This window comes from Athene noctua, chromosome 9, assembly GCF_965140245.1.
Source record: "Athene noctua chromosome 9, bAthNoc1.hap1.1, whole genome shotgun sequence".
Taxonomy (NCBI): Eukaryota; Metazoa; Chordata; class Aves; order Strigiformes; family Strigidae; genus Athene; species Athene noctua.
Window position 1 is genome coordinate 7,432,621 of NC_134045.1, and position 257,008 is coordinate 7,689,628.

Here is a 257,008-nt window from a genome sequence, read left to right on the forward strand (position 1 = left end):
ATGCTGCCAATGTTTTGGCTGGAAAAAGAGTATTCAGCTGTAAGCACGGACTGAGGAGAGCCCAGAAGAGAGAGGAAGACTGAGAAGCAGTGAGAAAACCTGACATGTAAGGACAAGTTGATAAAATTGTTTGGTCTAGCAAACAGGAGGCAAAGGGAAGATAGAAGAGTCTGGAGCAGAGGTGGTGAATACACAGTGATGAAACAGAGGACTAGGTACAAAGTAGTTGTCTGTTCTTACAGCTTTATGATTCTGGAGTGGCTTTCAAGCAGGTGCTCAAAAAGATTTAAAGGCAGTTATGAAGACAGTCTCCTTTCCCACACCCAGAGCAATTAGCAGTATGCATGGAACTTTTTTTTCCCCAAACAAGAGCTCTTTAGTTGACAAAATTAATATAAACAAGAGTTACTTGCTAAGCCTTTTCCCTCAGCCTGTTCAGTTTATTTATGCAACATACAAATGTTTAAAGTGATTTAAGGGAGAAGTGAATGTTTTTTTGCTGGGAGTTACATAACATGAATACTTACAACTGCCCTGTAAGTCAATCACTATTGATTTCACTAAAATCTATGTGTGAAGTCATGTGCCTGTTAGCAAGTCAGCTCTCAGGAAGAAGGAATAGAGAAAACCTGAATTAAAGAGCCTCAGAGATTATTTCCACCCTCTACAGTGTTTCTGTGAATTCTAGAAAGAAGGTGCTCCTACATTTTTGCTTCTCTGCAGATCATGGTTGATCATCTTCCAAATACCATGAAAATCTTTCCCATCTTTATTAAAAGGTGATCATTATCAAGCAAGATTTCTGTCAATCCCTTAAATGTTTGCTGAGAGCCACTAAAACACATATTCCTTTTCATTTAGAAAAAATTAATTAAAACTATTTAAGATTCTTTATTATCCTGAACCTTCTCTTGTTCCCTTTGTCTATTTTTACAATGCAATTTTCTTTGTGTTAATATATTTTCCTCCCTCTTTTTGCATGAAACCACAGGAACATAAAGAAAAACTTAAAACATACAATGTTAAAATGCAAACAAAATCATAGGAAAAAAATAGAATGTTGCTTGTGCTGAACTGGCATGACCTCACACAGAAATTTGATTGTTTTTCTGATAGACTGCATGTCTCAGACAAGTTTTACTCAACCCTGTATGAGACAAAAAGATTTACAGCAATAAATATTTCAACTCAGGGAAGCTTTCTGCAAAACAAGCCAATACTCCTGTCTCCTCCCTTCTGCTCTGACTCCTGCAGAGCTGGTTCAAATGCAGTCTGGCATCTCTGGCTAAAACCTGTTCTCTCCACTAAAATCAATTGTATGCTGCTATTCAAAGCTGCAGATTTATTTCTTTTACAGAAATCTCTCTGTTAGGTATATCTTAAGTTAGGTATATCTAATCTTAGGTATAAAATTAATGAAATATTCAAGAGAAGAGAGATTTAGATGCTGGTTTATATTATGTTTTTCAAAAACAATTGGATAGTCTTTGATTTCTTTTTCTACATGTAATAGGGTTTGAACTCCTCGGCTGTTGCATTTTATTTTCTTTTAATGTGTTCAGTAGGAATGTTTTCTGCTATTCCATTACTAGTATATCAATACAGCAATTTAATTTGTTCTTAGAATCATAGAGTCATTTGGATTGGAAAATACTTCTAAGATCATCGAGACCAACCGTAAACTGCCCAGTCCACCATGTTCTTAGGTGGTCTGAGACAATATTTTTTTAAAAAATCCTATGGCAATTCTCTGCTTCTTTGGCCAAACTAGCTACCAGCAGTGAAAGCTGTCATTTCTTTTTCCATGTTCCTTATGTTCATTTTCAGTAGCAACAGAAGGTGCATACACTGTGGCCAGGCCTCTCCTGCTTATAACAGTGCCAATTAACTGTAACAGTTACTGTGCATAGTGGCAACAGCAGAGGTAAAGGTTCACTACAGATTTGTTACTGTAAAGTATGCTTGGGCGTGTAGAGAGGACTTTCCTGTCTGTTTTTACAGCTATTTAATCACAGATATTTTTTTTTTTTTTTTTTTTTTTTTGGACAGAGGAAGCCTTTTTGAACAAAATAAAATATAATAATCAGGATTTCACAGCTGTAATTGTACTGTGCAGTACATACTGGATTTAACTCCAAGAGCATGCAATGCAGCTGTCTTCTGACTGTTTCAGTACAACCACCTAATGTCTTTGGGTTTTGTTTTAATGACAAAACCTTATGAGCAACTATGATGTATGTTATTCCAGAACAGAATAATCCAAGAGAACAATTTCTTCAGTGATGCAATACTTCAGTAATAAAATGTGTCCTTTGCAATAAGGACAAATACAGAGTTGTTCATGTAGTGTGACACCAAGCAACCTACGTGATCAAACGATTTAAGTGTGAGGTGAGGACGCTTACAGGACTCCAACCATAAAGTCTGTTCCATGAGATGACACTGATAACCCATCTTAACAATTAACCCGTCCATCTGCTAGTTTCAAAATAAGTTCAGGTCTTCCAAGTTTTCCCATACTAGTAAAACAGAGGTAGACACTGAGGTAAAAATATCTCCCTGACCTCCACAAGCAGTAATACGATACCCACAACCACAAGGTTTAGTTTCCTTTATCATACTGTCTGAGCTCTGACACAGAAGCCCAAATGCTGTCTCTCACTTAACTTGCTATTCCAGATTCATATGAAAGTAAAGACAACAGTGTCACTAATGTTGCACAAGTGAGCATGTCTCTCATTAAATCAATGTTACTGATATTCAAAATGCTCTTAGCTTGTGGGATTTAAACTAAGAAAACCAGTACTGCTGTAAACTTTGACAAAAGTAACTACTTTCTGCTGGAACTAAAATATACCTTTAAGTATGCACAGCACAGCTTTGAGTGTTTTCAAAAGTTTGATTTATGGCACTTCACAGTATGTGACTGGGAAGCTGAAGAGGCTTTTCATAGTTGTGGGGATCTTGCATAACTTGGGAAACTCTTGGTAGTTCTTAATTAGTCCACTACGATTTTCTCTGTGGGACACTGTATGCACCAAGTAATCAAGAGCCAAGTGTGGAACAAAGGAGCAAAGTGCAAAATGCACACATATAGGCTGCTGAGAAATCGTTTCTGAAAAGTTAGCAAAGCCAACCATAATTTTAATTTTAGGGCTGAATACCTTCTAATATTAGCAAAGAATGGATTATAAATTGGAACAACTGTGCTGGCAGACAAGAGACTAAATCCATTAATGGAGCTATCCTATTTACTGCAAAGACAAATGGACTGGCAGTAAATGCTCCCATATTTCAATAAAATGCAGTTCCCCTAATCTTCAGGACTCTCTCAATGTTAAAATATTTTACATCTCAATTTTTAAGGTATACTTTTAAATATTAAGACATTTTGAAAAAGTTACACATGGAACATGCAGTCTTGGGCAAGTACTCAGCAAAAATTTCAAGGGGGTTCTGATCTCATAATTGTGAAACAACGTGGTTTCATGTGTTTTACAAGGAATGCCTATGCTATATAAACTTAAGAATTGGAACTTGTTTAATTGTCTCTATTTCTGCACATTTAAAGGAGTACACAATCTGTCCACTTTATAGGCAAAATGTATTAATTCAGGTCAACATGCATAGTCATATTTGATTTGCATACACTGTGTGGGAATCTATACAGAAAGGTCTTTGGGTTTATGTTTTGGAAAACTTTACTTTTAAAGTCAGCCTAAATTTGGAGCAAATACAACTACAGAATCCTGCAGAAAGTCTGAAAGCTTGGGGAATAAAGGCTATCCTTATCATCTGTTCACCCAACAACTGTTCCCACTACTTTAAATATTATGCTGTTGTAACTTCTCTAAATAAAGAGGGGAGGAACTCTTTTATAAAAGATACAAACTTGTATCATAGAGACGTTTCAGGGTAATTCAGTAGTTAGGAGAAAAGTAACAGAAGTGCACTAAAAGCAAAGATGCATCAATGGGGTCAGCACTGATGGGGTTGTACTGTAGCACACTGAATTCAAAGTAGCTCTGCTAAGGAACATCTGGTTGAATTTAAATTGCAAAGTTTGGACCCAGCATGATAATACAAACAAAATGATGACATTGGCTTCAGCCTCTAGTGACTAGCTGCTTGCAAATAGGGTCTCAATGTAACTAGTGCTGAGTATTACCAGAATCTTCTAAGCTTCCATGCTCCTGCTTTTAATCAGAGAAAGAGACAGGTACCAGAAGTGAAGTATATTAAAAAAGGACTGACAATATAGCAAAATCTGTAACAGAAGGGAAGTTTGCTGTTTTGAAGAAAGTCTGAGCAGTTATATTGGAAAGCTGAGAGTTGCATAACATAAAAAAAAAAAAAACCAAAAAAAAAAAAACCCCAACAGGTGTCTTCAAACTGTCTTGTCCAAAAGAAATTTACCTAAATACTGTGAAACTGGGTTACAAACACTCCCACTAAGGACTGCATAATCAGTGCATACCCACATACTAATTTGGCACCTGAAACAAGAAAAAAAATATTTATTCTTAAGAAGCTATTATTTACAGCTAGAAATCCTCCTTGGCTTGTTTTTATATATAATCATTTTTATTAGCCTTCAAAACAGACACAAAGAGCATTATCTTTAAAAATCCCTGCAGCTTTCTAAGTCTTGGTGAAACTATTCAAACTTGCATGTTGTTTTCCAATAAAATGAAGCCAGTGATTCACCCACTCTCAATAATAAATAGCCAGATCCTTATGAAGTTAATTCAACATAGATAAGACAATTTGTATCACCAAAGGGTAGGGTCTCAGAGTTGAATGATTTAATTGTCTAAAAAATTAAGTCAAACCATATCTTTAAAAAAAACCCCAAACAAACTATAAGGGATTATTTTTTCTAAATAAACCCCCCAAAAACTGACTGGAAAAAACATGACGTATCACACATTCCACTTGTAATAGAGAAGATTACAGTAGAAAAAAAAAGTAGAATTAAAATAGAAAGTTTGGGACATTAATAAAAATAATGCTGAAAAACATACTAGAGTCCTTTGAAATTTATCTGAATATTTTGAATTTTTGCTGTTGTTTTTTTGCCCTCCTAGCAAAGTTTTATCAGTAACATTTGAAAACATGTCCATACTTTAGAAGATATCTATTCCCACTTCTGCTTTGCAGCATGGAGAGCACTGAACAAAAAGAGCTTTGTGCAACAAATAGATGTATAAGCAAATAATAAACTTTGATGAGAATGGATGAGGCAGTGAAAAGGAAAAGGTACCTAAAAGGCAACAGAATCAGAAAAGATGGGATGTTAAAGCTTATTTTACAGTATGTTTTTTAAAACCGCAGTATAGAGAAGTCAAGTTTTCCATAAAAGAAGGTCTAGTGTTAAACTTCAGAGTATTTAAATAAGAGTACAGTTGGACAAGACAGAGCCATCCCGGTTTCTGGTCCTTAAAGGGACATTTTCCACTACCTTCTCCTCTTCCTTTTGTCTCTGCTCTTAGCTTACTACATATTTGTACATTTGTGATTATGATAGTAAAATAATAACCACCACAAAAGTATTTTCTGCCAGCTTAGTGAGCAGAATTGCCTCACAGAGGGGATAAAGAAAGTGCCAGAGCCAGTCAAATGCTGAAAGCCAGTGGAGTATGAGGAGACACAGCTAGGAGCAGGGGAAGATAAATTTAGAAGCCTAAATTTAGCCTTTTTTTAATTGCCGAGCATTTTGGTGCTTGTAGTCACCCTCATTTGTAATATTTACTCTGCTTAAAAGTTTGTATGATAGAAGAGGAAGGTAAAAAGAAGGGGCAATGGATCAGCTAATTTGTTTTTGTAAACAAAGTCAATCAGCTTTAACCAAAGAGAGACACTTACACTCCCTTTTTAACTGTTTCTGTTGCTCTCCTGAAAGACTACAGACTACATGGTCAACACTGTGTTGTTTGAGATGATGAAGGTTGAAACTACCAAAAAGAATCTCTGCTTTTAAGTACTTATAAAATTATCATTTGTTGGGACCCTACAAATAATTCCCTTGTACATTTCAAAAGAAGCACGAAACTCGTCCCAAGACTCATTCTGTATGGCAAAATTTCAAAAAGAACATAAACCCTCAAACCCATGGCTGGAAGCAACAAGTCCATGATGGTTAATAGTGTAAGTTCCATGTTGCAATGAGTTCATTGCTGACCTTTAAAGAGCTCAGTACATGCTCATTCTTCTATGAATTCTTGGAGGACTTAGGCAGTAAGGATATGCTTAAACTCACCCTGCACACCATAATGGACTTGGTAGCAAGCACAAAGCTGATGATCAGGTTTCAGATTCACTTAGATTTAACAGCAATTTTTACCTTGGCTGTCATGTTCTAAAACCATTGCATGAATATCCTGTGGATTCTGTTTCCTTTAGTCTGACTCAAGTTCCATTTTTATTTGTATAGGGGTATTTAATCTGTTTATTCTTCAAGTTTTTTGAGTTGACTTGCATTTTATAAGATGCATTTAAGTGGAAATACTAGTCAGACAAAAAAAAAAAGGCAGAAAGGGCAAAACTCACAGATTTGTCAAAACTCAGTTTGACTTTGTTCTCAGCAGCTAAAAGAGATGTAACCTTGATTAAATTGGTATCAGGTAAAATCCTAGTGGAAACAAAGTCCTTTTTTTTTAAGGTTTTCTCTGCTAGTGCTTAGAGAATGCACACTCCTGTATAAACATAACAGTGGCCATTAATGGAGGATCAGGGATGAGGCCTACAGTTTGTAGAGGTAATCTGTAGCAAGAAGAGAAGAAGTAAAGTAAGGAGTCCATTTGGTTTCCATAGTAAAATTGAAGAAGTAATTTATAAAGTTATGAACCTTGCCAAAATGGACAAAAATATTTATTTGGATGATTATTTGGGTTCCGGTCAGTTGCAAACAGTTCAGAAGCATTGTCTAACTTTATGATGACCCTAACTTGCATCTTTCATACCAGCCTCTACGGTATTATTTTTCAGAATTCAAAGGGTGAACTTCTATTTTGAAATTCTCAAATGGGCATTTTTTCGAAGAAATCTTTTTTAAGGTTCTAAAATAAAATATCATCCTCTGTATTTCCAGCATGTGCCTAATAATTTGTTTTCTATGCCTTTTCAGCTCTCACCCATTTCTTGTTCCTAATGCAATTTTATAATTAGCTCCCATTTTACAAGTTCATTTTTTGGAGTAATGAATGTTGTCTCAGGTGGATTCAATTTATGACAGAGCTTAAAAGGTAGTCTAGCAACTATTGACATCAGCTGCATCTTTTACATTCACACTCAATCCTTTTCTTGATTAATGTGCGAGACAACTCTTGCAGGTATCTATCTACCTGAAAGATGCTGTTAGTATTACAGAAAATAGAGCACTATCAATATTTGTTACAATGACTAAACACTATTACCATCTAATAACTGCTTTCTGGTTCATATTATCTTTATAACAGCCATCAATTAGTTTCATATTGTAGAAATTTGAATTATATTCCGGGAATCTATCAGTCTGTATAAGTGGCTTAAAATCAAAGTAATCTATCAGGGCTGTTAAACTCCCAGACAAAGGCAGCCTGGTTTCGTTTGCTGCTTTGCAAAACTGACAGTTGTTTTAAGAGGTAATAGATTTAGTGTTGTTACCTCTACATGTACTTGCACAAGACCTAAACCTGAAAAAAAGCCAAACAAAGAGTTGAAACAAAGATAATTAAAGATCTGAGATGATCAGGCTCCTTCAGATTATGACCTGCAAACGACAGTTTGTTTTGCTATGGTGCTTGTACCTTTGGAAATTAAGTCTAATGTAGTTCTCTCCCATATGTGCACTTAAAAAGCCAACTTCTAACAAAAAATACTTTCTTCATTTATTGTTGTCCAAACACAATGTAAGGAATATCTGGACATACAGAGGAGGGCAGCAGTTGCTTTGCCAATTGTCTGTGACAATAAAGGTAAAAAAACCCCTCCTTGATAAAACAAGGGAACTTTGAAAGAGGAAGTAGTATGGAAATCAGAAATGCAAGCCTCGTGGCAACGGAATGTTATTCCACCATTGGATTTACTCACACATTTATGGCTATTTACAGTGCCTAGTTTGCCTTTCCCTGTTCTTTTACAGCCTTGAAATTTTTATTTGCCCGTAAGGTTTTCAATCCGGGATCCTGTTGAAAAACTCCACCTTTGACGCATCTGTTTGAGACTGTAGATAATAATCATGGACTGGGGGCGGGGGAAGGGATAATTAGATTGTTTTGAGCGAGACAAAGACTACCATGTCTCCTGAGCCTTGTTGTCTTTCCAGGCACTGACCTTCTCTTTGCTTAGCAGGGAACAGCAAAAAGGGCAGTAAAAGAACATTAAGACAGGGCGGTAGCCTGGAGTTCACTGGCTTAGACATGATAAAACTATTAACCTGGTAGAGGAAGGTGAAGAAAGCCCTCCTTGTGCTATCCCAGATAAGTATGCTGAACAGCGAATTGCTTACTATTATTTTCAGACACCGCAGGGCACTTTTAATCACGATTTTGAGAGATCCATTAGATATATTTTATTGAGCCAGATTTTGGGTGTGGCTGGCTCCTCTTGAGGGCAGGAATATGCTAACGGTACTATTTTAAGGGCTCCCTTTTTATTTCCGTATTAACTAAGACTGGACCTTACCATGTAGTAGTCATACCCCAAAATATCACCAGATTTAAGGCCTTCGACCTTCTCAGTCCCCTCATTTTTGAGCAAACTCATGTGTGTGCAGCTTTGTGCCAGGTCACCCCCTGAGGCTTCACAGGAGCTGCGTGTCCCCGAGGCCCTCACGCCCTCGGGCTGAGGGCAGGGCCCACCTCCACCTGCGGCTGGCCGCGGGGCCACGGCTCCTCCACTGAGCCCGGGCGGGAAAAAGGCACCGTTTTCGTACCGTCAGCGCTAAGTCTCTTCTCCATCTTGTGCCTGAAGAAAAGGGGAAGGATGGGTCCCGATCACCCATTCTGCGCGGAGGCGAGAGCCTGCCGCCCTCCCCACCCTCAGGGCGCGGCGGCGCTGAGGTAAACCCTGCGGGCCGGTGGGAGGCCACGCCCTGCAACGTATTCCCGAGGCGGGAGGCTGGACTAGGGGAGGGGGAGGCGGCGGCGGGCCCGGGCCCGGGGCCGGGGGCGGAGCGGGGCGCAGCCGCCAATCACGTGTCAACGAGCGAGCATCCTCAGGACACGGAACGGCGCGGCCGGCAGGAGCGGAGGTAATGCGGGCGGTTGTGCCGCCATGGCCGGCGGGGAGGACCCGCGGGAGCCCTGGGGACCGGCACCGCGGCGAGGCGCGGGCTCCCTCCCACCCCGGGGGGGGAGGCAGCGGGGGCGACCAGCAGCCCGGCTCGGCGCAGGGCTGCCGGCGGCGCAGCTTGCTCTGTGCGCGGAGGTTTCCGGCGCTTCCTCGCGCCCTCGCCGCCCCTTCAGCATCCGGGGCTAGCGGCCTCGGCCACCCGGGCCGGCTGCAGGTGTGCGGGTGGCAGTGCGACAGATGCCGAGTGGTTGGTTGGGTTTTTTTAAAGGGTGCCTCAGCCCTGACAGCCCCGGGAGGGAAGCGGCTGCCCCGCGCTCCAGAGCAGAGGCGCCTCAGGGCTGAGGCGCCGGGCAGCCGCTTCCCTGTCGGGCTGTCCGAGAGGCGTGAAATATGTCTGAACCTCGCTTATTTTATAAGGAGAACAGGGTAGCCACCGCTTGGGGAGGGAGAAGCGGCCACCGAGGGGCGAAATGACCCCAGATCCTCCCTGCTGCGGCGCGACGCCGTGACCCCTCGGGCCGGTCTCCTCACGCCGTTCCCGTCGGCGACAGCCCGTCATGTCCTGCACATCCAGATTTGAGGGTGGTTCTCTGAAGCCATGTGTTTAATTTAGTTTGACAGCAGGCTAGTATGAGGGTTGGTGCTCAGGTCGGGTTATAACGGCACGGTTTTCAGTGGTGGGTGCGTGTAATTATAACTACTCTGTCACAGGGACCCGACGTGGGTTTAGTAATACCCTCAGTCGAGCACGTTTTTGTTTACTAGCATTTGGTAGTGATTTTGATTATTTGTGTGGTTTTAAGTGACGTATTAAATGCAATCTGATGAGGTGTGACTGTAAGTTATGGCTAAAGAGTACCTGAGTACAGATTTGTAGGTAAGCATGTGCCTTCTGACATTACTTTCCTCCATTTTGAGAGATTTCCACTTTTGTGCCCTAGCCTAAAAAATTATAATAAATTATTTTAACAAACTCTATTACTGCCCCTTCTGTCTTTATCTAGGTCTCACTGTATAAATGTCACCAGATGTTCCTCTCATTGCAGCTTCTTTCATGCACTCCCAACCTTACTTCTGTCTAAATCAAGACTGTCTACCACAAAGTCCCTTGTTGTGAACTTGCTTCTATTTTTTCCCTTGGAGATATAAATTAGAAGTGTGAAGGATATAGTGGCATGTTATTTTCTACTTGCTAGCACAGTGCCCTAACTTTAAAGTGACTTGGTTAAAATCTGTGTTAGTATTACTGAGGTGGATATATCTAGGATTGGTACTTAAGGAAATCTTGAAAAGTTTGAGACATCGTAACTGAGTATCTGTTTGTGAGATTATCATAGATCTTTCCCTCATTTAATGGTCATAACCTTATAGATCTTTCCCTCATTTAATGGTCATAACCTTATAGATCTTTCCCTCATTTAATGGTCATAATCTTATCAGAATTTGTCTAAACATGTAGATAGAATCTGTATTTGCTGAACATCTCTCTCGTGCAGTTGTGTCACAGGTGTGTATAGACAGGACTGCCATCACTGATACACTATCAAATGAATAATTGACATAGTAACTTCTCTTTCATACTTTTTTACATGATAAACACACCTTCTCCTTTTTTTAAAAATGGATATTACAGCCAGTTCTATTTAATCAAAGGCTTATGTTGTGTTTTATAGTGCTAAAGGATGGTGTGTTTGTCTGTGTGAGCACAAAAGACTTAGTTGGACAGATTATATCTTTACATTGGGAATTGCTTTTGTTGCAAGGGCTTCCTGTCTGCTAACTGTATGTATGGCAGGGAAGTGATTCTTCTCTCACCAGAAACAAGAAAAAACACATACTAGACAAACTCTAAGCCTTTCCCACTTAAATCTGTACATTGTGAGGAATAGGCATTTCTGGGACTTACAACCTTTGCTCTGTTGGTGCTTAACTCCCTGAAGACTTTTGTGCTGTTTGCCTGTGTAGGGCAATCTTGACTCTTACCCGGAGGGCCAATGATTGTGTTCAGAAATAGGTTTACAGCTTGTGTATGTGAATAGTCAAAGTATATATGTAAAGCTATGTTACAACAAGAGCTGTTTCACGCACTCAAGAGAACCGCAGAAGACAGAGGCAAGAACACTAGTAAAACATAGTGAGCTTTTAGCAGTTTGGTATTTCATATTGGTTATTAACCCGCTTGCAGGGTCACCCCAAGTTGAACAAATGACAGGTCAGCTGCTGTCCTGCTCAGTGGGAGAGAGGGGATCTTGGCGGGTAGTTCCTCTTTCCCTTATCTTAAAGGAGGGCCACTCTGCAATGTGGTGTTAGTACTCTGCTAACTGCATGTTAAACTTCGTTAGCTCCTTTGGTACATGACTGAACTGTGGTAGGCCTTATCAGAATATATATTTTTGGTGAGACAATGAAGTAATCCTAGTTTCAGGTCACTCTGTCCTGGTTTCCTATCAAAGCTTTCTACATCAATGGCAGTGTCATTGCAGTAAAAAAATCTTACACATATCAGCAAAAAGATTCCTCACAGCTGCAACGATCAGCAAAAAAAGGAGTTTAAGACTTGCATTGCACAAGGGTGAGCGATGAGGAAATCCATGTGTTAAGCTTGTGTGAAGGCGTAAGCTTGCATTAGCCATAGCAGACCTGTGGCAAGATTTTGGCAGCATTAGAGATGGTTCTAACAGTGTTTTTAGCTGAAGTATTACAGGACTGTTATATGTTAGAAAATATATACTATTCATCTCTGGTTCTTCTCTTCCAAGCCTGTCTTCTGTTCCCACAGAAGTAATGGTCTTGTGACAGAATCATGGTTTTTAATTATGTGTTTTTTTCTCTATATTGCCAATCTTGACATAGCTTCAGTTTTCTCTAGTCTCTGCTCTCCCTCTTTGTAGTTTTTTTTTTCAGTTGGTGAAAGCTGCTGAGTTTAGTTCCAGTTAAGATTAAGTGAAGTGCTTGTAGAAAAAAACCTGCCGATAGTTTTATTTCTGTCATAGAGGTGGTGTAATAAGGCATGCGACTCAGGCAAATAAACAACTCCTGCCTTGAAGGCTTTAAGGGTATAAAACAAGGTTAGAGAAGAGAATGAAATGCCTAATCTTGAGTGAGCTGTTTCATATATCTTCATGCAAATTCTAGTTGTCAGCAAATACCTGAATTTGGGAATAACAAAAGCTGACTCAGAGAGGAAGAGAGAGTATTGGGGGACAAAACAAGCTAGGTTGAGAGATATTGTGATTGTTCTTTACTGGGTAGAGTAGAGTAGGGCGAGAAACAGTCAAGGTCATCAGTAACAGAATTGTATAGAACTGCAGTCATGTGCTGCTAATTGAGGTGGGGCATTTGAACAGTGACAGGGTCTGTAGTTACAGGTAATTAAATGTACCTCTGAACCTCAGACCATGAGGTAGATCATAGTGACTCTTAGTGCAAACTGCCAATGTGTGAACACATCAGATTTGATTTGAATGATTCAATTGATTTGAATCAAATCAAATCATGAAAGTGCCAGAGTGTTCAAAGTAATGTTTATGCTTCCAAACAAGTTGTACTTTGAAAGGTGTTCCAGGAAGAAATGGGAATGATGATTAGGATATATGGAGTAAGAACTCATAAAACAGTGTAGTTATCACCAAAACGTTGTTTTACATCCATGAGTCAATTCTTAACATATTACTCGGTTTTATCCTTTAGCTGGAAGGGCTCAGAATGGACATGACGTATTTTAAAACTGGCAGTCAGATGTCATAATAATAGCTGTAGCGTTCTTATTTCTTCCACTGACATTTGTTCAGGGTGATTTTCCTTCTGAAATACATTTGCAACTAGTGTCCTGTCCACGTCAAAATAGAAATGAAAGGACTCAATTTGGAGTTGAATGTTAGTTTTACAGGTCACAAGTGTTCTTTAAATCCACTTACGTCAAATACGTCATGAAGACATCTGCTTTGATTCTTTTTTGTCCTGCTGTTTTACACACGCTTTCTGATGATTGGATTATGTTTGCAATTATTATAATAATAAATATTCACTTACACAGTAGTAACTGAACTTTCACTTGTAAAGTAAACCAAGTAACCTTACAAGCTCATAGGCCACAGGTCTACTACACCAATAATAGAAAATCAGCCAGTATATGGTTGCAAAAGAATTTGGCACAAGATAGGTGAAAGAGTAAATATTAAGGAGAACTGGTAACAACTGGTGAGATAAATTTGCTTTGGTTTTCCTATGCAGTTTTGGGCGCACTCATCTGTAGAAACTGTGTGGATCACTCCCTCCTATTTAGTTTAATTTTGTTGGAGATGCCTTGTTTTATAATACTTTACGTTTTAAAGTCCAGAAGTAGCAGAGGTTAATTTCTGGAAGATTGAACACTTTTAATCTAATTAAAAATGTGAAATTTGATGGCTTGTGATGTATATATATGACACTAGAGAAGATGCTGACTCCTGTATAAATGATAAAATATATATTTAGTAATTAACCATCTTTAAATTGTTTCTTTGAAATATTGAGGGGAAAATAAATCAGAAGGCATCTGATTAACCAGACTGAGGATCTCATTTAGCATTATTTAAAAGAATACAGTCTGTATTTTAATGTGGAAAAATCTAGAAGATTCATGATTTGGAGATGAATGATGTAATGCATTTCAGTAAATGGTTTGTACTCCATTTCAGTGGTTACTTTATAGATTGAAAATAATCTTTATCATTTTCACATCTTTAAAATTATTCAAGTTCAGGGATATCAAGTCAGATTTTCTGTACTGTAGTATACAGGTGTTGGTTTTATAAAGGAAGAGTATAATTATGCAGTTTTCTTTCCAGAAAGGTGTTCCTCTAACTACATGAGCAAAACCTTGTCTATTCGTATGTTACTAGATGCATAGATATGTAGTTTGGGTGATTGCATATTGACCTTTCAAAATCCCCATATTCAGGGGTTTTGTCCTCTTAGTTGACAAGTTTATTGTTGGAATAACAAAACCTTTTGTAAAATTAGTGTTATCCCAAAAAAGCATGCATACACACACACACACACACACCCCCTTCTAGGTCTGTTGCTTTATTCTAATTGACCCAGACTTTTTAATTTCTGTAGTACATAGCTGAAGTATACACAGAGGGTTTAATGAGGGACAGGGCAAATGAATGGTAGTGCATTCTGGTAATTCTGGCCTATGCTTTATGCATCTGATAACTTAGTAATCAAAGGTACATTTGCAATTTAAGCTGTTTTCCATACAAGGCTGTTCCTTGAATAGATTATTTCCTACTTGAACTTCTATAAAATGGGCCTTATTCATAATTACTGCTAATTGTCAGTCTATTGTCGTGCTAACAAATGTTATTAGGAGTAACATGCCTATGGGAGACTTTCCTGGAGACTTGAGAAGAAGGTGGCTCTTCTCCAGATGGTCAATTCTGGAGCAGAGGAAAAAGTTTTATTTAATTTCTGTGTTCTTAGGTACTGTTAGATACAGTTGCCAATGGAGGAACTTGGATTGAAACTACAGTGGGTTTTCTTCACGTACAGCCTGCACTCATCTCTAGATAACTCCAAGAAATGAGGCAGTGGGAAGTGGGAAGGGTTTTGGGGAGGGAGTGAATTACAGTATCAGTTAAAAGTCAAGAGTTGGAACAAGGGGATTCTAGAGTGTCTCTGTATTGCCCTTAGCAAGAGCCCACACTGCATGAGTAACATGTGCAACCCTATTATTCGGTCACTCGTAACTTACATGTTTAAGTACAATAATTTGATTTTTTTAGTACTGCAGTAAATCTGTGTTCATGTTTAGAACTTCCAGCTTGGTTTTACACAGTGCTTGCTTTTTTATGTGTTTTGCCAATTATCAGGCCTAGCATAAAGGGACACAGCCAGCATAAAGATAAACCAATAACCAAATTGTATTTGATACAAAGGGTCAGTACATGGGTGAGCACTGGGGGTACAAACAAGTCAGATTATACATAATAGACATCAATCCCACTGACCCCAACAACGACACTGCATGACCAACAATGGGTGGAATAAATGGCGAAATGCAGTCTCCCATAGAAGGGATGGGAGACAACTGAGTCAACAAGCCAAACACATAAGACCAAGGAAGCCACATCCTGAATCTCTACACAGCCCACATTTACAAAAGCCAGACATGACTGGAGCCCAGACCCAGGGAGGCAGGAGGTTCTTCCCCAACAGGAAACTCCACACAGGGCATCCACCTCACAGACAGGCACAGGCACTGCCCCTGCCTGCAGGTGGTCCCAGCTTTTATCCCTCAGTGGGACACCTGACCCTTGCTTACTTAATGCAGACACCCGGGGCTCCTTTACCCAATGGCTCTCCCTGCCAGGCCGGCACCACTCTGGAGGGAAGCCTAAAGGCAAACTCACCCCCCTTTGTGAAGGGCTGTGGGAATCACCCATATGTCAACCTTAATTTGGGGCTTGGGGTTGAAACCCCAGCATTTTACTATGTCACCTGACTTGCTTCTATCTGTTCTTGCCTTTAAATGTTGGAATCCCTTAATTCTGTTCTTCCTGTGGTTTTGATTGTTTGGTTGTTGTTTTTTTTTTTTCTTCCCTTAAAGGTAGAAGTTCCTTTCTCAGCTTATGTTATATTAGACTTTTTCTCTTGCCTCGTGTGTGTTGGTTTTTCTGTTTATTTTAAATGAATTTACCTTTGTGTAAGAAAAGGTATGAAGCAGAAAAGGGAATTTCTTAATTTACATTTGTAAATCATAGCATAAGAAGGTGGAAAGAAGATTGGGCAAGAAAGCCCTGGGGTAAAATTTTTTTTATAATGATTTCGGCTGTCTGTATTTTGTTTTGATAGTGATTTGGAGTCGTGGTGAATTCACAGTGTTTCTACAATGGGAGAAAGGACAGATTGTATGAAGTCGCATAGTTCACTGGCTGAATACAGCCCTGTCAATAAATCAGACAGGACAGATCCAAGTGACAGCTGTGAAATGCAGGATGGAAACCAAAATACAATGCAACTGAAGAAAGAAATATCTTTGATAAATGGGATAAGCCTTATAGTAGGCAACATGATTGGTTCAGGTATCTTTGTCTCTCCCAAAGGAGTTCTCATCTACAGCAAATCCTATGGATTGTCTCTAATAATTTGGGCAATCGGAGGAATTTTTTCAGTCTTTGGAGCTCTCTGCTATGCTGAACTTGGAACCACTATTACGAAGTCAGGAGCCAGCTATGCATATATCTTGGAGTCTTTTGGGAGCTTCATTGCTTTTATTCGTTTGTGGACTTCACTCCTAATTGTTGAGCCAACTAGTCAGGCAATTATTGCCATCACTTTTGCAAACTACATAGTTCAACCTTTCTTCCCTTCTTGTGATCCTCCATATTTGGCTTGCCGTCTCATAGCAGCTGCTTGTGAATGTAAGTATTTCTTAAAATTTACTATAGTAATTTTTTATCCAGGGTTAAGTTTTATTAAAACAAATCCTACCAGGTCCCATAGTTCTTGCATACTGAATCTGCAATGGTTTGAGTTACACTGGGGAAAAGAATAATTTCCAGCTCATGAATAACTTGCAGTTATTCAGTCTGTGAATTACCACTTTCTTATTCAGAAGCAGAACAAGGTATTTAACTTGTCCAGGTTTACTTGCATGGCAAAAACAGAGGAATAAATTTGTTCTCCTCGGAGGGGTATATTAAATCAAACCTCAAGGTACTTTTGGTGTGGCTGAAGACTTGTTTCAGAATAGCTCTTACGCTATAAATTCTGGTGTAATTTATTTTACAATAGCTTCTCAGTGTAGATGTGCTTAAGTAATTATGCTGGTAGGTTTTCAAAAGATCATTCAAGATTATCCTTTATGCTCATGATTAGCTGTAACATCAGTACAATAGTACCTGTTGTAAAGTCATTTTGGAAAGCAGAAATTTTGTGTGCACGTGAAACGTTGAAATGTTTGTAATCAGATAACCAGCTTTGTTAGTATAGAGGAACAACTGTCCACATGTTTCAAATCAGGACTCTTCTGCTGGATCAAGAGAATGAAACTGTATGATTGTACTCTGTGTTTCTTATTTAATTTTAGGTAATTCCTATTAAGTGTTTATATATGTATTGTACATTTCCAGTAAATGGTGAAGAATGTATTTCAGAAGGCGTGTATGGCAATCATTCATCATGTACTATCAGTCACCATGTGCCGTGGAGCCTGCCATCCCTATTGACATAAAGCTAATACAGAATTTGGGCTTTTTTACTGCCAACAGTATGCTACAGGGAGATGTGCTGCTCATAGCTGGTTCCTTTTTGAGGCAACAGGTAGTCTGTTGAAATAGCTCTAGTGTTCCTTATTTCAGTTGTCTGTGTAGAACTAGGAGAGGGGAAGGCCAGAGAGAACAGTAGTGTGTGCTCAAATATTTGACCTCTATAACTAGTTGTGAACATTATGTCTTCCCCTTCCATTTTTATAAGTTAATTTGTTACTGTTGGGAAAGCACTCATGCTGGTCCAGGTCCAAGTAATGGGAAGAATAATCACAAACTTCTTCCAAAAAATCTGTCAGCTGCCTTAGTTCCGTTCCCTCTATCTCCCTCCTCCCTTCAAATAGTGTGTCCACATTTTGTTGTGACAACCTCGGGAAAGAAATGAAGGACCTGTAATGCCATGTTCATGTTCCTTAGACAAATACTTCCCAAGGTATCCTGGCACAGATTCAGGAATGTGGAGGAATCTGCTCTTCCATTTAAGGTATCTCACACCTGAGGGGAGTTAGCCTTTACAAAAAGCAGTTTATCAAAAAGCAAGAAATTAAGACAAAGTGATTCAATTAAAATGCTTAGATAGTAGATGTGGCAGGATAATGTGATGTCCTCTACACTTGCTGCTAAGAAGGGAATTTATAATAGCAACTTTTTCTTTAGTGGAGACATGTGACAGCACAATCACTCTCATAGAGGTGGAACAACTTACTTTTAACGGTCCGTTTTATGGTTTAAATGCTTTTCTGCCCAGCTCTAGGTGTCAGTGCCGAGACTCTCACCCCTGCTCTATAGCTTCATTTAGCTGTTCCTGTTAAAGCCTACACTTATCCCTGGCCTGGCAAGGCTGATGATGTGTGTCAAATCCTTAGCTCTGGATACAATGAATTACTTTATTAATGAAGTTGCTGGGGGTGGAAGTCTGAACATTGGTTAGGTACAGCTTATATGTAAGAATGTGTGGGTTTCTTGTTCTTTTTTTTTTTTTTTTTTAAATTTAGTAATCTAGTGTCAGATCAGTCTTAGTGTTATACAGCATTACTTTTTCATTTTATGCAACATATTAATTTTTGCAATGGGGGTGGCATCTGGTGCTAAAGAACTAAACTTGTCAGTTCTCAGGAACTTTAGCTAAACGATAATTAACTTGAAGAAAACATGAGAGAATAATTTTAGTAAAAGAAAAAGGGAGGGGATGTGGCTTATTCAGCTTCTTGATTATTTTTCTTTTTTTTTTTTTTTTTTTATAAGATAGCAGAGACAGAGTAGCATTTCATCTGAAGTAGAGACCAAGCCCTAACTCACTAAAATAGGGAGTTAATAATTACTCCCAATGAAAATTGCTAAAGATAAAAATAAAAAATGACCAAAATAAACCCTGGGAGCAAATACTCGATAGATAATACTGATCATTAATACTGAAGAGCAGAGACCAAGCAGAGTTGTTTTTTTCCTGCGGGCTGTTTGGGAGCTGCCTCAGTCCTGACTTTTGAAATTTGATACAACTATTTTTCTCCCCTCATCTTGCCAAGCTCAGTGGAGTCTTGTTCAGCTATTCCACTTGGCCAGACTGCCTGGTATAATCATGCCGTGCTTTTGAGATCATTACCTTTCTTTTGTTATCTTTTAAAATTATTACTTTTCTATTTGGTAACTGTGATAAGTGCATTTTTATCTTAGTAGTATCACATTTTTCTTGGATTATGGGAAATAATTTATCACATCTTTTAATTTAATTTTGATTTGCTACTACTTACTCCCTAAACAGTTACATTTAATTTTTATTTATATCCATATTTAAAATACATAGTGGAAGAAAAGAGTTTGGCGATAAAAAGTACAGTAGAATATAACCACTTTTTTACTAGCTAGAGAAAAAAAAAGAAATTTGGGGCAAATGCTTAAGCTTCTTGGTTGGAATCAATAATGTAATGATAATCTGTATAAGAAAATCATGCATTGAATTAGTATTTTGTTCAGTAAAGAATACTGAAGATGCTGAATCCTATTCAGTAGTTGGCATCTGAGTTCAGGCAGAGGTTGTCTGTCTCTCCACTTGAGCAAAAGGTAATAAATGCAAAAGCAGAATGTTGAGAGCCATGAGAACAGTGTATTTAAACAATAGCTTGAAAAGTGCTTGTTGCAGAAGTTGATCACATGAGTCAGTTTAGTCAACCACTGTTACTAAAATATTTGTGAAATCTGAAAGTCTTAGTTCAAGTTCCATTACAATCTTGTTCAATAGATCTAACACTAGTTTATTTTGGGATAGAGGGAGAATTATACTCAGGATATTAATTACTTACCACCAGTTCTTAAAAATCTCGATTAATGTTGCATTAGCTGTAAAGCATATGTTATTTGGTCAGGCCTGTTCTAGCCTCATTTAGTAATACAGTTTAATACAGCCGGAAAAGAGTACTGAATCGCCTGTGACCATATTCACTATTGCAAATACTCCGTGGATGTAGAGTTCGTCCTCAGCCTAACAAGGAAGGAAAAAACCCCTTTTCAAATATTGTTTTAATATGTTTGCCTAAAGGAATTTCTAGGTAGTCTTTTATTTATCAGAACAATATTGATACATTGTAATGAATTATTTCATATAATGGTTTCTTTAGTCTCAGGATAGTTGCAGAGTGCAGTTGATAACGGGTAATGTTAGGAAAATGGGCATGAAATCAGAGAAGGGGAAGTTTTTCCTTCCATCTTTTGAAATAGTGTGCTTAGAACATCTGTTTCCTACTGTTTTGTTTAAATCAGTGTGTTTTCAGTACCAGTATATTTTGCTTAGTTTAACCTAAGTATTAGTATCAGGTAAGTGCATATTTAGATTATAATTTAAAATGTTTGAAAAATAAATGAAACTGAATATTGTTCAAATAGTCTTTTCATTTTTCTTTTTTCTTTTTTTCTCCTAGGTCTTCTAACATTTATAAATTGTGCCTATGTTAAATGGGGAACACGGGTGCAGGATATATTTACTTATGCTAAAGTTACTGCTCTTATTGTCATAATCATAACCGGACTTGTTAAAATATGCCAGGGTAAGCTTATAAAATTAAAGCAAAGGTTTGTATTTATCAGTTAAACTAAGTAACTGGTCTAAGGACTATAAAATACCTCTGTATGTGTGATCAAATGCCTCAGTACAAGCATAGTGTAGCCACTTTGAAAACACCAATAATACCAGTGTTGGGTATTATCATGATATTATATCATGAGAAGCTATCCTATCTCAGTTGACTTTGAACTGGGTAAAAGAAGGTAACTGATTGCTTGGCAATATTGTGCAATTTACAGCCCGCAGTATGGGATAATAAAGGAAATGAAAACAGCAAAATACAGAGCTAGCAAAATATGGAAGCAGAGAAAACTGTAAGTTTATATAAAAAACATTACTTTACAGTGAGATTAACTGAATTTTATTTTACAAAATAAATTTTGTGTAAGTCTGAAAGTGACTGAACTTAAAGCAAAATTAGTTTTTTAAGAACATCTAAGTAGATTTGTGAAACAGCTGCTCTTTTTGCTCAAATCCTGAGTTGTATTATAGCTGTTAAGAATTAGAAAGTTGCTGGGGCTTTTGATTTTTATTTTTTTTAATTTGTGTGTGTTGGGCATTGTGCCTTCAAGTTAGAGGAATTCTGAACTTAGTTTTGTTCTTAGCCCTTCCTTTGGGGAGAATTTATTGGTGTGTTAGCTTAAAAAAATTAGCCTGCTTTCAAAGCTGCCATAAAGGTCTTTCCCTGGCAATCTAGCAATTTGTGTCCTTTGCTTTAACCGGTTATTGTTGAAAGTCCATGAGCAAGGTAATTACTGTGAACAGAACAAGAATATGAATATGTGAGCACCATGCTGGAGTGTTTATTCTTTAGCACATCTGCTCATCCCTTCTTTTGTGGATACTGAGCTTGTTCACTATTAACTTCTTTGACATTGTCTCCCTTCTCTGTTTCTAACTTAGTAGTTATTCCACTGATGTCTGTGCCAGGAGAATAGCGATGTCTGATTAGGATAAAAAGTAAGAAGATAAATAAGTGAAGATACTTTAGAGGCCTCAAATATTTGCCTGGCTAGTTTTGATGAAGTCTAAAGGTTTCAGGATGCATATAGTGCATGGAGTATTACATAGTAACTCACCTTTCTGTGTTTGGTGGTTTTGTGTGTGTGTCTGTATCTGAGTATATAAAACTGCCACTGATAAGTTTGTCTGGACTTGTTAACATCAAAAGATGGTACAAGTTCTTGCAAATACTCTGAAAAAAACCACACTTTTTTCTTAGCTTGGGAAAATTTTATCTCAAGTAGAAATATTTTATGCTCTATTAATTGTTCTCAGTTTTCTATTTTTAATAGTTAAAATTTAAACATCCATTTAGGTGGGATTTTTTTGAGTCATTATTATGTAAAATCAACAGTTGTCTTTGTTTTCTGCATAGGCTAAATGTCTGAAAATTTAAAAGTATCTGGAAGGATAGAGTGGATTATTTTATAAATATATATGTTATAAAAATTACCCTTAGCCTGCGTGCTGTCACTGTCGGTTGTTTGCAGTGTAGTCTGAGCTTAATGTTCCTGAACTTTTTGTGCCACTGTGGACAAACTAGGTTTTTAATTATAGAATAGTATCATCCACAGAGGATATTTTTTAGTAGTTTAAATGTCATGCCTATTCTCATGGCTGAAGCACAGAGTAGAATTGGAAAAAGGGCTTAATAAGCAGCTTTGAAGGAATTAGGGTTTCCGAGGTGTTTTTGTGTTTGTGTGCCAGATGAAAAAAATTACTTGCTGTATTTTATTATCCAGTACTTCACTGCATCTCTTCCACACACAGGACATACATCGCATTTTGAGAACTCTTTTGAGGGATCCTCTTTTGATATTGGAGACATTTCCCTCGCACTCTATTCTGCCTTGTTCTCTTACTCTGGTTGGGATACACTCAATTTTGTCACAGAAGAGATCAAAAACCCGGAAAGGTAAACAATTTGAGCTTTCTAAACCTAGACTGTTCCTAAATTGCTTGTTTTGTGGCTGTCTTTCTCTAATGAGTCCTCAATTTAGGCAGAATCGAATAGAACTGCTCTATAATTAGATGGTAAGGCTGTGAACAGCCACTAGCAAAAATTTACTAGTTTTAAACTCCATTAAAAATGAAAGAAAAAAAAAAAGTAAGAATAAATAAGTCTAAATGATTGCAGGATGCTGTATTCAGTGCTTGATTAGCTTTCAGTTCAAGATGTTACTACTGTTTATTACAATAGGTGTTAATATTGCAGTGAAACAGTTACATAAATATAGTCTATGCTGTGTTTATCTGTGCAATAATTTCATATTTAAGAATGTTATCTTTTCCATGAATTTATGCTCTAAAAGTGTGACTGACTAATCTTGTTCAGTTGTGAGTCTGTAAGCAGATGCCTTTATGTTAAAAATAGAATGCCATTTGATCATTTTTACTTCCTGTTATAAGCAACAGCTCAGATTGCTACAACTGAAAGATAAAGAATGGAAGAGATTTTTTTCTTTTTTTTTTTTTTTCAATTCCCCCAACTGATTTTGACTTTTGCTGTTCATTCTGTTACCTCTGAGTTCTGTGGGCATTTATTTAGCCAGGAAGGTTATCTATTAAAAAGATAAGATAGCAGAAAACATTTTAAATCTAAAAATAACTAATTTTAAACAGACTGAATTTCAGGTTGACAGGGTTTCCTTAAATTGTCTTGGAAATGTTTGTTATACGTATTCAGAAGAGTTGTATGTTTTGTGTTTGCATCAGTCATTTGATCATTCAAATAGGGTTTTTTTTCCTGCTGAAAGAGCTCTCTTTTTGAGTGCTGTTGCAATGCCTTTTCATCTTTTAAAGATAGTGTATTGTTCTGTGTTATCAGTTGGATAACACTTGTATTAGATTTATTGTTTTGAAAAAGAATTTTTCTCACAAGATGTTCAGCTGATGAAAATTTCTTTAGATTCGTTTGCCATTTATAGGCATCAGTCCTAATGCAAGCTTTGTTCTTGGTAACAATTGTAGCTGGAAAAGTGAACTTCAAATTCCTGTTTTCTACAGTGACAGTTCTTGAGAATAATGAGATGTTTCAAACCTCTATAAAATTGTTCCAAGAGTTATGTCTTTTTCATCTTCACTTGATTCATAGTGCCCTCATGCTTGTCCAGTCAAAAGTTGCAATCCACAAGTTAAATTCGAAATAGTCCCCGGCTTCAATCTTGGATGATGCAAAATCCTTAAAATGCTCTTTCAGCTTTTTGTTATATTATGTGACATTTCTGAATGAATATCTACCTGGCTTTCTAATTCTCTCTCTTCTCTGCACTGAGGCTCACAGGTCTCATATCGTGAGCGTGCATCCTGGAAGCAGAGTCGTAACTCCCAACTACTAATTTACTGATTTATATGGGCTGTTGTGGTGTGTGTTTGTTTTTCTGCTTCCACAGCATCAGACAGACCCAGTTGGAATTCTGGACCTCAGGAAACTTTTGAGGAAACTTCCAAATTGTGTTTCTTTTTTCTGCTTTGTTGGTTTTTTGTTGATTTTTTTGTTGTTGTTATTGAAAACCATGTTCATGGCAAATGCTCATCCATGTCACCATGCCACTTTTGATTCCAAACTGGGCAAATGCGAGAGTAACACTCTTAGATCTCCTTTCCCTTTTGAGACATTTGAATATGCTTGCAAGCTTTGGGGAAAGAATAAGGCTGAGAAAAGTTTGCTTCTGTTCCTGCAGAGTTTCTCCCTGTGGAGCTGCAGACACAGGGCTGTGAGTTTATCTCAGCTTTATATGAAATATTATCTATTTACATCTAGAGTTTACAGTGTTTTCACATCACTCCAGACTTTTTTTTTTTTTTGGTATAACTTTCTAGACACATGTTTGCTAGCAAGATACACCACATTCTGAGATTCACAGCTGTGTAGCAGTTTTGGATCTGCCCTCTGCATTTCTACTTTCTGCAGTTACACAGTCCAGTTAGTTTGTTCTCTGCAGTGAAGAGTGCAGGTGAGAAGATCAGGGGTTTGGTTTGGTTTAGTGAATCTCCCTGCCTCAGAAGTAGGTACTAGAATAACAGCAGCATTCCCCAGGGAGATTAAGTGCAGTGACTCAGAGCTCTGCCCCTTTGGGTTCTAACACGGCCAGTAGGAAATAATTTAAAGCATGTAAATTTGCAGGCTGTTATGGGTCTGGAAACCCTGAAGTTAGGGTACTCGAAGAGCAGTTGCACAGAATCCCTTTTTAGACATAATTTAAGCTTTTGCAAAAAAATATTATTTTTCCAGTATTCTGTATTAGAATTTCTAGTTTTAAAAGAAACCAAACTCTCTTCCAGAGATACCTATTTTGAAATCTTTATTCTGTCTTCATACTTTTTTATCTCTAAGGCAAAGGATGCAAATAAATAAGTTTATTCTGTAATTAATGGAATTTTTTTTCCTGGGTTGTGGGTTTTTTTTTTTTTTTGTCTTACAGGAACTTGCCACTGGCTATTGCAGTGTCTATGCCAATTGTGACTGTCATCTATATTATGACCAATATAGCTTACTATACAGTGCTGGATGTTGAAGCCGTTCTTTCTAGTGATGCTGTGGCAGTGGTAAGTTGACCATGTGACATTTCACTATATTATTCATTTTTCACCTTTTAGGGATGCATTTCATTTTGAGGAACAAAACCAGGAAAAAATCCCTAGTTTACTATAGTACTTCACGGAATACAGGACAGAACAATTAATCATGAATAATTTAATCTTAAATAGAAAAGCAGTTAATGAAATCACATATAATAATAATATATTATCAGTTATTAAAACAAGCACAGATGCATCTTGTTAATGTTTTGCAAAGATGCTAATTAGACCTTCATTTTGAGCTAATTGTAACTTAGACTCATTAGTACATAACTGTCTTTTCTGTTCCTTCATGCTGTAGTATGTAGAAAGCTGGAGCAGTATGCTGAACAGTGTCGCACTGAGCTACGTTCTGTTGAGCTAATAATTGGCGCAGTGCATATCTGTAAATGGATGTGTTGCAGCTCAGCTATGACAAAGTTTAGCTTTGTATCTCCTTTTCAATAACTTAAATTACTGTCTTCCCAACTTTGTATAAATTCCAACAAATTTTAATATTTTGAAATTAATTATTCTTGTATATGGATGGGAGTTTGAATCCAATTAAAATATATAAGCTGCTTAAAGTAAAAGCTGGTCAAAACATGTTTAATACTTAAAGCTAATCATTAAACAAAAGTGAAGGGGTTTTTTTTTGCCCTGTAGCTAGTGAATTAATTGGAGTTCTGGTTACTATATCCTTTAGAGTTGAGACTTGGAAAATTTAATCATCTTTTTTATTATTTAAATTGAAGGAATAGAAATAGCTTTCCTCCCCTTTAGATTCCCAATTGGCTTCTAAAATTTAAGTAGTTAGACAATGGACAGAAATTTTTAAAATGAAGGAGGTTTTCACTCTGTTCCCGGAGCGGGTTACTATGATTAAAAACTGGCTTAACAAATCAGCAGACTCTTGTTTCAGGTATTTAAGCAGATGGTTCCACAAAAGCACTTGACTGACTTTCAGACTTGAAAAATATTTGTGTTTAATGTAAGCTTTCAAAATAGCTTATGGTAAATATGGGCTGTAGTTTGCTACATTTCAAATGTAATTGCGCAGATGTTTATTTCAGAATGCATTGGAAGTAAATAAACTCTGATTATTTGCCTTTTTTTAGCTGGAATATGGAAATACAAATTTGTCATAAAATATATTGTGAAAAACTTGGTAAAACACTTTGGAATGAAACAACACAAGACAAGGACAGAAAATACTTAATTTTGAGTAAGCATATGCTAAGGGGTAAAAAAATCTCCAGGAACATTTATTTCTGTTGTAGCCTATAGTATCCCATATAAAGTATCTTCCAGTTACTGATAACGGAATTTTAAATTCTTGTCTAGTATTAACTAATCCAGACAAAACTAGAAGCCAATACACAGTCCACTGTCCATCCTGACTTCTGAAAAGCAACACACTATTGTTTTCTTTCAAAGACAGACTTGGAAAATACTCTCCTTTGACAGCAATTAAATTCTCCAGTCCAGCCTATTCCGTAAAAGTTTTCTGTGCCTACTCTACTGCTCCTGTCCTGTGTCATCACAGAGGTTTATCCAGCCACTTGGTGAATAGGATCAGGGAAACTGATCCACCCTGGGAGACTGAGGGAATGATTCACTGTAGGCCTGTCCAATCTGTGTTGCTGTATACAGCAAATAGTAGCACTGCAGCAGGAATTGGTTGCCAGGGAAGGGAGGAATGATGGATGCCTGAACCTTGCTACACATGTGAAACCCACACCTACATTTTTATTATTTTATATACCCTTCATTTAGTTGTTCTTTGACATTGTTCTTGACCACAAGTGAGTATATATTTATTTTTGTGTGTGTGTATACATTTATGTATATATACATGCTGTGTAATTTTATATGAAATTGTAATACTCAGAACTGGACAGATCAGGTCTTCCTGTCTGGTACAGGATGTATCTGGACATGGAGGAGAAAAAAGCAAGACTTGATATAAAGTCCTTAGTCTTATCTATTTGCATGCAGAGGTATGGGGTGACCAGGATAAGAATGAAGAAATGTATTTGTGATTTCCAAAGGTATTAGGAGATTTACTTCTCGTGCTAGTTTTAATGGAAGTTAACTGAATGAATGACTTTGGAAGTCTAGAACTGTGCTTTTTCTCTAGATCTCAGGATTGCCAAATACTTGCACTTAAAAGCTTAACTAAAGTTCGATCTAAATGTGTTTTTGCTGAGACATCAGCTGGCAAACAATGGTCTTCTGATTGCTACTACTTATATCCCTTTTAGAATGATAAGGTGAAAGTGCAGCTGAAGTTAGTGACTCATTAAAGATTTCCTTTTTGTTGCTGATATGAATTTAATTGCCCAGTTTTATGAAACCAACTTTAAGCTTGATCTACTCATACATTAACAAGTAGTGTGGACCTCTGGAAGGTTGCAGAGTGGAACAGTTGACACTGAGGACCTGACATGTATACTATATATACTTCAGGGGTATTATACTTTGGAGTACCTCTGATAATGCGATCCTATGGACTGAATGCTTATGTGTGGTTGGATTGCAGTGGGGGAGTGCAGTAGGTATGCTCTTGAAGTTCATCTTTCAATTTAGTCTGTTGTAAAAGGGCAGCTCCCTTTAGCTCCAGTGCTGAACAGTGTGAAACAAAAAGTAGTAAGTGGCAATAACTGGGAGAGTTGCTTCAAAACTGCACTTGTGGTCCGAATTAAAACACTCAGAATGTACCCATAGTTTTCTAGTAAATAGGGGAAAAAAAGACCTAATGACTGTAATGGTCTGTATTCGAAAACCCTCCTATAATACAGAAATGTGAAAATCTTCATGGTGAAATCTCTCTGGGTTGTGGAAGAGAATTTTATCCTCAGTGGAATGTTTAACACAACTTAGGGCATTGTGGTCAGTGGATGAATGAAGAGCTATTAAGCCATGCAAAAAAATAATGCAATGAAAATGAGACATTTTGATCTGCTCACATATTCTGCGTGTGATAAGTGATATAGATTGTTGTAGTTTCCTTATTGCCCTCTATGTAGCTGTAGGGTGAAAATTAAAATAATGCTTTTTTAAAGAAACATGGTAGTAATATTGCTGCACTTTTTTGTGTAGTAAAGCAGCAGTTAAATTTAATCTTTCCTTGTTGTTATTTTGGGAAGGAATGGAGTAGCTTTCTCCTATTCATTTCAGCCAAGAGGCTTTTGAGTGGGAAACGGGGGAGGAAAGCTATTTCCAGTTTCTAAATGATGACTGAAAGTTTTAAGTAAAAGAAATACTAGAAATAGTGTGTCTTTGCACATTGTTATGCACTTGCATACTGTTTTTCTTGGTGTCTGGGAGGTGAAAGAAGACTTACCATGGGATGATATGGAACAAAACTAAAATGTCCTTCTTAAGTATTAGCTTCATTGTAGTATAGTCCCAGTGTTGGGGCTAAGAAGCTCATTTTTTAAAGCTCTTTTTTGTTGAAGTAATTTAAGTAATACAGCAACAGCTAGAAGTTCTGCAAATGCTCTTCAGATGGTTGCTGATCATGTGAAAATCGCTTCCTTTTTCAAAGATTCCTGTCAGAGTTTCACAGTTGACTTCTGTTTTACCTCCTTATGCAAACCATCACAACCCTTACTGTTAAGTTTGATGTATATGAAACAGTTACTATGTAGAACAAATACACTTAAAATTTCTGCATTTATGTATTTATTTTATCTCTCTTTCCCCTACTGCTGAGCGACTGTTTTTTTTCATCTGAGAGTGCCATTGTGTTTTTTGTTTGTGAAGATGGTAACTGGCTCCACAAGCACTTTTTGGGCTGCTTCATCTTCTAACAGGAAAGAACATACTGGCTGCCAGTGCATAGCCTGTTACCTGCTTCCTCTGTTTGGTCATGTCTGGAGTTTATTGATTGAGTTCATACAATAGGTGATATTTAGCAGCTTACTTCTTTTACTTGTTAGAGCTAAAAATGGTTCTGGGTTGAAGCAAACAGTTGGTTGTCCTGCATATCCAGCTGTCATTTTTCTTGGAGCTGTACAGCTTTTTTTTGGTAGACTTGGGGATAAAGATGATAACTTCAGTTGCAACTTTGAATACTATCTTGTGAGTCCAGCATTTACCCTGGTGTACTCATATTGTAGAGCAGACTTGTTTTGCTTCGACATGCCCTCTTCCTTAATGAACCAAGAATGTGGGAGGCTGTGTGTTTTAGCTGTTTTATTCTTCTGTGATGTATAGTTTAATAAATGATGAGTCTTTTTCTTCTAACTGAATTCAACCACAAATTCTTAAGTTACTCTTAGACCTTTTGAGTATTTCACTTCTCTTCCTTCATTTGGCCAGTCACTGGCTTCTTTTCTCAAGAGGAAAATCTGCTTTTCTTTGGCTGCTAGTATCATGTCCCCCTTTGCTTGCATTGGTACTTCCCAGTAAGGTTCCTTTGGATGAAGTGCACATCCTGTACCTCATAATGGAAGAACTCTTCATCAGGGACAGGTAGTTGCTTTTAGAAGAGAGCTGTTTAGTAAGTTGTTTGCCTTCTTTCTTAGAGCTAGCTGTAATTCATTACCAATGCAGCAGTGCGGTTGCCAGTTAATGTCGAAGTTCTCTGGCTTTGGATGCCAAGCTGGCAAGCTAAGCCAGAACTTGAAAGAGTGCTACGTAATATTTTCAATATGAGAAAAGTAAAAGACTTTGGAAAACACTGAACCCTTATTCTACAGCTAGCTATTAAAAATGCGAAGAACGGGATAAACACCAGAGAAGATTTAGATCAAGTATCTTCAGCACCTCCACAAAGACACAAATGAAACTATTTTACTGTTTAACCTGGCATCTGTAATCTTAATGTGGGCCATGCAGAAGAGACATGCCTCATGCAGTAGACATGCAATATATTAATGCACTAGAGTAGTGCTGGTTTCTCTTCCCATAAGATTGTATTGAGTGACTTAAAGATGAAGAGAGAATTTCATGAGGGGCCTTGCACTGCACTAATACCTTTTTCTCCAAGAAAAGGCATTGCCAGTAATACAAGGAGACAGTGAATGTCTGTTTGAGTAGAGTAAGTTAACAGAACGGTAGTTGAAACAAGAATTACCGGAAACCTGAACACTTAACTTGCTTTCTTTTGCACCTTTAGAATTTTCTGACTCTGTTTTCAGTTGATGTGCACTCTTTCTTTTAATATATGACATTAAATCTTATTTGGTCAAACTGAACAGATGTCATACAGTATCTTAACAAATGTGATCTATGGCAGTGGAAGAAAACTTCAGCTCAGTGGCTTCTTTGCATGTGTGGTTTCCTGATTGCCATAAATTGGAGTTTCTTTGTTTCCTTTAGGAAGCAGCTCCTTAAAGGTCCGAGAAGCTAAAAAATGAGAAAACAGACTGCCAAATCTTCCTGTTACATGGAAATGTATTTATACTCTGCCTCAAGAGAAAATTCAAAGCAGAATTAATTGCACTTCCAAGATAGTAGTCAGATTGCTCATATATATTAATCTCCTTACTGCTCTATATGATTTTCAGGGTAAGAGTGTTGTAGAACTGAGCCTGGAAGAGCTCACATGTGCGATAGGTTCTTGAGCTACATAAAGAGGCTCTACAGATGTCTTTTAGGCCTTCCTAATAGAAACACTTTATCATTTTAGGGTATAGTTTTGTATGAATTTCTTGCTCATGTTGGACTACATTCTCTTTGCATTTACCCATCTGATCACTACTGTTTACTGCTTTGCCAGCCTGACATGTGCTCGCAGCTCCATATGCTCTCTGTAGTCTGACTTTTTGTGTGCCTTTAACTGCACTCTTTGTGTGCAGCTAAGTGTGAAATAGTTTCCCATCATGTGATTCATAGTATAAATGTGGGTCTTTCTAATCATTTGTGTGCCTGAATTACTCAGTGTGAGGCCATATCCTGTGTATTTTGTTGTGGCAGCTCTGTATGTGGGGCAATTCCCGCTGCTTTTAGTTCCACCTGTTTGTATAGAACTGTTGTTTGAATCTTTAAAAGGACAAAAAAGTGTTCTTGCAAACCATTCACAAGTTACCAGCTGATGATCATGAGATCAAACTAACCCAAGATAAAAATAAAATGTAGTTAAATCAGTTGTTCATGTCTTGAAACAAAACTGAAATGCAGTTTTTGACCATTCTTCTGGGAGTAATGGAACATTTTAGTCATGACTAAATAAGGGCAGTTTATCTGAGAAGTGCATGGCTGGAGGCCTTTTCCTTCATTATTATTCCCTGTTGATGATTTGAAAAAAACAGTCAGAACTAAGGGGAACAGTTCCAGGTGCATGTCTTTCTACAGTGTGCGTGTATATGTGTATATCCTACATGTCCAATGGTCCAATGGATGGGAGGGCATAAAAGGACTTTATCTGTAATTGCAAGTGCTGTATCAGCCACTGAATTCTCTTACTGTTTCCTAGCTGTTAGAAGCAGTTATAGTTCAAGTCTGGACTACAGGACTTGTCGGACTATAGCAGAGATGACAATTTAATCTCTTAATCCTTCTTGCTCTTTAGACTTTCTCAGAAGAAACCTGAGAAGAAATCCATCCCCATAGTGGTGGCTTTCTCCTGTTATGGTGGACTAAATGCTTCTGCTATAGCTGCCTCCAGGTAGGCTCCTCTGTCATCCTCCACATACCCTTGTGAATGCTCCATTCTTTCCCCTGCTGCCAGCTCATTTGTTTTTATAAATGCACTTCACTACTCCCAGAAGTAGTGGTAGTTAAAGTGGAGTTGGTCAGGTGCTCAGTCCAGAGCCCAGGTCTAGCTCATTTGTGGAGGATCTATGACTCTACAATTGCAGTTTTAGCAGAAAGCAGCCACTGACTCTTACCTCCCCTTTTTTTTCCTCTTGGTGCACGTGGTGTATGTGCTTGATAATTTGATTGCTTTTTGTGCTTTTCTCTGCCCTTCTTTCTTATGCAAAATAACCCTCTGAAATACGCACACAGTTGAATGCTTATTGTGGCCACTTTTACTTACACTTCAGTAACACTTTCTGCAAGAAACACTGTAAAGATCTTGGGTTTTGTCATTGTTCACAAGAGGGTATAGCTCAGCTTTGGAAAATACATTTCTTGGCATTTGCTAAAATGAGGGCGTTGAAGGATTTATAAATGTGTACTCTTAAGTATAAAAGTGTGTTTACTGTCTGAGTAGTAATACATGAACATGGCTGATTTTTATGTTAGAAATGAGGGTTGAACCCTGTCAGAAAACACCTGTGTAAAGGCAGGTGGGCATATATTTCTCATGTTAAGATAGTTAATATGACAAAAAGTTTAGCCAAACTTCAGGTACCTTTCAACTTTGTTTTGCTGAAAGATCACTTTGCGGGCAGATCTACTTGGCAAACCAAGCTGAACTTTTTAGATCATTCTCAATGAAAATACTCTTTTTGCATTACCTTGCTTAGGGAAAAGTTAAGCTCTTGATGTTAATGCTTCACCCTTTGCTCTCTTACAAATCCCAACTACAACATTGGAAAGTACATGGGAAATGACAGTGTTTGGTAAAGGCTGTCACTAGGTTATTCTCTCTTTTGAAGAGTCTGACTTGTACAGATCTAGGGAAATTAATTATTTAGACTTTGAGCTGGATCAGCAGTTCTTATACATCATATAGCTTGCATCCAGAATATATTGAATCTAGAACGTCTTGATCTGTGTATAATTTGTGGCAGTGATACTGTAGCTTTGCCTTAACTCATTGTGGTTCATTGTGGGTTTTACTGCTCATATGAGCGATTGCTGTTTTCCAGGATGTGTGGGACAATATTAGCATATCTTAGAAAGGTTGGATGTAGATTACAGGATGGAAACAGCCTTTGAGTTAGTTCCACATCTGGCATCCCACACTGGTGCATTACCAGATGTTTCAAAACAAAATGGGAAATGCTTGCAAAGAACAAACACCAACCTGCCTTTTGGGGAAGAGAGTGTTTCCACAGACATATTAGCTAGTTTGCATCTTGCAATTTAAGATTACATTCATACCTTTTCTCTCTCTTCTTTAACTTTAGCTGTTAATATTACTTATATAAATGCTTATCCTTTAGGCAACCTTACTAAACATCTTAATTCTCTAACATACTGATGAGTGAGTTCTGTATCTTAGTTTTGTATATTTAAATAAAAAATCCTCTAGCAGTTTTCAGTTTGGTGTCTAGTAATTTCACTTGCTGTTTGGCTTCAGAAATCAGCTGTCCAGGTTTAAATCATCCATTAAAATATTATAACAACTGCCTATTTGAATTTTCATCTTGTCCTTATTCTTACTTGTTCTGAAGAAGTTGTCTTGATTTATTCACTGGATCATTATGAATTACATTCTGCTTTGGGAGACCAGGTTTCTCAGAGCTGCATCTAGACCCAGTGAGGGTCTGAGAGAAACCCTGTGGGTTCTAGTAATTATTCATTCTTAATCAACAGAAATCTTTTATATGCAGTAATGTGAATTATTAGTTACTTGTCCAGTTTCAATTAACTGAAAATGGGTAATCCATGGTATACAGAACACATTTCTTATGACATGGTCTTTTGCTAAATTGATGTTTTGATTTCAGCATGAAATAAATTTCATACATGCATTAGTTCTTTTATGTTTTTCTCATGTTAATTTTTATCATTTCTGTGGGAATCTGTGTATGTGTATTTTTCCACCCCTGTGTTGAAGCTCCTTCTGAGGGAGGCTGTGCTAATAGGTATAAACTAGGAGAGCTCAGGAAGAGAGGTGCTTTAGTAAGAATCAGGGTGACTAACACAGTTGATTCATTAACTTTGAACCTTTTGGCAAGGTTCCCATTGAAGTGATTATATGTTTTTGCATTGTGCATTAGCAGCAGGAAATCCTATCTGCCTTTGCTGAGGCTCAACTAAATTTCACAAAAGAATGGAATAAATTTTGCTTTTTAGTGTAGAGGATGGTATACAGCTAAGCAGAGTTGGATTCTGAACCTTAACCTGGACAATGGGCTGAACAAAGTACTTTGTCAACCGACAAAGAACGGCCAAGCTTTGGTTTATGTCCGTAAATTTTTCTGTATTTTATGGTTTAAAGATTGATGCTATTGTGCAGGGTTTTGCCTCATGAAAACTAATCACTCATTTAATTAAAAAAAAAAAAAAATCTTTATTAAGTCATTTAGGCTGTTTTAACCTACAGAATTATTAAGAAAACAGATCATAATGCAGTGGTGATCTTGTTCCTGGAGTAATTAAATCAAAATTTGACCAATGTTAAATCCAGATAACTTTATATGCTACAAACACTAATTCTGAATGTTAATTCCACTTTGACGGAACTCCTTAGCTCAAATGTTGTGGTGAAGAGTAGTAGTTTAAAGGGGAGGTCAAGGGGAAGGTGTTTCAAAATACTAAAATATTAAAAACTGAAGAAAATATTTGTAATGGAAAAGGCAGACCTGAAGAAAGCTGAACTAGTATATATGCTTTTTATGTCTGGGGATCTTTAAATTGATAAAGCAAGAAAGAGCTAAGGAAGTGCTTTAGAGAAATACTCATTAAATAGTTTAGATTACTGCTACCTGCTGCGGTATAAAATGTTCTAATTCCCACAAAATCTTTGGGGTTTGTTTGAATACCACTTACACATAAGTATGTACCTTTCTGTTTTTATAAATAGTCATTTCATGCTGTCTAATGTAGACATGATCCATTTTGCTACCATGTCTATGTTAACAACAAATGATGTTATTTTGCTTCTGTAAAAGAAATCATGGAAGTAATTTAGCTTTCGGTAGGTAGAATTGGGATAGGAAGGTTTCCACCTGTGTCCTCTGAACACAGCATGAGTGGATTTCTGCTTAATCTGAACATGCTAATGTTCAGACAGGTACAATGCTCAGACTGAGGCAGGATTTAGAATAGTTGTCAGTCTTCATGTATTAAATTTCTTTATTTTTTTCAAACATTTTGTCTGATATTCTAAGTCTCTCTCCCTTTTTTCTCCATCCAGGAGGCTGAACAGTATTGACCGGGACAATATCTTGCAAATTATTACTCATTTTCTCTATAGGTCCCAGATCACTAGCAATTGATAACTCTTACCACTTGCTGTGACACTTTGATGCTCCTGGCTTCTTGGTTTCAGAGCTCTATCATGGAAAGCCACCACAGTTGACATGCAGTATGGTTTGCAACGTTAACAAATGACTGCTAATAAGATGCTTGGTCTGTCATTTGCCTCATTGTGAGAGTAGAGCTCAGAGGCCCTGCTGGTGGATCTAAGGGAATAGAAGATGTTGCTTAGGAAACTAAAAAAGAAGGAAAACAGATTCCTAGAAGAGTGTCTGTAAACAGTAGGTGTGATGGTGGCAATGTTTATGATGTGCAGTATGGTTGATATGTAATAATATTTTTGTCCTTTATTCTCTGTAGTCACTATGTTATGCTTGAGTTCTGTAGTTCAATTAGATAATGAAATATATTAGGATGGGTGAGAAAATTCCTAAAACTGTTTTCCTTTGTGAGCATTATTTTTGTGAGCAAAAAATTTGAGTTCAGGTGCTTGGCCAAAGAGGTTTGTGCTTATTTAGAATCTATAAATAAATGAAAAAGCTGTGTGCTTCTTTGTGCTGCATTATGGATTGTCCTTACTATATTACTATTTTTCCATACAAACTTATTACAAAAGCTTTGATGTCCTTGTTTTATGTATGCTTTGTTGCAGATATTTTCATCTTTTCTTTTTCTCTTCCCTTTCATCAGACATTTGCTGACCAGGTATTTGGTATCTTCAGCTGGACGATTCCCATTGCTGTAGCCTTTTCTTGTTTTGGTGGACTTAATGCATCAATTCTAGCATCATCAAGGTAGTGTATATTTCTTTCTGTTTTACAAGTGTTTATAGGTATTTTTACATGTTATGCTCATGTATTATGAGAATGCTTCTGTAACTGAACCTATAATGAATAGCCAAAATAAAATAGCAGAACTAAATAAACCCCTGGGGGTGTGTGTGTGTGTACATACAGCCTTAACACTGCCTTACTTGCCCAAAGCACTCCTAGCTGTATGCAGAGTATAATTAAAGAACAAATGAATGTTGTCTCTGTGGTGAGTCCTCAGGACTTCTGATTATTTGAGTTATCTTCTGTTTTACTTGATACAGTAATTGCAGCAAGTTCCTGTTTTCAGATGTATTTACTTAAAACTTATTGACTTTTTAAAGTCAGTATCTCTAAGGTTTTTTCCAAGTATAAAGTTTTAAAAGTTGCTACTGCTATTAAGCTGCAGTCAGAAAGCTTAGGATACAGTATAGAAGCTTTCCTCTAAGCGCTGATTATGGATGTGACTAGTGAAAGTTTTAAATAGATCTGTACAGGCATTTTAAGATACTTCCTGTCCATTGAATGTATGCGCAGTGCCTCTGTACTGAGAACAAGTATGATCAGGTAAAGTAGTCAAAATAGAAAAATTTGCAGTTGATAATAAAATTATGTTGTTTTTTGAGCATGTCGTTGAGTGACCTCTTTCTAGAGATCTGGCAATCTGGTCAGCACTGAAAACTATTCTGCTATAAGCTAGAATGTTTTCAGCACTAGCTTTCAGAATTTTCTAGAACAACAGAAATTTATTTCAGTTACTATAGATGTTTTCTATTTTACCTGTAGGATTGTTTTTCAAAAATGGGTGTCAACAGCATGTTTCTAAAAACGCATGTATCTTTTAATGGTGTTGTACAGTACATCTTTACAAGAAGGGTTGAATTCATGTTCCAGTTTAAAGGATGGAAATTCTGTGCTGTAAATCCTTATTTTGACTGGTATTGTTCTGTAATACATTCTTACCTGTGGCCTCAGCATCTATTTTCTGACTAATTTTTTTTTTTCAGGCTATTTTTTGTAGGATCTCGAGAAGGTCACCTTCCTGATCTGTTATCTATGATCCACATAGGGAGGTTCACACCTGTTCCAGCACTGCTGTTCAATGTAAGTTATTACTGCTTTTCAGCTGTTCAGATGTGACTGTATAAATTATTTAAAGGAAAGCTTTAAAAAAATCACAAGAGAGAACTTCAGATTTACTGTCATCGAGGTGATTTTGAAGAGTGTTTTTTGAGGCATAAAATCATGCCAAACACCAAGGAGTATAAGGTGTTACTTTAAGGCAAGAAGCTGGATAAACAAGAAGTTTCAAACTTCTTTTGTTCATCTCACTCTTGTTCTTTTCTGACAGTGTGTTATGACCCTTATTTACCTGGCTGTGGAAGATGTCTTCAAGCTTATTAATTACTTCAGTTTCAGTTACTGGTTTTTTGTTGGTCTGTCTATTGCTGGGCAATTATATCTACGCTGGAAGGAACCAGATAGACCCAGGCCTCTTAAGGTAATATTCACTTATTACAGAATAGTTTAAAATCCTGGTCTTCCACGTAATGTGAAAGTACTATCTAAAATTTGGACCATGCATGTTGTGTCTAAAGGTTTACAAACTGATCAGGACATAGAACATGGCTTCCAGTTTTATATTGTACCATGAAAGTTAGCTTGTCTGCTAGATAAGTGATTGTTGCAATAGTACATTTGTTCAATTAGTATCCCTTCTCTCTGTCAACTGGAGAATGTCTAACATAGTAGTCTTTTTTCTTTTTCTCTTGGATTAGAAATCTCTAATTTGGAATGCTTAAGTTAATTAATTCTGTCAGTGTGGATCACATTTAGCTCTGATGGTGTTTCAGTTCAATATCTGATCCTCTTATCACATTCTCATACTTGAAGTTGATACTCTACAGGAAAAAGTTGTTCCTGTTTCCCGAGTCTTATTGGACTTGTCTAAGAACCCTTCATGCTGCTATACAGTTTCTTTCAACACAGCAGTTACTATACTTGATTACTTACGCAATTTTTAGCAGCAGTTCTGTTCAGGAGTAATTCTGCAATTTGCTTATGGTTCCAAATAACCAGATGTATAAGAGGAAGAGCAGATAATTTCACAAAGTGGGATTGAGAGGGACGGGTCTTTAACTCTTATCAAAATTTTGTAACTGTAGACAATGAATATTTTGATAACATTCTGTTCTGGTTTTCTGTCTCCAGCTGAGTGTGGCTTTCCCAATAATATTCTGTATATGCACAGTATTCCTGGTGGTCGTGCCACTCTATAGTGACACTATAAATTCATTGATTGGAATTGCCATTGCTTTATCTGGAATTCCATTCTTTTTCTTGGGAGTCTATTTACCTGCATCAAGGAGACCGCAGTTTATCAACAAGATTTTAGGTAAGTTTCTTTTTAGATGGAGACGTTATAAGGAAAGAGGAAAATTTAAATAAGTGAATCTTGGTTTGTTGGTGAAAAGGGTTGTGATCAGCTGATGCCAGCCACCAGCTAAGTACCCACAGAGCTGCTTGCTCACCAGCAACCCCTAAGCAGGATGAGGAAGAGAGAGGAAGAACAAAGGTGAGAAGACTTGTTGGTTAAGATAAAGAGAGCTTAGTAAATGAAGGAAAGCCTGCAGCTGCAAAGTTTTGCCACCTCCCACAAGCAGACCAGTGTGCAACAGTCTCCAAGCAACGACCACCTTGGAAGACACCCTCCCATGTGCATGCACTTCTTCCTCTACCTGTTTTTATTGCTGAGAATGACATTATATGGCATGAAATATCCCTTTGCCTAGTTTGGGTCAGCTGTTCTGTCCACCTCCCCTCTGAATTTCCTGCCCATCCCCATCCTGCCGGTTGCAGAGGGCAGAGTGGGAGGAAAAAAAAAAAAAAAAGGCTGTGTAAACACTGTTCAGCAATAGCCAGAACACTGGTGTGTTACCAACCCTGTTTGAACCGTAAATCCAAAACACAGCACCATATGGGCTACTATGAAGAATGTTAACTGCATCCCAGCCGGACCCAGTAAGGGGTATACTGGTTATATATATATGTGTGTGTGTGTGTGTGTGTGTTTTTACACCCAGGTTTTATTTACTGTATATTGAAAAGACCATCCAGTTTCTACAGATTTTTGTCCTCAGTTTTCATACATTTCTCTTTAATCAAGCACATTAAAAGTTTCTTAAGCAAGGTTGTGACACTAAGAGCTGGACACTCTTGGTAATGCAAGCTAACTGTCTTGCTTTACTGAATCAGCTGTTTGAAGATGGATAGATTTTATCTCAGTCACAGATGGAGTTTTGCTTTCCATTGAATTGCTGCAGTTAAATGATACATTTTTCTCCAGCAGCGCACTGTTGTCATTGTTACTGTGTTAGAAAACCATGATGAAGGATGTGGGAAGGACTGTTTATAATATAAGCTAAGAATCTAACAGGATGTGGTGCTGCAGCAGCTAGAGAATATGTAAATACTTGGTGATCTTGTCACTTCCCTGTGTGCTACTTGGTTTTGTTTTTTTTTTTAATTCTACTGATTTTTACACTCTTAATCACAGGGAAAAAGGATGTTACTTCAGTTACTTGGCAAGCTGCCTAAGAAAAACACCCCAGGATATCAACAGAACAGTTTAAAACATTATCTGTTCAAAAAAATTGAGTGGAAGACACCTTTTGTATTAACTTTTATTGTTCATTTCCCTTAAGAGAAGTAAGGCAGCATTCTTGACAACTAACTTCCGTTAGTCACTTGCATGTTGTGTGCAGTTGAGATAGGTGGCTATTCTTCTGATTTATCTCCGATTTCCTCTGCAGGTGCAGTTACACGAAACATGCAGCTGCTCTGTTACTGTGTTTTAACAGAGATGGACACAAATGAAAAAAAGAAGTTAGAAATCAAATCCAAGTAAAATTTCAAAGCCCTAACAAGAAACAGGAGGGAGGATAAAGCAATGATGACAACAAAAGGGAAGAGATGGAACTGAAAAAAACACGAAAACTGTTTCCAGTGGTCTTTAAGAAACACTGAAAATGTACTTGCTTGCAGTTGGATTCCCTCACAGATTGTGCCCTTGCACCACCCTCCTAAACTGTGGCATATTTTAAGGGCATGTTTTCAACGGATAATGATTACCTGCTCATTTCAGGCACACAAGCTGTGCGTCAATACTGTTCCTTCTTCAGAATTGGTATTAAAATGGTAGGAGCTAATGGATCAAATTAGATTTCTTCAGAACCAGATGGTGAAGTAATGCATTTTTAAGTTAGACTGAAAACCGCTCTGTCTCAAAAGACCAAAAGTCATTTCCAGCTTAATTCTGATGGATGTTTGCATGAAATGATTTGCTGTGCTATCTCAGTTCTTATCCCAGAAGACAACTGGTCACAACAAACTACCTGATTATTCATTTTTCTGCTAATAATGACAAAAATTGTGCTACATTATTTAAAGACTGAACCAACCTTTCTCCCTTAAAGATAAGTATTCCGTATGCTGTGTGGAAGTGTGTGGTATCTGACTGTGGCAAAGATTTAATCAACAAAGCACCTCAGCACTAAAGATTTGATTAACATTTGATGATTCTTTACTGTTAGCTTGTTAGTACTTGGTCAAATTCTGATAGGCTTTATGAAACTTCCAAAATTAAAATGTTCTGTTTGAAACTTGGAAGCAGTTGTTTCTGAACTGTTTCAGTGAACACACACTAGCAGTATTACCTCAGTAGTCAGAAAATGCCCTTTCTAAATTACAGTGCTGTTCACTAGAAAATGACCATCCAAAATCTCACAGAACAAACCACTTACCTTTTTTTCTTCTATAGCATAAGTTCAGTTCTGTGGCAGCAACTATACCTTGAAAGCTAAGGAGCAGGGAGAAAAAATAGGACTGAGAAATTAAAAGTAATATTGCAATAACAACTGATGTTAATTAATAGTATTTGTAATTCCAAAGCTGTAAGCCTAATCATCAGGACACTTTGATACTGAATTTTGGTGCAGCGAAAGGTAACATGACACCAGCCTGTTCAGCTAGCAGAGTGAGAGAAACTTCAAAAACATACCTGAAATTTTTCTTAGTTCAGAATGTTTACCTCGGGTGACCCGAGTTTGTCCACATGTGCAGTTTTTTTGTGCATGTAAATTTAACTAAATCTTGTAATTACAGTATTGTGGGTGAAGCAATGCACACTTCAGACACTGCACCACATTTGCATCAGCTACTTGGATAATAGTGAGAATATTTAGATACTTGCACTGACTCCCTGACCAAGGCTATCTTAAAAAGCTACAGATACTTGTAAGTGGTAGTAGATGGTGAAGATTAATATAAAATGAAGTCTTAGGCTACCTTTATGAAGCAACACTGGGGTTAAAATAATTAAATTCTAGCTGAGGAACTTTGTGCACAGCTGGCACGTAAACATGTAGGGTCTTTAATGAAAATTAGCATTTAACATTACAATATAGCTTTTTGATCTTGCATAGGATCTAGTAGGATCTCTGCTGAGAGATGTTGTCCAGGCTACGGTTGTGCCACAGGTTAACAGCCCTATTAACCTTTCTGTGAAACCAAGGAAAAAAATATTTTGCCTCCACTACCTTGACATCACCAACCAGAACTGGTTGACCTACAGTCAGTGCTGCAACCTGCAGCTTCTGAATGACATTGATCTAACATCACATCAGCTATTTTTTACAGACTCAAGTAGGAAAGTGCTGCAATACTTTGTGTGTCCAAACAGGTAAGATTAAATTGTTCAGAGATGGATGAATGCAAGTTAAAATACTGACATGGCTTCAGCTGTACTAACTCCTATAATCTTTAAATGAGTAAAGAAAACCTAGTCAAAAATTCTTTATTTACAGTTTAAATACACCTATATTGTTCTGCTCCAATAGTAAAATTACTGGAGAGAGATCCAGCAATAAAACAGACAGGTCAAGGCATTTCATATGCTCAAACGCATGTAAAGAAAGTAACTTGAAACAGTAACAAGTACAGCAGAAAGCAGCAGAACAGAGTACCTTTTTCTACAACTTCCACTTGCCCTCACAGCAGACACGTTGATCTTTTTATGCAACCTGACAGTTTAGTCATGACCAGAAGGGCAGCTACCAGCAGTACCTCCATATGTAATGTGGAGGTAATTTTGGTACAGATATAAATGCCTGGGCATGCAGCTTGGCAGGTCCCTTCAGAATGTCAGCATCACAAAATTTTAAAGTATGCAGTAACTTTTGGAATGAAAATTTGTATTGTCAAGTGGCCATATTCACATCCATCTGTTTAACATCTACCAGCTGAAGTTGTCTGCTCAGATAAGTAAAAGGTTTTAGCATTTACTGGAATCCCAATCTAGTATCTAATAATCAAGCCTAGTCAGTAAACATGAGGATGAACCATGCTAGTCACCAACAGTTCCAGAAGGCAGTTCAGGGAAAAATTTAACCACATGAAGACGTGGGACAGTAGGAAATGAATGAGCACAACTTTTACCAGGAAGTTGTTTTCTGGGGGTTTTTTTGGGGGGCATTTTTTTAGTCAATGTTCTTATGAATAGCCATCAGCAGCGTGTGGATTTTCATTCAGTTCTACTCCAACAGTAGCATTTCATCTTCAGAAAAGGACTGTTAATCAGAATCCAAATCCTGGACCTCATCATATCCAAATTCCTGTAGAACCTCCTGTCGGTATTTGTTCCATGTTCTTCTCCTGTAACACTGGTCCTCGTCACTGAAGCTCTCTTCGGACTCTAAAGATAAAGAGCATCAATGCTTTTAGGGTATTCCCTCTTTTTAGTTAAACAACTAAGTTAATCAGGCTATTTTAAGCTTCTTGAATAACTAACAGATACTAAGTCTGAACAACTGCTATGTTACATGAGATGTGTATGGTGCTTGGACTGGGATGGGGAGTTAAAAAAGCACGGGTAGTGTTTCACAGGCACATGGAATCAAGTCATCTGTTCCTTCTCAGAACAATTAGTCCTTTGCAACTGCAGCAGCCTGAAATGGAGTTCTTAATTTTGGCTTTACACAAACACTAAGATCCCTTGTACTTCCAAGATGATGATTCTTCTGTAAGCAGATTTAACCCATTGTAAGAGCAGAACACTACCCCGGCAGTGCTCAGGGTTTTTTTAAGACTGCATGTAAAAAGGGTGGGATTTATATTTGCACAGCATGAAAGCAAACAGCATTTATGACAGGCACACCTTTTTCTCCATCACCATCCTCCTCAGGTAAGAATTCATCTTCATCAGGATAATCATTACGCCAGTTATTTTCATCATTTTCATCATCTTCATCTTCATATATTTCCCCTTGCACATGATCATCATCTACCTGCATGTCAACACACAATGTTCACTATAAATACTGACACTCAGCATTAAGTGGTTTTTCATCCACCTATACAATACTGTACAGATCATAAAGAGCCAAGAGATACTTCTCTACTGCATGCATGAGTAATTCTGCAGTTGCACAAAGCACACTGCAGAAAAATCTGTACTGTCAGTATATTCACCATAATATAGGTAACTGACTTTTCACCTAAAGCAGGTAAGTCATGCATTTAGATGGTCTGCTTTAAAATTTAAGTGCTAAGATTAATGTCTAAATTCTACTCACTTCAGTAGTAGAGTAGTAGATCAAGGAAAAGTAGCTGCAGGTTCCTGATACGTATGTGAATGATCACAGTATCTATACTAAGACTAAAGCTTACATTTAACTTCCTAACTCCACAGTCACTGAAGGACAATTGTATTACAAGAAAATGTTTTGTATTAAGATTCAAGTCAAGTCTTCAAATACTGAAAAAGCTCTGTGTTCCACATTGCTCTTTTCACTCAAAAAGAAAAGAATTTAGAACTACATTTAGAACTGTATTTAGAACTACATTTTAATCACTGCCTCCTAATCACAAATGAAATGTGAATTACTTAAGTTTACATTTGTGTGCCAAAATGTATTTGGCAGTTTAAAGCCAGAAAAATTCTTCTTGAGTCCATGAGCACTATCCCTTCATTTTTCACTGTCATATAATTTGCTTGAATCAACAATAACCTGCAGGAACACAGGATGGGCAGTTACAAAAAGCCTAACACAGAGGTCACTGAGCATACATGTGATATCTCAAAGGATCTTTCTTGGCACAGCACCTTTTAATGATGGGACTTTAGGCATGTTCTAGTTAAGAAAGATCTGTTTTCTCACACCCTTACCAGTTCATATTCTTCTCTATAGGGCTGTACAGAAAGGATATTTTGGATCCAACCAGGAGCTGATGTTTCCATATAGTAGATGTCATAAACATACTCATCTTCTTTCTCATGGTGTTCTTTTTTACCATCTTCAGAAACATGTAAACGCTCACGGATCATCTCTACTGCATTGCAAAGAATCACATCTGGATCAGCTTTCTGCTGAGAAAAAAAAAATAAATATGTATTTCCACTGAAGACATACACACAACATGTTAGTTACAGCCAGCAGTTTTCTTTGTAGACAGTAGCCAACAGCTAGATAAGGATGACATTCTGAAATCTTAGACCAAAACACTTTCCTGTTGGATTGCTGATATTTAGAACAGAAAGACACTGAAGAATTTTCCAATTACCGTAGTAAGGTGCAGCCACACCTTGTTGCAGATGATAGGAGAAAAACTTCTGGGACAAGTTCATTAGAAACTATTAAAGGGGATATGACTAATTCCATAGGACTGTTAATCTGTTCCTGATGACGTGTTGGTTGAAAAGACAAGTTTTAAGACAGCCTGTGCTTTGCAGAGCATTACACTTGCAACACTAGAGGAAGGATGTGCATACAGTAGTGCAGATCATATGCAAGCAGATTGCAGTATACCAAGTGTGCAGGAGAAACAAGGAAAATGTGATGGATTAATGGGAAAAGGCTGACAGGCCCTACAGGCAGACTTTTTATTTATTTCTTCACTTCAGCTTGAACACAGAAGAAATTTCTTCATGCTTTCACCTTCCTAATAAATTATTTGCAATGTATTTGCTTTAGTGACCTGCACTTGGATAGTCTACACAGGCAGGGGTTTGCTGCCAATTTTTCTCCGCTAGAGCTTTCAAGAATATCTTGTCCAATCCACAATGGTGTCTCCTGCACTACTTAAGTAATTCTGAGGAACAGCTACAGACCAGCCTTTCATTCACTTCCAGATACTTACAGAATGAAGAAGCTTACTTGTTGCTTTCAGCACTTACTGCTAGCTCTAAAAGAGTAAGATTCTGATGCTACCTCAGTTTCATTTGTTTTTCTAAACAGTGGAGTGATATGTAACAGTTAACATGTCAAATGTCTGTTTGAACTACTTGCTTAATAGAAGGTGAGAGTTCCTACTAAACTTTGATGGCAAAGCCCTGAAATAACCTAAAGATGATGAAGGATGACAGCTGATTGGGCTCTTCCTCACCTGGCTATCTTTAACATTAGGCCTTTAAGTTTTCCTCAGAGCTGTGATGTGCTGCACAAGTAAAGCATCCATATGTACTTACATACAACGAAGGAACTACTAAAGAAAGCAGACACAGCCCTCTTTCCTTCTTTTCCATATGGTTATGAGTCTCTAATGCAAAATCTTAACACTCTGCATACAGGGCAACCCCAAACAGAAGCAGAGCTTCTTCATACTTAAAACCATGCTAGATGTAAGCACATATTCCTCCACCTGAAAACATACTTATAACACCAACGAAAACGGGACATTAAGGCTTAAGCAGCCTAGAGTTATGCTAAAACCAAAACATACAATAAAACCTTATATTGAAATTATGAGAAGGGGAAGCTCAAAACTATCTTCTCCTTTAATGAATCTTGCCTTCAAGTGACATTTTTAGGCATCTGGGCAGATAAGAAGACATTGAATTAAGATTTTTTCCTTTCTAGGTAGAGAAGAAATTAATAACAAACCTCAAAGATCCACCTTACAGATGAACACGACAATTTATACATCAGAACAGGGTACAGAAAAAACAAGGTGGTACAAGTCCTTTCTGCAGCAGCCAACTCCACACAGCTGTCTGTCTCAATTAGTGCATTTAAGGATCCTCATGAAAGTTACTCCCTGTAAGATATTCCAACTTGCAAATATCCAGTTAAAGCTCCTATTAAACAGTGGCATACTTACAATGCAAAAAACCTTCCATAGCAGTCAGTTTGCCCACATGTACCAGTCAACAGTGATATCAAAGTACTGCAAGTACACTAAGATTGTTTGCTGACCTGTGGGTTTGCAGCAGTTATGCTGGGGTCTCCCACCACCTCCTCTTCTTGTACAATATCAAACAACTGGAATTCCCCACAGCAGTCTGAGCTCTTAACAGCACCGCTCTCCTTCTGTGAAGCATCTTCTGTTGCTTCAGAGTCTGATCTGTCACCATCAAGTGATGCCTCCCCATTTATGAGAGGTGCAACTGCTTCAGTATAGTTAGGTCGATGACTGGCTATTACACGGTAACGGTTTTCCTTCCTTTTCACTTGCTTGGAAGAGCGGAGTTCCTGAATGATTCGCTGAGTGCTCCCCAAAGAGGGTCGCAGACTTTGAGCTGCTTTGTCTCGAGTGATCACTTCTTGAACGTATTTCTGAACTGGTTCATTCTGGGTAGAGGAACAAGAAGGAGGAATATAATGACACCGTCAACATAGTAAGCAATATGCCCTCCTAGAAGTGGTTAACAGCTACTGTTACTGGTGCTTCCTATTTGAGGACTGCAGTACCAATGTTCCTAACAATATTCAAGAAACTTCTGTTACTGCTTTAAGCAACCCAACTATCATAATATTCTCTTGATATAGGGGAAAAAAGCAACACATAATTGTAAATTTAAGACAGCTTCAATTTTATTTTTAAACAATATTATTTTGTGGTACAGAATAACCCTCCAAACAGAAACACGTGCTTTTGGAAGGCTACAGTTGTCCTAAATTTAAGGACTAATATCCTTTAGAGTCTCCTGTAAAGACCAGTTCCCAAGAAAGACCAGTTTTATTCAACAAAAAAGGCTGTGCAGTGGATGGAGGTTGTTAGCCTTGCAGTGCTTCAGCGCCTCAAGCTGCAGAAATTCAGGCTTCACTTACTGACTATCCCATAGTCCGTAGGTAAAGAACAGTCTGTAAGTATAGAAAAGTCGGTAGGAACACAACTTTTGACAGTGGTCACTCTGTGCTCCGTTCCTTAACCAACCGCCTGCCCTGCTCGCAGAGCTGCCGCCGCGCAGCCGGCGCTGAGGCCGCGGGGAAGCGACGCCCGCCGTGCCCTGCCTGGCCGGCACCTCGCACCCCGCCGCTGCTCTCCGCGCCACGAGCACAACTTGGCATCCCCAAGAGATCCGAAAGACCCGCGTGGGGCAGCACCGTGAGCCCCGCGAGCGCTTGCTGCTTTCAAACGCCCCTTCGGGAGCACAACGACGTGCCCCTGCCGGGCCGAGCCGCCCCCGCCCGCCTGAGGCGCGGCCGCGGCCTACACCGGCCCCGGCGCGGGGCGGCAGGGCCACGGTACCTTGGAGGACACGGTCGCCACCAGCTTGAAGAGGCTCCTCTCCACCGGCTGGCCGGCGCCGCCGCACTCCGTGCGTAGCCGCTTGCAGGCGAGGAGCAGCGCCTCGGCCGGCTCCGTCCCGCCGCGCTTCCGCTTGACGCGCAGCACCGCCGCCCGCTCCATGGCGCCCGCGCCGCACGGCCCCGCCCGCCGCGAGCCCCCGCGGAGCCCCGCCCCGCCCGGAGCCCCGCCCCGCCGCGCGGTGCACGCCGGGCAGGTGGCGGCTCGCGCACCGTGAGGCGGCCTGGGGGGTGTGTGGCGGTGGGGCCGTGGGGTGGGATCGGATCGGATCGGATCGGATCGGATCGCGGCTTCTCGGGGCCGTTTCGCGCAGGGGATAGCGAAGAGCGTTCTCGCGGTCTCCCGTCGCAGCTCTTTCCTGAGGTGGGGCAAGATCCCGGCCGAGGCTGCCCTGCTCGTGGCTGGGCCTGTCCCGCGGTGACGCCCGCCCCCGGCATGGCTGCCGCAGCCCGGGCGCGGGGAGCCTCCGGCAGGGGCTTTGCCCCCGCCCTGGGCCTCCCCACCGCGGCCCTGTGCCCCAGTCAGGCAGGGCGCTGCGGCCGCCGGTCCTCTTGGCTCTGCCGCTGCCCACAGCTGGCAGGTCCCTTTTCAGACAGGGTGTGGAGACCCCCCCAGAGAGGGTGGTTGGTCTCACTCGGTGCGTTGCCTTGAGGACAGGTGGTGTTCCTTGAGAGTTTGCTGCTGCTTTTTTTTCTGGGCTGAGTTCCTGAGCAGGGTTGGGTGACGGTTTGAGCTGAAAACGTTCTTACAGAAAAAATGCAAGGCAGTGACCAATGCTTCTGGACCAGGCAGGTGTAACAGGGAAAGTATATATGTATCCATAGCTCAACTGTTGTCTGTTGTTTTCACTTGAAGTTGTGTGGTTTTTTTGTTTTTTTTTTTTTTAACACAGCCAGTATTTTGGGTATTATACTGAAGCCAATACAGCAAAACCATAAATAATAAATAAATAATACAAGTTGGGATTGATCATGAAGACCTTTTGTGGAAGAGCTAATCCAACCACTGGTGCAATGGAGTGGTTAGAAGAGGATGAGAACTATGACTATCATCAGGAAATTGCACGGTATACTTGAAAAAAATAGCTTATTGTTCCACTAGAGCTACAAAAAAGAGCAAACACAACTTGTTTTTATGACAGATTTTGGTTTTATGGAAGTTCCAAGGACACAGATTGTAGGACAGTCTAAATGTTACAGTGCCCTGTGTTGTACAGGACTGACTAGAAATGTAGAATTTTGTAAAGTATTCTCCAGGTAGTTTCATTCTAAATTTTTAAAAAAACATTTCTGAGGTGCTTATCTTAATGCTGACAGTGACTGACTTGTTGCAAAATGCATTGACTAAATTTCTTTTAAATCCCCAGTGCAAGAAACAATTACTAAGCGTCGATTCCTGTAGTAACTTTTTAAGAGCTTCATGTAACAGCCAGAGAAATTGGGAAGATTAGATTTGGGAGTATTTTAAAGTAGTACGACCCATGAAGAAATGAATACCAAAGAAATTTAAGTCTTGGTAACAAATGATTGACCATTATTAAGCTATCTTTCATTGCTGTGTATTGCTCTGTATGAACCTCTGTCCCTCTGTTATTTCACAGCTGTTTATTCATAGGTTCATGTATCGGGTCTGTTGCTGAAGAGAGGAAATATGTCAGCAGTTAATTGGTTTATGTATATGCTGATGACCAGATCACTGAAATGACAATATTCCTTAGATTTGGGAACCAGTTCAGATCCTCAAATTGTATGGCCCCATTTATGGTTCATGGGGACCCGTTGCCTTAGTAAGAGAAAACAAAGGAGGCTATATAAGATCTAGTGGTTCTGTCATGCTTTGCAGTATGTAGTATTTTGACTGGATTTTTTAAATTTTAGGTCACGCTATGCAGATATGCTTCACGATAAAGACAGAGTAAGTATAGAAGCAAAAAAACTTCTGAATGGTAGAGAAAATACTAATCTCCTTTCTCTTGAATAGCTGTCTCTACATGATTATACAGGTTTCTCTGAAGGATGAAATGATCGAATTTGTACCCTTTAAGATACCAGACCTGCTCTTAGATCAACATCTGACTCTTGAGTGTTCTGTTGTTTACTACAGAACATGATATTAACATTGTTTGCTGTTCTATGTTTGACATTTTTGACAGAGAGAGCTCATTAGATGAAATATCAAAGGCTATAAATGTGAATCTAGTTTTTATAGGAATGTAAGTAAAGTCTATCTTAACTCTCCTGTGATATTTTTAGCTCTTATTTACTGCTTAGGATTGAGAAGAAAATTGAGATACCATATCTACAGGCATGATAAAGTCTGGAATGGATGGTTTAAATGTACTTTCTAGCCATTTAGTCAACCATTTAGTCAATAACCTTTATAAAGATTTTTATGGTGTCTATACATTGATGTATTTTATGGTGTCTATACATTGAATTCATACTGAATTGGAACATGCCAGAAGGATCAGGCATTTAATAAGCCATGTAGAGACAGCAAGTGGTGTCTAAGTAATTAAAACGACTCTACTGGAGTTATATATCAAAAGTGTTAACTAGAATGGTTTGGAAAAGAATCCAGCAGATTCCAAATATCCAAAGATAGTGTGTTACTTGGAAAGGCTTGATAAAACATTCCTTTTCAAATTATTTACAGTAGGCTATTATGCAGTAAATATAAGCATATATTTCACTATGTATACTGTAGCTGACAGATGGCAGGATTGGTTTTTTCCCTGTTGTTATTGCTGGTATGCATATAGTGCCACTTAATGGCACATAACCAAAAGCCAGTATTTATACATGCTGCTTCTCATGTGGGAATGTTTTCCGGTATATGGAGAGGAATCTAAATCCAGGATACTTCAGGTCTTATGCTGTCAGAGGCACTAGAAGACTATTTGAGTGGTGCTGCAGGGGAAAAATAAGAAGACGACCAGTAGTATTTCACATGGATCTTACCTATTATTTTTATGTCTAGAAAATTTATTGCATTTGTAAATTATGCATGCATTGTAAATAGCTGATTGATCAATCATGAATGGTGTGATAAAAATGGATGTGCTTTAAATGGACTGATCCCTCCAAAACCACTTCCTTTTGCTGAAAATGTCTTTGGTGGGACTACAGAATGAAGAATGTCTGCAGGTGTTTTTCTAGTTATAAACTTACAGTCTGAAAGTGCAAGATTTCTCTACAAAAGTTAAAAGTTTAAATAGCTAAAAGCTTGCTGATGTCTTTCTTCTTTGTTTTTCCCATCTCCACAGAACACAAAGTATTACCAAGGTATTCGTGCTGCAGTGAGCAGAGTAAAAGAAAGGGGTGAGAAAGCAGTTGTTCTAGACATAGGGACTGGCACAGGACTCCTGTCTATGATGGCAGCTTCAGCAGGTGCAGATTTCTGCTATGCTATTGAGGTAAGCATTTGTTATTGGTTACACATAATTCTGTGTGCATGTTCATAACCTCTTTTTAGAGATTTAATGCAGTTGTTCTGTCTGAATGATCAGTGTTGTGGATGCATTTGCCATTTTGTATTGTGGTTTTTAAAGTGCAAGTTTGATGCTTTTATCTGTGTGAAAAAGACTTAGATCCTACAAGCATATGGTTGTAAAGACATAATTTTTCATTCTGGGGATAGTTTCTGTAAATGTACAGATTAACAGTACTAAGTTAAGTTTTATAGTGTTCTGTCTTCTCTACTTATCAAAACTCAAGTGTAATATGGAAAACTTGATAAATGTTTTTGAAAAACCTGAGTATTCTCAAACTATATTGTTGATCTTGCTAAGTTTCAGCTCTTGGAGATGGATTCTTAGACCCACTTAATAATAACATGAATCCCATCTTAATAAAGATACTGTCTCATAAACTTATTTTCCATTTCTTTGTGATTAGATGGAGCATATCCTTTTTTATTGGCAGTTAAACATCCTGATGGTTATTATCAGTCATTTCTTATATGAAGAATAAAAGGAAGATTCTGGCCAATTTAAATTTTTGGTTTACACATTTGAAAAAACAAAAAGAAGATTCACTTGTCCGATGTTCGTAGTTGAAAGGGTGCGCTATGATTTTTATCCAAGTAAAAATTTATATTTTTTAATTAGGATTTTATCCTATGATCATTTTTCAGGGACAGTTATCTTTCATGTAGGTACAGGAAGCAGTAGCCTCCAGAATAAATCTGTTCACAGCCAATCATAGGGAAGAGACAGTATAAGAAGTGATGTGGTGGGAGGGGTCTTTTCCCTTCTGCTTAGTAGTTTGTTGACCACCCTGGTGGAGGAGGATCGCTAGCTGGTGGGAGGAAGGGAGCCCATGATGGAAAATAAAAGCCTCATCTGAAGTCTGAGAGCTACTGGTGTAGGTGTTCTAATAGGAATACATTATTCCAGTTCTGGAACTTGGGCTAGGTTCCAAAGTGGCCACAAATCTCTTAAGTAGTCAGGTTGTGTGGCTGAGTAGAATATTAAAAAAATTTTTGAGTTTAAAAATTTTTGAGTTGGATGTGGATGTTAAGCCCTTTCAACACATTCTTCATTGTTCTGCTATTTTCAAGCTATATATTTTCTCTATTCCTCTCGTTGTTCTAAATGAAATAGAAATTCTCTTCAAGGTTATGCTGTTAATAAAAGCAGATTTTTGGCATACTTAAGTGACCATTTCAGTGCTGGTTGTTTTGGGTTCTTTTATGTATTTATTTGTTTTGAGCACGTAAAAGCCTCTGGGGGCCTCTCTTGATGCATGCTTATCTTTATTTTTTAAAAATAACAAGTTTAATGTAAATGCTAAATGTGTATTCTTGTCTTTCAAAAGTTAAATTTGTGTAGCTTTTGGAAACAGCTGATTGTGTGTAACAGTGACATTGGAGCCCTATGAACCTTTGAAGTGAGGCTTGCTGTCTTGTTTCCTGGTAATGAACTTCAAACAGGAAAAGATACAGAAGATGTTAAAATTTTGGCAGGACTAAATATGCTGCATTTTGTCTTGGTGTCCTTTTATTTTTGAAAGGTAGTGTTAGCTTACTAGTTTGTTAAGAGTCTTGCTATTTACAGGTTTTCAAGCCCATGGCTAATGCTGCTGTGAAGATAGTGGAGAAAAATGGTTTTCGTGACAAGATCAAGGTAATCAACAAGCACTCCACTGAAGTCACAGTTGGCCCAGGTGAGAAAAATAGGCTAGGGTTAAAAAAGTTGGAAAGTACCTCAAAACCATGAGGGAATATGTATTCTTCTCACTTTCTGAATGTTTTTAATTAAACCAAGCAAATCCTTTACTCTCTAGGAAGTAACATTGGAAATTTACTTCAAAAGGAAGTGTTGAATAGTATTTCAGTAGTCATTTGTATTTCAAGTAAACTTCTAAAAGAAAATAATTTTCAGTCTTCATCAGGCTCTCTAACAGGAATAAGTTTTTGAATGACTTGTGTTTTCAGTATAGTATTTTCTTGAAAGACATATTAAAATTCTCAATTTTACTATGTTAAATTCTGTCTTTTAGACGGAGATATGCAATGTCGTGCAAACATCCTGGTAACAGAATTATTTGATACAGAGCTGATTGGAGAAGGAGCTTTACCAACGTATGAGCATGCACACAAATACCTTGTACAGGTAAGAAAACAGAAATTGATAGTGTGTCAGATTTATCCGCAGAGAAACTCTTCTGTCTTTTTTGGAGTAGGATAGAGATTATACTTGATTTAAGCTTCTGTATCCTTTGTAAATACACCATCAGCTGTGCAAATTTCTTATTCTGTGAATAATTTTCTAGATTCATTCCTAGAATAAAGCTATCGGGGTGCATACTGTAAATCACAGACTCTGAAATTACACTTAGTTGCTTTGTATTAAAACCAATAACTTGCTGGTTAACAAATGTCTTTCAGAAAGGCATCCAGTTCTGATTTGGAACTTTCTTTAGTAGTTTGTTCCAATGGTAAATAGGTCCCAAGATGTTTTAAAAAATTATTTTCCTCCTAAATTTGATGGGCTTCACCTCCCAGGAATTGCTTGGGTTGTTTCTGAAGGAATTCTTGCTACTCTGCATGGTTTTTGCCTGTGAAAATACTTTAAACACTATAATCAAATTATATGTCAAAAACCCCCACTGGATATTAATCCATGGGTGTGATTTTAGGGCTTTCTCCTTCACTCCTTCTAATTTTTCCCTTTAATTAAAACGTGGATAGCAATACTTTATTTAGGCTTATAAGTTTCGTTTCACCAGTTCTACATGTAAAGACAATAGCACTCCATAACTTTTTACTGCTCTCCATATGTAACTCTAAACTGTAACTAGACTTTTTTTTGGTGAAAGCATTGTTCTTGGACTTCACAGTTAGCTCTTAGTTCACAGTGGTTTTTTAGAACAATTTACATGTTTTCTACTCTTTAAACATGGATACAGAGTTACTATTGCATAAATATTTGAGCAGTTATCTTTCTTATTTACTTATTGTAATCACAAACTCTGTTTTAATGTTGATAGCTTAGTAGATACCTGCCTTGGGAAGCTCAAGATAGATCTCTCATCTCAGAATGAGTATGGAAATACATGTTTAACTGAGGCCAGTAAAATGGTACTGTTGCATGGTTTATAAAGTAATCTGGCCTTGCTGAACTACACTGAACAGGATAGATAACTGAACAGGATAGGTGAGTGTATCGTATTTCACAAATAGAGAAAACAAAAGTGCTCTGATGTTGCAGAAGTCTCTGAAATTGTGTTGAAGATTTCAAAGCTCCTAGTCCAACTTTTCTTCAAATTGTTTCACATTTCAATTGATTTCATTCTCATGCATGTTACTAAGTCAAATTTGATGAATACGTTTACCCTTTGTTTTAACACTCAGGAAGGATGTGAGGCAGTGCCTCACAGAGCAACAGTGTATGTCCAGTTAGTGGAATCCAAAAGAATGTGGTCCTGGAGCAAATTGTTTCCTGTTCATGTCGAAGCAGAGGATGGTGAAAAAATTATTGTCTCCCCTCCAGAAATGGAGAACTGTCCAGGTGTTCCGTCTGTTTGTGATATCCAGCTGAACCAGATGCCTTCAAGTGACTTCACTGTCCTTAGTGATGTGGTGACAATGTTCAGGTAAAGTAGGCGTCGTCGTTTTGTTCAAACCAAAATTTTCCTGTTATGCCTTTTATATAAGTTGTGTATTCACTGTGGGAAGCTAGTGAAAATTTCTGAAGAATGCTGAACTGTTTCTTTTTACAATTTTGATGCTTCTCTGCAGTGTGGATTTCAGTAAGCCAGTAAGGAGTGCTTCTACCTCCTATAGAGTGCAGCTGAAACCTGTAAAATCTGGCAAGGCACAAATTGTACTTTCCTGGTGGGATATTGACATGGACCCTTCTGGGATGATAAACTGCACAATGGCTCCAAACTGGGTAAAACCCACTGCTGCTTTCCAGGTAAAATACTGAGCCTTCAGATACTATCATTGAATGACTGCCAGTAACTATTTTGGGTAAAGGCCATACTGGGTGTTTTAAGCAGCTGTGCCTTAAACTGCATAGGAACTTGCTAATGTTTTATGTATTGGAAGATGCTACATAAGGAAAACATAGAATTGTTAACTTTATTATGCACCCCTTTTAGGTTTTCTTTCATGTAAGACTTGCCTTTAAGCTTTAATGTAAAGCTTCAAAACTGAATCTTTCAGACTTTTAAAAAATTATTTTCAAGAAATAAAATATTTCCACATATTTTTTCTTAACTAGTCTCTATCCCTTGTCAAAATATTAGTCTGTGATTTGCTTCCATGTAGTTCTATTAAATTTCCAAATAAGCGTTAAGTTTATGGTAATATACTCCCATAAAAAAGGCTGGTGTTGGAAAATGCTGGGTTGATACTGGATATTTAGAGGAACAGGAGATCACTGTGAAATCAGATTCATGGGGTTATGTATGAATGTGTTTACTAGTAGGATCAACTTAGTTAAAAGGAAACTACAAAATGATTGCTTGCACTTAACCATGTTTGAGAATAAAATTTGAAACTATCAAGCTTCAGGGCATTCAGTCAGCTTAGAATGACCGATCAGCTTGGAATATTTACAGTGCAGTTTGAAACACAAAATAGTTGTGCTGTCATATCTGAGTGACACTAAGTGACCTTATTTGATACATGAGGCTTCAACCACTGATCACTGTCAGCAAATCCATATAGGTTTCTAACGTAAGTGAACTATAGAGACAAAACTGCATTAATAAATGCAAAGTGTATTTTGGATTTGGTTTTCATTTGATTAAAATACAAGCTTAGCTAGTCAGCAAGCCAGTGGACTCAGGCTTGTTCTGTTGTAAGAAATCTATATGTAGTAAATTTATTCACTATATGGTATTAGTCCTTACTAAGCCTTGCTGATGTGAACAAGATTCTTTCAACTAGTTGTACATCAGCACTTCAAAGTTGTGCCCATTCTTACGAATTGATTTCCTGGTATATTTTTACTTTCCATTTACTGTTTATGAGTTAATTCCTAAGGTTTTGTTTATCAACCTTTTTCAGTGGAGAGATCACTGGATGCAGTGTGTGTATTTCCTTCCAAACGAGGAGCCAGTTCTCCAGGGTGAGAAGGTGTACCTGACTGCCTGTCGTGATGAGTACTCTGTGTGGTATAAGCTGCAGAAAGCCAGGTAACAAGACGTGTGTGTGAAAAGGGAGGGTATTATTATTCCAAGCTCGAGTATGTGCTGTTCTTAGAAGCAGCTGTTTTGTAGAAGAACAAGATCAGAACCTGAAGACTAGAAAATCATTAAAAGCCACTTTATGGGCAATGCACAGGTGAAAAAAACATGTGATGCATAAAAACAGAGTTGAGGTTTGGGCTGCAGGCTCCTGCCTTATACCTGGTGGCATTCTGTGACAGAGAATCAAAACCCACTTATGGTAGGTTCCTGGAAATCCTAAATATATCTGGGCTGAGTTGGCATATAGGTAAAGGAGTGTGTAATTGCCATGCTGCCTCTTTTCTATTTTCTTAGCACTGTCTTTTTGAGATTAATGCCTTGTACTCAAATTAAAAGGAGCCTAATCATGTTGGTTGTAATGACAATATCAGCCAACATTTTAAAAACTCAATGCCAGCTTTAAAAGTTAACTCCTGAATTGTGTGTGCCTTTTTTTTAACTTAGGAATCCAAATGTGTAACTTTTTTCTAAAAGGTCAAAGCCTAAAATACCTAACCATCACAGTCAGTGGGAAAGTTTAGGCGGTTCTTGGTTTGTTTTTTAAAAAAAGATGAAAATTGGCTCTTCTTTTCATTTGGAAATAAATGCAAACCTAGAAAAGGGTCCTCTCAGAACTACTAGATTTGAAAAAGAGTGGAGTCCAAATGCATTAATGTGCATACTACCTAAAATGTGTAAATGCACATGTTTGTGAAAACATATTACTGATGCTGTAGTTAATACTTCATTGAAATTTTTTTGCAGAGGAGAAGAGGAGAATAAATCAGATGTTCGTGTTGAGAGTCCTGTTTGTAGATGTCAGGCTCATCTTCTTTGGAACAGACCACGCTTTGGACAATTAAATGATCAGAATCGAACACACCAATACATCAAGTCTTTGATGAAAGTGAGTGCAGGTTGCCAGTAGGTTTTTTGGCTTCTGCCATAGATGTGTGTATTGGCTTTTTTGCAGTAATTATTAGTGGAATTTGTTTCTCCCTTGCTAAAGGATTTTGCTTATAAAGTATATTTTATTTACATGAGCAGATGTAAGTTCTATTTTGTCATGAAAACTTTGCTATTACTTTTTTTAGATTCTAAGCAGCCATTTTTGCGTAGGAATTTGTAGCAACTCTGTGTATCTCTGTGTAGAAAGAGTATTGGGAGTTGAGTAAAGACACCCAATGCATTTTTGTGTAAACATTTTCTGACCTAAAACAAGGGGATTAGATGAACATTTCTTAATAGTATGCTGTTCTGCTTGAAGTGGTTGTATTAATCACTGTATCTCCCAGTCCTTATTTGATATGAAAATGTGTAAAGTGGGGAAAAAACACTACCAAGATGTCTAGAATTTGAAAACTCATTCATCTGGAATAGGAATAACAATGACTATTTAATTTCTGTAGGTTCTGAAAACAGATAGTGTTTGCCTCTGTATCAGTGATGGCAGTCTGCTGCCTGTGCTGGCTCACTATCTTGGAGCAAAGCAGGTACAGTACTTCTTCCTGTTTTTTCTTTCCTTGTATTTTAGCTTGGTATTTCCCATCCTCTCATCTGGTTCAGAATTTCTAGCCTGTTATTTAGTTATTTTCAGTGCCACTTCAGTGACAAGTGAGAAAGAGGCTCCCATTGTGTTGAAGAGGAGGTTAAATTCATCTCTGATCAAGCTGAAGTCTAGGGAGATAATAATTACCAGTTTTGATGTTGACCAATATGTAACCTTGAATGAAAGCAGTGTTCCTCATTCCCCACTGATTGCTGTTTGCCATTTTGTATCTTGGTGGTTTTGCAAATACTGTTTCTACCGACATAAATGTCTGGCAATTTTTTTTCTTCTTTTGTGTTTCCAATTCCATAATTACATTTATTATCTAGTCTGAAGTGAAAGGTCTGCAACAGCAAGATAGGAAGCAGTAAGAATACTGAATCTGTGTGTAAATGAAAGCTGCCTGCCTGTCTCAAGTGTATATACCATACTTGATGTGTTTTCTCGTGGGGTTTGTCAAACTAAAATCTATTACAGTTGGGCTGAATATCTGGGAATGTGTAATGTAATATAATCCTGAGGAAGTTGCTAGGCAATTCATAGAAATAAACAAACGTGGAGTTAAACCAGTGATCCATGGCCCCTGTATTTTTGACTTTAGTAATGGCTAGTCACAGACAGCCAGGAGAGAGGAAATGAATAGGGCAGACACAGAAATCCCTATAGTATTTTCCTAGCCCTGTAGCAGCATATTGCCTAACTATTCACCAAAATTGAATAAAACCTAATTTCTTTCTTATTTCCAGCAGCTGGTGTACTGCATTGTACATGTGAGCTCTGTCCAGCTGATACAGTCAGATCACATTAAACAGTGCTTGGAAGGAGTAAGCACTAGTGGAGGCTGATTCAGCACACTGGCAATATGCTTGCATTTGTTCTGGAGTGTATATATGCCTAGAGCAAATGTTAATATGCTATGTGCAAATAAATATTTGCATTTTGTTGGTTTTTTTTTTCTTGTATGGCTGTGAAAACAGCATTATTTAGCCTGTAGTTATTGGGGGATGGAGTTTTTTTGTTGTTAAAAAGGTACATGAGAGTGGGCTGTGGAATAGATGCATGGTTCTTATGAACTGTGTTCACTAGGGCATCAAAAAAGTTCTTTCATTGTTTTTTTACATATTTTAATTAAAAATTAAAAAGCTAGACGACTTAATGTTGTATATTTTCTTTAGGTGTTTACATTAGAAAACTCTGCTGTGTCCTGTTCTGTCATGGAAAAAGTGAGTATTCAGCTTTCTGTTAAAGCAGTAAATGAACTCATGGCATTTCTAAGGCCAGAGTTGATGCTTTTGATTATCCTTGCATCAATTGCTTGGAGGTTAAATCAAGTTTAATAAATGTATTTGCTCACAGAATCATCTAGGTTGGAAAGGACCCTGGAGATCATCTAAGTCCAACTGTTCTTCTAGCACAGTTCCCACCTACAGCATATCCTTAAGCTCTAAATCGACCCTACTCTTGAACATCTCCAGGGATGGGGACTCCACCACCTCCCTGGGCAGCCCCTCCCAACGCCTAACAACCCGTTCTGTAAAGAAATGCTTCCTAATATCTAGTCTGAACTTTCCCTGGCACAACTTGAGGCCATTCCCTCTTGTCCTGTCGCTTTCTACTAGGCTAAAGAGGCTCATCCCCAGCTCTCTGCAGCTTCCTTTCAGGTAGTTGCAGAGGGCGATGAGGTCTCCCCTCAGCCTCCTCTTCTCCAGACTGAACAATCCCAGTTCCCTCAGCCGCTCCTCATAGGACATGTGTTCCAGACCCTGCACCAGCTTTGTTGCCCTTCTCTGGACATGTTCGAGTAACTCTATGTCCTTTTTGTAGTGAGGGGCCCAAAACTGAACACAGGAATCGAGGGGCAGCCTCACCAGCACCAAGTACAGGGGCAAGATCCCTTCCCTGTCCCCACTGGCCACACTAATCCTGATACAAGCCAGGATGCCATTGGCCTTCTTGGCCCCCTGGGCACACTGCTGGCTCATATTCAGCCGGCTGTCAATCAGCACCCCCAGGTCCCTCTCTGACTGGCAGCTCTCCAGCCACTCCTCCCCAAGCCTGTAGCACTGCTGGGGGTTGTTGTGGCCCAAGGGCAGCCCCCGGCATTTGCCCTTAGTGAAACTCCTCCAGCTGGCCTCAGCCCATGGCTCCAGCCTGTCCAGGTCTCTCTGCAGAGCCTCCCTACCTTCGAGCAGATCAACACTCCCACCCAACTGGGTGTCATCTGCAAACTGACTGAGGGTGCACTCGGTCCCCTTGTCCAGATCATCAATAAAGATGTTAAACAGGAGTGGCCCCAACACCGAGCCCTGGGGGACACTACTCGTGACCGGCCGCCAACTGGATTTAACTCCTTTCACCACAGCTCTCTGGGCCCAGTCGTCCAGCCAGTTTTTAACCCAGCGAAGTGTGCGATTGTCCAAACCTTGAGCAGCCATTTTTGCCAGGAGAATGCTGTGGGAAACGGTGTCAAAAGCCTTGCTAAAGTCAAGGTAAATTACATCCACAGCCTTTCCCTCATCCAATAAGCAGGTTGCTCTGTCATAGAAGGAGTTCAGGTTTGTCAAGCAGGACCTGCCTTTCATAAACCCGTGCTGACTGGGCCTGAGCATCTGGTTGTCCCTCATGTGTTGCATGATGGTGTTTAGGATGAGCTGCTCCATCAGCTTCCCAGGCACCGAAGTCAAGCTGACATACCTGTAATTTTCTGGATCATCCTTCTGACCCTTCTTATAGACGGGCGTCACATTGGCCAATTTCCAATCAGTCGGGACCTCCCCGGTCAGCCAGGACTGCTGGTAAATGATAGAAAGTGGCCTGGCAAGCACCCCAGCCAGCTCCTTCAGCACCCTCGGGTGTATCCCATCTGGTCCCACAGACTTGTGTGTGTCTGTGTGATGCAGTAGGTCACTGACTGTCTCCTGGATTGCAGAGGGGTCGTTCTCCCAGTTTCTGTATTCTGACTGCGGAGGCTGGATTTCATCAGTACAACTGATCTTGTTATTAAAGACTGAGGCAAAGAAGGCATTAAGCACCTCAGCCTTCTCCTCATCACTTATTGCCGTATTTCCTCTTTCATCTAGCAGGGGATGGAGACTCTCCCTGGACTTTCTTTTGCTACTGACATACTTACAGAAACTTTTCTTGTTATCCTTGATTGCAGAGGCCAAATTCATTTCCAGTTGGGCTTTAGCCCTTCTGATTTCCACCCTGCACAGCCTCACAGCCTCTTTGTAATCACTGTGTGTGGCTAGCCCCTTCCAAAGGCTGTAAACTCTCCTTTTCTCCCGAGTTGCAGCCAAAGCTCCCTGTTCACCCAGGGTGGTCTTCTCTGGCGTTGGCTTCTGTTAGAGCACTGGGGGACCGCCTGCTCCTGAGCCATTAACACTTCTTAAAGAGCGCCCAGCCTTCCTGGGCCCCTGTACCCTTCAGGAGAGTCTCCCAATGGATCCTTTCAAGCAGGTGCATAAACAAGACAAAGTCAGCCCTTCTGAAGTCCAGGATGTTAGTCCTGCTTAGCTCTCTCCTGACCTCTCTAAGAATAGAGAACTATGACTTCATGATCGCTGTGCCCTAGTCGGCCTCCAATCTCCATGTCGTCCACCAGCCCTTCTCTGTTCACAAAGAGGAGATCCAGCAGGGCACCTCCTCTGGTTGGTTTACTCACCAGCTGCGTCAGGAAGTTGTCTTTCACACATTCTAGGAATCTCCGGGACTGGTCTCATTCTGCTGTGTTGTATTTCCAGCAGATGTCTGGGAAGTTAAAGTTGCCCACAAGAACAAGGGCAAGCGATCGTGAGATTTCACCTAAGTGCCTATAAAATATCTCGTCCATCTCTCTGTCCTGGTTGGGTGGCCTGTAGTAGACTCCTATTACAACATCTGCCCTGTTGGCCTTCCCCCTGATTCTAATGCAAAGACACTCTACCCTGTCTTCACTACACCTGTGCTCGAAGCAATCATAACAGTCCTTAACATACAGAGCCACCCCACCACCTCTCCTTCCCTGTCTGTCCCTCCTAAAGAGCTTGTAACCATCAATTGGCACACTCCAGTCATGGGAGACATGATCGTACAGTTTGATAAGACTGTGGGAGGTGGGATATGTTGGAGGGAGGATTTATGATTTTTTCCAAGGAGTTGTACAGAGCTGTGTGCAACTACTTGGAAGAATACGTCCTGTTGGAGAAACATCCAATCTCAGACTTTTAGCCACAAGCTGAGTAGATCACTGGGGAAGTTGAGCTGAGCAGAGAGAATATAGTTGCCAGTGCTTGATCTCTCCTTGCAGATGCCTGTTGGCTTGTCTTCTTGAGCTGCTGTTCTGCTGCCCTCATTGCTCTGGTGATAAAAGCCAAGCTGTTTGTTTCCTAGGATTAGTGGAATGGGAGAGCATCCTGTAGCTTGCACCAGTCTCACCTGGAAAGTGGCATCTAGTAGTTCTGTCTTCCAGCTGAGACAAGTTGGGAATGCGTGCCCTGCTCTTTGGCTCTTAGGAGGCAGTAGGCAATGGGCCTTAACTGCAGGTGATGGTTCAGCGGCTTCCTCGGGGTAGGGTACAGAAGGCCCTGCCAGTGGAGCAGAGGCTGTTCAGGAGAGGCAGCTAAGGTCTAAGAAGTGACTGAAACCAGCTTCCTGAAGTCATTGTTCAGCTGTCTGTTTTAGTTGGCACTGTATATTTGAAAGATGTCTATCTCAGCCTGTGGCTTAGGAGTACAAAAACTTGAATGGTAGCAAACTGGGACTCAAACCTGGTCTCAAGCAGCCAAATAAGTATTATTTCAGGTATGAATACACTGCTTATCTTTCGTGACTGTCCTTCCCATATGCTTCAAAGTACAAATGAATGAAGGTGAGGCAACTTTTGTGTTTCCTACCTTTTTATATACTTAATTGAAGGAATATGTAGGGCATGTGCTTTAGTTCACTAGGTGTGACATGTTGGCTCAGAGTGCATGCACCCTTCAAGAATAGACTTGTATTGTCCTGATGAGTTATGGCAGGCAGTTTTCTAAAAATTTGTTTCACTATTGGTTTCCTTTTGTTTATTTCTAATAAAATTATTATTTTGGTGTGGGTTTGAGTCTCAGCTGTAACTTTTGATAAAGACAGTATGCTACTTATTTTTTAGTTTTTTAAAGCAAATCATCTTGAAGATAAAATTAAAATAATAGAAGCACGTCCTGAGTTGCTGACCTCTTCTCATTTGGAAGATAAAAAGGTATGTTACAGTTGTCCAATACTGAATTTTAGTGGTGTGGTGGGGAGCAGAAGGTGAAAATAAATCTTGCTTTCCTTCTGTGCTTCTGTAATCATAATGAATCCCATTATGTCCTAGTTCATATAAATTATAACGAGTAGATGGTTCAGACGTTGTCCCACTGAAACTAAGTGAGGCTTAGTCTAAAGCCTGGGAGGGTTTTTGCTTTGTTTTTGAAAGGGTATGACTTTCCCTTCCTGCACAATTACACCAGTTGTAAGGGCAGTTAAACTGGTTTAACTGCATATGTTCTGCTAGGCTGTAGCTCTTCTTTCTCAAGCCACTCAGAATATTGCAGTTTATTTGGAAGTACTAACATCCTTAAATTAAAAATTTCAAAATTCTATGACTCTTACTACAAAGCCTTCCAACATAATACTACAATATTTTCTCTCAAACTTTACTGTAGGAAAATTAATTTTAAAATTTGCCAACTAAAAGCATGAGAAGATTGTTGTGCGGTATATGCAGTATTAAATCTTTGTGGAACAGTAGAAGTTTTTATCTAGATGACTTCACTTGCTATATTGCATTGTCTAACTATTGAAGATCTAAACAGCCTGTGTTACTGAGTTGTTATTTTTTATTACAGTGCTTTTAATTTCTTTCTTTCTTTGCCAAGATTTCTGTTCTTCTGGGAGAGCCATTTTTTACTACAAGTTTGTTGCCGTGGCATAACCTTTATTTCTGGTATGCTAGGACAGCTGTGACCAGCCACCTTACCAGCAGTGTCACTGTCCTACCTCAGTCTGCTTCTTTGCACATGATGATTGTGGAGTTTCAGGTGAGATTGTTTAGAGCTATTGATTTGATATTTACACTATTCCACAAAACTGAGTATTCATCCAGGATTTTTTAACAAGTTTATCTCATCTTAATGCAGTACACTTTGATATGTTTTGCACTTACCACCTGAGAAAAGACTGTTTGACATCTTGAAGATGAGTTTTGCTGTTTCAGCCATTTCTGTCAGAAAATTAACTTGAGTAATTTTACCATTTTAAATGAAATGGCTGAGTGTTTTAAAATTTTTCTTTAGATTAGAGAGATACTGCTGAAGCATGTGAGAATTGTGGTTATTTATAAAAGTAGATATTCTGCAAAATAACAAGTTTTAAAATTATGCTTTATGAATATAATATTGTAGGCAGGATTCATAATTGCATGTTCTTTTTTTTAACCACTTGAGGCTATGCACAGTTCTAAATTTGAGAATAATAGGGGTCACATATTAATACTTTGAAAAGTCATCTTTCAGAAGTTGTACAAAGGTACAAACTTTTTTGCAGTTATTAAGGACTTTGTCAGTAAAAACTGTGAAGAGATTACCTACAATGACAATGGAAATTAAATAGTTACTTTTGTAATCGATACGCAAAGTTTTTGTCCAGTAGCTTTAGTCTGAAATTGTATAACAAAAATAAACATATCTGTAAATTTAAAAAAATGCCTATAGTCTAATGAATTTTCACATTAAACATAACCTTCAGTTTATCTGTTATAAATACCAGGTCTTTTCTCTCTCTTTTCTTTTGTCTGGTTCACCAGCTGTGTAGTTTTGTGTCTGAGCCTTCTCTCCCTTAACAGTTTCCTTCTTTGAATGTGCTTTAACCTTGTTCACTTACTTCCACCTTTGATTTGTGCATGTGAAAATATGTATGTTCTTTGTCCCTCTGGACTAATCAACTACACTGCATGTGTTTACATGCCTTTGAGTTCTCTGCAAAAATGTAGAGAATTTAAATGTATCTGAGTAGATAATATAAATCTGAATCTTACAATAGGGAGCAGTTGTTTAAGACTAAGCAACAGTAATGGGACTGACATAAGCAGTTAATTTTAATACCATGCTCTCTTACTCAGAGGATTTACTTCACTATTGTAAGGAAGCAAGCATTATTCTCTTCATGTTCTGGTTGAGAAAACTGAAGCATGCAGTGATGATTTAAGATTATTCAGCAATCTAGTAGCAGAATGTGGAGTGACATTCACATCACCTGAACCTCAGTTTTACACTTTTATGTACAGGGTTGTGTTCAGAGATGATTCCACATAGCTATTTTGATAGAACATTTAACTTGTGTTTTGTTCTGTTAAGCTACTGCAAAAGCTATTGCTTTAATTTCACATTTTCCTCTTTGTTCAGTGGTGAATCTAAAGATTACAGTCTCTGGGCTTTTTTAAATAACCTCTGCATTTACCCGTTCTTGGTTAGACAGAAGGAAGAGACATAGCGTTGTCAGGTATTCTGCAGAACTGGCTCCCTAGCTGTTCTGCCTTGTCAGAGTAAGGATATGTCATTACAGTTAAGCAGTTAGCAAAAGCTGGATCCAGGAGAAAGAATTTGATGAAATTACTTCGGTTATAAATTTGTTTAGTCCATAATTGCATTTAGGGAGCAGGATGCTACCTATCTGGTTTGATAGTTCTATCAGATATACCATTCAGAGATTCTTTATCATTACTCTAGTTCATGCTTTATTCAGGCATAAATTACAGCAGCATTTATTTAAATGTATAGCAGTCCTGCTGCCATCTTGTAGAGCAGGAATATTTGGGGTTTCTAAGTGTAACAATGAACAGGTAATAAAATATATTTACCACATCTACAATAGAACAAGATCATCCACAGCCAGTGAATGTTCTTGTTCTATTAAGAGACCATTAATGCAGTCTAAGAAAAGCAAAAGTTGAACTGAATCACTGTTTCTTCGGTGGATTGCTAAAGTTAATGAGAGGCATAGTATGAAGCGTGTAAAATAATTTTACTAATCTTTGGACTGCTAAAGGGAAGAATGGTAGTCAGTAGGCTGTAAGACATTTGATGCCACTGGGAGCACTTACCTGTGCTGGGTAGTGGAAGTGGGAGGCCTGTAAGGGGGGCTTCATCTTGGCAAATCCATACCTACTCTAAAGTAAATTATGCATAGAGATAGTGGGAAATGTGACAGATTGTTTAGAGGAGTTGAAAACAGTGGCTGAAAATTAGCTGAATTGCAAAGTACTTTCCCGGAATTACATTATCTTCCAATTCTTGCAGTAGTTCTGATGCTTTAGGAATGTATAGATAGTAAAGCGTTTTCATCTGGCTTGTTATCAAATGTCCAAGCTACAGCTAAAATTATTTTAAGATTTCCTGTTTCTTTTAATAAAGCCAACAAAATCCTGTTTTCTTTTTTAGGACTTATGGAGAATCAGGAGTCCATGTGGCACCTGTGAAGGTTTTGATGTCCGTACTATGGATGATATGATTAAAGTAAGAAGACTGAGAATAGTTTCAGCACAAGTCTCTGCAAAACAGAATAAAACTCACACTGGCTTAAAGTATTTAGTGACTTTGAAAAACTTGTATGTTAGGCACAAAACCATTGGTTTAGTTCTTCATTAATGTAGTGGATATTTAGTACTTGCAAAACAGTAACTTTGGTGGCATGGGTTTTGGGGTTATATGTTTCTTCTTATTTGTCAAGCTCTTCAGTACTTCACACGGTTTTGAAAATACTTTTTTCAAAAAGAAAAATATTCAAAAAGAAAAATACTGTTCTCAAAATGTTATTCTGAGCTTGAAATCAAATCATTTGGGGGTTGTTCATAGATGAATCCTGATGCCTTTACTTGCCCTTGCAGGTACTTTTGAAAGAGAAAAAGGCTTTTTGATTTCCAAGAAATAGATATGAAGGGTGAGATTTATTTGTATCGGTTTCTAGAGCTGTACTGTCAATATCCATATCTGAGTTAGCCATTTAGATTGCCTTTATAGTCATTGTGGAGGAGAGGACTACAGGCAGTTCTGTGGTAGAATTCATCTCAAGGGAGGGGAAAAGATAAATGCATTGTATTTTGAAGGCACCTCTTTGTGTTTCACTGCTGAGGACCATAGTCATAGCAATTAGTTCATGCATGTAATTCGTATTTTCTCTTGTGCCTAAAAAGTACAGTACTGTCCTCCTGCAGCTTTATTGCTTAAATACTCTAGGTTCAGGACACATAAATAACTTGAAAACAAGGACTGCTTGCTTTTGGATTGTTTTCAGATAGTTTTATTACTTTCTTTTTTCAGAATTCTCTGAATTTTAGGGAATCCAAGGAAGCAGAACCTCACCCTCTGTGGGAATATCCTTGCAAGTCACTCTCTGACCCCGAGGAAGTTTTGACATTTGACTTCAGAAAGACTGTACCGCAACACTGTCTCAGCACAGAGGGTTCTATAAAGCTTTTACGGTGAGTTTTCTCATTGCAGTAAAAATTCCTGTCATCATCCATTTTTTTACCTCTTACTCAAGCTTTTTGTGTATTACAGGTAACTAGTGGGTAAATACTTGCCCATTCTTAATAATATGACCTAAAGTTGTGGATGTCATTCTGACACAAATTTCTTGGGGCTATTCACAATAGTCTATAAGGATAATTTCCTAGATAATATGCTTGTATTTTAAAAATAACATTTTTCTAGATGTTACCATGATTTAAATCTTAAATAGATTCATTTATAGTTTGGAGAAAATAAACCATTGTCTGGATGTTTTTAATCCTTCTGTTTGTTCCCTATTACTGAGTTCTTGCAGAAAAAGCTCCTTTTTAGCTTTCCAAATTACTCTAATAGCTTTAAAGTGTACACTATTCTTCCTTTTAACTATAACTCTGACAGTCTTGATATTTGTCACATGTATTCTGAGATATTTTCACTAATAATCGAACTAGAGATTGTACTTAATTCTGTTCAAACTTGAAATACTGTTTAGACTTAAAAAACAGAGGAAATTTATTTTTAACTATCTCGAGCTTATGTAACTCAAACACTGCTGTAATTATACGTTTCTCTTTGTGAAACAAAATTCAAGGTTTCACAAAATCTAGAACCATCTGCATGGGGTCTCTGCCTTTGCACCTGCTGTTGTATTTACAGGCAACACACTAGCATGACCTCTGCCTCTTGGGCAGCAGACACTTGAAGTGAGATGGTATGCGTGGTAAATATTTCCTCAAAATTCAGAAACAATAGAAGCTGGGGTCTCTGAAGGATGTACTCCAAATATGCCATATAATTTATGCCATGTTATCAAGTGCCTGTTAAACGGCTGTAGTTCTGAGCAGATTTAGTTATGACATATACTGCTTTTCCTTGTCTTTTTTAGGTTTCATATCTGCAAATACTTCAAGTTGCTACCCATTTACCAAATCATTCAGCTGTTCAATGTTTTTTCAAGGAAACGAGTTATTCATGCTTTTATAGCTCTCACCTAAACTATCTGAGGAATGGGTGAAGCATTTAAACTGTCAGTATTGTATAAAGTAACAGGTTTTTATCCTCGCCTCTCCCCAGGAAAGGAAAGAGCCATGGAGCAGTTCTGTGGATGGAATATCATCTTGCTGCTGATATCTCCATTAGTACAGGACTGATGCAAATTTCAAATGAAAAGGTATTTCTTCAGTCTAATTTATTATGTCAAGGTTTATAGGATTACAGTCCTGAAAAATGGGTCTCTGCTGGCTATGCTTGGTTTATGCAGTGCTTGTTGTTACACTAGTTGAATACTATGTACTCAGAACTAGTAGAGCTATCTGTCCATATTTTTGGGGTGAACAGGAGATGTACCTTAGAATGGGAGAGTCTGAATTGGATCCAAATTCTCCCATAGTTTGGACCACATTCAGAACTTAAATACGATGCTAGCTCAACGTAGAATTTATTCATGCAATGTCCTCTTCTCAGTTTTAAAAAAAGCAAAAATGTTGAGGGGAAGGAGTAAGTATTTTTGGTATTCTATCTAAATTATTCTTTGACCAAATCCATTTTTGTAGCATATGGTATTTCAAGTTATGTATTCCTGTAATGGAATGAGTAGCAATGGAAGTGATAACCATCTGATCGTTGTGTACTGAACTGGGAACAAGAACTCTTACTGACTTACTACTGTCTAGGAATAATATTGTAGAGTTTTGACTGCTTTCACTTTTAACTCTCTCCTGTAGGGAAACTGTGAATGGAATCCCCACTGCAAGCAAGCTGTCTATTTTTTCAGTTCTGTTATTGAATCAGAAACTCTGTCTGACCTTCCTAGTGCTGTCACATATGCTATAAATTTTGACACAAAGACAGGAGACATTGCCATGGATTTTAAGCTACTGTAAAATACTTTCCTTTTACTCATGTTCCTAAATTATAATAAACTTATATAGTGGGGTTTTTTTTTGTATGGCAGAGGGATTTTTTTATTGTGCTCAGAGACCAAACTGACCGTTGTGAAATATACTTTAAACATTTTTGGTTTTGTTTTCAAAATACATAGTTGCAGAGCTGATGAGGAACCTTTCCTTAAGGACAGGTATTCCTGACAGGGTTTATATACATAAACACACATACTTGCTATCACCTGTTTCAATGTGAATCTCTGGTATTTTGGGGTTTTAAATAATGTTACGGAGCTACAAAACAGTTGATGTACTGGTTATTGTGTGGCGTATCAGTGGATGAAGACACTAAACCTTACACTAACATTAGATAAAAGTGAGTTAAACTCATCTGTTTCTAGGATTTGCTTTTGTCAGTGTAAAATGGGAAATAATCTTCAGAGCACACAAAAAGAAAACCTAAGTTAAGGTACATATCTATATTAGTGCACTTAATAGGAAGAACAAATCAGTTCAGCTGCCCAGAGACTTGTGTAAGTTGAGACTGTACTAAACTGGAATGGTCAGAGGATTAAAGTATGAGGCACTGACATCCTGCTGGAGTCTGAGATGGTGTGTTTCTGAAGAGATGTTTGCCAAACAGTCGCTGAAGTCTGTAAAGGCATAACTGGAACTTAGAAAATGTACATACTTTGGTCCATTAGAAGTGACAAGCTGATGGTAGTCTGACCAGAAACAAAAGGAAAAGAGCCATAGTCTAAAAAAACTTGCAAATCTTTAGGAGATATGCGATATGCATTATATGATCAAAAATGTGGCCTTGTACTTGTTCCATCAGAGGGCTAAATAATACCTGCCAGTTTAGCTAAATCGCATATTGTTCTGCAATAGCACGAATCCACAACTGAGGTTTTCTTAGTTGCATTCCAGATCACGCTGTCAGAAGTTGTAGTGTGTGACCATGTGTGTGCAATTAATTCTGCTTTAGATGAACAATCAATTGGTGTATCCGTTTTGTATGTGTGATCTATTAAGGGAAATAGAAAATCAATGTACTGTCTGTTCTAAATTATGTCAGCCACCTGCAGGGATAACTCTGTTTACCAAAGCTACTCCTGTTTCCTCTGAGCAGCAACTTCAGCAAAGTGAAAGGAATGCCTTAAAGAAGTCATGAGGGAGCATGGCTTCCTGGTCACCATGATCTGTAACTCTGGTGAGTAGGAATTTTTCCTCTTCCTAAGAGAGTTATCATATTTATAGACCTGGAAGCCACATGAAATATTCCTATGTTTTTTCAGAAACTATTTTCCCAGCAAAGGTTTTCACACTTACTGCATGTAAGGAAGCAATGAAATACATGACTAGTGTTTCCCACTAAGGCAGAAACCCTGCAGCTCCTACTGAGATCGGTGGACTTCACTTTTCAAAACTGTACTTTTAAGATGCTTAACTTCAGACTCTCATTTCTTACAAACTTCACTGGAATATATCCGTTACTCTTCCTTAAACAATTGTTTCTGATTTTGATACCCTGTGCCTAGCCCACAGAAAGCATGGTGGCACAAATCTGTTTGTCATATGTTGGGAACATAAGCTGTACAATTGTAAAGGAACAATAATATGGCCAAGCCTTTTAATGGTAAAGTCTTAGCCCTTTATAAAAAAAAAAAAAAAGTCAGTTGTGCAAGTCTGAATGGATAAGGCTTGCATGGTATGGCCCCTCTTTTCCTGGAGGAGATAACACAGTAGAAGAAACTTAGATGTTGCCTCCTGTGTTTGTTTGTGGCCTGACACAGAAAGCATGAGCTGCTGTTCTGCAGGAGGAATAGCTTCTGAAGGTGCTTTGCATTTAACTGCAGAAATTATTCTAGATGTAACAGAAGCATACAGTGTTCCAAAGGGAACACAGAACTAATAGCAATATATTAGAATGTATATGTTTGAAAAATAAAAGAGAACAAAACCACAAGTGAATTTACAGTATTATAATGTCTAGTGTTAACTTTCTCAAAGATACCTATGTATGTATGTGCCTGAATCGTACTTCCTAAGAAAAAATAAACAGATAAATTCACTAAAATGCCAAAGAGAAGAAATCCACATTGATGGGAATTTGTATTTAGTTATCAGTGTTTTATATGTTGAAGATACGTGGGCACTGTGGTAGATACCAGGCATGGTGACTGAGAGGTGCCCTTTTAAAACCTTTCTGGTATTGTGAGACTTGGGACTATTGAGATTCTCAGAGGGGGGTGTAGTGCAAGTGAAGGGCACAGGCTAGATGCAGTAGCTAGCATATCTGCCGAACTGTGCTTCCAGCACTGAACTGCGGCAATTGACATCAATCATATTATCTGCACGGGACAAAAAACATCCTAGATTTCAGTATACCTGGAGTGATAATTGTATTGCTACTGTCCAAAAAATAAAAAGGCTGGAAAGCTGGAATGCTGAGCATATTTTAGCACCTGTGCATTCCTTAGAGGAACAAAAGCTGATGGCTGTGCTCAAGCAACCTTGTGCATGTTTTAATTCACTGTGAGTGTGATCAGCATTACTAATGCTTGCTGGTTATGCTTATGCATTTAGACAGGCACTGAAACTGCTTTGAGGATCTGGTTAAAACATGCTGGAAGTCATTATGTTGAAGTAAACCCTTACCACATGTATGGTTTGAATGTTTTCACCAAAGTCACACCACTCATTAAATTCTGGTACATACAAAACATAGATAGCTGTGTTGATACGCATCTGGGCTACTTGGGGCATATGTAACTAGGAGTATTTAGTGTATGTGTCAGTCTTTGTGTGAATTCTTCAGGATGGACCTAAAAACTTAGTGTGATCTGTAAATTGTGTGGCAAATGCTATTTATAGGAGGATACTGGTCATTCGTTACACATATATGCAAAACCAGAACAAAAAAGTACTTTTATCACTATCCTCTTCTAAAGGGCATTTTACTGCAAGCACACACATGGGAGAGGAAAGCCACTTTATCAGAAAAACACATCCAGTCTCTCCTACTTGTTCCCAGACCTGACAGAAGCATTGCCATGATGTGCTGAGTTGGGAGAGCTTCTGGTTACTGGCGTCTTAATAAGCAGAGCAAAAATCCTACTTTCTCTTGGAAGGAACTTATTCTGTGCAGCCACAGACAATTTTTTTTCTAAATGACAACAACTTTGATCTTGACTAGGCCTGCAGGCATAGATGCATGTTTTAATAGAAACAGGATCCCCTGCCACCACTGAACTAGCAGTATTACAGTTCACATGTTGCATGAGAGCCAGTGTATAACTGGCAAATTTTTTAATGTGGCACAAGAGATGCTTGCAGTAAAGATGCAGGTTTTATTCAGGTATTGAAAATAATCATTAACTACAGAGTTTTGCCATTTACATTTAACTTCCCTACTGTAGTTTTGCTGCAAAAATAATAACTTTTCTGTAGCTCTGAACTGTGGTGAAAAGTTTTATTAGTATTTGGTGGTTATCGCACCCCAAATCCACAAGAGGGTGCTGAGAATCCACTTTTAAATTTCTAGTGCATTTTTTTTTTCAGATCTTGTTTACTTCTAATATGGAAAAGTGCCCAGACTTGCTGTCACATCTGCAAATAAAACGCTTGTGATGTTATGAGATACACTGTATATACATGCACAGCAATGGAAAATTAGTACAAAAAGTGACAGCTGCTAGTAAAACTAATAGAGGCGTGCACCTACCATAAAAAGCAGGCAGATAACAAAGTGTCTCATGCTGAATACACAGAATGAATAATACTCTTAGAACAGTGAAATTGTTGTGGTCCTAATGAACGACAATCTTGCGTTTTAAAGTGTGTTTTCTAAGTCGTGGCAGCTGCAAGATTTGTTCCTGTATTTGCAGAACTGGTACCTTTTGTCTGAAGACCAGGCAATTCAAGGACTGAGATCCCGGAGCTTGCGTTTCTCCTTCATTAGTCCCTTTGAAACTGCTCTGTGTAGGCTTTCTGCATTTAACAAGATAGAAGATGCAGTGCAGGACTAATTCATTTAGTCACTCATCTTTTGTGTTCTATTTGTAGTTACAGCTGGTTGTTAGGAGGGAAGAGACTATTAGAGCTTCGTAGTGTTAGATTTTTCCAGTGATGATTGTGAGCTGAGTACAATGGGTTCTTGTGTTGTCATTCTACCTTATTGACTCTGATGGCATTGCAAAATGTTAATTTGGTTTGGTAGTCAATCATTGTAAAACTTCACATTTCCAAGCATTTAATGCAGATTAATGATTAAGATGCTTCTCAGAGAGAGGTATGTGTTATCCCTGTTTTTCAGATGAGAATAAACTAAGTGTGCTTTGTGTAGGTGTTCAAGTGTTTCATCTGCCCCAGGCCCACTATAAGATTAGGGCCTCGGAGCTAAAAATTACTTGCTCGAGGCCATGCAGAATGAACTAATCCCCTGACTCCCTTGCTCTGCTTTAATAATTTGTTTTCTTAGTGTGATTTCAAATGCAGCCTTATGAGGTTTGACCGAGATACAGCAGATAAAGGCTGAGAGGCAGCAAATCTTTGGGTAACTCAGTAATTAAAACCATGCGGTTTTTAGCATATATGTAAAAAAATATTTTTAATATATATAAAATATGTAGATAACATATATATTTACAATGCTATAGGGCTTTGGTTTTGCTTTGAAAGGCTTTCATGAATAGAACCCAATTTATTTATTCCCCTCCCCCGCAGGATTCTGTCTAGGATTTGAGAGCCCTAAAGATGCCTCTTCTGTGGACAAGGGCGCTAATGAAAGAATGAGAGCTGGTTGTCTTCCTGTATGCAGAGGGAAACCCCACAATTCCAGGTCTGATGGTGCTCTTTGCAGTAGTGTGGACACAGTCTCAGGGTATCTTAGCTCTTAAAATACACAAGAGACTGGCCACATAACCTCTTGCTCTTGTTCAGGGTTTTGCTGAAGTGTAGCTGTGTAACATACTGCAGCAGCAGCCTCTTTGCTGTGGGTTTTGTCTCCTGCTATTTTTCTGCAGCCTCTGCTCTTTCTTGCTTTGCACATCGCTCCAGGTGAAGCCTTGAACTCTTGCTTTGGAAGAGAGTGGGTGCTGCGGTTTACTGAGTGGACTCTTGCTTTTCGAGGCTGATGGATCCTTCTGCATCTGTACTCCCATCAAGTGACTGCTGCTTTCATTGCTAAGAAAGCAATTATTCACAGCCCTGAGAATCAGCAAGTGACGCAGTGATGAACGGGGTGGGAGGGAGAGACAAACAGCCTTTGCTGCAGCACCTGAAAGTGCCATGTTTCTTCTCGACCGCAGCATTTCTAGGAATGGCTGGAGTGACTGAGCAGAGATCTCCACGCGTAATCTCGTGCCCACCTCACGGGCCCTGCGGTCGGTTATACCGCGGGGCTGATGATCACACCCCTGCCTTGAGGTGGAAAGGGCCGTGGGTGCATCCACCACTATTAGTGTACTAAACCGTCCCCAGGAGCCTCCCGAGGCAGCAGGGGAGGGAGAGGCGGGCGGGCGGCCTCAGGGGTTCGGGCAGCGCCCGCTCCCCGGGCCCCTTCCCTCTGTGGGGCGCGCCAGCCCCGCTCCTGGCCGAGCCCCCGCCTCGGGCCGCCATTTTGGCCTCCCGCCGCCTCAGGGCAGGGGGCGGACATGTTCTTCTCGTACCCCCCACCACGGCGGCGGAGGCGACGGCGAGGGAGCAGCCGGTGGGGGCAGCGGCTCGTCTCTGCGCCGCGGGAAGGCCGCCGTAAGCCGGGCCGGGGAGGCGCTGCGGGGCTGGGGGGGGCCGGGCCGGCCGCGCTGTTTGCGCCGCGGCGGGCGGCCCTGGGCGGGCGGCTCTCGAGCGGTTTCCAGTCAGGGCGACGCGGGCCGCCGGCCTGGGGTGGGCCCTCCCCCGGCTGGGCGCGGTGGCCTTCCCTGCCGGGCTGTGGCTGACCGACCCGGCCGCCCCGGCGGGTCTGCACCTCCCAAGGAGCCCGGTTGTCTCCTACATCAAATAAGTTGTGTCTACGCCAGCTTCCAGTCCACAGGTTTGCACGAGGGAGCAAACTTTAGTCGGCTTATAGGCCAGCGTTGTTTTAGAAGTAATAGTGGGTCTTCAGAAACAAAGTTGATGTTTTGAGTGTTGTGTCTGTGTGACTTTCAGACTGAGGAAACCAAGCACACACATGGGTTATAAACTGGTACAAAAAGAATACTCATGCCGTATAATTTTGCTTGCTATTTTGCCACGTGTGTGTCCAGGCATGCAGAGGACCTAGACAGTGGCTTTTAGTATTGAATGTTCATGTCCCTAGTGTTTTAAAACAGCAGTAGATTTAGGATCTCATACCTCCTCAGTTTAAGAGTTCACTCTAATACAGCATATTTCCTGTGAGTGGGACTTCTGTCCTATGGCCTTTTAGTGCAAAGCTTATGAAAAGATGTTTTGAACACACTTAGCCTCTTTCTTCAGAGGTATAAAACAAAAAGCTTGGTTTTCCCCCTTTGTTTTACTGTTACTGAAATTTAGTTGCTTTTATGTCTAATTTGCTGTAAACTTTAGTTTTTCTTCTAGATGTGCCTTTGCAAATAAAATTATTCTAGACAACTATTTTTCAAGCCGTGATGATTGACAAAAAGGCAAACAGCATGTAAGGGTTTTTTGTGGTTTCTGCCCCCCCTTTAAGATACCTTTCTATGTTATGGCTAGCATTTGTATTGTAGTTCTTCTTGCCCTAGGGAAGAAGGGAGAGGGTGATGTGGGATAAAATCAGAATTATTAGTTGCAGAGCCCAGTTTTGGGTTAAATTCAGTGTTAATTCCGTTGTAATCTATACATGCAAGGCTGAAAACTCAGGGGAAGGGTTTTATATGTTAAAATGAACCAGGGATAACTGGACTTTAAAACCTTTCTCTCTCCCTCATTTTAAAAACAAAACAATGGTAACAGCTGTATCGTACCTCCTGTGCTAAGTGACACGGATTAGCCTCAACTGCCTGCATATACAGCTGTTTGCATTACTGTGTGTCTCAGGTAGTGCATTCGCATGCGAGTGATTAAAATGGTCTTTAGAGTCCAAATCCAGTAGTTTTCATTCTGTTAAGAGAGTTTAAGCATCCCTGTTGGCGTTGCTTGGCCTTGGGACTTGGCCTTGTTTAAAATCAGTGGCCATCTCTTTCATTCCTCCAACCTCCCTTGTGCCCTGTTGACTCTCTATCCTGAGAGCAAAGCAGAGGTTTCAGAGGCTAACAGAGCAGGCCAAGGAGTCTCTTGGAATTAGGCAGGGACTTGCACTTCTCTTCAGCAAAAGGTGTTTCTGCCTACAAAAACGTTCATCTAAAGTTTATGCTTCTGGAACTGAAGCGTAAACCCAAAACTTTTTCTGAAGGCACTGATGAGGCATGGGGGAAGTGTGGTAAGATTACAACAAAGTTATGTCTTGTGCAGCCTGTGTGTCACTAGAGAGCACTAATCTGGAGTCTCTAGGCACAGTGTGCTGAAGGGTGAAGGTCTTGGTGGAGGCAGCATGCTGATATTTTTTCATTGCTAGGGAAGTGGCATCTCCTTCATGCATTAAATAACTATTTTTTTAGATTCCAGGGGTTTAGATTCCTCCCCCGCTGCCCCTCTCTTTTTTTCATAATACTGACTAGTGCACAATAAAAACTAGCAGTTTCTTCTGTGTTGCACAGTGCAGAATAAATGAACCGTAAGGTCAACTTTCATGTTAAATGTTATGTTTTCACCTTTTCTTGCATTATCTTGGCACATACCCTGCAATATACATCAAAAAAAGTCTCCAAAAAGGGAAGAAGGCAGAGAAAAACCGAGTAAAGACTATGCCTTCCTATTTCGGTATAAAATAGGCTTTATGTCTGTTGTAGCAGAGCTCTCCACAAATTTCATGGATATATGCTGGCAAAACGTTTTAATTTCTGTGTGTTTTGTGCTTGTTGTGGATGGGTGCTCTTCAAGGCCAGTCTCTTACCGTATCCATGTGCAATGCCTTATTTTATGTTTATAGATGATATGAATGAAACAGCAGGACAGAGGTATAAGTAGCATTTCCCTTCCAAAAGGGGCACCAGCACCTCACATCATCTTAGCAGTTCCTCCTAAACCAGGTTAGTGTCAGGGTTGTGTTATGGAAAGTTGAACTTCTTTAATTATCCATTGTAGATATGCTAATTTACAGATGTGGTTGGCAGCATGTTCCTCATTCCACAGTGGCAGTCATCAGGTATCAGCAGTTTTGTGGTAAGGATGCGACAGAGCCCTTTTAGGTGCTGTTTAGCCCATTCTCTTTCTTTGAAGCCTCCCTCGATGGCAGAACATGTCCCTGTTTAGAATGCTGCCATTTCTGCATTTGTTATGGTGCCAGTCAGCTGGGCTGTGTAGTCTGCCTGAATAAATAAAGGTATTTTCTCACAGGACATCATCTGTTCAGATTGATATAGTGCCTTCTATCCACTGCCAGCTTCCTGCTGCTTTCTTGGATGCTGCTGCCCATAGAGCTTTGCTTATGGGGAGAATATTCTGCTTGTGTCTCTGCCTGTAGCTGGGAACTAGGCACACTGCTCCATTGTTTACCTCCCCTTAAAAGCTGAGAGCTATGACTCTCATTTTTGTGACAGTCTGTATTTGCATTCCCTGGGTTGGCTGGGCAACAGCTAATCATATAATTACATTTAAAATAAGATTTAATAAAAAAGTATCTCTAAAGGCAAGGTGTAGTCATGCTTCTCACCAACAAAAATAGTCAGCAGTGTATGTACAGTGGAATGTTTCCCAAATAACTAAGGGCCATTTAATCTTTCTCAATGTTCTTAACCTTTTGTGTTGCGTTTTTTTTTTTTACTTTTTAGATGCTCTCATAACTTCATAGCATGTCTGCAGATCAAGTATCTCCTACTTCCAATCTCCTACTTCCATTCCTTTTTTTTCATTCCCTCCTGCCCCCCCCCCCACTTTAAGCACAGTCTTCTTACACAGAGCCTTGACAGGGAGCTATTCATACTTGAAGAGTTTCTGCTAGTAAGTGCCAGTTCTGTCCATGTTTAAAATGTGAATAAAAATATCATTTTTTTAAAAGAATAAACTGAAGGTCCCAAACAAATAATTATGCATGCACTTATAAATAATTACTACCCAGAAGCAGAAGAAATTCTGTACTTTTCCCCTGTCCTCAAACCAAACACAGGACTGAGTGGGACCTTCTGGGCTGCTCTGTATAGTCCCTTCCTGTAGTAGGGCTCAGGCGTATAATCTCTCTTTAAAAATACATCAAACCCTGTTTTAAAAGCAGTGAGGTTTCAGAGAGGAATTTTTGTGTGTTTTTTTGCATTCCATTGTGGTCATTTGGAAGCTGGTTTTGAACTCAGCTGGTCTTGTGGTCAGAAATCTTCTAATTGTCAGCCCCTGGGAATCCAGGCCTGGACAAGGACAGCTTATGCTGGCTGTGGAGCCACTGCCCAGCGTTTAACCAGACTCGGTGTTTTTTTCTGTTAGTGTATAATAATGCTACATTTAAAGCTTCTAATTTGCTCTACCACTGGAACACACAGCTGCAGAATGGTGGGGCTGAGGCTTTTGCAGTGAGGTGGAAGGGCACCCAAGGTCAGCTGTGGGCAAGAGTGATCTCACCAGGGTAAGCACTGTTAGTTCAAAAATGCCACAGATTTCCAAGAACACCAATCTAATAAATAATGAAGCAGCTACAGCATGAAGACCTTCTAATGTGCTTATTGTGGGATACAAGACACATTTTGTTAAAAGTCTGGGTTTGTTGTGGCTATAAATAGCTTTCTCGGCAAATGTGGAAAAGAGAAATTATATGTAACCAAAGAGTAAGAGAAAATAGAGTTTAAATACCTGTTTCATAACATCTTATTTTGGGGCTGAAATAATGGACCAGGCTGTGTACTGAGAATTAGTTTGTCTTGTGCAATACACCTTTCATTAGGAATATATTTAGCATAGTGCTTGGTACCATGCTAGGCCTAGGATTTTTTTTCAGTTGGTGTCTTGCAGACCTTGCAACTGCCTTCTGTTCCTTGATACCCTGGAGGTCCTTACTAAGCAATATATAACATTGTGTTGGCTTTGCTGAAGCTGGTGGCAGTGTGGCAGTTGACTTCAGGAGTTTGTAGAGAAAGACCCAACTGGATTTTGCTGGGTATTCAAAATTCTGGAGTGACATTTTAAAAGTATTTAAGAACCTGTTGCAGCCAAACACAAGGTAACAATTATATCTAGTTAGATCCAAAATGATAGTGAGGATGTTACCCAGATTGTAGCAGGACCAGGGTGTTCAAGCTGATTTAGAAATTCATGAACCTCTTTAATGAGAACAAGGCTACCCGGTCACATTTGATGTGGAAAGATGACATCTTCCCCTCATCATGCTCCTCTCTTCCTGTTCATTGTAGTGGGATCCATTCAGAATATACTGCCGTCAGGCGATTTCAGGTTCTGAACTCCCACAGAATGCTGGGAGGCTGCCCATGCAGGCGCTGTAGCATGTGGTGATGTGGCAGCATTGGAAACCCCTTCAGCTGTTTTTACTGCATCATCCAGAATCTTAAAATTACAGAGGTTATTGTGGACTAGAGTAGTTCTTACCATAGTTGCATCCTGAACTCTTGTGAGTTGCTCTGTTAGGCATTTGTGGAATCACAGCTCACAGGTTAAAAGTGTAGGGGGTGTGTTCCCCCATTTTACAAACATGTTACTCTCCTTTCTGCAGGCAGCCCTGTTTCTCTCGTCTAACACTTCAGTGTCTTAGCTCTATCATCCTCCATTTTGTATCGTTAAGGCAGAAGGATTTATATCAGCTAGTAGCTAATAGAGTGTTCAATGTGTGTATCTGTGAGATAAATTCCATTTTAGCAGGGTGGAAAGCGGTCAGAGATATCAATATTTGGTATACTAATGACTACAGCATTCAGGATCACATTAAGGTCTCTGCTGAGCTCATCAGACTGATGCATCTTGTTGCTGGGATTTGGAAGTTTCAAAACATTTGCAAATAGGAATGGGGCTTCTGAAGCTTCTGGTTGCTTTGGATACACACTGCCATGACTTGAGGAGCTTTAGCAGAGCTTTGCAAAAAACTGTTGTAACAGATGTAGTGTAACATTGAAAACTGCTGTGAAGCTTTAGGATTTTGTTGCAGTGTTTATAGAGAGAAAGGATATTCTGACACCTGGCTTATGAACTGTACCGTGACACCTGGAGCAGTTTGGAGTTGTTCTGTCAGATTTAGCTTTGAGACATCGAAGCTTTACTTGCAGAAGGGAAACAGGGGACCTGGCAGTGGTGGGAACCCTGCATGTGTGTGTTGGTGAGTACGGGATGCTCTTGTGGGGAATGAGGGAAGATAAAACATCAGCTTATGGACATTTCCAGAGGAACAGCATAAGCAGGTGCTATTTTCTAGGAATTACACAATTTACAGACAGGAAAGGCAACTGACTATATTAATCAGGGAAATGTCCCTTTATTTTGTGTGATTATATTCAATTACTTCATCCTTTAAAGCACACAGAAAGGCTATAGCATTTTTCTACTACAGTTAATCTCCTCTTTTGATTAGTTTACTGTTTAGATGGTTCTTGGCACCTAGGAACCATTTTCCTTGGCAATGAGTGCTGGGTGCTGTATAAAAGGCAGGACAGTGACACAGTCTTCTGCGCCAAAGAGTCTGTGAGACAGGCAGGAGGAGGTGAGAGGACATAACAAACGGTACAGGCGGGTGGATTGGGTTGATGGGTTGGAAGAGCCTTCCAGTGGTATCAGCATGGGCACAGTGGCGTGTGTAGGGCTGAGCACAACCTCAGCACCTTGTATGATTTGCAGTAGTATGAAAATGTTTGTCAGACCTGTAAGGGGCTTGTGGGGGTTCAGGGGAGGAGGGAAAGGGAATGAATACATGGCCCAGATTAAATGTTGACAGAGATTCCCTGATTATTTTGGGTACACAAACCTAGTATGTAACTATTCTCCTCCCATTTTCTTCTAATCTTAACCTGTGATTAATGCATATTTCTTCTGTCCAGATTTAATGATTGTAAGTTGTTAAATCTGCCATTATGTAAAAGATGAGAAAGAGGATTTTTTTTTTTTTTTTTTTTTTTTCCCCTGCCGGTTGTCCTAGAAAGCCCCACTTGCTGATTTCACAAACGGCTGCTTGGAGCCTTGCCTAAATGTCAGGGAAAGTATGGAAGAAATGGGCTTACAGGTTTAGGAGTGGTAGATGGGAAATCTGGAGTAGTCAAAAAACAACAGTAGAGGGTAAGAGCATGTCTGCTGAAAGGCCATGAAAATGTAGACAAGGAACTTGAATTTGCTGCAACAAGGAGAACTGGTACATCAAAGCATTAAATAGTCAAAGAAAAGGGTGAGAAGAATAATGGTTTCAGCAGCATTCTGAGCAGGAATTTCAGCGGAACAGGGAGGTTTGTGTTTTAATAGGTGCTTTGCCAAGACAGTCTGTACAACAGCCAAAGAGGCAGATGGCATTGCAGTTACAGTGCTGACCGACAGGCAGCTGTGGGCACAAGTTCATAATAAACTACAACTCCTGGGGTGGAGGGAGCAGGAAGGAGATACAATTTTCTGTACTTGTTCTTCTTGGTTAGATGGAAGACACAAACTGTCTGAGAAATGATTGTGTTTTACCTTGTGGTTCTGTAGCACTTTAGAGAGAGAGGAAACCCCCTCAGCTGCTCATGTAATACTGACAGCAGCGGTGGAGAAATAGATCAGGTACTGTGGGAGAGGCACGTACCGGGAATCCACCCCTGGAAAATGGAGTCTGTCAAAGGACAGTGCTATGGTAGCATCAGAACGCGGAGAAAAATCACCTGAACAGTGATGGAGGAAGCTGCAGAGAGCCATTGCTGACATCCTGTCTCACAAGACAGAGTGGTTCCTTCCTGAGCTAATGGCAAGAGACTTATGTGCTGTGCTCTTCTCTCATCACTTGCATTCCACCAAATTCCTCCATTCTGCTTGTGGAAAAAATAAATTCCTTCAAGGTGGGGTTCCCACCAGCTTTTATAAAGGACTTTATCAGAAAAAAAACTGAGGCAATAAAATGGATTCTTTTACCTTGACATTGTTTTGTTAAACCACTGGATTTCTTAAGGACATATGTAGGAGGCAGGGGGGTGATTTGATTTTTAATTATCTTTGACTGGATAATATAAAAGCCTGGTCTTCATTAGTTCCAGGACTAGATAACTGCTGAGATGTCAAGATGTACAGCTGCATCGTAGGAAACTGTTTTTGTGCAGTGGTCCTCCATTAAATGCTAGCAGAACGCAACGTGGAGTGGATATCCTTTTACTTAAAGCGTGGACCTGGTGCGAGATGCGGGGTTTGGGTTTGCAGCAGGCACTGTGAACGCTTGCCTGAGGGCTGCACACCTTGAAAACTGAGCGGAGGGATCTTTGAGCAGTAGAGGGCAAGGTGGAGGGCTGGTTAAAAGCACTCATTTTTTTCCCTCTTTATTTTCTGCAGATTTACTAGAACATGGCTAAGCACAGTGAGACCATACTTGACTCACACAGCAGTCTGCATCTTAGAGTCAGATTTCTGTTAGTGACGTCACACTCCACATCACAAAACCAGAAAAAGTGGACTGCACAGATTCATTTGAGCCTTGAAATTTTATTACCTTGTTTGCATCAACCAGTTATTCCTTTCAGCACCAATAAAAGACAAAAACCCCTCCCTATTTTTCAAAATACCTTGTTTTTATCAGGTCTGAGATTGTGGTTTTCTTGCAGGCAAAGAAACCAATTAAAATATTTAAATTTTTATTTTTTTAATACATTTATAACAAAATGTCAGAAGGTGTGTGCTTACCATATAAAAACATTAGGTTCCAGAAGGATACAATACCGAAAAATCATGGAAATAAAAAAGGTTATTCTTATTATAGGATTTCTAAACCTCAGCAATAATACAAGTCTTTAAAAGCATCAAGATTATATTTAAAACAAGATGGCATGGAAAAATGAGACCTTCAGTAACAATTTGACCCTCATTGTAATGGATGATAACATTGGGAGTTTTTCAAAGTGCTTGATTTGTATTTCTGTTCTCATCCTATAGTGCCAGGAGGAGGTAAAAATGCTTCATTTTGAGCTGATGATATGTGCTGACACAGATGTGCTGCTCTGTGATCCCAGGGTAGCTCAGAGACCAAACTGGGGACAGTCAGATGGGCTTAATTGGGACCACCAAACAAAGGCCGTTTGAAAAAAAAAAAAGTATTTATTGGAATTGTACGTTCCTTCAATCTTACTGTCTTACCCAGCAAGTAGGACTGAGGGTCTTGCCAGACTAGCTGAGAGTGCTTCTGGGGCAAAACCTTGGCATACTACTACCACAAGGCAGGTCTACTCCCTGTTCCAGACAGCTTTCGTAGGGGTTTCCTTCCAGCAGGCCACGCTGCAGCGGGCTGCAGCTTCTCTTGGAGCCAGCCTGTGGTATGGTTTATGTCTGGTTGCCTTAGGCAGCTTCCATTGATGATGGAGTATAACCAGCTGCCCACCACTGGGGTTAGCTAAACAGTCCTTCACGCCGTACTAAGCGGTACCCTAGGCATTACTGCCCTGGGCCTCGCTGGCTGAGCTGTGGTGCCAAGCAGGTGGCTCACACTCCCCTCACACCCTCAGATTAACCGGACCTGAACGTGCCCGAGAGGCTGCGCTCTGTCCATTGGGGTTCTCAAGTGATCTAACAGTACCAACTTTGTGAGGACCTGACATCCTTGAAACTTCTGGAAGTTCTTAGTTTTCAGCTGTCCTTGTTTGTGTCTTTTGTTCACTTGTTCTAGAAGCACTGTTGTAAAATGCAAATTGAACACGTGAAACCGATGATGTTATCTAGCTTTTATAAAAACAGATGACACTTCATCTACAGTATCCCTGCTGAGTGGCAGTTATTAGACTGAGAACAGTGTTATCACCCACTTCTTGAAGATACCTGAAATTCCTGTACAAGCTGGGGTAAGCATAGTAGAGTAGCCTTAACTCAGATTTCTTAGGAATAACATCCTACTAATAAATAGGGTCATGCTGTCCTTAAGCAAAGTGGGATTGACACCTGAAAAGCTGTCCAGGGTTGATTTCCTGGGCATTAGAAGAATGCCTCCCATCTTTTTTAAATGCAAATGTTCAATTCCATAATATCTGTCTAAGGCTTGTAGTGATTGATAGCCTGCCACTACAGGCATTGTCTGAATGATTCCCTGTGAGACAGTGTATGGAACTGTGGTAGTAGTGGTGTAGATAAAACTCATTTTTCTCCAGGATGTTTACTGTTCTGGAAAGGAAAGCCCGTTCATTACAGTTTATGGGTACAGACACTCTCTGCTCCCCCGCAAGCGTACCGAGGCATCGGAAGGCATGGGATCAACCCGAAAAAGCACGGAGAGTCTGTACAGTGGTGCCACAACACCACACCTCCCAGCAGCACACTCTTGCAAAGTTAGATCCTTAAGACAGTAAATTGGTAAGAACTACCTAAACTAATCAAAAGTGTGTGTATTCTTTAGAGAGAGCATAGTACAGCTATCCATTTCTTGATCACTGAGAAACTAAGAACATCAAAATCTAAAACAGTTTTACTTCAAATTTGAAAAAATATTTCTCAGCGTATCTCAAAAAGTTGACAAAAGTGCCTGGTTTTTAGTCAGCACAAAGCCACAGAACTTATTTAAAAGTAATTTAGACCATGTTGGTTTTACTGTAAATAATGTAACACTGGCAGTAGTTTTATGATTATATCCCACACAGTGTCACTCCTGCAAGTGATACTTCGTGAAGTTGATATCAAATTGTAATGTACATTGTTAGGAAAGCTATTAAAAATACTGTACCTTATATTTAATCTTACTACTGAGAAATAGCTGCTGGACAGCACACAAATTGCTACTGATACTGTTTAGTTTTTTTTAAAAAGGTTAATAAAATACAAGCAAGGTAGAAAATAGGATTAAAAGCATTGTTTCAGGTACAAGTTTTTCTGAATTGGGTGGAGAGATAAGAAACCAGAAAAACACATTGCACATACGTGCACCCTCTGTATAAAGAGAAACGTACAAAGTGGGAAACTGGTGGTGCACTGGGGTAGTACACTGAAGTCTCTGATGCTGTAAACTTGAGTTCCTAATTTTATCAAAAAGGAGAATTGAGTCTGGTTCCATTTTTGAGTCCCCATGGGTTATACCTGCAGACTACCCCATGGTTTGGCACAGTACACTTTTTAAGAGGCAGTCTCTGCTGAAGGGATGCCAGGACTGGAAAGAGGCATAAAACATGTCAAGACCAGGTCGAGGGGGAGAGTGTGAGCAGTGGCCTAGGACCTACTTGAAATTAGCCAGTACTGTTAGTCCAGTACTTCCAGATTCAGAATTTCTCTACTTGCACAGTCAGGCTGATCTAAGTAAAACTTCCGTTGTTTACTGTAGCTAATTAAGCCAGTACCAGAGGCTGCACAGATGGGGATTTCTAATTTAAATCTATTCTGATTTAGCATAAGCTGATTCCTAGCAGGTGTAAACTAAACCAAGAGCATCTTCAGGAGTTTGTGGCCAGCATAACTAAAACAGTTTACTTAATGGAGCAAGTTATAAGTATTAGATTAACTCTTCTCTTTTTAACACAGGGAATTTGTAATGTAAGAGGAAATAACACTGAAATTGAACAGGAAGTAGGCAGAAGAAAGTAAGTATTGGTTAAAGAGCAAGGGGTCTCATTGTTCTCCCAGCAACAAATCCTTCTGAATTGAAATTCCAAAAAAACCCACCAAGTCTCGTTATGGACCTGATTCTCAGCTTTTCATTAGTTTTGTTAAGGTTACAGAGGCTAGGTAGGTCAGGTCAGGGGGCTAAGATGGCAGAGGGGAGCCCCACCTTTAAAGAACTGTAGTCGAAGGAACACGTGAATTAGATGGCAAGACCCCTGTTAAAGCCCGTGAGCGTATCACAAATGGAGAATTGTGTTGCTCAGACACAAACAACCCCTCTGCTCCTAGGAAGTAGTTACCCGTGGCCAAGAGTCACAGTTCTAGCCTCTACACTAGCTAGCAATGCTACACTTTCCCTTTAAGTGTACTGATTCCTTTAGAAAACTGTTAGGTTATCCTGCCTTATCAATCATACACTGTTCTACACTCTTCCCCCCAAAACGTCACTTACGTTTAATTTAACTCTATATCTAGCATGCATTTTACAAGCTATTTCCCACTTACTCTTTCTAGCTAAGGCAGAATGTTGGCTCTGGTGTTACCAATGGTACTACAGGAATCTATTCACTCTACTGTAACATACATATCATCCCATTACCATAATTCAGAACTGCCCCACCTATGGGAAAGAAAGAAAAGACATTACAGGGGAACTATATTTCTTCTTAAGGGAATGTTAGAAAGCTAAAGGCCCAATTCTGGAGTCCTTATTCAGACAAAACACTTCATAATTTGTGGGAACACAGTTGGAATAAGGATAGAACTGTGTTCTTGAAGTCTTAATTCCAAATCTTATAAGTATCCTTAAATTGGACAGGAAGATATTGGTCTGCAAATTGAACACAGAGTTTTTGTTTGTTTTAAGGCCTATCTGTCATGACAGAAGGGTTTGCCAGTCCCAGAATGCCTTGCTTTGGCTGGTATCTGATTTTTGAACTCACTTCCATTCTGATATTCCCCATGGTATCTTACTGACTATTTTATCTCAGAGTGGCATGCAGTGCGGGCGCATGCTACTGATGCAAGCACGCTACTACAACTTTAACAGGCTAAAAAAAGAAAAAAAGCTTTAGCTTCTTAGTTATACAAAGAAATGATGCAAAAAACCATTGAGCAGCACTAACTCACAGACTAATTACAAACTAAATTGTGCTATATATTAGTATAAAAACATGTTTTAGTAAGAATGGCACTGGTTCAGAAGGAATTAGGACTTCCATCTTGGTTCCGTTCGGTCCACAGTGAAAGCATTGTAGTACAGGCCTGCCCTGTTGTCTGAGCAACTTGTGACAGTGGCTCTTGGCCACAACCCCATACATTTCTTCCCTTTTTATATCCGCCATTGTTGGTACGTTCTGGGAGTAGCCCGGGGTCAGGTCTGGTCATCTTTCCTAACGTGGCACCAGAAAAGTTCGTTCTTATGCTCTGCTATTTCCTTAATATCGTTAACGATTCCCTCTTCTGATCTCTCAGAGCTGGTCAGTTTAAGGGTCATCTTCTCCTGTAGACACCATGAGACGCATTGCTACTGGTAGGTGGTCTGTCAAGCCTGCTAACTGGGTAATAAAGCTGAACTCTTCCACCTCCTAAAGAAGGAAGACAAAAGTAAGAAAGAGGGAACCAGAAAACTGATCTGTCGTACCACACACCAGGACTCAGCTTTTATGCCTCTTTGTAGTTTACTTTAAAGAACCTTACTGCATTAGTAGATGTGTGGGACCAGTCTGGCTAATGGTAAACGGGCCTACACAGGGCAGGGCAGTGTGGTGCAGTTGCTGAGGTGAACTGCTTACACGATACACAGTTGCACTAGTCTGGATGAAAGCTGCTGTACCTTTCCATTTACAGAAACATCTGTGTTGTTCCAGATACCACTCACCTGTTGTGCTGCAGCAGGTAGTCCGTGTGTGTAAGGAGGCACTCCCCCGGGAGGAGGGGCTGGTGGTACCCTGCTAGGTACAGCACGCAGCTAAAAAGGAAGCCTTGCCTTCATCAGCTTGAGGTGTCCAGCGTCAGGGGAAGCCTGCTCCTCGCGGCTCTGATTTCCAGCCTTTGTTCTGGCAGTGTTTCACAGGACCAAATTGTGAGTTCTGTAGGAAATCCAGTGTGCTTCCCAGCTTCTGCAAGCTGGCTGGAGCAACCCTAATACTCGCTTCATACAGTGTAGTTGGCCCCTCCTAGAGGCCATGTGCTTACTTTGCCAGTACTTTGGGAATTGTTTGCAGGAAGCACAAATATTTCAGTTCTATTTATATTGCCAGCATGAGCTTTATCAAAGATCTAATCTGGGCCAAAACTATTCACATGTTGCTTTTGTTGCTTTTTGTGCAAAATGTAAGATGGGTTTCCTATACAGATGTGCCATGGGTATTTGTGTATTTGAAACAAGAAGCCTTAAAAGAATTTAGCTGCTAAGCTGCTGTGTCCACAGAGTGCGTGTGAAGAGAGCGCAGACAGACTGAGGTATTGTGCCCTAAGTTATGCTGAACTGCTCTGTTGCCTGCTCTTCTGCAGCAACTGCAGCAGGGTGTGGTAAGTAAGGGTGAACTAGTTTCTCATTTTCCTCATGAAATTCTGTATAAGGCAAGGTCTTACACCAGGAAGCGGACAGTGCACTACCAGTTCTCATTCTGGTTAGCCCGTGCCAACTTCTGCCTCCGTATCACTGACTTGTAACTTAGGTGGGTTTTCACAGGCAAAATAAAAGAACATCCAGATACTTGAAAAGATTAAAAAACATTCAGACTGCTGGCATGGAAAGCATCAGCCAAAACACTTTGCCTGGCAGAAGTTTAAGGACTGGAAACAAGATTTTCTGTTTGTTTTTGAAGAGCAGCATATCTACCAGTGTCGCTACCAGAATCCTAAACTCATCTTAAATGTGTTCATGTAATAGGTTTACAAACTCAGTACTTGCATGCAAAAGTAGAAAACAGCAAAGCAGCAGGTTCTCCTTGGAGTATGAATTTGAACCCAAGCAGAACAGGCTGCAGTGCCATCCAGACAAGTGTCTTGTGTGAGTTATGGCTCTTTTTGTCAACTCTAAAACTCACCACTTTCCATTCCAGGTAGAGACCTTCTTCTGTATAGAGCATATAGTCAATCCTTCTCCCGTTTCCTTTCAATGACGCCTTCCTCCCCTTTTGGCTGGAACTGTGGTTCTTGCTGGTGGGATAAACTAAGTATCCTTTCCTTCCTTCTTCACTTTCCAGCACCCTATTTCATTAAAAAACAGAACAAGTGCTGTAAATGTTTGCTCATTCTGTCCCTTTGTGCATTACGCTAGATTCTCTCCAAATCCCCGGTAAGGGTAGTGCCTGTCCAGAAGGACTGTCAAACTTGTAAAGCACATCTTCTTCCAAGTGTGATTTCCAAGATGAGGCTGTGCAAACTGCAGACAGTGCTCTTAAAGCCTCCCATGGGCTTTGGTGTCACTGGTGTTGTTCTGCTGGACCTGCCGTTGGAGGCAGGAGAGCAAAGCACCTCCGAGGAGGCACAGGCGGTAGCACACTGCAGCCCACAGCCCCGCTGATGGCCAGTGCCGCTGATTCTGGCAGAGGAGGAAACTCTTTCACTGATTGCTTTAGAAGAAACTTAACGTACTTTGATATAAACCTCTCCCTTCTGACCACAGCACCTCCTTCTGAAGTGAAGACAACCAGCTTTACAGACAGGGTATGGATGAGGAATGCTTTTCAGGAGCACACATTTGGGCAGGTGGTGACTGGTGTTGAGCAAGCCTCGGCATCAGATTACTGTGTCTTGGATCCCAGCTCTTACTTCGCTAGTGTCACATCTGTCTCAGCTAGTAATGACAGCCTAATTTATTTGATCCCTCTATGTGACACTCTTTGAACTCCTCTACAGAGAGGGACTTAACTCAGCAGGTGTGTTCATACTGCCCCATCGTGCATGGTGATTACCCAGCCCAAGACCACATACAGAAGCAGTCACAATTAAGAATCAGTTTTCTAGGTACCAGTCTTGTGTTTGGGCAAATAAACTGCAGCTGTCCCATTAAAATTTTTAGTTTGAGTACTTAAACCTTAACAGTAGGTTTTATGCAAGAAGACTATTAAGGCCCCGAGCAACTTGATCTAACTTTGAAGTTAGCCCTGCTTTTAAGGGGACTTTGGACCAGGCACCCCACAAAGGTCCCTGACAGGTCTATTTTTACAGTAAATGTGTGTTGCTGTGCTGTTCTATATTGTTTTGCTCTTCTATTGAATTTAAAAGGAAACTTGGTTTACTTTCTTGTATTGTATTTAAAAGATCTACCAAAGGAGTGCTAAAGGGAACAGACAGAACTGTGTGTGCAAAAGTTGGGGTTGCACTCAGTAACGACACATGTAGGGTTTTATGCAGACAGTAACAAGTACCAGCGCAGCTGTTGTGCGTGGTCAGTGCACACAGAGAGGGATGGATTAGGTTATGGTTTTGCTGTCTGGCTCAGAACACAAACAAACTACCTTCAAAACCACCTCCTTGAAAATCATTTTGCTTTACTTACCTGCCAAAACCTGAGCTCAAGGTTCTGTGGTTTCCCTTGTAAGAGTTGATTACACCATTAAGCTACATCATCAACTGTCGCAGGAGAAACACTGAGCCATGAACTTGGGTCCTAGCAGGTACAAAGCCTTTAATTTCACCTTGGAAAAAAATAAGATATTTTTGATCACCCAGTTTTTAAGACTTGACTTTGGATGGGTTTTATGGGGTTGGGTTTAGGAATTTTTTAATGCATGCGCGTGAGAGTACAGAATGAAGGAAAAACAAAAGACAAACACCAGATTCTCATGATGTGTTTTGATGTCTGAGGTTCAAATGGGGTTTTTTGTCAAATTTTGCCTCTTTGGCAGGATCTGAATGGTGGCAGAGGGGACACAGCACTTGCTACAGTTGGTTAGGTCTCAGTAGTGCTGGTATCTGTAAGTTTGGGTCAGTTGATGCATACAAGACATACTTTTATGTGCCTTCAAAAGATAACAGTGACGAAATTTTGGTCATACAGTTGTTTAATCATCCCGCGTTTGGACTTGGTGAGGTACTAAAAGTTCTTAAGAGTTTCTTTTAACCAGTTTATGAAAGTAAGCTTCCTTTTATGTATTATAGGTTTTAGACTATCATCTAGTAACTCATGTTAAATTAGCTGACTGCACCCCATTTGCAAGCTGATTCTACAAAGAGCTACTGCAAATGATTCACTTCCTGAAATTCTTTTTCTAGGTTCAAGAAAGTAAACTCTTTGATGGGACTGACCTCTTTCAAAAACTGTATTTATAATTGGCAAAGCTAATTAAGTAACAAAGTAGAAGAAACTGCTGATTAGCGCTGCAGTACTGCTGCAAAAAAATCTCATTTGCATTCATTTAAAAGATCAATTTGTTTTAGCTGCAATTATGTCCTTCTAAAAGTCTGTGAATGCTGGGTATTCACTTAACCTGCACAACTGCTCATGGAAGGGAAATGTTCATTCAAGTACGTGAGGAAAGCGAATTGTAAATGTGCATGTGTCTGCTTCTGACTAAGACTCGTACCACTGTACGCCATGGTTTGCTGTTTGTCTCTAGGGGAAGTAGACACAAGTACTGGACATCTGGCTACGCTGTACTAACAGTTAAATGCTAACAATTTCACAGAACTACCTGTGACTGTGTTGCACAGCTAAACCTAAACTTTGTCTTAATTCATAAGACACAAAGAAAGGGAGGATAAAAAGTAACTGGAAGGCTTATTTTTTCCAAATAACTCCATGGTTTAAGTATGAAAGTTCTGTGACGCAGCTCTCTGGCCGATGGTTGGTTTGTAGTGCCGACCAGAGCTGCAGTGAGCAGAGGAGCACGAGGAGCAGTGTATGTAAGGGAGCCGCAAAACTTCCTCCCTCATCATAAAGCTCAAGGGACCAACTCTCATTCAGGTGAGAAGCACCCGAGGTCAAGACAACTTTTCTTACTGGTGTTGGAGCCTGTCACCAAGAACTGTGAGCCAGTGTCCAGAAGTGGAGACTGGTAAAATTTGCATTTAAATCTTGTTTCTTAGCTGTGTTTTAATGTGCTCTCCTGTGTCAGGGTCTATTCAGGGTTTAAAGACAAAAATGGGCTTATTCCAGTTCTTTGCTTGAAGGTGACAATCATCTTTGTGAGATGAGATTATTTGCGTGCGTTTCATGAAGCCTTTCTGAGCAGAAGCTTGTGTGGCTTCCAGTACTATGGCAGGGCCCAGACTGTTACATCTAGCTTATTAATTGTTCTATAATTATAAATGCCTTGCTCATTATTTGTACCAAGTATGTTCTTCTAGTCTGATGTTTTACATATACTATACTTAACATGTAAGAGATATTTAAGAACTAGTTGTTCTGCTGTTTTTATGGCCTAATTAATTTAGTAATGTGAACTACTTTTATTTAGAAACTAGAGGAGTGCTGATGAAGAAATAAATCTCTGGATAGCTTACATTGCCAATTTAATTGTCTGCAAAGCTTGATCGAGGTTTATTATTGAAAAATCTGAGAGCAGATCAGTTGTAAGCTGTACTCCGTTTTGCTGTGTATATGATTAACACTTGTTAGCTAGACAGTGCTCCACAGCTTCTGTGCTATTAAACATTTAACTGCTTCTAAGGCCCAGAGTCCATTAATGGCTTTAAATTTTACTGAACTTACTGGCAATTTTTATGTTTACCAGTCCCTTGCAGAGATGGGAGGACAGGCCCTCTTGGCCTCTCGTGGAAGTGACCATTTCTCTAATGTGTAAGCATGTCTACATGATGTACACATGCAGATCCGTGTTTCCCTGCAGATCTGCAATAAAGTGAATGGAAATTCTGGTCTAACAGAGGGTTTTTTCATCTTACTACTTATATGTTATATATATACATAGATATTTATAATCCCTCATAACATATTGCAGAAAACTGAAAGCCACATTTAGTAGGCAAAAAGTCTTATGTATATTCTGTTACCACCACTCAAGAATATTTTCCAGTTATACTGAGGTGCTGCACATACACATAGATAGCAGAAGTAACACTCAAATCTGTACTGATTATTTGATGGGTCTTTATCAGTCATGTATTTGTCAGTGGAATTTAATTGTAAATATAAGTAGCTCTTCAGAGAATAAAACAAAATACCCCAAAAGTAATTTGGTGACAGATTGTCTTGAAAGACCACTTGAAAACACAAGGGGTTTTCTTTGGGGGGGTGGGGGGTGTTTAAATTTTTTTTTTAAAGAGCTCCAAGCCTGCTTTTGGAACCATAAAATAGGATGTTGCACCCACATATAGATTTGCATTTGCAAACTTGATTGTAAGGCCAAATTACCTTACTTTTGCTTTCCAGAAATCCCTTTCACATGTACCAAATTCATATTTTCAATATGTGGATAGAAATGCCTGGAAATTTTGCGGGCTCTTGAATGCACAACGCATGACTTGATGTAACAAATTCTTGTTTTTAATATAAACTAAACCCTGACTTTATAGCTAAAATTCAATTTCTTTGTTCAAAACTGATACAGAGAAGACTTCAAGGTAGCCTCAAGTAATATGTTCAACTAAGTGTCCAACTATACCATGCAGTGTACTGTACTTCGTAAAAATGCCAACATAACCTGTGCCTGTATAAAATCCCATTGCCATTATGGGTGTTAACTGAAGCATCTTCACAGGTTCATTCATTCAAATAACTTTACCTCTTTAGTATATTTTGGTATTGAACAGCTAGAACATCTTTTATAGTTGGTCATGATAATAACATATTTAGTCCATGAAACTAGCCTTCAAGGTAGAGAAGGTGCAAAAAGGATTCTCGCATTCATTAAGTGCTGCTCTACAACATACAGAGCTCATTGATTCCTCTCTACTGGCATTATTATTTAACAGTATAGGTAATCAAGAAATTTATCTTAAGACTTCTGCAAATTAAGGGGTTCTTGTATTTCTCCTAAGTCCACTAGCTCAAACCAGAGATACCTGTTTCTTGATATCAAACACTCCTTAAAAGTAATGCTGTGCTTGTATCACTGACAGATACGAAGCCATATTCCTAGTAATGTCTGATGTGCTATTTAATTCCTCTCTGTACTTCTGAGCTTGCTTTTTTAGCTGTATTGAATTCTGCCAGCTTTCTAGAATGGGTAATTAGTTCTTGGGTTGGGAGTGGTGTTTTAAACTTTATGGGCTTTTTATTTGAAGAAAACTACATTTCCTTTTGTTGCTGTCCCTGATAGGGCTGTGGCCAAGGACCTGGCTGCCTGCAGAAGGCTCTTCAGACAAGCTGTCTGTCTGTGTACCCTTTCCTGCAGTGCTCGAAGTTTCTTGTCCTATGGGCCTGTCCCGGTAGGACAAACTCTAGAGACATAAAACCACTGACTGCAGTTGCTCGCATCTTTTCACCCATTGAAGCCAATTCCATTAGACTTAGAAAAGCAGCCACTTTTCCTTTTTTTTTTCCTCGTCCCTGAGTACCCCATTAAAAGATTTTTTCTTTTTTTACAGTCCATAAAACACCACCGAATTTGTGAAATTTCAAATAGCAGGCAACAAACTGGCTTTTTAAAGAGTTGTCTAAAGCATGTAGGAGGATCAGGAATTGCATACTTCTGTAGGTTGTCTGGAGTGCACACTTCTTCATCATATAATCCTTCAGGATCCAGCAAGGTCCCTGTGAACAGAAGGGCAGATGTGACTGTCTCAGCATACCTCCTGCCACTTGCCTCCACGTGGGAGTCTCCCGGGGGCACCGCTGTGGGGAGAGGGATCGCTCTGCCTCAGAGCGCTCGGTGTTCCCTTCTCCGCTACCCCGGCCTCCCCACTGCCTGACACCTTTCAAAATGCTGCCTCCACCTTCCAGTTTCTCAGTCCCAGTGGCTCTGATTTGTTTTTCTGCTACAACAGAGTAAAGCCACATTATTAAACAGTTCCACATTCTTACCTTTAGCATCTTCACAGTTGTAATTACTCTCTAGGGAAAGTCTTAAGTCCTGATCTAAAACTTTAGCAGATATGAATATCTCGGGAGTTCCATAAAACCTTTTGTAAGATGAACCCTACAAGTCTGTAGTGTTGTTGAATTGCTTTGTTACATCCTCACAGTATTTATAGAACACTGAATGGAACATTCTGATCAAAAGCTGCAGGCTTCCACTGCATGCAGAAAGTACAGAAAATAATTTGGCTTCCACCCCACCCCCCAACCCCAAAGTAATCTAGAGATTATGTAAAAGTAGAATAGGTGTGGGAAGGCATTCAAGTAACTTGATGCATAAGTTCTAGAATGTAGACTGAAGTTTGAGATCTTGGTTTGGTTCTTAATTATAATTCAACAAGACACTGTTAAGGTTTATAAAATACACCTTACAGAAATATCCCTTGTAAACATTTGGTCTCCACCAGATTCTTACTGCCCGTTAGCTGAACTGCCTGCTGCTGCTTATAGATGTCCTGCGAGTGACAGACAAGCAAACATTCACACACTGAGAGCTAGAGAAGGTCTTACCAATTGCCCACGGTTTATCCTCCCCAGGACCAATTCGACATGGGTCTTTGTAGTGTGTAAACAGAGAGTGCTGTTGCTCCAGCTTGTCCTCTGCAGGGAAAGAACAAGCCCAGGAAAAGGCCCATCAGCTACGTTTTGTGAACCTGTGCACAACTGTGTGTTCTTCCACAACAGCAAAGGCAAGTCCTGCTCCCTACTCAGTATACACATACAGGGTTGATTTGAACCTGTTCAGTAGTAGCTCTACTGCACAGCAGGATCTCGTCTTGATCAGAAATTCCAACAAATGCCTGCTAATAACAGTGCTTTCCTACAAATCCCTTCTATGAAAGACGTTTTCTGGTAGTTTCTAGCTGTTGACTGAAGGGAAAGTTTTCCAAGATATTTCCTTACCCTGCCATTGACATAGCATTGCTTACACTGGTACAAAACTTTTGTTGAGATAGATCACACAATGGAGAATTGGACTGACTTCACAATGGCAATGTAAATGGCTGTTTGTGGGTGTGTCTACACATCTCAGCAAGTTCGAAGATAAAAGCTTGTACTTTACTTGCTTCAGAAGTCCCCGACAATGTTTTCCAAGCTCTAATAGATAAAGGGCAGACAATTGATAATTTGCTTGGGGTATTATCTACAGCATTAAAGCCATTCTAAACATAATCAGCATGACCTATCTATCAACTGTAAATTAATTTCTTCCTAATTACTACAGTGCTCCTTGCATTTAAAGCATATAGCACATCAAGCTCCTAGGATTTAGTAAGATATCCTACAGAAATGTATACATCAGAATTTTAGACACTGAATAAATAAAGAAGTTCTAGTTCTGTGCATGCTGTTTAACACAGCAAGCAGTATACCTGGGAAACAAGTACAACCAGGACTTGAAAATACCAGCTGCTACAATTCCATTTTTATGGAATGGTTAAATGGCAAAAAACCTGGCAACAGCTCCTGATAACTTTCTTTCTTGCAGCACTTACACCTTTTACAAGGTTAAAACTTCTTAGCCTCACTTGAAGACTCTCTTGGGACTGACAGAATATTCATCTGTGTTTGGAGCTACTGTCACCTATCTGTCACTGCCTATTGCTGAGACAACAGAATATGTAAGTACGCATGAAAATGGACTCCTCCGAAGTCAGAAATAAAAATTTGAACCGTGAGCTGTGTATCTTAGAATGTAGCTCACATGCTCTAGGAATCACTGTAGGAATCTCCTTGGGTAAAATGTTCTTGGCAAGTGAAGAAGCTATTGACCTCTCCTTATGAAGGGGGAAGCAGAAGACATGTGGAGCACAGTGGTACTGTGTTCGGAGCTGTTGGCACCTCTGCCATTTTGTTATTAATTGTCATTAATTCAGCTGGCATCCTTCAGCTATGGCATCCGCACCAGCTGATCTGTCTCATGACATCTTCCTAGCTTCCCCCCCCTGCCCTGCCCCAACTAGCTCTTGATCTTGAGAACATTCTTGTAATTGCAGGGAGACTGAAAAATGAATTTGCCAGGGTAGCCCTGGCATTGTGCAGAGGATCAGAGGACTGACCTCCCTAAGATTTGCCAGGAATGCAGTGCACAGAATTGCTCTTGCTATCTGATTGAACAGCCAGTTGGTTTATTTATGGAAAAGTAGAAGACAAAAGCTATGCAATTGTTCATTTCTCCAAGTCTTCCTTTGTTACGTGTCTACAAAATTTCCCTCAGAAACTAGATAGATTAAAATTTTGTCATGATTAATTTGCAACTGTGGCACTGACAAATCACGGCTGATGAGACAAACTTAACCCATCTGACTGGAAGGCTCTTTATCTTATGCTAAAAGGTTTAAAAACATAATAGACTTTTACACAAGTCAGTCCAAAGCAACCTGACAGTAAGTAACTTTTTAATAATGCTCCCACTAAGTGTGAATTCACTGTGAATGTTGTCATAATGTTCTGTAAAGCTGGAGGGGAAAACTGAGTTGCAGAAAATCTGTCATAAGCATAAGGTCACCCATGGACCTGGAGACCTTTGAAAACTGTACCATCAATACATCTAAGAATAGAAGCTTGATATTCACCGAAACATTAATTACTTGCTGCATCAGTCTGTGGAGTGGGAAAGAATACAAAAAATCATAGACAGAATTACAGGAAGCTGATTATTGCTTTTAAAAAAATTAATCTTAAGATGTTGAATTCAAATGTCGCTAAAAAGATGAGTAATGTAAAAGTGGAGGAGAAAACTTTAAAACATTTCATCAATCTTGCTTAGTGCATAGGGAAAGAAAGCAAATCTAAAACCAAAAAATGAAATAGCCATCTTAATTTCAGTTTCCAGGCTGCATGAATTTTAAAGTGGGGGGGTGAGATATGTAAATGAGCAGCAGAGAGCAAAAATAAAATGGATTTTTATAACCTACTTTTCAGTCCTCTTTAGTAGTAGTTGCAGTGTTTACAACTATTATTTAGAAAAGCAAATAGTTGTTCTTACTTTTTCTTCAGCAAGAAAGGTCACAATAGCATTAATTATTATGTGCTTGGTTAGAGTGCCGGAACCTCTCAGGTCGAGAATCCAGGCCATACATTCTGCCTCATGGCTTCCCGACATCTCTCTCCTCCTGCTCTCTCCCCATCCCCTTCCCACTGGCCATCTGACCAGGCAGCCTCCCCTTTGCCAGGCAGCCGATTGTTTATTTCCCTGATGGCCACCTTTGCCTCCAGGCCACTCCCTCCCTCCAACAATATTGCAAGTGAAACAGTCAAGTCACAGCAGATGTGTCCATTTGTCCCCCAGCTTCTGTCTCCCCTCCCGGGGCCTGCTCAGGCTCCTCAGCCTGTCGGTGTAGCAGCTTGGCTAGCTGAAGATCTGTTCTGGATGGCATTTCTTCCTTCCCTAAAACACTCACTACCCACTGCTACCATTGTATTTTATCCCAATACATGTTTGTTTAACTAGCCATTACCACCTGCTGTTCACCTCCACAGTACACAGCAGATTTTTCTACTAGTCACAGCACTTGCCAGCACCTTCTCAGACCATTCTGAGTTTACTTTGGATCATATAGTTGTGACTGATTTATTTTTTGTACATATGATCTAGAAACATACACCAGAAGGGCTGTATTTTGGGTTAATGGTCTTTTCTACCCAATGAAAGTGTTTCTCCAACTTTGCTAAAATATTCCAAATGTCTCATACAAGTTATGAGATTAGACAATAATGGTTATTTTTTACATCATTCTTAAAATTATTTTTGCTACAGTTGTTGCTGTCAGCCTCAGTGACCTGGGCTGCTTATCAAGGCTACAGAATTCACACTAGGTGCTGTTCAGAAATTCACCTGTTAATCCACAAACTCTGCTCTGAATTGCTGATTCTGACAGGGTGCTGCAGCCTGAGCCCACCTGTACACTGCGTGTCTCCCTGGTAACGCAGCACAGATGAGATCCCTCTGAGGAACCCCCCTCGCTGTACCTGCCCTGGGCTCAAACGGCCTTTTCAAGGCAGGCCTTGGGGGCGGCTGGGCTCCCCCGAGCCATTTGCTGGCTCCAAACCAGCAGAGCCGATTGCTGCGGGGTAAAGGAGCTCAGCTGGAGGCCTGGGCTGTACTGAGCTGGAAGGCAGGGACGGTACACAAAGGTGTCTGCACTCCATGTTGGCAGTTTAACTGTTAACAGAATAATATTTATGTTTGGAAAAGGCTACAATCTCTGTGAACGCACCATCCTTTAATTATGGTTTTGTGGAGCTCTTTTTCTAGTACCCTCAGCATCCAAATATAGAAAAAAAATAGTAAAAATTTATTAAAATAAAAAACTCAGAAGTACACAGCATCAGTTAATTTTTTCTGATTCAGCATTTGTTTAGTTCTCTCTGCAGCATTAATCTCCTACGTCTGTGTATACGCACTATCAAATTATTTTTAACTGCATGAATTTACTACTTTTTCCTCTACAAAAATCCCATTAACAACCACATCTTTCATTAGTAACTAAAATTCTACGACAACAGGTGTTTACCTAATTCAGGTAAAGCTAAACCACCAGATCTGTCCTCATTATTGTTACCACAAGTCACAAATTTTTCCCTTCGTACCTTAAAAAACATCATGCTTAATAACAGAGCTCCTAAGTGTCAGCTACTCTCCTTGGCTCATCTGAAGACTAGTACTTATTTTAGAATTATCTGTAGCAATTAAGTCTTTCCTTGCAAAAGCCAGTCACTAGTAAACAGCTATAACCCACAGGAATCAAGAACTTTCTCATTCCTTTTTGGAACAGGTAGACACCAGGAAAATGAAAACCTTGTCTTACCAGAGGAGCAGTTATCAAAGTTGAGATCTCCACAGATTACATCAAAAGCCACCAGCTCCTCTGGATTGGCTGTACTGGAGGAGGAGGTAGATTTTCTGAATTCAGACAGCCAATCTTGAAGCATATCCAGTTGCTCACACCGAACAGTAGTGTCTCCTGTAGCAAACAAACAAATAACCAAGAAGTAAGACCTCCTTTAAGCATGTTGCTCAGCCACGTATTAGTTGCTAAGCTATTGCTAGACATCTTGAGAAAAAGGGTGCAAGATAAAAAATGATGTGCCTAGTAGTGTACTCAGTATGTAGTGCTTAGCCCATTATGAAATTCATTCGGAACCACACTTTTTAATGATTTAAGTATCTCCTTTTGGAATTAATCATACCAGGTATGTCTGAAGAACTAAGACAACAAGGTGTCAGTGCTGCAGCCAGCCAGCCAAAATGATGTTTCTAGACACAGGAGGATGATCTGATGCACTACATTTATAATCAGGAGTTCAGAGTTAAAATCCTACTTCAGACAAAACCAGAGAGCATGTTCATGGGTGAACCACTTCATCTTTCTTTGCTTTCTAATTTTTAAAAAAGTGACTTTCAAGTGTTACTAATAAATATACAACCATAGTAAATTCAACTTAAGCATACTGTAGTAGTCCATCTGAGGAAGATTTCTATTTGTGTTCAAGTAGGAATGCCTAAACTGGAAGTATTTTTCATCGATTTAAAGGCATGCGTAGATACAGGTTTAAGTAGGCAGTACCTCAGAAATAAAAAGCCAGATCCTTTTCACCAGTTGCAGGGAGGTTACACTGGACTGCACCTGCTGAGGATATGCCCCCGGTTTATAGGAGTGATGTGGAAGGGTTGACATTGATTGGTCACCAAATATTTTTTGTTTGTGAAACTGTCTGACATGCAAACTAGCTCTTTAATTATAGCAACTAACCACACTTAATCTCAAGCACATTAGGTGACATGAAGTCTCAGAAAAAATTAATTACCGGCTCTCTTAAAATGCTAACAGCAAAAGCTTGATGTGGGGAAAGGTGCAGGAAGAGACAGAGTCTAGAAATAATTTTTTACCCTATTCTTTTGTTTTCACTGTACCTATAGTTAACAGTTACAATTTTGCTTGTTTCAGACTTGAAATGTCAAGTCAGAACATTAACTTTTCTTCGAAATGTAAGATTTTTTTTCAAATGCCACAATCAAAAGGAAAAGCAGCAAACCCAGAATGACTTATCCTGACTACAGTTTCATTTTAACCTAATTTACTACTTTGTGCTAGCTATTAAAAGGGTGTGAAACACAATTAAAAACATCAGTTATGTATGTTCCAAGCTGCTTTCAGTGGCCACTGTGGAGATGAATATTTAAGTCTGCATCCTGACAGCTTGTTAAGCACTCCTCTCAACTGCAGCTGCCCCCAGCACTGTTTAGACTTGTAAAACGTGAACTCCGCAGCACACTGTAACTGTGTTAGCAGACAGACAAACCTCAGGCATTAGGACTTCTCCTTCCTACCACTATTAACCTGTGACGGGTTGGATTTTCAAGAATGTCTTGGGGGCAGAGGGGTGTTAAAACAACAGTTAAATACAAACTGAATCAGAAATGTTCAACTAGGCATGATTTGATACAATCCTAAATAATCAGATATCAAAAAGAACATGACCAGGTGAAGTGAGAGCTTTAAGTAGGTTCTGAAACTGACTCATCTCTTCAAACTAGTAATTCCAACAACAAATAATCTGATTTTTTTGCTTCCAGTTGTGTTATTCCCAACAAATCTTTACCACTTGGGCTGTAATATAAAACCAGGTACAAGTGCTTCCTAGATCTATTCCCTAACCTACCATTTCTAGTTATTTGTACCTGAAGTTCAGCTGGTACCCTCATCACACAGCTTGACACAAATCCAGACCAGTGCATTCTTGGGAAAACCCCTTGCTCCAGCAGCACAAGAAAGCCCTACGGTAAAGACATAGCTAGACAAAAGCACAAGAAATAGGTCATGTGGAACAAGTACAGCCTGGAGCGGGTGACACTAACCGCAACAGTTGTGCCTGACGAACACATACATGCTGCTTAACTAAATATGCAGATGAAGTTACAGATTCTCAGAGAGCATGAGCTTGAAAGGGACCTCTGGAGATCTCCTGGTCCAACCCCTCTGCTCAAGCAAGTAACCTGCAGCAGGTTGCTCAGGACCATGCCCAGTCAGGCTTTGAGTATCTCCATGCTTGGAGATGCCCATTACCTCTGGGGAACCTGTTCCAGTGCTTAGTCACCCTTGCAGTAAAAAACTTTTTCCTTTGTTTAAATGGCATTTGTTGCAGTTCAACTTGTGCCCATTGCCTCTTGTCCTGTCACAGCACCACTGAGGACAGTCTCCCTCCATCTTCCTTACACCTTCCATCAGGTATTTACACACTTTGATAAGATCCTTTCTGAGCCTTCTCCTGAAGCTGAACAGTCTCAGCTTTCTCATTCCTGGTAAAGCTTATTCCAATTCATGGACTGTCCTCCTCCTGCAGCACCCGAATCTTTCTATTCAGTCTTACTCCCTTAGGCCAGTACTTTCCTCTGGCCTGCCTTTGTTTCCTCATAACTTTAAAGCATGGTGTTTGTTGACAAGAATGCAGTAACTAACTTGTCTTGCTTCCCACAAATTATATAAATAGCTTAACTGTCTAAGGTGGGCTTTTACATCCCTGAACTGTCAAGGGTTTTTTGCATTTTCTGTGAATTATCCATGCATGGCTTCACTAGGGTGAGTGATAAAATAATGCAGCCGTTACCATGTGGACATAAAACTCTGGCAGTAACCTGTCACAGACCAGCGTGAAGAATGTAGCAAACCCACTTAACTGAAACACACAAAGGTAAAATTCACCAAAACTGAAAACTCTTGAGAAGAACAAAAAACAGACAGGCAAAAATATTTAGGAGGATATTGTGAAAAGCGTCTGGTAACATGCATTGCTATTATTAAAAAAGCATTAACTACATAGTGACATACATCTCCCTTGGTAAGAATGCTGAGCCTTTGTGGCAGCACTGTATACCAGATAACCTCAGGGCTCTACAGAAAAACAGTAGGCTTTGGAACTCTAGAAACAGATGACTCATTTCTTTTTAGAAAAAGTGTAGAACTTGAGATTGTCTGGCATCTCTGATTATCCCCACTAGAGGTCATAGAAGTAATCGCACTTCAGTACACTCCGTGGAGCGTGTGCAATGAAGTGAGGTACATTTCCATGACAAAAGATGGGATCCTCTAATGCAACTTGAATATAACTGCTTTCTGAGATTAATATTAAACTAATGGTATCAAGCCTACTGCAGCTACATGGCAGGCACTGCATGTATCAATATGCAAACGTCACTAGTGAGAATCAGTCTTAACAGCACCCAGTGATCAATAGCTTTGGAGATAAAGATAACTGAACGAATCAGACACCTAAGTGGAGGAGAAGCCAAACCTGAATCCAGAACAATCAGGGGAGCAGACATTTCAGAAACTGCTGCAGAAATGGAACAGCGTCAGTAAATATTAACAAAAGAGAACTAGGCAGTAACTCCCAGCACTAACATTCAACTTCTTCCAGCCTTCAGCTCTAATTAAACATTCAGATAGAATCACTGATCTGATTGACTGCCACCAGTGATTAACCGGAGGATACAGGTTTCTGCTAATTGCTCTACACTCTTTTCCTCAGTAACTGGCCTGGAAAAACGCAAATAATTGTGTTATGACTGGTTCCTGCAGTCAGCATTTCCAAATTCTTTGCAAATTCCCTTCAGCTTCAAATTTTGTGAACGGATGAAAGGGTAGTGTGGGAAACCTCCGCCAGCAAAAATAAATACTTCACCTTTGTTCATTATAGGATAATCATACTTGCCCTTTCCATTCACACTGGAAATGCCTAAGTGAAATCCTGGCGTAAGTTAGAACTGCAGGTAGGTACTATCCACTGAGGAAGACTGTTTTGTCCCACTCTGAAAGACGTTCGAAGGAGCACTATGGTGGTTGAACAGAGCAGCCGACAGGCCTAGTCAGAGGAAATTAAAAGATCCAGTGGAGGTTTTTAAAACCGGAGTTCTCAGCACTGATAAGTGCTATGGGATATATTGGCAGGGAACCTGAGGAAGGTGAGCAAAAAAAGCTTGTAAAGCCTAGTCAAAATGGAAAATTGTTTCCAAGTCACAACCAAAGGTTTCAGTGCAGCTATGACACAGGCTGTGTCACACCTGGCTGTGTGACAGATTAAGCAGACCCCTATGCTTGTAACATAATGCAGGATAGGCTGGGAAAACAAAACCAAACCAAACCACTCCCAAGAACAAAACAAAAAAAAAACCCCTTTTATTCCGCTGGGTTACTTTTCTTCTAGGTTGGGTCCCCAGTCCAGTGCAACACAGCCTACAACAGCGGTGTTAGCACAACTGAGCGAGGGCAAGGGCAGGCTGCCACGGTGTGGGTACACCAGCTTTGCTATTTCACAGACACATCTGGAATCACTGCCTAACGATGCTTAGTGCTGAAGTTGCTCCTAATTGCAGCCAGAATTTGAGATGCTGATGGATCTCCCTCAGCCCTGACATGAGTTCTGCTTAAGCTCTCTGTAGGCTTGTGGAACCTGAAGCTGGTGCTAGAGAAGTGGGAGTTGCCAGTACCCCCACTGCTGCCGAGTAGGTTCGTACTAAACCCGAATGGGGACATGAACGAGGTTATGAGACCGCATCCAACACGCTATGTCACCTGGACCTGGGCTGGACTAGCTTGAGGCTTACTCTGTTTTAATGGCTTGGTGGGGTTGTCTGAAAGGCACGACTCCAAGGGACTTGGGAGGTGGGAGGATTCTAGGCAGCAAAACCTGTCCAGAATATTAATCACTGACTAATTGAAGAACATAAAAGAACCATGTAAACTTAACAGCCCCATGGAAAATAATTACATTCAAGTCTCATTAAGGATCCCTTCATTTGTCACTGAAATGCAGCTATTTCCACAGAGGAAATGAAGAGCTGCTTCATAGCACCATTCAGTAATAGAGAATTGAGAGGATAAGCTACAGCTAATTCTAAACTTTAATTGGAAAAGGTGAATGTCAGGTCTGAAAAAATAGTAATTGTTCAGAACAGAGTTGAGCCAGCACATCTCTCAAAAAAACCACCAGTAGTTTGTCTGTGACTATAAGCAGTTGGATCCCTTCATTTTACACTCACATAAGTATCAGAAGTGTCAAGTGTAAGTTTATGTATCCTCAAAAGGAAGCCAAATTGCACTCAGCCATGTATGACAAGATGATTTAAATGGCTAACCTTTTAAACAGTGCTCGTTTTTATAGATACCACATCTTTACATCGTTGAACTGTTTTTTGAATAATTTTTTTAATGTGTGAAATGTTATGAATCAGATGATACAAATCAGAAAGCACAGCTCTGCCAAACTTATGAACTTTAGTTTTCCATTTCGTTACATAAACTAATATGATATATCAAAGGACAGTTAGAGTCTTAAATCATTGTTTGCTTTATGTGAATGTAGTTTGAACCAGATAAGCCTAAAAATACGAAGCAAGAACATAAGTAGGAAAATGAAAGGTTGCATTTTACCCTTGAAGAAGGTTTAGACTGACTTTGAAAACAGAACATTACTTCCCTGGTTTTCTTCCCTCCCCACTCTTGCTCCTCAGTGTTTCAGGGACTTCACAATGCGGTTATCAAAGACTAACTGAGAATACATCACTAAGCAGTAAAGAGGAACAGGACTAAAAATGGAGATTTATAACCTTAACTAGAACAGCAACAAATCTTATCTCCACAACAGGAGTCTCACAGTACATTACCATAATTCCAGAGTTAAAAATAGAAAAGCAGAGAAGGACGTTAAAATGTAGCTGAAAAATGAATGAATCTTCTTTAGAACTATCCAGCCTCTCTAATGTACTTCAGGGACGGCAGTTTTGTTCCCCAGTCAGTCTCTGCAACTGAAGCACTGACAAAGTTAGAATGAATGCCAGCTGCCTGACTGGGCTAACCCAGACACGCTGCAGCACACGGGTTCAAAGTTCTACATTTATAATACATTACTGTCTTGCCTCCGTCTGCAGCACACATGCTGTCTTCAAGCAGCCTAGGAGGGCTATGTTGTGCTCCACAGCTCGCAGGAGCTCACATCAAGTAAAACTAAGGATATCCACCCCTCTGGCTAAATAATTTCTGCTTTTACACAAAGTAAAGCTTTGTAGATGTGGCTTTTATTATATTACTAACCTACTCCAAGTATAGAATTGATAGTTTGGATGCAAAAGATAGGAGAGATACATGAAAAATTTTCCATAGATACCTTAAAGAATTTCAAGTATCTGTCAGTTTTAACTGATGAGTGTTCAGGCAAACAGCTAAAAGGGAGAAGCATCTTGACTTCCAAATGTATGCATCAGAACACTAAAAATGGAATAAACCAACCCAAAGTTACTAACTTTTCTTCCCCTTGCTTTCTGGATTTGGGTTGTAAAATGGAGGTAAGGCCACCCATCTACCTTAGTCTTGTTCTGAATATTAATATTAAAAGGAGAGCTGAGTGTTGAGCTACTGGCATACAAAAAAGTCATAAAAGGTCGTAAGATGGTCGAGGAGGAACAGGCTCTACCACAGGCTGACAGAACTAGGTGAAATTCAGTCTGGTTGTGGAAAGCAGTGGAGTCCATATATCTCACAGACACAGAAATCGGCTATTAAATAACACCTCATTCTTTTTTAAGATAATTCAGTGAAATTTCAAAAAAAATTCTTCCACACCCTGCTGAGAGTTTTTGCATTTTATTTAACAACCTTAGAAAAAACTGTTTTACGAAAGAGAGGACACAGAGCATGCTGTGTAAATGTAATAGTGGAACTGCTTTTAACCGTGACCAAGAGAGTTTTTCAATGAGTGTATGAACTTGCTAGCCATTTATGTATGAAATTTGCAGGTCAACACCCAGAGAATTTGGGCTTATTCCAGCTGCTGATTTCTGATGGAAAAACTGTCCCAACTTGTATCTTCTGATAAAAACCTCTCGTTATGTACAAAGAAATTTTAGTTTATATGCTGATACTTACAGTGTGGGTTGCTAAATGCTGTTGAGTAATGATGACAGTAATGTATTTGCTAAAATAACAGCATTTGGTTAAGAGGGAGCAAAGACAAGAAAAGCTCTCAAGGGATATTCTTGTTTGTGCCCTATAATACTTAATTACTCAAGACTGAAAATGTGAAGTTTGGGGGATATACATGTTTACCCTCCTTCCTTCACTATTTCACTGCTATTTGCAATGCACACTGCACTCTGCCAGAAATACTGGAGGAGCAACACTCGCTACTTTTGCACAAGAATAGCACCACAGGCCTGGAAATAGTGAAAATCTAAGATAAGCAGATTAGGACAGTACCTGCAATAGCTTGCAAGTGAGTGCAGGAAATGTATCCCACAATTCTTTGGTCCTGAGGTGTACTTCCCACTTGCACCTGGAAGGGAAGGAAGAAATAAAAAGGTGATTAATGGGAGAGCTCATACAACTCCGCTTCCAACACTGGCTGTGCAGCCTTTGTACTGGGCATGGGCCTTTTTCACCACTCCTTCCATCTAGCTGCCTTTTGAATACTCACACACACACACAAAACCAGCAGACACACACACTGGGGCTTACTGGGGTCCCACTTGCTGCTCACACACTGACTTCCACTGGATCATCACTACTCCAATGTTGCAGTTTTTGTTGGCAACACGCAAAAATTTGACTTTCTCCTGCTCTTTGCAATCCCGTTGATTCTGTGTGCCAGCTGTGTTGCCACTCCTTTGCATCCCAGCTCTTGTTCATTTGCAGGGTTCAGGCCCACCACTGAAGAGCCACAGAACACTGGTAGCAGCAGCAGTCTAATTCTTGGTGTCTGTGTAAGACGAGAATGCAGAAGGAAAAAGTGCCAAGGTAGTCTGGGAAACTGGATGAAACATGAAATAAATACTGGTTTTGACCATGTTTTCTCCATTCCACAGCAAGTTTTGGATTTTGATGATTTTTGACATTCTTCTACATAGGTGTTTGGGATTTTTGCTGTGTCTCGGCAAAGTGTTTACATTCTTCAGCTTACAGCAGCAGCCCCCATCAACCAGATGAAAACTGTCAACCAGATGAAAACACAACGTGCACCCCCTGCTCTTACAGACGATCTTTAAAAAATATATTTGCTGGTAGAGACACGGGCAAATTAGAATCAAGTTCTGGTTTAGGTTTTCAAGTCTATTGAAGGTTTTGGCAGTTCAGTTACACAGCTGCAAATCGAAATTCCCAGTGAGGATCAAGATTTGGATTGAGGCAAGAAACTAGTCTGAGCATATGTTTTTCCTGTTGACAACGTGGCAACACTGCATAGACTACTAAAGAAAATGCCCACAGAGGAAAGTTGTACCCACAGCTCAGGAAGCAAAACCACAGCTGACTGTCCTTCATAAGGCTAGGCTCAGATTTCATCTGACACCTCTAAATAACAAGCAGAGCTTCATTTCATACAGGCACAATTTTGTCAGCGTGGATGGTTTTCTTGTTTTTCAGCTATCCAAGAACCATCTGATTCATTTTATAACTGGAAAGTCAGCTTTGCAGTAAGTCATTTGAGAAGTCATTTGTACTCAACAGTGGCTTTTAAGTTTTTGTTCCAGCTAGAAGAGTATGTAACAACCACTTGCATTATTCTGTCCTCAGTCTGCTCAGTCCTCTTTTGGACAGGTTTTCAGGTGGATATTGATGGTGTTCTTATTGCTGTTCCCATACAGTTATCCTGCTTCAGGGAGGGTGAAGGCAGAGGAAGACAAGGAAAGTGCAGGCAGTCACTGGTGGATCTGCCCCTAAGCCAGAGGATTCTCCTGAGCCCCCCAGACTGGAGCAGAGTTTGCTGGTGACTGTTAGTGACCGACTACTGCAGAAGCTTTACTACGCAGCCTTCTTTCTTCCTCTCTCAGGCTGCCTTGGTCTCAATATATCACGATGTCACAGGTGAACTAAAAAGAGTGTTCTCTCCAATTTTTTTATGCAACATATGCCATTCCAATGGAAAAGTGGGAAACCATTAGTTTATATCCTCTACTATCTAGGGCAGGCAGGTGTATGAATTGTATTTTCCAAACTTCTTAACTCAAAATCAGATTTTCTCTTCAACACTGAAAAGTATATATTGTAAAGTCTTTATGAGTTTGTGAATTTGCAGTCTCCTGCAGAGAGAACGTGTGCATTTTGTACATCTTTCAATGCCATCTACTGTAACCACTCTGTAGAAAAAATACTGCATGTAAAGGTTTCTGCCTTACAGCAGAATGTGCTGCTTATAATCCCCTTATCGACTAAAGCTGATGGAATAATTTTCAGTGTCTCTATCCAGAAAGTAGAAAAGATCTAAGTCTAAAAGCTGAACATCCAAACATAAATTATAGTCAGTTGAGAAAAAGAAGTCAACTCAAACTGGCTTTAGAATTTCCTGTGCAGCCTTAATGGAGTGCCTGACAATGCCTCGACCCATCAACCAATTTATGCATAGGATCACAGTCATTTCCATTAGTCATAAATAAATATGTATCGTACGGTGCGTCCCCGTGCGCACAGATCTGTACTGAAACAGAACTGGGATCTTTGGCTCTCTAAGAACGACAGGAAACAGCCTTGAAGAAAGACTGACTGCCGCTGTGCAGGGGTGGGGGAGTGCACCAAACACCCCGCGGGGTTGTCACCCCAGGGGGACGGTGCCCCAGGGCTCTGCGCTTGCTCGGAACAGCGCTGCTTTACGCCCCCCGAGGGGAAGAGGAAGGGGGCTTTCATAAGCACTCTGCTAATTAAAAAACAAAGGCTCAAAAGCAAGAGCTGAAGACATTAACATAATTAGAATTTCCTTGGAAAGTGCCAGCATGGAAGTACATCCAAAGCAGCTTTTCTCCCACATTTCACATTTCCTCCAACTTTTTTGACTTTTGGGGTTGGTTTTTTTTGAGTGGCAGCATTGATGTAAACCGCCAAGCAGAGTCATTTTGAGTTAATCATAATAAAGGCAAATATTTGTGACAACCACTAGGAGATAAAATAAATATCCTTGCAGCTTCCTAGTCAATTCCCAGCTACAGTAGAAACACTAGTATATTAAATATGGTCCAAAATAGTAAGGAAAATAATGATTATTCAGTCTAATTTGGTGTTTCACAGATGGACAAGGACTATGCTGACAGGAAAACTACTTGACTTCTGAAATATTACAAGCCATATAATTCTACATAAAAACATTCCTTTGTGTGGCCAAATACTGTAGCTACTTTTAGACTGTTTCATTTTCAAGGGTATATTATATTGTGGTGAGTCGTCGTGAGCAGCCACGTGGCAGTCCTGCAGGAAGACAACACTGAGTGTTCATTTTAGCCTGCAACATGGATCTCGGCAGAAAGGTTCTGCTTCCGTCAAACCAAATTAGCACTTCGCAAAGAAAACATAATTTTTGCTGCTTAATACAGAAGAAACTTCTAAATTCACATTTACAAAGAAAATATATGTAAGCAAATAAGCCAGAGTGGCTCCTTCACCATAAGCCTGGCTTACGTTCACCTCAACTGTTACACATTAATAGCCCTGTATTACTAACACATTCATTGAATTACCCTTCTACAGAGATCTACTTCAGAATCTGCTTTCTAAAAATCATTGTATAGTCTTAGTTGTGTCATGGAGGATTCTTCTGTGTCTGTGGAAATTTACAGGAAGGTAATATCTAAATAAATTTGTAAGTTCCCAGTGTTTTAAAATAGGATAATTATTACAAGAAGAAAAAGTTGTATGTGATACCCTGTTAAACTCTGATGTTACCAGAGGTAAAATTAAAACAGAACATATTTGTGGTTTAATAAAGTGTCCCAATTATATAATTTTGACAGAAATTAAATTTTTCAATATTATGCTGAAATATGCAAAATATATTCCAATGCTCAGTACATTTGCAAAGGTTAAGTAATCAAACTAGTCAAACATTTGGAAGCTAGGGGTGGATTCTGATCCCTGTTACACCACTGAACATTGCATTTTATTAGCCAGCAGGGGGGAGGGCATAAAAAACTCATTACAGATGAGAAAGAGGCTTTTTTCCATAAAGGGGAAAGCCTGCTAAGGGTGTGTTTGGAATTCAAAATGCCAGTTTCTACTGCTATGTATTTGCATTTGTTCCCTACATGTAAATTAAATAAATAAGTGCTAAACTGACAGCTCTGAATTTTTATCTTCAGTCAAGAGTACTGACTGTGTCAAGTACACAGAAGTACTTGACATCAAGTACTTTTTATTAAAAGATTGCATCTCAGTGCCATAGCACGTTAGTACAATCTGTTGGAGAGACGATGCTGATACTGTGCTGTACTACACAAAGTTGTGTATATTCCTCTAATTGTGTATCAAAAACTTGTCCTATATGGACTAAGGAGTAGTATGTCCTCCAGTTAGACTGTTACCAAGTAATAAACAGTGCTCATGAAAGAAATCAAGCCAACAAGGCTAGGGCAGAAAGATTCTTGTTGAAAAGAAAAAAAAATTAATGAGTAGCAACAAGTTGAAATTTTAGAGCTAGAATGAAGGAAGTAACTTTAAACTTAATCACATTACTTGCTATCTTGGGAATTTTCTGAGCTAACTGGAAAATCCTGCACATCTCATGTTTGCCATATTCTAGTATAGTAAGTGTACAAAGCTGCAAACATGACAAATATGGTGTCTTCAACAGTTTATATTTACACACATCTGTCCCAGCAGTGCAGAACAATTCTGTTACATCTGGATGTCAAAAAAAGCATCAACAGATACTTAGGTAAAAAACAGGGAAATGCTACCTCGATACCAGGGGTATTTCAACACCAGCTTAAAAAACAGCTTCAAATATGTCATTGCAATGTTAATAAATCAGCAGCTACCTGGAAGGAGATGTTCTTTAATGCTTAAAACCATGGGCCACGCCATACAGGAGAAATCTCACGCGATTAAAGAACTAAACTAGATTCTCAAACACTGACCAACAATGCTTAGACAAAACCTAAAGGTTTGTTATGAGGGGAACTTAACCTTTAGTGACATTTTCTAAAGTATCACATTGCCAGGAGGTAGCCATTCAAAAAAAAATCCTAAATAGACAGTTTCTTAAATACGTAACCTCCAGTATGAAGGGTTTATACAGACACACGTCCAAGCATATGCCATTGCCTCTTCCTTCACGGGAAGCAAATCCAGGTCTGCAAACCAGAAGAGAGCTAAAATTTCGGTGTAGTCCTGGAAGAAGAGCTTCACAAGGTTTATCACCCACAGTACCCATGCGGCCAATAAACCCCAAACTGGGAAAGGTAAATAATCTGAACGTAACATTAAGAATCCTTCAGGGAGATGGGATGTGACACAGAATAGCTCTTGCTTCAGCCATTATAGTTTAATCACATCTTGGACTGTAAATGAGCAAAACCATTAATTTGATCAGCTTAGCTGACCATGAAGGTGTCAGTTCTGCCATTGGAATAAACATGACCTGTAGTAGTGATTCCCGCATTATTCTTTTGAGGACAGTATGTCTCCAAAGTGTATAGCTCTACTGCAAACAATTTTACAGTCAGAACAAGAACCAAGATAATGATGTTTATATTATGAAGAAAAACTAGCTGGGTTGAAAAGCACACCTGCATGCTTTGTGGAAAAAAATCTCCTTAAAAACAAAGCTTGAACACTGCATGTACAAAGAACATCTTCTAAGCAGGGGCCTACAGTTACTGTTTGTCTTAGAAATAAACCACCCCAGACAGAAAATAAGAGAAGGGCACAGAAACAGACTTTACAGTAGATGTGGCAGTGACTTACTCCCACAGAAATATTCGTCTAACCATATGTAGCCAATATTGTTTAAGTTCAAGAGAAGTTCCATTAAAAACACAGGAGCATGAGATTCAACCAAAGTACTGCAAGTAAAGCAACTGCAGATGGAGGAGTTGCAGTGTCTCCACACACACTCATGGCTCAGACCTCCCCGGGTTGTGCTCTGAGAGCGCTGGTGACAGTACCCTGTTTGTACCGCCCACTTCAACTGCTGTGGGAACATCAGTAAAGACATCCTGTGCAATTACAATGAGCAAACAATAGAGTGAGGAAAATAAATGGAAAATACAGTTTCTCTTTCTTTCCAGGACAATTTTTCTGTAATCTCCCAAATTGTATCAACGCCTCCTGAACGGTTTTTTCCATTTCATCAATTTTCCATGACAAGCAAGAGTCAACACCAAGGAATAGCCAGTCAAACTGTGCTCAAGTCCCCATTCCTGTTACTGTCAAGAGGAGATGCCAAGGAAAACGTATAACTACTCACATTCACAGTTCAAATATTCTTGTCCCACAGAGATGACGCAGATTAGCAGTAACTTCCAAGAAAGATGTATTTTATTCCTGCACTTTGTGTTCTTTGTAGTAGTTTTTTTGGTTAGCTTAGCCATAGTGTAAAAAGATCTACCTTATTTTTAGTACTTTAACAGCTCTGCCCTTTGCCTTCAGGGATGTAACAGCTTCTAGAGAAGACACATTAGTTAAATTACTAATTTGTTATTATAAATATATTATTTAAGCTCATTAAATAAAGTTTAAAAATATTATAAAGATCAGCTCAAAATTCTGTTTGGTGCTCTGCAATTCTTTCTAGCCACATTTGTACTTGATTATTCAGAATCCTATTTTTCCTCACCTACCACCTGACAACAATTACTGTTCATGAACTCAGAGTATTAGTTATTTGGCAAAGCTTCATTAAGCTTATATGTGAGGGAAAGTGGCTGTAAATTGGTGCCGTGAATGAAAGGCTCTTCCTCTTCTGAAGAGGATAAAGCCCACAATTCACATTCTCTCTAACCTGTATTTCATTCTGTGCAACAGTTTTAATTTGTCCCCATTAATGAAGGGGGAAAAGACCGTGATTAATTACATTAATTATAACAAAGTGAAGGAACATGGTGCAGTGCCATAGTAGGGTCTTTTTCTTTAAAAAAGTCTCAGGCAGTTTATTGGACTTGATCCAATTCCTGCATTAACATTTTATAGCAGAAACTGAACATGTGGAAAATGTTGAGGTTACCCTCCTGACTTAAATGGCACAGCTTTAGAGTTATCTAAACAAATTTCATGAACAGCACTAGACATCTCTTTTATAAATCTTGGGATAACTGTAGATACTGGACAACTGATTAAGGACAAGAAAATCAAACCACTGAAATCTCTATATGATCTTTTACTGGGGTCAGAAAACAGCCATTCCCCTTCTCTCTGTGTAATCCTAAAGTGAAAAAGCTTCCCCTCAATGTGCTGTGCAACTGTATAGCAGAAGTTGCCCCCTCGCTCTCAGCCACAACACATGCTGGCATGGGACAGTAAAAACAGCTGAAATTGCCCGAGCAAAATGTATCTGCATCAGTAATATCAAAAGGGAGAATCACAGAGGTTAATTTAGGGAACCTTCATTTTACCATACAACGCAGGCACCTTGAGAGTAGCAAATAGTAAAAACTGCTTCAAAGCAGTTTTGCAATCAGAGCTATTGCTCCTTCTACCATCTGTTACTACCATATCAGCTCTTCTGAAAACAAGTTCAGCTTTGCACATAAAGCAAAGGTTGCTAGGTTTCCTTTAAGCAATGAATAATAACATGTTCTCTGCACAATTACTGTACTTCCTGAGAAGAGCATTAATTTTCAGAGAATTTGAAAAGTAAATCTGTTAATAAGCTTAGGAATTAATATTAATTAAGCACAAGTTCTTTCAGGAATTTAGCAAAATCCACAACACATATTTTTTCCTTTTGATGCCTTTTGATTTTGTTAGTATACTATTAGCTTTCAAACTACCGACATCAGACTGCGGTTTTACTTTTGCTTTATGTTCACACACTGTGTTCCACACAAGAATTATTATTTTTGCTATAATAGTCTCTCTTGGCAGATGCCAAAACCCAGAATAATCTCCTACTACGAACGGTAAGAAGAACAGCCTTCTATGCAACATACTTCCATATCTCCCAGTCTCTGGGAGGAAAACCACTCCAAAACCTCTCCTCAGTTAACGGCCATGCTGAGAATGATACCTCTCTCTGTACGTATTTACATGTCTTGTATGGCTTAGATTTACATTACAGCTATTACAGTTTAAGGATAAGAGAGGCAAAATTTGTCAGTAGAAGTGACAGTTTTTATTAGATTGATACATCTGGAAAAATATCGACAAGCTCTCCAATTCAGTAACTCATCAGGTCATGTTAAGGATGTTTTCTGGTTTTATTACACTGCTGTCCAAAACTTACCCAGCATCCCCAAAAGACAGTGTAACTAAGGCTATATATTAATCCCTCTATCTGAAGATGAATGTTGACATTTTGAAACCTTCCAGTGAAATACAAACAAGTGATGCATTACAGAATTTCTGCTCAGCACTCATTGATTCCTTTAAAACTTGATTTGACTGCAAAATCATCATCCAGTTTCTGAAAGGGACATGTATTTTAAAACACCCTCTAAATTCATCAAATCACTGTGAATTAAAATGATGGTAGGTGTCAAACCAACAACTACAGAGTAACCGAGAACACTGCGATCTGCATCATGTTATATACACATACGTACGAGTGAGCTTTTGAGTTAGAATCACCAGCTCAGGACAGCATCTGTGTCAGTCCCACCTCCCTCCTCTATCTGTGGCAGAGCAGTGTAAGAGACAATTGGAGTTACAAAACCTACAAAGCAGACTCAAGAGTTCTTTTCTTAGGCATTTTAAATTAATGTGAAATGCAATGCTAGAACAGAGTCACAGCAGTCTCCCAAGAGCCCAGGTTGTCAAAGTATGAAGATGGATTGGCTGATTTATATATTTGCTAACTTCTCCTCTGAGTCTTTAGCAGCAACTAGGAACAGTGGTTTAGCACTTCAGACATGAAACTGTCATTTAGATGCAAGTGACATTTCCTCCCTTCTTATTTGCTATTTTTCCTGTGACTATGTCCTTCTTACATCCCAATGAGACCCTCAGATTGGAGACAGAAACACTGCTAGAGTTTGAAGAGATCAAAGTGCTGAACATAAATTAGTCCTCCAGTTACGCAGAAAATAGGCTTTACACAATAGCTACTCACAACTATGTCATCCTCATGCCTTCATCCTGACCTGGAAAGCATCAGCCTACACAGATGGAAAACCAGTCTGTGATCTCTGTCAGGACGATGCCAGCAGCAGCACCTTTTGTGGCAGACATCTTTAGGAAGAGAACAGGCCAAGGCTAACAAAATTCCTTTGTACCGGTCTCCAGATAGCTGTTAGGTAGCATGAAGTCAGTAGCGTGAAACAGTGTTAAAAGCCTCTGTGATTTACTTCCAACTTCTTCCCTTGGTGGTGACACCCCAGGTGTTAAGCCACAATCAAACCACTTTACCTTCCTGTGCTTTAGTTTCTCCTTCTATTAAGCAGACATTGACCTTTCTTTATTATGCACTCAGAGACATATGAATGAAAAGCAGTATGTAAGAGCTGATTGTTATTACAGCTACCAATAATAACCCTTGAGCTGTGTAAGTCTCTCAGGTAAAATAATTCTGTACGACTAAGCAAATCTCTCAGATCCTTCTGAATCTCCACCTAAACTTTACAATCTAGATAGTGAAGGCAGGGCAGGGAAGAGGGGGACAATGGAAAATCATTTCCTCTTGACTGGAAACAGAACCTATTCCAAAAGGAGAAAATGTGTCAAATGCTCATACCTTGGCAATAGGGATCTCTCGTAACACAACTCCCGCAAAACAATTTTGCCTTTTTGTTCAAGATCATTTCACTATCATTAAATGTTTAGTTCTGAGACATTTAATTTATCTCATGAACAGTTATATTTGTAGTAAGGAGACAAACCGTACTTATTAAATGAGAGCCAGTTTCTTTCTCCGAACATTCTTCTCAATTTGGATGTTGGGTCTTTCCTGAGGTTCAGAAAGACTTCAATAAAGGCTTCATTCTCTCAATGAGTGGAAATATTAAGTGATTTATTCATATTTTCAAAACATGCAAGTCTTCTCTGCTCATTATCTCTTTTAAACTTTTATTTTTTGAAAACAACATAGAAAACAATTGCTTCTTTACCCACAGATGGAAGCTATGCAAGGGGAACTGTCTTCCTACGTATACTTCCAAAACGAAACTCAAGTGATGTCTTTTCTACTTCAGAAATGGGAACATCATGCTTTCCACAGGAGTCAGAGCAGGGACTAGAATGACACCTTCCAAGCACAGTTCCTATACACTTTCCTAGCTTGCTGCTATCCCTGTGTAGGACCTCAAAACTTCTGAAGTTAATGGATTAATTCTCACTGACTTCAAAAACAAACCAAGCTTTTACTTACTGTAGCTTTTCTCTCCAGAGTTCACACACACCCAGTTGATGATTAAGTACTACATCAAGAAAAACAACCTTCAAACCTATTTTGTTTCAAAGCTAAAATTAAATAGATCATCCCTACTTCTTTTTTGTTGAAGAAAGAAATGACCAATTATCACTTAATGTATAATTAAGATGGAAAGTAATTTCATATCAGGATAGACAACTCAGAAACAGTTTGTCAGAATGACACAGACATGAGGAAAAACGGTCTTTTAGCTGGGCCAGAATTCTGTCATATTTAGAAGAATGTAGTCATCTTCAAATCATAATAATTGGTCCCTATTCCCTGTTCAAGTGTAACATTATTTAACAACTTGAATCCATAATTAAGTTCATCATCCCCGTGGAATTTTGAAAAGAGGCTTAATTTTCTGCAAGAGAAATGGAGATGTTGTGGCCTGCCTAGAAGGGTAGCAGAATCACTGACTCAGCAATGGGCAGCTGAAAGCAGATTGGTTTTAATCTTAATCCCTAATACATGTATATGTTGAAGGGTAGTCTTTGTGACCCTAGTAATATTTATACTGTACAACATGTATGTTCATTTTCTACATGCAGCACTTCAGGATGCAAAAAGTAAACTTCAGCTGTTTATGAACACAAGAGTGCAGTATAGTTTAGACTCAATTTTTGGAAACCTGTATTCACATGTGGAGGGAGAGGCTTCTGTTTATGTCAACTGCATGTGAAATACCAAACTATTATCAGACTGCAAATTCAAGTACTTGCTTTTTTATACAAGCCACAATACCAAATGTTTTTGCTTTGTTTACAAATTACAAACAGTGGGTACAGAACCCCCACACTGCTCGTTATCAACAATCCATATTCCTAGCAGCTATTAATGGCCTTTGTTGAGGACTCCTGAGCACCTGACATACTTCACTAGCGTTAGGAACGAAGTTCAAGGTTTTAGTGAAACCCATTCCAAACTCTGACAAAATCACAAACTCTGAAATCCAGTGTTCTAGGAGATTTTCAGATCTGTCTAGGTTTTGAGTCTACAAATTTGGATCTCTGCACAGTTCTGGTTCTTGATTAATTACAAATTAGAAGAACCCACTTCTAGTCTAGTTTCTAGAGCACAGCCAGATTCTCACAACCATCAAGCATGAACAGCCACTAGTCTTGCAAAAGGAAATCACTGCTTGCAGACTTTTATTTCTGATTTTCACTATTTAGAATCACAGAATCATAGAATGGTTTGAATTGGAAGGGACCTCAAAGCTCATCTAGTTCCAACACCCCTGCCACGGGCAGGGACACCTTTTACAGACATGTAACTCCAGGCTTCTTATTCTCACTACCATTAGTTAATCTAAGTAAACTCTGTTAATAAAGCAAAAAAGTTCTGTGCTCCCCAGTGTCCCAGACCTTTTTTTTGTTTACTCTTCCTCCTGTCTCTCCTTAACAATTCTTTTGCAACCAAGAGAGAGGGATGGCTGTACATTTCATTGCAGTTCTCCGTTTTATTCTACTGGCATTTAGACTTTTGATTGTCTCTTGATTCCCACATAAACACACAGTGTGCATAAACTGGCTACCAACAGTAATGCCCATTGTACTATACTTGTATTATGAAGCTTAGAATTTGTGCATTTTATGAAATAGATTTCTGTAAGAAAGAAACTAAAATTACATGAAAACTACTTCAAATTTTAACACTTCAAATTACATTCAAATTCTACCTCCAAAAGTCCCTCTTTATTTCATGCATGCCCATCACTTTAACAATGTCTAGGCCACAAAACCTATATATAGATCATATCAGGTAATCTAGATCTGAATATTGCCTCTCTGAGCTCTAGCAGAAATGACTGCTAGAAAATAACGTAATTCTATAACTTTTCACATCTATAGAGTCAATACTTATGGCTTCAGAAAGACTCTTACCTTGAGAAACAAGGCTCCCTTGGAAGCCAAGGAGTCTGTTCCTCTTCCATTGGGGTAACAGTGATAGGCAGCATCCATAACAGGATAGCGGCTGGCAAAAAGTAGACCACTGTTCACAAACTTAAAGCTACAGCAGCCGTGGCAGCTGTAGACCCCAACATCATAGACAATGTATTCAAAATAGTGATGAAGCTGCTCTTTCAATTTCTCTGCAGCTCTTTTGTCAAACACTTCCTGCAAACACAGAAAGTCCAAGTTGGCAGGGAAGAAAGCACAGATCTCATGATCAAAGGTCTCATCTGTATGTTTCTTTTTCCGCACTGAAGTCTTCTTCATGATTGAAGCTTTGTAGAGGAGCTTGTTGTTGACAGTGCTTTGGTCCACTGTACCATCTCCAACACGAACTTTAACTAAGGACTCCCGTGAGGCAGAATAGCTGTCTAAACTCCCAGAATCTCCTTCCTTCTGCTTGTGATTAGGTGTTTTTGAGAGCTCTGTGTCACCCTCCAGTGAGGGCTCTGCTGGGCCACTGGCATGAGCCTGGCCATTGACGGTATCTGTTTCAGTGTCTGACATGTGGCCATTATCCTCTCCATTTATGCGGACAATGCAAGTGTTTTCTTCTCCCTCATTTGGCTCTGCAGCTCCCCCTTTATCTTCTCTACTATCCTCACCGTTGTTTGAACCAGAATTGTCTCCTTTATACTCCATTGATGTTGTCCTTTTGATGCCAGTATTAACAGTACGATTAGTGCTATCTCCACCCTGGGGGGAGACTAAGCTGCTAAAACTTGCTGCACTGATGGATGTGTTGGTAGGAGAATCTATATATATTTTGATCTGTGGTCTGCTTGCCCCGTTTCGGATCCTCCGGCCAATCTCTTTAGCCCTAGCCTGCGTATTGAAAACATTATTAAATCTTGCCAGGGAATCTGGCAGCAGGCAAACATTGGCACTGCCAAAGCAGAAGCTTTTCCCGTTGCCTGCAGCCTTCCATTCAGTGAGCAGTGTGGCTCCACTGGCATGGTTCTTGTCTTCTAGTCTGGAGTAGATATATGGCCTTCGGGCTGACTGGAGCGGGGACCATAACAAGAAGCCAATCAGAGCAAAAGGAAGAGAGGCTACCAACAGTGCCAGGTAGATGGGAGTGGTAATAATGATGCAGAGTGCATGAAAATAGCATGGATCATCTGCTCTTTGACGTTTTTCATAGGTGGTTGGAACAAAAGAGGCCACAAGCCTATCTGCTAACCAGTAACATGGGAAAATCAGGCCCCAGGAAAAAGAATGCAGAACTGACAGAAAGCTGTTGGGAAATGGGGAAGTGTATAAAACCATTGCAACTTAATTATGACAACACTTCAGGGCCTACTACATGATGTCACTGTGTCAAGCATCCATAAGAACACTGGGAGAGGGCTGGGGAAAAAAGGTTCAGTCAGGAGTTTGTTTTTTTCCAGTGAGAGTCAATAACAAAACTTTAAGAGCACCATTTCACTGTGTTGGAGTAAAAATGAAACAAGGCCACTGTTTTCGTCTGGCTTTTTGGCATCTATATTTGTCAAAGGATGTCATTGTTCACTGGAGGCTGCCATAACGAAACACTCCGGAGGCAAAAGGGAAATCTGTAAAAACAAAAGACACAAAACATACATAAGTTATTAAAAGTTTAAAGCAGATTTTCTCACACCAATTTTGCTTTACAGTCTAAATTATTTTTAATTTAGCATTTCTGATAGTCTGTTAAAGACTATGGATCTAGGGTACCTCCCAATAACAAGGGACTGGTATTTCTGCAAATGAAATCAGCACATTGACCACTTAATGCACATGACTGATGTTGTCATGAAACACATTTGTATTATGAATTTTAGGCCTTACATTGAGAAAGATAGTTTGGAGTTTCTTTTATAAGCCTTTCGCACTAATATTTACCTTTATTTATATTAGCTGTTTTCAGAACCTTACAAATGGTGTTTAGCAGTTATCTCTAGGCTGCTCCAAAAGACTATTACATCTAGTATTTTATCACTGAAGTTTAATTTGCTTGAATTGCTAAAGTCCTTAAAAAAAAAAAAAAGTGATGGGTACAATGACAAAGGCACCTTGTATTTAAGAGCAGAAAACATTTGTTAGCTATAAAGTATTATTTGCACTGCTGCACTTTAAAACAAAATGGGTTGATTTAAATCAATTAAATACTCTTTATATGGTTGAATATGGTTTCAAACTTTTAATTTTCAGTTTATTAAAAATAGTAAGTCAAATCACTTTGCTTAAATACTTAGGTATGCAATACTCTTTATTTATTTCAAGTTGCAGTTCCATTTCATTCAGCTACAGCCCACAAAAACTCCTAATATGATTTCCTATTAAAGGTTTCTTACATTTGGTGAATTCTTAAGCAAAATAGAAATTAATCATAATTAACATTACAGTTTTTAAATTCCAGTTTTCAGCTTTGAAGGAAACACTGCTAATTGGATATCTCAAATAAAGAAAAGGTCCTCAAATTAAAAAAAACTGGTGAACATCTGAAGACAGATGATGTCTTTCAAAAGTTGTCTTACCAGTTGAGAAATTCCAACCTGAGATATTTATCAAACGTCACAATTAACCAAAGAGAGCAAATCATTAGGGCCCTGATCTTAGAAAAGAAGCCATACAGCTTACATACTTTTTTAAACTAATTTAAGTCATCTTAACAACTTGTATTAAATTGAGGTTTTAACACAGGTTTTGATAATATGGAATGTAAATTATTTTACAAAACCAAATACTCATATTAATGAAACTTTATCAACCCTGAGAATGGTATCACCAATGAATGCAATGGCACTCTCCATAAACTGAGACCGTGACATTACCCAGTAAGAGGAGCAAAGCTAGATGACTGATGAAGGCAGAATTCCCATTTACAATGGTTCAAGTTTCAAACCTAGAATGTAAATAATATTAAGCAGCACTGGATAAAAACCATTCACCAAATAAGCAAAAGAGAGGATGTACACTGGACCATGCTTCAAAACCCATTTTTGGCATCTTGGGAAGAGATTAAAATAACATACAAATACTTATCAGCATAAATTCAATTAAAATTTGGGGCTCTCAGGGAGCCAAAATTAAGGAAATTGTAGTTTGATGTGTATTTTAAACATTCTGCAGGGCACCCAGAGACAGAAGAGCATTTCTGTTTCTATTTAATAGCAAGTGAAAGAATTATATGAGACACAGAAGAGGAAAAAACCAGTTTCACAAAGCAGTACCACCTCAGAATCAGAATAAAAATGCAATTCTTGAATCTTCTCTCACTTCTTAGATTTCTGCTTCTTCAGTCTCCTTGCAACTGATCTATGTTCCTACTGTCAGCATACTTTTAATTTTGGTACACATGCAATAACAAACTGCCACCACAGTATACTGTACAGGTCAGAAGCAATAAGTAAGGCATTAATAAATACATGGCTTAACTCTCTTTTTACTACACATATTTTTTGTTTATTAACTATAAGAAAATTCTTCCCTCAGTCTAGATTCCTGATCATAGCAAATCAGATTCGCAGCCATATATTTTTGGTAGGCACTATGGCAAAGAAGAATTTTAATAAAGGAACAGATGAAGATGAGCTAGTTTTGCAGATATTTTTTCCCAGAACTGAAAGGCAACCATGGGGTAAAGCAAACAAGTTAGCCTGAAAAATCTAGTAAAATGGTGACAGGGCTCATAACAAAAACTGACTGGAGAGAGGAATCAAATTCTAAAATAGAATAAAAAAATCGGGTTAGGTGGGGACAAGATTATAAAGACCTTCAAAAGCAAAACCAAGTAGTTGGTACCCAAATACCAACTGAAGGAAGGAAAAAGTAAGTGCATGCATTAAAAAGGATGGCAATATCACAATAGAAAACTGCTTTTAACTACTGTGTCCTGGGTGTGCAAGGAAAGCTGTATCTTAGAGATCTAATATAGAATCTTCAAGGCAGCAAATGATGCTTAATAAACATGCATGTACGGGTATCTGGAAAAGATCACAAAACTACTCTAAAAATAAAGGGGGGGAGGGAGGATAAAAGAAAAAGAAGCTGTTTTACAGCAGGAACACACACCTAGCCTTCTGAGTGCAAGAATAACACCCCTGCAATTGTTCACAGCCAACTGCACGTTTCACCAACAGCAGGCAGTCAAATGCGTTTAATGGGATATATGGTCTTGTGTATTTTTGCCCTGATGGTACTATTTAGATGGAAATTGGAAAGGCTGGATCAAGGGAGGTTATTTTTTTTGTTTTTAATTATTAGCTTAGCATAACTTTCACCATCTTATGCAACATGTTTCAGTTTAAATAAATGAGTGACTAGTCAAGTGCCAAATAACAAATGCTTGGCATTTACTCATTGCCAAAGGCATTTTGGGATGTTGATAATAGGGGGAAGCCTAGCAGATTTGTTTTTCTGAATGATTTTTAGGACTTTTAAGTAAGAATGCTGAAAAGAGACTCTGGCATCTACATATCAGATAGAAAAAAAACCAAAAACCTTTAAACCTGTCCAATTATGTAATTAACGTTAGAAAAGAAAAATCTGTAAAGAAGTTATTCTGTTCTATTGGATGCTTAAAACGCTTTATAAAAGCCCCGTGTATTTACATAATCACTCAGCCAACCAGAAAGGCTCTTGTTTACAGCAGTGCCAAGGGTGAACAGAACACTGTTGTCTGGGGTATGTGAACTGAGGAAGGACTGCAGACCTTACAGTCCAACGTTCAGGCTAATGACCTTTCTAGTGAGAGCTGCAGATGTGTTGCAGACTATAAGGTCAATTTGACTTTTACTATTTTAAAATAACATACCAGAAAAAAATGCAGAACCACAATGAATCCATAATAATTTGTCTTAATTACGTCTTCTATTGGTAACTACTTTCTTAAGTATATGAAGACAGAATGTTACAACTCCTAGGGAAACATGACATTAAGTGACAATTTTGTAAATAGGGTAGTCAAGACCTGCTTGATGATGTGATGAATTAAAAAAAATTCAGTCCGCCATAACTCACGTTGATTCTGTTATGGACTGCAGCATCAATAATCTACAAGATAAACAGCTGTCCAGCAAACCATTAAATGCTTAACTAAAATGGCTTCACAAAGCAATTATCCAGATTATGGGGACTTACTAAATCAAAGGAATTCATGCTTACTGTAGATCCAATATATTATCATGTGTATTAGTAAAAAAGGAAGAAAAATGAATGCAATCAGGAATCCTTTCACAGGATAAGATTACACTGCAAGTGTCATAAAGCAACTTGGTTCAGACTGAGATCTGTTTCAAAAACATGTAGCAAGAATGCAATTCTTTATAAACACTAAGGACTGAATAATGGTTCAAGGTCACATTGGTGACTCTTACATTTCCTCTGCCTTAAAGAGGTATAGTACCTTTGAAAATCAGGAATTTGCTGGACAGTTTTTGACCAGGTGCCAGCTTCATTCCTCACTGCTGGCCAGCTGAAGTGGGGAGGCAATAGGGATTCAAGTACAGACACACATTCCATCCATTTTATTCTATGAATTCTAATAGAATTCTGACGATACAAAAGTACAGCACAGCAAGTTTAAAAATATGATACCTGGAGAAAAGGGAGGAGGGAACCATGAGCTGGATATCCTTTAAATTTTTGCATATTGCAGGCAGAAGACATCAGCACATCAAGGCTTCAGTTAAAAACACTCTTCTTGAAAGTAAAATATTATCCTAATGTATTAATCTTACAGAGAAAGGAAATCACACAATTTGCCAGAGTTCTGTTACAGACTCACTGGCATGCACATGAACAGGAACTAAGTTTCCTACTCTTTTCTCTTAGCTACAAAACCATATGCATGCTAGTGCCTCAAAGCCACCCAAAAAGGGAGAATTAAGAGTCATGAGAGTCACATTTTATCTCAGCAAGATCTCAAAGGATGAGGGAAGGCACCACGTGAGTCAGCTGCAACTTGGAAAACATGACGTCAGTAACATCTCTCCTAATGCAATGGTTTAGATGGAGCCTAAAGCTAAAGTGCCTAATTCCTTGTGATGAAGGGTATTACTTGGTAATCCAATGCTTTATTCATAGGGGTTTGAGAGATTAAGGGAGAATTTAAGATATTGCAATGAAACAGATATTTTGATATGCTACAAAGACGTAAACTGCAGTCTTGATTAGTTGTTTTTATTATTTTCTAAGTGTTTGAAGGCTAAAAAAAGACTTTATTTTTTTTTTTATGGTTCCAGTATAGAACATCTCAACTTTAGTGATAACCAGACATCAGGTGGAAAGGTTTCAAAGATTTTTATGATTATAATTATGCCCAGAAGTATGCTAGAGACATCATAGATCAAAAGAGATGTTCCTACTTCAACATAGCTTGCAAACTAAATAAAGGACAATAAAGGACAATACAAAGTCAACAAATGATAGAGAAATGGAAGAAAAAATAACAAATGTTGCAATGATAAGGTTACGTGGACAATCTAGAAATAGACAGAAAGGTTTTATCTTCCTTTTCTTTAGAAAACTAAAATACACTTTCAAATTTAGGCAACTCAAATTTATTCAAATTTGCTATTAACATCTCAACTGTGTTTTTAAAATACATGTAAATCACTGCAAGAACAGTTATTTTTTAAAAACAGAATAAAACTGCTGAAGTGACTAACTGTTTTGGAAAGTTACTCCATGGGTAATTTCACATAATAATTCACATTCATTAAAACTAGTTTTTCTTGAATCCTGACAATTTCTCAACTGGATTCCAGAAAAACAGTTTATTTAGATTTTAGTTGACTTTGTTAGCTTTATTTCATTACTGTCATTGTAATGTGAAGTAGAGAAATACAGGTTACAACAATGCTACCACTGTACCATGCAAAACAGCAAAAATTAGTGTTTGAAACTGAGAATAGGTGAAATGCAGATCTGAGAGAACTGAGAACTCCATGGTTTCATCTGGTTTTGCTCCCACAAACACTTCATAAATTCTTCCTTTCTTCATTCAGTCCCTTTCCCCTGATTATTCTTATACATGATTTTAATTAGAGTCTAGTTCAACAACTAACCACCCTTCTGGAAGAAAAACTACTCCAAAAGGCAAAATACATGTGAACTGTTTTCCATGCTTGATTACATGACTGTAATTACAGAGATGCAACCACCTCAAGGTGTCAGTGGCTCTAATGGAGATACCTTCTTGTTCCCTTGTGATCACTTCACAGCCCGATGGTTTAACCGAAATCCGATCATCCTGTATAGGACTCATTCCACGAAGCAGTTCAAGATGCAGGGTAGGGGAATTTAAGCAATACTTACTGGCTCACCTTTACTGTCACTTAAGTCAGTAACAATTTAGAGCTAATGAAAATCTTAGTACAAACTTAGTAAAAATGTTGATCCACTATGATACAAGAAGTTTAATTAGGTGTATTACTCATACTGATGAATAAAGCAGTAGCCATTCAAACTAAGGATTCCTCAGAAGGAGAAGGAACGAAGCAAAGTGTTTTTGCAGACTTGCTATTGCAATGTTCATTTACCAGTTTCCCCCTAAACTTTCTTCCTTCTTTCTAAAGAAGGTAAGCAAACATTGCCTGGCTTCTCTCATCTTGTCTCTTCTGTCCATAGGCTACCATCAGGCAAGAAGCCATTATAAACAAGATGTCTAGCTTAACTGAACTAACCTGTTAAAAAAAAAAAAATAAAAATTAAGCAGTATGAATTTACAAATTACACTGAATACCAGTGATGTCTGCAGTTTGTTCTGCAGATGTGTCTGCAGAAACAAAACAAACCAAAACACCCCCACAAGTTCACAGAGGCTGCTCAAGCCTCTGGCATATTTAGTAAGTTATGATGATGCAGTCTTTGTTCAAAATAAAGAGGTATCGAGCACTTGAGCTAAATTTTCAAAGGAGTCTTTGGAACCTCAGTGATGCCCCTCACTGATTTCTGTAAAGGCTGTCCGTTTAAGCAGATACACTGCTGTTATTAACCACAGCCTTGACAGCTGCAGGGACCTCAAAGAGGGCTATGAAGTCCACTGACGACTTGGACAAATCAGCCCTTCCGTAACAGAGCTCGCCCTACTGGAATGGGATCAGTAGTGACAAAGGCAGCTCTTGTCCTCTATATGGCAGCCCGCCACAGTGAATGGGAGGTAGTAATCCTGTTCATTTGACAAAAGACTGGCTGTAGCTGGTCTCCTGCTTAGTCACCTTAGCAGAGAAACTAAACTTCATGCTACCATGGTATCCTATATACCTCCTCACCCCAAATGGGAGTTTTTCTAAAACAGAGCTGAAAATTTGCTTAAGATCAGACTGTAAAACTTGCTCTGTGCTTTACAGTTAAGTGTGGCATGGCAACAGATTCTCATTTCCAAAAGAAAATAATCTCAATTTCATAGTCCCAGACCATATTCCTAGGCCAAAAATCATACCCACACACCTTCTGCTACCTAAATTAAATTGGATTAAGTTTTAAACTTAATATTAAAACATAAATTCCATTATGTTAATGTATGGAAACACACATTAAAAAAATATATCTAAACAATTATAACCAGTTGAAAAATATGACAGTTTTGGCCCCTTTTTTTTTTTTCAAAATGGATGGAAAATTGAAGCTGATTTCATTACTGGAGAAAATAATCAGCTTTTATATTCCTGCAAGCAACCTTGATTCCACCCTGACGCAACAGATGTTACTTGCTTAAAACTTCGGTCTGGATTCATAAATGCAGAAGGGATACATGGTATCTTTCAAGCTTAGAAGAGATTTATTCTTTACTTTACACATATAAACTGCAATCCCAACAATGAACAGACAATTGGTGTGTCTACACCAAGCTACACACTAGCTGTACTAATATGTCCCAGTAGGCCTGACCCAGACCCAGAAAACTTCAGCAATCCAACTCCAAATTATAAAATACACTTCCAAAATGTTGTGCATTCTGTTATTTGAATGTGAGTGCACCAATACCAGCCTGTAAATGTGACTAGTCAGATAGGTGTCACGTGGGAACTCTTTAATAGGGCATTTAGTTCTACTTCACTGTAGGGCACAAAGGCTCATCTAAAAAATCTGGTCTCCAGAAACTGTCATCAATTATTTTTATTTCAAGTGGAAATAGAAGCAGACTGACAGTTTCTGTTGTATTTTAGAGGGGCTAATGCCACAAGTGCATCTAAAAAGATCGTGGTTATGGAAACTAAGTAGCACAGCAACCAACGTCAGTTACGATCAGCAGGGACATCACTTTAAACCATAAATTTAACTGCATCATTTGAGTAACTTCTTAAGGAATTCATACAAAAAACCACCTAATCAGCAAAACTGTATATTTTTCTACATGAGTCACAATCACATATTTCCAAATTATCATTTCATATTTATGGCCTTCATATTTATGGCCTTAGGAACTGGTAAGAAGTACAATTAAGAGCATATCCTCTAACGGCTAAAAATAACAGCAAATACTTCATTCAGCTTTAAGTTTTCAGAAAAGCTTTGTTATCAGGCAAGATTTAGACAAAAAAAATTCATCTGACCACTTGGTGATCTCACTCAGTACCTGGAAAGCTAAACACTCTCTATTTCGAGACCTTATTTGGTGTACTTCAGTAGTGAGACAACTGCAGCATACAAATGTATGAATCTGTGACACTAAGCTCTGTTTATACAATAGAAATGGAATGGGCTATATTTACAAAATCACCTTTTAGTGTGCTTTAGCTTCGTATTTTACAGGAGCTGGAGTAATTCAATAATGGCTAAATAAATCTGATCTTTGTAGATAGTTTGTTTAACAAATCTTAGTGAGATGGAACAATATTAGCTTTGGGTGCCCTAGATAGAATTAGAGATAAAATTTTTCCTACTCATCTTTCACTATCTAAAACCTACAGAGGCCTTCCTACAGACATGCCTAGTCCATAAATTGTCAGGGGACAGAGACTCCCTGTAAAATGAAAAGTTGTACTTTCTCAAGCAGCACTTTAAGTCTTCAGGCTTCTGGTTAGTCCAATATGGCTCATCAGATAGAGTTATAAAGTAACCAATTTTCCCCAGAGTGGGTACTTTTGTAGTCTTGAAGTTGTTCGTAACAGCTGACAAAGAAAAGTTATCTTAGCCTACAGTAAATCCAACATAAATCCCTGCCAATGAATATCTGGTCTATAAAAAAACCTCACCTACAGTTCTCAAAATATAAAGGAAATTAAAATACAACTCAACTGAACTAAAACACAGCTACCCCTATAAAGAAACTTAAAGTACATTTATTCATGTTCTACATATGGAAAATTGCAAAAACAGAGCATTTGTAATTTAAGTTTTCATGGAAGCCCCGAGATTAGAATCCTTAACTCACAATTTCCTGCTCTACTGACAAAGGCATAATTCCTCGGGATTCAGAGAGATTTAATTGTATGGTGGATAATCATAAAAGAATCAGCCTTACTAAAAACTCAACACATAAATACTGAATCTTTCCCCAAAAATTTCTTAGCATATCAGCCTCTCTGACAAACATGCAATAATGTAAACCCAAGATTTTTTTTAAGATTAATTATTCTGAGAAGTATGTGACAAAAATACTCACATCTTTCTTGAACAGTTTAAATATAAGTCTATTAAATTTATGGTTTTTAAAAAAAAAAAAATCATTACCAAAACCCAGAGCACTCTTCACTTTTGACTCTTCAAATGTGGTAACAAATTCAAGCAAGAATATGTTGCTTAATCATTTGAAAATTATTTCACTGTAATACAATGGTTGACTAAATTATACCAATCCTCTCATATTTTCATTTCTTGTTATAGAGTAAGACATAAAAAAAAGACAGTTAGCAATATATGATTTAAATATCCCATCCAATCAGTTTGTACTTTGTCTTAGAGAACATTTGTTGCCATCTTTACATAAAGCATGGCTGAATTTTGCTCAGATATTACAAAGCCATTCATCTCTCAAATACTTGTGAATGAAATAGTTAAAACCACAAAATCTGTTTGGTGATTTGTCTTAAAACCACTTCTAAGAAAGCAGAGAGAATATTTTGCTCAGGTTTATTCTAGGAAGCCTCATGGCATGTTACAACTACAAAACACATCATACAACAGTGGTGCAGACCTATTTTAACTCCTCATTGTCTACAGAGGAATAATATGCCATTCTGTTACACTGGGTATCTCTGGGAGAACAGTAAGTTATACCTAGTAAGACCCATGCCAAGAATCCACGTACTCTGTAACTACACAACTCTGCTTCTATATGTTTGTAGAGGCACCCTGCAGCATTTCTTTTAAGTGTGTTTGCCACCAAAATAGCATTCTCCAAAAAAATATTCCAGACTCTCAGAAGAATGGAAAACAGAAGGACTGCAATATGTTTCCCACTTATCCTAAAACTTATTTCACGTTTTATTAAGTATTGGGTTATACAGAAAATACTGATCCTTCCTCTTTCCCTTCCGAGACATCCTGACAAACTGGGAAACATGCTCACTCTGTTCTGGACGCCTTACTGTTACAGCACAGGAAGCGATGTTCAGTCACAAAGCATCCTTTGAAGTCTAGTAACACTGCCTGATAAGAACCAGGTTTCTGGCACTCTCCACAAAATTGCCTAAGACTCTCCCATATTTTCTGCTGGCAGAACAGATCTTGGCTCACGTCTGGATGCTTCCAACCTTTCAAGTTCCATGTTTCAGAGATTCCCACTTCACATACATCACTGTGGTTTTGTGCATGAGTTGGGGGGGATTTAGTAGAACAAAGTGAACACAAAATTCAAGGGGTGGGTAGGGAGAGGGCAATCTTATTTCTTAGCCAAAATATTTTATATATCTGTGGAAAAACAAGAATAAAGGGAAATCTCATTATTGTAGCATAGACAAAATGATATTTAATCTGTAACACACCCTAAAATACCAAAATTGTGGTGGTGTTACTCAAAATTGTCCATGTTTAGAAAAGAAACAAGAGAAGCCATGCTAAAAACAGATCATTCTAACACTTCTACCACAAAACTGGAGAGTAGCATAAGCCAGTAAAATAACCTGACAAGAATTTAAAAGGAAAAAAAAACAATGAAGGAGTGAAAACGAGCAGCTACTTTATTTGTGTATGCATATCTGCATACAAAATTCACCTTACTAATCTGTGGACTTTTATTTTCCTTAAAAATACCATAATTGTTTATGGGTTTTTTTTCTGTTACTAAATGCACTTGTAAAGATCAGGACAATCTACAGGTATTTCGCTTTACACCCTCAAACACCATTTTTTAATTACTCTTATAACTACAATGGAATCGGCAAGTTTTCTACACCCAGAACAAGCAGGAGGGACAGAGTAGTTTATCTACATATTTAAAAGGAATCCCTGCAGTGTTCCTGTATGATCACCAACAAATGATGCACACTAGATGCCTCTCTCAGCCATCAGCAGAAAAAGATTTGTTTAAATATTTAACATGCTTTTAAAAATCTCTACCAAGTCAAACTATTATCAAGTTTTTTTCATTGTGACCAAAAGTAAACTGTTTAATTGAAACAGCTGTTACTTAATAAATCACCAGAAGCTGTGCACACAAATGCATGGTATTTCCAGATTAGATTTTCATGTATGATATTTCATGCATGGTATTTCCCATATACCAGAATATAAGACAAATCTAAATAAGATCTCAATCCAAATAGCAAAACGTTAGAGAACCAGAAGCGCTGACTCCAAAATAGACCTGGGCCTATCTCCAATATAAACAACTTGATCTCATTATTACATTTAGGATGCAAAGCAAGCAGCCTAGATCCTCACTGCTGCTTTGTCTCAGTCAGGTAAGCTTTACTGTTGCAACTGTTTAGCAAGAAGATGAGATACTACAAAAAAATACTGTTATTCCAAGGGAATTCCTGTGTACATTAGAATTTGGTCAAAACATGTTCAGAAAACCCAAAAAGTGGCATTTGTTTTTACCAGATATCTGATGCAAATTCATAGTGCAAGCAACTAATTTGAGCTTCAGTAGCCTCTACACAGCCAATTCTACCATGCAAGTTAAATGGAACCTTGGTTTTACAAGACCTGCATCAATATATTTGTCAAGTTTGTTCTACTCCCTGAACTAACTGTGCAGCCCATTATTTTCAAAGAGCATCCTCAGACATGTACAATACCTGCATTATTTACTAGGGTTATAAAAGTGCTAAGTACAACATTCACACAGCAGAAATGCATTCCTAAAAAATTCAATTGTCTTTACCATTAAAGCAGGCCTTCATATGTTGAATGCTGTGATCTTGGAAGTGAAGCTCTTCAGCACTGAAGTGAAATTCATATTCCAGTGTAAGCTTGCATTATCTCCTGCATGCAGCAGGACATTTCTTACAGATAAAGGTCTCAGTCACAGAATGCTATGTTTCTGATTGTATTCATCTTGTTGGCTTTGGGTTATCTGATTCCCACTACATACCTGAAGTCGTCACATACAAATATCTGAAAGTTTTGTGTTATGAATGGTACCGTTTCAGTGATGAAACAGCAAATGTCTTTTTTTTTTTTTTAAAAGTGATTTTTATGAGCTATTAGTTGCACTCCTACCTCTGCTAACTGCCCCTTGCCTATGCTACACTTTGCAGGACATACATTTACTTGAGCATTGCAGGCAGAGATGCCATTTGTTGGCCATGGCTTGCACTCCTATATTGCCTTTAATAAGACTACTCCCAGAGGTCAATTTGCATTAGTGGAGCAAATAATGTTGAGAAAGTATCAGAGAACTGACAGAATAACACTATTTATATAATTCTGATTATTATGCACCCCAAATTTTGTAAGATTTGAAGTGATATAGAGGGAACGTACTGTTAGTTTCTTACATAATTCATCCTGATCACTCAAATAGTTTCTTAAAACAGCATCCCCTGGATGCCTGCTTTTGAAGTGGTATACATAAGGAGGGTAATAATTATAATGGGGGTGTAATGAGCTTCACTATCAACGGGAGTCAAGTACAGTAGATTTTTATCTCAGATAATTATTGCTATGTGCAGAAAACGCACCAGCAAAACTGAAGAAATCAAGCCTTTGGAATACCTCTAGTGAAGGGAATTCACAAAAGAGAACTTTCATTTTAATTCTTAATTTGTGATATGAATCTGACAGGTATTAAGCTGATAAATCAAGAGACCAGAAGCCTCATGTATTGACACAGAGCTACACAGTAGAGCACACAAATTCCAGTGTGTCTAGGCTACAGGTAACAAGAAACCATTTGTGTCTATGCAATTAAATGTCAAACTTTCCACATCAAAAGGACAACTCATTGTAATATGATCAAGAGAAAGAACAGTCTGCTACTCATAGCTGAGGCAGTTATCACAGAGATACCCAGGGACCAGGATAATCCACAAGCTACACAATTACCCTAAAATGAATAACCTTTTCCCTGGGAAGAGAATGCAAGTCACACTCATTCACCCCTGAGCCCTACACCCAAAACAACCATGAAGTTCCTAAATACTGCCGATACATTTTGTACTGAGTGTTGTCATGCTGGACAGGGCCTGGACTGAGATCACTGAACTCACACGGGACACTGAAAGCAGGTACTACCAGCTGGTTATGCTATTCATTCTGGTTAACAGGATTTTTGATCTGTTTTGATGAGAAATACTACTGGGCAAAAGCTGTACGGCCGATACATGCAAGACCAAGCCATTTCATCCTTCCAAAGACAAAAACTCTTGTACTAAAATAAAAAAGTTTGTGTTCTGTTTTTTTTGTTCAATGTTCCATTTTTCCTAATGAATAAGTCTTCATTTGTATCTCAGACTGTCTTATGCATTCAAAGAAGTAATTTTGTAGCTGAGATCAAAATTAGTCTCTGAAGTTATTATTCTGAAACTAATTGAGAATTATGACTGGCTCCACTAAGGCAAGAAGCCCAGCTGGTAAGCAGTGAAGACTGTAAGACTTTGCTACTCACTCAGCTGATAACACAACTTGATTTTCAGCATTATGAGAAATTAAGTAAACAACTCACATGGGTCAGTTTGAGAGCTCCAGTCTAATCTCATAAAGCTATCGTTGGTAAGCCACAAGGTTCCTTCACATGTTGCCTGTCATTTTAATTATGCCATCATTATACAGTATTTTTGAACCGCAGCTGATACATGTATCAATGAAATTACAAGGAACTGACAGAAGAAAGAAAGGTATGAATACAAGCTAATTAAATTCAAAGCAAATTATTAAGTTCCAAAAACCGCTCCTCCAGCATGAAAGACGCTCTTTGAAGTCATTTAAATGCAGGTTTACTCATCATTCTTTTTCTGCATCCTCAGATTTTCTGTGCTGCAACATTATCTGAAAACAAACAAAGCAGAACAGCAAGAAATAAAAGCCCTAATTCTATGTTTGTGAATATTTCTCAGAAGCCAAATAGCTGCCTTGTTTTACCGCATTCATCCCTCTTTTCAACTGCAAAAACTCTTTAACAAACAAGTTTTGAGGAAACAACTGCTTTTGTAACCATGGATCTCTACAGGCAAATGTGTATTGGCTGTTTCCCGTGTTAGGCCTCCAGTAAGCTATTTACATTCTCCAGCTACATTACAGCTACTTGCTATAGTTACATAACACACAGTTATACCTTACATTTATGTAACAAGTATACACTGGAAACTGGAAGTTTTAAGTTAGGACCCACTTTTAAAAGTTATTCACCCAGCCCACCTACAATGGCTCATTCCCACAGAGCTACACAACTGATTTGCAACAAATAATTCAGTTAGGTCTAAACCTTTTTCAGACTGCAGCTGTGGCTTTTCAGGTATGCCATTCTAAACACCAACTCTCCAGTCAGCTGCAATCAGTGTCAGTCTCTGAAGAAACTCACATAATCTACTTGTGGCAACAGCCATGTGAAAAAAAGTTCTTTGAAGCAAAACTTGACTTGGTAGAGGAAGAAAGTCAGGAACCTCAAACTTTACATTACTCTAACAGCACAGACACCAAATATAGTACAAAGTTCAACCCAGAAATATTTGTCTGCTGTGTTGTGCTCATTAGAATATTTGTAAAGTTCAAATAACAGAAAGGTTTATGGGCTTTTTGGGGAGAAGTAAGTAATAAAACCAATTTTTTATATAATTCTTTTTCTGACCTCCTACCCACACATGTATCTCCTAAGCAACCTCCCACTGGGACTCAGAACAAGACCTTCTTTTGTAGTCTTGGGATATACTTGAAACAGTATGTTTGAAAATGCAGATTAATACTCATCAGTACTGTGCTATATTTTAAAATAAAGGTCAAAGTAAAGGACTTGAATAATACTGAATGCAAAATGCTCACTTTTCCTTTTATTACTACACACAAAAGATGATGCCACTTGCAAATTAAGTTAATACCACAGCAGCTGAATGCCAGATTCTGTCACCAGGACACAAGGGTCATGGACACAGGTGGCACAAACTCCTCCAAGGGGGCTCTCCAATTACTGACCTTTTCTTCCTTAATTTGATTGCATTACAAAAAAAGGTATGTTAAAAACATTAGAAAGGCCTACAGAGTAACAGAGAAGTCAAACAGAATTGAATTAAGACAGCTTGTACACATCACCTGCAAGTCCAAACAATGGAAGCACTGAGGTGAATGACTCGAGCCTTACTCCACTGGGTTTCTGAAGTCTTAAATGGACAGGGATGACTCACATGAATCTGAATTAAGAATTCACCTATAAAAACCTAGGCTTTAGTATGCAGTACCACAAATCGAAATAAAAAGTTGCCCTCAACAAAGTGTATGGAAGACTTTATAAATTAATCTAGTGATTATACTCCACTGTGTAGAATGACCCTTTCTTAAGTCCCATCACTGCAATAATCATCCACATGGACCCTTGCTGACACTAACAGATCTCAGCGTTAAAAGTATACTGATCCAAAGACTGAACATCATGTTTACCATTCTGGATGTACTCCTGACCATGAATGGGACATCTAAAATCAAATGACTTCTGCAAAAATACATTTGGCTCAAAGAGCCACTTGCAATTACTAAAAACATACAAACCTCTGCCTTTAATTGGAGGGCAGAGTGATGGCACATTTTAAATTGTGAAAGCTTAGAATGCCACTGATCATATTCTGTCAGCTTGCTGTGCAAGCATTAAGATTTCAGTGTCCAAAGCTTTAAGCAATTACCAGAAAATTAGCATTTTTTCAAAAGAGAATAATCTCTGGGATTATATGTCTTGAGTAATCAGAATAATCAATAAATCACACATACTTTTGTTACCAACTGTACTGATATCTCAGTTGTTTGGTACTTCAATGGACTTTTTTTTTAATTCACTCATCTCTCCAAGTTGCAATGTAAAGAGGAGAGCTTCAGTTAGTTCTCCTCTAATTACATCTTGCTTGCTCTTATAACATACACAATGCTGCATGTTAAAATATCAGAAGAAGAATCAAAGCAGAATTCTATCACCATTAAGTAATTTTTATGATACGTAAAAATGTATTCCCTTACAAGCTAATTCACAAACTAGAGACTGCAGTATATTTCCCAGACAGGCCATGACTAGTCAAACCCTCACATAACAAACTATCACTGTCATCAGCATACACACCGATTCTTAAAAACAAAATACATTTGTATTCTGAATAGCCTCAGTCTGAACTCTCCAGTTACCTATAAAAGAGCTGGTCTCTGTCTGAAGAAACACACTTGAGACTTGCCAGGAAGCACAACACACAGTAGCAGTCATCAGCTGTAACTCTAGCAACCACAGGGAGGTTGAGGAATAGTTGAAGAGGATTTGATATTGTGCCTCATATGAGGAGGCTGCAAGCTGATGAGGTTTAACTACTGTAATTTCAGTTTCACGTGGTGAGGCTAGGACAGACTTTATGCTTTAATTCAATGAAAAAAATCTCTTCTTTATAAATGGATAATCTAGGCAATGTTCCCATCAAGTCCTGAAAGTAATCGTAATGCATGATGTGTGACTTAACTTTCTGTTTTGCTTTATGATACAAACCCGTTAGCCCTAGTTTTTAGTGATTTACTAGCTATTGGACATATTTGTCCACATTTCTTTTTCCCTATAGTATGTGACCACATCTTTCTTTCCCTCAGAAAAATGCTTTGAATCTCTTCTGTTTCTTCTAATCTGAGGGAGTATAACTGTATTACTATTATTACTTTCTGGAAATTCCCAAACGAGGAACTGGTTAGGTATACCTACACAAAAAAGATCATCACCAACAAAAGACTTTGCCATTCACACAGTAAGAAACCCAAATCTTACAACGTGCCTTCTTTTTTCCTCTGCCTAACATTTTCTATTTCTCAGCTTTCTTCTAATGCATGCAGACGTATAAGTACTGCTAATACATCTTGCTTCTACTCATTTGTAGTTATACAGCATACGACTGCTTTCAAGGCAGCACTTCTACCTCCTTTTATATTTAAAACCCTACCTTTGAGACATGCTAAGTTAGAGAGAACTATCAGAGGAATGAACCAGAGATGTGTCTCTTGTCACTAGTTTTCATCTCAGAGAGACAGTGGTAATGATGGAATTAAAAACTAACGGAACTGTCAGGCCAGGATTAAAGGGTGACTCCACAACAGCCCAACACTGTAGTTCTAAATAACTTGTGTTACCTTTTTTAATTGCATCAGGAGGATAAATTTGATGACCAGAGTAATGGCCAGATTATGGCAGCCAATACAGGACAAAGCATCCATTCAGAAACTTCTAGACATGTTTCATCATTTCTGACATCTCTGTATCATCCATGGTCTCAATTCAAATGCTGTCCTGCCTTTGCCTCCTTATCACTGCACAACACAAACAGCTGAGACAGGGTGATCCAGACACTGCTGAGCAGCAGGAGCTGGGACAGAGACACAAAGAAAAGCCCATTCCTGCTCCTGCACCCATCACCTGCCCTTAGGTGAGCTCTTAGTTCTCTGTGTGCACCTCCTCATTCACTGCCCAATTTCCGAGTCCGAGCTCACTTACCTGCTTGATTTTTGGGCTGTGTTAGACCTTGAATTTAGGCACAGCTTGTTAGGGAAGCACCTCACTGATCAGGAGCTAGTGAACCTGCAGCCAGTCAGTGTATCAGAAGACAAGCTCCCCTATGAAAACATTTTTATTCTTTGAGGCAACAATCTGTTGTGTAATGCTAGACAAGCAAATTTCCCCACTGAGATCACTTAATTTCTAACCCTGTGTCTCACCTCTTCACACAAGAAGCTTTCAGGAGTGTGGTATCTGTCTATCTTGGTGTCTCTGATGGACAAATTATTATTCATTGTATAAGATTTCTCATTATATATATAAAAATATATATTTCATACTCATCACATTAAAACACGCATTTTCATCAACAATGTTTGTTGTATTATCACTCAAATAAGTATATACAGTTGTGGTTTGAGAACACTACTCAGCTCTAAAATAGCACTCTTCATCTGCAGATCAATGCAAATACAGCTGGTAATTCAGCTTTTGTGAACAGGTCATCAGCATGACTAGCATATTAACATCTTAGCCAAGGAGCAACACTTAGAGGCATTCTTTTAAAGGTTAATGAAATGGCTCAATATGTACTTCAGCAGTGATTATTTCCAAGAAACTGGTTAAAGGCAAATGGGCCTCACTTGAATTTTAATTCAAATTATAATTTTAATCTGAACAGTTAATATAGGTGTTGCCTGGTTGTTATGAATATATGCTTGCTCCTGATCCTGTTGTAACCTGCTTAGATTTGTTCAAATTAATTGCGTATGGTGTTACTGATTAAATTCCCTGGGAAAGAACACAATACTCATATATAATGACTAATTCTCTCATCTTATTGATTCTAAGTTCAGAATAATTACGTCAATAGAAATGCAGAATACATGAAAGGCAGATGCTATACTTGGTACACAGAGAAAGCTCGTACCAAGAGTAGCTCATAATAGTCATAACTATTTAAAGTTTGTACACTGTTGTCTATTAAATTTTACATCGATTTGGCCACCCATCAAAAACATTTTCTGACAAAACAAGTAAAAATAAATACATACACCCCAAACATCCATTTGGAAGCATTCAACATACTAATATATTATTCACTGTAAAGATCCACCCTGAGTCCTCCAACGAATTGTCATTACAAACAGATCAAAGAGCATCAGTTCAAAGACCTAAAGACTAAGAGAAAGCACAGGTTCATCAGGTAGCCTACCCACTGCTGCACAAAAGCTTCAATTATCTTTCATATTTCTTCAGCTAGACTTTATGTCTCTTGTAGGGTAATCTTCACCTTTGCAGTCTGAAATCTTTGAGGGCTTCTTAGAAATGCATGCCCAGAAAGATCAGACCCTTGAGATAGAACTGCATCATTCCTTGAGTCATAATGCCCCAGGTAACTAAACCTTCATTCACCAGTTTCTTAGCAAAGGCAACCAGCTAGCATTTCAACTACAAGAAGAGCTGAGACCATTGTGTAAATACAGAGACCCAGAACAACTCTTTCAAAATTAATACTGTCTAATTGTACATTGGTATGTAGAAAACAGAAGAAACAATTAAAAGAAAGGAATTATTACAAATTCTTCCCGTATCTTACTGAGGGGAAACATAAATGTTAAGGCCAATTTATCCTAGCCTCATTATCTTCCGAGAAGGCTTCTGTCTGCTGGAGGGTGTCTCTCACTAATTTCTGGGGATTTTATTTTTAACCAGAGAAGGCTTGCTCAGTCTAAGTCTACCAAAACTCCTCGACTTATATCTGGTATCACACCTTGAGATACTGGAGATAAAATTCAAAGCACTGTTAGCACTCAGCACAGTCTACTAAATGTTGGCAAAGGGGTTATTTAAAGCTATTCCTTGTCTCCTGCAGACATAAGATGTGAATTTAGCATGAGATCACCCTTTGAATGCAAATAGCAAAGCAACATGAAACAATAAGAAACAACAATAAAGAGTCAAGCAGCATTATATTCCAAAAATAATGCAAGAAGCTCCCCACAAAGAAATAATACTGCTTGCTTAACTAGCATGATTGCTGCCTATCTTTCATAAGAACAATGCTGTTTCAATATTATTCAGAAATTCTGTACTAAATGCTATTTAGCATTTTTTTATGTGTTCAGTATTGTGCATTGTTTGACAGATTCATTGTTTTATATGTTTGCACTGGAAATGCTAAGCAGAATTTCTGTCCAACAGTACAGTTTTTAAAACAGATGTAGCTAGTAACAAGCAAAACACCCCTACTAGTACTGAGGTTACACAGTGTATGAGAGATGAAACAGTATCTGCTTCTATTTTTGTGGTGGTATATTTCTTCATAAGGCTTAGGAAAGAACTGGCCTTGACAGAAATGTTCTGCATAAAGAAGACAAGAGTTCCACAATCACTGAAGAAATGCATTGGGGATTTTTTTTTTTTTTGGCACTTTTAATATTTATTCTGCTTTATTTTTCAATTGCCACATGTTTTAACATACTAGAATTTATTATCTAGTGTTCTGAACTTCCTGTATCGTGTGCTGACTTTATGGAAGCATGAGGTAACCTAAATGATTTTAATTAAAATTTCTGTTTGTATCTACAAAGTTATTTAATAACTTTATATCCTATCGCTCTAACTGTATATTACTATAATTTTAAAAGGCTTTTTAGAAGTCTTTAGATAATTTCTGTTATTATTGTAAATTAAGTAAGTATAACATAACACTTGGAAGCAAATCTTACAATTTCTGCTAGGCAAAATCCCTAATCAAATGAATACAGCTTTACCTGAGCTACAGCTAAATAAGAGCTAGAGGAGATGGTAATAGTTACCAGCTACCAACTCTTAATAGTAATTTTTTAAAAAAAGAATAATTCTAATACATATACTTATTTTTTCCAAGATCGCTTAACTACTTCTCCAGGTATCACTGAAAATCACCTGACGGTAACACAATCCTTTCAAGATACACCAAAGTGAGTTGAATAATCTGTACAGACAGCAAAAAATATAATTACTTAAATCCATATGCATGTGCAGTTTAACAATATAGTTATGATAAACAACCTAACCTGACTTTCAGATTTTCTATTACTCAAGCACAATCTGCTCCTAACAACTCAGCAGATCAGGTACCCTCAGTGGGAACACACAGATGTAGCCAACAGCAGACCAACAGCCACACTTTTAGTCTTGCCTTGCATATTTTACTCCTGTAGGCCAGTATTTATCCTTGCATTTCTATGAGCGGCTCAAATATGAGAAAGTGGAAGCGTACAGATCCAATGACAGAATCTGTCCACCAGTTCTAACTGTGTTACACGTTCCACAGGAGCAGATCATGACACTTATGCGACTTCGACATTAATGAAGCCAAAAGGCAGGAGCCGGGAGATGTGTCAAAAAATAATTAGGGGCACTGGAAGATTTGCATTCAAGAGGGAACTCACTCTGTACCATGATAACCATGCTCATGTCTTTCCTCACCTAAGACTTCATCTATACAAACCGATGAGTGCGTAAGTGTGCATGAACTTAAGATGTATGTATTTGCATATATTAACATTGACTGGCAGAACTGCTAAGCTGTTTTAGAATAAGAGGATGGGTTAGGTTGGGAGGGACATCAAAGATCATCCAGTCCCAACCCCCCTGCCATGGGCAGTGACACCTTCCACTAGCCCAGGTTGCTCACAGCCCCGTCCAACCTGGCCTTGAACACTGCCAGGGAGGGGGCAGCCACAACTTCTCTGGGAAACCTGTGCCAGTGTCTCACCACCCTCACAGGAAAGAATTTTTTCCTTTAATTTAAATTTCCCCTCTTTCAGTTTAAAACCACTGCCCCCTATCCTATCCCTATACTCCTTGATAAAAAGAGTCCCTCCCCACCTTCCCTGTAGCCCCCTTTCTGTACTGGGAGGCCACTCTAAGGTCTCCCTGGAGCCTTCTCTCCTCCAGGCTGAACACCCCCAACTCTCTCAGCCTGTCCTCACAGGGGAGGTGCTCCAGCCCCCTGAGCATCTTCATGGCCTCCTCTGGACCCACTCGAACAGGTCCGTGTCCTTCTGATACTGCAGACCCCAGAGCTGGACACAGCACTGCAGGGGGGGTCTCACCACAGCAGAGCAGGGGGGGAGAATCCCCCCCTCAACCTGCTGGCCACACTGTGCTTGGTGCAGCCCAGGATACCGTTGGCTTTCTGAGCTGCAAGCACACACTGCTGGCTCACAGTCAGTTTCCACCCACTAGTACCCTCTAGTCCTTCTCCCTGGGGCTGCTCTCAATCCACTCTTCACTCAGCCTGTATTTGTACTTGGGATTGCCCTGACCCATGGGCAGGACCTTGCCCTTGGCCTTGTTGAACTCCATGAGGTTTGCACGGTCCCACCTCTCCAGCCTGTCCAGGTCCCTCTGGATGGCACAGCCCTTCCCTCCAGCGTGTCGACCACACCACACAGCTCGGTGTCATCAGCAAATTTGCTGAGGGTGCTGCACTCAATCCCACTGTCCATGTCACCAACAAAGATGTTAAACAGCTCTGGTCCCAACCCTGATCCCTGAGGACACCACTTGTCCCTGCTCTCCACTTGGACATTAAGCCATTGATCACAACTCTTTGAGTGTGGCCATCCAGCCAGTTCTTTATCCCCTGAGTGGTCCATCCATCAAATCCAATTTAGAGACAAGGATGTTGTGTGGGATAGTGTCAAAAGCTCTGCAATAAATCTAGGTAGGTAGAGGATGTCAGCTGCTCTACCCTTATCCACAAACACCATAACCTCGTTGTAGAAGGCCCCGAAAATCTTCAAGTATGATTTGCCCTTAATGAAGCCATGTTGGCTGTCACCAATCACCTCCTTATTTTACATGTTCCCTAGCAGAGTTTCCAGGAGAATCTCTTCCATGATCTTGCTGGGAACAGAGGTGACACTGTCTGGCCTGTAGTTCCCTAGTTCCCCAGGTCTTTTTTTTTTTTTTCCCCTTTTTAAAAATCTGGGTTATATTTCCCTTTTTCCAGTCAGTGGGATGTTCACCTGACTGCCACAACTTCTCAGTATTGCTCGCTCATATTAAGAGCTGTAGGAAAGAACTGGTGAATTTACTGCAGCGTGTGTTTAATATTGCCAGTCCATCCTTCTCCAAAATATTATTTATTTCATTCAGACAAGGGTAAAGCATTTTTATTTTATGATATAAAATCTTACTAAACGCAACAAAAATTAATTAAAAGTAATCACAGATAATATGAAAATAATAAAAAATACCTAAAACTCAGCATGAATATATCTCTCTACTGTGTACAGAGATCCCAAGGGAGAAAGGGCTAGGGAAGAGGAAATTCCCTCATGTATAAATCTCTTCTGGAGATTAATTCAATATAGTATGCATCTCCATGAATTAAGAAACTCCAAATATGTAAAGTATACATTCACCTGTTCATTTTCTCCCAAATATAGAAAAAAGATATGTCTTTCAAGAGACACAAAGACAGACACAACAATCTCACTCTCTTGAACTCACTAAGGAACTGAACAGCTGACTACACGCTTTATGGCTCTGAAAACCTCCTCCTATTAAAATTAACTTAAAAGCTACTGTAATGGATGCTGATCTGCATAATGTATAGTAACACATGTAGTTTCTTTTTCTGAACAAAAGATGTTACTTTTCCAAATGAACTTGAAAACAACCCACTAAAAATTGCTTACAATGAATAGCTGCATTACTAGACTGTCTTTTCATAATTGTCAGTTTATACTCATCTTGAAGATAAAGATAATTCATACTATGAAATGAAATGTCCCTTGTAGCTCAGAATGATAGTTGTGCTTTGGACAGCCATTCTTCAAAAGCCTTGATGGCCCTTCCAAGCTGGTAAAAGGTTTATACACAGTCTGTGTGCCAACTAGTGGCTCATTTTTCCTTTCAGAAGTGCAGTTGGCAATAAGTAAACTGCAAAAATTCTCAGGTCTTCTGAATCCTGTTCTCAGTTAATTGTAAGTGCTTTCTTTCTTCTTGTAATTTGTATGCAAGTCATTACACTTTCGCTTTTCTTCTTGGCCATGATAAAACCTGAAACAGTAGTTCCCTTCTTAATTAAAAATATTTTTTACTTTGTTTTAAGGTTTTGGGAAATGCTTTATCATCTTTGCTGAGGGAGGGTACATGAAAAAAAGATACTCTGTGGGCCTTTCTTCACCAGCTCTGTTTCTCTCTCTGTTGCTTGCAATTGTGAGGGCTTTGTATTTGATAACCCAGATGGTCCCTTCTAGTCTTACCTTCTTTAAAAAGGACACCAAGTACTGTAAACTGATGCCACATGGCATACAAAAATCACAAAATTTGTTAAAATGTCATGCAGTTATTGAGCAAGTTTTAGCCCCGTTAATACAATTTCACTAAATGAAAAATACCACTTTCAAATGCTGCTTGTGTTAACAAGCTCTGAAATCAGAAAAGTAAACTAGCTCTACTATTAAACAGCAAAGGCATATGCAGCATATGTCTCCCCCAGATCTGCAGCACAAGTAATATGATTGCAATGAAAATGTATGAAAATATATGCAATCCTGGCAATACAAAAAAGCAACATTTTTTTTGACATAATGATTCTAAAAATAGTCACCAAGATGCATTTTTGTGTGGAGATGAGTATTTGACAAATAAAGAAAGAACAACCCTCCATCACTACTATTATGAACTACATCTTGTTCTCAAAGATTTTATTCCTTTTTGCAGCAACAACTGTCTTTTAATGGTATGTCAGTATGCCAGCAATCATAGCATGGTCCTGACCTCACAGGAACCCCTTCCATGGCATCCAATGTAAGGAAACAACACAACTGATTTTGTATTAGGAAACTGAGTTTGTAGCCCAAGAGTAGCATTTGTTCCTGTACATATTCTAATAGTTCATGGAAGTTTTGCTGGCAATGGGTAGCTCAACACTGATAAGAACTTTCAGATAGATAACCCCAAATACACAAAAACACTATTAAAACATGATGCCAACAAAACATAGTAAGTTCAATAGGGATCCAAGCCAACATGGGTTAGAAGCTAGGAATAAGCTAGCAAGGAAACAAATGAAGAAAAGCACCAAATCCAAGTTTGCAATAAATATGGAGATGCATACTGGAAAGTTTATATAACAGTCAATAAGGAACTAAAGCACTGCCCTCTGTTAGGCATCTCTTTCAGGGTACTCCGCTTACAACTCATCCTTTTCAGAGATCCAGATCAGGAATCCACACATTCATTATGGCCTCCTTATTACTAAGAATGAATTTGAGAAAGCAATGGTTTGTATGTAAGCAAGTAGCTATTAGATTAAGAATGTTTGTCCTAAAATTGTGAAACCAGTATGAAGCTTTATCAAAGGCTTTCCAACTGAAAAGCTCTTCTAAGTCACCTTTGTTTTCACACCAGGGATTTTTAAAAGGCACAAAGAACAGTTTGGTGCTCAAATGCCTTTAAAAAAGTCTTTGATAGAAAGCCACCAGGGAAGTCATTCAGTATTACAGCTCCAACTTTTTCCAACACTACAAATTGGTGCTTTGTTCCTCTTCTACAAAAACAGTAACATAGATTTATGCGGTTTCTTGGAATTAAGAATGAAACATACCCCTCCTCACACACAAAAGCACCGAAGGTGGGATTCTCTGGTCTCCTTAAAAGTCAGTAGCTCAAATAAGATTCCATCTTTACCTTGCAGGGCTCTGAGAACTTAACTCTTACGACAGTTTGTAACAGTGGTAACAACCCTATCCCTCCTTTCCAGGTGCAAGCTGACCTACTTCAGCAAGATCAAGAAAAATTAAAAATAAATAAATAATCCTTTAAAGGAGAGAATGTGACAAGTTCTTGAAACGTATCTGCAATAAACAGTAGTGGAAAGAAACCACAGCAATAAATAAGAAAAACTTTGCATCAGTTAAAGAATTCTTCACATGCTTATATGGGAAAGAAAGTACCAGGCTGTCATACCCACTGTGAGCAGCTGCTTAAGAATAAATACACAGTTTGCATCACTTTCTCCCCCAAGTTTGCTCACTAGAATACTGACTGATGTTCCGTAACTGGTCCAGAATGAGCTTTACAAGAGAATAATTAGGTTGCCTTCCTATAACTCAGTAATGTGTGGTAAAACAATCAATAACACTTTAAAATTTGAAATGCTTCTGCTATGGAAACTGCTGAAAACATTGACAAAGAAAAAGCATTTGTACCACTTTTACTACCTAAAGGAATGTCTGGATGAAGCACACATCATATGCATGTCACAAATGTGTAAACCAATGACTGAATAATTCTACAGGATGCAGTAAGATCTACAGGATCTACAGGATGCAGTAAGATTGTCATCACCAGAACAAAAGCACAAGTGCTGAAGAATTATGATTAAAAGATAATCCAAGATGTGACAAAATATGTGTGCCTGAAACAAGTATTAAGAAACGTAAGTCCTTTTTTGAGGGTCTTCAATCCACTGGTTATGCCTGAATGAGTAAACAGCATGACCATGAAGAATCAAACTAGCACAGTTTTGTAGAAAGATACTGACTTTTGCAAATTAGTATTATTGTCCAGTTAGCTCACAATTTTGAAATTAAAGCTGTCATGAAAAAAACAAATATTTCTGAAAAAAAACTCTTGTGAAAAATAAGTCTAAGACACTCCCAAGCATTTCAAGACATTTTCAGTAGAATCATTAATTTGCAAGAGAAAATTCTATTTTAAGGGAAGTGCTTCTGGACAAGCAATGATATGCTTAAGGATCTTAATTCAACTATGAATCTTTGTACTAGGGAGATGTGTATATGTAGACATCAAAGTTTATGTTAGTTCTGTCTCTGGAGAAACAAATCTTTATATAAAAGGCAAATGCAAATTTTACATCAACTGGATTGTTGAATTTTTTTTAAAGTTTAGTAACACCTCTGGACTGAGACCAAGTATCATTTGCAATAGATAATGGACTTTATCCCAAAATCCATTTTTAATGATAGCTTTTGAAAGCTGATCTACTTCACTCTTCAAGGTCACTACTGAATTGAAAACATTTTAAAGTAATCACCTTTATTAAAAAAAAAAAAATCTGTTCCATTCTTACAAGTCATCTAATTGCCAGTAGAGCTATGTTAAGTGAGACCATTTTCAAAATTATCTGCTGAAATCAGTTTCTGGAAGCAGAAGTGGATCCTCACAGGGCGCTAGGAATATCATTCCTGCTAACAGGCCTAACTACCAAGTAATACAAACGCAAGCATAGCCAACAGGTCATTTTGAATCTCAGGAGGCTTTAAGAAAGGAGAAGCACTTGCAACATTTTTCCTTTAAAAAAAAAATGTCCATCATCCTCTTCACATGTATAAATAAAAGTTTTACATGTAAGCTTCTACTTTTTACATGGAATATATATATAAAAATACATATATATTTATATTTATGGAATACATTTATATAATACATATACGTACACACACACACACATATATATTTATCCATATACAGATATCTTCCCTATCTTTTCATTTGCAGATCCTTCAAAACAATTTAAAAGACCGATTCAAGAAGATGCTTTTCCTTTTTTATTTTATTTTGATCTTAACCTGTTAATACAACCCTTTTGTACAGCTTAAGTTTATTCTATAGAATGAATCTACAGCCAGATAAAGCAGATGAATTTTCAAGTAGGACCCTAAAAAAAAACCCAACCTTGATCAACTGTTAAAGTACAGTCTAACGAGGACTCTGTAGAGAACTGTATCTTTCAAAAGAGTATTTAATTCACAGTAATCAGAGTACATATTCCAAATATAAGCACTGTTTTTAAAATGGGTATTCCAGCTGCCTTAAAAGATCAGCTTTTATTTAAATGACAGTGTGAACTATTCCTCAAATTCCTGCTTCATTAAGTTTGCATAGAATAATAGTAAGTATACAAAAAGTACACAAGCTTGGGTGAAATCTTGTTGTTAAAACTGTATGAAAAGAAAGAGGTAATGTGTTTGACACTACCTTTTTGTGACATTCATCTGCTTTACAATGGCAGTTCTTGCAGCATATCTGAGTGATGAAGAATTTGAATACAAGATCATTATCATACTGCTGGCACAGTAAAAAAAACAAAAAACAAAAAAACCAAAACCCCTGTATTTCACCCTGCAAATAATTCTAAAAAATTGTATTTCACCCTGCTTTCTGTGTTCTGAGACATACTGTGCTCTCTTTTACCTAATTATAGGAATGCAATGAGTTGCAATTCATTTTCATATCTTTGTCTCTTACATGTGCTCTCAGAAGGATATCAGGTGCTTTAAAGCTAAATTATTCTATCACCTAAAGCACTGCATGAGGATATAAGTATGGAGGAAGAAAGATACATGAAAGATTATTTTCTAAAGATGTCCTGGACAGGTAAAGAAACTGGCTGTGATCTAACAGAAAACTTCTATTCTTATAGACACCTGAAAGCTGTTTCATTATTTAGCTTTTAAGCACATGGACTTCAGAGGAGTCCTCTGAACCAGACCCCTAGGTTTGCCAGACAGTTCATACTAAAAGCTACCTTTAGAGTTTAGAATTCAAAATAACTGATAACATGAGCAAGAAGCTAGCTAGAATTAGCAGTTTAAAGATACTCTGTTACTTGGTTAAAACTCTTGGCAGCCACCTTACAAGGTTGCAGAAAACTGTGCCACCCTGCAGGTCTCCTCCACAGGCTTATTCACCCATTGCAGACAGGCACTGGTACACTTTCAAACAAGCTGAGCAGAGCTCAGGCAAAGGCTTGTCGAGAGCACTCACATAGCACAGGTATTCCAACCGTACAGTTTCTGGATGAAGCAACTACATGAAACAGTCCTGGAAGTAGATAGTAGAACACAGACTGGAGTCCTGCCCTCTGAACTCCAAGACACTATGTTGTTCATTCTATACGCCTTAAACACTCTCAGAATAATCACAGGGAGAAAATGATGGAGTGGAAACACCACCCAAAAAGTTCCCATAGCAGTGTTCAGGGCTACAATACCAGTAATCTGTTGATGTACAATATTTAATTTCTTCAAGCAACCTCTGCTAGTTTCCACCATTATCTTTTCAAACAGTCTCTTCTAAGCATCTCTTTTCTCTAGTATCAGCCTACTGCAGTCAATTAACTAATGATTTGTTCACTTTCCCCATTTCCCCACTGACTTACCAACACCGTCAGTTAGCTTTTTGTCCTTGATAGCATCAAAGAAAACTCTCCAGTATACATCACTGCTCATGGGAAATACTCATCTAAACACTTCCAAAACACAGCAGAAGACAGTAAAATCACTCAGAGAAATATGCAAGGAGAAAGCAAAATTCCCGATTTTGGAAAGAGTAAAGACTTTACCAAAGCAGCAGCACTCAAATACACAGGGAAATGGAAGTCCCCCATTGCCTATGACTAAACAGGACAACAGGAACAAAGGTATAAAACCAGAGTTCTCCAAAACACACACACATCATAACTTCCATCTGTTTATATTTGGAGGGATTCTTATTTAAGGCTGCTAGCAAGTTTTTGCTGTCATTTACCCAACTGCAGTTACCATAATAGGCTAGGATAAAGGTCAGAGGACAAGCAAACACACAGTTCGCCTTAAAAGGATTACAAAATAATGACTTCAATTGCAAAGGGTCTTTCCTAATGCATATATAAACTAAGTAACATTTGTATTATTAGGGTATGTGTTACTGAAGTCAAAACTTTGCTCTCAAATAGATAAGCACTAGCTGCTAAGTTTGGAACTGTTACATTGCAACTCAAGATCTGAACTTGGGTCTAACACTCTTTACTACTAGCCTTCCACATTCTTAGTGGCAACTTTCAAAAATTCACTGTCTTTTCCTATTATATTTGTTCTGCTTTTTAATATTTTATATTAAGTTGGAGCTATAAATAGAATTAGGCAAGTGGTTACATAGAATGAAAAGTGTGCTTTTACAAATGTATTTAAAATACAAACTATTGAAATATAAACAAAAAAATTAAAAGGTGATTCATGTAGTACAAGACTACTATCTGTACACATACTTAGGAAAAAAATGGATATATTTGTGAAGGGGTGAGAAAGGAGTGTCAGGAAAAAGATCAGCTTTAAGAATTTTTCTCCTAGCAGACACTCTGCACATGGTTACCTGCTTACCTCATCACCCTTTCTTTTTTTATTGTAACTCTTTGTGCTTTTTCCCTTTACCATTTCCAAGGAATTAATACAGTCTCACATGAAAATCTGCTCCATTGGGGACATTATGATCACAGACTTTTATATGCAAGTCTTTCAGGGAATACAATTGTCAATCTACTGCAGTTACATTCTATAATCTGTGAATCTACAGAAATGTGCTGGGAGCACCTCTCTGCCTTCTGCTGCACATTCTATCCACCAGTCTGCTATTTTGTGCAATTAGATTCAGAGTGCCTTGATATATAGTCATGCCAAGTATAAAACCAAATGATCTCTCCGAGACTCATGTCTTCTTGTGTCAATAAAATATCCCAAACCCCCAATCCTATAATGCTGATACTGTAATCAGTTTTCTTACACTGGTGCACATATTTCCAGACACACACATACCTAATTCAAACAGCAAAAGTCCTGTTATTTTTCTAAGCTACTCTCATCTTAACCCAATATACTGTGTTCATTTTTAAATCTTTACTTAGAAATTTTCAAGATTTACATCTTTTAGCTTTGAAGTAGCATTTATTTTCTTGATGAGAGGAAAAAGAGAAAAGAAAGAGGGAAAAAGATTATTCTGCTTCTTCCAGTGATCACAATCTTTCCTGTCTTGCAAGAAGTTGACTTACCAGAGGCTAACAATTCTAGAGCTTCTTAGTTACTTATAAATTTCTGTTAGACTTTCGTTTCTCACCTTACCAATGCCCTCAGACATCAGTCTCAAGCACATCTCAAGTTTACAAACATTTTACTGCTTTCCTTAACAAAAGAACTCTCCCCAGAAGTGTGCACTATTCACACCTATCTGAAACTGCAATAAATTGCATCAATGCGAATCATGGCTTGCAGGAGTTTATCCTCTTTAAACATCAGGAGAGTGGGTTGCCACAACTACACCAAAGGCTGTAATTGGGGCCAAGCCTCTGAATTCCCCCCTTGCAAAGGAAGTGGGTGAAAGCAGAAATCATAACAATTCTATGTATGTTGATAGTTTTCTCCCAGTGCTGCACAATGGCTCTAGAACAAAGAGCAGTTTAGCTCCATGAGGCACAGTAGGACTGGGGACAAAACTAACACAGGGCTCAAAGTTTTGACCACTTTGTCACCCAAGTTCCCTGTACAATGGGATGGACTGAATGTAAGTTTTATACCATGAACAATTAAAAATCTACATTTGGTATTCAAAAAAAACACTTATCTGCAGCAAGAATTTTCCCATTAAGTTTGGTAATTTTGACATTTTGAAAGAAAAATTTCATCTTCTTTCCAGTATATTCATTCCAGTATTAGCTCCTTCCTCACCAAAATGTAAACTAAAAAATCCTATTAGTAGTCAGCATGGTTACCAACCCTTGCCAGTTTGTCTTAACTGAGCAGCCCAGCCACAGCAAAACATGCACGTACCTGCATGAGCAGTGGGTATAAAAAAAACCAGATTCCATTCTAAATTAAGAAGGTAACACACAGTTGTGCTATATTTCACATATTTCAGAATGATACGGTACATCATGAAGAATGAGTTTCAAGATAAAATTTTAAGAAGTTCACAAAGGGTAAGAAAAGAAGATCCTTTGGCACTGAGAAAGGAAAACAATGAGCAGAAAATTCTTTACATAACTTTGTTTTCTACAACTTATTACATACATGATCTGAACTACAAAATTATAAAATTTAATAAATGGAATTAAGTAGTCTTTTTTGTTGGCTGAAAGACACTTCTTAACACATCTCAAAATTAATTAATTTATTCAATGTTTTCGAGTAGCTTCAAGATACACTGATGAGTGTAACAGCTTAATACTCAAAATCTGGCTTGGGGTTAACAAGCTTCTCTCACTACATAACTTCTTATTTATTCTTTCATCGTTTCATTGAACTTCAGATCATGTAATTATTAAAACACATTGACAAGTTATTTCATTTCAGTGAACTGATGAATTCAAAGTTTTCCTCCACTAACTACTCAACTGTTACATCAACTTCATTCCACAGATTAACAGTCTGTGAAGAAGGTCTAAATAAAATTTAGATCTCATACATTATACAAATCTTAAATTTATTCAGTTATATTTATGAAGAGTGGGAAACATGGGGAAATCAGGAAAAAAAAAGATAGGGTTCAAGTAAAATATGGAAAGCACTAGAGAACGTAAGAGGTTACTACAAATAGTGGTATTGGAAGTTTTTCTCAGCATCATGCCTGAGACCTTCAAGGAACAAAGGAGAGCTCTGGAAAAAAAAAAAAAAAAAAAAAAAAAAAAAAAAAAAAAAAAAGGCTAAAGAAGACAACAAAGTCTAATATCTAGGGGACATTCTACAGCTCCAGAAATTAAAACCTGGATTTGGATTCTTGAACTTAGAGTTGACAAAAAATGTCTTTGTATGACACACTGTCCTATTACACACATGATTCATGACAAGCCACATCAGATATATGATATACAATAATGCCCATCAGAATCAATTTATATGACTACAGTCACCACAGAAAGGAGAAGCAATGTTGGTAAAATATTCCACCTAAAATGAAGAGTTAAAAAATTAAGTAGGTGCAGGGCATATGTTACAGGTTGTTTTCTAGAAAGTAGAAAAAGATACTTTTATTTACTGACTGCAAGGAAAAGCACACAGTGACCTATTGAGATCCTTGTATTATTCACCTAGTTTTAAAAACAAATACTGCAGAAAGAGGAAATTTCTGTTGACATATAGATGCCTGATTCTCTGGTTCAATAAAAATCATTAAACATTTATTAATTCCTCCACCTCTGTTTTAGTAATTTATAGATAGGATCAAACTGTTAAAAATTTCACCTGCTGAGAGTGGGTATGAAAGGATTTGGGAAAAAGCTCAGCACGTTTCCAAGATCAATTGATCAAGTGTTTTCACAATCCAGCAGCAAAAATCAGGAATCTTGACAAGAGCACTGCAATCAGAGTGCTAATGGAACACACATTGCCATCACAGTACAGACAAAGAGGTGAAAAGCTATTATTATTTGTTATTACTAAGCCCTGCATGCCTGGATGCCCATTTGTGCACCAAACACTTGCGCAGTGTCAGTTTCAAGGAAAAAAAAACTACAAGAGTATACGCATAAGCAAAAAACTGTGACATAAATGCATAAACAAATAAAGGAGAAAAATCTCACAGTGTAAGCTCTCCTGGGTAGCTCACTTACAGTATAATACAGAGTGAAATAAAACCCTGGGATAGAGTTTGCAGCTCAAATGTTGTCTTTTCTTTCAAAGGCCACCAACATCAGCTTCCATTTTCTACACATTCATGTCCAAGTGGAGAGTGAAGACTCGAGAAGCTCTAAACAAAACAGAGACTGTCTAACAACATCTCTTACATTTCTGTTAGTCTTTTTATGATGAAGACACCAGATGTGATTGTACCTGAGCCACTCATCTCCTTACACTGACCACCTTGTATTCTGCATCCTTTTATCTCATCAGCCGTCCCATCCAAATTTAGTATTACTTTGACTGCCACTATTTTTTCATCATTTATATATTTCCTTCTCATTTTCCATTACAATCACTCACATTTAATTTAGCTATTGCTGTATATTTTGATAGACTGTTATATAAAGCTCCGGTTTAGTAAGTTTATCATATAAACATACAAGTAATTTCAGTGTGTTATTCACAGTATATCAGGACGATCCCTACCTAATGTGTCATGGATTATGTTGATACTGTTGTGTAATCAATTTTTTCAAGATGAGCTGTATTCACATTATTTTAATTCCTGAATACTGTGACTACACTCACTCTTCATAGCTAAACATGTTCAATACCATTATTGTAAAACAGCATTGAAGAGTGACAACTACGACAAATTTTCAAGTACTCTGACAAATGACATTACCAAAATGAAACTTTGTCTGTCATTAAGACGCCACCTCTCAAAAAGAAACAATAAATAATTAATGTGAAGAATTTGGTGTTTCATTAAGTACAGCTACCTTATTAACAGTACCAACATCAACATAAGACATTCAGACAATTTAGGGTTTTTTCATTTTGACCACAGCTAGCAAGATCTGCCAGCAGCGCTGAACCAATCAGCCTTCCTAATAGCATAAGCAAGGAATCACGCAGCACTGAGACCTGTCAGTGTCACAGGAAAACTCAGAACTACTTTCCCTGATATCAGAAATTACAAGCACGTTATAGAGGTCTTAATTATCTCCTCAGACATTGAGTTCAACTCCAGCTTTTTTGCTTGGGCAGTAATTAAGTGAGGTAAATTTTATTCTTAGATTTTAGAATTGCATGGGGATACTCAACAGACTTTACTATCATCTTGGGAAGTCCTAATCACACAGCTCTGCTGCAGTGGCTTTATATATTCAAAGAGATTCCTATGAGAGCAACCTACTGTCAATTTAATATGACTGGTAACATTTTTTACTATAATCCCTACTGCCAGCACTGAATTATGATCAACTGTGTCCATCTCCTTTTTAGACCATTCTTTGACTGTGATCTTCTTCTCCACTCTTCTTTGCAAATCAAGGCTTATTTAGTTACATACAATCTCCATCTTAAGTACATCTTTCAGGATTTAAGCCTGAAAGCAGCTCAGCACATAAAGATTAGCACACGAGCACATGCTAGGATCAATCTGCAAACTCCAAGGTTCCGGTCTTTATTTGACAAACAAATCCACTACAGGAAATGTCAAGTGACAATCTTCTGAAAACATTCCTGAAGAAAATGGGAGTGACACATGCTAAAGAGAAGACATCTGTTTATTAACTAATGTTGCAATATGCTTTCTATTTTTACAACACAGTTAGAGTTAATATTTATGAGACACGCTTTCAATCAGGTGGTTAATTTCCGCATTCAGACAATCTGATGTGTTTTAATTCAGAGGCATGTCTTCACTTATGCATCAGAATACCAAACTCATTTCCTGTGTAGTGGAAGGTAGATAAATGTAGTGCACAGAGTTACAACTTAAATCACGTTTCCAGGTGTTCTGCCTGACAATGCACGATGTAAAGATTAAAGTATCCTCTGTGAGCTGATTTCCTGTGATTCACAATTATAAGCTTTGCAATAGCACTCATCAGGGCTAAAAATTTCAGATTAATTTCAGGTACACATGACTCATCTAGCTCTCATGTCTTGCTGTTGCCTGGCTTCTTCCCATTAAAGTAGCTGCAAAAGTTGCATTACTCTCCACAGAAACTGAGTTTATATATATTGTTTTACAAAGTTACTACATTTGAGGACTGCTCAGTTCATTAGCTAATATGACCAAATGAAAGTTTTTTGAAAAACAGTCTTGTTCCAAGGTGGGTCACAAACGTACTAGCAGAGTTCTTTTTAATATAGTAGCAGCAGGCATTCAAGAATAATGTCACACAGTCATTTCACAGGGCAAAAGAAGTTTCATTTGAGTTCCAGCTGCAGAATTTGGCCTTACTCAACTCGGTTGTTAAAACACCAACAGACCAAAGCTGATGACATAACTAAAGGCTGCTTATGAGAAAAATTCTGCATAGTTGATATGTGCTTATGGATGTTTTCATTAAGTGAAAAGTTCTTTACATTTATACAGTTGATCAATACACAATCCCTACAGGGTACAACCTAAAATAATACAATCTGTTCAAGGGCATTCTATAAAGATATGGAAAAGTAATTTTAAGTAACTTACAGCTCCATACCCTTCCCTTCAGCTTAATTCATACTTTTTACGGAAAGGACTGGGGCTATGAAAATCTTTAAGTCAGAATTACAGCTCCTGTGCTTTCACAGTCAAATTTTGTGGACAAATAAAGAGCCAGCCTCAACTGCTCAACAAATTCCTACATCATATGGAGTCACAGGCAAATAGCTTATGATGCAAATGATGCAGTCTAAGGCAGACTGTATCTATCAGACATGTATCCAAGACAGTCAATTATGTGTATCACACATAAAATATACATATATACATATATATATATATCAGCCTTCTAGTACTTAAAGGGTCTACAGGAAGGGTGGGGAGGGACTTTTTATCAGAGACAGTAGTGATAGGACGAGAGATAATGGTTTTAAACTGAAAGAGAGTAGATTTAGATTAGATTTACAGAAGAAATTCTTTACTGCAAGGGTGGTGAGGCACTGGCACAGGTTGCCCAGAAAAGTTTTGGATTCCCCCTCCCTGGCAGTGTTCAAGGCCAGGTTGGACGGGGCTTTGGGCAACCTGGGCTAGCGGAAGGTGTCCCTGCCCACGGAAGGGGGGTTGGAACTAGATGATCTTTGATGTCCCTTCCAACCTAAACCATGCTGTGATTTTATGGTTCTGTGATGTATCATACAAAACTAGAGTCCATCATCTGTTTATTGTTTCTATGTCTGTACTATGTGTCCATGTAACAGCTCCTAATTAGATTTTCTGCAGTCATCCCCCTTTCCATAGTTTAGCCTCATTAACACAATGCTTTCAGATGTCAAGAACAACATAATCAAGCTTGGTGCAATATAAAGACTTAAATACATGAGAAGCTCTGGCTGTCATCTCAGAAAAACACTCCCAGAAGAAACCACTAGTTAACAAGAAAGTCAGATGCGTTAGTATTTTAGTTGTCTTTAAACTTTAATTCATAAGTCTCCAGTATACACAGCTGCACCCAGTAGATCTAAACCACAACCCACATGTTTTGGTTTGATAAGCTTCTATCTACTACCAGACCAGCTTTTTAAACTTTGCTGCAATATATATTATCCCTTTTATAATTCCACATAACTAATAGTAATAGTTACCTTTTTGGCTGAGATCTTATATTTTAGCTGCCTTTTCAATATTTAAACACTGACAAAGGGCACTTGTTGCTGTGCTGAACATTTCTTAGTGTAACTGTGGTCTGGAAGGAAGAAAACTCATTGGGACATTATATAAGCACAGTCACCATTAATCTCACTCCTTTTTTGTGCCTTTAGCAAAAATCAGAATGCAAACCCACTGCAATTTAGATATTTTTAATTAGCTGCTACAGAGTTAAAGACTGTTTTCTGTAATACGACCCAAGAAAAATCTAAACAGGCTACTAAATTTTGGAGCCATGTGAGCTTTATGATGTTTTCTGCCTAAATCTTCCAAGACTGGCATTTCTGGTGCACAAAGTAACCCCTCAGAGACTTCAAAAAGTGTTAGTAAAATATCCTACAGAATTTCCACCTACATAACCAATCCATAGTCTTCCAAGGAAGTTCAAGTAAGTAAACCTGGCAAGCTCACCATGTTATAAACAGCTCTGTCTGTACTTTGCATGTATTTGTGAGTGGAGGATTGAGAAACAAATAAAGCAGCAGGAAAAAACAAACAAACAAACAAAACCAAACAATGTGAGCTGCTTTACTCATAGGAAGGATTTGCTTCAAGAAGTGGGTACGTTTGTGAAGGTATTAAAAGGTGCTTTCCAAAGCAGTCACTAAATCAAACTATTGCAATAGGACAACACTGTAGAATTGTAACACAGAATTCTAATCAATGTCTGTGAAGGCCTAAGAGATTTATAACCTACTTAAAAAATTAGTGAGAATGATACTCCCTAATCTCCTGTCATCTCCACCAACCCAGAAAGCACAAACACAGAGTGGGAGAGAAAAGAATGGGGAACAGTGCCCTTTTCTTGAATCTAAGAAAGGAGTACCTGTGTAGTGAGGAGTAAGCTATGACTCCAAAGGAGGATGCAGCATTAGGTAAACACATCTAGAATATTAAGAAAATGGAGGTTTGTCTTTGATATTTGACAAATACCTACAGATCAGCTGTAGGCAAATGTAGAAATATCACATATAAGGACAGAAATACACTTAAGAATAAATTTTGTCCTGCACCACTGTCTCGTGTAAAAGTAAATAAGAGCAGAGTACAACTCCAACAACTTCACAGAGACAACTAGATGGCAGGCAGAATTCACTCTTTTTTCATCGTATCGCATGCATTCTGTAATCCATTTTTCACGGAACTTACTACACATTGTATGTTTTGAAATGCCAAGTTCTCACACACACCACAAAACCAGGAAATTGTAGCATGCACACAGAGAAGGGAACAAAAGAAAGACCAGATTAATACATAACATTAAATTTACAAATGGTAAAATATAATGTAATGAAAGCTTCAAATAGTGTGGAGTCACATGGAAAGGCACCTCCCTACCTATCACAGAGAGTTTAATTTCACAGCATCCATCTCTGTGTGACTACACCCCAGGGAACAGTGTTGTCATGGTAACTGCAGGCTCTATGGCTTTCTTTTTTTTCCTATTAGCAGTCATAAGAGTTTTTTGTTAGCTTCAGGATCAAGTAAATTTAGACTGATAATGCTGTTTATTTGGAGCAAAAGGGAGGAGAGGGGATTTGTCTGAAAATACAACCAATCCTGCAGAAGGGAGAAGCAGAAGCACAGCTTAGATTAAAAACAAAACAAAACAAAAAAAAACACCAACAAAAAACAACTATAGGAAAAGTTATATATGGCTGTACTCCTCAAAACAGTGTCAAGAAAGAATATGCATCAAAAACTTTGTCAGTCTGATCAGAGTCACTTAAGGACAGAATGGGATGAATTTCATTTTTCCTCTGGTGCCTTCAGTAGAAAAACAGAGTAGTCAGAATTAGAAAAAGTCTTTAAAAGATAGCTCAGTTCATTTTAAAATTATTTTTGTAGATGAGGATGTTTTTCAGATAAGTTTGACCCTAAGTTACCTTAATAGCCATCATATTTGTAGAAGAGTGCCTTGTACTATGCTTCCATTATCACAGCAGGGTAACCTGCGGACTAATGAAACACTACATACCAGAAGACTATCAGAAAAAAGGTCTGGAAATCACAATGCATACAGTTTAACTTTACCTGTAACAGTGTCTCAAGGATTCCGTCAGTGACCCAGTGAATGATTTAATCTTAGTGTTGCTCTTTTCCACACTCCATTTGCACAATATACACTAACTTGGCCCAGTCAAAGTCACATGGTGCATAACAAATGGTATAAGAATTCATTAGAGAATGCTTGTAGTGGGCACACTGTGGAGATGGTAAGGAGCTAGAATACATCCTCATGACAAGTACTGAGTGAATTAAGTAGTCTTGTAAATCTAAAGGTTCATGTAACTTTCTGTTTTATACATGCAAGTGTTTAACTCCATGCTTAAGAAATGTAAAATTATACTCTAGACATTCCAGGCACCTATAATACGTGATGCCTCTTCGCAACACCATGTAGTAACATCACCATCTCTTCTTGCAGAAACAGAGAGCATGATTATGATACCTTCTGGAAATTTCTATGACTGTGAATTAGATGTGCTGTCACACTGTTAACTACATTTTGTTCTTTCAAAGTGTATCTCATGATGTAAGAAAGAGCGAGCAATAACAGATTCTCTTTCTTTTCAAAAGTCAAATCTATTTCAAAAGCATTTTATCCATTTCTTTCATACTGCAGCCTAGGCAACTATTAATTAAATCTCCACTTCATTCTTTCCCAGTTCCTTACAGCTTTCAAAAAACAATAAGAAAGGCAATATAATTAACAGAAGTCTTGGCTGTTTGTAAGATCTCTCCCATGTCTCAGTTCTACTTTACCCCCCTTATTCTCTAAAATATTGCATCTCTAAAACCACTGTCCTCTCTTGCTACCCACCAATACAGCTGATCTTCCTCAAAAACATTCAAAGTGCTTTGGCCACCATCAGAGGAGACATGTGGATGTGGAAACACTTCCATGTTCATGTTCACATGAGCTAATTATTGCTATCTGAGAAACAGAAGCCATAATGCCTGGCCATTCATAGTGCTGCATGACAAATGTTTGCAGAAATAGCCTTTATAATGACTGCAGGTGTGTGAGAGGGGGCTAGTCTGTGGGTTTCATGCTATACTGTTACTTTACTGTTCAATTTTGTAGAGCTCAAAGAAAGTGCAACCAACTGTAAGCCAATGCTAGAGCAGTCAGAATCTATCAGAAAGATAAATACTTTAAACCAAACAATTCTTCCCCTCACTAATAGAATCCTTTTATCAAAACCAAGAAGCTAAATAAAGAGGGGGGTATTATTTGTGTTTCAAATAAATGTTTATGAGATGAAGAACTGAAGTGGCCTGGTGCATTTACACTACTACTACCAGGAAAAAAAATATGCAAACTTGTTCTGATTAGTACCTACGATCCCCACTTTTCTGGAGAGCCCAGTTCTCACTCATAAAGGTTACTGGCAGCATACTGATTAAGTAGATATGGCCAAAAGCTGATCGGGAACCCAAACAAGTACTTAAGAGCTTTCCTTCTTGATTGAACCATCGGGTCCTTCACCTCCACTTGAGCTCAGTTCAGCCTCATAATACTCACTCTGCAGGACTCTGCTGTTTCTTGTAGTGTAAGAGTCCAGGCTTGCTCAGTGTGGGTTAGTCAGCATTTCTGACTGCCACTGAGTTCCATATAGGAGCTCTTCAGCAGCTTTGGAATGAATTTGCCTTCTAAACATCTAATTTCTTATATGGACATTGAGAGTGAAAAAAAATTAGAATTACTTTCCCATAAAATCTAAGTGATACCACTCGACTTCATATAGTTCCCATTGGCCAGAAACACCTTCTTTAAATATTATTACATAAATGAACACGATAATCTACTTCTTTTTGTAATTTAGCACTTTTTATTACTTTTTATCAGACGGGGCCATTTTGTGTGAGAGAGAAGACACTTTTGGTGCACAAAATGGAAGTGCAATATTAACTTCAAAAAACCTACTGGTGAAAGAGTTGTTCATTTGCAAACAGCAAATTTTGCACTCAGTATTCAAGTTTTAATTTATGCCTTTTTCTATTCTCAATTTCTTTTTAATAAAGGTTAGAATTGTAGGCAATAGTGTTCGCTTGCTTCCATAGCTACTGTAGTTCCATGTGTAGAATAGTGTGCTAAATATAAAAATCAATGTATTTTGGAGTTAATAAAGAGAATACAGTGTGCAAGTGAACATGAATCATAAATAAGACACCATTTCTTCAGATTCTTTTTGGAAAACCCAAGAAACACTTGAATGATAGAAGGCCAAGTAAGTACAGTACCCATATTTCAATGCGTTATGATCTATAAGCCTCTAAAAATTATTAACAAAAAAATCTCAAGCCCTGTTCAAGCACATTTGTCAGTTTATTTTCCATGCTAAGACTGTGACTAAAGGCTAAGACCATGTCTTCTTGTTATCTAGGAAGGCTGGGACCAGTCAAGTAATGAAGCTTGTATTATATAACTACGTCCTTTTAAAATTCAGAACAAAGATTTCTGTTCTGCATATCACCAGGCTCTGTTACCTGCATTGCTTTTTGTTTTCTGTGGTTTTTTTCCTAAATCATTAGGAAATCTAGATGAATTTGTCACATGGGAGTTACACACCTATTTCTCACTAGTGATCTGAGCAGTGTGTTCTTACATTTCTCATACAAAACCACTTATTTCTACAACTAAGAAAAAACAAACTGCAACAACTTCACCTCATTTTTAAGACAAAACCACCATGTACAGTTTTAAAACTGAATGCTAGAACAGCTAATATTTAAGAAGTGCTCAAATTACGTAAAACTAGATATAGAGAAAATATTGAATAGAAGACCTAGTTATCTCTGGAAGTTTCTTATCCAAATTACTGTTAGACCAGATTGATTATCACACTGAGATCTGACTGCAAATGACTGAACGTAATGATATGATACCACAAGCTATTTGTAAGCATTTTTGGGGTTTATATGTAAAGATTTCTTTTCAATATGCATGCTAGGCTTCACTTTCTAAATTATTATGACCAAAGTTATTCAATGGACCCCCTTACAACATATTATTTCATAGCATGGCCTAATCACACTATATGAAAATAAGATTTGGTAAAGGCAGTACAGGAAATAAAGGAAATAAGATTACACTAATTCAAACACTGAATAAAGAATGGAATGACTGTCTTAATTCAAGCAATTTGAATTATTAATGAACTGTTTGCATCTGTAGAGATTTACTCTATTAGAAAGATTTCCTCAACCATCTGGATCAGGAAATTGGAACCTCAACTTCTGAAAGGTCAGATACAACAAGCTAGAAAGGGCTGCTCTTTTCCAGAACGTATTTTTTTGTCTCAAACAAAATTACCAGGAAGTTCATCCTCATAAGTGGGTAACAAAGCACGACAGTAAAAAGAGACACTGAGATAGAAAGCTAAACACATGGTTCCAAAATTATTCCCAAATACCGTAAGGAGATGGCATTTCTACATTGAAATACTGCAGCAGCAGAGCAACAGGTATGATGTCAGGTTTTATCTGAGTTTTGTGCATGTCTGTCATCATTCATTACTAAACAGTCACAGCAAGAAAAGAAGTCCCATTTTCTCCTGCACCTGGTGCCCTCACCTTTCTGTTCCACAGAATAATATTTGTTGTGAAAATTGATAGGCTGTATCAGTTTTAGTCAGCCCATTAACCACTTCGAGAACAGAGAGAATGTTTTTCAGTCATGAACAAATATTGACTTTATTTGTTCATTCTTCACACTGGAGAATTCCAAGACTTACAGCATCTTAGATGTAAAATCACTCAGAATATGTAAATCACATGATTTACCTATTAGTAGACTTCTAGACTTGTAATAAAAATCTAATTTGCTCTCTATACCTATCAAATTCTTCTTAAAATCCAGCACTATCTGCCAATGTCTAAATTTGACTGAGACTTCCCATGAGAAATTTATTGTCAACATGACGAAAATAAACCACCAGTCCTTAGCATTAGATATTTTATCCCTTTAATCTTGCTTAATTATATCTTTTATTAAGTCCTTTGTGTATTACTTTTGACTTCTGTGCATGCCATCCTTTCTATAATTTGCCTGTCTTCTTTACAGACAGTTACTTTCACTTCAGACAATGCCCTCCTTCCTTCTAATGTTACTCTTCCCTTTGAAACGGAAACCAATACTCAAATGTTACTTTATTTTGGAATTGCAATGAGACAGACAATTCCCTTCTACAAAGCCAATAAATATCACAGGGGTTCAGGTAAAGAAACAGAGGCGATCTTTCACGGATTCAAGGTGTTTTTCTTGCAGCCTTGATGTTAAGATTTGCACTCATGACTAAAGGCTAACTCTTCACAATAGTGTATCAGATGCTATTAGAAAAAACACAGGTAACTGCCATACACACAGAGTGTACTGTAAATAAGAATAAAGAACAATATTTAAAAGAAATTAAGTACCAAGCTTCAGAATTTTACATACAAGAGTTAATAAGCATCCCCTACATATATGTCTCACCAGTTGCTCAAACTTCCTATGCCTTGTAATCATACAACCCTCAGAAGGGATGCATACAATCAGAAAATGCTGTAATTGATTTAGGCATACCAGTTGGTAAATGTACATCAAATGTACCATAAGACAGTTCTACTACCATCTGCACTAGGGAGAAAAAAAAAATTAAAATCACTTTTTATGATGCTTTGAAGTCATCTGACTAATGGTACATGGATAATTTTCCCATCCATACTGTAAAAAACTATTACAGCTACAGGATCTTGCACATTCAAGCATTACAGCTTCTAAAACTATGTAAACAGAAATCTTGCAAGTAAGACAATCAGAAGATAAAAGGACAGATGGTATTAGCAGTCTAGCACCCCTGGGGCTTAGAGTAACCACATCCCTAACAGAGTTCCCCCACATCTCATCCTATCCTCGTGCACTTTTTAAGCAGCAGGGCCTTGCAATAGGACAAGGAAGACATTTTTTACGAGGGTGGAGAAACACTGGCAAGGGTTGCCCAGAGAGGTGGTAGATGCCCCCTCCTGGAAACATTAAAGGTCAGGTTGGATGCAACCTGATCTAGTTGGAGGTGTCCCTGCTCATTGCAGGGGGCTTGGATATGACCTTTAAAGGTCCCTTCCAACCCAAAACATTCTATGATTCTACGAGTCTATGAAATGACATAGCAATTCTCATTGTGCTCTTGGCAAATCTTTTCCATCAGATCAAATCTAGTATTCCCAACAGTAATCAAAAGTTATGTTTCCAAGCATGGATTCACCAGCACATTTGTCATACATAGCAGATGCCTTAGATTTTCCTGATGAGTGTAAGTCACAAAAGCCAAATAAATTGCATCACATTTGTTTTGTAGTTCCAGCTGCATCACTCACTTGACCCTGCCACTCGTTTCTGCCATGACGGAGAGATTCCACACTTCAACATTTTCCAGTTATATTCTTAAAACAAACCAACCCACAAAATCAAAAAACCCAGACCCAACCAAAAAAATGAAAATACATTTTTATCACTAATATGTTTGCTTTGCTATCATTCATATGAGACATATTGACTATTCTTTCACAAATTTCAGCAATGCCTGTTGAAGAGGAAAGCTGCAAGAGAAACACAGCCTATTTCTGCTGGAAAAGAACTATGCAGCAAACGATGGCATTTTCAGAGTTGTAGGTATTTACCTTTGCTAAGCAAAGCATGAGTAAGGTAGGTAGCAAAGCATGGTCATTAAAGCAGTTTTCAGTAATCAGGTAATCAAAGGTTTTACTTTATACTAATGCATCATTCTTGACATTTAGCTGTACAGTTTTGTTCTACCATCAAGTTCCACAAATCCTAGATGGAATTACTGAGTACCTCACGCACAATCCGTAGTAATCTGGGCTTTACAACTAATATTTCTAAAACAACATGTGCTCTAATTACTTCAGAAACTTCTTGTAAAAGAAGTGACATAAGCAAAATGGAATGTACAACTGAGTTCCAAGTTCAACAGTTACCACAAACGTCAGAAACCTTTTACACAGTTCCACATCATCCTCTACAGAAGACTGGACAGTCATATATATAGTCACCATTTGATCTGTGTAAATGAACATATAGCACAAAAGTGGTAAGACTAAACAATGACTGCTTTTCTTTGTGCCTCTGAAATACTTTGTTCTCAAGCAGCCAAAGACAGACATACTCTTAACCTTAGTTTTCAGAGACAGGGAGTCAAGATCTTGTATAAGAACACAGAAAAAGTTAACTCTGCAGATGCATCTTAAATCTGCAGGTATGAGTAGAACACACTGACTTCTCAAAGGCTTCCAAAAATTCATTTATTACAATATTAATACCTCAGCTACGTTTCCAAAGTTTACTCAATTGGAATATCCCTAAACAACGTTTAATGTTCTACAACACATCAGAAGGTTCAGGCTTTTTTTTTTAAAGAATATCCATTTTTCTTTCCCACATTCAGCAGCCAGCTATGGATATTTCCAGCAATGAGTTCAGCACCCTCTTCTCTCAGCAGCAGTGTTCAGCACATTGCATTATCTTACTGACACTGCAGATAATTACTGCGATTTTGCAGAAAGATCTTTACTGCAACCAGTTCCTGCTGTACTGATGGAGAAAGAGTACATGCAATTCTCTGTGAATGCTGACCACATCAGAAGACATAAGGTTCCAAGACCTATCAGGTAACACATATCCTTGCTTCTCCGAACTGAAGATCTGGCTCCTAAATAAATTTGCTCTGTTATTCTGTTAACATCAATAGGAATCACACAGGTGAATATTCACATCAGGTCCTGCACACATACATTTCTGATTTGAAGAACTAATGCCAGCATACCAAAGGTAAGAATAGTTCTCTAGTCAGGGATTAGCAGGAGAAAAGTAATATACAAATGATTATGAATACACAAAAATAATTTGGCTATTCAAATAAGGCTATAAGGAAGAAGTTTCTGCAATGCTACTCCTACAGATGTTTATCTTATAAATAACCATCTCTGCTTCAGCAGATCCATTTATATACATAAATCTTTGTAAATTCAAGAGCTATAAACAGCTTTCTTGAAGACAAAAAAAAATCCCTCCCAGCAGCCTAACTTTTATAAAGATTCCACAGCTACTTGTCTGTGTAAACATTCCAGAACACATTCCATTATGAAATTCTTGAGAAGATTTGAAAAACAAAACAAAACCAAATTACATTCCCAACCCTAGTAGTTTGGTGTTTCCTCACAAAACCATGACTGTGCTGTCAAAATAATAATTTCTGACTCTGGAGTACTGCAGCATATACAACATAATGCTCCGCCAACTATTTCTAATACAAAACTTTCAAGTTTAATACCAGACAAGAACTTTGTATCTTTCCCAATAAGCATATTGCTTTCTAATTTTAAAGACCTATTTGGAAATCATTATGCAGCAACCTTTTCTCCTCAGTGGGATTCAGCAACAGATTAGCAGCAGTTAAAAACCTGAGATTTGTACCCTGTGGCAAAGGAAAAAGCCATGCTGTTTGCTGATATTTTGGTCAAGTCTGACTTTAAAGAAAATAAGAAGCTTGGCACTACTGACTGTGATTTAAGTACTATTCTACACAGGACAAGTTCAACCTTTGCCATAACAGGACAAATTTTTGATGACAGGTTCTAGAACCATTCTAAGACTTTCTGCAGGGGAACAGTTGGACGTACAAAAGTCATGCTGGTAATCACTGCAGCCGTTTGTGAACTTGGTTCAGATTCAAGTGAATACGATTTCCTGCTGACTTCTCTAGCAATTACATTTGGCTTTATACAAACAAGACCTGCAAGTACAATTTTACAGTTTGACTCGGAATATGGCTGAGCTGATTATTTTAACTTGAGCCCACAATGTTTGTGAATTCTTATGAGATTAAAAAGCACCCTATATAAATAAAAGTTACGGTTTCCAAACACAAAAATATCCTTAAAAATTGTGAGCTTATTGTGAAGATCTCTGGAAAACTTCAACAGAAAAAGAAAGCAACCTAGTAGTAATCTCCCCAAACAATATAAAAGAAATAAACTAGCTAAGTGGATTATGTTGTTTACAAAAATACCTACATCTTTCTCTGTATATTCAGGAAACAGGCTACAAATTTCTACCCCTTTCATGTCAGTAAAGCAAGCAGTAGTACTCTTACGAATGATAGATTTCCTTTCCAGGTTTTATTTCAGAAGGGATCAACTTGTACAGAGACCGATCCCCATTATACAACCTCTTCTCTCTGGGCAAACAGCCTCTAGCCAAGCTCTAAGCACCCTATTCAGTACAAGGTGTGTCTCTAGTCCAATTCTTTCTTTTCCTCGTGCCTGGTTGGGTCTCCACAGTGCTGCTGCTGCTGTTGGGCCTCCACACTGACGTAAGATCAGTTTTTAGCTTCAAAGTTTGCTGTTTGAACCATTCTGATCTCTTTCCCTTGGAAAGCCCTATTCAAACTGCGAAGTCTTTGGGACACACCCTGTCTTTCATACATCATTATAAAAATCATCAGGAATTATTCTGGCCCAGTAGCAGCTAGAAATTAGGGAAAAAAAAAAAAAGGGGGGGGGGGGGTGGAGAAAAAAAGAAGAAAAAAAAAAGTACGCGATAGAGAATGAAGCAAACTGTAAAAGAAATTATATGCAAAAAAGTAATTAGAAGTTTGTAAAAAGACACACATAGCCTTCCTCCAAAAAACCACCATACTATAGTATTCAAAAGACAGTCTGCACTAAAAAAAGAACCAAGAAAGTGATGCAAAAAAGGTGAAACAACTCTCCACTTAATTAACAGGAGAGCTAAAACATGCAGTGTGAAGCCTGGGGTAAAGAGCAGATCTGTTCCCCCCTCCCCACTTCAAGTCTTGCAATTACTCAGCATGCCTTGGATACATCCCTAGACTAATATTTAGATTCTGGTTCTGTTTATGGCTCCTGCTCACAGTCCTCTCTGAGATTTGGACACGTCATTTTTCCCCTCTCCATCCCCCTGCCTTGTGACATGTTCTTACCAACCTAGATGAACAAGACAGACTTTTTTGGAGCAGACACTGCCTTCTTGCGTTTTTGTACAACACTGGTCAAAAATTACTAGTCTCTAAAAGATCAATAACGAAGTGTCCAGAACCAAGATTTTGGCATGGTTCTGTATTGCAGTAGACGATCTCACCTTTGTCATGGTTATGCAGTCATCTGAAAATACATTTGGGTTTAGGTTTTAAAAGAAGTCTAAAGCATGCAAGATTCTGTCTTCTGTGCACTCCTGTGAAAAGCTCCATATGAAACTATTTTCTCAGGTCAGTAAAAGGTCTAAAATACTGAAATACTGCCTCAAAAGTGGAAAATTTTCAACTGTCTTCTCCCTCCATCTTAATTTTGATTCTAAGTCATTAGCTTAATTTTAAATAATTGTATTTTGATTTTAGGACTTCTCCACAAAATAACAAAAAAGAGGATTTTTAATGAAAACCCTAAATATTTAATTTTGAAAATATAAAAATGTAAAGTTACATTAATTTTTGTTCATAATTGCTTTTCCTTAAGGTGGGAGATTCATGGAAAACAGTCCTATTTGGCAAATGAGTTTGCTTTCAGTTAATCCATTATTTCAACATACATAGGTTATGTGGTAAAAGATCAACAGGAAGGTCTATTTCCTTCATCTACAATATTCTTCAGTAGGAACTGATGATGACTGAGAGTTTACATAATCAGATTTTCAATTTACACAGAGGTTTCATCTTCTTGGGGGGAGGAAAAAAAATATTTTGCCTGGCATACAGAAGGGATACTTCTTATCCTGTGGCACTTGCCTGTAGATGGTAAAAGGGTACAACTCAATGATGCTGCTGAAAAGGCAGTCTCCTCTCCATGTATTGCATTCCTGCCATCTACTTTGTGCTGGAGCTAATGGTGAGTTGGATCAGTGCAGAGGGAAGGCAAGCCTGCCCAGAGAGCAGCAGGGTGAAGACTGGCTTAAGTTTAGCATGAAACCACCCTCAGGGATAACCAAACAGTGCTCCCAGCTAAGCATGGTGTGTTGATACAGCTCATTCTCAAAGTCATTCAATCTGCACTTTCCCCCCTCCCTCTCAGTTTGACTTCAACACTTGAGGCCAAGGTGAGGACCTGGATTTAGGGAAAAATGGTAACTGTGGCTTTTCTCAACTGTGCAAAGGCTGAGAAGACACAGCTATTGTATCAAGTCCCTGGTCATCATCAGCAGGTGAACAGTCAAGTATTTGGACCAACAGACCTAGTTTAGATTTATACTTCACATATACAATTAGCCATACAAACCTATTTTATTACTACATGGGTATTAATGACATTGTTACAACTGTAATCATACAGTTTGCTTTACCGCATAGAAGTTCCATGTATAATAAATTTACCTTACATTTCATTTATTCAGTGACGTATGCGCTACGCAGTCTTCTTATTAGCTGGTGTTATTACAGCTGCTGACCACTTGTACTAGTAGTAAACAATTACCACATCATCATTTTAATGGATGAGAACTCAGGTCTTACTGTATATGTGTCAAACTACTTCCATAAAAAAATTGCAGCGTACTAATGAGCAATATTATGACTACTGGATGTTCTCAGATTTTAATTACTCACAATCACTTACCTTCATTTAGGTTGAGCATCAGTATTGTTCAACACCAACTCTGTTCAGAAGGCACTGTACCTGACTGAATTAAGTAACCTTTCTACTTTGTACAACTCACCTAAGAGTTACTCAATTAAAAAAGCTTAACTTATTTTCAGATTAATGAAGGAATTGTCCTCCAAACAGGTTTCACCATACATTGGAGCATCAAAGTCCTTAGTGGCCTCACCATACTCATAGGATCATGGGAAATTCAGCTTGGACAGAACCTCAGGAGGCCTGTAGTCCAACCTCTGGCTCAATGTAGGGTCAGCTATGAGGTCAGACCAGGTTATTCAGGGTTTTATCAAGTCTTAAGTCCTTTCATTAACCAGTATAAATATAAGTGTATTTAGCCCATGCATACACTATTATAGCACAGTAGAAGTAAACCTCAGTACCAGCAGCACAGTGCAGAGGAATCTGAGCTGGATCCACACGATCCAGGTTGATTCAGAAAATCCTCTGTGTGCTGACTAGTTTCAGCACAGTTCACGATGAAGTGGCTACAATATTTCTGGTCCCCAAGCTAGGGAACATGTATAGAACTTGGGCATTTGCTCCTCTTCCTTTAAACTATTATCTAGGGCCATCAAGAAAAGTGCTTATCTTTTTTTTTTCAAATATATGAATAAAACAAAAGTACAATTCATTCAGGAAACCAGATGCCCAGTTAACTCAGCCTCTTTCCTAAGGACTGGTTCTTCACACACTGCTACATGAAAAGACCATGAAAGGGAGGAAAAAACCTCATGTTTAAACCAGATGTAAGGTTAGTGCTTGATGTTTCAAGCTTTCTTTCAGTCCTCCCTTGTTTCTACATAAGAAAGTGTTGTTTCATAATCAGAAATTAGATTTATATATCTCAGAATTACTGAGGAATAAGTAAACATCATTTTCATCAAATAATACTTAATACAAGAATCATAACAATCTAATATTTGAAACATTTTTAGAACAGTCTGTGTGTAAAACAGATTGCTTTTTTTCTCCCTACAGGTTGAAAGAAATTAGATTTCTTAAAATAGATGCAGAAGTAAATTTTGATGTGTATAGTACACAAATAGTAATGGTCCGGAAAGATAATCAGTAGCACATACAGGGTTTTGCTAGTACAGAGTAAGTTCAAAGGTTAAAGTTGCAGAAGAGGGAGAAGGATAGATCTTCAAGTTTCTTGCTGCAGTTCAAAAGATTAAAATTCAAGCAATTCAGGGTGAGAATGAGCAAACTTTATATTCATGTATTTCTGGCTGTTCAAATTTAGTCTCCTGTTAAAAGCTCTATTAAGAACCTTTCAGAGGCAAACAATGGGCTTTTCAAAAATAAGACAGAAAATCTCTGATAAAAAGAGTCAATTCTGAGTCAAACAAATGAAGATTATTAAACATTTTTTTAATAAGTAAAAGCATGAAAGATTTTTTTTCTCTGTAAAAATGTAAGAATTCACACATAACTATCAGTCAATAAATATCAATAGATTTAAGGAAAGCACTTATTAGTTTTCTATTTTAAATTGGTTCCTATGTGTCTGAAATAATCCAACTGTGTATTACATAGTTATAATAACAAAGTTTCTTTGCATATAATCTTTTCAGATGCCTGCCAATTTTGAGAAGTGATTACATTTCACATAGATAGAAAAGAGTTATAAAAGGAGTTATAAAAGAAGTTACATAATGAAAACACCTTCACTATATAGGTAAAGTCATTCCTGCTTGTACTAAGTCTCAACAGCAAACTTCTACCTAACATAGGAAAATAAGTGAATCCACCAACCCTGAACTATGGGCTCAAACTAGAGCTAAGGAACTGCTTCAGGGCACCTACTACTTCAGCCTACTGGCTGGAAAACTACCAAGCCTCTGAACCTTGCCTGTAGCATTTTAAAACCAGAGGCAGAGGAGAAAAGAAACAGCAAAGAAATAAGAGCATCAGCTGTCTGACAGGGACTAAGCACTCCCCACTCTCTTTAATTTCAATTTCTGATTAAATTTTAGATTAAACATCTACATGCATTCTGTTACCACAAGCTAAAAAGTTATTACCAGAAGTTATCAGCCACATTTTTCCCACTGAACAGAACAGCAAACAACTTCCATCAGTGTTAATGGATGCAAGAACAGCTGCTGCTATCATTGTTACACCTCTTCAGTGCTCAGTTCTTGGCCTGCTCCTTAGAAGGAGCCACTGAAGAAAATTATGCTGTTTCTGCTAACGTTTACTACCACACTGGCTTCTAACCAATTACCAACCAGACAAATACAAGCTAGATATTGGAGGCCTATGAACAGCTTTCCTCTGTTGTGACCCATTTGCTAGCTGCAATCTATGAGAAGAGAATGTGGTCCATGAAAGGATCACAAAACTTGATTAAAAACACCACTTTCCCTGCAACACACGGATTCATAAATGTAAAAAAACTGGGAGGGAGGAATGAAGATGTAACAAATATTCGAGCATTAGTCCTATTTTTTAGTAAAGAAAAGCCTTTGTGACTATATTGCAGAAGAGCACACGTGGACTTTTCTTTCAATAAAGTAACATGACTCATGGTGGTTTTTTTTTTAGTTTTCTGTAATCAATAAGATCACTTTAGATTAAAGAAGGTGTAGAAACACTAAAGATTGATGTTTGTAGGTATATAGCATACACAAAAATGCTGGTGTAGCATGTGCTGTATGATCCCTCATACAAACAAAGCAAGAAACAGAAGAAATTTCAGCCTGAGAAACCAAGCTTTTGACACTTCCCAGGTCCTTCAGCAGGATGTGTGCCAGACAGTAATATTAAGCTTTGTATACTCTAGGAGAAATTGTTCCACCCCAACAGAGACCTTCAAGTAAGGCAGTATATTATACATATAAAGCTAAGTAGTGGAAGATCCACTATATCTTCCATGAACGCAACCTTAAGTATCTTCTTTACTTGCAACTTGAAATGTGGTTTTTCTATATGCAATTAATTTTGGACTGTAGATCTTTTTTCCTCCTCTTACAAACAATAATACTAAAGTCACTTCCCTTAGTATACAAAAATATCCTAAATTTCACCAGTCAGTCTCTTTGAATTCTAATATATATCAGAAATTCATGCAAAAAACCCCACATCTAGAATACAAATTATGGAATTAGCTAATTGTGAAAAAACTCTATTTAACTGCACTCTCCCAGGTCTCAGTCTACCAGCTGAAAGTGGCATAGTAAGGAAGAGAGTAAAAGCAGTCTGGAATTACAGATTCCATCCTCTCTCAGAAGCCTCTCACAAAAGGCTTGAGACTGAATTGCAAGCACTGCGCAGAAACAGCACCATCTCTGTAATGGAGGCATTCCTGTCCCCACCATTACATTTTGTTACTGCAATTTTGTGGATCTTTTACGGGGCCATGCCCCTCCCACAGTAAAGCAATCAAAGCATATTAGTTAAGGTATCAACTGAATATACAACTAAGAGGCATGGGAAAGTGTTCCCCCTATATTCCTCAAGTTAATTCCCTTTAGAGAGACCAAGCTATGCACCAGGTTGCATATTATTACTATTACTTCTACTCCTACTTATTATATTATTGCATAACATAATATATATGCATTCCTTACATTGTTCAGACTCCAATTATGCAAGTTGATTCAGAGAGACTGTATGAAAATCAAGTCTACCACATGCAGTTATTACTGTGCTATGCCTAAAAGACTGGAAGTACTTTAGAGCTTATATAAAATGGCCAAAACCACTCAACTCATCCAACAAACAAAAAGGAACATAGATTTTCTGAAAGATGGCAGTAATTGTGCAAAATTTTTGCATTTTACTAGTAGCAATAAGTAAAGGAGGGAAATAAAGAATGAGCTCTCTAGGTAAGTAGCACTCTCACAGTTTCTATGGCTGCAATTAGTACCTCAAGGAAGCTACAAAATTTGCTCAATCCAAAACAAACCTGTAAAGTCTTAAAACCTAACACATTAATTTTTACATTCAGTATTTTCTCCTCCTGAAAAGGCTATATTAGCACAAACTGAGGCTGGAGTCTAAATTAATAGACACAATAAACTTTAAAAGATAGAAAAAATATTTATTGCAAAAGCAGCTAAGTCACTCCCTGAACTAAAGTAAAAAAATTTACAACACTGAAAAGAGGACTTTTAACTTCACAAAAAAAAATAGACTTTGGAAGAGAAGAGGTCACCCTTCCTGTATAGCTTACTGGTGTTGATGAAAGCCTACAACACAGTATAAAATCCTTTCAAGGTCATGCATTTGAAAACCCATGAAAAGCAATCTGGTTAAATTCAATTATCTGTTTACTACAATCTCAGTTCCAAACAACTCAAATTTTGTATTTTAAAGCTTTAACTTAGGCCTTAAAAAGTATTTAAAGGAAAATTCCTGAGTGAATTGCTAATGGTGAGCTAATGCTAATCAACTCCAGACTTGATTATTCATAGTCTAATAGTTGAACTACAGCAGCAGAATGAAAAATGGATACTATTAGATCCACACAACGGGTAGATAAGATTTCAATAAAATCAGAAATACCATAGAATCAAACTGAAGACTTCAGAAATCTCATGTACCACTGGTCAGTAACAAGAATTAAATGGTTTTACAGCGTTTTAAACCAGACAGAATACCAAAAAAATCCTTCTATATAGCTTGGTTGTCTGCAAGTATCTCAAAATTTCAGCCAAAGAAAACATTCTTGCAAACATAACTAATGTACAAAAAGCATCATAAAACACAAATACAAACTTAAGGAACTACTGCAGTAAAACACTTCTTTCTTTACATGGAATCATGCTGGAAATCAGAAGGAGCTACAGAGCATTCTTTTAATGATGTAACAAACTGAAAACATTTTTTTCTTGTTTTCTATTCCTCAGTTAACTCTACTAAAAACATGCAGGACAGACATGTTACTTCCAAACTGTTCTTTGTGCATCATATTAGTCAGCATTGATCCATATCAAATACCCTCAACATATCAAGACAAAAAAAACCACCAAAACATTATGTCCAGTGTCAGCAATCCCCTTTCTAACTGAAATGACTTAAACCTCAAACATCATGTAGATATCTTAGAAAAAAAAAATTAATGACCAAAAGTCTTTCCCATAGAAGATACAACTGTGAAGAGAGTTTTACAAGGAAGAAAAATACAGATGTCTGTATGTATACAGCAGTGCCTGTAAAAAAATATTCTATTAAAGAAAATTTATTTTCCATTGTGCTGCCTGGAATTGTGCCTAATTACTGTGGTAAAAAAAGAAAAATTGATGAAAAATTATCCTGCACAGCTTTAACTCTGCAAGCTCTTTCTAACTTGAAAATTATATTTGTTCTCAACAAATGTTAATTTCTTTGCTAAAAAATACCTAGGATTGCTGAGAGGTTAACAAGATTTTAAGTAATATTTTAATATATTTTATTATAGCAAGACAGTAATTACATTTTATTAATAAGAAAGCAGTAAATCCAATGTTATGCTTTTTATAGACCTATTTCCCTAAACATCTCCAGTAATTTTATAATAATTACCTCAGAGTCTCTACCCATATAATACTTCAAGTGAAAGATGGTTCACAGCCAGTTCCCACAGTGTTTGGTTCTGACTCCAGAAAACAGATTTAATGGTAAGACACTAACTAACCTCAGCTGATTTAATTTCAATTCTGCATTTTGTGGGGTTCGGGTTTTGTTCAATTGAAAGAGAGACTCTCAAAAGTCTCTAACCCCTCTATACTGTCCTTCTTGCTTCTTGGTCTAAACAAGCTGCTATGTCCATTCAAAAGATTATCTGCTGGTCTGAGCATCCAGTCACTTTTATAATTTAACATTAAGCCTATTTAACAGATGGTTCAAAGTAGGCTCCTAAGTGTTTTACCCACCATCATAGAGCAAAGCAGTGAATGGAATAAAATGATGCTATAAATCCTGCAAGTACATCTGCAGAATTTAACACACCTCTGCAGTTAGTTCTCAGTTAACAGGCAGGGGAGCAAGTAAGAAGCCTCCAAACTGAAATATGTAACTTTGACATCAATGTAGCAACTCTGCAATCAAACTTCTTTTTTTCCTTAAAGTGAGAGAACAGTCAACAAAAGCTACATATATTTCTATTAAAACTTCTGATATAAACTTGAGATATAATTAACAAATTGACAGTTTTACTTAAAGGAATTCCCCTTGAGGGTTTTTGCAGGTTATCAAGTTGTACTTGTCTCTTCCATTGCTGGGGAAGAATGACGCATAACAGCAGTTCTGAAATGATGCTTTCTCTGTATACTGTCAGCATTCTATTTTATTAATTCTGTCAATGAGAAGTAGACACTATGTTTTTTTTCTGACAACTGTTCAATGGGGGAAGGCAACAAGCCTGAAGACAGCTCAAGAATGTTTAATTGCCTCACAAAATGGGACGTTGCAGGACTCATCCTGAGTGCAAAGTATAAATGGAAAAAATACTTACCCATTTCAGAAAGTTTAAGACTGTCCCCTAAATCCTATTCCTATTACACTGCACAATGACAACACTTCCCTACAAGGGGAAGAGGTCAGCATCTTCACTGAACAAATGACAACAAATGGTAGGAGCACTACTGCCACTGTGCCCACCATGGTTCAATCTGAACAGAAAACATCATGCCATATTTTCTTTACTTATAGTGACCTGTGTATGCAATATTTTTTGCTAGTAAAGCATTTTAAGGATTTACTTTATTTTCTATTTCTTCTTCCATCCCAACCCTTTAAAGGGCTCTAAACAGTTTCCTGACCTGCCTTCAACCTGACTGCAATGTGCCCATGTTTGCAAGTACCATTCATAACGAATCCACAACTAGATGTATTTCTCCTTACTCCCAGGTTTTGGGAGCCTGGTTTTCCCCCGACTGTCCATAGGTTTATATTGGATTAGCTGCATTAGTGTTCTGTCCCTGATAAGCTATGATGCTAGGTAGCTAATAATCTTCTCCCTCCTTTCCATCACCCTTCTTCAATGCAAGTTGTTCTTGTCTTTTTTCAACTGCCCCAGGCCCCGACCTTACAGACCTATTGATCTTTTAACATTTCAGGAAACAGCTGTAGAATGTGTAGCAGGCTATTAGTAGTCTTATTGCATCTTAAGAAATTGATGATTCTGTTACTGTCTAAATCAAACATAATCAGATACATAATTCCATCTTGTAGCTTTAAGTAACCATTGCCACATTGTAAAAGCTATGCATCGAACACTAGTGTTGGATTAGAAGCCAACAACAGAATGACTCTGGTCACCATGGGTAAATTTTCCTACCTTATCCCTCCCCAATTTTCAAACCTACTTCTACTGAAATCAGTTTGAGGGAATGAACAGATGACAATACAACTTTCTCACCATTCTTAACTGCAAATTACTATGAAAAACAGTATTGACCTGTAGAGTAACCATCTTCTATACCAGACCATGCTTGTGAATGTATACCTTTCTCCAGATGAATTTTGGAAAGGGGATGAGCAGGATAGAAAGCAGAATCAAGCAGACCTAGTGTTATTCTTCCTATCTTGCAAGTCATTTCTCAGGAGCAGAATACAAAGAACCAACCAAACAGCTGTTTAAAGGAGCTATCTCACTATTATGAACCATAGCAAAAGAACCATAGAGTAAGCTACATACATTTCACTACAGAGATAAAATTGCTCTGCATGGTTGTTGGTAGGGTAAAGTATCATCTAGGAGATAATGAGCACTCTCTGTTCTTGCTGAATATCATTTTGTACAAAATAGCATTGGAAAGGATTTTCCTCATTAACGAAACATACTGGGGGAAGAATGAAACTTAAGACAGCTTAATTTTTCCAGGATGATAATGTTCTTCATTTTTAGGTCATTTGAGTTCCATATTAATTATAGAAAGATGGAGGCTTTACAATCCCCCTGCTCCGTCTTTCATTACATATGTAACTGTAAAAGTTACCTTGCTGTAATAAAACATTAATCTCTGTACTTCTTATTATGGGATTGCAGACTTGCAGTGATGGATGACCATGTGTCAGAGCACATTTCCACAGTACACTGTAATATCACTGAGTCATCATCTGGAATGCAAAAACACAAATCCAGAATCTTAGCTAGACTACACCTTTTTGTTTGTTTGTTTTAAACTGAATTGTTAAAGTACCTTCTGAGTCATATCATATACAGAGATACCTGGCGTGTTATTTAGGCATAGTCATACCTCATAGAGTAATTCTGCAAATGTACAAATACACTGAACTGTAACTATATTCTGAAACTTGCCTTCCTTGCAGTGTTAAATGCAGAATTCATTATACCCCAGAACAGTAGTACAGGACATAGGCATGAATGTTAGGCACACTTAAACAAAAAAGACTGGGGAGATACTACTTCATTGCAGTTGATACATTGCAAGTTGCAGTACTTGCTTTGTTAATGCGGTAATGACAGAAATTAGAACATCCGTTAAATTATCTGAAGCTATATCAATACAGTTTATTTCATCTGTAGACAAAAAATTTTGACACACATCTTCATTCAGCTAGTGTTCAAATATAATTTCTAATGTGGCTCTTTACTCTTTTTTATGTGTTGTGTGGTCCAGGGCAGCCACAATCTACAAATACATCTGGAAGATACATTCACCTATTTACAAGAGCTACCTCCATCTGCTTATAGATTTAAAGAACCCCAAACATACTAGACTGAAAAAGTGTGTCAGTCAGCAGCTTTCACTAAAAAGAAATAAGTAAAAAGAAGTAGACACCTGATTCCCAAGTTCTCAGAAGCCTGTACTGGAAGCTACAGAAAAGTCTAAGCTCAAAATGACTGTATTCTCTCAATCCAAGGTTCCTAAATCTTTAGGTAAGAACAATCTTCACACAGAAAGTGAAGTACAATTCTTTAAAATATCCTGCCTCTCAAAGCTCATTGCCCTGGTCATGGAAATTAGTTCACAGGTCAGCCAATTTAAAAGTCTTAAAATAAGAACTCATTTTAATTTTTGAAGAAACACTGGCTCCTGAGTCTTTTTATGTGAAGGAAAACCAGGACCTAACTCTAGTGCTACTGCGAACAATTTTTCTAAGATGAATACATGTAAATATCCAAATAAGAATCTTACAATATAACCAATGCACTGGCATATATATATACACACAAAGGCAAACATATTCTTATCAAGTTCTATGCAACTTACATAAACAAGTCTTCTGGAAAGAGGAAAAAAACCAAACTAAACCCAAACCAAAAAACCCTGAAAAATTTAATCTGTTATGTATTTAATTGCACATGCATAATCCATATAAGTATGCATAAATCAGTCTCACACACACACTACTTATACAGAATGTGCAAATCTCCCACACTTCTAAAAAGAGAGAACAAATTGGAAAACCATACCATCTTACTTGTTGATTCTTACAAAAAGGAAGGTTTACAGTGGGAAATCCTAGTCTTTGGATCAAAACAGTCAAAATCAGCATCACATTAGTATCAACAGGATGGTGCTGCTTTGCCAATTTATGTACTTCTCTGTAACTCAAATTATACATGTATACCCTTTACAGAATATCTTCCCTTCATCCTATCCAACACAAAATGTTGAGTATCACTTACCCTTCAGTGTGTCCTCTTTTGTAGGCCCACACTTAAATTAAAAAGAGAGAAGTGTTTGTAGTTCTAACTAAGCATTTAACATTTTCAGTGCTTATCCAAATTGTGTTATATATGAAGTTATTTTACTTTCTCAATAATTATCAAGTAGAAAATATAGAGCAGTAAGTATTTTTAGAGAAAGATATTAACATCATGTAAACTGAAAAATAAAGGTATGAAAACCCTGTTTTCAGGTTTCACTATGTCTGGGCATTATTCACCTAACGGTCTTAACAACTACTTAAATAAAGGGTGCCCATGGTCATTTATCTTCTGCAAAGGCAAATGTGCTTTGTTGGGGGCCAACAGCCATCTGAGAGACCTATGCAGTGCTTTTGGATTAAGGCTAAAGAAATCCATGGTAAGACATTCACTGTAGACATATAAGCAATACAGGAATGGCAAACTGATGGTTTCTTACTATCAGTCCACAAAATTTCAGTATTCATAACCTAAAAGATCTTCAAGGATTAAAACACCACTGATTTCTTTAGTATTGTATACTTCCTATCACAGTTCACCTGAGCAAACAAGACAAAAGTAACTAACAGTTTGGAAACTGCAACTTTTCTTGTTATTTATCTCTGAAGTTGTATGTCTGCTTTAGTTTTTAAGTAACGCTGCAACGCTTTCTTTAACTAGATGTTGTTTCTTCATATTTTCTTTCAGTTCTGATTTGCTTTAATTAATTGTTGCCTTTAACATAAACATTAGAATTAAGAATACATCGACACCCACCTGACATCAAGAAGAAGGAGTAAATACAGTCAATAACCAAATGCTCCACTTCTAAAATGAAAGAATTATATTACACACTTCATAGAACAAGCATGTCTCACTAGCACCACAACTCTTAGTAAAGAGGTGACAGCCATTTAGCTGTGCTATATGTTAGTAACTGCGATCTGTTACAAATGGTTAGGTTTTGGACAAAACCTATTCAAAGCAAATCTGTTCTATGTTTAAGCATACTGAGGACAGACTTATGTAGTTTAAACATCATCTGAAGTGATATAAGACACTGCCAAACATGTTGTGCTCTTCTTCCCCTACAAATATATCCAAGAAGTTTTATGGGCATAACAGGGCAGACTGCTCTGATCTCTGTAAAGCAGCTATTTTCACTCAGATTTACAAAACTGAAAACTGCACACCTAAGTGCTTATGTCTTTCCACTGGCAATGAAGGCTGTGTAGATGATTAGCTCAAATGCTCTGGAGAGACTGTGCTTATACTGTAGTTGAACAAAGATAGACAAGTTGAATACCCTCACAGAAGTGGAACCTGTGTGCTTTCCTTGGCCTCTGAAAATGCTTTGAACTACTTTATTTTTAACCTTCTGCCAGAACACCTGTTTCTTTGACCTTGTTCTCTTTAAGATACTAGCAGAAATGGTCACTTATAATAAATAATCCATGGCATTTAACTGTAATTAAACTGTAGAAAAACATTATCATGAACAGACAAACACCTGAGAATGTAAAGAATATCTTTTTATTTACAGAAAGTTATTGGTAGTTAAAAATATTCAGTCAGCAGTTTTCATGTAAGGGGACTGCACAAGGCCTCATGTAATTCAAACACTTAAAAATAAAGCTAAACAAAACATGCTTTCTAACGATCATCTTTTAAATTTTCCACAGATAATTCTTCAACATTTCTAAAGGCAGGAGGGAACATGATTTCAAAATGTCACACAGAGAAAACATGCAGTAATATCAGGGAAAGAATCCAGATCTCACAGTTCCTAAATCTTATGTTCAGTACATTAAGTGTCTTCAGGTTTTTTTTCAGGATTCACAGTTTAATACAAAGACAGTCTAAATTTCCTTTATTTAAAACTTCATATAAAGAAGTCATCAAAACAGTCCAGGAGAGAAACCCAGTCAAGAGAAACTCTATTTTGGAATCCAGATCTATGATAAACAAGTTGCACATAGCAAAGTAGATGATACCTGCACACTGAAGTAATTCAGAACTACCTGCTATCTCATCCATCAGATGCACTTTCTCCAGTTTCAAACTTGCATTAAGCCTTGAAATCAAAATCTTCTTACTTTTAAAGCAGTACTATCATCCCAGAGGATTCTATACTTCTTTTTTAGCTACTAACTAGTCACTGTTCAGTGCCAAACACTAGCAAAATAAGTGCTAACTAACATAAGCCATGTCGGAATCAGCTCTATCTTCAGGCCAAAACATTTGCAGCCTCCAGTGGAGCCCAGCTATCCCGGGAAAAGAGAATAGCTGAGTACAATCCTTAGAAAAATGAAGACATTGCTACAGTACTTCCTAATAGCAAACAAAAATTTACTGCAGAAAGCAATTAGTCCTTTTCATTTGAGTTCCTCAAGCCCTCGCTGTTGCAAGAAGTGCCACGGACTCCTGAGTGACTTACATTTTACAAGTTTATTTCCAACGAAAAACTGTAACTGGGAAAAAAAAAAAATCTATAAGGCACAATGCAACCAGGTCACCATTATGCCAAGAAAAAATGAAACTACTTGTCAATATTTTCCAGAACCACAGAAAACATATAGATAGTACATCTATTTATTAAGACCCAAATCCCACTGTATTTTGTCATCAGTTATTCAGGCGACACCACTGGAGCACAAAGACAAGATGCTGGGATGGAGTTTCTATTTGCCAAACAGGTTGGATTTCTATTACTTCTACCAAAGTCCTAATGGAACACAACAGATTCCTCCACTGCCAGTTCTTCTCATTTTAGTCTCAGTAGTCAGCAGTATAGGAATCAGATATAGCAATCCTTTACACATATTACATAGGCTACCTTTTGTTTCTGGGGTGTTTTGGTTTGGTTTTTTGCGGGGGGGGGGGGGGGGGGGGGGGGGGGGGGAATGACAACAAACAAAAACACCCAAGTGCAGGTTATAATTTAGTCCTGTTTTACTAAATAAAGTATTAGAGCATTTGATAACAGCAGAATTTGAAAAAAAATTCTACAAACACTAACATATTTCCTTGGTTTGAAAAATTCACAGACAAAACCCAGCTTGCACCTAAACTTCTGAAATTTCCCAGAAATATCAACATTTTGTTTCAATCACCTGTGGCAGTGCAAAATCAGCACAGCTTCTTTTTTGTGATGGTAAACTTTGTGGGCAAAGTTTGGGGATAGCTATGGCATGAAGATGAACAATCAAATCAGTCATTAATATCCCATGCAATACAGCAGAAAAACAGTCTAATGTTCTTTTCAATTTAACACTGATCAAATAGGGTTAATAACCCCTAACATACTTTTTTCTTCTAAGGTTCTAGCAAATGATATGAATCTTAATTCTCTTAAAACAAAAAATATTCAGGAAGTCTACTGCCCATGACTGAAGAGATGAACTGGAAATCTGTGCTGTATAGGCACAAATGACAGTGATAAAAGATACAGAGACAAAGAGAGAAATTTTTAAAAATTAAGCAGTTATTTGGGTCTGTAAAGTATGACTTTGTTTTTAAAAATTTAATCAGGTCAAGAATACTGGTAGAAGTATATATTTCTTATACATACCTGTAGATACTTCTGTCTAGGAGACCAGTAGGAATTATTCTCTGCTGATCATGGTTTATATATGTCGTCCATTAGTAACTCAAGCTTTTGAAGTTATGAACAATATTTCTGTACAGTCTTAAAGACCTAATAGCACTTTCTGATGCCAAAGGATTACTTAATATTTTATGAGGAACATAATACAAATTAAAATAAATAACACCTTTCATGTCTTGAATCACTAAAAGCTACAGAGATTCACATGGTATTTTTCTAAGTAATAGAGCACAAGACTGATGCTCAGAGCTCCATTAGAAAAATTTATATGCAAAACACTGCTTTTTCCAATCATGAATTTCTTTTGAGATTCATTATTGCCCTATAGTACTTTTGTCTGAAAAGACACTCTAGGGAGATGACACTTTCCTTGGTTAGCATTGTTGTAGCTGACAGAATGCATAAAAGGCAAACTGCTTTTTCTCCAGCTTTCAGCCTGAGCCAATCAAATGCAGAAATTCTCGGCCTCTTCTAATCTTGAATTCTGGATTTTGAAGTTTACAGAATAATTGTAGCTTTCGAGCACAGAATCATTTTGTCACATAGCCCATTCTAGCTCACATAAATGCCACTGGTGCCCTAAATACCATTAATAAAAAGAAAACCTTGTTCTTTGTCTTGTAGACATGTCAGTCTGATTAAAAATGATTGCATATGGTTAGCATTAATGCATATTTCATTATGAAGAAATGATCCCTGAAGGCACCTTACACTTACCTTCCTATCAAAAAATAACTTATACCTGAAAATGTGGGGCTTTTCCTCTCTAGCTGGTATTATGGGCCCCTGCCTGGATTCCTGGGCCCTACTGTGTCAAACACTTGTACAAAAAGACAATCTCTGCAGTGAAGAGTTTACAGAATCTTTCATTTTAGTTTTAGACAACAGCACAGAGTGACTGGAAAGGACAAGTAACAAGATGATTTTGAACATCATGATAAGCACTGTTTAATCACTGTAAAGGCTTTATAGATATCACAGCAAATGAGAGTTTCAAAAGGATGGACTTGAGAGGAAGGAAGGTGACCTCAAGGAATATTTAGAGACAGCTTCTTCTAAACACAAGGGAAGGTAAAACAAAAGAGGCTTGTTTGAAAGCCTGATAAATAATCAAGAGACTTTGACTGCTCATTTGTAGTTCAAAACAAAAACTAACAGCAAGTTGAGGAAATAGATAAGGCAGAGCAGACCACAACTCAGCAGCTTGCTTTGGAAGTAGCTGGAAAGATCCTGTCACAACTACACTTGAGGTGTGTAGGGAAACCATGCAGGGTGGCTAACTCAAGAAGCCAGCAAATGACCTTAGTGGTAGAGTTCTGCATTGATGTTAACTGCACAAAACTGGATTCAAGGTTCATGGAGGAGGAAGTTTTTCTCAGAGTGAGAAGTCTGGGATTTGGAAAGCTTGTTTGGGGGTTCTGTTTCTGGTTTTGCTCCAGTTCAGTGCAAGATACTGTGGCAAGTTATTAATAGCAACAGCATTTAACATCACCCAAGAGTTTAGCGCTTAGGAAAAAACCAAGCATTTATTTCATTAACAGTGCCACTTCAAGCTACACCTATACTATCTCTTCACCCTGGCTCCTCAGTTCTTATAAAAGCCCCATGAGTTGAGAAGTCACCTGTACAGGTCAAGACAACCAAAGTACCAGAAAGCTACTTCATCACATACTGGGACAGAATAAAAGTCAGAGTGTAACAGGCAGTGTAATCTGGCCCAAGCCTGCAAATAATACAGACACCTGAGCTGGCATCAATTCAAGCTAATGCAGCCATATGATGTGCTCAGCCCTGTGTGGACACGATGGGACACAAAGAAACTGAGTTTAATTAACATAGCACTGGGGGTAAGCTAACAAACTCTGCCTCTCCACACTCTGCTACCTTCCAAACAGTCTCCCACATCCACTGCTAGCTCAGCAATTCTGTACTGCACGCCATTGCTCTGTTATGCACCAACAACCAACCATGTTCAACAGTAACTGCAGCCATCTGTTTCCCTTTTCCAGGCCCCCACTGAAAACATTTCTGACATCAGCACTGTCTCCATAGCACCTAGAAGACTTAAGTGAATTTTTCCGGTTTTAAAGCAAACCAGAGCAGAAAACTGGACAGATTTAAATGCAAGATGACATTTAATAATTTAATAAACTACTCCAAATGGCAAGGAGTAACTAAACTATGTGCAAGTCCATATTTCATATGTTCACAGAAATTTTGACTCAGCCCCAATCAGAAAGGATTGTTTTGCACTTCTTGCCTCCTGCTATATGCATTTTCACCATATCCTTTGCACAGACACTAGTACCTCAAGCAGCCCTGCACACTAAACCAAGGAATTGATGCAGCTAAAGCTGTGTGTAGCAGCACTGATTTGCTTCATCTCAAAACTGAGCATGGATCTGCATCCCCATAGTACTATATTGTATCACAGCATGTCACACTGCAGCTAACTTTGAAATCTTTATCTGACTATTTGTAGATAAATTGGCAATAAAGGGCAAAAATAGTACCAAAATGAAACTTGCTATTACTTGCTATTCTGCCAGCCTGTAGTTTTACTATTCATATTTCACTGGATCCCTTCCTCTGTCAGAAGTACCTCAAGTTTGATATACCTCCTCCAAAAAGAATGTGCTTCTGCCATTTTTCTTAGATTTCACTCTTTACTGTACCAGAAAAAGTTATTTACTTACTGCTCAGGTTTATTCCATTTTCTCTGGCCAACAGTACTCTGTGGGTCTGTTTCTTCTTCAGAATGGAAATACTCATACTTCTGAAGCAGCATTAAGTCATTTGATCAACATATGTAATTTATATGGACTCTGCTCCCTATTGACAGTTATTATCCTTCTGCTTCCTCTACTCTTTTAGTCTACTGTGGCACAATCAGAACAGTCTCAGTGAAGTAATCCTAAAGCAGGCAGGAGTTCTTCTAAAAATGTATCCTGTAGGATCCCATTACAGTCAGTCTCACAAAATTCTACTCAGACAAGAGAAAGAACTTTTTGGAAAGGCACACAAAGTTAGTTTCTATATCTTGAACTACAGAAGACAATCACATTTTTTATACCAGTGCTAGTAAATATCTATGTTTTCTAGAGCACAAATAAATCATTTGACACTAAACATTTGATTTTCAAAATGGAAAGCCCATTAAACACTAAAGCAGAAAATATGCTTTCACGTTAGATTTTTTTGAAACATAGCTTAGACAGTATTCTCACAAAGGAAATAAACACTATGATACCAAACTGCTTGACCTTGTTTCAGTCCAAGTGCTACGCAGTAAACAGAACCATAGAAATTGTAGATATCTGCATCTGAGACAAAATCCAGTCTGCAGCATGGATGAACAGGTGATAGCACGGTAATGTTTAGCACTAACACTTCTTGGGGACTCTTTCAAAGCAGCCACTTATGAAAAATGGCCTTTTGATAACTATCAGTGTAGTAGATACATTTTTTTTCCTTTTGCCTCATTTAAAATTCTTGCCACGCTGCTCTGGGTGTGTACCCTTCATTACTAGGCCACTTCTTACCTTCATGCCTGTAATTGGAGAGTAATAATGCCATAATGGGCTCACAATGTCAGTGAAGTGCGAGCTGAATCAGATTCACTATATTAGCCTCACCAAATTAAATCTTCATTTGCAGAAGGACATTCAAGGAATACAGATGTAAAACAGAGCTAAGATATCCCCTCCCCAAATGCGTGACAAAGGAAGCTGAGTGTCGTCATAAGCACATCAGATATTCTTTGTCCAAAATGAGGCTTGTGACTGCAGTGAGACTTCTCTAGCTTTGTGTTAGATTTCTTTACAAATTTTGAAATACCTTCAGTCTTTGTGATGAAATTGGAAAGATTTCTAAAACACACCCCTTTTCAACCTTATATATTTACCACTGTGACAACTGTCTACCTACCATAAAAGACAGAGAGAAAATGAAGTCACCCAATGATGTGTCTGGGAAAATAGCTTTCACTGATCTACAGAGTATGTATAGGTTACACGTTGCAATTTTAACATTCAGGTTCAACATTTAAAAAAAAAAAAACAAACCACAACCCAAACCACAAGATGAAACATTAGCAACTGCTGCTTAAAATTGATACCAATAATTTTAGAATCCATTTCACTTCAGAGCATATTACATGTGTTTATTAGTGTGCACATCTGCAACACCAGAAGGATAACTGAAACTCCAGAACTTTGTGACCACACTAACAATGAACACAAGAATATTTTGCAAAGCCCAATTAAAATATTTTAGATTAAATTTGCTTGCACTTGACAACAACAAAACAAAATAATATATCATCATAGCTAAATTGCAAGTAAAATACAGTCTTTCTTCAAGCACACAGACTGGCTCTGAAGCAAAATGAAAGGACCTGTACCTGGCTCAGTGTTTATGGGCAGTTCTCTTTGTGCAAGTTTTTTCCATCTGTACAGTCACCATACTATCCTAACTTACTAAGATTTTAGAAGCCTAGAATTTGCTCCAGCTAACATTGGCAGGCTAGAAACAGCATGATGTCTTAAGTTTCCAGTTCAATTTTAGGAAAGGTCTGTAAAGTAGTTATCTTAACAACAATTCATCTCCTTTCTCATCACCTTTATTTGAATATTTCTGAATCTTACTGCTCTGAGAGTTATTGACTTAAATTTAACCATTTGAGTTTATTTTCATTTATCTAAGGTTCACTCAGCTATTCTGTAAGTGCAACACTAGCATATAGGCAGGCATCCCATCCCTACCTACGAATTACAGTATTATAGTCTGATTAATCTGGATTATTTAAAATCCATATTTAAACTGTACAAGCACAGCAACAGCACAAAAGAAGTACAATGCATGCAAAAATACAGCTCTGGTTTGACTTGTTTTGTCCACAGAAAATTATTGGTTTGTTTCTTCAGTTGCAACAATTAACAATTCATTTTCCCAGGGTTTATGCTAGCATCAAGTGATAGAGATTGTATATAAAATAAATTTTGTCCAAATGCATACTAAATTATTGTAAAACAGCCATGTTAATATCTCCTGCATTTAAAACAGAGGATTTACTTTTATCATTAACAAATAATTTTCTATCAGATAAAGTTGATCAACATTTGTTTTTCTGCTTCTACAGAAGCAGGACCAGAAAATTTTACAAGGAATGTTGCACTACATTCCCACTTGGCAAAATGGGCACATCATGCACAGCTTCTATTCACTAATAAGGCTTGCAAAGTTTGTGAGACTGCAAAAACTATGTAACAAAAAAATGTTACTTAAAGTCAAGGAAACTATCTTTCAGTGTCTTGACCTGGCACAGAAATTACTTCCAAATTCATTTACAAAAGCTTTGCAAATTTGTAATTATCACTTCTGTCCTAATAATAAAAGTAAAATATGGAATCCTTACACAGAATTCACATAACTATAGTACTTCCCATAAAGGCAAACCAATCTCCAATCATGTAAAATTCATGTAACTATTCAATATCTAATCAGACATAGTGATTTTTGCATGGACAACTAAATCAAAGGAATTATTCAAAAACAGAACTAAAAGTCTTCTACAGTGACCAAATATGCAATAGTAAGACACATAACTAGTTGGAAAGACCACATGAATCAGTATTACTACTCTGTAATAGTTCTGCCAGTAAAAAAGGTAGACAATTGAAATGTTTTTTCCAACACAAAATATTCACTTTGTAGTTCAACTATTTTAATGCAAGACTCAACGCTACTAAACCAAATTTGGTAGGAATTGCTACCTTGATTACAGCGAAAGGGAATCAAAATGTTCATCCCAGCCTCTAGGCCAGAAGGCAGCACAACTCTGGAAACACTGGTGGTATCTCAGAACTCATAATATTATTGTTACTTAAATAAATTTTAATTAAACCATTCCACTCCTATACTTTCCCAAACACATACAACATTTTGCACTTTTGTAACTAGCAGCCTCCCTTTGACAAAAGCTTATACTTTAAACAAACATACAGCCAGAATAGAGATAGAAAAACAATAGGTACCTTCACCGTTAAGTTTGGTCTCAATTATTAGAAAATTATTTGCCTGCACATAGCAGAGAGCTCAACCCTGTCTTACTCTGTGCTGGTGGCAGCTTTGGGGTACTGAACTGAGTGGGGGCTGCTATATAGCTTGCTTTTTTTTTTTTTTTTACATGTTATTATTGCCTTCATGGCATTCTAAGAATGTCACGCTTAGATATAGGGACCGTATTTTCAACAGAACAGTTCAGTTAAGCACAAAATCTAAATGGACAAATCTTCTCAAGAGCTCAGAACAGTCAGTGCTAACCTCTTCTGAAAATCTGTCCCAAATTATAGATGTCAAGTACTTGAAAACCTGGCTCAGAGCTCTTAAAAAATCTGTTTTCATATGTTCAAAACCAAAGCTGCAGCCACTAAAGGTTTGGGACTCCTGAAACGATGTATTGCTTACCAGGGGAGGAGGCAAGAGGCAACCTAGAACACAGAAAAAATCTACTTTAAATGACAAAGCTTACTACTACATTTACTGGCACTGTCCATGGGCCAGTTTGGGATTTAGCCCCTCTTTTATTTCTATATTAGTCTTTCTTAGCCAGAACTGAACACCTCTTCCTTTTGCCAGTTCCTCACTGATGTCAACCTAGGGTGTTGCTAGTGACAGTACATTATAGAGACAGAACAATGAGCTGGCCTAAAAGAAAATGCAGCAATGCCTCACACATTTCTTGTAACCAAATCAGGTTGAATCTTTGTAAATTAAGTGAGTTTACATGATATGGACAAAAAAATCAACCATAGAATATTTATCCAACTGATAATTTATATAATTGCGAAAGATAACATAGCCATTTGTTATTTAAGTGAACTAGGATGGTATCACTTAGCTTTAACACACGCCAGCAACCACTTCCTAAAAGAAGCTGCTGTGCAAAATGAGATTGAATTACATGTTTTGAAGCTTCCATAACTTTGACCTTTAATATAAAACATGGAATGCCAAGGCCAAAATTCTGCCTTTAACACAAATCTTTGTCCCAAAGACATGCATAGAAGTTTTGTTATTGGAGTTTCTTTGAGAATAGTTGAATTTAGCAGTACAGTATTTGCTTACACTTTTATGTTCAAATGTAAAACTGAAACGACAGCTTTGGCCAATTCATACAGTTACTACACTAGAAAGTCAGTTTCCATTAGTTCCCTGAACTGCCATATAGTAAAAGTAGAATCATCAGACTTTTTTGCATGCTGTGATCAGAGCTATAAGGAGAAGTCTCCAAGCATCTGTTAAGGAACTGTTGCCTTTAAAAGATGTGCATGACATCTAATGTAGAACTGTTTGGCTTTTTACTGCTACCACCTGCCCTGATAATTTAAACATGTTATTTTCTTAACACAAACTCTCTTTACCCCGGTTACAAATAAAGACTTTTACAGAGGCAATGTTAATTCTAGCCTATCTAAACATAGATGATTCTTACAAGACAACAAAAACATCAGGGACTTAATGTAAAAACCTTTTAATACCCTAGTGTATAATTACATTATTCATTAGCAAGTAACTTCAAGTGGGTGTAATTTAATGTTTCCTTCCTGCCCCTTGAGCAAACACCACACAGAATAGTTAATCAATTTGATCCTAGGCTCCTAAAATCCAGTCTCAATAAAATCTGATAGAGACTCATGGAAGAGCTCCGCCCCACGTACCCTCAAGGATCAAGAGTGTCTACTCAACTTATAGGGTTCACCCACTTAACGTGGTGGCAATAGCAGATAGGACTGTACTGCCTTTACTTTTCAGTAAATTCAGCAGAAAGAAATTGCCCTGTAAGACCTACTTATCATCTGTCATTCCTTTTGACTAAGTACATGTTTTGTGAGATGGACTGGGCATTCATAAGGTGCACTGCAAATGGGCACATCTGCCCTGGTTCTCACCTCAGACCTCCTCTTTCAACAAACACTGTAACCAGGTTATTTCCTGGTTACTTTATATAGCCTGAGTAAGGATCTCCATGCTGACAAAAAACCAAAGCCTTAGTGTTTTACACAATCTTCCCATTAAAACATTGTTTATTTAGTAACAAATTATTTAATAAAACATTTAATTATTTAATACAGCTACTGCCACTGATACACCTTTGCGCCACACTGCCCAGCAAGGTTAATTTCCAAAAAGAACACTGCAGAAACATAACTAAATGAGCTTTACAAACAGAAATCCCTACTCGAGGTGCAGGGTGACCCAGGAAACCCAGCAATGACAGGCCACACCTTCCATCTCACAGACACACACACACACCCCCCCTCAAACCTCCCAGTGCTCACCTGCCACTATTCCTGCTCTTATCCAGGCTTTTTTCTCCCTTTTTTCCTTCCTCTGCAAGGCTAGCATGATAAGGCCAAGAAAGAGATGAACGAAGGAAGGCGGTTTTGGTTACTGCCCACAGGCTTACCCCCCGCCCCTGAGGAGACAGCACGTTCAGAAACGAACCAGCCCTCGCCCGCTCGGAGGAATCTGTAATGGCGCCCTCACCCTGCAACAGGCGCGGTAGCGGAGACCGCGCTCTTCCGCTGCCTTCGCTCTGATTGGCTGCTCGGCAGCAGAGGCGGGAACACGGCAGGAAAGCACCAACCAGAGGCGAGCGCAGCGCTGCGTGACGGGCGCGAGGCGGAGGGGAGGACACGGTGGCGGCGGTACGGCTCCTAGCTTGGGCGGGGAGTGAGGCATCACTTGGTGTTCTCCAGATGAAGTGTAAGCTGTATGTTCTTCTCAATGTTACGTTTGTTTGGAGGGATCTGATGTTAGCTTCAGAAGCGTCACTGCTCTCTTGAGGAATAGCCTTGCTTTACCTTACCTATATATTTCCAGTACTATGTAACAAACTTCTAACACCACAGTCAGTTTTTAAACCGGGAGAAGGTGACTTAACTGATGTCTTAACTGGTTGTGATAAATACGTCCTGCCATCTTTGTTGATGCCAAACTGCCTGGCTGGCTTGCTGACTCTTAGTCTGCTTTTACCAGTGCCTAAACGGGGAAGTGACTAAGCTACAGAATCAGAGGATTGAGTGTAAAAGTGGCAGATGTTGACTGCACTAAGTGAGCCCCGAATGGGAGAGAGAGTAATCCTCTCTGGGATGTAGAAGCTCATGTTACCCGTTTGGCCTTATGGCATTTTTGTTACTTACTCCCTCCTGGCATCTCCCTGTAGAAGCAATGGCTTTCCTGCCCTCTGTTGCTGCTGCCTTCAAGCAGAACTGGAATGCAATAAAAAGCTAGGAAAGGGAAACCTGAGATGGCCTGAAGAAGAAGGAAAATTCTGTGGAAGTATGTTTCAGTTTCTGAAATATCTGTAGTTAGATAGTGAGGGGTGGGATTAAGCTCTATTTTCTAGCTCTAACAGTGAGCCTGTTTTCACTTAATGGAAGAGACTTCCAATTGCTACACAAATTCTCTTCTGACAGAAGGGTTTCATCTAAGAGTTGTACTACTTGCCTCTTTAAAGAGGCTTATTAAGTAGATTTAGGTAGTCTAGCTGATAATGACTCAAACTTTTTTTCTCTGAACTGTAAACATTAATTAGCTTTTGTCAGTTGCACTGACTTATTTTTATCATTCTGATGATGATTTTTATACTCGTTATTACATTAGTGGTTTATTTAAATCCATGTTATGTACCCAGAAGTCTGGGATGGGTACTTCTTAATTATGTTGGCTTTTTGCATTAATGTGTGATCTATAATGTTTTGGAGCCATCCCATACTGTTTATTTAATTAGGTTGCCTGGCCTGTGTATTAAAAATCTTTCTGCATCTTGGAAAGTAATCTAATTTTCTGAATACCAGAAAGATAATCTTATTCTGTAAGAAATTTGACAGGATTTTTAATATTATACTTGTCTATGCCACAGCTATTTTTCTTCTGCAGTAGTGTAAGAGAGTCAGCACAGCTTAAAGAATTTTGGAAGAACTGTCTTCAACAATGAGCTTGCTTTCTTGAGCTGTACAGCTTAAACACTCTTAATATTATACAGTACATGTTTCATGAAAACAGCATGTACTGAAGTATGTATCTGTAGTAATGTAACCATGAATACATAAACACCATCACAGAAGTCAGAAGAAGGATGCAGTTTTCCTCTTGTTCTCAATGATTGGCAGCAGTAATGGGCTGGAAAAGTAGTAAGAAAAAGTAAATTGGCTCATCAATAGTCAATGTAGAAACTATTTTTTTACTTAGGCACCCATTTGGGGTATTATTATGCATGTCCTTTTTTGTCAGAACTATTGCTTCTTAGGATGGTATCAAGTGCTAGTAAAATTTGACATCAGTTTTCATGAGACCTCAGGACACCTACTTGTGCATGCAAAACTCTCCAATTCTCAGACATATTTGTCCTGCAACTCCAAACCCCTGTACATTTAAGTCACTTTATTTCCAATAATATGTTATGGCCAGATTTTCTGGGTTTTTTTTGTAAATGTGAAGAGAAGTGGATTGTACTAAAAGTACTTGAAAGCAGGTGGAAACTTAATTGCAAATATTAAGAGGGTCTCAAGGTACAGGTATTGCACTTGGCTGTTAGGAATATCTGGAATCTTACTGATAGTAAGTCTGTAGCTGTGAGAAATGCAAGCATTGTGGAAACTATTTTCTTCTTAGAAGGCAGACTTTAAATCGGGGGTGCGGGGTGTTCACAGTTCTTAGCTTCTGACACTTTTTCATCGTGAATATCAAGAGCTAGCATTTGGCAAATGAAGACTATGTGATATATCTTTTTAGTGCTTATGCCTATTGAGCATTTTCTGTGCTCGCTTGTGAAATCACTTATATGTCTCTGAACTATTTGTTGCTGTTTTTTCAGGTAATGCTTGACCTTTTAATCATTCCATCATCTCTTTGTTTTTGCACTGATGCTGAACTGTCAGGCTTGGTGCCTTATACATTGCTTACAGTACAGCACACCATCCACATTTTTATAGAAACTGTTGAAATTGCATGATTCCTCTCACTTATGTGCTTGGCAGCAGTTCCTTCATGGGTATAGCTGTTGTTTTTCCTCTCTACTGAATGTTCTAGCTCTTGCAGTGTCAGTTCCTTTACCAGCCATCTGTCTTGCTGGCTCGCTTGTTATCTTAAAAGCTCTCCTTCTCAGACGAGATGAAAGTCCTAGTGAGTATACCATCAGCTGCTAATTTTTTATTCAGAAGCTTTTAAAACAATTGTTGCTGCCCACAACTACCCTATATTTCAATCCTTTCTATTCAGTCATTGGCTTTTACAGTTGCTTTCTTCAGCTTCCTCCTTCTTCTAGGTTCTTTCACAACTTCTTTGTGTATCACTTCTTTTCCTGAAATTTTTAGAGTAATTTTCTTCAGTTTGACAATGTAGCTTGTCCCTGAATTCTGTCTGGAAAGTGCATGTCTGAATGCAAGGCAAATCTAATCCAGTTGTTTGTTGTTTCCCAGTAATTCTGTTCTTTAAAATCTCTGAAAGAGGTATCTAAATACTTTCAGATATTACAGAAGTCACGTAATAGCTCCTGAGAAATATAAGATTGATATATTTTCTCAAGAAGTTAGAGAACAGCTTCTTTGTAGCAGTATCCGTATCAGAGATGGGATAGATTGTCTTGTTCTCTAGCTGGCATATTGCTAAACAATGTAGCAATTTTTTTGATGAAAAGTTCTATTTGCTTGTAAGCTGGTCAGGCCTAGATACAAAATTGCTTTATGAAGACCCGAGTGTATAGTATCCCTTATTATAGTAGCAGTTTGTTTTATTTTTGTACACTATACCTGCTTTATGATCTGCCAATAGCTAAAGTTCATTTGGTGTCTAGAGCATTATAAACCACTACTTGGTGTTAGTGCAGTTTTCAGGGGTAGAAATGAATCACACAGATAATAATAATTTCAATAAAGACAGAGGCATACCAGATTTATTTTTTTTTTAATGTATATTGGTAAGCCTTTCTCAGACCTCCTGCTCCTTTCCTGGACAAATTCAAATGTTGTTTATTGGTAGTGCCAATTAATCAGCCAAACATCTGTAGCTGGCAGCTGTCCTCATGAAGAAGGCCCCAGGAGATTAAAACTCCTGGGACACTGATCTGCATGTTAGATGTTACTGTTTGTCATCTTCTAAGGGTCTTTCATACTTACTGTTTCTTAAAGAAAACTGAATGTGCTTATAGTGGTAACTAATAACTAATAAGCTGGATTTTATTTCCCCACTAAACTTAAGACCTCCAGGGTAAATTCAGACCTGTCATTTAATACCTCTAGTGAGGGACTGTCTATGTGAGAAAGCTTTGTTTCCAAACTAAACCACTGCAGCTGAAACAGGTCTTCTCCCACTGTGATGCTGTTACACTGGTAAACGTGTAACACATAATAATGTGTTTGTAATAGATTGGTCTGTTCTGGGCTAGGAAGTTAAAGCTATATTACTGGTAGTAGAAGTTATGCTAGTATACTAATTCCAGTGGTACAGAAAAGCTTGTAGTCTTACTTAAAGTTACACAGTGTCTTTCCTGCATTGCCCGGGCCTTTTTTGTGTAGTTTTTGTACACAGAAACAGTCAAGTAAGACAGCAGCATGGAAGAGAGTGAGAGTGTAAATTGATTTCTTTTCTGTCTCTCTCTCTCGGGCAAGTCAGCTTCCTGCTCCCAGGATGTGATTTGCAATAAGAAGGCTATTCGGTGCTGCAGAAGTTGTCTCCAAAACCCTATTAAGTGAGGTTCTCAAGTGTGGTCATGACAAGCCTTATGATTAAGTATGACCATGAGAGGAAGATGAATTTGAAAATATCCAGAAGTCTGCAACTATGAACTGGTAACTAATGAACTTTTCCTCTCATTAAGTGAAGCTGCAGATATCTTATGCTAAAAACAGCAAGTAGCCAAACCCAAAAAAGCTGCAGACAGAAGCTGGTGAGCTACAACTTATTATCCTTCCTTGTTACTAGAATGTACTCTGTAGCCTGGGTTCAAACCAAGCATTGTCCCATTAATATTAGGGAATGTCATCATTGTTAGGTGAACACACTGCCTGTGTTAATTTACTGTGCTGGAAATAAGAAGTAAACTTGCTACAGAAGAATAAAACTATTCACAAGGATATGATTGCAAGGGTATTTTAAGAGCAGACAAAATCCACTTACGTGCTAGACTGGAAGGAGCTAGCTGCTACTTAGCATCCTATTAACTAAAAGGAATCTCTCAATTAAATCCATCTGAAAAAAAGAAAAATCATTAAGCCTCACAAGATTTCAAAATGTTGTGCTTTAAATAATCTGTTACCAAAGAGTATTCCTGCTAACAGACCAGTCAAAATTTGAAGTGTGAAGTGAATAAAAACTTAATTTTTTCATTAGGTTAATAAAATATTTCCATCATGGAAAATACAGAGACTTCAGCTTCATCATAGTTTTTACATTGTATTCTAATTAAATGGATTTACATTTTATTAAAACTATCTTGTCACACTTTGTTACCAAGACATGCTCATCTGCAACATCCTACAGTAATAGAAACATCACTGTGTAGAGTTTATTAATCTTTTTCATATTTTCTAAAATAAGGCAGGTTGTTCTATTCACTTACAATGTGTTCAGTAAGAAGTTAGATTAAGTTACTTTCCATATTTTGTAAAAATAAACGATATAACTTGTGTTGTGGCACAGACATAGAAACTGCATATAGGTAAGTTCTGAATGGAGAAATCTGGAGCTGGGCCCTGCAGCATTGTCAGAAGTAGCTCTTCAGGGGCAGATTATGAAATTAGAGCTGTAATCTCTGCTTGACATAGAGTTAATATGCAGCCTTTCCAGGGCTGAAGCTGTTTACTGGTTCTTCCATCTGTCAGGATTTTCCTAGCTTCCATGGGAAAGAAATACATACATCTGAAACTGAGATTGCATAGAGGAAAGCTTTATTTGTGGGTATGTTATGGAACCCTTTCTAAGAATTGTAGGTAGCTGCTGGCAGACCACCAGGTGAAGGAGTGAATGGATGTAGTGAAAGCAGTTATTTACAATAACTAATACAATAACTAAAAAAATTAAAAATCCTTTTTTCCCCTCTTTGATGTAACACTTGAGACTTGTTTGTGTGAAAGAAAATAGTGGGAAAAATAACAGTCAGAAGCATTAAGACTTGAGGAGAATGATTGTCCTGAATAGCAACCTACATGGGGTTGGTTGGTTTGTTTTCTTATTTTAGGACTGGGCTTAGCTTTTTCTTTCTGAGAGAGTTTAGTATGCAATGTCTGCAAGGCTAATGTATAAACCAAACTTGAAGGACCTTACCATTGTGAACTAATGACATCAAGCATCATATCAGCTGGCAGAGATGAACTATTCATATTTGTTGTAAGTTACTTGCATAGACTGTCTTGGAAAGTCAGAACAGTGAACACATGAAGGAATACTTTGTGCTGACCTAGTGATCTGGTAAGGTAGTGCTCTGCACCCACAGATTGACTCTTGTGTTCCATAGCTGCTTCTTGCAGGGTCAAAACAGAGACTAATGTAATTAGACATGTGCATCAGCAGCCTGTGTGCTGTGTGTCAGAAACTTTCAGTAGCAGTTTCGATGTTCAATAAAGATTTATCTGTGCCTGTACCTTTTCACCTTATGTACCTTGGATACATTACTGGTTTGCTTTGGAAGACATAAAGAGGAGAACATTGGGCTAAAGCTGGAGGTTCTGAGAAGTGATCAGAAGGCTGGCTTTTATTATAGAAAGCTGGAGTTATCTATTTCTGTCACTCATGTTATTTGAAAATTAATAGTTTAACAAGGAAGCTGAAATGTCAAATTCAGAGCCTTCTCTCGGTGAATAAAAATCATTTTATTCCCAAGATATGCCCATCCATTTACAGCAGTACACAATTGGAATTAGGTCTGCCAGTCTGTGGTAGCCAACTTCTTGTGCTTCATTTCCATTGTATGTTGTTCTTTCAAAGGAATGCTTATCATATAGCTGATACCCTGGCAGCAGCTAGAGTAATCTACATAATTGCACCTTATCAGGACAGGTTTTTTCAGCAATTTTTCCACCTTTGGTGTGGGAGTAAGAAAAGTTTCCCCAGGACTAGAAACAATGAAGTGCTGGTTTTGGATTATACAGTCATCTTTACTTTTGCATTGTCTTGCAATGTTTGAAGGGTACACACAGCTTAAAGCTCTATAGAGCTCTAAATTTCATCATGAAAAATGACGGTATCCTCTATGCATCCTCTATGACTAGCAAGAATCCTCATCTCCAATGTATGTCAGCAAAATATGCATCCTTCTGCTCAGGAATTAATTATGGGCACTAACTGTCGGGGTCTCGTCCTCCCTCTCTTTCTCGCTGAAAGAGGCATTAAGGGATTCCAACATGGATTTTATCCTCCTTTCCTTTATGAGGACAGGAGAACACAAACTTCTCTCTAGCCTCTGAATAGATTTACTAACATATTCCAGCCCACACAGAAATAATAACATTAACAAGATTCTTAACTTTCTTCATTAGTCTCTACCAGTTCTTCAGCTTGGATAAGAGATTCCTGTCTATGTTTTGTTTTCTAGAGTCTCCCTGTCTTTTCTTTCTGCTGGTAGGGTCATCAGTGGAGTTCAGCTTTGAGCTGGATGAAGCGCTTCTATAGAAAAAGCTATGAAACTCTGATCTTTCATCTGTATGGCAGTACTGATTTTACAGAAGTAACTGTGCTGAGGAGTCAGAACTGATTACTTTTTCTTCCAGCCTGTGATATTTGAAGTGTTTCAGGGCACACTATTTTAATGTGTCTTCACTTCACTTGTCATTTCTCACTGAGACAGAATTTTTCATTGTTTTCAATATCGCTGACAGTTCTGCACAGCAATATGGAAGAGGTGGAGTAGCCTGTATAGAAAGCTACAGCCCCTCAACCAATAGCTGCTAAATTTTTGAACTCTGCCTTTTCTCCATCCAGTAACTGCTTGGTAAAGAAAGAAAACAGTTACTCAACTTCCGAGTGATCGTGAGTCTTTCTGCTAGCCTCTTTGCAGTTACCCTAAAGGAGTCTATGCATTTTTAACTCCTTTTCCAACATGGCTTTGTCAATGTTTGAGTAAGTGAAGGGAGTAAAGTGACTATTTAAGTCCTCTTTTGGCAGAGAGGAGATTAAAACAAGACATCCTGCTTAAAAGTGAATAGCTTCTACTGTACTTGAAGCACAGTAAAGGTGGGAAAGAACAACAACAAAAAAAACCCCTGTGTTGAAGCAAAACTGTTAATCAAATGTTAACGTGCTTAGAAATAGTCAAGAGGGACAGATGGAATCCTGTGATTATCTCTCTCTTCTCCTTGAGCCAGTTTTAAAAATATATTAAAAGATCATGTACTTCTGAGTGACAGATACGACTTGTCACTTTAGAGGTTATTTTTGCTATTGTTAATACTGAAATAGATTGTGCTTGAGTTGCAGTAGTTGACAGAAGTCTTAAGTACCACAGAGAAGATACTTGCCTTGCACTTATTATCTCAGCTTTCAGACTTAAGAAGCTGTATGTGGTTAAACTTTGAAATTATGGAATAGTAATAGAATCCTGTCCAAGTTGATGCCTTTTTAACAAGGAATGGAGTAGGGGGTGGTGTGATTGTACACTAAACACATGTTAAACTTTTTCCTTAAGGGTATTCTTTAAGACAGCATTCAGCTACCCAGAGCAGTGCATAGGACATGATCTCTGCAGCTCGCACTGAACTCATAGTGCATCCTGTGGTATTTTTCCCATGAGACAATGATACAAGCCTAAGCCTTGATGTACTTCATATGTAAATCAGAACTTCTTAGCTTATGTTGTCTAATTGTAACCCATTGTCTGGTAACATATTTCTGGAGTAAACATAATCTTGATTATCTGAAGAATATGAATTTCTAATTATCTCAAAACTGATCAAAGTTGTTAAATCTTGTACTAATTCTGTATGAGCTATCAGGTCACATGCTAGTTTCCAAAGTGCAAGTGTCAACAGGCTCTGTAGGATTTTTAACAAAGGGCACCTTTAAGAATGATTTTCCGTATTTTTAGGATGCCAAATTAATGTTTATCTACTCTGTATTTGCAATGCTGAAATTTTAATGCACTTCCAAAGCAAAGATACCAAACCATGTTATGAGAGTTGTTCTCTACCTGCAAATGTAATCAAGAATAGTCCTTATGTGCAGGCATAAAGCTATGTGGACAGGCAGAGGCTAAACGTCTCATGAGTGGAATATTTCATGTGCATAGATAACTCTTCTTTTATAATGCCTGAGACATCTTGGGTCCAAATCTAAAGAAGACTGTATAACCATCTTAAACTGAAGCTAAGAGAAATTCTGGCTGTTTCAAAAATGTTAAAGAATTTCACCCTGTGTGTTTCATATGGAATACCTAAGACGGCTGTAATTGCAAGTTGCATTTTTTTTGAGGATGAGTAGCAAGAGGTTTAAAATAAACCTGTAACTTCTTGATAGCAGCTTCAGACAAATCTCCAGAAAAGCAAAAAAGAAACCTGAAGAATGATGGAATAAGTCATCTTGTGCAGTTCTTATGAACAGGCCTAGTCCAGGCACATCATCTATGCTATCTGTAGAATAGCAGGTGAGTGAAGAATTCAAACAACGAAGTAGCATTTAACCTGAAGCCTAGTAGGCCAGCAGCCAGAGGGAATAATCATCACACAGACAGTACAGCAGGCATGCTGCCCAGGCATCCACTCCCATTAAGGAGACTCACAGGCAGAGTGCTTTCCTTCTGTGCTTGTTACACCTCAGGCTTGTAGCACAAGATTCAAGACTGAGAGATTTCTCAGTCTCCCTCACCTTCACTGAGACTTTCTATAATCATGAAGTTGCTTGCTCCTGCTTTGACTTAAGAGGATGTTTGCTGGTCACTTCATTAAGGTATGGCAGCATTCTGCCTGCTTTTAGAGTAAAAGCTGAGTGACCCTGACAGTGTAGCCAACAAAGGGCAATATTTACGTGACCAAAACAGGAATCACCAAAATCTGGTAACTTCCCAGTGGATAAATACAACCTTATGTGAAGGGCTTGCCCTCTATCCCATCTTCTTCCTCTTAACCCCATCCCAATCACTAGAAACAAAGTTGCGTTCTTAGTCAAGAAGGAAAATCTTGTATTCATAGCAATTCTACATAGATACTGTCCTTAAACTGCATGTTTCTCAGAAACTAGTTGTTCAAGACAAAATAAAATGGAAGTGAATATTTCTGCACAAATCTTTGTCAGCATTGTATTGTCAGCTCAAATTATGGACTGTTCCTTTTTACAACAATAGCACAATTCAACCATAGTTTAATGTTTTCCCAGATTTTACAGTGAGTTTTGACCAGCGATACATAAAAGTACGTGATTATAGCAATCATACTTGGAGAGCAGCTACAATTTTCTTCTGTTTACTCCTGAGTGTTGCAGAGAACTTACTATAAATGCTTAAAATCTATAGTTAAATATTTGCAAGTTAGGAGCTATACCTTTGAAAATTACTGAGAGTATTACTTGCTACTTGAAGCAAGTCACTGGGGTTGCTCCTTTGAAGTTAGCAGGCCCTCTTGTAAGAGGAAGCAGTTCAGTAACAGCTTATTGCACTGTGCATTTAAGTATCTTCTTTGAAGGGTAGACTTGGGAGTATCATACTATCAATTCAAAGACACAGGGATAAGTAAGATCTAGTTATATTTAATGCCAAGTACTGCTAGAATTCAGGCAGAAAATTGGCACTTTACAATACATAAAATTATTTTACTCTTTCTGGAGTTGTAGAAATTACGTAGGCCATCTCAGACACTATCCAGGGAACAGAACAGCATATTAAAATTTTCTGGGGGTAATACAGGGTACTTTGGTTCTCCTTCATAAAAGTATGTGTCTTGTTACTCTTCCCTCATGCAGATAGCAGTAAAAAAGCACTAGTCTCTGCTTTTCAATAGCACATGCTGATTTTTAACTACAGCATTTTTGTACAGATTGTGCTTATAAGGATTTTTAAATATTTTTAAAAAACCCAACCCCAAACTCAATGCATTGCTGTATAGTGCAATCATAACAGTGGCTCTAATGTTAAAAAATATTTCCAGGTCAGTGTTTTGTGCAAGTCTCTTTGAAAAACAGACTTTTACTTAAGTGTAATGGAAACATTTCCATTACTTCAGCAGTCTACTATAGAAGTTAAAATAAACATTTCCACGAAGAGATTGCAACTTGAGATTTACTGTACTGTGCTGAATGCATGATAACTGGACACAGAAAGTTGCGGTGGATCCTACATCAGAAAAATATTGATTGTTTATTGTCCAAGCTGACAAGTAATTAGTATAAATGTTCTATTTGCAATAGCCTTTAGCGTAAACAACGTCAGGGTAACAGAAGTGTCCTTTTTAAAATATTTTGGGAAGACCAGATCGTTGGCTCTATTAAAAGCATGCTGCACTAGCTTCAGTAGCACAAAGCAGTTTTGTCTTTGCCCTAACTGGCCAGGTAAAAATACAAATCTGGCAGCAAGCACAGAGTCTTGGTTTAGAAATTATGGCAATGTAGGGGTGTGGTCAGAGCATGCTGTGTAGCTCTTCTGATATTTTCGTGGCTTCTCAGGGGCTCTTGCAGGCAGCAGCAACTGAAAATACACAACTGAAAGTCTACAGTGCCCTTCTGGTTAAGACTCTTTCATTCCTACCCAAAAATGAGAACCTATTTTGAGGTTTAACAGTGTCCTGGTATTAAGACTCTTTCATTCCTACCCAAAAATGAGAACCTATTTTGAGGTTTAACAGTGTCCTTTTAAATTAGAAGCAAACTGCCACAGTGGATATTCAGACTGAGTTAGGCAGTGTGTGCTATGGTTACCATCACTAAACAGAGCTAGAGCTGTTAAGATCAAAATGGTTGACTTGTCACTCTGTAGTAATTGTTCCCCATGGAAAAAATTCAATAGCATAGCTTAAATCACACATAGCGGATCACATGCTCTGAGGCTTCTGTGGTGCTGAGACTATAACCAGAGGTAGGGAGAAGCTCTGTCAGGAAATATTTTAATTCTACTGGCAGCGAGGTGAAGCTTGCCTTGCATACAGTCATATGCACAAATTGATTTTTAATTTTACAGTAATGCGCTACTATGATTTTTAACTTGATTTTTTAACTCTGCTTTTAAGGGCCTGATGTTATGCCCTTGCATGTCCAAGGGGCCCATTGGAAGGAGAGGTTTTGGATGTGCAACGACTGTGAGATAGTATCCAATCTGTTCAACTTATTTTTATTACAGTAAAGCACAAAACCTGTTAAACTGAACCCTATATAAAATGAATGCATCCTATCCTGGAAATGAATTACATACATGAACCTTAAAATCATTAGTACAAACCAAAAAAAGTCAAGTCAATGATATACAAGAAGTACTAAGTTTCTATCCAGACTGGAGAATCTTTAATGACATGGGAACTGATGCGAGTCCCATTAACTTGCTTTTAAACATCTGTATTGCTGATCCCAACAGTTGTCTTTCTGACTTTTTCTGGTTTAATACAAGATACAGTAACATGGGGAGCAGGAGATGCCTTATACACAAATGAATTCTTTCTTGATACAGGGCAGAAATGAAGTGTTAAGAGTATGCTAATTAGACTGCAGTTGGGTTTCTAAAGGAAGCAGTTTTTTAATCTTAGTTTGGCTCTTCATTTTATTGTCAAAATCAGCAGAGAAACTGCAAGTTTCTGGTCTGGCTGCATACAGTCTCCTAGGTTAAACTTCTCTTACTGTCTACACCTGAGAAAAGTGCTGAGTTTCCATTTTGCCAGCCTTCCCCTTCCCATGCCACTCTGAGAAATTGTAAATTGACCTGTATTATCAATACAACAAAAAAAAAAAAAAAAAAAAGTACAGCTGCAGCCTTCTCTTTCTAGGGTAAAACGTACGGTCTTTCGATAGCTGAGGAGTACTCACCAATCCTCTGACAACAGAAGCTACTACATGTACAAGCAGTAAAGAACGCTTGCTGCTTGATTATGCATGTTTAGTATGCTTGCTAATTCCCTATTCATCACCCAGCACTAAGAGGAAGCCTGAAGCATCAGGCATAGCAGCACAATGCTTTGCTGTAAATGACTTCATGTAGGATGTAACTTGTCATTTGGCCTTAAATACAGTGGAATTTTTTCCTCCCTTTTCTGACACCTATTCACCGAAGCAGTGTGTACGCCAGTCTGTCTCTAACGTTCTGCTGCTTGCCCTAGCTCTTTGGTGGGACTAGTAATCCACACAGAAATAAGTAAAAAATTATTGCTGTGCATTAAAATTTATACAAGCACTACAGCTAAGGAGGGTGCTCAAGGAAACCATTTTGCAGTCTGGACTACCTTACCTGTACGACAAGCCCTGCCTTTATCTTTTCCATTGCTGAACCATGAGAATAGGAACGTGATTCCAAGAGCAAATTAATATATTTAGGTGGGTTTCTTTTTCCCTACGTATAACCAAGCACGGATATTTGTAGTTCATCAGCCATCCCTCCCTTCTCCTCTCTTCCCTTCCCCACCCCCCGGAAATTAAAATAACGAAACTACTTAAAGAGCATATGCACTGCACCGCTTTGTTCCCCGTGGTCCACCCCGCGGTGCCCGCTCCCCGCCGCACACCGCGCGTCTCCCGCAGCCTCCGGCTCTCGGGCCGGCAAAAGCCCCTGGAGCCGGGCCCCGCCGGCAGCTCGGGGCGGCGGGGGGTGCAATGCGGATGGGCGGGGAGGGAGAGGCTTTACCTGCCGCGTTCCCCCGCGGAGCCAGGGGCGCCTGGAGCTGCTGCATCCACGCCGGGGCGCGGCGGGCGGGCGCTCAGAGCGCCTGGCGGCGGCGGCTGAGCGCCGGAGCCATGGCCGCGCCGGGGAGCGGAGGGAAGGGAGGAGAAGGGAGCGCCGCCGGAGCCGCCGTAAGCCGGGGGGAGACTCAGCACCTGGGCGCTGAACAGCTCCACGGAGCGCCACAGGCGGGGCCGGCGCCGCGCTCCCCGCCCCTGGGCGCGGGAGGGCCGCGCCGCCGCCCGCCTCCCGCCTCGCTACGCGGCGCCGCGGCCGCCCCGCCCCGCTCCCGCCGCAGGCGGGGACCCGGCCGGCGGGCGGCGGCCGAGCAGAAAGGGCGGGAAGGAGCACGCTTCCCAGCCGCCCCCGCGGCGGGAGGAGGCGGCGGCTCTGCTCCCGGGGGCAGCCGGGAGTCGTGGTCCTGTCGCGGGTGAAGCGCCGAGAGCTCGCTGGGGCGGTGCCTCCCGCCGGGCGCCGTGACGGGGGCGGAGGGCGCCGGGCCGGGCCGGACCCCGGGGAGCCGCTGGCCTGGCGCCGCCGCCCCGGGCGGGGCCCGCGCGGGAGGGAGGGAGGGAGGCGCTCGCGCCGGCCGCCTCGGGGCGGGGCGGGGCGGCGGTTTTCGCTCCCTCAGGGCGGCGGGGCTGCTCCTCCTCCTCCTCCTCCTCGGCCTTCCGCCGTGCCCGCTCCCGCACACGGCCTCGCCGCGCTGTTTGTGGAGACTTTCCGAAATATTTGACTGACTTCTTGTTTGTTAGTGTCCTTTTTTCTTTTCCTTTTTTAATCAAAAGTCTAGGACGCTACAGTTCCATCGCAGCGTTAGGGGCTTTTTTAGGTGAGGGGGGAAAAAAAAAAAAAAAGTGCTATTATAGTTCTTACGGTCTTTAAGAAGGTCCCGAAAGCTCTGCTTCCTCCCTCCCTCCCACCAAGATCTGGAAGTTAGAAGAAACGTGCAAGCAGCTAAACAGAGTCAGGACTCTGCCTTGCTAATGAAAAGTACAAAAAATGTATGTAGCAAAAACCAGCATAACCCAATTGCAGCTGGCTTTTAGGAAGGCATCTCTAATACCAATGTTTATACAAGGCTCTTCAGATGGTTATGAAGCATTTTTATGAAGCACTTACAAATGAACTGATACAGTATTTCCAAACAGATTTTCTATTTACTTGCTCATCAAAAGAAAAAAGTCATTATTCAGTGTAGTTTTAATTAGAATTTACACTTTTGATAATGACCACAATAGAAGAATCTTTCAAGAGTTGGGTTTTTTTGAAAAAAAAAAAAAAAAAAAAAAAAAAAGAAAAAAGTTAAGGTTGACAATTTAGAAGTTTGAGCACTAGCTAATCTCTGACCTTGAATTAAGTAGTGTTGAAAGGGGCTGAAGGCTTGCTTGTAGAATCCTGTCTCTTCGGGTTGTATGTGTGCCCCTGCTATTGCTGCTTGAGACCCTGATGTCCAACCATCACCTTCATCTAGAAGGTTTTTTAGCAACTGTACTGCAAGCTTGCAAGCAATATGACAGAAAGCTGGGAAAACCAAATGAAACTATGCAATATGCTTTATCTGTTATGTTAGCAAAACCTTCCTTTGTGTGGTCTTTGTCCCTATGTGGTTTATTCTAAACTAGTGATGCAGGTTTACTGCTTCTTTTTGTCCGTGGGTAGATGTTACAGTGACTTCTCCTCCCCTTTCTGATGCCTGCTTGGATAACTGTTAAATGTAACAGGTTGCCTTGATAGCAACTGGACCACGCAGCCATGTCCTGATGAGCCAGGTCACTTCTGCAGCTATCCTAACGAGGTGAGCAGTTGACACTGACTCTGATATTGCATGTTGCATAGTGATTCTTGGATTTAAAGTACTGTCAGATTTGTGTTTTAAAGGATGCCTGCTCTGCTACTACATTATATGCCACCAGCATGTTTACTCACATTTGATCACAGTGTAAGTAAAGTCTGTGGAATACATACAGCTGGTCGATAATTAGTCTAATCTTTGCTAGGTGATGACTACTAAATTGCTTCCTGAAGTACCTTTCCCAGTGTTTTCACAAGATTCACTTAGATCAGAATTACATATTCTCAGTTCCCTACCTGAACTTTTCAGCATTATACAGTTGTAGCAAACCATATCAAATAAGTTTAAAACAGTATTTACTTTATTGCAACTTTTATTTGACTGAAGCAAATTGTAAGTGTGGAAAGTATTTCTGGAACTACAAGGCAAATGCTTCACTTTGAATAATGACTCTTGAGATTATTAAAAATGAGTTCTTGGTAGAGTACAGAACAACTAATGAAAAACAATTTCTTCTTTTTTGTCATTTCCTTCACATTCAAGTAACAGCAGAACGGAATTCCTCAAAGCTGGGGCTTTGGTGTGCTATTTGAGCTCCCTCTCCAGGAGGCGTGCGCTATATCTGAGACAGCAGGAAACTTGCAGTGATAAAGAGCCTAGCCGAGGTAAACAGTAGAGTTGAGGAAAACCTTCAGTAGTATATGCAGCTGTAGGGCACTCCCAAATTATTACAAGGCCACAAATAAGCAAACCTTTTGGGGCCAATGTGGAGGAGAGCCACTACAACTCCCTGCTCGTTACTTGTTGTTTCCTCATCCATTAATCTTAATGAAGCCAAGCTTGTTCTTATGATAGCTGAAAGGGTCCTACAAAAGCAGTAACCATTTTCTGCTTTGCAAAGCAGAAAAATTGAAGTAGAGACACATCCAAAATACTTTCAGGATAGTTGTGAATAATCTAAATATATTAATTCAAACACAGTTCAGATTACTACTACTACTCTCCTCCTCCCTTTCATTTCCCCAGTTCTGAGCTATAACTTTTTGGGCACCAAAAAAGAACAAACATCACTTTGCTTTCAAATTCACATATCAATTCCTGAGTACTACCTCTAAAACTGGAGTTAGGGCTGCCTAAGTTGTTACAGTTACACATGGTTTCAAACAGAAGTAAAAGTGAAATATATTTATCAAATCAAATATGAAAAGTTCTTTAAGATTTTACACAGACAGTCATCAGGCATTCAAGTATAGCTGAATGACTGAATTCATGAATCCTCATTTCTGCTAACAGCAGCTGTAGTGTGCTGTTGTCAGCAGCAACCACTCTCCTTACCCTGCAGACAGTGGCTCCCATTTTCCTGCACACGTAAAACAGATTCAGGGAAACCCAGATAGAAAATTAAATTTCTTCCCCATTTCAGTGAAATTCCTGTGTTTATCTCAGCAGCTCATGTATCTTATAAAGAAAAGCAAGAAAAGATTACTAATGTTATTTTCTACAGATACCTCAATGTGTTGCTTTTTTTCAGTTTGTTGTACATCCAAATTTTTATTGATGGGCTTAGTAAACACCATACTGAAGGATCACTGATCATTCTGTCTAAGGATTGCCCAATTATGCCTCCAAAGGTTTTCTCTTATTAAGTGAAAGAACAGCAGATGTCGTGATTCATCTTTACAACCTCCATTTTTTCATCCTTGGTAAATTATAACCATACAGGGTCAACACTTTCTTTGCCTTGCAAAGAAATAAACTAACCAATTAAAATAAAGGAAGAAGAATTTCTGTCTAGTTTATAACAGAATAGACAAGCAGAGATTGTGCCACATAGTGTAGCTAAAATAAATGGCACAGCTGTATATAGTAAGAGCCTCATATAATTTAAAGGATATATAAAAGAATAAATTCAAGGTATTTACTCAAAGATGCAACAAACATTCTAAAAAAATCCTTTTTACAGACAATCTTGATCTGGCCTTAAGTAGTCGCTATCTAAATATGTTTCTAAAATTATTTTTAGATCTTCAGTTCACATAGAGGGTGTGGAAAACTGATTTAAGATGTCCTGCATAACTCTTTCATGATACTGCCATTTGAAATGAAATGTTTTATCAGTAAGAGATACCATGGCACAGTAGTCTGTGCATATATAATAGTTGTAATGGTTTGTTTATCACTGTTCAAGCATAGATACCAAATACACATAAAAAATAAGATGAACTGAGAAAGTAGTTGTCTTTAGAATACCAGTTAACAAACCAGGAGCAAAAAAGCATGAAATAGTTGTAGATGTGCAAGATTTCAGAGTTATGAAAGGGGAAATGTCAGACCATAATGCTGAAAGGTGTTAATTAGACAGTCCAACCTTTTCTGGTAATTCTCAGAAATTTGAGGAGTCCAAGGAGATGATCAAGTTGGCTTCACAGAAGGTGACTACAGCTGTCGTGTCAGCAGAAATGAAATGGAGCACATGCAGCCCCTCTAATTGTGCTGTATTGTTGGAAAGCAGTCAGGTAAGGGAATTAACGTAGAGAATAAAAGAAGCAGAGAAAGGAAGGTATTGTGAAGACTAAGACAATAGGGTAGGTATTGGAATTATTGCCTGCAAGTTCTCTTCTGTCACTGCTATGAAAAGATATTTTCAAGTTATAATATGATTTAACTGTATACTCTCATTTATTAGTATCCACAGTGGGAAATTAATTTTTCCAGTCTTAACTTTATGCCATGGCTTCTGACATCTTCATTGTGGAGCCTGCATGAAGAGTGAATAACTTGAGTCAGGATTTTTTTTTATAAGAGAGAAAAGTCTATGTCTTGTTCATCATAAGGCAGCTGCCCTTTATGTAAAGAAGAGAATTGATGCTACTAACTATCCTTCTGTCAGCAAGGAGGGGTAAGGGGTGTCATAAGGACTAAACTGTATCTGAAGCTATTGGGAGGTAAAAGTTAATCAAGAGAATAAAGTTGGGTTAGTTTTCCATTAATACTGTTGTACTGATAAAGAAAAATATTTTACTGGTAATGCCCCCAAAAAGCAAGTTTACTTAATCTTCTGCTGCACCTTTAGTTTAACTTCTTCAGTGGAGTGACATTTCAAGTCTCAATTTCCAAAAGGCAGGCAAATATGGCATGGCCCCATAATTAAGTTGGGTAAAAGGTATATTCTAATTAAACACCAAATCCTTAAAAAAAAAAATATTACTTAATTCAGTTTCCTTAATACACAAAATAATGCTCATAAAACCTGGCTTTCAGTATTACTTGGATTTGCATGACAAGAGAGTAGCAGTTGCTTCTAACTTCAGCTTGTCTTCAAGATCTGAAGGCCTGTAGTGTACAAAACCATTATTGCAGCCTTATAAAATTGATTTTAAATCACTTATTGGACCATACAACCGGAAGGCAAATTACCGTAGATTAAGACATGAAGATATCTAGTACCTGACAGTTATTATTCTCATTTGGTATTTATGGTACATGAAGTTAGCTTGAGGCTGCCCATAATTTATGGAGGTAATTTTTTATTGGTATGGATGAGAATTGTCTTTCTTTAGCAGGGAATTTGACCATGACAGGTTATTTCTATTGCAGTGTAAGGGGAAAAAAAAACCTCTCAGTGTTGTTAGTGCATGCAGCCCAGGAAAGGCCACCATCAGAAACTTCATTTGAATCACTGTTTGAATCACTTCTATGCTCTTAACTACAAGGGGTTTTTTATCAAAAAGCAGTATATTGTTGAAATGTTTCATTAATATAAATTGCAGTTGAATCAACTATACAGAGCAGATTGTATTTAGAAAATGTTGAGTTAAAAATAGCATCATTAAAGCAACTTCCTTGTACTTTTTTTCTCTCAATATTTCGCTCAACTCTCATAGTTTATATTCAAGACAACAATATTACACTTAACTTAGTTAGCTATCATCAGATACCTAGTGCTAAAAAATTTACTAAGTTCAAAATCATAAGAGATTTTGTTACCTCTTAGGAGTTGACCAGAGTGGGTGATTTATCCAGTATCTTGACGATATCTTTAGGGAACAAGGTGTTTTGGGGTTTGTAAGTAGGTTGTTTTTTTCCTCATCAGCATTGGAAAGCAGTCTGAAATTATTTTTTCTTCCTCTTTCTCTCTTAACTTTTATTTCTCTTACTTGTTCATTAGAAATCTAAGCCATCTTGTTTTAAAGTCCACCTGACAAATGTCTTCAGATCTTTCTAAATCTTAGTGGAAAAAACAGGTAAAAAAGAAGGATTAAAATTAGAGAGTAACTACAGGAAAACACATAAGTTGATGGATGCAATCCGTTATTGTGTTTCTTGGTAAAGTGCACAAAAGACAGTGAAGCGGGAGTCAAATGTTTCTTTTCAGCTTCAGATCTTCTTGTTGCTCAGTAATTTGAACAATTATGGTGGGATCTGTCAATTTTTAAGCAGGGTACTTATCCAGACTATGCTTCAGATTTCTGAAAGAATGGGTATCCTTTTTCAAGTCCCATTGGCTAGGATAATTGTAGCATCCAAGTAAGCAACAGAAGATGAAGGTAGCTATTAGCCTTGTCCTAATAATCATAAACAGCAGGGCATCTCATGCTCTTGTCCTGTGAGTGTTTTAATGAAGTGTAATAGATACTACAAACCTGATTTCACTGGATAAATAAAAATGGCTCCAATTCTTGAACCTGATCTCCTGTTCAGAGCTGTACATTCATCTGTATTCCATCTTGTTCACTGTCCATCCTTGGGAATGCAGACAGATTCCTTCATTACTGGATTTATATAATATAAAGGTCCCCAGTACAGAGGCCCATTCCCCTTTATTTAAAAAACCAAAACAAAACAAACCGGAATCAGCACATGCCCAGTGCATGAAACACTTACAGCTCAGTTACTAAATGTAAGGATTTTTCTGATTAGTTCTTTGTACTTTTGAGTGATTACTAGTTTATGTTGGGTTTTTTTAAATGCTTGTCCTTCCATTTTTGGGCTTGCCATTTAATCAGAATTGAAATTAATATCAAGTAGTAGGTGTAATCTCTGAACCTGATTTTTTGGCAGTTCTTGCCCCTTGCAGGAATTGCCAAAATTTGAGAATTATAGCTATTTCAAGATAATAAGCTACCTTCTTAGGGCTCAAATTTTACTAATTATGTCCCTTCACTTCTACTATTTGAGTTTCCCTCGCAGAGAGAAGGGGTATGAACAGCTTCCGTTTAAAGCTTGAGAAAATAACATTAAAGCAATAATTTGTCAGGAAATCTAAGAATTTGTCCTTGTATTTTTGACTTTAAAGCTCTCCAAATCATGCTTAGTATTTATTTTTCTGGATAGCCCAGTGGTGGGGGAACTTACATGTGCCTACAGATCTATCCCTCAGCATGTATACTTTAACAGCCTGGAAATTTAAGTGACTGTACAGAAAGTGGAAAATTCAGGTATAAAACAAAGGTGTGGTTTATTTTTTTTTTTTTTTTTTTTTTAATGAATGAATGAAGTGTATTAACAGGTGAGATATTGTAATGTCAGGTAGGAGCTCTATGGCTTTTTAAACCTGCTGAGAAATTGTTCTGAATTCTTTGAACATTATGAATTTGTGAGTTAGATTGATACTTTCAATTTTTTTGAAAAGTTTATTTTTATAGATGTTAAAATAGGTATCAAGAAACACACTTCACTGCCAGCCATCAGTAAAAAGCTTCTTGTTTTGGAATACATTACCAGCTTCTGTCTGTGAGATATTTAAAATACTCTTCTGGGTAATCACGTAAATGATGGGTTGCCACAGAAATAGTGAGTGTTCATTCTGAGATGATTTTCTTAAGTGGTTCAGCAAAATCTCCATTAAAAACCTTCATGAAAGGTTATCCACTTTCAGGAAGTTTGTGACATGGCATGATTTAATTAAAAATTTCTTTTATGATTTTTCTAAACTCTGCCCCGATATTTTACTTACAATAGAGATAAAATGTTTAAAATGTCCCAAAGTTCAGTATAGTTGATGTCCTACAACATAGGTAACTGGATGGGGAGCTTTTCAGTTATACTGCATGAATGACCGATTTTATAAAGGTGTTTTGATAGTGCTGATACCCGAGAACAGTATGTAAGACATTTGGACTCCAAAAGATGTTTGGCTTTTCCTAAGAGAAAAGAAAAATAAGATTAATTTGTGAATTGTCATTGAAACCAGTCCAAATGAGTGACCCTTCCCTGTAAACTGAGATTATGAAATAACTTCTACATCACTTCATGTCTTCCCAAAGTCTCTAGCCGTTTATTTTTGGGGGTTTTTGAGAACTGTATAGCAGATACTTTTGTGCAGCAGTACTGCTTTTGAGAGAAAGAGAAGGAGGGCAGATGGGCAGATATGAGAGGAGGGACAAACAGTTCCGCATTTGATACACGGTGCTTGCTGTCTGTGCTGGATAAACGTAAGTTATGATTTGGAACACAGAGGGAGGAAAAACATTGTTTAAACAGCTTAGCATAAATTAGACAAAATGGCCATGACTACAGAAGAACTTCAACAGTAAAAAATGGTTCCTGAATAAAACCTTACCAATGATTGTATCACAAGAGATTTGTCTGTCAGAGAACAAACACAATGTGAGCATGCTATGTAAATACTATGTAAACATGAGATCCAAAGAGAATAACCAAAGATTTTACATGCAACTTTTAAAAGTACCAAGGAGAAGTTTTAATCTGTTGCTGGCCTTTAGAAGACCAAATGTCTGGTACAGTTGAACTAAATCCATAGAATAACAGGAAAGTAATTATCACTGAAATGTAATTTTTCCACCAGATACCAACAGTGCTCCAATGGTAAGAAAGGCAAAAAATTCAGTCTTCATGCTTATTTTCAGATTTTTCTTCTTTTCACTTCTGAAAACTGCTTTTATTTGAATGCCTAAAACTGTTTTATTAGTGTACCTTAAAATGAAACTAGAGCTAAATTTCTAGTTGAAATTTCAGAATTTTAGATGCTTTCATTCATGGAGGTGCCTAATGCAACTTTTTTATGGTGGATCATTCTGATCATTCTCTAAACATGTTATCTTTTTAATGAGTCAGGCTGGATCACTTCTAGAAGAGTAGCTCTCTAGGCTTGACTTGGAGAGTACAAACTGGAAAATACTGACTGGACTCTATAATTTCAGAGGTCCACTTAAATTGTTTTATGTGCTTGGTTGTTTGTCATGTTGTCAAAGAACGGCACTAGTTAAAACGTGTAGCATCTTCTATATTTGAACTTTCTTGTTTCTGGTTCTTTCTTTTCCTAGGAAGAATGTATGTACCTTTCAACAGATGTGATCTTTTATTGGAATTCCAGTTCCTAACACAAACAGATAATTTCTTACCCTGAGGACAAAATGTCTTGACCTTCTTATGGGACCAAACCATGTTTAATAGCAGTAAAGACTGATAACCTTAACTTGCCCTCTGTGTTATGACAAACACTTCACAGAAATCATAAACTCCAAAATGTTATGTTGCTTTTTCTCCAAGTTCAAATCGTGTTAATAAGACCCAGCCAGTCAAATAAAGCTTTAGAAGATTTGAACATCATCCTTTGTAAGGAAAATGAGGGAAGTTGGGAAATGTTTATATGGCTTTCTCCTTTAAAACAAAACAAAACAACAAAAAACCCCTCACCAAATGAATGTAGTTTCTGGCTGACTACTTTTGCAATGTTTCCTATATCTCACATTAAGTTTCCAGGGGGATTATTAATTGTGTATGATAGCAGCTTCCAGTTTCCACATTATCCCTAGGAAGAAATCAGATGATCTATAAGTAAATATTGTAAGCATAAAAACGGTGCTGAAGCCTTTCATTATTCATTTGAATTGGATGCTTTGGGTTTTAGAAGACAACTTCATTGATGTTATGGGTCGTTTTACTGTTTTGTTTAATGTTTTATTTATGTTGAAGTATAAAGCCACTTATTATGTTACTTTTTAATATGAGAACATTAGAATGAAGTATAAAGCCACTTTTTAATACAAGAGCATTAGAATATCTTCTTTTTGTGAGCTATTTGGGAAATGAAAACCAAGTATTTGCCACTTTCATAACCCTTCAAAAATTTTAAGTTTGTGCAAGATTTAATTAATTAAGCCTTATTAGGCAATAAAATAATTTTACTTAACATATTTGAAAAGTCATACCATTGATTTAGATACCTAAGGATAGGTCAAGCTGGCTACATGTGGACATCCAAGTTGGGACATTTCAGAATCCTTTGTAATTCAGATTAGTTTAATATTGAATAATTGGCATAAACAGTTTGCCTTATTAGGTTCTAGTAAAAAGGTAACTTTCTTAGATTAATTTTGAATAACAGATTATTTCAAGAAAATTTGATCTGAGCATAGATTTTTAACTAGTACAGGGAGGGGAGAAAGGATTAAGGAATTAAAACAGGATTCATTAAGTATTAGCCCATACTGAAGCCATATGTTGCCTGTCTGGTGAAAAATTTGCTGTAATAAAAAGTTAGGAAAAAGTTTAATGAGATACATGAAACAGACTTCATTATCTGCTAAAACAGAAACCTCAAAGAAAATAATATTAGAGAGTTAAGATGTAATTAACACATTGTGTAACAAAGCAAATCAAAAGATCAGCCCAAAGTCTAGAATCAGGCAGCTTCTCTATGTCCTTCTAATTTTCTTGATGGGGAAAAAAAAAAAAAATACAAAAAACCAACCCAAAACATTTGAAGATATTTGTGGCTAATTTTCTTTGTTTTGCATGATCTTGCTAGCTGACTTTCTTGTTAGATTTGTTTGTTCATTGAAGAGAAAAAAAAGTTGTTAAGAAACTACAAGCTGTCCTCTACCACCTAAATACTCTCTATTATATGATTCTTTCTGGTTTTGGAAGAAGCAGGTCAGCATTTAAAGCTGTATGTTCTACAAGTTTTTGATTTAACATGTTCCCACTAGCTATGTTTCGTTTTTAAAACTTACTGATTATTTAAAAGCGTAATTCCTCTAAGGAAATAATTCAACGAGATAATCAGGAGATACAATGAATGTGAACATATGAATCTGGTAGAAATCTCAGTGAGTTGCTGACTCAGAATTTAAGATAGGTTAATTTTTTTCTGATATGACATAATATTCTCTTCCAGTGAAACATTTTTAGTTTGTACTGTCAGAGAGAGATTTGTTTTTCAAGTGATAAACTGCAAAGTTCCTTGATTTTATCTCCTGCAGACACTTGAGTGCCCTTTTTGAAACTGTTAACTGTGGTAGGTGCAAAATTACCTCAAACAGTACAATAGGTGCAAGATCATGTCAGCTGCAGAATATTCTTCAGGTTAAATGCTAACTGGAGACTAAAAATTTGTTCCAGACTGGATTTCTATGCTAAATGCTTTATTTCTCCAATGCTATTGAAAAGAATGTGAAGATGATATTGAATGTCCCTATTTATTTTTCAGAGTTCTTTTCCTATGTGACATCCTCCTTGAATTTCCAGTTTTGATATTTTAGCAGTTTCACACCCTGTGACATAAAAAATGTACTGTGTCAACAAAACAATGTAATTAGTTTCTTATGATTTTTATGATACTTTCCAAAATATCTTCAGTTAACCAAAAAAATAAAATGGATTTGAACAGCAGGGGAACTGTTATTAAAAAGATTATGAACTTTTATCTACGCTGAGCATTTGCCACAAGCCATTTAGTTGTGAAATTGAGAATGAACAGAAATGTATTTTCATTTAAAGCCATTTACATAACCTCTTGTTTCTTCTCAACTCCATATTCTTTTTTAAAATTGTATCTTCACTGAATTCTGAATGGAGAACTGGATTGCAGGTGGGCAGGTTATTACTCCAAGGAGAGTTTTCCCCAGTCTATCACTAATGGCTTTCATAAAAGCATATGCTCTGGAAAAGTAGCAAGTCAGCAGTTCAGAGGAATATGACAGTAGAAGTGCCAGAAATTGCAAGCTGTTTAACCACCATTGCCATCAGAATATTTCCTGCTAAAAACAATCTTTCCAGTACTCAAGTTGTGTATTTAAAGTCTAGACGTTCTTGTGATACAATTTTGCAATTCTAAAGAAAGTGTTAACTTACCCTCTGTTTTAACAGGCAGATAAGCTTGTCAACCCTTTCATAATTACTTTAGTAAGAAATGTGTGCATGTCAACCAGATACAATGATGTGATGTTTATCTGTATACACTTGAAGGAAGTGTAGATGTTGTAAAAGTTTATGTTCTGCATTATTCTTTCAACTACATTTTAAGTAGATTGCTGTTTATCTGGGGACTGTTTCCTAGGTATAACAGTAGTCTTGTAGCTGTAGAGTTTTCTGGCATGAAGACCCCTGATTTTAATCCCCAAAGAACTGCAGTGTTAAGTAGCTTATTTATGACCAGTTTTGTACATCCTACTTTTTTCCAATTTAAATTGTGAAGACTTGGTAGGTTAGCACCCTTTAGTCTTGAAAAGGGACTACTAAAGGGAGTAGGATGAAGATCAGAAAAAATTATATTAGTTTGGAGAGAGTGAAAAGCAATTGCCTCATCGAGTACAGAGAAGGGGCAGTCACTCAAAAATAGCAAGAAGAATATTCAAGACAAAAATATTCTCTACCAAGATAAGCTATAGTGCATCTGAGAATCTGAGCTAATTTACATATTGTGAACTGATTACTGGGTTTCAAGTTTACGAAGAGAATCAAATATATACAATTCTGCCCTAAGATTAAGTAATGTATTATGGAGATGATTTTCAAGTGGCCCTAAGTCCACTTTCCATTTGTCCATTGCAAAAGCAGTTCTGAAACTCAAAATCAGCAGGTTTTAGGAGACAGGGAAGTAGAGGTTAGAAAAGCTGGGTAGCTCCTTATGGCCATGAGCAGTAGGCTGGCTATGTGACAATATTAGTATATAGGTAAAATGATACGGTTGCTGAGCAAGTGCATCACAAGTCTCCCAAAGATCTCATACCAATTTCTTGAAAGTGCTGGCATAAAAAGGCCAAGTAATGAATGGTTGTTAAGTACGTAACTATTTTGAGACTCGTAGAACCCAAAGTGTTGGAATGAGAACTGAAAAAAGCATTAGCTCATATAACAGAATTTTAAAAGTTTTAGTGTAGCGTTTGCTTTAAAGGTTTGTTCTTAACGAGAGCAGGCTCAAGATTAGCCAGAAGAGGTGGACTGACTATTGGGGTTCTCATTACATATTTTTGTACATTGTGTTCAGAAGATTTTTGTCAAGATATGTATGATTTGCTCATTAAGCTTATTTGCCACCTGGCAGTTCTGCTTTTATTAATGCTGTGTGCTCTACATCATAAAATACTTATTTCCACTATCCTCAAGTTCACTTTTCCCAGCTCACTTCTTCAGGGCTGAACAAAGCATAGGTTCAAAGCAAGGAAAGCCAGCGTGAGACCTTTCCATTCTACAAACCCACCTTTGTACAAATACCAGATACTCTCACAGACTTTTCTCAAGAAGATCACATTTATACACAGTACTTACTTACCCAGGCAGAGTTTGGGCCCTCAAGAGCTCATCGAAACAAAAGGTTACAGGGGGGTAGCTACTCAAGCTGGATTAAGTCATGTCAGCTTTTACAGAAACAGTATGTTCCAGTTTCCTCTGCATCCCAGCAAAGTTCAGCAAATAAAAAACGTAACATTGTCTTATGTTTTGGGAGTTCACAGGTGGGTTTTAGAGCAGAAGTTGCTCATCTGTTTGCTATGAAACTCTCACAAGCACATGCTATCCTGTCTCACAACAAAGATGGGGAAATGCAATTTCTAATTACAGGAATCATATCGTAGCATTATCTGACTTTCATTTCAAACCTAAACTAGCTTAACATGATACTAATTCTGATTTGCATATTTATTTCCTCATCTAATGAAAAATTTTCTTTGCACCTGATTCTGTATTCCTTCTGATATGAAAGGTGCTCTTCTGAGGTAAGCTACTGTACCACAGAGTGACAGTGGCTCTCCTAAACTGGCTGGGAGACTGAACATAGTATCTAAACTATTTCCCTATTTTCTGAATCCAGTGAGATGGATTTCACTATGCTTGATAATAATTGCCATTACCAACAGTTGTATGCTGTGGCACTGGTACACTGTTTGCTTAGTTGGTTAAGACTTGCTGAAATTATCTATGCATCATCCAGTTGCCACTTGATATTAAGAAATTACCAAGAAATATATTTACTTACCATTTAATCTAATTCTGTAACACAGAAGAAATGCAGAACTAATCATAGGTCATGAGCTGAAATAAGATAGCTGTTCTTCGTGTTGTTATTATTCTGTTTTCTTAACATCAGAATGTTGTCATTAGGCGTCATCTATCAAGACTGATATCACAGGACCAAGAGAAATTAAATTTTCAGTCAGGAGACTAAAATAAAGTGTTGAAAAATACATTTTAGTCCTCTGGGAACATTGCTTGGGCATAGATAGTGAACAGCATTAAAGTTTGGTGGGTTTTTTTCCTTTGACTGGGTGTGGAATGTATGGAATGTACTTAAGAATGAGCTAGCAACTTCAAAGACTTGATATTCTGTACACTTTCTCAGACAGGAAATTTAAAAATCATGTATGTTCTCATATGCCCTCTCCTTACTAAAAAGGAATGCTGCATGGTTAAAAGTCAAGTACTTTTATCTGTGTTTATTAACAAAGAGAATGTGGACACATAACTGCTGCAAATGAGAGATTTTCTGCCAAATATTCTTCTTTTCATTCCTTCTTACTGTGTATATTTTGACAACAGTGTATTTTGTACTTCTGTGTGCAACAGCCATGGTAGGACACATCACAATTCTTGTTATTTCTTGAAAATTACTGTCTGTGAGCCAAAAAATATAAAGAGCCACTATCAACAGCACATTGAGAAATATAATCTCTTTCCTGAACTTTGCAGCTTTGCATTTGAACTCTGATCTCTAAATGATTTGCTTTCAGGGTGCAGCTCCTAGTATTTGTTGTTTCATGAGTATTTATCTGTTAATATATGAAATGAGATGTTTCTGGGACAAGAGTTCCCTCTCATTACATTTCCAGGAACACCTGCAAAGTCTTGATTTCATTGTGATCTACAATGGATTTGTTTTTCATGTCAGAACACTAAAGAATAGTGAAAACATTACTCTGTCAGCTTTACTTTGAACAGCAATTCCTCTTTTTCCAATGAGCAGAGTGTTCCTAGTTTCAGTAGATTTCTATGTGATTGTTTTAGACTCCATGTATATGCTTCATTAAGAAAGAGTTAATTTGGTATTTGAAATACACTAGTTGTCTTGCTCATTTCAGAAATTCTGACTTGCAGGTTAAGTTTCTATTAAGAGGCACAACATTGAAACTAATCTTCCAGTAAATTAATTAAACGGCCTAATGCCATGAGCACCGTTGAAGTTTTAATCAAATAAAAATGTAATCTCTGTGCAAAATGTTCCCATCTCCTTTCACTAGGATAAGCTATGCTTGGTTTTGTTTACTTCTTTCTTTTACTATTTTGTATGAACTGCAGCAGGGATCTTCCTGGCCGCCACAAGAATTCTCAAGAAACACCTTATTTCAAATGTGTAAGTGGTTACATTATTACGTAGAACTAGCATCTTTTACAAATAATTAAGATGTTCACCTTTGTCATGTTTACCCTTCTTTTGCTTGTATGCACTCTGAATTCACTTGGTATATCAAAATAATATATTTTTCCAATTCTGTGATCTGTTTTATCAATCTGAAAGACTGAATTATAGACCATGGTAAATATATCCAAATATAGTATGCTACAATGTAACATGAAATCTAGTGTAGCTCTTACTGTAACTAGAAGTAGAAAACTGAAATAAATTCAGTTGCTTTGGTGTCTTAAAATGGGGCTATACCTTTGTAGGCAATTCATGTGTAGGAAGTGGGAACAACCTACAAGCATCATGGGAAAGGAAGACTAAAGTCTTCACGGCACAATGGCTTTCACAGAAAGTAGCACTTAAAGCAGTTTTGAAAAAAGCTCATTATTTGAGCTCATAGTGTTGACTTCACCAAGACAAGAATGTAGATATCTTTCTCATAAATTGGGTCTGAAAACTTGGTAGTTCTGTGTTACCATGGCTATAGCCTAAAGGAGGCTCAAAAACATGCACAGAAATTCAGACTTTGTTGTACAGTTCCACTTTTTAGTTTAGAAAGGACTGCCTTTTCTAATACATGTGCTTCCTATGAACAGCCTTCTCTGCAGCCTTCCTCACTCCTTTTCAGCTGTGACCTTTATGTGTTCATTTTTGTCAACCGACTGGGTTCTGCACGGCCTATTAAGTCTGCCTTTGTGTTCTCTTCTACCACAAACACTATAAACCATTTTACCTTCTCTCTTTGGTAGGCTCCCAGTCTATCTTCTGATCTGTAAAATATTGCTCCCAGTATCCAGAAGCAGAATTGGTAATTAGTTGAGAAGTAGACTTTAGAGCCCACTGGAAGACAGCCACTTGTAAGCTGATATAGGAGATGAGTTTTTCAGGTTTTTCTGGTTCTCACTACAGGACTAAATTTTAATTTTTTGTATATTTTAGTATGCTTTATACTACATTAATGTTGTGGGGTTTTTAAGCGTGTTGTACTAATTTCACCTATATAGCAAATGAAGACTTTGAGCCAAACACAGTAACACCCTGGTTTGTCTACAAAGTGGATTCAAATTTCCTACTCTTTTGCAATCAGTGTCTGATACTGGCCAATGTCAGAGGCAAGGCTGAGCTAATCATAGGCATAATCCAGCTAATATAACAATTCTTGTCTTTCTGTCTTCTTGCTCAGTATAGTAAAAATACAATCAGAAAGGCCTGATTTTTGAATCTTTGCTCAAGTAGATAACTTAATCCTCTGTGTATAAAATATCATTTGAACGGTACTTAAGTCCTAGGAAATTTAGAATAAAGGTTACCAAAACATCAGTCACCCTGAGTGGATCAGGATAGCATAAGAAAAGAAAACAAGTCCAGTAGTCTTTGGAAAGCGACTATTCATCATTCTCTTTCTCTTCTCAGTTCTGAAATCTATATGCAAATGTATTAGACATAAGTGGTATGTTTTTCTATGAGATTGAAATAAAGTTCTTTGCATCACTCAGCCTAATTCTGATCTCTGCAATTATATTATGGAAATGAGAAAACAACACAAAAGATAACAAGCATAATTTAATTTCTTCAGTTTTACCAACTAAATGTGAGAATGTGAGACCAAATTGATTCATTTATGGGTGGAAGGCAAATGTATGTTCTGTAGCAAAGCTACAGACGTAAGGATGAAATCTTCCTTGATAAACAGCAAGAAAGCTTTGTCTGACAGCAGGCTGGAAAGTCAGAAGTGAAATTCTTACTTTTATCATTCACATGAACCTTTTAAATCTTTATATGCTGGCTTTTTTGAGAGGACCCTAAATAGTCCAGAATTGAGTTTTGGCTTTTGTATGCTTTTTGTCAGGCAGGGTAATTTTTGTAATGCCTCAGTACTATGTGATTTCTTGGCCTGTAAGTATGTGTAGACAAGCAGCTGTAGTAGCAAGAATTCTGACTGAATGAACTGCAGTAACACTTTTCTTGAGGTTAGCGTTAAGGGATTTCTGTAGGCTGTTCTATGCGTTCACTAGCCAGAGAAAGCTTAGTTAGGTTTCATAGTAGCACTTTGCCTGATCTGTCCACTTAGCATATCAGGAACATATACTTTCACATGTACTAAACATGACCTATTAAAAAGATTTAGTGATCCTACCAGAGAATCTGTGGGATTCAATAAGGCATTTTAAAACCATGGAGAGCACTACACAGAAATGGGCTTCGGTTTTACTGAAGTGGACCATAAAATACACAAACCAGTAATAACTCAGGCTGTACTTCCTAAGAAGCTGAAGGCAAAACCCAGCCATCTGTGGTCGGAAGTTTCCAACCTGCTGCTGGTCTGACATTGATGCATATGCAGTACTGTGATTGTGCTTTTCAGAAAACTGGTCTTGTTTGGTGAAGATTTAGAGTCCCACTCCCAAATTAGTTAACTGTACGTGCCTGTGCTGATAGAAGGGAAGGGGCTTAAATAAACATCCCTTACAAAAGAGCAGGAGTGCAGAAGCCCATATTTAGCTCACTTTGAGGGTGCATTTCCATGTCTCTTTGGGAATTCTGCATTTGTGTTCTGATCCCCTTGGCATAAGCGGGTGCTTTCCTTGGGTGCAAGTGCTAGGTCTGTCCGAATGGCTTGGATACTGTCAGCTGTTGAGCTGCATTAGCATGGCATTCTCCTTCAGCTAACGCATCCCTAACGTGAAGTAACTGAGGTGTATGAGACATTTTGGTATGATACTTCATTGCTTTATGTAGATATAATGTTCTTTAAATCCTAGATGATACCTGAAATCAATCAAGTGGCATGAATAACCTTGGTAGATCTGCACTGGTCAGTACAGCTGGAATACATTTCTTACTTTAGATCTTTTGAAGATGCCAAGTATTTCTTTCATCAAGGAGTTTATTATGTTCTTTTTTGTTGTGGCAATATCACAGGGCTGGCTGCTACAGTTTGCTGACCATGCTCATTCACAGGACTTTGCCAGCTGTTCTGGTAACAGCTGTCACATGATGACATCTTTCTTCTTGTGATATGTGGTCCAGTAATGATTAAAGTAGAGGGGCCAAAGTTCTGCCTAGGTTGTGACACGGAGTAGTTCCAGCTTTTAAAATAATTTTTACAATGAAATTAAGTGGAGTTTGAGTAGCAACTGCAGTGGCTGTGTTGCACTCAAGGCATCAAAATCTAGCTTGAAACAAACCAACCTGTGATTAACTACTGCCGAGGAAAACATTTCTATGCTACTTTGTAAAAGTTTACTTTAGTATGTAAAAGTACTTTTACTGCTCCGCTTTTCTGTGCTCATGATAATTGTCACCATCTTTGCAATTATGTTGAGTGTTGTCACATAGAAACAAGTTTAAAAGTTTTCTCAAACCATGGAAATTAGAGGCTAGTGATAATGAGTTTAAGCCAGTTGCACTTTTTGGTTTGTGGCATCTTGAGCCAGCAGCTCACAAGACAGTGTTTTAAATCCTTAATTTCTTGCTGTTAAAGCTTAAGCTTTAGTTTTCTAATTCTGAATTTACTGCCTGTCTGTATAATAACAGTTAGCACTTCTCATAGTAAAACACTAAAATTACTGTGATTTTTTTTTTTTTTTTTTTTTTAACACAAATGTTTACTCTTCATTTATCGAGTTAGGGGAGTAATTTCAGAGATGAATGTGGTCCAAAACATCTTTGCTAACTAGTGTATTTTGATCTTCTAATTTAAGCAATAAAGACTGAAACTGAGACCACGGAGGACTCTACCATTAGTTTAAGAAGAAGCAAGCCTTGCAATTCAAGCCTTCTGCTATAGATAGACCTCTCATTCAGATCAATTATGAGATCTTTAATTTGGACTCTGCAGTGACTTTTATATAATTATGTTTTCTTTGAACTGCGTTGATGTGGGTCACTAGCAAGCATTAAAAAACAAATCTGAAATCTGAGATGTTGTGGTTACGAAGAAAACATTAAGAGCTGTGGTCATGACAGTGTAATTTCTGCCTCCCTTGATCTCCTGGGAAATCATAACAAATGAACAGAGAGCTTTCAGCTTCTGAAGCAAGAGGAAAGAAGAATCATCATCCTTCAGGGAGCAATGAGAAATGAGGAAACTGCAGTCTGTTTTACACCATTAAGCTTTCAGTTAATATTCAGTTGGCTTCTAGGTTTATGTGTTTTAGGAACAGTTACAGCAGAAGGCTATCACTATTGAGACAAGCAGAAGAAAGCTTACAAATATGACTCTTGTTCTAATGTTGCAGAACCATCATACTTCAAAGATTTATGTCCCATGTGCCCTGTCTTTCCAGTAGTATTCATTTATAGGTGAGCTTCCAATTGGTGTCTTTCTCAGAAGTAAGTCTCAAGAAGGTGCTTATTTATTGATAGTCATTCCAGTTATCTTTCCGGAAAATACAACTCTTTAACTGTTAACTCTTGGATCAGTTCCTTTGATGTGATAATTTCAGATTTGTTTGGTCCCGGGTGAATTAATTATTTGCTTTATAGATGAAACCATTAGAAAGTTGTGTGCAGACACAAATGTGATTGTTTTTAAGGTCTTATGCTTTGTTTTTGTAACAATGAAAAGATCCATTATCAAAACCCAAGTCTTCCTTCTCTAAGACTGCAGATAATGAACGTAGTCTTAGTAGAACATAGGACAAATCTCTCTCTATGGAAAGCTATTTATTTATTTAATAACATCAAAATGCCTCCCTTTTGTCTGTCTTCCAGAAGCAATACAGAAAGGTTATCTGGGATGTGGTGCTCTAACATTCTCTGGAAAAAATATTGCGCCTTTAGTTTTCTGTGGTCAGTGGCCTTCAGTAACTGGAAGGTCAGAAAGCACTCCTAGAAATTCCTTTTTCCTACAGTAAAGGATATAGCTCATCTAGTATTGGGTATTTGCATGTTTTGTCTCTGTTTAGATGATATACAGCCAACTTACATATGTTATGGTTGTTCTGTTCTCTACGGCACACCTAGGCCAATGGCAGGGTATTGAGGTTCTTTGTGCAGGTACTGAAAAAAATACAAATGAAGGAGTTCTTGTAACATTAACTCAAGAATTTGCTGAAAGATTCTAAAATATCTTAAGGAATTTAAACCATCTCTAACTCTAAATAAGATATCTGAGAGCATAGGTCACAGCAAAGGATTGTGCACGTTATTTTTTTCTTATAGTAAAGAATGGAAGAAATACATATTTACCCACCACCACAAATTAGCAAAAATCACTCAGAGTACAGAAGATACTGCAGTAAGTGTTGCTGATTCTAGAGCCATTGCACGCAAAATTTTATGAAGGTCCGTGTTTTAAACTGTTTCTGAGCATGTGAGGATTTGGTAAATATTGAAGAGATTAATTGTTGGAGACTCAGAGATCACTATACAGTGGGACATCCCTTAATGTGAAATTATATAGTTTTGCAGTATGAAATGACAGCTTATATTAAGGAAAACAGTTTTAAATATTTGTACTAAGGACAATATTTTTAGAAAACAAACCTCTCTAACTTCCATTCCTTTCTCACCTAGCTGAAAACACAGTCCTATGAACAGGGAACAGCTTATGTTCTTTTGTCAGGGTGCTTTTTTAGTGGTTGGCATTATATACATTAAAATTATTTTTGGTATTATTACTGATCTCTAGAGTGAACTATTCCTTATCACAGAAACTGACCGACTCCCCTATCACAGGTCCTGTAGCAGAAACCATTTTAATTGCAGCTTGAAGATAAAGTACAGTGAATCTCTCTTCAGATAAAAATCCCACTTTACAAAAATGATGCAGGTTCTAGGGACTATGCAAGTTACAGCTTAAATAAGTGATGGTTTTCTTACTAAAAAAACCCCAACTTTTTTTCCTCTTCAGAAAAGTTTATCAGAATTCCAGATGTTCAACTGCTAAAAACTTGTGAGGGATTTTAAAGGCTTAGGCATTTGCCTTTCATTAGAGCAGGATAATGGAGAAATTTTCTAGCTAATACTGGTCACAAGAAGGTTATCTTTCCACAACAGTTTTATGCACTATCAGCTCTTTAACTGGTCTGGAATTTCTGCCATCCTTTTTAATACCTTTTAAATTTCATTGTGCTCTGGAAGACTGGTCAAGTACCCAAAGAAATGAAATGAGGAATGTGTGTTATATTCATGGATTTAAGGATGCATTTTCTTTAAGATAGATGTGTGCAGTGGTGCAATAAAATTACAAAAAGATGTTTTCAGACACTCAGTCACTAAATTGGAACAAGTTGTAAATGCTGATTAGCTAAGGTGGAATGATCTGAGAGCTACATTTGGCTCACTCATAACTGCCCATTTCTAACCCAAGATGTCATTTTTATTTCTTCCTCTTACTTTCTATTTACCTGATCCTCATTTTCTGTGACTGGGTACTTGAGACAGTACAAGATATTATTTGGGATAAAATTTTTTCTACCTTCTTCCCCTCCCTGCCACCCCCAGCTTGTGAAGGCCTGAAGTATTATGGTATATCTTAAATAGCACCTTAGCTGCTTTTTCTTCATTATACTTGCATAAGGTATGAGTGGTTGGAATGATAAATTCAGTATGAGAAGTATGGCTGATGTAGACTCCTTTTCAAAATTTATGATTGAGCTTTCTATGAACTTTGCACAAAGATTGCATGTGATATAAAACAACAGAAGACTGGGGGGGGAGGGATCATGTTTAGTTAGAATTCTGGGAAACAAGTAATAAAACAATCATTCCAGTGTTCTGGAGCTTTGCTGTAGAATGTTACACATTCAAAAACAGATGAGTGGACTATTAAGATTTGAATGTTCTGATGAAGTTTTGGAATGCAGCAGTATGTCTATCTTTGTGTTAGATTGCAGTCTTTGTAAATGAAGTTGCTACTGAACCTTCAATTTAGATTCCAAAACATACAGATTCAACACAATGACTTTTGTGTACTATATTTAGGTTTTTATTTTCTTTCATTATGAGTAATACCACCTTACTCCATGACTGGTCACATTTCCTTGAATAGAGCTACTCATAATTACAAATGTTAGTTTAATAATATATTCTTTTGAGGAAATATTTCAGTCTCTCTATGAAAAAAAATCATTGAGGATTACTACAGTGAATACCTATTAGTTGTAAAAATTACTTGAGAAAACCCACAAGGAAATTGGCATGCCTAAAAGGAAGGGCAAAGCTGACTCTGAGAAGCAGAAGGCATCTTTCAGAAATCTGAACTGCCTCCAAATGAGGAAAAGATAAAAAGATCACAACTCTGCCAGTTTAAATGTGCATTGCAAACCCTTTTTTGACTTCCCATATAAGTTTGCACATGTACCATGCTCATAATATATTTTACAGTGAGACTATTGTTTTGCTGGATTTTCCAGAGATCAGTATAAATTAATGTAGGGGATTTTCACTTCCATGTGGATAGTCTCTGCTCTGATTTGTGCTGTTGGAAGGCACGGTGCTATCAGAGTACATCAACAGAACTTGTAAGAGCAGGCTCACAACTTCAGCAGTGCTGGCCAAGGGGCCCCACAACTTTGTATTTGTAAAGTATTTGAACCCTGAACTTAAGACAAAACACACAAAACCCCAACAAAAACAAACCACCCCTTCCCACCTCCCTAAAAAAACCCCAGAACACCACCTTTGTCAAGAGAAGAATAGAACTTCAGGTAACTGTTATTCTTCTGTAAAGGAAATAACTGCAGCAATGAGTAAAACACAGTAGAAAATAATCCATACTTGAGGGCTTTCCAGTTGACCAGGTTTCTTTGGCTTCAGACCCAAATCAGTCTGATCTTGTACTGGCTGTTCATTTTGAAACTTAAGTGATTTAAGTCTCAGTAGAAAGGTGATCTGTGCAGATACTCTTTATATGGCAGAAATACCAGTTTTGAAACTACAAATGCTATTTGCTGCATTCTATTAAAAATCTTTGTTGTTACAAAAAGGATAGCTTTTTTGAGCAAACTCACGCTGCAGTGAGCGCTCAGATCATTGTGTTGCCGTACTGTTTCCACTTCTTTTTCTATAATATTTAGAGAGTGACGTTGCTGTAGTGGGTTAGCCTAAGTAGTTCTCACTAAGAAATATATTCTAAATTTTAACTACATATAGGGATTAATGTTGTTGTGACTCCTTGTCTGAAAATTATGTAAGAGCATAAGAATTACACTACTGGATTACACCAATATTGCTCAGATGGCTTAAAAGGGAGGATGAAAGGTTGTTTAGTAAAATTGTTAAGAGTGTTTTTCTTGACTTACTCCATCTCTTCTTCATCTTTCAAAACTGTCAATAGCTACTTTGTAGTTATGTTTGCATTTAAAAAATTATTAGTTTGTGAAGTGAGACAGATAAATCTGTAAATATTTTGCACTAATAACACATTTTAATTGTGTTTACTTTTAAGAGTATTTTGTATTGACAAAAATACCTAAAAATTATACAATACTACAAAAATAAAACAAAAATTGTATTCCAAGCCAAATTTAGTTTTTTATTAAATATACATTTAATCCTTTCTAAATAAAAATAATTTTTACTACTTGAAAAACAATAAATCTGGGTGTTCTTCTTCAGAAGTACAAACATGTACTTTAAATACTGTATACCAATGCTAAACTCGGAAAATAGTGGCAGAGAGCCTTGTAGAGTAGTCCTGCTAAATACTGATACGGTTTTCACTGTACAGGATAGCATTACATCTCACATATAAGTGTTCTTACCATAAATCAAAATTTCTGATCTCCTAGGCCCTTTTAAAATAATCTCAGTACTTCTGTAGTTCCTGATGATTTATGTACATGTATCAAAAGTTATAGCACTCATATGCTGGCTGTTTTGCAAGCCAGAAGTGATTTTATGTGGTTGTTTTCACCAGTAATTTTCATAGAATTGCTGGCGTTAATGTAGCTGTCAATCATGGAAATTTAGCCAGACATATAACATCTTTAATCCAAGGTGGTTATGAATAACTCTTTGGGATTTGGTTAATGGAGAGTTTGGAAAACCTTGCTTTACTGCAGTGCATTGGCTTTGGAAACTGGTTTGTTCTTGTGGGATTTGAGGGAGAAGGGAGAAGAATATGGCAAAAAACCACCAACTAACCCAAAACCAGACCTGTAGTGACTAGAAACCATCTAAATGTAGGTAATGGTAAACTTGCCTGCAGTGCACTGCTGAGCATATAGCATAACTAATTGTCCATCTTGTTAAATAATACTAAATTTATTGTTAGCATAAATGGCCACAGTAATCTAGTTAAGATCTTTTTTTTAACAGATTCAAATTATTTTTTTTCATATTTGCAGTCTGGTTATGGGTAAAGTAGATATGTAATCTCGGAAATACTCTGGTGCCGCAGGTTCTGACAGCTGTGTTTGCTAGATTCAGGGGAGAGGGAAAGACAAAGAATGTCTAAATGTGTTTAGACACTGAGTATCTCTATATGCCTTCCAGTGTGTCTGTTACTTGTATCTGGAATATTGAGAACATAAGGTTATTAAAAGTCCCTATGTCAGTAAATTATTTCTATTGTACAGGTAATGGATCTCCTGTGTCGGAAAAAAATTAATTTAGTGCCTTAATTTTTTTAAAAAATCTTTCTGCATCCTACCCTAAAAGTATGCCATGAAGAACTGTGAATTTAGCTTCAGTACTTGATTGATTATTCTAGCTGTAAACTGAGCTGGATGCTTAGAATTAATTTATGCTGGAATCTCACTGCTTCCCAAGTAAAATTATTCAGAAGTGGAGATTTCATTACTTTGCTGTTTTCTTCACAGACTGCTGCTGATTAACCAGAGCTTTAAGATTTTCTTTCTGTGTCTGATGAAGCTATTTTTGCTTCTTCAAAGTAAAACCTGCTGAGATGGAGTGGCAAAGACACTGATGATATAAATGGCACACTGTGTCAGCTCTTACCTCAATCAGCTTTAAATAAACATTTGTTTCAAATGGTGAAACAATTAATGTAAACACAAAGTACCAAATTCAGCTCTGGAATGAGGCAGCGCCTGTCTACTGACTCCAGCTGGTTTATACCCATGCTGAATATGAACATGATTATGTCTCTCATAACTGGTGAGGTTTTCAAATAAACCTCTCTTCTGACAGACATCGGTAGAAGATGATCTAACAGTAGGAGAAGGGATAAAATAACAGTATTTGGAAAATTAATCAAGAGCTCAGAGTTGGGCAGGGAACATTGGAAACAGAAATAATTTTACTATACTGAGACCTATTTCTTACGAAGAGTGATGAAACACGGATTCTTTCAACATGCTGTTTTAGCTAATGTGAAGTCTTAATAGAAGTCATTTTGAGAGAGGAATTCTGCAAAGGCAGCTCAGTATTAGAGGTGAAAGATTATGCTCTATGTTCTATATACTGTAATGTATTGAAAGTTTCTGCAAGTTTAAAGGGGTTTTTTTTTAGGAGAATGTTTAACACTTGATCAAACACAGGCTAGTCTGACCCTCTGCAATCAAATGGGCTTCATATGCTTACTGTGCTCTTCTTGGCTCCTTAGATCTTCAAAATTTAGCCATTTCTCATCTACATAGACAATTATTTAAAGGCTGGATTCAGTTTCTTCTTTGAGCTGTGAACAACTTCAAAATTTCAAATGGGGACAAAGAAGTATCCAGAAATAGAACTATGAGTTAAAAGTGTTCTAAACACTGTGGTTCTGGTGACTTCAGTAATAGATGCTTCAGTACTATTTAATGGTTCTTACTTTACAAAAATGAACTTTACAGTTTAATATGGAGTTTCAACCCAAATAGCCCTTTTTTATCAGCAGAAAGATGTTGACCTCAAATGATTTTCGTTTCTATGCAATAGGCAAAGCTGGAGTTCTGCATTATTTTTGGAGCAGAGCCCGTAACTTCAGTCACTACTAAGTGGTCATGTTTATTCTGTAGAAAACTCTAGCCAGAGCGTTGTCCACTAAGAACTTTTCCAGTCTCCCAGTTGATCGATGTTTCAGATGTCTGTCATGCCATTTTGGGAAAAGAGCTATTCCTGTAAAAAAAACACAAAATAAGGTTCTTTTGAAAAAAAAAAATAATTCTTTTTTTTAAAAAATGCAGTACTTGTACTATCCCACTGGCTGTCTAGTTAGGCACCTTGTTATTACTGCTGTGTTGGAAGTAAAAGCTATAGTTCCTTTTTATTCTGTAACAGATGACTGATTTATGTATACCAGATCAGAAAAATGTGCACAAAGGGTGGGGAGGTGATTTTTTTTTTCTTTGTCTCTGCCCTTGGGTTTTAATATATGTCGTTAAAGTATACCAAAGAAGGATTTAGTTTTATAAATGAAAGGAAGCTTCCAGATTAGCTCAGTATATTTGGATTCTGGACTAGTCAAAGAAGCATTTTCACAGAAAATGCTTGCTAGTTTTGTTGAAAGTAACATGACTGTTGTGAGCCATAGTTTGGAACACCTTCATTTTCCTTAGTCCATCCTGCATGCAGTCTGCTCCGTGCAGAAATGTTTGGCTATATGAATCTTGGAATAAATGGGATAAATTGGGGGTAATCTTTTAAAACATAGGATTTAATTTTTTTTCTCCTCATCTCACTGCCAAACTATTCAATGTGTAGGCAAACAATTTTCACAATAGTCCTTTCCAGCAACCACTTATTCACTACAGCTGAACAGTTTCATCTCACTTATTCACTACAGCTGAACAGTTTCATCTCACTTAACTCATGACACATGACTAAGCAACTACTTGACAGTGAAAACTGAGTTGTTTGCTTTATCTCTAGTTCTATATTAAAGGCAAATTGACTTCTAGAAAATATAAATTTTATCCATTACAAAGGTAGGTATCCTGAAACCTCAACACAAAGCCAAATAAACATATTTAAAATTCTAACAGGAAGACTCTTGTCCATGCCAGTCCATACCATGTCCATACTTGTTGACCATACCAGTACAATAAAAAGCTCATTAAAAGATCAGCTAGTCATACTATTTATAATAATAAGCTGTATTTTGAATCCTTCATCAAAATAATACTATTTCATTTTGCAAGGCTAGGCAAGGGAACTGAAGTTTTACATATTTAGTACAAATACCACTGAGTTTTGAAATTTTTTTAAATGGAAAATTGTTACATATTCTCTATATCCTCTATAGCCTGTATATGGCTATATACATGGAGGCTGCAGGGCTTGAATCTCATTTTGTGTAGAGGTCTTTTACAAACAAGGCCCTGTAAATTCAAGGATGGTTCAGTCATGGAATTAGAAGTTAGAATATATTTATAAATTATTAATATTAAATTAGGTGTATATTGATATTAAATATAGAGTTATAATATATTTTTTAATTATTAATATTAAATTAGGTATAACAGAAACACTGTCTTCATTGTTCTGCTTCGTGTGGTAGACACATACATTAGCTTTTTCTATACTATATTATTTACAGTATGTGATATACCTTCATTGCAGCACTTCTTTCTTATTCAGTGACGTTTTTCCTTCTTTCATTCAGTTTTATCTCTAGTCATAAAAGGTAATCTATATTTAATATGGCTGTATCCAGCCAAGGGATTAAAAATCTAAAAATATTTTTACTCCAGCACGTGCCTGCAGGCTTGTATTTCATTGCATTCACTGTCAGAGCAGAGAAGGATGTGGTCAGGAGGAAATTGGCTCGTCTTTTGATCTGACAGAGTATTACCTGAATCATTTTAAGAGCTGATGGGGAAAGGTTTCTTCCCAGACCAAATTTGCTTTGCTGAACAAGGCAGCCTACATTAAAATGTTGTTAATAAATAATATCCTGTCTTTCAAACCCTTCTGTAATAGCTGTATATATATCCCGAGGGAGAGTGGCTTGGAAGTATTCCATATTAGTGTCTAAACAGTTCTATTAAGTGTACTGTGAGCTCTAGAAATGTACTTATAGAATAGGAATGAGTGAAGGATGTATAGACTATTTATCTCCCATTGAACTATGTTGAGAAATTAATGATTACTAAGTGCGTACACTCAGCACTGATGAGGCCACGCCTGGCATACTGTGTCCAGTTCTGGGCTGCCCACTACTAGAAAGACATTAAGCTACTGGAGAGTCCAACAAACAGCCACAAAGATGGTTAAGGCGCTGGAGCATCTCTCCTGTGAAGAAAGGCAGAGAGCTGGCACTGTTCAGCTGAGAAGAGAGAAGGCTTGGGGGGCACCTCATCAATGTCCATAAATCTCTGAAGGGAGGGTGTAAAGAAGGTGGAACTAGGCTCTTTTCCATGGTACCCAGTGACAGGACAGGAGGCAGTGGGTGCAAAACGAAGCACGGGAGATTCTGTCTGAACATAAGGAAACACTTTTTCTTTCATACTGTGTGGGTGTCTGAGCACTAGAACAAGTTGGCCAGAGGTGGAGTCTGCATCCATGGAGATGCTCAGAAGCTGTCTGGACACAGTCCTGGGCAACCAGCTGTAAGTTACCCTGCTTGAGCTGGAGGGTCGAATGAGACGACCTTCAGAGGTCCCTTCCAACCTCAGCCATTCACTAATTCTCTGAGCAAAACATTTCACTCTGCACTCTGTGTTAGGATTGTTGCTCATTTAAGCTGATAGACTGTAGGTTCAGTACATCAGGCATCCTCATTTTATTGTCTGGCAAGACTTTGGCATGTTGTCTGTACTAGTGGCAACATGACTCACTGAGCTTTATGATGCACAGAGGATAGGAACTGTACAGAAGTGCTTGACGCAGGAATTTGTTATTTGCGAATACTTAGTAAAAGTTTTATTATAAGAAAAAAAAATTTTTATAATTTACTTTAGGCTGAAATTCTACATCTGCTGCAACAAATGTGTACTCAGTGTTTAACAGATTCACCTTACTTGCCTTCAGCGATTCTCAAGTTTTACTTTTCATGCCATGTATATTTGTCAGTAGAATTCTGAAAATATTGACTATAATTGAGGCAGCTGTGAATAGAAAATCATGTTTAACCTTGTGAACATGAGATTAGAGATGTAAAATATCATTTTGGTCCAATTATATTTATGGCGTGAAAAAATGTCCATTTCCATTTTGAAGTGTAGACTGCTTGTATATAAACAGGTATACTTGCCATCTTAATCAGTTTTTGCCACTTAAAGGAAAAAGATCCAAATACTCTGCTTTTATCCTTATACTTGAATGTCTGTAAGATTCCTTGTTATATTTTACTATGTACAATAGTTTTTAATACTTAATCACTAAATGTATTAATGACTAAAATTGTAGAAGAAAGACTTGAAATGAGGAATAAGTATTTTTGGTGGATCTTGCTGAAAATATGTGTCTGTATAGATTGCTGGTTTTTAGAAATTCATTTTAGGTAAATACAGATGGTACTGCTCTGAAGGACTGAATGGATTTAAACAATATAAACTTGAAACAAACTGGAAATTCTGTGCTTAGTGAAATAAATTGTTAACTTCTTCTTCAGCACTCCCCCAAAAAATCCTTAGATATATTTGCAAAATGTTGCATTTTTATTTATGCTGTGGGCCCATGAAAATCAATCGCACTATTCATGTAAGTGCAATTTTCTGGATCGGTTTCCAGTTATTGGCAGATTAATGCAGTGCCTCCACTGAAGTCACGGGCAATTGCTCCTGGTTGCTCTTGCATGCTTAGTGATAAAGCATAAATACGGTGGTAACCAAAGCTCATCTATTGCTAACATTGATAGGAGGATGAGTGAAGAAAGATAACAGCTTGAAAGAAGATGTCAGAGCTATAAGGGCAGGGCAATGCTGTTGTAGCAGATCCTGAATAAAAGGCTTGCAGTTATGCTGGACGGCCAGATGAATTTGATACATGGGAGGCTGTTACTGTTTGTTGTTGTGTTCCCCATCATGCCAGTTACAGTGAAATACAATGCAAGCACAAAAGCTATCAAGATAATTAACAGTTGCCTACAAAATACACCTGTAAGAAAGCAAGCTGATATGTGTTCAAAATCTGCCTAGGTTTCACAAAGAACTGGATCTTTCCCAGTATTGTCTGCATTGTTCTGTGAAGGCTTACTCTGGAGTTTGAAGAAGGTTCAAGAAAGAGTTCAAATAGTCACTATTCATTAAGTAGCCTATGTGCAAATACGATAAATTTGGTGAATAGTTTTTTGACTGAATAATAATGATTTAAAAAATATTATTTTCTTTCCGAGCCAGGACCTTAAATCACTACTCTGTGCTGGTACAAGCATAAAAGATAGTAGAGGTAACAGAGTTCTGACCTTTCAGGTATGTCCCATGTAGGAGGAGGGAACCAACTACATAGGTCAGGGCAATCTCTCTGAGGTTGCATATTTAATTAACTCTATAAAAGACAAAGATTCTCTTACCTACTTTCCCTGAAATTAGTAAGAGATTCAGTCCCATGTAAGTAGTTCTAAAACGAGCTATAGAAGTATTTTGCAGTGAATATTTCCAAGTGGTTTGTCTGAGTTCATTCAGCCATGTATGACTTTATAGTGCACAAAAAACCACCCTGTAATTGCATAGATTACTTAGCTTGAAATGTCACAGGTGTTTTTTACATGCTTCGGGTTTGCTCCTTTTTGGAGGAAGGGCATTTTTCCTGCTGTTCTTATATTGATATCTGTAAATTGTATGTGTGTGCCTGCTTATCAGTGTAGCTAGAGTTCTAGGGAAGCACAAGGTACTGATCTCACTGCTTGATATTTGGAATTTGATAAGAATTATACTTTTGGACTATTGCTGTCCAAATTCTAGTTGTATTGCTGTGCTTTATATCACTGTATGTTATCTGTTCTCACCTAGTTTTCGTACATCTTTTTGCCACACAGTGCATTCCAACTAAGTTCAACTCAGAAAACAGTATATTGTGATATGCTGTAGAATTATTAAAGAAGGTGGAATATTTAACATGTGTGTCCATAACAAAGTATTATGGGACTCTACTTGAAATATGCCTGATTTACTCTCTTCCTATTATGGTCTATTTATTTTAGCTATACTTGCTCAAAGCAGACACTTGTAAAAAAAAACAAACAAAAAAAACCCAAACCAAGCAAAACCCTGGCCAACACGACTTCACTGATCATACTTTGTTTCTGTTCCAAGTCACTGCTCAATGCCTGGCCTGAGCAAATGAGCCAGGTTATGGGAAATGTGCCAAGACCCAAAGAACAGGAATCATAGTCCCAGGCATTTCCAACTTTATGCAGCAAGCCACATTTGCAAAGAACACTGCTGGTTTTCTTTCCACTGGGTTCTGCTCAAATGGATGAGAATTAGAACCTTGTTTTTCTTCTCACATAGTTTTATATATACTTGCTGGGAAATGAGTTATTACCAAATATAGCTTACAGGGCTGCAGCAGAACCTTTCCAGTCTGGCTGTCTGCCAAAAAAAAGGTTCAGAAAGTACAGGGTTACCATATTTGCCTGAGATTTACTAGGAAGTTGTACATGTATATGCACTGTGGAGCACATGTGCAGTACACCTAATGTTTCCTCAAAAGACTGTACTTACTGTGTTGCTGATACATTGTTAACATTATAATTGTTATCACTGTATTTCTAAACAAATGTATATGTAAATCAGTGTAAATGGAATGTACATGTGTAACAAACATTATGTGGAGATTTTGGACATATGGTGACCTGTTTGGTGCTGCTGTGTGTGCATAGATGATGTGACCCAAATACAAAACAAGTAGGGTACATATGTACATATATATGAATAACAGAGTGAGGAATCCCAGAGGAATTGGGAAAAGCTCAGTAGTCAGAGACATGCAGGGATATGCTACATAAAACCTCATGACTAAGGATCTGTACATTACAGTTCTTAGGATCTGAGGGCAAATGGTTAATGAACAAACTGCACAGGAGTTATCTGGCTCGGTGACTGTGTATTATCTGTCCAGCAACACCTAATGTCATTATTGGTATTCATTAATTATACCACCATCAACATTTTGTCTGTTATAATTTGCTGTGTTCACAGATGGGACCTCTAAATGGACGTTTCCAAGTATAATTCTAGTCATATTTCATTTTTCATAGTACTTCGCATAAATGTCTATTTTTGATAATACACTGCTATAATTCATTACAGCATTTTTGTCAGTTCTAAATTGGGAAAATTAACAAGAAAAGCCAACTGCTTTTTATATGGTATTACTAATTTCTGAGAGATTTTTAGAACTAAATTGCATATGTCAGAGGGAAACATGATCCTATGTACGATTTATGTACTTCATAGTGTTGAGCAAGCAAGGCCAAGTACAGAAAATGGTGTAGTTAACCTGTACACCTATTGATTCAAAGCACCTTAATTTTAAGAAAAAAATTGCCTGCTTGGCTAATCTACACCAAGTATTACAGGTATCCTTATAGAGAATAAGCTGATTAATATTTAAACTACACATTAACTGCATCTCTGACAAGGAGATTACATTCCCCATAACTTCCATTAATTATAACCAAATTAATTTGAACTGAGAATAACTGATTGGAAATAAATCTTTCATGGTTCAAGCTAAATCTTAGTAAAAGCAATAACAATACTTTCATATAAGTAACAGTTGTGATAGTTATTCCGTATTGATTGTACACTAAGAAACCATTCCACTCATGTTGCTCAGCTCAGCGAATTGCATAAGATACCTGAAGTAAAAGTAAATGAGTACAGTGGCAACACTTGTGTAATATCCATTCACTGTGATTTCCTGTTCTTCAAATAATCCTGAAAAGAGCCAGTTTAGAGAATAAACAAAGTTTTTATGAAAAACAACATTCTCTCGTACTGTCAGAGAGCACAGATTACAGTAGATTTTGTTTTGCTGTTGTTTCCCATGATGCTTAGACCTTGTTTGGGCAAAACTTCGGTGTCTTAAGTGAGACAGTATTCAGGTGTCCTTTGTGAGAAAAGTTAAACATACAAAGCTTTCTCAGGTTGGATTTGTTCTGGCAAATACTTACTGGATCAATCTGAAGTTGTGGTAGAGATGTCAAACCAAAGGTGTACAAACTGTCAGAGAACCATAGGATGGTTTAGATTGGCGGGACTGATAGAAGCCATCTTTTCCAACCCCCTGTTCAAGCAGGTTCACTTAGATCATATCCAGAAGACTTAGGATTATCTCCATGAACAGAGACTCCACAGCTTTTCTGAGGAACCTGTTCCAGTACTTGGTCACCTTCTCAGTAAAAAAAAAAACCTATTCTGCTGTTTTACCACCTTTGTGCTGAAAAAAATATATTTTCATCTGGCTGAAACTTTCCATGTTCCAAGCTGGGTCTGTTGCCCCTTGTCCTCCAAGAGTCTGGCTTCATTTTCTCCGTACCTTGTCACTGGGTAGGTGAAGTGTCCCTTGAGCTTTCTCTTTTCAGGGCTGGAAAAATCCTGTACTCTCAGCTTCTCCTTGTATGCCATGTGCTTCAGGCCCCTTATCATCCTGGTGGTCCCTACTGAGCTTCCTCCAGTCTGTCATGTCTTTCAATACTGAGTTGCCAAAATAGGACACAGTGCTCCAGCAATGGTCTCAGAAGTGGTGAACAGAAGGAAGTAATCACTTTCCTCAACCTGCTGGCTGTGCTTTTGCATAGCATGTAGTTGTCACTCTTCACTGCAAGAACACACTGCTGACTCATGTTCAGCTTACTGTTCTCTGAGATTTTTGCTGCAAAGCTGCTTTCAGTCCAACCATTCCACAGTCTATACTGTTGTATTTGCATCTGTTGAACTTCATGAGGTTCTTGAAAGCCCATTTCTTCAGCCTGTTGAAGTCTCTCTGAACAGTGGCTGTAACCTGCAGCCTGTCCGCCATTCCCTGATTTTATATTATCCACATTGCATTCTGTCCTATTGTCTAGGTCACTATTAAAGACTTTGAACAGTAATAGCCCTGGTATTTGCCTCTGAAGGACAGCACTAGTAACTGGCCAGCAGTTGGACTTTGTACTGCTGATCACAACCTTTTAAGCCCAGTGGTCCAGTCAATTTTCTGCTCTCCTCACAGTCTACTTTACCAGTCCGTATCTCACTGTTTTGGCACTGAGGATACAATGGGAGACTATGCCAAAGGCCCTCAGCAGATTTGCTGGTGATACCAAACTGGGAGGAGTGGTTGATACACCAGGGGGTTGTGCTGCCATGCAGAACCACCTCAAGAAGCTGGAGAAATGGGTTGACAGGAACCTCACATGGTTCAGCAAAAGGCAGTACACAGACCTACACCTGGGGAGGAACAACCCCAGGCACCAGTCCTTACTGGTGCTGGCTGGCTGGAAAGCAGCTTTACAAAAAAGGGTCTGGAAGCACTGGTGGATGGCAAGTTGACAATGAGCTGGCAGTGAGTCCTTGTGGCAAAGAGGGCTAATAGTATCCTGGGCTACATTAGGAGTGTTGCAAGCAGGCAGAGGAAGGTCATCCTTCCCCTCTCTTCAGCACTGATGAGGCTACACCTGGAGTATTATGTCAGGTTCTGGGCTGCCTACTGCAAGAAGGAGGTGGAGCTACTGGGGAGAGTCCAACATAAGGGACTGGAGCATCTCTCCTGTGAGGAAAGGCAGAGAGCTGGCACTGTTCAGCTGAGAAGAGAGAAGGCTCTGGGGGAACCTCATCAGTCAGTGTGTGTAAATCTCTGAAGGGAGGGTGTAAAGAAGGTGGAACTAGGCTCTTTTCCATGGTACCCAGTGACAGGACAGGAGGTAGTGGGTGCAAAATGAAGCACAGGAGGTTCTGTCTGAACATAAGGAAACATTTTTTACTGTGCAGGTGACTGAGCACCAGAACAGGTTGGCCAGATAAAAGACATCTGGACGTGGTCTACTCTAGGTGACTGCTTGAGCAGGAGGGTTGGACAAGATAACCTGCAGAGGTCCCTTCCAACCTCAGCCACTTTGTGTTTCTGTGAAATAAATATCCAGAGGGACTAAAAGTGTGATACACTTTCTAAATTGAGACACAGATCAAGTTTGATACAATACATGGAAGAAAACTGTTGGTGCTAGCCAGTATGTGTGTTTGTGCATTAGGAAAGACAGCATCGAAACCCACCAGTGATCCCTACCTGTCATAGTCTTCTGTGGGGCCATTAACTGCTTATTTTAGAGTACATCAATTTTAAAACTGATTGGATGACCCTGGAATTCGCATAGTAGTCTTCTTATCCCATATTGCTTTCACTTATGATTTTGTTTTATATTATCCACTTGTATATTCTAAATGAGCCTAAATTTGAGCATACTTGTAGTAGCTGTGATCTTACAGAACTGCACTGTTTACATTTACTTAATACCTGTTGATCTCTTTATATCAAGGCTAAAATATGCAGTTGCATAGAGACCTATGTTAATTGTAAGCTTATGACATCTAACTGTACTTTCTGAAGAAAGCTTGTGTTATGGATAGGATGCCAGCTGAGCCTTTTCTCTAGACAATCCAAATTTATAAGCTGCCATTTTTTCTGCAATGACCTGACTGGACAATCTGAGGAAGCACTCTGTACTGTGCTTTATTTATTTGTTTTTCATATGAAAACATAATTCCTGCAGGGAATTCTATTTCAGCCATAGAATGAAGGCCTGTGGAAGCTCTTCTTTCTGCCTGAATGTTCCCCTATGAATTGCTGATGGTTAGGAAAGCTCACAGTGACAGAACAGGAGACAGCAGCTTTGTGCTTAGATGACAATAGTCTGTGTCTGTGCTAACTGCAGCTGGCACCATTAACTACCTATCCATAGACTGAAATAAAAACAATTATCGCTGCATGCATTAGAATGATGAAATCCACTCTGTTTCTATAGTAACAGGAGTGACAATTTATATTGTGACCTTAAGAAAGTAGAATGTGACCATTTCTCTTTTTTTTGGCAGTTTTACAAGGAGCAGATATTCACAGAGAAGATAATATTTAAGATAATGCACACAGTTGACCAAAATAAAAGTAGGATGTGCTTTACCAGTAACAAAAAGATGCACAACTTACATGCACAACTGGAATGTTGATTTTGACTTTTAGGTATTCTGTTATGTAAAGACATACCCAATTTAGTGCCCTTTGAAGTAGATTCTTCTTTTTCTGTTTATTACAAATATTCTTTAAATGGAAGCTTTACGCAAGAGTAGGAGAGAAAATAAAGTGAGGGTTTTAGCAAGTCATAATTTTTAAGTTGTTTTGCCATCTGACCTGACTATCATATGAAAAAACAGTTTTGCATCCTGAGTTTTTGTCTTAAGAAGATACCTTAAGAAGAGGTATCAAAACTCTGTAAGAGATTCTTTCATCGATATGTTTATTATATTGCAGCATTTTTAAGCCTATCCCAGATAGCATTAATCTAGTTAGTTTGTTTATTAGTAGCAGGAAAGCTGTGGCAAAATGTTGAACAATCCTAGCTAGGATTTGGAGGATGTATCTTTACTGATACTTATCAAGTAGAATATTCTAGTATAGATCTATCAAGAGAGTAGAGTTCCTGACTTCTTTAGACTGATTTCAGCATTCTGTTTGAATGTTGCTTTGTTTCAGAATCACCTCCCTTTACAAAATATATAGCATGTTTAACTGTTCAGTCATTTAGTAACAGTCATAATTCTTGAGGCATTTAATCATTTACAACCTTCCCTCTCCCTACATATTTGTCTCGCTCAAAACCTGTTTCCTCATTATTTGCTAAATATATAGAGTGCTTCTATGAGCAACTCTGGAGTTAGGATCCTCTTTGCTATGAGTAAAGGATTATGGAATATCTCTTCAAGTTACGTAAAACTTCAGGAGCATGACAGTAATCCATGCTTGTTGGTCTTTCCTTGCATGTAGCAGAGATGATCAGATAAAGAAAAAAGAAACTGAATTCTAACTCTGCGCTAAAATATCCTATTCAGACACTTGGGGTCCTTTCTTTAGATGTAGTAATTAATTATTATCTTGAATTTATAGGACTTTTTCTTTTTTATTAAGGTTAATGATTATCATTGACTGTAATTCCAGGGATGTCTGTAACCATGTGTTTTAGGGAAGTTTTTAACCTCCAGTTCATTTTAAAAAATCATTTCACTTCAGTAAAGCATAAAATATTACTATATCTTAACATCACTTTCTAAGGCCAGGCTTTGATGGCTGATGTAACTGCATTTTTTTAAGTGTGTGAATTACATTTTTTCATGCTATGCATCCCAAACTTAGTCTTTTCTGTACCTGCAGTTATAGTAATAAACACAGATATTCTTCTTTAAAAACTGCAAATAATTTAATATTTGATAAGCAAGTATTTTGTTCAAAGTCTGAAATAATCAAGTAATATTGTCTCCACTTCTAAGAGGATTCAGCTGAGTTTATCAGAACAGTTGAGTAAAAATGGTGATTATTTCTAGCATCCAGATTTACACATTAAATATATAGTCAGTTATATCAAAATAAATCTGTTAGTTTATGAGCCAGATCATACATCACATGAGAATTAGATTATGTGACTGTCACCAGAGCAAGAAAGGAAACTACTTAAATAGAACATGAAGAATGAAGATGGCTGCTTTTGTTCATGTAAGAAGAGCAGTACTTTAAATCCTCTTAACACAGGTCCCCTTCTGAAGCACAAAAGGAACGAAGAGCTCTGCTTAAGCCATGTAATGGCACCTCAGTTTCTATCTTGGTGAGATCAGTTGTGGTCTGTGGAGAAGTCTGGTTACTCTAGCTGTACATTCTTCATTCTGATTTTGATGATTCTTATGTACATATGTTCTGTACTCCTGTGACAGTTCATCTCTAGATGGAAATATGGAAGATTAGCAAGAGAATTTGTGTGAAATGGAGAAAAAAAGGAATGTAGGTTGCTTGTGCTATTCTTGGAATTCCCATGATAGTTACATAGTTATTTCACTTATTTTAGCTTGCTTGTTTGTAGAAAATGTGTAGAAATGTTAATTTGTACTTCCCTGGTTTTTTGTAATTACAAAAGCTGGTATATCCTACTCAAACCATGTAGTATTTCCCAAGTACTTTGGTGTTTAACTTCTTGAGCTGACTGCTTAAAAAAGGCATGTGGGGCCAAAAGGAGAATTTTGTGAATGAAGACTTAAGGTTACAATTGACATGCAAGTACTATATAAATCTCCCAAATTCCAATTAAAATTATAATATAGTAAATCAAAGTCCAGCTAATAATAAGATCCTTAGCAGAATATATGAGATTAAATAGTTAAGCTGTGAACACTCATGAGTACACATTTCTTTTTAAACCAGGTATTTTCCTACCATAAAAAGCTGAAGGGTGATAACAATGCCTCACCAGCAAATTCTGTTCCCACACACAACCATGCATCAATAAAATGTTATTGTAGAGAGGATTGTTACTTTACATTAAGGAACAGTGTGTTGTAGTAAGCTTAAACTGAAGAAGAGCTATGGTAAGGATATGTAATCATTTTGTTTTACCAAGACAAAATTAATAGCTAAATAAGTCTGATTTTAGTTAGCATTTTAGTTGGCACATACCTGATTGACTTTATATTTTAGTGACAGATTTCTATTGGCTGAGCATCTTCTTGTTCGTTCAGTTTTTAGACTATAAAATCATTCTTTCTTAATCCCTACATCATCTCAGCTACAATGCCATCATTAATAAATATTCCAGGTTTTTTTCTCACATTGATATGCAAATATATGTCATCATTTACTCACTGATCCTTCAAAAACAAACACCAGTGAAAAATTAAACTACTCTTCATGAAAACACCTTAAGGGAGTCTTCTAGTTTTGGAAAATTATAGAGAGCATTGGGGAACAGGATCCTTTTCAAACTAGGTGTCCATTTGGAAATGAAAATGAAAAAAATAGACATAAACTGAATGAATCACAGCTCATTCTGATGGATACAATCATCTAGGACTAACATACATAATATTCGCAGTTGATTCTTGTTTGCCACCTTGTTCGCTTAAAGAATTCTGCTCAAGATCTTGAATGTTAACACACGCCTTGAATTCCTATCAGTATCCCTGTTTAAGCTCTGCTGCTACAAAGGTTCATAAATAGTTCTGCCTTTTGGCATGGAACTATGCAGAGAGAGTCTATAATGACAGCCTTCAGTGACGAGCAAGTACAGAAAAAGTTTAGTAAACAAAGTACAAGATTGTGGTTCCAGTTTCCAAAAGTATAGGAGGGAAAGGCTGTATTCAAGACATCTGTGCAAGCTTCTAAAAGGTACATGGGAGAGCAGAGATTTACTGCCTCATTTGAGTCCCAATAGCCATTGGATAACATGGCTTTCAATAAAACTGGAAGTTTCCCTTCTGTGGTTTTAAACACATGAATTTCAAATTAAGGCTAGGGTGGCTTTGATCTGGTAGGATTTTATTAAATGGAATCTTCCTGATACCTTTGTTTATCCATAATCTTCACTTCTATTCTTTATAAGAATTATTTTCAAAATAGACAGACCTATAAAAGAAGAAAAAAAATTAAAATTTAAATAATGAGAATGCCAAAGGCTAATCTAATTAATAGTCTGATTTTTATACTTGCTCCACCATTTCCTCAACATCCTTTAAAATATTAATTTGATATAAAACCAAAATGTCACACTACTTGCGTATGTATATGAATGCAAGTCATGTCTTCATGGCATATGGTTCTCAGTGAAGCCTGGTATAGCTGACATATGTCTAAGAAAAGTCTCTTTCTGGTATTAGATATTTAAATTTATTCATTTGCATTTTGCTGTGGATAATATGACACTGGGCATTTATGGCACTTATAGCAATATCATTTTTCTTGAAGAAAAGGTTCCTGTTATTTAAACCTTTCAAGAGAGTTACTGGAAAAATTTTGCTATGCAGAATGGAAGTCCCAAATCTCTACTGTTGGTAATAAATTCAATTTGCAATAAACTGGAGTCCAGTCTCACTCTGGTGATTTTCACTGGACTTTTAGTTTTGTAGGTACTGGCCCATAAATATACAGCATCTCAAAGAATGTCAGACTTTACAACGTCTCCTTCTGCTGTCATTGCATGCTGTTCTATACTGAGGGCGATCACTGACATTTTTTTAGAAAAAGATAATTGGTAGTCTGCTTGTTGTAGTCTTAAATGCTTTACCTGTGGTTCCTAGTTTATTCCTAGGCCAGTATTAAATGTGTAAATATCTGTAGTGTCCAACAGCGCACCTTGCATTGTTCTTTCAATCCCTCATTCTTGACTGTGATAAGCAACACTGGGTCCCAGCACTGAACTGCTAGTTTGTCATACTGCAAAAAATCTGGATAACAAGTCTTTCCAAAAATTGGAGTCACTTCTCTAACGTTGCCATAGCAATATCTTTCTGCAAATTCCTAAGTGAAAGTTTTTAACTTAATGTGAATAACTTAATTAGGGAAAGAGCACTTAAAAGTTCTAGATCTACATGTTCTACTTTCTTAGACATTCATAATAACAATGTACATTAACTTGAATTTATTTTAGGAAAAGGAATGAGAACAAATAATTCTTTAGTGGGAGAATATAATGTGTTTTAAAAATGTAGTCTGCAGTGAGTGAAAGAAATGGAGAACACCATTTGTAAAGTTAAATTGAAACACACTAAAAAGAAAGTACTCAGTAGTTTCATAGCTGCATGAACTACACTCTTGAGTGAAGGTAGTCTTCTGATCTTAGCTTTGTTTCCTCAGAAGAGTAAAAATAAATTCAGATAGGTAGAGGAGATATGTTCAAATTAAAACTGCATTGTTCAGTGTAGGATTAGTAAGAAGCTTGAACTGAGACCATGAGTTTGAGGTGTGTTGATCTAGACAAAAGCTTTGGGGCCTCAGCATCCCTAGAATATGATATCCATCCATCCATCTACTATCCATCATATTTGAGGAGTCATGGCAGTCTGCTGAAGTTCCCATTGACTGGAAAATGGGAAACATAACCCCCATTTTTAAAAAGGAAAAAACATTCGACCTGAGTGACTACAGGCCAGCCAGTGTCACCTCTGTTCCTGGCAAGATCATGGAACAGGTTCTCCTGGAAACTTTTCTAGGGCACATGCAAAATAAGGAGGTGATTTGTGACAGCCGACATGGCTTCACTAAGGGCAAATCATGCCTGACAAATTTGGGGCCTTCTACAATGGGATTACAGGATTGGTGAATAAGGGAAGAGCAGCTGACGTCATCTACTTTGACTTGTGCAAAGCTTTTGACACTGTCCCATGCAACATCCTTGTCTCTAAATTGGAGAGACGTGGATTTGATGGATGGACCACTTGGTGGGTAAGGAATTGACTTGGTGGTCACACTCAAAGAGTTGTGATCAATGGCTCAATGTCCAAGTGGAGAGCAGGGACAAGTGGTGTCCTCAGGGATCAGGGTTGGGACCAGAGCTGTTTAACATCTTTGTTGGTGACATGGACAGTCGGATTGAGTGCAGCACCCTCAGCAAATTTGCTGATGACACCAAGCTGTGTGGTGTGGTCGACACGCTGGAGGGAAGGGATGTGCCATCCAGAGGGACCTGGACAGGCTGGAGAGGTGGGACCGTGCAAACCTCATGGAGTTCAACAGGGCCAAGGGCAAGGTCCTGCCCATGGGTCAGGGCAATCCCAAGTACAAATACAGGCTGAGTGAAGAGTGGATTGAGAGCAGCCCCAGGGAGAAGGACTAGAGGGTACTAGTGGGTGGAAACTGACTGTGAGCCAGCAGTGTGTGCTTGCAGCTCAGAAAGCCAACGGTATCCTGGGCTGCACCAAGCACAGTGTGGCCAGCAGGTTGAGGGGGGGATTCTCCCCCCCTGCTCTGCTGTGGTGAGACCCCCCCTGCAGTGCTGTGTCCAGCTCTGGGGGCACCAACATCAGAAGGACACGGACCTGCTTGAGTGGGTCCAGAGGAGGCCATGAAGATGCTCAGGGGCTGGAGCACCTCCCCTGTGAGGACAGGCTGAGAGAGTTGGGGGTGTTCAGCCTGGAGGAGAGAAGGCTCCAGGGAGACCTTAGAGCGGCCTCCCGGTACTGAAAGGGGCTACAGGAAAGGGGGGGAGGGACTCTTGGTCAGGGGATGTAGGGATGGGACAAGGGGCAGTGATTTTAAACTGAAAGAGGGGAAATTTAGATTAAAGGATTAAATTCTTTCCTGTGAGGATGGTGAGACACTGGCACAGGTTGCCCAGGGATGTTGTGTCTGACCCCTCCCTGGCAGTGTTCAAGGCCAGGTTGGACGGGGCTGTGAGCAACCTGGGCTAGTGGAAGGTGTCCCTGCCCATGGCAGGGGGGGTGGGACTAGATGATCTTTAAGGTCTATTCTATTCTATTCTATTCTATTCTATTCTATTCTATTCTATTCTATTCTATCCTATTCTATTCCCAGTCCTGGTCCTGGTCCTGGTCCTAGTCCTAGTCCTAGTCCTAATTCTATTCAGCAAAAGGCTTTTCAGGAACTCATTTTGGGAAACTTCAGATTGTACTTCAAGTTGGGGGTAGAGGCCCATATCTGACTTATTTTTATTCTCTGGTAATCCCAATCATTTTCAGATTAATTTTTTGCAGTATAGATATATATAAAGCATATACATGCTTTATAACTGAGTTGGGGAAAGATTGTTTTCCTCTAAAAGATAAAGAATTTATACTATTTATCCAAATACTGATTGTTCATCTGATGATCGTGCATTATGCACCTTCTGAAAATATATTCACCTAAGATCTGCTTTTTGGTTCCATAGCATTTTGAAATGAAGGTTTATTTAAGTTTGTTGTGCAAAGAATGGATGATGTATAAATGTCAGGTTTGGGTATTTGGCGTTTATTCATTGAAAAGTATTTGACTACTGTGAACAGATTCCTAATCCAAGCATGTACATTGTCTTCTTTTACTTCCTCCTTAATCAGCTTTTCAACAGCTTAATCAACATTGCAGCTTTTGCTTTTTGCTGATTTATACACTTGGAATGTTAAAAAGAAATGCACCCTTTAATGGAAGACAGAAATTAGTATTGTCAGGATAAATCCACCAGATCTTTAGCTACCTAGAGTTTATGAAGGATGCAGTGCTAATGGGTGCACCTAATTGGCACGCCACAAATCTCTGCTTTTATGTTGGCAAATGTGTAGGGCTTTTGTTGCTACAAATAAGGTAGTACTGTAGTACCGTCGTTGCAGTACTGTGGTTACAATAAGAGACGAGATGACAACTTGCTCAGAGTGAATCTAGTTTTTTACAACTATGTTTTAAAGGAGAATGTTTTTCAAATAGCTGTTCTCCACACTGCATTGAGGATCATATTTCACAAGAGTTTAATTCATATTTAGACCCCAAAATTAAATGGTGATATTTTCAAAAAACATAAACTGATGGGAACTTGCTGGTTGATCAGCATTTGATGAAACTTAGCTATTTCCTTTTCTATTCTAAATGGAAACTGCTGACTTCTTTGAAAAATCTCTCCCTATAATTGTATACTTTGATTGCTAACAGAAGGCTGAAAATCTGGGCTTGAAATGGTAAAGTACAAAGCACACAGTTTCAGTGATTTTTGAAAGAGTGGCTTTTTAATCTGGTTATTGGGTTTCGTGTTCTTTGTTCTTCGCTATTTAAAGTTTGCACATATGGTTGTGCTACTGTATGATAGTACAGTGATCTTAGAATAGTTAGTGGTAGTTATCCTCAAAGCCTAGACTGTTGTCTTTATAGTACAGGAGTACATCATTTGTCCAGGGCTGTGTTATTATCTCTGAATCTTTCTGCATCCTTAGATTTTCTGCTTATAAATTTAACTAACTAGAAAAACACAAGTAAAATGAAGTCTTCCAAACCAATTGATAATTGTCAGTTTATGTAGCCATATGTATGTGGATGCTGACTAAGATTAGAGATAGATCTCCCTAATACTTATTATTTATATGTGATTTGTCCAATCCTAGGGCATAATGCTACATTTAAAACGTAATTTCTATATAAATATGTTAAAAGCACCCTGACACTGTGACACCATAACAGTGAACATGGCTCTTCCATTAACAATCTGTCAGCATCAGTTGCTCATGAAGGTGATCAATCTTCCAGCTTCCATTTTGCCCGTTAGGTTACAGGGAAAAAATGGCAGACATTAAGCTATCTGAATAAGAGTGTAATTTTGTTGGAAACTGAACCCCATTGATGGATAGTACAAGCCAGCATCTTTCTTTAAAAATAATGGAATTCAAGGCATTACACTGTTTATAGCCACAGCAGCATGACAGCAGAGATGTTATCTTTACAGGACATTATCCCAGCTACTATTCTGTCATTTCAGAGTCCCAACACATTTTACTAAGGAATTGGTTTATTTTAAAGACAGAGGAAACTTCCTTCTACAAAAAGGACAAAATAAATCAGCATGTGTATATTGGGAAGGGAAAAAAGGCCTGTATTTTTGGTTTGCCACAAAGTTGTTTGCAATGCAGAGCTGCCTGTAATTTCAACATACAAATACAAGCCTGATTACTGTGTTTGAGGGAAAGCTATTTTTGACAGTTTGACCTCCTTGAGTGATACAGTTTTAACCACATTATCTTTGTGGAGCCCACATCTTTTTAAGGTGCTGTTGCTACCAAAATAGCTATGGTTAGTATGTTGGTTGCCTAACTGTACTTAGAGCACCATGGACATTTTTTCCTATATTAGTGGAGAAAAACATGCTATGCAGCTAGAGAGTCTTGTTCTAGGCTGGGTATGTATCCAGAGAGAATTAAAATCATGCTAAGAAAATCAATAAGGCTATAACTGTTTAACCACATTTATTTTTGCATAGCAAGGGGACTAGATGTTAAAATACTATTTTCCAGTCTTGTTTTTAACATGTAAATATTGAACTGAAATGTTGAACAGTGAGATTTATTATCCCAAGTTTGTCTGGCCTTACCAGTTTAAGAGATTAAGCAGTGGAATAGGCTTCTGAAGAAAAACAGCTGATATGGCAGTAACAGAGATAAATTCAGAGTTAGTTCAAAGTTAAGGTTATATATAAAGAATGGAAAGCAGATCAAGGCATTTGAAGGCAGCCATGGCAACCATGTCACTTCTCTGTCTTGCAAGGACATAGTCATTTAAAACATTTTAGGTTTTGGTCTCAGTTTAGATGAAATTGAGTTCTATAAATTATTTTTCTTTCTAGAAAAAAATTACATTTTGTCCTGTGTCCTAACTCTCATTTTCTTGCCTTCATATGAAGGCAGCTGTAAGCATTGTTTTCCACTGACTGCATTATTTCCCTACAAGATCTTGCTTTATCTCCCATTTTGAAAGGACAGACTCTTTTTTATTCTTAGGGTTAGAGTTTAAAAGAAGTGCATGCCAATTCTTACTCAAAGATTATCTTGCATTTCATTACAGAATTCATGCATCAGACATCAGTGTTGCTTAAAAATGGTCTGCCTGCTAGATTGCTACTTAAATGTTTTCAAGCTGTTACAAAGCATATGAAATACAGTTCTAATTTAAAGGTTTTTGTACGACCATGCATCACAAATATAATACCTAGGCGAATCATAGATATTTATTTACAGATCTATAAATACACTTAGTAGTTGCCTTGTGAATAAAATATACTGGTTGCCCAGAAAGCTCCAAACCTTGTGCAGTAAAGCTTTCACCGTAGGATCCACTGCGAATAGAAAAGGTTACTGTTAAAAATTATGCTAGCAGTGTACAGCCATGATGTGGGGAGTACAACTGCACAAATAAATTTGCATTCTTGAGACTGGAATCTTTGTTCTTTAATGGAGAAAGAAGGTAAAAGAGAAAAAAGACCAGTAAGTCAAGGCGTTGCCATTACTTGATAACCGGGTGGGAGGAATCCCTGTATGTTTATGATGATCTGTGTCTGGCATTTAATTGATATGTCTGATCATAACTTTTGGTTATGCAGATAAATGTTTAAAATATCTAAATTGTGTTCTGCACTGCAGATTTAGACGTACAGTGTATGTATACGTCACACAGAAGTATGAACTGTGTGAAGGACAAGATGCAGTAAAACATCCCAGTGTTTGAGGTAGATGTTAGCAGGTTTGTAGTCGGTGAATTCTAAGCTTTCAAAGGATATCAGTCTTGTGTTTGCTGGACCCATGTTTCTGTTCTATGTAATGCTGGTTCAGTGGAATCCTTGTGTCTCTTCCTTATCTGCACTGTTCAGCACGGTAGTCTTGTCTGGAGAACAAGACAAGCTTGCAAATGATTAAGGACTACTCACGCAGGAGTAAAACCATTATTAACATATCCTTAAACCAGAGTTTATTATTATCTTTATAGTAATTTTTTGCAGTATTCATGAAATCTAACTGTGCTGCCAAGGACTGTGGGGGAGCTGATAAATGAAGGCTGTGTGATAGGGTAGAGGCTTATTTTTATTTTTGTGTAAATCCTTCCTTTGATAACTGGGTATCTCACACAAAAATATATAGGAGTTCTACCAGCAGCTGTATTTTAAAGAAAAAAAATTCTTGTAGAATCATAAAACTAAGACCAAGACATGTAAGACATGATGTAAATAGCTCCAGTATAATAAAATCCTTCTTAAATAAGAAACAACATCTTCAGAAATAGTTGTATTTCTGTAAGAAGAAAGGAAAAAAATATTTCAGGTTCATTAAATACACATAGTCTCTGATATGTTTTTTGTTCAACAAACTGAAAAACTTTGTGTGAAAAATTGATGTGTTTATGAGATATATTTTTTTTAATTTAGTTGATAATTCTTTTTGTTCACATGCATTTACCTGCTGTATGTGCATGAACATTTATATTGTTAATTGAGGCATCAGTTGAGAATAATGTTTGCTTAGCTTCTGAGCTTTGTGGTTTATTTTGCCTGTAAGTGGTCCAACATTACTTATAAAAGAGTCAGGTTTGGAGAACTACAGCTCAACTTTATAGTCTTACTCATTTTTAATAGGAAAAAATCACTGAGTTGTTATCAGTGCTGAGTTCCAAATTTGGTAGTTACACTCGATGCAATAAATTGTCTTTTTTTTTTTTTATACAGGAATGCATCAGTAGTGAAACTAAATCACGATGGTATTACTTTGCAAAAAGTTAAGAAAGAAAAGCATTACTTAATACTTATGACTCTCTTGTGGATATTGAACTATATTTTAGCATCAGCTAATCTAATAGGTGTTTAATATGTATAAAAACTTATAGGATTAGTTTAGTAGTAAATTGAAGAGAAATATATACCTATGAAAACTGTATGAACTTTATTCTTCAAGGGGCTTTTTCAGAAGCTGACCTAAAGTATTTAATACTGTTATATCGTCTCTGTATCCTTCAGACACCCGTGAAAAACAGAGTTGAAACATACCTTATAAAAATAAGAGAAGGAGCTGATATGGAAGTGTTACTCTATTGATTTAAGGAGCTTTTTAAACTACTAGCCTGGTCTAGTGCAAGCAATGTTTGCTTACACTTCACTACACATTTCATGGTGTGATGTGCCATCTAGTGTTAAATTCCCCCAAAGGAGCAAAACACTGCAAAATCCTGATACTAGCTTTATCAACAGTACACTTTGAGAGTTAGTGGATTTTCTGAAATATTAGGTGTTCAGGAATATACCGTGTATATACAGTAGAGTGAAGAGACAATGTTTACTTCTGGTTTTACTGACTTTGTTTTAATATTTGCTATCTAGTACTCTGTTCAGTAACTTGTTGTCTGTGGCTACATATCTGTTCAAAAACTGTCTTCCCAGCTACAACCATGCGGTTTGATGTTTATGCCTCAGGTAATGTTGATATCTGCAGTGTCCTGTAAGAGTGCATGCTTTATGTTATATTTACAAAGAAATTAAATTACAAAGAGAAACCGTTTTCTAAGGGCTTCATCTAGCTGGGTAGGGAAAAAATGTAATAACCCCAGAGATTTTGTAAGGAATACTCATAAAATACATTTTGTAATGAAATGGAATATCCTTGTAATAAGCTGAGTATGACAACGTTGACTTACATTGCTTCCATCATAGAGGCAGAAGTGGGATTCCATGCATTCAAGTAGAATGTTGCTTAAAAAGTGTGTTTTTCTGAGGGAAAAAAGGCTTCTGTATTTGGGGGGTGGGAGGAGGGGTATCAAAAATTTTAAAAACTAAAGCTAATAGTGCCACAGTGAGCAATCTTCTTTCCTTTTCTTAGGTGAAATACAAAAATATTATGTCCAAAAATATTATTCCAATGTTTGAAATTAAATGTTCAAAGCTCATTAGAATTGTGCAATGAGTTAATTTTATCTGAATAAGGCAACAAAAACTGCAGGACATGGTTCTGCAGTTAAAAAAATATTTCCTAAGTCCTATTTCAGTAAAGGTTTTAAACACATTTGTTTGGCTTGCTGAATCAGTGTCATAAAGTGGTTTTTTCATTGGATGCTATTTATCCTCAAAGTGTTCAGTCAATAGCTATAACTTACAGATTTTGACACCAATCCACATCACGGATTTAACTGAAAAATCGTAATTTGGTGAGCATCCATTTCAAATTATGTATGAAATTCAATTCTAACAAACAAGGATAATGGGTTGAAGAGATTACATGTTGATACATTTAAGAGAGATGGATTGAGATACACCCCCATAGTGATGTTCTGCAGTAGTCTTAGGATTCTGATTAAACCTGGAAAAGAACTTGTAATACCTCCTCACTTAACATCCATCTTAAAATCATTCTTGCTTTGAAGAGAACTGAACCTTCCTTCTAAAATCCAACATTTTTGTCATAAGGGCAGCACTAGTGTGTAAGTAATGTTAAGCTAGAACTTTTAGTTTGAAAACTTCTTAATTCATATGAGCTTTTTGGTGTTCAAGTCCTTTTACAAGGTTGATTTTATTAATACCTGGTACTTTTTTCACCCTCCTCACACAGTAACTCACATAAGGATAGGTCATCCTTTTTGATCAGAACAGGAAGGAGAAATTAAGAAACTCACTATATCCAAGTTCATTGCATTTCCGATACTTATTTTCTGTATTGTGTCAGTTTTCTAGATTAGCCTGGGTTTTTAACAGTTTCAGGCGAAGCAGGGTAGAGCAGCTTGTTTTGTGGTCTGGCAGCCATCTAATCTGAAATGGGAACTATTTAAAGTACTTGTCAGACAAATATAGCTTTCTCTTGTTTCTAGCTGAAGAAGAGAAATGGCTTTTATAGTGAGTAAACTTACTATGATGGCAAACTTCAAAATCACTGTATTTATGACTTAGCAGCAGCTGAACTAATAGAGCATGAGTAGAAAAGATTAAATGATATCTCTTACAAAAAAAGCAATACACTTATTTGAAAGTTAATGTCAGTTGAAATACAGTAGAAAACTGCAAATCTTCCTTTATTAATTGAATGTATTATGTGAACACAGAGTAACTCAAAAATCTTTTCTACTTGTTTATGTATAAGCCAGTCATAACACTACTCTTGTTGCATGTTAAATATTGTAAAAACTTGAGTTGAATCTTCTGTGTTTCTATAAACTATGCTATACCCATCAGCAGACCTTTGTCCATATCTGGATGTGAATCTGTGGACATCAGTTTTCACTGATCCAGTTTAGGTCTTTCTTAATTACAGGCTAAAGGTAGCCCTGACCAACCTCATTGGAAGTCATTAAACTTTACCTCATTCAATAAAATGAATATGACTCTTCCTTTAAGAGGAAGGTAGTGTTTCACTTGTACAGCACCCCAGCCCAGATAGGTGCTGAGAACTGTCTAGAAGTCATAGAAAAGTAAATTTTACTATCATATAAAAATCTATTATTTGCTTCTTAGAGCAAAGCCAGAAAGTGAATCATATGATTTGCTATCACTCAACCAAATTAGTGTTATACACCTGTTCAGTGGATATTCATATAGACATGCCATTCATACTCACTGGTTTTTAATATTTATGAAGTACGCACATGAATTTAGGGTTATCTGACTAAAATTCTGATTCACTGAGATTTAAAAATGTTACCTTACAAAATTAGTTTTTATGAAAATTATAATTAGACTAATAGTAAGAGTGTGAAAGAGCAAATTGTTCTGTTCTGCCTGTAGATCATTAGAAAATCTGTCTGCAGAATTCTAATTTCACAATATTTATTGGTAGTGGTGGTGTAAGTATTGTGTGTAGCAGAAGGAGCTCAGCTTGACTGTTCAGATCCCAGATGGAACTTGAGCTGCTGGCAGTTAAAAAATTCTATATTTGACTTACAGATTTCTGCAAATGTTGATGCAGAGAAATAATCGTGGAACAAGAAAAAATCAGAAAACTGGAAAAGTAGAAATGAGCTGAATATATTACCTTCCACTGCAGATAACGTTTTCTTGACACTGCCAACGTCTGACTAGCTGTTTGAAATGTCAAATAGAGTACAATATGGCTTCTATACCTAAGGACAGGATGCTGTTCATCCCGGTTATTAGTTTCTACTGTTCTTCAATGCATATTAAGTCTTATTAAAACATGAAATACAATATTTTATGTCAAGACCTACAAAAATCTTTAATAAAATTTTCGTGGACATTTAAAAAGAAGGAATCGATGAAACAGATTTCTGGAATACTGCCACACTGGCACTTTTGTTAGCTATTCTTAACCCGACTGCCTGCGTACCTCTTAGTTCCAAGGCTTTGGGGGTTGTAAGCTTTTGAAACACTATACTAGGATGTAAAGGTTGCAGAAAACATCTTATCTGCTGTGATACACAGTAGGACACCCCCCCCCACCCCCCCGCAAAATGGATGTATTGAGGGATTTTGAAAGAACAAATGAAAATGAAAATAGTTCATTTACTGCACAAAACAAAAAGCAGTGATTTTGTCTATTTAGAAGAATAATGTAGAGTGTTGAATATAGCGTTGTAACATGATTCTAAGAATGCTAAAGCCATGTCTACAGTCTTCAGTAAATGCTCCTTTAAGGGTTTGGGATAAAATCCAGGGGAAATCTTTACACTGGTTTTCACACGACATGCAGATTAAACTGACAGAATTATCTTACAAGTCATATAAATGTATCCCAAACCAAATTTGGATTAGGTTATCATCTCTGAATACTTAGTTTTACTTTCTCTGTAGATCACCTCAAAATATTTCCATATAATTCTACATACCATCTGCTATTAATGATAAAGTACTGAGTGAAGTGATTTGGTCTCCTGGGCAGTCACCCCCTCTCTGCCAGCCATGCAGAAACTGAACCGGGGAGAGCAGAATTCACTTTAGGGGTGCATTTTGCTTGAGGATTCCCAGAGAGAGAAGTGTCTCTTTCTCTTATGTTGCCTTTTGAGGAAATGGGAGGAAGAAATACACATTCTGGTTTGTTGAACGAAAAATTACCACTCCAAATATTATTACTGTGGCTCCATATATATGGAGGCCTCCCTGTTGGAGGAAATGTGTATAGTGCTGTGTGTTTTGTCAGGGGGTAACACTATGAGAGAAGGTAGACTGCAAAATACACAAAAGAGGGTTGAAATGTCCTGAAAAAAATTTACACAGTAAGAAAGAGAGAGAAAGAGTGAGAAAGATGTATACAGTGGACAGGAAGAATGAATGAGCAGATGAGCATTATGAGTACATTTAGAGCAAAACCAAACAAAAGGGGAGAACCTGATAACAAGACAGGAA

The 257,008-nt window shown here is 38.1% G+C and overlaps 4 protein-coding genes across 6 annotated transcripts; 2 read left to right on the forward strand and 2 right to left on the reverse strand.

Annotated features, from left to right (window-relative positions):
* Positions 1-9,149: 9,149 nt before the first annotated feature.
* On the forward strand, positions 9,150-42,377 carry SLC7A6 (solute carrier family 7 member 6). Its single transcript, XM_074912848.1, has 10 exons — positions 9,150-9,232; positions 16,114-16,682; positions 20,444-20,569; positions 22,360-22,504; positions 25,014-25,137; positions 35,884-35,987; positions 37,010-37,106; positions 37,354-37,503; positions 38,214-38,397; positions 39,815-42,377. The coding sequence occupies exons 2-10, from the start codon at positions 16,151-16,153 to the stop codon at positions 39,907-39,909; spliced, it is 1,557 nt and encodes a 518-aa protein (XP_074768949.1). The 5' UTR covers positions 9,150-9,232; positions 16,114-16,150; the 3' UTR covers positions 39,910-42,377.
* A 137-nt stretch (positions 42,378-42,514) lies between these two features.
* SLC7A6OS (solute carrier family 7 member 6 opposite strand) lies at positions 42,515-47,712 on the reverse strand. Of its 2 annotated transcripts, none has more exons than XM_074912850.1 (5): positions 47,529-47,712; positions 46,253-46,627; positions 44,227-44,424; positions 43,216-43,345; positions 42,515-42,753 (listed from the first exon to the last, which is right to left on the reverse strand). In XM_074912850.1, exons 1-5 carry the CDS (start codon positions 47,688-47,690, stop codon positions 42,632-42,634), a joined length of 987 nt encoding a protein of 328 aa, XP_074768951.1. In that variant the 5' UTR covers positions 47,691-47,712; the 3' UTR covers positions 42,515-42,631. The 2 variants fall into 2 exon arrangements, with proteins under 2 accessions (XP_074768951.1, XP_074768952.1); XM_074912851.1 differs by having other exon boundaries at positions 44,227-44,427.
* Positions 47,713-47,756: 44 nt separating this feature from the next.
* Positions 47,757-111,310, forward strand: PRMT7 (protein arginine methyltransferase 7). Its single transcript, XM_074913669.1, has 21 exons — positions 47,757-47,818; positions 48,481-48,654; positions 49,466-49,502; positions 50,854-51,003; positions 52,645-52,753; positions 53,090-53,202; positions 54,444-54,685; positions 54,831-55,008; positions 56,109-56,236; positions 57,035-57,176; positions 57,679-57,762; positions 58,994-59,041; positions 62,947-63,036; positions 63,698-63,859; positions 66,257-66,331; positions 67,136-67,296; positions 68,399-68,495; positions 69,049-70,420; positions 73,936-74,961; positions 96,435-96,567; positions 108,582-111,310. Exons 2-18 carry the CDS (start codon positions 48,560-48,562, stop codon positions 69,205-69,207), a joined length of 2,070 nt encoding a protein of 689 aa, XP_074769770.1. The 5' UTR covers positions 47,757-47,818; positions 48,481-48,559; the 3' UTR covers positions 69,208-70,420; positions 73,936-74,961; positions 96,435-96,567; positions 108,582-111,310.
* SMPD3 (sphingomyelin phosphodiesterase 3) lies at positions 86,636-205,163 on the reverse strand. Of its 2 annotated transcripts, none has more exons than XM_074913670.1 (8): positions 204,950-205,163; positions 119,152-120,776; positions 107,200-107,275; positions 99,757-99,912; positions 95,456-95,545; positions 94,558-94,621; positions 89,010-89,172; positions 86,636-87,542 (listed from the first exon to the last, which is right to left on the reverse strand). In XM_074913670.1, the coding sequence occupies exons 2-8, from the start codon at positions 120,487-120,489 to the stop codon at positions 87,441-87,443; spliced, it is 1,989 nt and encodes a 662-aa protein (XP_074769771.1). In that variant the 5' UTR covers positions 120,490-120,776; positions 204,950-205,163; the 3' UTR covers positions 86,636-87,440. The 2 variants fall into 2 exon arrangements, with proteins under 2 accessions (XP_074769771.1, XP_074769772.1); XM_074913671.1 differs by lacking the exon at positions 204,950-205,163 and adding an exon at positions 124,783-124,859.
* Between the last annotated feature and the right edge of the window lie 51,845 nt (positions 205,164-257,008).

What these genes read in the sequence shown, in the direction of transcription:
- SLC7A6OS (XM_074912851.1), bottom strand. Translation starts at nt 47,690, where the DNA reads ATGGAGCGGGCGGCGGTGCTGCGCGTCAAGCGGAAGCGCGGCGGGACG. An exon ending in ATAGAGAAGAATATGAACTG is followed by an intron (nt 43,346 to 44,226) that starts GTAAGGGTGTGA and finishes GTTGACATGCAG; the next exon opens with GTAGATGATGATCATGTGCA. An exon ending in GGATGGTGATGGAGAAAAAG is followed by an intron (nt 42,754 to 43,215) that starts GTGTGCCTGTCA and finishes CTTTATCTTTAG; the next exon opens with AGTCCGAAGAGAGCTTCAGT.
- SMPD3 (XM_074913670.1), bottom strand. Translation starts at nt 120,489, where the DNA reads ATGGTTTTATACACTTCCCCATTTCCCAACAGCTTTCTGTCAGTTCTG. An exon ending in AGGGAGCCTTGTTTCTCAAG is followed by an intron (nt 107,276 to 119,151) that starts GTAAGAGTCTTT and finishes CTTCCCTTCCAG; the next exon opens with GTGCAAGTGGGAAGTACACC. An exon ending in CTTTGATAACTGCTCCTCTG is followed by an intron (nt 95,546 to 99,756) that starts GTAAGACAAGGT and finishes CTTTCCCTGCAG; the next exon opens with AGGACAAGCTGGAGCAACAG.
- PRMT7 (XM_074913669.1), top strand. Translation starts at nt 48,560, where the DNA reads ATGAAGACCTTTTGTGGAAGAGCTAATCCAACCACTGGTGCAATGGAG. An exon ending in TGAAGTCACAGTTGGCCCAG is followed by an intron (nt 52,754 to 53,089) that starts GTGAGAAAAATA and finishes TCTGTCTTTTAG; the next exon opens with ACGGAGATATGCAATGTCGT. An exon ending in AACCCACTGCTGCTTTCCAG is followed by an intron (nt 55,009 to 56,108) that starts GTAAAATACTGA and finishes AACCTTTTTCAG; the next exon opens with TGGAGAGATCACTGGATGCA.
- SLC7A6 (XM_074912848.1), top strand. Translation starts at nt 16,151, where the DNA reads ATGGGAGAAAGGACAGATTGTATGAAGTCGCATAGTTCACTGGCTGAA. An exon ending in TTCCAGCACTGCTGTTCAAT is followed by an intron (nt 37,107 to 37,353) that starts GTAAGTTATTAC and finishes CTTTTCTGACAG; the next exon opens with TGTGTTATGACCCTTATTTA. An exon ending in ATAGACCCAGGCCTCTTAAG is followed by an intron (nt 37,504 to 38,213) that starts GTAATATTCACT and finishes TTCTGTCTCCAG; the next exon opens with CTGAGTGTGGCTTTCCCAAT.